At 39.2% G+C, this 288,358-nt stretch overlaps 1 protein-coding gene across 2 annotated transcripts; it reads right to left on the reverse strand.

The window, feature by feature from the left end:
• Positions 1-524: 524 nt before the first annotated feature.
• On the reverse strand, positions 525-149,552 carry mmp16 (matrix metallopeptidase 16). 2 transcript variants are annotated; one of them, XM_012964668.3, is made up of 11 exons: positions 149,107-149,552; positions 72,940-73,088; positions 68,336-68,350; positions 66,647-66,769; positions 50,809-51,113; positions 31,626-31,787; positions 27,864-28,081; positions 16,432-16,570; positions 12,540-12,690; positions 7,328-7,443; positions 525-6,460 (listed from the first exon to the last, which is right to left on the reverse strand). In XM_012964668.3, the coding sequence occupies exons 1-11, from the start codon at positions 149,230-149,232 to the stop codon at positions 6,126-6,128; spliced, it is 1,839 nt and encodes a 612-aa protein (XP_012820122.1). In that variant the 5' UTR covers positions 149,233-149,552; the 3' UTR covers positions 525-6,125.
• Between the last annotated feature and the right edge of the window lie 138,806 nt (positions 149,553-288,358).

Below are 288,358 nucleotides of genomic sequence, written 5' to 3' on the forward strand. Positions count from 1 at the left end.
TTTCCCATAGCAGGTAACAGATAAACTGTAAAGAATATGATGGTTTAAGTACTTACATGGAGATAAATGGGGGTTGAATGCCATTCTTAACTATGCAACTAGAAAAAAGTGCAATTCTTCCGAATCAGCTCATTTGCAAGATTTAGGAATAGGAAAGAAGCAGACTTACTATTAGCTTTTATGACTCTTAGACAAATTCTTTCATGATCCGTGATTCACTGAGCCATTTCTGAGACATGTAGGTGTGGTAAATATTCATGAACCCTTCAGATAAAGGACAATTCCTGTTGCTTTATGATACTGACTTTTATACGGAGAGTGGGTTTAGCATCCCGTCCATGAAGCAACACAGGGCGGCTGTGACTTTCCCCCAAACGGCACTTTAACAGAATATTTTTTTGATTCTTTTGATTCTGACGCAAATATTCCGTTAAAATGTGCAACTGTTTATCATTTTCATGGATTGATGTTTTGCTGCTTCAGACAGAGGAACCGGTTTATAAGAAGTGAAACAAGCAACAGAGTTAGAAGTATCTTGCCTGCTATTTATTGGTTTATTTGCATTTTAATTACAACACAATAAAACAATGTCATTACATGAGATGCAATAGTATAAAAAGCCATTGGACCCAATCCCTAATTTAAAGGGGCAATACACATCTGTATTCAACATGAGCAAAATATTGTTTCAAAAATGTAGTTTTATTTTTTGAAGTTATTTTTAAACGTATCCTTGCAACCTCATTGTAATCAGGGCTTACATAGGGACATAATCTCTCCCCTACCTGCATCTTAGGCTTTCAGATAAGGAGATGTTCATGATGTAAATGTGCTACTGATAAATTCATTAAAGGAGAAGGAAAGGTAAAAACTAAGTAAGCTTCATCAGAAAGGTCTATGTAAATACAGCCATAAGCACTTACAGAAACGCTGCACTATCACTATCCTCTATCAAAAGAAACACAGGATTTATTGTCTTCTTTTTTGAAACATGTTCTTCTGTATCAGACTTCCTTTCTTTTAGGGCTCCTTCAGGTTTGGGCACGAGTCTGCTCAGTTCTCTCCTCTCTCCCTCCCTTCTCCTGCTCCCCTCTCCCATAAGAACTCACTCCCCCCTTCCCTAAGGAGCTTCCAAGGGCTATAACTGCAGTAGGAAGCTGCCAAGACTAGGAAGCTAAAATGGCAGCTGCTGTGAGAGGGAGCTTCTAGGGCAGTTTACTCAGGTATAGTAAAGCTTTCAGCAGAATAAATATAGCGTTCTAGGTGGCACTAATGTGGCGAATGTATTGGCAGTAAAATGCCAAAATGACTTTCCTTCTCCTTTAACTGCCTTCTTCTCATCTCACAATTGCTCTAAGGAGCCAAACAAGTTGCAGAATAAATCTACTTTCAATATCATTGTTCTGCCCTTGTCGGTGCCAGAAAGAAAAAAACCTAGATATCTCTAATTGAAAACAATGTTGAGCCGAGCTGGATATTGCCCATTTAAGACACTTACAGCAGACAACTGCCCCACCCCAGACAGCCCTCCTTAAAAAATAAATAGCAATTAATAAATAGAAACAGCTCACTGCAACGCTTTCACCCGTGCAGTAAAAAGTGTCCCAGTCTCATTTTATAATGTGACACCGTTCCTTTAAAAATCCCATTGTAAACGTAAGATTGGAAATGCTAACATTCTCTGGTAAGTAACGTATGAACAGAGCAACATTATTTATAACCCCTTGACCTTTAATGCTAATAAATGGTAACAGCCATCCTTGTTTAAGTCTGGATATTATGTTAACCCCCTCTGTTTTTTAACTGCCCTGTGCAGTGATTCTTTTGGTATTAAAATATGTGTGAATAAAATATTGTTCTTTTTAAGCTTTAATAAAAAATCCCAATGTAACTGGAGTGGCTCTAAGCACCGCAGACATGCACCCAGTCCGTTTATACAGTCATAAGTCACCTTAGCACCAATTCAGCTTTGCACACAAACAAGCTTTGTGTTTGTCAGGAACAGAGAGAGTAATAGAACCGCCGGGCTGCTAGGTGGTTAAGGTTAAAAAGAACATTAGAGCTGATACAGGAAAACGAATGATCTGGCCAGTTTGGAACACTACAAACACAGTTAAACCCTTCCGCTAACACATTTAGCTCATTATATTGTAACTTTCTAACACTCAGATACTTCTCATGTCTTTACATTACAATGAAACAGACAGTTGTCCAAACATTGTCCCTTCATGTCTATGAAGATTTTCATTCATCCAGGTCATGGTATATCTAGTATAAATAAATTTGAAGCAACTGGACTTGTTAAGTAATCATTGAAGACGTTTCACTACTCATCCAAGCAGCTTCTTCAGTTCAACTCAGTTATACTAGATATTGTCCCTTCAGTTTCATACTGTAAGTTGTAATTTAACCCAAAACCTCCAAAGAGTTTGTACATGCCCTGACTATCCAAATACTGTTTTTCTTTTTCAGGAATAAATTCTTTAACAACAAAATAATTCTTTTATACATATTTTCCTTATATTCCTCTACATTAACAGTACATTTGATACCTTATAGCCTGACTTCTATGTAATAACATCTAAAATAGCCAATATATATTGTTTATTGTATTTACTCTAGCCCAGAAGACCTTTCTAAAAGATCATTTCAGTTCCATTGTTCTACAACCCTTAAACAGAGATAAAGATCGTTATTTATCACATTGCTCCAACGTTAAACCGTTCCTAAAATAGTTTCTATTTGTAAGACTTTGTAATGCGCACAATATCCACAATTGTTATACTGTAAATGTAGACATTTTTTATTGTTCCATGATTTATTAGGCAATAAGTTCAGGGCTTTTAAAGTCGAGATTTAATAATGGCATTCATATAAAACCTCCGGCCTCTCTTCATTCCCTTTTTATTTCAATACTGCAGATACTGTCTAAAATATACTAGGGAATTTTACAATTGCTGTGTAAAACAATTCAGACAGAAATTGTGATAAAACTAAAATATATTATACCTAAGCATCAGCAATGTACTGTACCTTTCAACCAGTCTTAAGCTGGAGATGGAAATATAATATATATTATTGGCCAAAAATTAGATTTGAAAATTCACGTTTTATCTGGTGATGAGAATCAATAAAACTATATTTAAAAAATATTTAATTTGAAATTTCAAGTACTGTCTGGTGATGAGAATCGGTAAAACTGTATTTGAAATTTTATGTCCTGTTTAGAGATGAGAATCAATAAAGTTTTTTTGAAAATATTTAATTTGAAATTTCAAGTTCTGTCTGGAGATGAGAATCAATAAAGTTTTTTTGAAAATATTTAATTTGAAATCTCAAGTTCTGTCTGGAGATGAGAATCAATAAAGTTTTTTTGAAAATATTTAATTTGAAATTTCAAGTTCTGTCTGGAGATGAGAATCAATAAAGTTTTTTTCGAAAATATTTAATTTCAATTTCATGTTCTATCTGGAGATGAGAATCAATAAAGTTTTTTTCGAAAATATTTCATTTGAAATTTCAAGTTATGTCTGGAGATGAGAATCAATAAAGTTTTTCGAAAATATTTAATTTGAAATTTCAAGTTCTGTCTGGAGATGAGAATCAATAAAGTTTTTTTTCAAAAATAATTAATTTGAAATTTCAAGTTATGTCTGGTGATGAGATTTAGTGATGGGCGAATTTCACGCTTTGCCATTTTTTTGCAAAACGGACCACAAAATTTCTTGTGGAAAAATTCACCACTCGTCAAAAATTGTTGCCCACGTCAAAAAATTGTCTTTTAAAAGATTTGAGAATTTTTTGCCAAAGCGAAACAGGACAGATTCGCTCATCACTAATGAGAATCAGTAAAATTGTAGTTGAAATGTTATGTTCTGTCTGGCAATGAGAATGAACACATTGTATGTGAAAATATTTGATTTGAAATTCTGTCTGGTGATTAGAATCAATAAACTTTTTTCGAAAATATTTAATTTGAAATTTCAATTTCTGCCTAGCGATGAGAATTAATACATTTTATGTGAAAATATTTTATTTGAAAAAGTCCTTTCTGGTGATGACAATCAAGATGTTCTATCTGAAATGACAAATGACGACAGTGGCATTTTTTCTGTAAATATAATAATTGTAGGATTTGGAACTCACCATATGTCACTAAGTATATAGTTTCACTTTGGGGCAATGTATTTATTTGCGAAAATACAAATCTATTTGAATGCCTATCTACAATAATAGGTCCTTAATATGAAACATTTTCATACATTTTATTTCATGAAAGCAGTTTTCCCATCTAAGGATATTTTACAAGTTAAAGGTCAAAGGGTTGGAGCGTGTAGAACAGGGCTCTTATTAACTGAAGCAAGCTGGTCATAAAATTCACCGTTAACCTTAGTAATGACAGCTGACTGAGCAATATTTACTTTCTAAGGGCTCCAGAGGGCTGCGTCCTGCAATGTGCCTTGCAGCAGTAAAATGTTATGGTAAAGGCAAACATATCCAAGCTAGGTATTTTTTTTCCACCTTAACGCTGACATTCATTGAGGAATAAAAAAATCAGGGGAAAACCACTTGGAAGGGGACGCAGATACTTTGACTTCTTTCTATAGTTAAAGCACAGTGCCTGTAAAAAGCATAGAACCGCAAAAAGCAGTTATTTAAAATTCAATACAGAGTTCTGTCAGTTGCTGACTTTTCTCTAGGAAACAAAAAATAGACCTAGCTTTGCAGGTCACGTGAAAAATGTCAACAGCACTTCCATTACATAATACACTTGACAATAAATGCTTTGGTGCTCCTCAGACTACTGCACGTTGCTGCCTCAGATGCAATACTACAAGCCAGAGCTCTATCTCACCCTTTGAGGACTACTGTAGACATGCAAGATGGAGGCATAATGAGCCGGGATAGCTATTTTGGGGCGTACCACTGGAGATGTAGGCAATTCATTTAGTCGTGCAGTCACCGAGCATACAGCACATCCTTCTGCTGTATGAAAGAGTCCATTTAAAACAAATTTTTCGGCATCCAAAACATTGCCTTTTATATTGATAATTGCATGAAACGTTTTTGTTTTGTCTCGCCGCCAAACAAGTTGGAAACAGTTGCTTTTGTTTTAACCGCCATTTACTTGTTGCGGGAGGAAAATAAACATTTGTTTATTTTAGTGGCAGGAGAATGGATTTCATTAGAATCTGGAAAACTGGCACAATAGTGCTCAAAGGGTTACCAAAAATGGAATACATGTAGCAATTTTCTTCACAACAGGACTGCCATTTTGCAGCTCATTGCAATCCACTTCAGACACATACTGCTTCCTGCCAGGCTTTAAATGAGTGTTCCTGACAGACCGGCTAAGGGCCCCAGGCAGTTGGATACAGCATGATAAAATATAATGATGCACAGTGAAAGCAAAACAAAATCAAACAGAAAAAAAAAAAGTTTTCCTTTTTTCAGTATATTAATGACTATAAATGTGTTAAAACATTTAGACAAAGCTCAAAAAAGTTGTATAAAACACAAATGGATGTATCATTAAGGCTGTTTACTATATTGCAGATATTTTGGCCCCTTGTTTGTTGGAAAAGTCCAAACAGTCTAAAGGTCCTGTGTGAAATTGCTCTCCCACAACTTCCTATGTGGGCATCTATCCACAGCAGACACAAATTCAATCCTCTTTGGAAACAAAGCTGTTTTGGGTCTTCACACGCTCCTGAATATGAATACTGGCTGATATTTTTTTCTTGCTTCAGGATTTTTTGCACTTATCTTTTCAAAGAGGATCTGTTTTTTTTTTTTTCCCGAACGAAAATCAAACTTTATTATCGCTGTTAAATTTATTCTCCTCTTTGCGTTTACTACTGAGAGTAAACTGAGCATTCGACGTGCAGAGGAAAGGCCTAAAAGTGAATGACAAAGAAATACAAAGGACTGGAGGAACAGCAGAAACTGTATTTCATGGAAGCTTCCCAGATGATTGAATCCCCACTCGAGTGCAGGACACCAAACCGCTTGTGGTTTTTAAGATCGACCATGAGCCTGGATCACAGATGCCTGCTTCTAGCTAGGGAACAGCATAATAGCTCTCATGTGGAACCTCAAGTAACTTCAATGAAAGAAACCCTACATCACACCCACTCTTGCATAGACCGTTTACAGTAAAGTATGTGGCGGGGTGTTCCTTTCCTTTTGATCTGAAACACAGTGTAAACCAATACAAGAAGGCACAAGGCCAATATACATGGGATTACAATGGCTATGGCTTTCACAGTGCTGGCTGTGTTGTCCAGCTTGATGACAATGTCTACATCATCTTGGGGACTGGTTCTTTCTTTGTCTCCATCAGTGGAGCCATCACATCCCATGAAATCCTTAAGGATCGATCTCGGGTAACCAGGTTCTACCCGGAGATTCAGATTCTGGAATTTCCAGTATTCCTTTCCTTTATAAAAATATGTAAAGCCTGAAAAATTAAAAAAAGAGAAAAAATTACTAGGTATAAACCATTACTTTTTACTATTCAGACAGGGTAAACTTTTGGGCACAAAACACCACAACGTGTTGCTGTATTTATTTCAAAGAAAAAAGGTGAGATGATCTGCTTAAATAAAGTAACTGGTAAGCCCCATGTCTGTACACATTTGCTCCATCTGTGTGTTTTTCCTTCTATATGGCTTTTAACATTTAAAATTTAACATTGTAATATTTACAACCAATTAATGACCTGAAAATATATAGTTAGTAATACCAGTGGAACTTTTAACCTATTAATGACCTGAAAGTATATAGTAATACCAGCAGAACTTTAGACATCAATAAAGATGCATGTAACACTATGGGGCTGATTTACTAATCCACGAATCCGAATCCCGAATGGGAAAAAAATCGGATTGGAAACGAACATTTTGTGACTTTTTCATATTTTTTGCAATTTTTTCATCGCTGTCGCGACTTTTTCGTAGCCGTTACGATTTGCGCGAGTTGTCGCAACTTTTTCGTATTGAGCGCTAATAAACGGCGGGCAAACCTTTCCGATTTTTTCGCGACGGCTACGAAAAAGTCGCGACAATTCGCGCAAGTCGTAATGGCTACAAAAAAGTCGTGACAATTTACGAAAAAGTCGCAACGGCGACAGAAAAAATCGCAAAATACCGATCATTACGAAAAAAACACATTTGGATGCTTTTCGGACGTTCGTGGATTAGTAAATCAGCCCCTATGTATATACAATGTCTTTTTTTCCTTCAACTTTTGTTGAACAACAAAATCCAGCACCTACTACAGAAAAGGGGAGCTCAGTGCAGTAACTGCATCTTGTCTGTATACTTACCATTTTCTTTGTCAACAAAGGCTCCTTGTGGTGACTCTGGAATGCCTTTCCATACTGTGATTAGCTTTGGATAGCCAGGATCCATTACTCTCATTTCCTCATTGTATCGCCAATACCTACAAAATATAATACAATTAGATGGTGTATTGCACAATTTTTGTACTTGTAATTCATAACTATTCACATTTTAATACATTAAACCATATTTTTTTCAATTAAATTCCCATATACATAGGAAAAGATGTTGCTCAGCACTTGTTGTTGGTGGGGCAATGTAATGGGGTAAACATATAGGGTATTAAATAAAAAAAAAGCAACTTCCAGATCGGATTCCACAGAAGCATTATTTATTGGTTTACAATAAAGAAAGTATAAACGTGGGCAGCGCCCCAACTGCCCAAGGCTAAAGCTAATTTAATTAGAATTTTTAGAGTTTCAGAGATTAATTGAAATTTGCCTCATTGACTGATTGAAAATGCTTCCTGCTAGGGAAGGGAAAAGGAAAAATGTGATTTCATTGAGTTTAAGTAGTTTTTTCAGGTTTTTAAGGTCAAGTTTGCAAGTTCCAAATTTTTCATAAATAACATAAAACATAACATAAAAAAACATTCTAAATTTGAGTTTTCAAGTATTTAAAAAAAAAAAAAAAAAAAAAGAATTCTGCTAGTATAAGTGACTGCAAGTCTTGTAAAACTATACGCAGGGTAATACATGCTACATGTAGACACATGACAAGATCTGCTCACGGTAGAGGTCTCTAAATGAGCAGAACTTTGTCTGATTGGACCACATGGGTGGTGGGTCAGACTGGGTTAATCCAGTTTTTGGCTATTGGGTATTGACTGGTTCATAATAGGGCCTATGCAGGAGAAGACCATATTCATGGCCCACTGGGATCTTCTCCCAATAGGATTTCTTTAACTGAAAGCAATATCTGGTTAATACTCCCCTAAGGCCATAGGCTTTGCACCATAAATGTCTTACTTTATAAATGCACGTGTTATTGTATTTTACAAAGGAGAAAAATGGAAACATCAGAAATAATTTTATGAGACACTATATAATTAATTTTACCTCTTCCCAAGCCGCAGATTCCCTATTTATTTCACTACAGCTCCCAGCTCCTCACTGGGATTGCCCCCTACTTGCACTCCATTCAAGACACCTTTGACTCCTTTGTGTCTGTTTTTTACTTATGGTGGCCATACACATTAAGATCTTTTTGTTATTGTAGGACCAAGCTTATCCTGAAACAATTTTAGAAAAGTACAGTTTGTCCAATGGCGAAAACGACTATTTCAATTCGATATTGTCTAGCTGAAGCTAGGAAAACAACGTGCTTGGTCCTGCAAACAATTGGATAATGGGCAAATTTCATTGTTATCCATGAAAATTTAGAAACCTACCTTATCGATTTTCTGACCGACATCAGATGAAAAATCGCTAGAAGTATGATCATTTGGTGCCCATTTGTTGGGCTGCACTGAAATTGGTTGTTAGGGGGAGAAAAATCTTACCGTGTATGGCCAGCATTAGGGCAAAGCATTGGAACTGCAGTGACAGATCTTTAATGCACAATATAAATCCTTTTCTAATGCGTTTTATTTTTTCCTTTTATCTTTATATATATAAAACTTTTAGACAGGATATTGCTGTTCCATAGTTTTATATAAATGGTTCACCGAGAAGCTATTAAAGGAAAGAATTGCCCACTGCACCGTGACTGGGAATAATATTTTACTGGCAGGTATATTTCTCAGAGAAGTTTGGGAAGGGAAGCATTGTGCAACAGAGATGGGGATAGGGGAATATTATGTGCCAGGTGGAACTGACAACCAGCAAAGGATTCACGTTTAAGACGTCAAAATGTAATTGTTTTAAAGCCTGTATATATTAGGGGGAAATAAATCTAATGCTATCAATATCATCTTTTTTTTGGCACAGTTACTCTGCCCTTCATTGTGTGGCATTTTATTCTGTAGAAGGTGACATTTTCAGATGACAATACATTCTATTATGCTGTTTATTTCCCATTGTACTGCATTTCAGAAAAACCTTGAGTTCCCCAGCCTGGCAAGCAGACGGTAGGCGTAAATGGAGAAAGAACTGGTGCCAATGGACATGGATGTTTAATATACCAATTGTTATATGTTGCCGGTGGTGGGTTGCATTTGTCCTTTGATCTCTTCCAGACAAAACACAGCATGTTTGAAAGCTAAATACATTTTGGCTGAGATGCAGGTTGCACTTTACATGGTTCAGAAACAACAGCATAAGAAACAGAGACCCAAAGCATAAGTGGAAAATCCTAATGCAAACACAGCTGTCACTTACAGAGGGACAACTAATTCCTAGGTACTTGGTACTACAAATTTGCAGAAAAATACACCATGGAAATGTCTCTTTAAGTCAGCGTGAAGATTTCATTATGTATATTCTGTAATCTAATAACTGTTAATTTAGTATGCATCTGTTTGTCTTGAGATAATTGAGCAGGCACACTGTTGAAGGCAGCATAATAAACTCCTAAACTGTCACCCATGTTTTCCATTTTCTTCTAGTTTGCAAATTATACACCAATGACTTTGCAGATACGATATTTTACACTGTGCGAATATGGAAAATGGGAATGAGACTGAATTTTAGATTGGCTGAAATCATTGGAAAGCACATTAAGGCTAAAGGCAGATGGGGAGTATTGCAGCCAATTGAGAAACGCCTGAGCCTGCCACTTGCTATTGACTATAAGAACCACCTAAGAGCACCAGTGCTGTCCCAAAGTGCTTTAGTGTGTATTTCCAGTCCTTCAACTTACCAATTAACGAGACAGTCTTATAAGAAAAGCATAGTACTGCTTTTAGCTGTATGTGCAAATACAATGGCACTGTATGAAATGCTGCTTTTGCTGAAACAGATCCCTGGGCTGTAGGGCTGCGAAACTGAGGGAGCTCTTTAAATCCTCATGTGCTTCTGTATCATCTATTTCTGGAAAGAGCATGATTGCTGAGTATGATAATTATAACTGAAGAATGATTATCTCCATCATAATGACTCTTCGAAATGAATCAACAGCCACACAGATAGCTACTTTATATGCCAGTAAATGCTTATTACTTTAGATAGAAATTAAATCCAGGCATCTGTGCAATGCATGCAGCAACTTGATTTAATGAAGGGATTTATCTTTTCCCATATGTCTGTCTTGGAGTGCTGCACGCGACTCTCTGGTACCTGCAATCTGTGTCACCAAAATGTGACTCTGGGAGTGTAGAAATGAAGTCACCCTTTATATTTATATGGAGTTGTACAGCAATCTTGTTTTATCATTTATAGCTTAGGGGTCTGTTTATTGAAGGATAGATAATGACAGAAACAGAGTAATTAATAAGATCTCATAGGAAACCAATGTCAAGTACACAATTTCATATTGTTAGAAAGAAGTGACAGGGTAGAGGAATGTCTGGATTTTCATTCTGTGCTCCAACAGGGCTGGAACAAAGGAGTCGGCAGAGTAAATACATATCTATGGGGTGTGTTAGTCAGGCAAAAGCACGGTGACCCCAGTATCTCCATCACTGTAACAGCTTTGAACACCATTCTGTAGTGCTTTGTGTTTGCTGGATGTTTCATATCTTTTGATAACTGCACTTCAGTGGCCATTTTACTCTGAGGAGAAATATAGTGGTGGCCATGTAACCTACTGAGTCAAATAAAGAAGATGCCAGTGATCTCACTATTCCGTAGTTAGGAATATACCTTCTCTTGCACCAATGTGTCTGTATAATCATGCTGCACACATGGCACAGCCATAAAACCAAAAGTGAAATGCTTTAACCTTAACTTAAGAGATATAAATATACTCTTTGCACTAAAAGGAGTTGTTTACCTTAAAATGAACTTTCACTGTGATGTAAAGAGTAATATTTAAAGACAATTTGTAATTGGTCTTCATTTTTTATTATTTGTGGTTTCTGAATTATTTAGATTTTTGTTCAGCAGCTCTCCATTTCAGCACTTATCTGGTTGCTAGGGTCCAAACCTAGAACGCTATATTTATTCTTCAGAAACCATTACCATACCTGAGTAAACAGCTTTAGAAGCTTTCTCCGTTTGCTTAAGATAGCAGCTGCCATTTTAAGTAGCTTCCTGCCTGCAGCTCTAGCCATTATAGCTGAGATCACACATTCCTAAGGGAGGGGGGAGGGAGTTCTTTGCATTTTCATAGGAGGGAGGAGCAGGAGAGGGGAGAGAGAAGAGAACTGTGCAGACTCTGGCCACAGGAATTAAGGCTGTTTCTGAGAGAGGAAGTCAGACACTGGAACATCATGTTTACAAAAAAAAAGACAAAAAATCCTGTGTTTCTTTTGATAGAGGACTCAGTGCAGCATTACTGTAAATGCTTATGGCTGTATTTACAGAGACCTTTCTGATAAAGCTTAATTAGTTCTTACATTTCCTTCTCCTTTAAAGTGAACTACCCCCACAAGGAATTATGCAAGCCTCCTGTTATAAACACAGCACTGCATTATGGGCAGAGACATGCACACGACCCCTTGCACAGGACAATGCCCCATGCATTCCTTATACCAAGTTATAGCAGGCTTGGAAAACAGAGGACTTAGCTGCAGCAGGCAGCCATTACAGGAGGTATAGCGGGCCCCAAATGACTTCTGAAATACTGCCAGCATGATCTCAGACTTCCATTTGAAATTTCACTTTTTATATATATATTTGCTGTAATTTATCAGGCATTTGCAGATTTACTTTCAGAACCTACAGCTTATCAGCCAATGTCAGCGTACTGGAAAAAACTATTTTTGACAGAAATGATGTCATTAATTTAACGGGAAAAAAAGAGAAGGAAAACCTCAAGCATATGAAGAAAACCATCCATGCACATCAAAATGCTCCCAAATGCAATTCCACAGTTTAAATATAATTACATAAGCTGCTTTCAACTACGCTGGCTATTTCACCTGCAGCTCAGCACACGATAACATTCCCTTCCATCTGTGAAACTTCACTCAGAAATATAATGACTGAAGCTCCTGAAAATGCCTGATGGCATAATATACTCTCTCTCATTAAAATCCCACTCTCTTCCCAGCCCCCGACACTCTCCCGGACTGTACAGCTGATACACAAACACAACTCTCTAAAAACATCATTATAACATTCAGCAGAAGAAACGATGACATTTTGTCCCACTCACCGGTCACCTTTGAAGAAGTATGTCTTCCCAACATCTTCCCACCAAACAGCAGTATCAATGCCATGAGGCGGAATGCCGTGGCCCAAGTGCATCAAATCATAAGGGTACCCAGGCTGAAGGGTTGTATCTTTAAAAATCCAATATTTATTACCTGGAATAATAAGATTAGAAGAATTATAACTGAGTCTGAGCTGTGCGCCTATCCCAGCCTGTGCAAAACCTGATACCTTTATTAAAAACAGGGCAGGGCAACAAGTCTGTAATGTTTTTTTGCACATTGCCCTGCAACTTAATAATTTGAATGTCTCTGCGCTCCAAAACAAATCATAGAAACTTGTGCCTTGCCCCATGAATACATATGGGGTAGACTGGTGGGTGGAGCCACATAGGCATCCCCCTCCCACTTTCTAACTAGCATGTCACTCAGATGCTTTTGTGCCCTCCTGCGTCTCTGTAGATAAGGGTTAGATATTTAGGGATATTTTTAAATCCTGTTTTGTGTATCTATATGAGCTACATACACACTATCAACCATGTGATAATATAACTATATATAAAGCAGAGCCTGGACTGTGGGATCTACTTCCTCTATTAAAATCCCAGCCCCTCTCCTATCTGAGAGCAGAAAACAACAAATTATTTTAATTTAGAGTAAAGTTTCTCTAAACAGCCCCCAGAATAACTTATCCTTTTCCTTACACGCATATTTATTTTGTTTCTCTATTACAAGCAGCTGAACAGCAGTTCTTTTAGTTACTTCCTTGTCTAACTTAAAGCTCCGCCCGTTTGCTTTCTGAGCACTCCTTCTCTCTGACTATAACTTTAAAGAGGTACCTACAGAGCATGCTCACTGCCTCTGCCCCAATTAAAATCAATCAGGTATGCACAGTAGGCACCTCTTTGAAGTCTTCATAGATGGAGACAGAAAGAGTTTTCTTAAAGCAAAAGGGGGTGGAGTTTCATGCTAGTCAAGGAAGTAACTAAAAGAGCTGTAGTTGAACTGGCTGCAATAAAGAAACTAAATAAATCAGACTGCAGGGAGAAAGGTTTGTTTTCTGGGGGCTGTACAGAGTAATTTTAGGGATTTACAAAAAAAAAAAATGAATTAGGTTTATGAATTCTTTAACCACAAGGTACTTTACCTGTGTGTCAGATTCCCTCCCATTTTATCATTTTTAGGCATTTACATGTCTTAAATGTATATATACATATATCTAAATATCCACTTACATAAATAAAATCTGTAACTGTTTATCTTGAGATTACAATAGCCTTGGATATTATACTTGTCCAATAATTCATCCAACCCATTCTTAAAGATAAAAATGCAGTACAGGTATGGGATCCGTTATCCGAAAGCCCGTTATACAGAAAGCTCAGAATTACTGCAAGCCTGCCTCCCATAGACTCCATTTTAATTAAATAATTCAGATTTTTTAATCTGATTCCCTTTTCTCTGTAATAATAAAACAGTACCTGTACTTGATCCCAACTAAGTATAATTAATCCTTATTGGATGCAAAGCAATCCTATTGGGTTTAATTAATGTTTTATTTATTTTTTAGTAGACTTAAGAAATTCAAATTACAGAAAGACCCCTTATCCAGAATACCCTTGGTCCCGAGCATTCTGGATAACGGGTCCTATATCTGTACTTGTACTGGGGGTAAACCAAACTCATCAGCCATATACATACTAGATTGGGTATAACACTGAGGAACACTCATGGCACACAATACTAGTGCTTAATATATATATATATATACAGCTTCTGTCTGATCCTATACACTTGAAGACAACATATATTAAATTCCAAATACTATAATACATCAACAGTGTATAATTGATTGTCAATGATATGTTAAGCTGGCATTTATGGTTAGTATATAGATGACCTCCCAAGCCATCATTCGAAATGGACATCTTTTTGTGACGTCACGGGTGGCATTTAAGAGTATACACTGCCCACAGCTACAGACACAGACAGACCTGTCCTTTAATAATAATAAAATTACATTATATAGTGGCTATATATCTGGCAGGCAGCATTTTATAACAATTCATAAATGCCCCCCAGCTTCAAAGGGATTTTGGGAGTTGGATTTCTGTAGCAGAGCCATGGGTTAACCAATGCTAAATTAGTATAGAAAAAAGGGCAAGGCTCCATACACAGAACATTTACAAATCAGAAATTGTTGCCTGGCAGTGTCATTACTTTAATTTTATTATGGTCTGTCATTTTATACAGTATGTAAATTAGTGCTGTTGTTCAGAGCACAACATAAAGTGTTACTCATTCCACAAATGTCACCTCTAATTGGGAACAAAAAGATAATGCCATTTTAAATTAGAAAGGCTATATTTCCAACATGCAAAAACTACAGAACTGCGTGTCCATAGGGATATTATTGGATGCCTCTATGACATCTTGTCTATTAAACATAAATCGTTTGACTGTGGATTTATTTGATTTTTTTTACACTTTCGGCAGCCTAAAAATCAGGGCTGGTATCACAAGCTGTGCTCCATTGGGTTATTTTCTGAACAGGGCAGCAACCTGTGGATGGTCGGAAAAGAATAAGAAACATGGTGGAATGAGAAAGAATGAGAAGCGATGGGCCGTGTATGAAGCATAAGGGCACACTGGATAGGAGTAAATGAGTCAGAATGTGGACACTAGATGCATGAGAGTTTAGTAAAATGATGATGCTTTTTTTCTGGGAATCCCCAGTAAATACACCCTTGTAAACTGTTTAACAGAATGCAATTTGTGTTAAATTCATTGTGTTAAATATGCTTCCATTTTTTTAAATTTCTTAAATAGAAGAAGTCCTCAGGAGCACCAGGGGAAGCCTAGAATGTAACTAGGAATTGGTCATGCCCATATTTTACCCTCCCGTTTTAGTGATTTGGGAGAGGGGCGGTAGCCCTAGTTTTGAAATGATCATTATTTATGAATTATTGTACATTACCAGTTAAACAATTCACCGCCCCATCCTTCTCTTACTAAACCCAATATTTGTTGCCTGCCATACACTTTAGTCTGATTCCACGAGGAGCCTCTCAATATTTCACTTCTAGTGGGCTCCTTTCTTTATATGATGCTTCATTAAACCGAATATTTAGAAAGCGATTTGTTTCTGATCTGATCATTCAGCCCGTGGCCAGTAGACTTGTCTGACTGGGACTGGCCCCACAAGTGCACAATCAGTATTTCTATCCCAAAATATAGGCCACTGTCTGGCTTTAAAAATGCTGACACATCATTCTTGGGCATTGAAATTCACAGAGAATTATTGATTTTCCTTCCCAGCTGAAAAGTCTGATTGACTTGAATGGAACCACAAAGATAGGTGCTGAAAACTCTGGATGACAGAATGAAGATGATCAGAATTACTTTCCTTATTAATTCCCAGTTGTCAGATCCTTGCCATGTTTTGGGAGTAGGCATCATACTTTCTAGTGGTTGGTGGGTTCCTCTTAATTTATTGACCTTTTAAACACCCTTTAAAGCCTTGGATGCAAACAAATGTAGCATTTAAATGCAAATGTAATAAAAGCCTCAGATATAGCAGTACTTATTTGAATGGCATTAATGCACGGGGAGCTGCCCTAGGAACCAGTTTTATATTATTATTAGCATCTGGGTTATAGGAAAAGGCAAGCCAAACACCCTGAACACAAGTTGTATATTGGGAGGCTGTACAGCAGCCTCATGAATAAATGGAACTTGGTTGGGGTGGATGTTGCCATTTGCTATCTAAAATGAATGATACGCCAGCCTGGAATGGAGAATCCGTGAATAGCTGTGCAGTAAGAATGCCAAGTAACTGAAGGTAAAAAATACACCTCCTAAATTTGTTTCTCAGAGGGGAATAAAATGACATCTTACCTTTAAAAAAGACAAAGTTCCCCTCGCGGTTCTCATACACTGCATCAATGCCAGGAGGCAGTCCCCTCCAGAAATAGGTGATCTGCATAGGATAGCCATCCATAACCTTGTTGTTTCTTACCCGCCAGAACCATTGATCCTGTTAAATAAAACAACAAACAAAACGATAAATATCCAGTATTCATAAACTGAAAATGGGTTTGGGCAACAACCAGATACCAAGAACTGATTAAAAGCATTTTTATTTTGCATATCCACAATATTGGCTCAGTTAGCAGATAGCTGTCTTCATTTTCTTTAGTGAGTGTACAGGTATGGGATCCCTTGTCTGGAAACCTATTGTCCAGAAGGTTTTCAATTACAGGAAGGCCATCTCCCATAGAGTCAATTTTTATCAAATAACTCACATTTTTATAAAAAATGATTCCCCTTTTCTCTGAAATAATAAAAAAGATCTCTTATCTGGAAAGCCCCAAGTACCATGTAGAGTTGCCACCTGACTGGTATTTGACCGGCTTAGCCAGTAAATGACCAGCTCCCTTCCCTGACCCTCTCTGCTGCCGATCACCCTTTACAGGGTCGAACTGGGCTGCCGGGACACCGGGAAAAAACCTGGTGGGCCTGGGCCCTAGTGGGCCCCGATGGCCCAGACCTGCTCCCTGTTGCTGCTTCCCCGGCCGCCAATGTCCTCCCCTGACATGTTTCACTTACATGTGCTCAGGTGAGAAAGTCAAGCGAATGGCGGGGGCCCCTGCACTGGGTGTGGGTGATGCGGCCGGAGAGGGAACCTTGGGGGGTGCACCCCCCCAGTCCATCCCTGACCCTTTATAACTATGCTCCCTCTACCTCTCCTCTGTCCAGCCCACCCATTATGTAGTAGCCCCCAAATGATATCATCCTGTCCCCCAACACGAAGGCTGGTATTAGTCACAGAAAAAGGTGGCAACCCTAGTCCCATACCAGTAGTAAATTCCTTAAATAAGAACTCCCAGAACTGTGAAGTTGGCCCTAATGGGGGGTAGGGGGCTTTGAGGGGCAAGTTCCAATGGCATATGGTTTAGCTTAAATTCCAGATGGGGGTAAGAAATTGGGAATATCCAATTCCTATGCTAGAGACAATCAATACTCCAGGATAAAGGTCAATTAGTGTGAAGATGGGGCGAAAACTGTTTGTCCTAGAAATCCTTGGAGCTGTGGTTAAGCCAATGATAAACATGTATTTTCCTGTATCAACAACAAAAAATGCTGAATTCTATGGTACAGAATGTTTAAATATTGCTATAGCTGGGCAGGAGTATTTTAAATTCTTTTGCACTTGTAACTCTCTCTCTCTCTCTCTCTCTCTCTCTCTATATATATATATATATAAAGTTTTTATGAATTGACTGGTTTATACTTATGTCTTTGGCTTCATCTTATCTGACTCCATTTTGTTGTGGAATGATCTGAAACTTTCAGAGCGCCCAGGCCAGACGCTACAGGTTAACATTTGAACTCCCCTGATCTCTACCTTGCCTTGGCTAAACTGTGTCGCTTCAAGGGAAATGCATAAGGTCGCTTTTCCTGTTGTATAAACTACAGGAATAAAAAGGTCATTGATTCAACAATAAAAGGAAGCAGTCTGTGGAAGGGAGAGACAAACAAACTAAATGACATCCTTTAAGTAGGAAAAGGAGATGCATGGCACTGTGTGAATAGCAATTCATTATTTCAGTTTGAGCATTTCAGTCCAAAGCGCACAACCTGGAGAATATACTATGACTCACCAACAGAATCTTTTCTTGAGATTAACTAAGCATATAGTTCAAAGTATTAAAATAAGTAACAACACAAACTGTATTTTTATATTATTTAAGTAAAGAAAAGAAAAAAAACAATAGGCAGCAGAGAAGCAAAGCACTTTCTGGTTACTAAGATTAAAAGCCAAATTTAACAGAAGCAGAAAGAGGAAAGAAATGGAAAAGAGAAGAAACCCTAGGGCTCCTACACACAAGTGACAGAGCTTTTATACCTTTCAGCACAATCAGGATTTGTGGGCAGGTCACAAAAACCCAGGCCTAGGGCGGCATCTGCGCTGGGGACGGGAGATTTTGACGGCTGTTTGAATTTCCCGCCAAGTCCCCAGCGCAGCCCAATGCGGGAGGTGGTGTGAGCCAGGGGGTCCAGGCTGGGGGTGTCAGTATATAAAACTTGATCAAATTAAACTGTTACTGGAACGCACATGTATTAAAATTGCATTCTTCTTATTATTTCAAGATATTTATATATCAGGAAATAATTTCTGCTGTGCTTTACAGAGATTATTGATCATTGACATTAGTCCCTGCCCCAGAAGAGCTTACAGTCTAAGGTCCCTATCACATTCACACACACTTGGGCAATTTATTCAGAGGCAAATGAATCTGTCTGTTTAGGAGTGGGAGGCAACCCATGTAGACAACCCATGTAGACACAGGGAGAGCATACAAACCCCTTGTAGATAGTGTCTTGGCTGGGATAGAACTCAGGTCAGTGCTGCAAGGCACAAGTGCTACCCATCGAGCCACTGTGGTGCCATTTTCAATGGGTCTACAAACTCTCAAAATTTTTTTAAAAATTTAAAAAACCTGAATTGAAAAAAATTTAGCCTAGGGCAACTTCCACTAGCTTCTACGTGAACTCACAAGCTGAAGTTTTACATTTGAGTTTTTCAATTTTTGGACGCTTAATAAATATCAAACATTCAAGTCTTGGAAACCATAATTTGAATTTGAGAATTTTTGCACCAAAAAATTCAGATCAAGGAAAAACAAATTTTAATGTTGATAAATCAGCCCCTTAGTGTTAAAATGATGTTTGCGTGTGATTCTTTGGGCACAAGCATAAAGCAGCCCATTGTGGGAGCCAAATTTAACTCCAGGGTTCCATTACGTCAATAGGCGCACAGGGAGCAGGAGAAGAACGGCCAGTTAGAGCAGGGAAAATCTTTATCATTGAATTGGCTGGGAATAAAGATTTAAATGTAAAAACAACTGTAAGAACTAAATAACAAAGTGTCAGTGAAATAAATATTTTGAAAATATACTACAGTTTAATGAAAGTTTTATGATACTTTAATAATACAAGAAATTGCATTTTTCCAAATAAAATAGTGGCAAGCTCCATATGAAATATAAAAATACAATAACTTGTTATTTAGCTCATGCTTTTCCCCTTAGGGTTCTAAAGATCCATGCTGCTACCTTGGTAAATCTATGCCTAACTTTACACAGGCGATTGGATTTACTATTACCGGTAAAAATTAGTTTTGTGAGGTGAGCAGCCAAGAAGGCAGCTAGAAAAGCAAAGAAATGGGCACAAAATTCAAAGTTTGCTCATATAATGATGATACAGAGTCCAGAGATATTGAATGAATGTTTTTTCTAATTACACATTTATTCTTCATGCTAAAAAAAGTCAATGTTAACCCCCACCAATGATTTGGCAGATGCTGAGCATGGATATACGGTATGCTGGGATGTTCAGGATCCATGCCAACCATTCTGCTATAAATACAGTATAGTGCTCCTCACTTCTAAGAGAAAAAGGAATCATTTTTCATAAACACATAATGTATTTACACATAACTGTATTGTGAGCATCAAAGCCTCAAGGGTCTTGTATATCAGCCATAAGACTTGACCTTAAACAACAAAGGAAATGCCAAAAGGCATTAGGGTATTATGTATTTATATGCTGGAACAGTTCACTCAAGCCTGTAAGTGTCACAACACATTATCATGTCACGTCTCCTTAGCTACAAATTTCTGTTTACTCATGCCCCAAATAAATGCCCGAAAGTGTAATATCAAGGAAAGTGTGCGAGGATTAGCCCCCGGCACTACAGAGAGTATATTCTTTCATCTCTATGAAATGGGACAAACGCTACAACGTTTCATGTTTAATGGATAGTGACACAGAAAGCATGAGATTCGGATGTTTAGAAAAAACAGTTTGTGTTACAATTTATGAGATTAGAAACAGACACTACACAACACTGGTTTACATTTATCATTTATAAGTGCAATGTATAATACAGATATCTACACGGTGGCTCTAAATCCTTTACAGCACAGACGGCCATCTTTGGGCACAGCCGGCTGGTTCCCTGCTTGTCATGTAGGGCCCACTTTATAAACCCATGGGCAGAGGCCACATTTTTGTTGCTGTTATTCAAGCAAATGACAATTAATGCAGAATTTTATTTTGAAATGCACACAAACAACTTTACAGGTTGATAGAGGGGGCATTGGGAGACTTCCGTCCCTTTAACAAGCCAAAATTGAAACTGACATGAACTGTATGAAGCAGACGTCGATGCTGAGGAAGGAATTCAATTACTGAAAATCACAACAAAAAGCTGAAGGTTGTATTTTATGGTACTGGTACCATTTTAAAATCTAATTCCAGTCCCTTATGGGTTGGGCAGACCCACTTACACTAACCTGCAAGGACATGTATTAAATAATTAAGCAGCTAAAGCCTTATATTTATGTAACATTTCTTTATTTATAGTTCAGTACCAAAACAATTTGTATGGTGCTAGTTACAGGAAAGGCCATTCAGGATTTCCTTATGAAATACAGATTGCACAGCTTTGTAAAGATTACTGATGGGATTAGAAATGTCTGTTTTGCCCTGAAGCAAACATGGCGCAGGCAGCACTTAGGCATATGAAAATCCTCCCGGGGTCAAACTCAGCTGCTATCCCAAGTGAAGATGTATTACATTGCAAATAGAGTAGTAAAACAAATTAAACGTGCAGACCCAGAGCAACAAATGCAGAGACCGAGAGTAACACATCAATAATTTTAATTAATGTCAAATATTGCAAACATAAGTAATTAAATATTGATTTAAACAAGCAGCTAAAAAGCCAGTGCCTCTGACACAGTTATGAATAAAAAGGATCTGCCCATGAAGTTGTGGAAAAGTTATCATTTTCAGCCATCGCCTCAGGGCAACAGTTTGTTGGGGGCATTTTCTGTTTCATAGCCATAGATTCATGCCCCTAGTTACCAATTATTACTGCATTCCAACCTTCTTTCCAGCTCTATAGCTATCATCAAAACTAAAGTTTGAATCTGGGCCAGATACAGTATAAATTCAGTAAATTAAAGTTTGTGGAGAAGATTAGATGAAACAGTTACAGCCTGTTAGTACATGCACTCATGTTAGTTGGTGTTTCTCTCCCAAAGCAGCAGCTCTGTCATGCTTTATGGCTGAGATTCTAGCTACCTTGTCATTGAGACCCCAGAGCTCCAAGATCAGGGTCGGGCTCAGTATTGAGGGTGACTAAGGCAAAGTCCCTAAGGCAATGAATCATGCTCAAGCAGGGTCAATATCGGCGGTGAGACTCGAAACATTTTCTATTGAAAGGAAGATGGCGCCCAGGTATGCTACTGTGCTGCTCTGCTTTTTTAGGTTGGGGTTTTCTATAGGGCCACTTTTTAAAATTATAGGCTATACGAGAAGGAGGGGTGAGGCGGGATGATGCAGGCCATTTCTGTACCCGGGGGTGTAGTTCTCCTTCAAAGAGAAGCTGACAGGAGGGAAAGCAAACATTAGAGATACGTGCCTGGCACCCCCTTCAACGTTGTGCCTCTTCTGCCTACCCCTAGTTCTGGCCCTAAGATCCTATCAAAAAGCAAAAGCTGATTTACTATGGCCGAGGGCCCAGGAGCTGAAGCAGTAAGCAAAACAATAATAATTAGAGCTCAGCACTTGCATCCTTGTCCACAGTTAATGGTAGGCATATAAAACAGCACTAACACACAGGGGCCCCTGTACTGGGCAGGGAAGGGTATACAGTATAAAGAGATAGCTCTAGGCTGTAAATTGTTAAATATACATTAGGGCATGAAGGTCCTATAGAGTTGGAATTTTGCATTCCTGGCAATGAAATTTCCTAAGCAGCAGCAAGGACAAGATACAAGAAGAACATTTACAGCTTATTTCAGAAAAACCTGGAAAGTGGTGCAGAATAGAAAATGATGTTGGGTAGAAGGTACATAATTAAAGACTACAATAAGACTACAACTAATCATTAGATTGATTGGCCAGAGTTCCATTGAAATAATGGTCTGGTCAGCAAGGGAAAGGCAAGTATGAAGGCCTCAGGAGAACTTCTCTACCAAGCTTCCTATCCGAGTGTCTGACTGAACAAGAGAATCCATATAAGAGCGAGCCAATGCAGCAGTTGGGATTTATTCTGTGAGGCTTCTCAGGATAAGGTATAAAGAGAGGGAAAAGGAATAATGGACGGTGGAATAAATAAGGGGGTAGAAAAACTGCGTGACTGATAGATCCCTGTTTGCCAGCAGCAGGTCCCAGAAGTATAGACACATTCACAACGATCCAGTAAATCAAAGCTCAAGTCAGAGGAGACTTTATTCAATTACCTGCTGCAATATGGTCCTATTGTTTGTCAGCTGATAGACCGATATACCATTTCTATAAATAATCATTTCCAGTATACTGCTCACTGAAGTGTTTTACTGCTCATTCTCTGTCCCCACTTTAGCACAGAGACAGGCCTTCTAAAGATGAGGCATTTCAGTAATAATTTTCACCGTTATAAAAGAAGTGCTGAAAGCCAGAATATCTCCTCTTCTTATCATCACAGCAACGAATAAAAAAAACAGCCCCCCCCAGCAATGCTGTAAATGTGGGGTCCCTGAATGAAGGGACTGCGGGATGTACACAAATTCGAGATCTCGCACATACAGGAGTTTTTCAACTACAACTCCCAGCAGAGCTGCAGGCTGGACATCCCTGATGTGTATAGGATAAAAGTATCTAACAACAGTTAGAGGAGCAGTTTACCCCCTTTTACAACATTGGCTTGTGCCTATTGTCTTAATTAGGAACAAATCACAAGTCCATTAAAAAGTGCCTCTGTGTAACAAGCTGCTTCTTATCTCAAAGCCTAACAGGCAGTAGCTGTGGGAGGGAGGGTTTATTTATACAGAGGGCTTCTCAGCGGCCTGCTTATTGGTTTTGCTTAAAGGAGTGGTTAACTTTTAGTATGTTATAGAACGGCCCATACTTAGGAACTTTTCAATTGGTCTTAAATTTTTATAATTTTAATTATTTGCATTCCTCTTCTGACTCTTTCCAGTTTTCAAATGGGGGTCACTGACCCCAGCAGCAGTTTTATGAGACCTCCATTGTATTGTTATTGTTACTTTGTGTTACTTATATTTCTATGCTGGCCCTCTCCTATTCATATTCCTGTCTCTCATTGAAACCACTGCCTAGTTGCTGGGTTAAATTGGGCCCTAGTAACCAGATAGCTGCTGAAATTCCAAACTGGAGAACTGCTGAACAAAAACAAAATGAATATCAGTTGCAAACTGTCTCAGAATAGCACTCTCTACATCATACCAATAAGTGCATTTAAAAGTGAACAGTACAGGTATGGGGCCTGTTATCCAGAATGCTCAGGACCTGGGGTTTTCCGGATAAGGGATCTTTCCATAATTTGGATCTCCATAACTTAAGTTTGTTAAAAATAATTTAAATATTGAATAAACCCAATAGGATTGTTTTGCCTCCAATAAGGATTAATTATATCTTAGTTGGAATCAATTACAGGTACTGTTTTATTATTACAGAGAAAAGGGAATCATTTTTAAAAATTAGAATTATTTGCTTATAATGGAGTCTATGTGAGATGGCCTTTCTGTAATTTGGAACTTTCTGGCTTATGGGTTTCCGGATAAAGGATCCCATACCTGTACTTTCATTTTCAGATTTTTTCCTGGTTAGTGAAAAAATAACAAAAACCATGTACATTTCATAAAACAATAACCAAAAAGTGTGTTTGGCACAAGCCCTATTCATTGCACTAATATTGAAAAAGGAGGTACACTGCCCCTTTAAGCTAGATACACGGGGCAGATAAGGACCAAGATATCTGCCAATGTTAACAGGTTCAAACAACACTGAATTCCTATCAGAATATGCTTAGTCTTGAGTTATTCTGAAAAGGGAATAATCTTTCCTCCATGGGATCTAAGTGCTTTACAGCAAGCAAGGCAGCCATTCTAGTCTCACAAAAAATGCTGGGACATGTTGTACTTGCTCATAGTAAGATTAGGCACAATATTCCTATGCTATGGGGCCCCACTGGCATTAGAGGCCAAAGGCAAATGCTCTCTCTGCCCTACCAAACCCCAGCATTTTATTATCCCTTTATTTACAGCTAAGCTTGGATTTTTCCCAAGATCTTAATTCTCACAAATGCTAGCTTCAATTAGACATACACTGGGCACAGAGGTAACGTGTAAATCAAAGAGAATTTCCTTGGTTTGCCAGCACTTTCGGTTTATGTTCTGCACAGTTCCGCTGAGCACATTGTAAGTATTTTCATTTCAGTGCTGTGAATGTTTCATAGCTTTAATTTACTTCCTAAAGGGATGTGCCAAATCTGGAATCTCGCTTATACGCTTGTAAAATAAGCCAAAAGGGTAGGAGCTCATTGCAGAGAACATCAAACTGCAAAAAACCATTTCAGTCTTCTCCAGTAAAATCGCTGCAATCCTATTTACCCTTCAAGGACAGATGTTTTGTTTTCAGTACAGTAGAAATGAAAAATGCATCTCATTTAAATTGGGCATGTCTGCTCTCTAAAAGAGCAAGGCGGCTAGACAAGGAATCGTTTGCACATAACTCACTCTATTGTTTATTGATCATATAATAAAACATTTAATGTGTTGCTCTCTAATGTATACACTGGATAACACATGACTGGGATATCTGGGGTTTGACTTTCTTTATAGAAGGGACAAAGCATGAAAGGTTTGATTTATTTATTTTTGTTAGGGGGTGGCAGAATTCTTGTCCTTATTGCCTGTCATTCACAATACTTGTTTTAACTTTGGGGCCCCAAAGCACTGCTGATAATACTGGGAGGTCTAGGCAAAACATATATGAGCATAATGTGACTGACAGGAACATAACAGATAGACACATAGTTAGAAAATGATGATGTGTTAGTTATTAAAGGTGACCTAAAGTTACAACTGTGGTTCTGTGATTCATTTACCCAAATCATCTTGCAGTATATCCAATCTCAGAGGACCATGCCCTTTATAGATGTGGGTAGACTTGTCCTATGCTCACAGCAGATGATACTGGACAGGACTGCATTGCATAGAAATGTACATGGAATAAAATGGGGAGGAGAGAGGTGTATATCTTTACTGTGTTAATACCTACAGTAGATGTGTGCATAGATATCCAAGTACAGGGAACTGGCTTGAACTTGCAATCTGTACATTCTGTTAAATGCCAGAGGCGCTGCTGTAAGATGCCATATAGACAGGCTCTTAAGGCCCATACTGGGGTTGAAGTCGGTGTTGGGATAGTCTGATTTCAAGTCTGATAGTCAAGAAAGCTCAAAGTGGTATTCAGGCAAAAGATTGAGGCAGGCAGCAATCAATGTGGTCAGAATCAAAGCAAAAGTCAAGAACCAGAAGAACAAGTTAAGTTTAGGCATACCCAGGAACTCACAGAGTAAGACCTATATTTGGGTATTGAACCTGGGTCTTTGGTGTCTAGTTATTTAGAATTTTCGAATTTTCTATTAAATTCATTTTGCAACAAATAACCAGCGGTAAAGCTTAAAAAGTTAATTCTTGCATTTCACTATTCTGCCTTTTTTCCTTTTAGCAATGACGAGGCTTAAACCATATAAACACATCCTAAAACATCAGCTGATTCCACTGAAAAAGAGATATATTACTGAGCCTGATAAACCAGTAACCTGGAGGAGATGCTACAGAGAGACACTGATCAGTGACATTAAGCCATACGGTTGTGGATCACTCTGGAGTTCAGTCCTGCAGTTGTCCAAGTGCAAGAGATCAGCAAAACCTTAGTTATTTCACTGCCACATTTGTTGCTATAACAAATTTTTCCAAAATACCTTTTAAGTTACAATTGAGGGGCAGACTGAGTCAATTTTGAACTGGGTAACCAGCTGGTAGCGCTGAGCTCTAACACAGCACAGAATGGCTAACACCCAAATATTAGCAAGTATTACATTAAAACTAACACCATGGCGGCCAGAGGAGGCTTAACTGTTTGGATAAACTGTTTTTAATGCTTGATAGTTTAAATCCAATAATTTCAAATGATCATCAAAAATGAGACCTCTTCTAAATAATGAAAAGAAGTCATCCAGAGGTAAAAGATAATAATGTTTCTGAGTCTATTATATAGTCACCAATCATTCTGTGGGTAAAATAAAATTAAAACAGAGACAATAAAGGTCATATACCCACACCCTACAAGAGCATTTCCATACAGAGTCTGGCTGCACTTTGTACCTCAAACTGGATTTTAGGTGCCGAGTTCAGCATTGCCATAGGGAAAATACAGGGTAATATAGGTTAATATAGGTAATATAGGTTAAATACAGGGCCCCAGGTTGGCCTGCACCTGCTGCTGCTCCCTAACGCGTGTCTGAATAATGTGCAATTTAATGGATAGGAGGTAGGGTGGGGAGGGTTGGTGCTTCCCCCCACCCACTTCTCCTGAATGCAGGGTGCAAAGTGCAAAAAAACTGGCAGATTGCACTCCTTTGTTTGCACTTAGTACCCTGCCAGTAACCCCTAGTATCTCTTTTAACAGTTTCAGTTGGTGTCTGTTCATGATGGCCCATTACTTTTACCCTTTAATCCACATCTGTTCTATAAACAGTGGTTCTCACACTGTGGAGCTCAAGCAGTGCTGGGGGTTACTTACTTGAAGGGTAAGCCAGTTGGCTCCTCTAAACACATCTAAAAGCCCAACATTCAGTAATCTTGGAATCTGGGGTGAACAGTTATTTGCTGTCCTAGATATTCTTGGAACTATGGCTGATAAACCAATGTCTCCCCATATCTGTAACCATGTAACAAACTAAAGGGGCCCTAACCAAAGGTCTGACAGCGCTGCACCATAGTTTCAAACAATTGACAAATCTTCTTGAAGTGTTTTAGATCCGTTGGAATTCCTTTGGAACACAATATCAGTTAAAAAAGAGCAGCCAAAAAATTATGACCAGAAATATTTAATTCAACCCTCCCCTGGGGATCTTACACATGAGCATTTCAGGTATAAAAGCCTCAGCGCAACATCAGTCCCAGAATTAATCCTTAATAGTTCTTATTCATAGACTGAACGATATTTATTTTTATCTCGGCGCAACATGCAATGTAGGCTTGTTATCCTAACAGTTCTAAGAATTCCAGATGCCTGTGTTATGAATATGGTCTCAAAAACGCTTAGTGAAAAATTCCACCTCTGTCTGAGCTCTTGTTACATCCATTGTGTAGAGCCGGCATTATTCTGTAGGGAGCCGGCTAGTGAGACATGAGCAGCACAGTATTAAAACAGACAGTACTTACAGTATAATCAAATCTCACCTTAAAAACAAACATCTCTCGGCGTAGGATTGCGAGTGTATTAAAATTCCCATCGCAGATGTTGGGCTTGGCTCCGGGGTAAGATGGCTTGTCTCCAGTAGGAGGCCTGGGTGGTTTAGGTTGTCTATCATTCTTGCGAGGGTCTACTGGAGGAACAGAGCGGTGTGGTGGCACAGTAGGAAGGGGTTTTGTTGGTGCTGGGGCCTTTTCTGGTGGACCTAAAGAAAGAAACAGGGAAATAGATTGTCATTGTAGCAGTTTAGGGAAGCATTACACTGTTACCCCCTATCCTAAAGGACCACAACTGCACAAAAATATCCTGCTGAAATGTGCTTAACATGTATGTCAATACATTTTTACAATAACTCTTTTTAAAGGCTATGAATATATATAGAAGGACATGAACCCCATGGTTCACAAGGGCCTATAATAAAATAGAAGGGCTGTGTGAGTTACTATGGAGGGATGCAGTCTGACTGCATGACAACAAATGAAGGTTAGGCAAGAGTGACACAGCAAGGCAGACGATGGGGCAAATAGGCAAATAAACCAAAAAAGTAAGACAGGCCCAAACAGCCCCCACCAGCCCACTAAATAGTGACTCCCTATGGCAGCTTACAGCAGCCCCTATGGCATTTGCCAGAATTCACAGATTGCCAGTCGGGGGCCTGGAGATATCTAATTAGCCAGATGCTGCAAAGCTCCCAATAATCGTGGGTGTGCAAGGCAAATGTCTAACTAATCATAGCAATGGAAACAACATGCCAAATGAATTTTCATCATCACAAGAATTAGGAGGATTGCTTTGAAATAAACTAAAAATGCTGTTTCTTGAACAGTGTTGAATGGCACCAGAAGGTATCACATAGCAAAAGAGTGATGTCATTTAGTCAAGCCTGAGTGATGTCATATGGAATAGGGGCGGAGCGTCATGGTATAACACAAAGTTAGTAAAACAGCTGCAGTTCAGCTGCATGTAATAGAGAAACAAAATAAATCTGAATGCAGGTAGATAGCTATCTTTAAAGCAATTTTAAAAGAAAAGGCTTACTTATTCTTCAACAGATTTTAGCGTACAAAGAACACCTATTAGGTACCTATTGCTATCATAGTTTATGTGGCTGAAATAAATTGAAAAATGGTAACACTTCTAACAGGTCTAGTTTATCTATGTTCCGTGTGTTCACCCTTCACTTCTGCACTTTTATCCTGTCCTTATTCCATCCCTTAAGTACTCACTCAAGACCTAGCAGTGAACCCCTGCATTCCACTTAAGGTAGTTAAAAATAGTCTACAAAACATTTCTGGAAAGTAGAAGAAATATGTTTGCTCCTTCCATGTGTGGCTGAAGGACTAGAACCATTTTATTCAAGAATCAACATGATGATTACAAATTACTAACACTAACATATAAGGCCCTTATCAATGAAGCCCCTCCCTATATCTCAGCTCTGATTTCAAAATACATTCCTTCATGCAACCTACACTCTGCTTCTGACCTTCGCCTCTCCTTTCCTCTCATCACTTCATCCCATTCCCGACTACAAGACTTCTCTCGGGCTTCTGCTTGTCTCTCTCCCTTCTCTCGCCTTCCTTCCAAATACTCCCTGCGTTGCTGGCTCTATATAAATAAATGATGATGATAGACAATTCTGGCAAAACTGGGCCCACATCTTCCATTCCATGACATTGACATGTTTTGGCTCTGAAGGTCACAATGGCCAAAGGTCCATTCACTTATTAGGCTGACCCAGCAGATGAGTCTGTTAGCAGCATATTTGATGCATTATATTTGGTGGTCTCTCTGGCAAACCTTCATTGTAGGCTACAGAGAAATCCCACTGAGATGTGAAGTGGAACAGCTATGCAAATACTACGAGGTCTGAACACAACTTATCACTAACTATACTTCTAAAAATCAACTGCTTGGCAGGAAAGGTTCATTCAGGTTCATGTGGTTCTGCTCAGATTATCATTTCAATGAAAGCACCGCTGTTTGTTCCGCCTTTTGCTGAAAGTTCATAAAGGACTGATGAATATCAATAGCAATGTGCTCCCTGTGGAATGACAAATACCATGGAGAAGAACAAGGCTGAGCAGATTATACAAAGATACCTATAAATATGAAAGACTCTTGACACCTTGGAGTGATGAAAATAATATATAGAAATATATTTGTATCACCAGTTTTCTGTGTTGGGAAATGAAATTTATACCCAGTAACGATACAAGGAGAATGAATTTACTCAAGCAAATCATTTAATGTTGTCGACTGAAGGAAAAAAAATGTAAGAAATCCAAGTATCTGACATATTTCTTAGTGTCCCTAAGGGGTTGCATCAACATGGAGGGGGCAAAATCAGCTGAAGCAAATACGCAATGTATCATATATAGGTACTTTTTCGTTTTCGTTTTCAAAAAAGAAATTATTATTTTAAGTTCCATAAAAATATATATTGAACTGTTCTTCCTTCCAGTCACTGGATTCATGCTGCCCGGTCAACAGAACACTGGGTATGATTAGTGGCCACTATGCAAACAACTATTTAACTCTTTAGGGCAATGGCACCTGGTAGGATGTTTTCCGACAACCTGATACCTGGGCTATTTTTAAAATTTGACCCCATCCCTTCTTCCATGTAGCTACAAAATGCCCGGGTAAGAGCTCACAGCTGTGATCTTAAGCATGGTTGGCCACCAGGAAGCCTCAGGTCAGATGTGGCTCTAAAAAGGATTTTTACGGCCCCCACACTGCCCAAAGGCGCCATAGACTTCAATGTATGAAAGCATAATTTTAATTTAATCTGGTCCTCAAATATGTATTATGAAAATGAATTTGTTCACTACATTTAATAAGTTAGACAGATCTGATCAAAAGAAAATGAAATGGGGCAACACTGAGGGGGGTGTATGCAGTGCCGGGCCAAGCCGGGCAGGCGCCCTAGGCAACCTGGTCACCCTATCCGTCACTCTGGGGAGCATACGCGTGCGCTTTCACACCGGGACTGGGTAAGTACTGTTTTATCACCAGTTTGCCTCGGGTGCACCTCCCTCTTGACCCGGCACTGACCAAAAACATTTTCCAGCTACAGATAGTTTTATGGATTATTAGTTGCGGTACCATTTCTTACCAGCTTCAGTCTGAGGATTAAAGGAGAAAGAAAGGTAAAAACTAAGTAATCTTTATCTGAAAGGTCTATGTAAATACAGCCATAAGCACTCACAGAACTGTCAAATGATTTGTTGTGTCTGTTTTCCTCTGCCAGAGACACGCAGCTCTCTGCTCTCTCCTGCTCCCCCCCCCCTCCCTCAAGAATGGTAATAACTCACTCCCCCCCTTAGGAATGAGGATCTGAGCCAATCAGCAGGAAGCTGACTCATAGTCTAACTAAATGAGCATGTACACCGGTGCAGGAGTGAGGCATTATGGGAACTTTCTTTACACAGCTCAGCGTTTTTTCTTCCTGTTTGGCTTCTGATCATCAAAACAGGAGAAATATGGGGAGACTTAAGGGCACTATTGAGAGAACTGAAGGTATGCCTGCAGCTTGAGATTAACTCTTTATTAGCCTTTCCTTCTCCTTTAAGGATAAGGCACATAGGTTAGTACTACACTTTAATAAAGAAATAGATACTGCCTTCACTGCCTGACCCCAAAATCTGCAGAGGGACCTCTAAATATGATTTATTCTATACAAGAGCAAGGCAACCACTTGGTGATGCTTTGTTTTTAAAAAAACCCCCATAAAACTTGAAGTTTACCGTAAATTTTCTGAATTCCTTGTAAGTCATCAGTAGGTAGCTTGAAGTTGTCTGTTTCCATGTACTGATAAAATGGAGCCATAATCGCCGTGGGGTCATTGGAATGTTCTAGGCCTAATGCGTGACCCAATTCATGGACTGCAACTAGAAACAGGTCATTTCCTAGGCAAAAAGAAAAAAGAGATTGAGACAGTCATTGGGTTTGATCAATAACTTAATTACACAGTTGGAAACTACTTAAATATGACTTAATTGGTTTTAGTGGAGCCCGGGTGCTGTTTGAAAAAAATCCATATTATAATTGCATCAAATGCCTTGTACTTTCTTTCATTATGTGCACAGCCATGGAACAGGAGACAGCCCAAAAAAGTTCTCTAAGGATTCTAGCAGCATTTATATACTCAGCCTTTGTGTTATAACAGAATGGTGTCACCAACAACAGACAAGATATAACTACAAAACTGAAAAATTGTTTTTGCATAATAAAGGAATTTAAGCAATTTAAGATATTTGTACATGTTTATTTATTGTCTTATTAAGAGTGAGGTGTCAGGACAAGTGCAGAAAAATTCCTCTCTTTTAATTTTCAGCAAATATGAGTAGGAGCTGCCATATTACATTAATATTTCTGGCTAAACACTGGCAGATTATGCACAACGATCCACATCTCAAACAAGTGTTATCTGCTCAATCTTCCTTGGTGGCAAAGTGGGTTGGAACACTGTATGTTGGCTAAAAGTCACTATATGTGTCCCGAGATACATGCAAGGGTCTCTAAATTAGTGGGTACTGTCCTTTGTGGGTCTTGCAATATTTGCCCCTTGATCAATAAGGCTAAGGCTGTATGGGATACTACACATAATACTGAGTTTGGGCTTGGATAAATTATATACTGCAAAACCAAGGGAGTAATTTATGTGCTCACTTGTTCTTCTAATAGACACTGTATAAGAGAAACAGCCAAACTATTAAAGACGTATAGAAAAACATATATCATTGGCCTGTAATGTATGAGGGACAAAGGAATGGGGCATATTCCCCTGTGGCTGCCTATTTCTTATGGCTGTAACCTGCGGGGTTGGAAAAAAAGTGACCTGTGGCCCAAGGAGTGGGGATGTAGAACGAATCTTGTTACAGAAAGAAGAACGATAGCCTTTTGAGTTCAATGAGGGCCTGAATGAGAAAACAGGTTTCCATAGTTTTGTGGGTTAGTAACCTCCTCTACCTTTTATATTTCATGCCTGTTATATAATGTTCAACATTGACCTCAACTGACTGCTATACAGATTCATATAAAGCAAATATAGAGCTATGGTCTACCAAGAACTAATCTGAGGAGACTGTGGATCCATGGGTCCAGCATAACTCCCAACTGTCATGATTTTCTCAGGAAAGTCCAGATTTTGACAGCTCAGCTTGCAGTCCTGGATTCTTTCTGAAAAGTCCCTCATTTCCCTTTGATCTCCTGCACTGAATGCTAAAAATGATACAATGTTTCTTAAACTTAATTAAAAAAGTAGCTTTTGGCAGAGAGTCAAGAAAAGTTAACAAGCCACACCTGCACTTAGATAAAATTGTATCTAATAAGCTAAACAGATCTCTTGGGGGAACTGAGACTTGCAACTTAAACAGCAATTGCACCTTTTTTTTTTTTTTTTGAAAAACTGTAATACATAAAACAAGACTCCAAAACCCCCAGAAATGCGTTCAAACTTTAAATAACCTGACAAATTTTGTAAAATGGTGGTGGTATTTAGGGGGTTTACATTTTTCAAATATTGGGAGGTATGGCCCAGTACTGAGTATACACAGGCCCAAATCTATGGGCAGCCCACAAAGGCCCATAGGCATGCCGCCTGCTTAGCCACTGGGGACTGGGCGGGAGGTTTTGACAGCCATTAGAAACTACCAGTCCCCAGTGGAAGTGATCATACAGGAGCAGAGCCGATAGGAGGAGGCTGTAAGCAGGGGGTGGGTAAGAGGTGATGTGAACAGCATGGGGGGGTGGGGTGCAAGAGGCAGGGGTGGCCTAGGGGTGCACAATCTTTATAACCAGCCCTGAGTATGCACAACAACTACGCTACCTCTTTATATATGGCACTCATACACTTTGGAAAGACACAGATTTTTATAAATTGTTTATAATTGTTTTTAATAAGCTTGTATCCTGGCTGTATTAATATTAATAAAGATTTCATATTTATTCAATTGTTGCCGCAAAGTTAAAAGTCTTTTTGCAGTGACTTTGTTATTAGCTATATATCCACATGCGCAACACTTTGTAATATAATGATTCAATTACCCGGAGCAGTGCTCATTTCCTTGTGTTGTTTTATACATGAGTAGAACCATCACTGCTACTGATCAGATTACATAGCAATGTAAGCCATTTGTCAATCAATGCCTCAGCGGCCAGTAAAGCAGCTCACACTGCTAAGTGCCAACTCATTGACTTGGCCACAAAATATTCAAAATTTAAAATAAGCTATACCCTAATTAAGGCAATAATACCCTGCTTATAAATGAGGTGATGTTAGTGGGGTCTGTGATTAGTTTTATTTCAAGTGGACCAGTCACTATTACACTGTAGATGTCTAATACAAACTGCTTCGCAATTAGTTTTACATTTTTTCATGGCTGTTTAAAGATTTATGTGTGTGTTCCTCAACCTCACTTTTTTTTAGCTGCAGCCAACACAATCGTGCTGTGAGTCACTGACAGATTTCAACTGCTCTGATTGGCTGATTCCAGTATGAGTCAGCAATTTGCAATAAACTACTGACCCACAGCATGGCTGGGAAAAAGTTGAAGGGGTGGTTTACCCTAAAGTTAACTTTTAATACATTACATAATGGGCAATTCTAAGCAACTTTTCAATTCGTCCTTTTTTTTATTTACTGCCTTCGTCTGAGCTCACTGACCCCAGCAGCTTATTTTTCTATTTAGGTCCTTTCCTATTCATATACCAGTGTCTCACTCAAACCACTCTCTGGTTGCTAAGGTCATTTGGACCTTAGCAACCAGGTAGCTGCTGAAACAATAAACTGGAAAGCTGCTGAACAAAAGTGAAATAGTTAAATTACTGAAAATAAAAAATCAAGACTGATCGCATATTGTCTCAGAAGATTACTCTCTACATTATTTTAAATGTTAACTCAAAGGTAAACAACCCCTTTCAGTTGAGAAAACATTATAATAAACAATTTATACAGTATCTCAAATACTGACAAAAAAAACCAGTACAGGTATGGGATCCCTATCCGGAAACCCATCATCAAAGATCCAAATTACGGAAAACCTGTCTCCCATAGACTCCATTATATTGAAATAATATAGAATGTTAAAAATGATTCCCTTTTCTCTGTAATAATAAAATAGTACCTGTACTTGATCCCAACTAAGATATAATTACCCCTTATTGGGGGCAGAACAGCCCTATTGGGTTTATTTAATGGTTAAATGATTCCCTTTTCTCTGTAATAATAAAACAGTACCTTGTACTTGATCCTAACTAAGATATAATTACCCCTTATTGGGGGCAGAACAGCCCTATTGGGTTTATTTAATGGTTAAATGATTCCCTTTTCTCTGTAATAATAAAACAGTACCTGTACTTGATCCTAACTAAGATAAATTACCCCTTATTGGGGGCAGAACAGCCCTATTGGGTTTATTTAATGGTTAAATGATTCCCTTTTCTCTGTAATAATAAAACAGTACCTTGTACTTGATCCCAACTAAGATATAATTACCCCTTATTGGGGGCAGAACAGCCCTATTGGGTTTATTTCATGGTTAAATGATTCCCTTTTCTCTGTAATAATAAAACAGTACCTTGTACTTGATCCTAACTAAGATATAATTACCCCTTATTGGGGGCAGAACAGCCCTATTGGGTTTATTTAATGGTTAAATGATTCCCTTTTCTCTGTAATAATAAAACAGTACCTGTACTTGATCCCAACTAAGATAAAATTACCCCTTATTGGGGGCAGAACAGCCCTATTGGGTTTATTTAATGGTTAAATTATTCCCTTTTTTCTGTAATAATAAAACAGTACCTTGTACTTGATCCTAACTAAGATATAATTACCCCTTATTGGGGGCAGAACAGCCCTATTGGGTTTATTTAATGGTTAAATGATTCCCTTTTCTCTGTAATAATAAAACAGTACCTGTACTTGATCCCAACTAAGATATAATTACCCCTTATTGGGGCAGAACAGCCCTATTGGGTTTATTTAATGGTTAAATTATTCCCTTTTCTCTGTAATAATAAAACAGTACCTTGTACTTGATCCTAACTAAGATATAATTACCCCTTATTGGGGGCAGAACAGCCCTATTGGGTTTATTTAATGGTTAAATGATTCCCTTTTCTCTGTAATAATAAAACAGTACCTGTACTTGATCCCAACTAAGATATAATTACCCCTTATTGGGGGCAGAAAAGCCCTATTGGGTTTAATTAATGTTTTATTGATTTTTTTGTAGACTTAAGGTATAGAGATCCAAATTATGGAAAGACCCCTTATCTGGAATACCCTTGGTCCTGAGCATTCTGGATAACGGGTCCTGTGCCTGTACAACCTATTTATGAAAAATAATTTTAAGGCTAATAACCTGGCATATTCGCTGCTGGTGTGTCTTTGCTGGCAGAGAGATGCTTAAAACCATCTGTACCAACAGTCACTGAGATTAATGGCAAAAGCTTCTGTTATCAATGCTGGTATAAGTGGTTAATGGTCCAAAATGCACAGTTGAGTATTTTTTGGGCAGTGACAGGCAGTTGCAATTGACAGTTATGGGCTTTTCACCACTGGCAGAGATAGCCACAGCTGTGACAATGCCTTAAACATTCACTGTAATGTGGGTTTGCGTTTATAACAGTGGAAGTGGTCCCTTTAAAAATGTTACGATTACCAGTATTAAAGGGGAACTTTCACACAGCATAGAAACCCCTGATATACCTATCACTGTAATCTGTTCCTTTAAAAAGTAGGAATAAATACCATTTTTATATGCTGAAATCCAGATGCAAAACACTTCTTTTCTTTGTGCATCACTTGAAATTCTGGCAGGGGAGGAGGGACTAAAACATTGGTGCTACATAACCCACAATGCATTGCACTGTGTTCTTTTCCTTATTGACATCACATATGCAGATAATTGTGGGGTTAGAAGGATGCAGGCTGAAGGTAGATAGAACAGATGACTACTGTTTCTCGAAGTAGCCAGTCAGATCAGCAGGGGAACAGGGGGCGGGGCTTAGGGAACTGTTCCAAACCATATTATTACATTCAAGATCATGAAAAGGCTGCATATTTTTAAATTGATAAATATTGCAAAGTTGCTAAAATTATGTTTACTTTTCAAAAAGCTTAAGTGGTGTCTGGGTGGAGTTCCCCTTTAACTAATATTTCAATCCGTGAGTAAGAAATTACATGTTGCAACAAATTATACATAACGTGTTGATGTCATTAAAAAACACTGGATCTTGATATTTCTCCCATTAAGAAATTAGCAGTTGCGCGCAGGGAGAAAATAAACGAGGATGAAATTAGCAGCTGCAGGAGCCAGATATGCGCTCACGTCCAGAAGGATGACCCGCCATACTTGGAATACAGGATACTGTCTCCAAAACCTCTCAGTAATTACTAGTCTTAAGATGATTGGCAATCAAGTAATTAAACTATACTTGGTATGTTTCATCAACATAAAATGTGCGAGCCGTTAGTAGGAGAGAATGATTTGAGGATTGGTTCCCGGAGGAACAAAAGTTGAAGACTTGTCAGCACATCAGGAAATCGGAGCAATTAAAATGCATCAGACTGAAACCCGGCACCAAGCTGTGACTTGATGAGGCTTCACTTGCCCTTCCACTTCCCCGTGATGATAACACTTCATTTTTATTTGGTGGTTCGGTTTATGGATTGCTTTTTGCTAATTTTGTGGGCTATACCACTTCTTACATAGGGAATCTGTAATGAGACATATTGGAGGGGATAATCTTTTTGTCTACAATTGATACAGCTTTTTTTTTTAATCTGAAAATTAGGGTTTAGAGTAAGTTTTGTTTCTGGGGTCCAATGAGACAGTAAGGGGGGCATTTTTTTTACGATTCTTTTTTTTTACGTAATTTACTATGCGACAAAACAGGGACAAATCCAAAACAATAATACGCCATCATGTAGAAGTCAATGGCAGCTGGAAGATCTTTGTTTGCTTTGTGGCTTTAGAGTTTTTCGGGGGGGGGGGGGTTGATGCTTGCATTTGTGCGACAATATGAAAATGTTGTGGTTTTCAAGTTTTTTCTGCGTCTTTTTTCGTTTGTGCTTTTTCAATTCAGATCTTTTAATAAATAAATAGAAATTTGTGGTTTTAGAGAAAATGAGTTTAGAAGAGGTTCCAAAAACCTATAAACCATGACAATGAGAATGTTGATAACTGGGCCTCCCAACGTCTTTTTTTGGCTGCCCATACACCTTCAGATCCGCTCGCTTGGTGATGGCAATCATTTGGCCCTGGGTATAGGCAAAGTCAGTCCGGGGACAGCATCAACGAGCCGATGCGGTCCCCGATCCGACTAGATTTTTTAACCTGGCGATCGATATCTGGCTGATTTCAGGTCAGATATTGGTCGGGCAGGCCCATCGGTACCGGGCCGATTAGCTGCTGAATCGGTATAAGGGACCCATATCGGCAGCTAGAATCGGCCCGTGTATGGGGACCTTTAGTGACTCCCATTTGAAAGCTGAAAGTCAGAAGAGGAAGGCAAATCATTTAAAGACTATAAAAGTACAAAATGAAGACCAACTGGAATTTTGCCCAGAAGTGGACCTTTGCAACTTACTAATGTTAACTTAAAGGTGAACTGCCTTTTTAATTGCAGCACAGCTTAACGAAAACACAATTAACACCATCTTGATCTCAGGAAAAAAGTTGAATGCTACTTTTCAAGCACCCCAACAACAATTGGGCCCAAAAGCAAAGGCAACTTAGCCCAAAAAACCTGCTCCAGGTACCTTGTCTGCAGGGGCAAAAAGCAAGATGGTAAAAGTAATTTCGAAATAACATATGTACTGGTTGCAGAGGTTTTAACCCCCAATGTTAGTGTCATGGCTATGTGTAGAAAAGTACTGTACAGGTATGGGACCTGTTATCCAGAAAGCTTGGGACCTGGGGATTTCCCGATAAGGGGTCTTTCCATAATTTGGATTTCTATATCTTAAAAAAATAATTAAATATTAATTAAATCCAATAGGATTGTTTTGTTTCTAATAAGGATTAATTATATCTTAGCAGGAATCAAGTACAAGGTACTGTTTTATTATTACAGAGGAAAAAAAGGAAAACATTTTTAACAATTATTTGCTTACAATGGAGTCTATGGGAGATGGACTTCATATCATTTAGTGCTTTCTGGATAACAGGTTTCCGGATCAGGGATCCTATATTTGTATTCCTTTCTGGATAACTTCTTTCCACATATAGAATCCCATACCAGTACTGGGCTGCTGCCACTGAAAGAGCCACTGTATCTGTGTGCTACTAAGCTGAACTAATTGTTATGGAACCTTATATGGGTTCCCCTGCTGTTTAGCATTGGTCTCCCTGACCTTAGTTTATAACAAACTTACAGATATAGGGAAACATTGGTTCATTATATAGTACAAATATTAGGAATAGACCATTTTACCAAATCTCACCATAAAGTCCCTTCAGTGTGAGCAGCCCATGGTGGGAGCCCATGTGGCTGATACAATACAAGTGCAGGCAGCTGAAAGACTAGTATTAGACTAGTACTAGGCAGATGCTAGCAATTCTATATATAGATACAAGAAAGCCAGTGAGAATACTAAGAATGCTAATTAACTTTTGCATTATAAGTGGATTTTGTAAAATAAGGAATAGTAAGAGGAAGTCTTTGCTCTTTATGTTTTAATGAAAAAATTCTGTAATTTAGAATTTTTTTCCACCTCTTTAACCTGTATTTGGCCAAATCTTTCATGAAGGATTTAGGGTTCGCCTGAATCGCAAAATAGTGGATTCTGTGCTTCCCTAACTATTATTGACATGTATTTATACACTCTGCTCTGCATAAGGAATGTACTTTTCCTTTAATACTCAACATTTACAATTTCTAGATGACAAAGCCAAAAAATGGAAACGCTGATGGAATACCAACACAGGGACTGAATATGCTTGGAAATGTGACAAATGGTCAGGTAACCCATCCTTTGTACTTTCCCTTCAATTATGTAGTGTTAGTGGTGGTGGTATAGTGGTCTTGGTTCCTCTCTCTTCAAAAAAAGTTACTGATTCACCAACTAGGGGGGCAGCTCAAGGGTACCCTACCTGGATATACAGTTTAGTTGCAGGTCTCAGGCCTTCCACCCTACAATATACCTCTAAAGGTAGAGATAAACATGGCAATAAAAGCTGTTGTTTTGGCTTTCGGACAGAGTAAGGAGGTTATGGGCCCATGTATGGGGTTCCCCAATGGGCCTGCCTGAGCGATATCTGGCCTACAGTATATTAATCGGGCAGCTTACAAATCCTGTCACAGTGAGGACCGGATCAATGAGCCAATGCAGTCCTCGCACCAATAGCCTGCATTTCCTGCACCTATCCACCAGTCACCCCTTCCCATAGAGCAATACGGTAAACATGATGCCTAAGGCAAATGCGCAGGGTAAGATTAAACCCACTACAGTTTTCTTCATATACTTGCCAGTCCAACCCCAGTCCTACACTAAACTTGTCAGCGCAGCCAGAAGCTAGCCTCGTGCTTTCATATGGCCATGGAACACCTCTGTGACTCATAAAATCTTCATATTTTACAATAGGGGTGTACATTATTCACTATATGCATTGAAAAGTTTTATTTGTGAAGGCCACTTTAGAGATGAGTCAGTAAAGTCTTTAAATATAAGTATGACTAGTTTGTAGGAAAAGGAGCAGTGACAATATGGAAACCTTGAATTATGAATTATGTCAAAGGACTCACAAACATTTAAAACGGAAGCAATTATTCAGAGAATGAACCAAGTCAGGTTAATCAGAGGGCAAAAGCCACTCAACTATAGTAATCTAAATAGGCAACAGGGTGGAGGAACAGGATGTTCCAGGAAGCCCTCCCAGGTAACTAATTCTCTCAACGCAATGCCATGACCTCCATCTCCATGACGCCACTTAAATTCTTAATAAAACAGAGATAGATAATAAAGGATAAAGAGCCATACAAATTTTGGAAGTTTTAACCATGCAGACTGCTCTTCTGTGTTCCCAATCCATAACCACCTACAAGCACAAGGGTCTGCCATAGGCAATGTTTTTCCACTCAGCTACAAGGAAGACTATTGCCTGCAGAAAAGACAACTCTGATCACTGTGGTGGTCAATGTGCCAATCAAAAATGCCAGTGAGCTTTCAGCATAAATAAGTATCTAGATAACAAGTGAGACAGGTAACAATTAGAGAGTAGAACACTGGTAGGAAACATGAGATGAACAACCATAAAAGAGAATGATAATACACATTTCTAGTGGTGATTTTGTAACCCCAGGCCCTCACCCAGTCAGATTTTACTGTTATTTTTTTAATGAGTGTTCCTTTCTGCCTGCTTTCAAAATCACGGACGAATGGAGCTGACTGCTAAAGATGCCCCACTGGTGTCTTACTGGAACATTTTAATAGCAGTGTCTAAAAGAAAAACATGCACAAAGATAGTGCTTTCTGAACTACTTGCTTCCACCCCAGCTTTACAACATGTAAGTAGGTTAAATACATGAAAATTATGAAAATGTTATTCTATAAGGCAACCTGCTGTAGTGTAACTACTATTTATGGCAATTTAACACACATATTACCCTTAATGCACTTCAGGAATATGTAGAGCAGGGATCCCCAACCTTTTTTTTAACCGTGAGCTACATTCAAATGTAAAGAGATTTGGGGAGCAACACAAGCATAAAAAAAGTTCATGGGGGTATCAAGAAAGGGCTATCATTGGCTATTTGGAAGCCCCTATGTGGACTGGCAGCCTACGGGAGACTCTGTTTGGCAGCACACCTGTTGTTATGCAACCACAACTTCCAAGCCAGAAATAAAAAATAAGCACCTGCTTTGAGGTACTGGGGGCAACATCCAAGGGGTTGGGGAGCAACATGTTGCCACCGAGCCACTGGTTGGGGATCACTGATGTAGAGTAGATGTCCATCTAAGTAACCATCATGCAGTATACCCTACCTTCTGCTTGGGCCCTCCTACAAAATGCAGACCCATAGTTTGGGGTTTTTTAAAGGGAAGCATACCCCCTTCTTCTATGTGAGTTCAATGAATAGGACTTGGACTGAACATGTTTTTTGTTCTAATCATAATAAAAAAATCTATATTTTTTATCTTAACAGGGCAAACACGGAAATTGAAGCTACTCCATGTTTGACCCTTGTGAGGTAGATGATTAAGCAGCCAGTGCACAGTAATCTCTCTGCATTTTGGACTGCTGCCAACACAACAGTCACAATAAAGGGTGTATAATAGGAAGCAAATTATCTACCTTACAAGAAGTAACCTTTTTAGCCCAAGAAATAAAAAATACAAATTTTTTTGTGCCATAAAGAATGTTGAGTACAAGCTTTACTTATTGATCGCATATTGGACAAGGTCAGGCAATGACGTGATGTTTTGTTGGCCCATGTTTTCTAATGATGACAAAATATCTAAAAACTATTTCAGATAAACCACCTAAATCAGGCAATAGAACACCCAGTCTATCCATAATCAATAAATGCACCTAAAATGTATTAGCAACAACGGTTATTGTAAGTAACAGTATAGGTAAACAAGCTTTGTCTTATGGTGTACAACCCAACAGTAAATAATAGCTCTTTAGGTAAAATAAATTCTATAAATATGATCATGTCAGCATTCAATACAATAATCAGGAACAAGCCATTTTATGCCTCACTATACATTCCCTAGATTGGAGTTTGTTTCTTAAGGGTAGGAAAATGCTGGGAACTGGGGCAGATCATTCCCCACGGCCAATGAAAATCACTATTGAAAGGAATTCTAATGAGCAAGTCCTTCCCCATCCTGAGCACACACTGACACACGCATGTACACAAACAAGGCACGTCGGGTTTATTTTGGGCTGAAACAAACAAGACATAATAAGATCAATATCGAGAGACCATCTGACTCACTCTGAGCTTTTATAACATGAATCTAATCAGCCAGAGCAGCCGGTAGGAATACATGAGCTCTATTTATGCTTGCAAACCTACCAACACGTAGCAGGCCTATGGCTATATTGCTAGGCACGTTCGGAGGGTATGTGGCTATTATTTGTAAGCAGCTGTCAGCATGATACAGTGAGTTCCCCCGCTGACAGCAAGCGAAGAGCCAGACAGGACTGTACGACAGCAGGATGATAACATTACCATAGAGCTGTACAGCAGCTGCACTGAAACACATGGAGATCTAGCTGCTGCTTTACAGTCATTTTATATGAATGTTACATAACTGTAGATACACTGTAAACAATTTACTGTTTATATTAATATAGTGCCAACGCTAAATAGTAAATATCACATTCATGTAATAGGGTTAGTTTCATCACAGGCTAAATAACCTATGGTAATTCATGGTAATAGTTATGGCCTGTATGGTTTAGGAGTGTAGAGAAAACAGAATTACCCAGAAAAATGAATTGTCTTTAAAAACATACTGTCAATAGTTGCCTATTGGTGTGGCTATAGTCAGAGCCAGATTTATATTCAGCACTGCCCTAACCACTCCTGCCCTTTCCTGGCTTCCTATTGATCCAGTTGGCACATAAGGTGCATAAGACTACTGCCTATGCACAAACTGGATGGTAGATGGATATTTTCCTCCCCCTTGGCTTTGCCGTCAGATTTTACAACAAGTCCAGACAGGCTACACCCTAGAAACAATTATTTGAAATATATGGACCCAAGGGCTGCCCTCGTTAGCTGCAGTCCTACTCCTAGTGCCAATATACAAATATGGCCCCGAGTGTAGGGGGAAAATAAGCCTTTCCTAACGTCAGATAATCAAGTAAGCCTAATTACATAAACCTACCATCTACCAACAATTCTGCACAGACTGACCCCCAAACCACATTATATGATATTGGCACAGGAGCTAAAAAATCAGATCATCTTCATGTAAGAAAAAGTAAATATTTGGCACCAAACAAGTCGATTTACCAGTGATTTACCAATGACCATCTCAAGTATCACTTATTGTACATGTACATGTAACAGTGCCCCAGCTCACAAACAGGCATGCATGCCACATTCCAATGCACCTAAGCCACACAATTCTTTAATGTGGACCACTGGACTACATTATTCATGACTCCATTTTAAAGGAAATGGTGCAATATCCTAGGATAAGGTGACCAGATTTCCAAAGTAAAATCTGGGGACAGGAAGGGGCCTGTGGTGCCCTGTGCACACCGTGCTAAACTTTTGTGCCACACACTTTTTGGCCACTCCCCCATTGCCACACCGGCTAAACATCACAGCCACATATTTTAATCTTATTAGATTTCCCTAAAAAAGCTCCAACATAATTTTATACATATTCCTTCCTTCAGCAACAGAAAAGCTGGCACATTAAATTTGGAGAACGTAGGAGGAGGGAAGGGGGTGGGAGGTATTTCTGTTGCCTAGTGGACAGCTTGGGACAGCTTTGAGATGTGGGGGTTATTGCAGCGGGAAATTTTCCCCTGAAACGAGGACTAATGGTAACCTTATTATAAGAGGTTGACTAAACTGAACATCAACTTACAGCTGAAATGTTAACATTGACTTCATGTAAGATAACACCTGGGTGCAAACTAACACTAAAATATATAGAAGCCAAGATCCCAAAGTTGCAGTTGTCATAAACACCAGATACATGGTGTATGGAAGCCAATGCCATTTCCTTAATTGACACCGGTCAAGGGGAGGGAGTATCAGCAAAATGTGTGACCTCCTCCCCTAATTAGCAAGGGGAGGGATAAATGGAATTCAGGAAAACTCAGTTTTGCAATGTGAAGGTCCCTGATAAGTAAGTTACTTCATAATTAATTACTTGTGTCAAGGACCAGGAAAATTAGTGATCTTCTACCTTGCAGTTAGGAGAGTAAGTCTGAAACCGCAACTGCACTGTCCATGTGTATTGCCTCTCCACTGAATTCCCAGCATCTCACCATCATTTCAATGCCAGCCCTGAACTCACACTCCAGAGGCAGCCAGTATCTACTTTATTGCAGTGGGACTAAGATCAAGATGCACAGGGAAAAGATACACTAAGAAATTTGGGGCATGTGTAATGAAAGCTATAATAATGAAAAAATAATAAAAAATAAAATGACTTTCAAATAAAGTAACCACATGGATTTGATTTTATAGTGCCGTCACCAGAGTAACAGGGCTACGTCTGCACCTCCAACCTGCAGAGTATTCTCATTCCAGATATGCAGTAGACTATATTAAAAACATAAAAAGTTTATATCATACATTATACAAGATAGCATTTAATGAAAAGGGCTGTTCAAAGATTCAATATTTTAAAGAAAAGAATCCCATCTGCGAACAATAGAAATGCCATTTATAATAGGGGTTCTTTGTGAGAGAGAATGGGTCTCTCGCTAAAATACTCATTAAAAACAAATTGAAAGCACATATTTGATCCTGCTCAGTTTTACTCACGTGGGGCACGGGGACTGCAATTCTTTTTCTCCACCAGGATAATGTGCGCGGCGCTCATTTATCTTTTATCTTCTATTCCACTAGGGTAGGGGTTCTTAACAACTCAAGGCTCATAACAATGAACTACCAGACCTCTCTTATTAGCCACATTACTATACATATTACATCTGGGATACATTTGTTTTTTTTAATTCACTTGTATTTTTAATACATATATACACACATATATACACACATATATACATATCTTAACATGGTCTCCTCAGGAAAAACAGTATAACAGTAATCCAGTGATCCCCAACCAGTGGCTCAGGGGCAACATGTTGCTCCCCAACCCCTTGAATGTTGCTCTCAGAGCCCCCAAACCAGGTAGTTATTTTTGAATTCCTGACTTGGGGGCAAGTTTTGGTTGAATAAAAACAAGATTTACTCCCAAATAAAGCCCCCTGTAAGCTGATAGTGTGCATAGAGGCCCCTTATAGCCAATCTTAACCCTTATTTGGCTCCTCCATGAACTTTTATGGTGCTTGTGTTGGGATCAGTGTACTGGCTCTACATTTCTAAAGCTCTGGCTATTTATAATTCCATTATTGGTCATATACGGTATATGAATGGGCACAACAATTATACTATATATATATATATATATATTTCCCCCCTAGGTCACACTCCCAATGGCTGCTTGTGGGGAAATAATAACAGAAATGGGGCATGCATTGGGATCCCAGGGCCCTGCACCCCCATGACCCCTATCCTTACCACCTCCCCTCCCTGTAAATGTTGAAGGGGGGCTAAATGGCAGTTGCAGTACACCTGTGGGAGTGGGGGTAATCTGGGGTACAGAAGGTTCTTTGTCTTTGCAGACCTCTCCGGAGCATTAAGGAATGATGTTGCCTACCCGTCTAAAATACAATGAATCCTGTTTGAGAAAAAAACTGCAAGCCGAACCAGTAACTCCTTTATACAGCAAAAACAGCAAATGGAAAATAACAAACCACTTTCCCCTTTTAAAATTTTCATCATAAAAATACAAGGCATATTATAAAAAGGCAGGGCGAGGAAATATTTACTTCTACGTATAAACCTTCCTGGTATATCACTGACACGCAGAGGGGTCGGTTTACCACATAGAAGATAAAATTGCACCATTGTTATCCAGAGCAATCAATCATATCTGATCAGATGAAATACTTCAATATACTGCATAGAATTTATGGTCTACATAACATGTTAACCGGCCCCAGCTCCCAGGATCAATATAAAGCTGTAAAAACAGTGCTTATGTTTTAGTTTGCAGCTGAAACGTCAGCGATTATCCATTGTTTAATGTAACAGATATAAGGGCAGCAAGTGCCAGGATTATCATCTTTCAGCCACAGACATAATAGCCCAATACGCTTTCTATACCAACACTGCCATAATTAACTCATATGAAACTGTTATAGTCATCACAGTGCAAATAATATCCCTCATTCGCCTTGGGAAATCTCTGTTTCTTACTGTTTCCTTCTAATGTTGGAACCTTTCTTGGCAAATTATTTGTCTGTCTAAGCGCCTAATTTCTTCCATTTTCTCTATTGGATTCTCTAGAAGACACTGGGTCAGGTTATGTTCTAGAATTAATGTACCTTAAAAGAAGTGGAACAATGAGATCTTAAAGGGGAACTCCACCCAAAAACAACATTTTTGAAAAGTAAACAAAATTTCAAGCATTTACCTGCTGTTCACCTGCCCCCTGTTCCCCTGCTGACTACTTTGAGACTCAACAGACTCACAATCCTCTGCACATGATTTCAAAAAGGAAAGGAACATCAAAGTAAAATGAACTGTGGGTTATGTAGTTCCTGCATGCTGTCTGTAAGCTGTGGAGAAGTTGTTACAATTTGTAACATCTATGTTTTAGTCCCTTCTTCTCTGCCAGCATTTCAAATGATGCAGAAAGAGAACTGTTTTGCAGCTGGATTTCAGCATAAAAAAATGCTATTTATTCATAATTTTTGAAGGAACAGATTACAGTGATAGGTATATTAGGGGTTTCTGTGTTGTGTGGGGCTCTTTAACATATTTTGGTTTGGAAGCCAGAGTTTCCCTTTCATTCTGAAGAGTGTGTGTGGTTCCCAATATACATGTAGCCAATGGGGTATGCCTGGAAATCATATCTGCAGATGCAGATACCATGTGTCTTTCCCACACCTTGTGTTTTAACCCTTTCTCCTAATAGATTGTAAGCTCTTTTGGGCAGGGCCCTCTTCACCTCTTATATCAGTTATTGGTTGCTTTGTATGTTACTCTCTATGAAATCCACTTATTGTACAGTGCTGTGGAATATGTTGGTGCTTTACAAATACATGTTAATAATAATAATAATAATAATAATAATAATAATAATATGCCGTTGTATGGTGCACTAACATATAAGGGAACACCTCTTCACTTCCTGCTCTTCCGTTATCCAGAAACCCTTTATCCAGAAAGCTCAGAACTATGGGAAGGCCATCTCCCACAGACTCTATTTAAAAAAAAAATAATTCATATTTTTAAAAACTGATTTCCTTTTTTCTGTAATAACAAACCAGTACCTTGTACTTGATCCTAACACAATGAATCCTTACTAGGGCAAAACAATCCTACTGTAATGCATTACTGCCCACTCCTAGTTTCTAGCAGGGCATCTCCAGTTGGGTTTGCGCTGGGCCCCTGTAATTACTGCATTAACTGTGTTGTAAGCCTAGTGCAAATCTGAACTTTAGGAATAATGACCAAGTTGTTTCAGCAAAGATGTTGAGATTACAGTTTCAATTGTGATTCTACAGGATCCAGGCATTGGTCCATCTGATCAACAAACTGTAGGGCTGATGTCATGGGGGGAAGCTTGAAGCAGTGGCAAGGGGGCTCAACCTGAAGGGCAATTAGGGTAAAAATTGAGGAGAATGGCCATTTGCTTTCTTAGATACCTCTGGAAGACAAGCTTAATGGTAGTGTGCTCCATAGTGTTCATTCTGGGAGTACCTCTGCCCTGGATCTATAAGGTGTAGACACCTGTGGCAGTTCTTTAAACAAGGCAGTGTTTATAGAATTAAAAAAAAGCCAGAATTTGCACCTTTTAGACTATCTTCCTAGTCATAAATGGCCCCCTAATGACTGAATATCTGATACACTAATGTTTTCCTATATCTGTACTCTTTATGAGCTAAGGGGGGCCCTAACCAAAGGCTGGACCTGTAAGGGCTGTCATATTGGTAGAAGAAACTCAGATCCTGACCCATTTATAAATATCACAAACCCTCAGTTAAACATCTAAATATTCTGGGCATCAATTTGCCAAATTAGAAAAGGTAAACCTTAAGAAAAAAGAGTTAATTAGATCAATAACGAGGCACCATAAGGACACAGTGGATATTTGCAGCAATACAGCAATATTTGCACAAGAAAGTAAGGCCAAGGTAAAAAGAATTATAAAAGCTGAAGAAAAGGTCTGTTTTTTTTTTGCTCTTTTTAATTGAATTCTGTCGGAATGATTTATTGAACAGGAAGGTTTGAATCAAACATATGTCATTTCATATCAGCATACTGCCTGACAGATGCCCAAGGAACATTGCAAACAATATCATTTGCTGCTACCTTTTTCCCTACCAGAATGAATGCAATTAAGTGGCAGGTTTCGGTGACAGGCTTGAGCGGGATGTTTGTTACCTATAAACGATGTTGCAATGGAATCTGCCAAGCCAAGCTGTTTGTCAATCACACGAGCTGTACCGGTGTTTGAGCTTGATTTACTAATAAAAATGCAATCCGGTGGTTATGCCGAAATTATTCATGACTATATTGATCAATGGAAGTAGCTGAATAACTCTATTTGATGAGGATTTCAGGGATATGAAACCCTGATTCCAATCCAGTTTGTACAGTCTTTTATTACCTAATGTAGAAAAGGGATAAGTAACCAAGCAGAGCGGCCAACAAGAACCCTGGGGGTTGCTGGTCCGTAGTGCATGGAGGGTAACAGACTTTGTCTATCCCTGATTTAAAAAGAGAGTATACACCTAAAACCATCTTTGCTAAAATTACCACAATAAATAGGACTTGTGCTGAAACTACATTATGCCTCATATTTTCCTAGTTTGTTGCCATTATAAAGAACTATTTTAAAAGTTGGGCTGACCTTACCCCCCACTTTCCTTAATAAACAGAGCAATTTGTTCAGAGTTCCCTTTCTACCTTTGAACAAACAAACCCATTCCTTTTCTAAGCAGCAGCCTTTTAACAGCTTATTATCAGGGGCTTCACAGTGAACTGGTAATTAGTTTCATCAGCTCCTCCTAAGTTCTGTGAGATTAGTAATTAGAAAATACCAAAGTTAAACTGGCTTCATATTCTTGTTTAGTGCCAGAAAAAACAGAAACCATGGCTATTTCCTAATTAAAACAATAGACAGAAACATAGCTGTGGAGTCAGAAGCCATTTTGGGTAGCTGGAGTCAAAGTCGGCAAAAATGTATCGACTCCTAATAAATTTAAATTGTAAATTGTAGTTGTTTCACTAGTGGGAAGTCCAGCTGAGCCATTATAACCTTATTGCTTTCATTTTTTGTCTTTTGTTTAAACTTTATTTTATTTATCAGGAATGTTTGTAGTTTCTTTAATAAATAAAATAAAAAGCCACAATGGCATAGGCTTAGTTATAGATTTAGATCCAAACTTGGGTAGTGCCAGGCTTGGATGGCCAATAGGGCAGTGCTCCCTTGCCAGTAGTTGTTTGGTTTGTTCCCAAAAGCAGACACCATCTTGATATAGCTTTAACATTGCTGAGCTTTGGCAGTGATGAAATGCCTTGTATGTTGTGTTCTTTCACTCAACATGGAAAATACATTAGTATATTAAAAACATTGGGAATCGGAGTCGAAGGATTTATGTACTGACTCCACAGCCCTGGGCAAAAAGTATGTTAAAGCGCAATCCCTATTCTTTCCGCTCAATTTAAAAATGGGAGTATACTGTCCCTTTAAAGGCTCAGACCCCATTTTATATCTGGGACGGGCCTAGAACAAGATGGATCTGATGCCAAGTATTACAATACTGCACTTTGTTTTTTAACTATGGGTTTCATCTGACTTTTGTAGGAAAAAATTGTTGCCTCCAGTGTAGGATACTCACTACTACTACTGGCTCAGGAATTTCCAGTTACTATTACCTATGCCTTTTGAAAGTAGGTTTCCCCAACTGACTGAGGGGTATTATGACGAGTTCCTGTCCATAGCCACCTGTTATCAGCTAAGTGGACTTAAAGATGGCTGCTCAGTTGGGTAAAGGGTGCTGGGAGGCAGCTCCCTTAATTCCAGTAATCAATACCAAAACTACTATTGTAAATATAAGCTGACTTAACATGCATTAGTTTGTCAACTTTCGCAAAATAACACAAAATAAATACATAGGGCACAAAGCAGAGATCTCTTACCATCGTGATTAGGATTTCCTAAGGTCCATGGTTCATCCGAGTCAAAATGTGTGTCTCCCCCAATTCCAGGTCCTGGGAAGTAAGCATGTGCCAGAAATCCCCCCTCTCCATCAAATGGAGAACTGTCCCCGTGAAAACCTGATGCAAAAATAATAGTGATGTCTACGTCCCGTTTGCCATTTTCTAATTCACAGTATGGAACTTCTTCAAATGTCAGCGGAGTTACATTCTGCCAGACATCAAAGGCACGGCGAATGGCTTTACGGGTTTCCGAATCTCCTACTTTTGGAGTGACGTTCTTTATACTACAAGAGAAAAGAAAAACAAAAGAAATGTCAGAAATAATGACTTACTAATGTCACCTCTAAGAGACACTGCTGTCCAAAAACAAAGAGCGTGTTCTTTCCTAACCACTTCTTTGGATTATATTTATAGTTAAGAGAACTCAGACTGACTTCAGAATTTATTCCACACTTTGTACTGAAATATTTAGTAGCGGAAGTATTCCATCCTTTGCTCTGTACAAATGCAGCCACCAGCGAACAACAACCTCCAGCTGTTCCCAGCGACTCCCGACAGTCCAAGCTACAGATAATCTAATAGCCTGTAGGTTCTAGGCTGGGCACCGGAACATCAAGGGTAGAACAAGGCCATGCACAGTCTGAATGCAAGAATATTTTGTGGCCACTGTTTAACAGAAAATCTCATTCTAAAAAGATCTGGCAATTCAGGGCAATTGCAGGTGGATGTCCCTAACTGCTCCCTTTGGATTTTAATGGCAATGCCTTAGACCCCCAGTGCACTAGTTTTTTTAATTACAGGTATGGGATCCCTTATCCGAAAACCCATTATCCAGAAAGCTCAAAATTCAGAAAGTCTGTCTCCCACAGAGTCCATTTTAATCAAATAATTTAGAATTTTAAAACTGATTTTTTTTCTCTGTAGTAATAAAACATTACCTTGTACTTGATCCCAACTAAGATATAAATAATCCTTATAGGATGCAAAACAATCCTATTGGGTTTAATTAATGTTTTATAGATTTTTTAGTAGACTTAGGGGCTGATTTACTAACCCACGAATCCGACCCGAATTGGAAAAGTTCCGACTTGAAAACGAACATTTTGCGACTTTTTCGTATGTTTTGCGATTTTTTCGGATTCTGTACGAATTTTTCGTTACCAATACGATTTTTGCGTAAAAACGCGAGTTTTTCGTATCCATTACGAAAGTTGCGTAAAAAGTTGCGCATTTTTCGTAGCGTTAAAACTTACGCGAAAAGTTGCGCATTTTTCGTAGCGTTAAAACATAACGCTACGAAAAATGCGCAACTTTTCGCGTAAGTTTTAACGCTACGCAAAATGCGCAACTTTTTACGCAACTTTCGTAATGGATAGGAAAACTCGCGTTTTTACGCAAAAATCGTATTGGATCCGAAAAATTCGTAAAGAATCCGAAAAAATCGCAAAACATACGAAAAAATCGCAAAGTACCGATCATTACGAAAAAACCGCAATCGGACTCCATTCGACCCGTTCGTGGGTAAGTAAATCAGCCCCTTAAGGTATGGAGATCCAAATTACAGAAAGACCCCTTATCTGGAATACCCTTGGTCCCGAGCATTCTGGATAACAGGTCCTATACCTGTATTTGCCTTTTTCTTCTGACTTTTTCCAACTTTGAAATAGGGGACCCCCGCAGCCAAAAAAAGAAATATTGCTTTGCGAGGCTATAATTTTATTATAATTATTACTTTTTATTATTTTTCTATTCAGTCCCTCTCCTATTCATAAACCAGTCTCTCATTCAAACCACTCCCTGGTTGCTAAGGTAATTTGAACCCTAGCAACCAGATAAAAGCTGAAATTCCAAACTGAAGAACTGTTAAACAAAAAGTGAAATAATTAAAAAAACAAAAATAATACAAAATGAAGAAGGACTGGAAGTTACCAGTGCTACCAACAGGCCATTAAAACTTTACCCTCGTGTGGACCCTGCTCTAAATTTCTCCATCTATCCCCTTTATAGGGCACTTAACACCCCTGTTACCTTCCATGATCTACCTGTGCTTCTATCTTCCTTTAAGTAATTGGCTTGTTTTCCCAGGATTCCATAGAATTCCCACGAATGGGAAGTTTTTTGCACCCTGGATGTTGGTAAGAAGATAATTGGCAAACAAAGAACAGGCTTTGGACCGGTTATCCAGAATGCTCAGGACCTGGGGTTTTCGGTATGAAGGTGTTTTCCCTGGATTGCATCACCATACCTTATAATCATACAAACATTAAATAAACACATAGGATTGTTTTGTCACCATATGGGTTTGTAGTTTAGTTTGGATCAAGTACAAGGTTTTATTATTACAGAGAAAAGGGAAATCATTTTTAAACATTTGAGGTATTTGATTAAAATTGAGTCTATGTGAGATGACCTTCCCGTAATTCAGAGCTTTCTGGATAAGGGGTTTCCAGATAATGGATCCCTCCCCTGTATTTGTATTGTTTGGATCAGGGTTAGGGAAAGCGTCTCTGGTTAGAATCTCCATACTGCACCTTTTCCATGGTTTTTATAAAGCCTTTAAAATGTGTTTGGGGCTTTCTAAAGGCTGTTTTGATGTTAATCCACTTTGCGCTTTCTTTATTTGAGCCTTTCAGTCGCTTAATACGCTCACTGCACTTTTTATGAACACTGAAATTTTCAGCTTATTCCTCCCAGACAATTTTTGTGGAGCTTTGGCTGATTCTAAATCTAATAAAAAAAAAATATCCCGACCTCCACTCGTTGGTGACATCTGCGCGTCACTCATTTACAGCGGCTGAAAGATGAAAAGCCGCGGTGATTTATGCGCAGTGTTAAGAACTGGAAACGCCGCTCTCATAAATGCTGTTGAAATGCACTCGGCTCCCAACGCAGGCGAAAAACAAGCCCGCCCAATCAGTTAATTAGGGAACAGTGCATAATTTGTCAGGGTCTTGTAGGAAATAAAAAGCTTCCAATTCTGTGTGATTTGTTACACCTGAATCTTTTCATTCCAGCTGGCATCAATCAATGCTAAGCTGAAAAACACTCTTTTCATATTTTTTTTGTCTCCTAGTATGGCTTATTGAAATAAATGAATTGCTTCTAGTCAAACATAGATTTCATTTTCTGCTACTCTTTTTCTCCAGACACTTCACATTAGGTTACTCCATTAATCTCTGTGCCGTTTGGCTGGCCTTGCTTTCATTCATTGCTTTAAAGGAAATCAAAAGGCCATATATGAGGCTGCCTTTGCCATTTACATTTCAATTGTATATGAGTTAAAGACTGTAGGAGTTCCTAAAACAGGTATGGGATCTGCTATCCAGAATGCCCGGGACCTAGGGTTTCCTTGATAAGGGGTATTTCTATCATTTGGATCTGCATACAATAGTCCCTAAAGGGGCACATCTATAAGGCCTATTAATTAAAGTGTCATCTAGAAATAAAAGGTTTCCTGGATAAGCTGTCTTTCTAAAACTTGGTTCTCCATACAATAGTCCCTAAAGGGCCACATCTATAAGGCATATTAATTAAAGTGTCATTTAGAAATGAATGGTTTCTGGATAAGGGGTCTTTCTGTAATTTGGATCTCTATACCTTAAGTCTGCTTAAAAAAAATCAATCAAATTAATTATATACAAATGTTTTCCCTTATATTTTTACCTGGATAACAGGTCCCATGCGTGTAAAGTGCCAGCAACTTACAACAGTTTCCGTTACTTTATGGCAAACAGTGGTCTTACAATCCTTTTACAAACAGAAAAAAATACACACATAAATACTTATGGGCCTGAAAAGCATTATACAGGTATGGGATCCATTATCTGTGAACCCATTATCCAAAAAGTGCTGAATTACAGGGCGACCATCTCCCATAGACAGTTTTAGTCAAATAAATTTAAAAAAAATATTTCCTTTTTCTCTGTAATAATAAAACTGTGCCTTGTACTTGATCATAAGTTATAATGAATCCATAATGGAGGTAAAACAATCGGTTTATTCAAGTTTTCAGTAGACTTAAGATATGGAGATTCAAAGACCCCTTATCAAGAAAATCCCTGGTCCAGCATTCTGGATAACAGGTCCAATCCCTGTAGGCATAATTTCTAGATGTCACTTTAATTATTGGGCCTTACAGATGTGCCCCTCTAGGGACTAATATATAGGGTTCCCAAGCAGTGTCCCAATAGGCTCCATTAGTAGAAATATGTTACATCTGCCCATACCAATAAGTATATATCGTACAAACAACTGAAACTACATGGTGCCTCTGGCCCTTCACCTATGGTTTTCTCACCAATTCCAAAGACAGACAGACATGATGCAGGAAAATAAAGAAGTCCCCTATCACAGCCCAGTGCTCTCCCATGAGATACACCTGCCATTTGAGTTTGTAGAGCTGACAAACTTTAGGTTTAGGGCAGCAGAGCAGAGAATGCAGATATACACTTACTGCTATTTCATTCAGTGGGCTGGAAAATGATAAATGAAAGCAGGGATTTAATAACTCCTTTTTCCTAATCGCAGCAATGCATTCGTGTGTTATGATGCAGAATAAAACTAATTTTTTTCTTAACCGATTCTTAAAATCAAAGGACCTCTATGTCACAGGTGAAGATGACAAAGGTAATGCTAATTCTACTGGAAAATGTAATAACTTCTTCTTAACAGGGAAAAAAATCCCTTTCATCCAGAATCATTCACACCATACTGACTGTATGGGAAGCCGCCGTGTCCTTGACATTTTATTACAGGTAATGGGAGTTCTTAGCAACAGATAATTATTCTGAGTAATCGCAGGAGTAGTGCACTAGGGAGAGACCAACCCATGGCATTCAGGCTGGGGCTAATCTCTACAGCTCATCACCAACACAGCTGGCTGGTCTAAAGTAGGAGATTCTCAGTATACAAATAGATATATTTAGCCCTCTGGTAATGTACGTTAATGTACGTTAATATGATAAATTGAAATGATACAAATGAAAGAATATATATATTTAACAGGCAGATTGAAGATCACACTATATAATTATTGCAGTGCTGTGCAAATGAGAATACCAGAGAAAAAGGTATAGTATGAATATAACTGCAAATAATTCTACTAATATTCCTTTTATCCTCTTTAATAAATGTGGGTTTGGGGATACAAAAGAGCAGGTATGGGACCTGTTATCCAGAATGCTCAGGACCTGGGGTTTTCCGAAAAAGGAATCTACTTAAAAAACTTATAGACATTAATTAAACCCAATAGGATTGTTTTGCCACCAATATAGATTCATGCAACTTAATTACCCAAGTACTAGGTGCTGTTTTATTTTTTCAGGGAAAATGGAAATAATTTTTAAAAATGTGATTTATTCGATTTTAATGGATTCTTACTGTAATTTGAAACTTTCTTGATAACAGGATTTTGGACAATGGGTCCCATACCTGTACTATAAATACAATTAAAGGACATGTAAAGTCTATTTCACTGGGGGTTGCCAAATGTAAGCATGCACAGTAGAGTAAATCACAGGGGTTTACTAAACTGCCCATGCAGGAACAGGGATTGTTGCAAGGTATACCTGGGACACTGGTCAGAACGTAAGTAAAATGCCGGCACAGCACTGATATAGTTTTTGTTCCACAGGTTGGTGTAGTTTTCTCTACAACATCAACCTGAAAAAAAAATCAATTTCTCTGCCCTCTCCACAATTGTGGTCATGGATGTGTGTGCACCTGCCAAAATTCCAAATGAACAGGGCACCGGGTGGGCAATGACATTATGGGGCGGGGGAAGAGGTAGGCTATGACATAATGGGGACAGGAAGAGGCAGGACCTTGTGGTCACTGGACGGGGCTATGAAACAGCGACTGGCCAATCGCTGCACAAATCTCAGTGAGTTTGGAAAAACTGGGCAGGAGGTTTTGACCTCCAAAAACAGGGCTGTCTGGGCCAAAACTGGACAGGTGGCAACTCTAACTACAGAGCAGAATGCACAACCCAATCTGCCCAGTCCCCACCCATCTTTGTCTATATACACACCCACTGTTATATACTTTTTGTGACTGTGAATACTCAGTCGCCTTTTTAATATATGCTCCCATTTTTAGTGTCCACTTTAATTTTGACTATTTTCCCCTCCTTATGCATGCCTATATTTTATTACAATGTATCTGATAGAAGCAATAGCAATGGACTATTTGAAGTACCAAGTCGAACGTTAGTCCACTACAGAAATAAGGCTTAGGCTCATTTCATGTTTTAAAGCCAATCAATAAAGCCGAGCTCATATTAATTGGAATTATTCAGAGAGGAATTATTTAGAGAATGATTTACAGCTACACCGCTTTGACGGAGATCCAATACCATCTTGGGATTGTTTTATTCTTGATCCAAATTCTTTCCTAATTTAAAGCTTTAGTAGAAAATACAAACCCTGTATTCCTCTTTTTACCTGCTTATTCCATTTCATCATGTAAAGGATTTTATCAAAGTCTCTCAGGCTTATAGACAGTATTGAGAGAACTGCACTATATTACTGAGTGCTGATGCTCTCGCCAGACTTGTAGTCAGTAAAAGTGTCAAACAATTAAGCACAAAATTCCAAGCTTATGGCCAGGAGCAGAATCCCATAACCATACAGTATTGGAAAGTCCCATTAGTCTGAACTCAAAATTCTCTTTTGAACTTTGGTTAAAGGGCCAATAGCAATAAAAGAACAGAATATATATGTATAGCAGTAGCAGTAGAAGGGTGACCTGCAACACATGCAAAATCACATGTCAACTGTAGGTCTGCCCCCTCTTAAGTTATACCACTGGCCCCACTCCCCTCTGTTAGCTTTTCATGTTAGTTTCTTTAGGATTATACTTAGAAAAACATATTATAACCTGAAAACAATGGCAATTAGTGTAAAAATGAATGTCATTTAATCTCTTTTGTGTATTAAAATCACAAGACATTTAGGGTTAGCCTGAACACTAAGGAAAGGCCAACTCCCAGCATTTTTGCCCTTTTTTTCAAAGCACCCATCGAAAAATAAGCACTTTTTAGTTTTCAAGGCAAAATGCACGGTAAATGCCATAATATGCCTTTAGGACCTTTATTTTGTAAATCTAGACAGCTCACATTGCAACATAACTTTTTTTTTTTCTTAAACAAGAATTCATATATGAAATACACACTCTCACTCTCTGGTACTGGAACATAAAAGTCAGAAAACTTCACAGTAAATTGTAACCACAATTTCTTTTGGTACCTAAATACATCTCTTCTGAAGAACCCAAAACCTAAATAGTTAATTTTAATTGTTAAGGCTGACACTTGATCCCCTCCAAAGAAAACTTGCTGGTTGGGGTTTTAGTGTTGTGAAAGCCCCTATAAGTAGGCTAACCCTATAAATCCATATTTTCAGAAGGTAGATCTCGCATTCGAGTCCAAACTTGAGAATCCACTCACACTCCAACATGGGGTAGACAAAACTTTTGGGTAGACCAAACCCAAAATATCATCAACATAAAGACCATGGGTTGGTTAAACAGTTTAAAACCAATTATACATAATATTTAAAAGCCTGAAAAGAATCCTTCTGTGCCTAAACATTCTGCAGAGCACTACCAAGAGGATCCAGTCAAAACAGAATCTTGGTCTAGATCACATATGTGTCAATTTTAGGAAGGTGATTACTTTTGAAGGTTGCAACAGCATCAGATCTTTTGTATTTTTAAATTAAGAAGTTTGCAACCCAATGAACTGCATGCTGATATGGACTTTTTTTAATTGTTATTTGTACAAAGCATAATTTTAAGAATGAAGCATTACATTTTGATTGATGCATTTGGTTGTCTTGTGAATAGCCACTTTTACCATATGTGTTGATAGCAGTGGTTTTGTTGGTGGTCTATGTATAATAGCTTGCTGGGGAACTAGGAGTTTGTACTTTTATAATATGTTTGTGTTCCTTTATCCCCCTTTAGGGTATGTCTCTGGAGTGTGAATGACCTGGAATAAGGAGCCAGTTATTTACATTCTGTATTTATTGCCAGCTGCTCCATGTGTAGCTCCTCTTGTGCCTGCCAGTGTGTCAGTATTTCTACACTTGGTTGTGAATGCTGCCAACTGGTGGCACTGTTGATGTGTATGGGCACGGTCATATGGGATGTATTACTTCCATGTAAGCAAGTTCATTGTGATTGGCCTCTGATTGGTAAAATCAAACAGTGTGCCATTTAGTATGCCATGGTTGTTTGAAAGCTTATCAGCACCATGGCAGCTGTTCCACATCTGATACAGCCGGTAGCATTCACAACTATGAGTAGGAGGTTATAGAGACATTGGCAGGCACGAGAGGAGCTACACAGGGAGCAGATGGCCATGTATACAGTGTTTACATATTATTTTGGCAGGGGCAATTGCCAAAAAAAAGGAACACAATAAAGTACACAAACTAAATATACAGCAAGTGCTTAAAAAAAGGATGGATCCTGAGTTAATTAACTGCAATTTAATTTATCGTCATTCCTTTTCTACTATTGTGTATTTTACAGCTGCAAGTTGTGACTGTTAATATGCAGGCTATTAGTCAAATTCATCATATCATCCTTAGGAATATGTATAAAATTGACCCACTGGCTACAGGAATAGAACTGAGTGACTGAAGGATGGATGGCTTTAATGATACACTGGCCGGGGGCTACAGTGATGAATATTTTTCAGTTGCTGATGTCTCCTGAGGAACAGCGAATACGATACTGTTGTCACACATTCTTCATGGAAAGACATTAACATCAGCTACAGCTGGAACAGATATGCAATTTTTAATCACCTTGGAAATATCTATCAAGGATGTGAGCAAGCAGAACTATAGAGAGTAAATCCATATTATATTTGTAAATTTATAAGATGATGAGATGAGCCATCCATCCTAGCTACACAAAGAGATGAGCAAAAAATGCTTATTTCTCCCCGTGAAGGGTTCTGTTGACATAATACATGTATATCTGGAATCCCATTATCCAGAAATCTCCAATTTACAGTAAGGTTTCCTTTTTTACTGTAATAATAAAACAGTACCTTGTACTTGATCCCAACTAACATATAATTAATATTATCTTTATTTGAGGTAAAACAATCAAATTGGGCATACAGAAGAAGCCCCATTTTACATTTTTCATGGGACCAGAAAATCCGGGAAATTGTAAAATCAGGAAAATACTTTATGCATTATATATTGGTGGGACCTAAAAAAACAGTGTAAAATTAGGGAAAACGTAAAATCAGGTTATGTAAAATTGAGGTTTCACTGTATTTAATGTTTAAATGATTTCTTAGTAGACTTTTAAAGTACGGAGATCCAAATTACAGGAAGATCCTTCGCCTGGAAAGCTCCAGGTCCCCAGCATTCTGGGTAATAGGTCCCATACATGTACTGGTAGAATAAGCCGTTAAATGACATGGTTCAGGCCCACTCATCCCCTGTGAGGAAAGAGTCAATGTCCCTAAATAAACACTTGCAATGATCCACTTTCCTGATTGGAATGGAAGGTTCCAGGATGGCAATGCATCCTTCTGCAGGACAAAAATGGCTGCAAAATGGTTTAATGAGCAAGTCAACTAATTACCAATGCTCATGTTCAGGGACCAGACTGTATTAAATGATAAAGACTATGCATACCAACTCCTTTCCAGATCCTCCTCCCAACATACTCTGGAGTTTTCGCAAGATAAAAAAGGTGCTATCATTAAATTGAATCTGGTCCTCTACGCTGGTGTTTTATTTATTCTGGCAGTTAAATATTTATATGTTATACAAGCTTGACTGGATTCTAATGGTTATCTGTAAAAGTTATGTGCCAATACCCGTGTACATTTTTTCACATTTCACGTGTTTAGCGCATGCTAGAGATGCCATTTTGAGTGCACCTAAATGCACAAGATAATTCATTATTTCCATTTGATTGTGCCTGGTTACACCTATGAGTGTTCAGTTCTGAGTATATGTATAGGATCCATTAGCTGAAAAAGCAGTACCTTGTACTTGAGCCCAGCTATAATGATAATAATTAATCCTTGTTTGAGGCAAAACGATCCTGTTGGGTTTAGTTCATGTTAAAGTTATTTTTAGTAGAATTATAGTAAGGGATCCAGATGATAGTAAGATCGCTAATCTGGAAAATCCAAATCCCGATCATTCTGGATAACAGGTCCCATACTTATACAATGCATGCATTCAGCCACGTGTTAGGACCCTTATACATGTCTACTGACTTGCACTTGAACACTGTGTGTAAGGGCCCTAACAAATTCATTGTATCATTACAGTTAACATACATACTGGAAGATTACCAAGCATGCTATAAATATTTATTGATTGTCACTATACACTATTGTATCAAGTGGGGATGCAATGCATCACTCTTGCTAAATTAAGTACCAGATAATTATCTTGCTCGCATTATAAAAGGTTAACTATAAATCATCTTCACTGTGTGATAGTGTATTGCAACATAAATGCAATATATAAATTAGTAACATTACATTGTGCTCTTGTGTTGTACAGGAGTTCATATTGATCTCTGGACTTTAATCAGCTTAAATCAAAACTGCCTTATATCCCTAATTTCCAGGGATTTATTCCATTCACAATGCCTAATGTATTACACATTTTAAAGTAACAGTGCTGTATTCCTCAATAGGATTAGTATTAGTAGGAAAGTGGGGCAATAAATTTCCTTCTGTTTTAAAGTGCCCCCAGCCCAGCAGTACAGACCACAGCTAATACTCCTACATGCATTTTGGCACACGATACTCCAAAAGCCTCAGTACATCTTATGGAAGGAATCTGTCACCGCCCAACCCATAAGAACTGACACAACTGGCTCTCCAGGCCCCTACAGCTATGTTGGAGTAGTAGTGGCCCAGTGAGGATGGGGAATGCCCTGGGATAGGATAATGGATCCCATATCTGTATAAGTAAATCCGGAGAGGGATACATCTTTTGTAAGCTGCCATAGAGTAATCAAAGAGCCTCAGATTCGGCCTAATGAGCCTATAGTGGTTGTTGATAATCCTACCATTATGGATGGGCATGCTAACAGTTTTGTGTTATAAGTGCTTTGACAATCGGCTGTGTGGGTTCTGCCTGTGACCAGTCTATTTTGTATTATTTATGTTTTTCCCAAGCCAAGTACAATTTTCAGTGGTTAAGCAGGAATATTTTCCCAAACTAATGGCCATAGGGCTGCCAATTTGCTGAGTTTTAAACCTGGACAAAGGGGCATGTGTGGTGACATTGGCGCCATGTATTGCTGACATCATCATGCGACATCATCATGTCATGATGTTTCTAGTTGCGTGATGACATCAGGGGCAAGGTTATTGCATCAACCAGATACAATTATGGTGTACTTTTTATTATTCACTCTTCACTTTGTTTAGCTGTAATATTGTTGTGTAGGCGCCATCTCAGTGCATTGTGCCTGAGTCTGAGCTTTCAGAAGGAGCCAGCGCTACACATTAGAACTGCTTTCAGCTAACCTATTGTTTCTCCTACTCCCATGTAACTGGAGGAGTCCCAAGCCGGACTTGGATTTCTTACTATTGAGTGCTATTCTGATACCTACTGGGAGCTGCTATCTTGCTCCCTTCCTATTGTTCTGCTGATCGGCTGCTGGGAGGGGGTGATATCACTCCAACTTGAAGCGCAGCAGTAAAGTGTGACTGATGTTTATCAGAGCACATGTCACATGGCTGTGGCACCCTGGGAAATGAAGAAAATGGCTACCCCCATGTGAAATTTAAAAATTAAATCAGTTCTGTCCTATTAAAGGTACAGTAACACAAAAAATGAAAGTGTATAAAAGTAATTACAATATAATGTACTGTTACCCTGCATTGCTACAACTGGTGTGTTTGCCTCAGAAAGACTACTATAGTTTGTATAAGTAAGCTGCTGTGTAGCCATGGGGGCAGCCATTCAAAGGAGAAAAGGCACAGGTTACTTAGCAGATAACAGACAAACCCCCATTATATGGGGCTTATCTACTAGTTATCTGCTATGTGCCTGTGCCTTTTCTCCTTTGAATGGCTGCCCCCATGGCTACACAGCAGCTTATTTATATAGTAGCTTTTCTATAGCAAAAACACCAGTTTTTTGCAGAGCAACAGCACATTATATTTTAATTACTTTAAAACACTTTAATTTTTTGATGTTACTGTTCCTCTAACTGATGTGTTTTGAAAAAAAAACATGATTTCTCATGACAGATTCCTTTAAGAAGCTGCACAGGGATTTATGTTACCCTTAGTTAATATTAAGTGCAAGTTCTTTATTATTACAGAGCCAAAGCAAATCAGTCAAAAATGAAGAACTAGTTGTTTAAATAGGTAAATATCATCACCATATTTCAGAGCTTTCTGAATAACATATCCCATAACTCTATTTTGCTGAAGATCACATTTCTATTAAAAACATGTTTTTCATACAAATCATCCATATCTAAAACAGGCACAAATGGGGGGAATAAAAGAATCATTGTGGGCGATCATTTTATTAAATGTAGGAAAACAAAAGTGCAGCAGAATGCAGCTCTAATGCACAGTGTATATGAGGCATACATAATAACGCCTGAAACACAAATTAACAAGAAAAATATAATTTATTGCCACATTTAGCATTCACACACTGGCAAAGTGATAAAAGTGTCAAAAAGCAGACGGAAACAATCACAGCGCTTCCCGGCTTTCATAGAAAAGACTATTTCTAAAGAACATAACATTTTTTATTATTTGCTTTCGCTTCTCATAACTGACAAGTGCAGGTTTTAGCATTCATGGCAGCAAATGATGGATGGAGTCATTTATGTAGCATTTTTTGACTAATTATATGCAAATAATTGATGCACATGTATTGACAGTGGTGGTTGTCATGTTGATTATGGGCCCTTTTTTTCCTTTTCATCTAAATTTGCCCTGTTCCCACCCTTAATAAAATAGAAATCTTTTCTGCAAGGGAAATATACAGGGCCATGAATGGGCAGTAAGAACACCAGATATTGCCCCAGGGGCACCTCCTATTATGTTCAATAATATATTGTCTGAAAAGCAACATTGCTGGCACTTGCAAGTGAAACAAGCTGAACACAACTGAGATATCAAGAGACACCACATTTTTTTTACTTTTTCCAGCAAGGATTTTTTCACTTTTGAAATTCATCCATTCAGCTCATTAAAAACACAAAATACATGTTATTTTCTGCCACCAGGCATAAAGGTCCCTTAGACTGATTCGCCAGCTAATCGGCCAGTGTATGGGCACTACCGACTGGCCTGCCTGACCGATATCTGGCCTGAAATGGGCCAGATATCGATCGGGCAGGTTAAAAAATCTAGTCGGATCGGGGACTGCATGGGCTCGTTGATGCGGTCCCCGAACCGACTGCCTCATTGCCACCAGGGCCAAACGATCGAATTAGCCTACACGTTCCCCGATATCGCCCACCCATTAACTCTAACAAAAAGCTTTTTCAGACAAAGGTTTGATAAACAAGCCCAAAGCTGCATTATCATTAGTGCAGTGCCATTAACCTTATTAATTATAGCTTTCACATTTACTAATATCATTATCTATGACTAATAAAGTGCGCTACCTGAAGAGCAAACAACCTTAACATTAAAACATTAAATAATAAACTAGTGGCTTTTAAAGGAAAACTATACCCCCAAACAATGTAGGTCTCTATAAAAAATATATTGCATACTGTGAGGAAAAACATACATAATGTGCTGAAGTGTTGAAATGTGTTAAAAGTAGCTTCTTGTTTTACTTTGCTGACTGCCTTTGAAATAACCAGATACTTCAACATTTGGAAATAACTGATTTTTATAAATTGTAGATGTAAGCATCTGGTTAGTCCCCGAATAAAAGGAAGTGCAGACAATTTACAGAAACTATAAAAAGTCCTCTCCCACAGACTGTACTTTAATCAAATAATTCAATTTAAACAAAATATTTCCTTTTTCTCTGTAATAATAAAATAGAACCTTGTACAAAACTAAGATATAATTAATCCTTATTGGAGGCAAAACAATCCTATTGGGTTTATTTAATGTTCGAATTATTCTTTAGTGGATTTAGGTTATGGAGATCCAAATTACAGAAAGATCCCTTATCAGGAAAGCCCCTGGTCCCAAGCATTCTGGATAACAGGTCCCATACCTGTATGTGCTAAAAAGGGCAATATTTACTGATATATATATATTCCAGTTTGGCGAGATTCTTAAACAGGTCACTATAACCTGTCTGTTAGTTAAGTATTTATTCTGGGGGTACAGTTTTCCTTTAAGTGGTATGTCATAAAAACAAGAGTTAAGGGGGGAAAATGGCATTCTGCAGGCCTGCCCACTGTCTACAAATGGCAAAGAACAGTTCCTAGCAGCTGGAGGAACAGAAGCTGGCAGATGCCGTCCGAAGGAGAGACTGGAGCAAGTATAAAAAGGAACTTAATATTATCTTAGAGTAAAGCAAGACCTATAATAAAATCTGCTTTATATTGTATGACTTGAGATTAGGGAGCTAAGGATATTTGGAGATAAGATTGTAGATGAAGAAAATTAGATGAGAAGGTTCCGAATAGTCATTAAATTGACAGAATAAAAAACAACAATTTGAAGCATCAGGAATTAAGTAGTTAAACACAAAAGAGGAGGGCTTGGGTCCTGTAGACAGAGAAACCATACTGTATTATATTATTTTTTGCACTGGGCATTTCTCCTTTGTTACGATAATCCAAGGGCTCCCCTTGGGCAGAACAAGTAACAACTGATATTTTTTGCATTTCTATTTTGTTTGGTCAGTTTTTTTCTCCAGTTAGGACCTTAAGTCTTCTACCCCCCTTTGCATAAAAGCAGAGGACACAGACTATCCATAAATACATGGTTCTGGCCTAGAGATTATTAAAGCATTATTTTAATATACAAGTATGGGATCTGTTATCTGGACACCCCTTATCCAGAAAGTTTTAAATTACAGAAAGGTTATCTCCAATAGACTCCATTATAAGCAAATCACCATAATGGAAAGTGCCAAGGTCCCAAGCATTCTGGATAACAGTTCCCATACCTGTATTTAGATATGAATTAATCTGCAGTTCCACGTGAAACCAGACATTGTTCCCTGGTGAACTGAGTTATTAATATCTAGCAGCATGTAGAACAGTGGCTTCTGAGAAACATGTTGCTCACCATCACATTTGCTGTTGCTCCCAGTGGCCTCAGAGTAGGAGACCATTTTTAAATTTCTGTCTTGACACAGTTGCTCCAAGCAGAGCCTTTTGCAGGCTAGCGGCCCACATGGGGCCTTATTTGGCATCCCCTAAAGAACTTTTTTTCACGCTTGTGTGGCTCACCAACATCTGATGGCTCATGAGTAAAAAAGGTTGGGGATCCCTGATCTACAAAAACTTCATAGCCACCGGTTTGGTGACTTTTTGTCAAGCCAGATACCAGAAATATCCCTGCTTATCCCAACTTTCTGACTCACCTCTATAGATCGTGGAATTTTCAACAAATGCTATACTGTACTGCCCTTCATTTCCTTGCATAAATGTTAATAAATGTTTCCCTGGTTAATCCTTCCACTACCTCAGAACTAACATCCAGCTTAAGAGGATAAAAACAAAAATTGTTTCATGACAAAAACACTAAGCTTTTTGCCACAGACGAGGGAGAATCTGCAGTGTAAGCAAGAAAAAAAGTCATCAATATAACTTTGGATAACTGCTTGCATAAAAGACTAAATAGACTAATCCTACCCAAGCACAATATTTTCTTTACCTGTAGGTGATATGTTTGTGATGCCACTTCTGTCCCGTTAAGGCATATCGTTTCCGTCGGACATTAAATCTGGAAATAGGTCCTGCTTGATCACGCACTCCACACCGAGGTTTTTTCATCCAACTAAAGCATAAAATCAATCACAGTTAGAGATTGAAATTAAACCATTGATGACTATAAATGAGCTGAATTTATTTTGTCATTAGTTGGATTCTTGAACCCAAAATGTGGCTTGTAAGCTACTAAACTGCAGCCTTGGACATAACAAAAATACTTAATAAATTAATCAGGTCACGTTCTGTCAGACATGTCTTCTGGTTCCTATTTCTTCTAGAACCACAAATGTTTGATTTTAAGGTCACTATCACAATGAGTACAATCACTAAAAGTAATAACTGTAGTTTAATACAGTCATAATGTATAAATAATAAAAAAATTGATAGTCAGCCCATTAGTGATGAGTGATAAATACTTTGAAGGCTGGATCTGTAGCAACCATATTGTGATGTACATTATGAGAATCAAGATGGCCATACACTGACTGACTTGCTTGGTCAGGATTATATGGGTGAGTACTAAATGAATGTGCCCCTTGTCCAACAGGATATTTCAAGGATCCAACAAGCTCTGGTCATCATTTTGGTTTAACATTAAATCTTAATGGAAAATGTTGCACCTGTTTCTTCACCTGTTTGTTAAATTAGAGATGTTTACAGGGTAACCCTTTTGAAATAAAAAATAATAAAGGTGATACCTTTATTGGCTAACTAAGATAACCAAAGCAAGCTTTCAGAGCATTTTAGTTCCTTTTTCAAGCTGATTTATCAATTAGAGAAGCCTGTTTAAACTATTGCTAAATATGGTGACACAATTAATGTTGGAGGGTCCCTCATTATATGTATGCAGACAAAAAACATCAAACAGATATATAAAATGATTTTACCAGTGGTTCTTAACCTTTTTATCCAGGGTAACCAAAGTTGTAGAATGAGTCTGACAATCCAAAAATTGGTTTGGAAACTTAACATTATTTAGCAGGATTGTGGAAATCCAACCAAAAGGCCTCAGGAAATGCATGCCTGATAGGTCTTTTAAGTGGGCCCCTTACCAGCCAATGATGTAGAGATGGGGGCGGGACCAAAAGTGGCAGGACTTTGATGACAGACCTATGGCACGTTTGAGGGCAATGCTGCTACACCATCAGGCAAAGAAAAGGGAGATGGCGGTACAAAAGAGGTATAGGGCAAAATTGAGGGAGAATGGGGGCTAAATTGGGGAGGATCAGGGGCAGACTGGAAAATATTGTGGGTAAATCGTTAATACCGGCCCTGGCTGCTATTTTACTAGCTAGGCCAGAGAAACACCGGCCAGGTGGCAACCCTAATTCCTGTTAAGGTTAAGAATCCCTGGTTTACACATTTAGCAACATTTTACTAATATCCAGTACATATTAGCAATCACACAAATACAGATGGAGAAGACTTTACATTTGACCGATGGCTCGTCATGTCCCGCCATGTCACCCCATTTGAATCTGAAAGAAATATTGTGACATGTTGTGCCATGGTGTGAGCCATCTGCTACAGATCTGCAGCTGATTATGGCTACCATTATGGCTCATGGTTATACACTAATGCAGGTGTCATTTTATTTCCCCAGGCACATAAAGTATAGTAAGAAATATCTCACCTCAATGTGATCTCACTACATCACAGGGAAGAGGCAGAGGAATAAAAGGAAAAACACAGTACTATTACTTTTCATTAGAACAGCTCAATAAACAGACAACTTTATGCATAACACTTGGATAAATATAAAAAATATATCTTTTCTATAATAGCCCGGTAAACGAAATCATAGTTGTTAATTGTCCCTATTTTTTTTAGAATAAAAAAAAATAATTTTTAGAATCATTGCATCTAGAAACATCAATGTCTTTCAAAAATATTAACTAACTGAACAGAGTCTACCAAACATTCCTGTAAAAATGTACATCTTGCCCTCTTGAAGCTTTAGACATTTAAAATGACTAACATTGAGGAGCCCCTATTAAAAAGTGGTTATTACAAGATCATAGGTCAGGGACAAAAATGTTTTAACTTACTTAGGATAGTGAATGTGACAAAAGTAGAGTCAGGTGCAACTTAAAAGGACAGCAAAGATGCCAACCAGTTGTATTACAGACCTATTGCATTGAAGTTCCACCTAAGCCAGGCCTGTGCCACTCACAAACACACCCCACACCTCAACCACACTACCTAAAGGCCATAAGAATGGGGGCACTGCTTGTAATGGTTCTAAATATGGATCCCACCTACTACCTATTCAATACAGGTATGGGACCTGTTATCCAGAATGCTCGGGGCCTGAGATCTTTCTGTAATTTAGATCTCCATGTCTCATTATAGGGTTGTTTTGCATCCAGTAAGGATTACTTATAGCTTAGTTACCATCAAGTACAAGATACTGGTTTATTATTTGTATTATTTCAGAGAAAAAGTTTAATTATTTGCTTTGAATGGAGTCTATGGGATATAGCCATCCAGTAATTCTGAACCTTCTGGATAATGAGTTTCTGCATAATAGATCCCATACCTGTTACAACTTGAAATAAAAAAAGCAGAATTTTGGAGGATGATAGTATTTATCTCTTTAAGGAAAACACATATAATAGGTTTAGTCACAGTTTATAATGTTTATGCAGTAAAAACATATAAGAGGCTGCAGTGAGACAGCGGGAAGCAGCAAGGGGAGGCAATTAAGGACAGCACCGCTCGTGGCTTTGCCACAGACTTCTGCTTTCCTGAGCAACTGAATGCCAAACAGTCATCTGAAAATCTGACAAGACTTCTCAAAAATTGACTTTTCAAAACCAGACAGGTGGCAGGGAGCTTAAGTGGGAAGTGAAGCATGCAAAAGAAAATTGCTTCCCCGGGCAACTGAAAAATAGCACTTGGAAATGTAATCTATCTTAAGTTCCATTGGGGGAGAGGAAGATTTGCATTTATATCGGAGGATATTACACCCTGCTCTTTCAAGCGAGCACAAGTTTTGTTTCATCATTAGTGCTCATCTAGGTGTTACACAACCATCACTCTGATGGAATTGCTGTAGTGTGCGTGCAATGAAATACACTAGTGTGTTAATGAGACCCTGATGCACACAGTCACACACACTTTGTTCAGCGCAGTCATTCTTTATGGCATATGTCAGTCCTGCTAATGTACATGAAGCAACAGCAACTGCTATATTATCCCTCTCACAAGCTGATGTTCATGAAAAGCTCTGAAGTTACTTACAGCAGTACTAAATGCCCCTGACATTACTTTATACATGCCATTCCAGCCATCTGCAGTATCATGTGATAAATGCAATAATAGAATGACAAGCATACTAAAGGTTTGACAGTAAGGCCTTGCTATAATGAGAGATACAGAGATAGATAGATAGATAGATAGATGGATAGAAGAACAGATAGAGAGGTAGATAGACAGATAAACAGATATATGATAGATAATAGATAGATGGATAGATGATGATAGATAGATGATAGATAGATAGATAGATAGATAGATAGATAGATAGATAGATAGATAGATAGAATATATAGACAGACAGGCAGGCAGAAAGATAAATAGCCAGATGATAGATAGATAATAGAAGACAGACAGATAGATAGACAGAGTAGATAAATAAATAGATTGATAGATATAGATGATGATAGATGATAGATAGATAGATAGATAGATAGATAGATAGATAGATAGATAGATAGATAAAATATACAGACAGAAAGGCAGACAGATACATAGACAGATGATAGATATTTGACAGATGGCAGATGATAGATAGATATATAGATAGATAGATAGATAGATAGATAGATAGATAGATAGATAGATAGACCAGCCCCTTGCCTTCTTATAATGGGATTTTAACACAACAGGAAGACTAGGGGGAATGATAAGGAAACTTTTGGCCAGACAGCCTGAGACAATGGATGCTAAGGCAAGGTTATAAATCCCATAGTCAGTAACAGGGGAGTAACAAAACAGGCAGAAAGTTATTATACATTAAGCTATTAATACCTACATCTAACACATTAATACAACAACAAAATGAAGTTATAGTGGCCATTAATCTGCTTGTTGTCTAGTTCTTTTTCTCCTTGACAAACACCAAGCCAGCTTGTCTTTACAGTCACAGCTAAAGCTTATTAACATGGAAAGATCTAATGAGAAAGGTTAATTTTAAAACTTTGGCAACAAATGCATCTGTTTTGCTTTATAGCCCACCCAGTGTTAATCCTTTAGTCAAAATTTCAGTTTTACTTTAATCATTTCCTATTTTGTTTTGCCAGGTCGGACTTCTTCACAGAGGATTATATTAAAAGCCTCTCTAGTTTCCTCCCGCTGGTGTAATCTTTTCATCCCTACAATCTTTTCCTCCTCAGTTTAATAAATGATCAGCCTCTCTTAATGCAGCGCTGAACCATTCTGGATTGGACAGAATTAAAAGATTTTCTAAAATGAGCTATTTTTCAATAAGTATATTTTCCAACATTTTCTCCTCTGCTTTAAATAGTTTGCTGGCTTTGATGAATGAGGCGGCATGAACCTGATTTATTTGTCTATATTAGAAACACAACATTGCTTTTGGTAAGCAAGATGGGGACCATTTGTCAAAGTCTCAGAGAAGAGAGAGAAAACAGCAGTTGACTTATCAGGGTAAAAGAGTGGATTTTTATTTCTGTGAAAAGTAAAATTCCCTCTCTTTGCAGAATCTGAAACACTTAAATACAGATTTGGAGTGACCGGGCATTGGCTGCAAACAAACTGGATGGATATCCAGAAATATTCAGTTTAAGGTATTTTACCTGGGGACCTCCAGTTATTATTAAACTACAACTGTCATCGTTAGGTGGGGGCTGGCAGGGACAAATTAAGGCCTGAAAAAGGACACCTTGGTACCTTCAATGTAACTGTACACTAAAGGGAGTATTTACTATGTGCAGGACATGATGCAAAAAACAGAATGAAAAATGTCTTTAGGTCTCTGAGCTAAAAATATGTGTTCCATGAATAAAGCACTGCCTGGGTTCCGTAGCACTGTATTCATCTAGAGTAGGCAGGGGGAGGAAAACAGCTATCCAACCCCCTATCTTGGGTGTCATTTTTTAACTATGTGCTTTCTCTGCCCCTGAGTGCGTTTATACTACTGTCCTGCGCTATAGTAAATTACCTGTTAAATGTTTCAAATCAAGTTCCAGCTAAATTTCTAAATAATAATACAAAATAGGGAGACATAACATATATACAAAATGGTTATATTCTTAGACTGGGCACTGAGTAGGTCCATATAGATAAATGAGGGCAGCTGGAGCCCTCTATTAAAGGGGACCTGTCACCCACATATAAAAAGCTGGATAATAAAAGTTCTTTAAAAATTAAACTTGAAACCCAAATTTTTTTTCCACTTAAAGCATCCATAGCTGTTATAAATGTATTTAAAAATCTAAGCTGTCAAGCATATATTGCCTGCCCCGCCTCTATGCCTAAAGCATAAAATGGCGCCTGCCAGCTTGATGTGACTGTAAATTCCAAGACTGAAATAAAAAGAAATTCAATCATTGATTTAGTGTAAGTGAAGTTATCTTGCTCTACTAACATGATACAGAAGGATTTGCAATGATTTCTTAAGGTGACAGGTGACAATGGAAGAATACCATCTATGCAGGTATGGATGTACAGCAGGCCATGGCTGGCCTACACCTTGTTGGCTCATAGGTGTCCATCTTAAGGCAAACTATAAAGGTAGGAAGGCACTCAATGAGCAATCCAGCAAGGCAAAAAGTAAAATCAAAACAGAGAACAAGAAATAACTTCCAATTGTAAAAGGGATTTCTACATGATCTCGACAGGTTTTAGCTGGCGCACTCTCGGATTCGGACAGTTTAGTCACATAATAAATCTCAGAAAATCAAGTTTTTTTCCAGTGACAAATTCGGAAGCCAGACCCAAAAAGGTTGCTATTGTCTGTTGCTAAAGTCTGCTATTGGTACCAATAAACCTGTTTTGATTTTACTTCTTGCCTTGCTGGATTGCTCATTGGGTACCTGCCTATAGTCTGATTCCGCACCCCCCGCTGAAGGTGTAGGGGACCTGGGCCTCCTTGTGGCTTTTGGTGAGTTTTAGACAAGTACGTTATTATTTTCTCTACAGTTCTTACTAATCATAGAAACGGCATGCCACCCAACTATGTAACTGTAAAAAAGAGCAATTTCATTAACTTACTCAATTGTGTTTTTGTCAATCTTCCCAGTAGCATTGATCCCATAGAATTGCTGCATGGCAGCTATAGCGGATTGCATGGTCTCTGCAGATCGCAGTACCGACATTCTGGGGTCAGTTGGTGGAAGGTAGCCATATTTTTGTAACCACATCTGCAGAGGTAGGAAAAACAAAACACAGGTAAACACTTCTAGAAAATTATCTGGAGATTTTGTACAATTCCATTGCAAAACATTGCATTAAAATAATAATCTGATAATACAGATTATATGCAGATCACCAATAATTTTAGAGATTACAGGAAGTGCTGGAAAAGAATTTAATGTTTAATTAAATGCAACGTAGGTACCAACTGAACAGTGCAATGTATTCCTGTATACTGTATAATCTACCATTATATGATATATATAATGGCTTCTTAGTTATATAGAAAGCTGGGAAGCTAATATCTTCTATTGAAAGAAGTGTACAGATGACCCCAGGACACACAAGACTTGGCTTTATGCCGTTATCACAATGTGGCAATAATTAGAAGTTCCTTGGTACAAGGGGGCTCATCAGGATCTTCTTTTAACAAAGTCCAGAAGTCACTTTACTTATTTACTAAGGAACGCTGGCCATACATTACAAAAACCTACTCAGAAAAATTGCCAACTTGGCTGAAGGGGCTGAATCCACAGATACAATCTGCCTATGTATGACCACCTTAATGGAGCAGGCAACTGGGATATTATACAGCTGGAATACAGGAATTCTCTGTGCTATCAGTATTCATTGTACATGAATATATAGCCAAATGTATATTCTACCTTTTATGTATGCTCATATGTGTGCTGACACAGCCACAATGTAACAACATTTAATGAAATACTTAATAATACTGTAATAATGTAGCTGTTATAATAGTCCTGTTTTGAGTTGAAGTACAGCAGTCCTTTGGCAGTTGTACCTCAACTTACAAAATTACATCAACATTCAGAAAAACTTGATATGGACATGTCAGACTGAAATATACCTACAAAATATACACTTAGGGGCACATTTACAAAAGCACGAACGCTCGAGCGTTCATGCGAACGATCTGAGCGTATTTTCGCCGATTTTTTCGGGCGTCCGCACGACTTTTTCGTACGCCGCACAACTTTTTCGTACGCTGCACGACTTTTTCGGATGTTTGCACGAAAAAATCGGAAAGGTTTTACCGCTGTTTACAATTGTTCGGTACGAAAATTTTGTGCCTTTCGGATCGCCAATACGATATTATCGTGACTAATACAATTTTTTCGTAAGCATTTTCGTGATATTTGCTATCTTACGAAATTTTCGTTTCCAATACGATTTTTTCCCATTCGTGATTCGGATTCGTGGATGTGCCCCTCAATATACACATGTAGTGTATCTGGGCCTCTCCAGACTTACAAGCAAGACTATCATCACAGATAAATATTGCTTTTGAGATCCTCTGGTGGCTTATTAACAACATTTTCGTACTGCCAGGACAGTAAATGGGAACAAGTTTATAAATTGCTGCACGACAACTTTATGTCACAGGTTGTTGAGGAGCCAACCAGGAACCATGCTATACTAGATCTAGTGATCTCTAATGACCCAGAACGTATAGCAAATGTGCAAGTGGTTGAACCCCTGGGTAATAGTGAACATAATGTTATTTCATTTGATGTTTGGTGCAGGAAACAAATTTACATGGGGGCAACAAAGACAATGAATTTTAGGAAGGCAAATTTTAGCTCCTTAAGGGCAGCGCTTCAGGGCATAGATTGGGGCATTATGTTTTCTGATAAAAACACAGAGCAGAAATGGTTGTCATTTAAAATGATATTAAATCATTACTGTTCTCAATTCATTCCATTAATAAGAAAAAGTAGAAGTGTTAAGAATCACCCTATGTGGCTTAACTCTGAGGTAAAGAAGTTAATAGGGAAAAAAAGGAAAGCTTTTATGAAATATAAGTCAGAGGGGACAGTAGCTGCGTTTAATGAATATAAACACTATAACAAGTGTTGTAAAACAGCAATCCGGAAGGCAAAGATAGAAAATGAGTAGCGCATCGCGGCCGAGGCCAAGACTAACCCCAAAAAGTTTTTTAAGTATATTAATAGTAAAAAGATGCAGGTTGAGGGTGTGGCCCCATTGAGTTATAGTAACAATATGGTTACAGCGGATACAGAAAAGGCAGATGTGCTTAACCAGTTCTTTTCTTCTGTGTATACAGTAGAGGAGCCAGTGGGCCAAGTCCCACCCAATAGCTTCACTGTTGCCTCAGCTCCAACTATACAGTGGTTGGCACAGGATATGGTGCTTAAAGGGTTACACACGATAAATGTAAACAAGGCACCGGGGCCAGATGGAATACACCCTTGGGTACTGAGAGAGCTAGGGGCAGAATTGCAGTGGCCCTTGTTTCTGATATTCTCAGACTCGCTCTCATCAGGTATGGTACCTAGGGATTGGAAGAAGGCGAATGTCATTCCCATATTTAAAAAGGGAGTAAGATCTCAGCCTGGCAATTATAGGCCTGTAAGTTTGACATCCGTGGTGGGCAAGTTATTTGAAGGCTTGTTAAGGGATCACATACAAAATTATGTAGTGGAGAATGCCATTATGAGCAGTAATCAGCATGGCTTTATGAAGGGCAGGTCATGTCAGACCAATTTAATTGCTTTTTATGATGAGGTAAGTAAGAAGCTGGACAGTGGGGATTCAGTAGATATAATCTATTTGGATTTTGCCAAAGCATTTGATACCGTTCCCCACAAACGACTGCTTTCTAAGCTAAGGTATATTGGTCTTAGTGAAGTCCTTTGGCACATGGATAAAAAACTGGCTACAGGATCGGGTACAGAGGGTGGTTGTTAATGGCACATTCTCTACTTGGAGTAAGGTTCTCAGTGGGGTCCCTCAGGGTTCTGTACTGGGTCCACTTTTGTTTAATTTGTTCATAAATGACTTAGGGGAGGGTATTATGAGTAATGTATCAGTGTTTGCAGATGACACAAAACTCTGCAGACCAGTCAATTCTATCCAGGATGTGACATCCCTGCAGCAGGATCTTGACCAACTGGCAATCTGGGCAGCTAAGTGGCAGATGAGATTTAATGTGGATAAATGTAAGGTCATGCACCTGGGATGTAAAAATATGCAAGCCCCGTATACCCTTAATGGGACTGCACTAGGCAAATCCATAATGGAGAAGGACCTTGGAGTCCTTGTAGATAATAAACTTGGCTGTAGCAAGCAATGCCAGGCAGCAGCTGCAAGGGCAAACAAGGTTTTGAGCTGTATTAAAAGGGGTATAGATTCACGGGAGGAGGGGGTTATTCTTCCCCTTTACAGAGCACTGGTAAGGCCCCATCTAGAATATGCTGTTCAGTTTTGGTCTCCAGTGCTCAAACGGGACATTATTGAGTTAGAGAGGGTCCAGAGAAGGGCAACTAAGCTGGTAAAGGGTATGGAAAGTCTCAGTTATGAAGAAAGACTGGCCAAGTTGGGTCTGTTTACACTGGAGAAGAGGCGCTTAAGAGGTGACATGATAACTATGTATAAATATATAAGGGGATCATATAATAACCTCTCTAATGTTTTATTTACCAGTAGGTCCTTCCAACGGACACGAGGGCACCCACTCCGTTTAGAAGAAGGGAGGTTCCATTTAAATATTCGGAAAGGATTTTTTACAGTGAGAGCTGTGAAGTTGTGGAATTCCCTCCCCGAATCAGTCGTACTGGCTGATACATTATATAGCTTTAAGAAGGGGCTGGATGGATTCTTAGCAAGTGAGGGAATACAGGGTTATGGGAGATAGCTCTTAGTACTAGTTGATCCAGGGACTGGTCCGATTGCCATCTTGGAGTCAGGAAGGAATTTTTTCCCCTCTGAGGCAAATTAGAGAGGTTTCAGATGGGGTTTTTTGCCTTCCTCTGGATCAACTTGTAGTTAGGCAGGTTATATATAGGCATTATGGTTGAACTTGATGGACGTATGTCTTTTTTCAACCCAACTTACTATGTTACTATGTTACTATTTTTGTTGGGGCTTCAGCAACGTGAAACCTGAGCAAAAAGTGGCAAATACACACCTCTGATTTCACAGCCCTGTCCCACAAGGCCCCAACTGGGGACAAAGTACAGAGGACAAATCATTTTAATATATATATTATGTCCCACCCACAGTCATTTTTAGAGACTGAGATTGGTATCCATTAAAGAATATGATGTGTATTGTGGTACTCCAGCCTACTAAATCTTTACACCTCTTCCAGTACAGATGGAGGAGGAGCATTTATTTAAAAAAAATCTTCTACTTTAAATTGTGAATTTCTTTGCAACATTTTATTCTATAACATAGTCCCAATATAAATCAACCCATTTGCAATTGTATAGATACCCTTACACACACAATATGCTGACCTATAAAATATGACCCAAAAATCTCTTTTCACCCTGCAAAAAACAGAACAGTTAAATACAATCACTTACATAAAGTGCCAGACTCAATTCTTACATTAGTACCTATTTTTCATCAACTTGTTAACCATATAAGATTATGTCCCACATGAAATGCATTAGATTAGTATATTGGTTACCCTCAAATAAAATACAATTGAATCAATGCATTAAACTACAGACCCACTGTAACACTCCCTCCTGCAATCTAAAAAATCTATGGCACAAAACCAAATCCCTACTTCCTGACATTACTGCTCCTGATCAAGTCAGTTTCATAACAGGAACACAACCTTCTGACAACGCTAGACAATTTATGGGCATTATAGACATTATTTATAAAGAAATCTTAAGCATTAATAGTCTCTCTATGTGCAGATAAAGCATTTTATTAAAGACACTGTAAGTATTACATAAATTAAACTGTAGTGAGCTTCATACACACTGTGAAGGCTAAAGTACCTGATAAAGGGCTTTATTATACACCTTTTCCCCTCACTAATGGAATGGGACAAGCACTCATTCTTTCCCCACTGATCTTTAATTTAATTATATACTGGTTCAAAAGAAATCTGATTGGCTCAACAGAACCTTGCTGTGAGGTTACCTGGTGGTCTAGGGGCTCGGCGGGGACGCCCGCCGCTGCCTGTGCGGGGACGCCCGCTCTCCGGTTCTTAGTGGCGCGCGCACGTCCATCACCTTTTGACGTGCGCTCGCATCTGCGCATGCGCCTTCTCCCCTGTGCTGCGCGCGCATGCGCACTTTCCTTCTTCCTCGTTGCGCTGCGGATGACGTCATTTTGGCGCGAGATTTGAATATTTAAAGCGGTTCTCAGAGCAAAATCATTGCCCAACGTAGGTTTTCCTCCTGTGAGTTCCTGGGTGTGTTATTCCTGTTCTGCTGATCTGTTTTGACCTCTGCCTGTCCTTGACCTTCCTGTACTGCTGCCTGAACCGACCCTTGCCTGTATTTTGACTACTCTTCCGGATTCTGTTTGGTACCGTGCTGCCTTTTCGTTGTTGACCCCGGCCTGACCTCTGACTACCCTTTTGGACTCTGATTTGGTACTTTACTCTCTGAACGTTGCTGACCCTGGCCTGATCTCCGACTGTGTTTTCTTGTGCCCATTTCCCTTTTAGAACGGTTCGGGTTCCCTTGCCTGCTCAGAACTCTTTCCTTGGGCTTCTCACTGTAAGACCTGGCGGCATCCGAGTAGCGAAGGGCTCCTCCCGACGTGAAAGGCGGCGGTTATAGGCAGAAGCGTGAGCCGAGACCAAGCCCTTGGAAACTGTTCTGAGTTTTGGGATACCGACCGTGACATTACGTTGGGCCAGATATGGATGCTGAAGGGCCTGCTGGGTCTCCTACTTCCTCCAAGGCATTTCGGGCGAGCCTCCTTCAGCGTATTGGGCAACAAGAGATTCAACAGGATCAAATCATCCAATGCCTTCAGAGACTCTCTGCGAGGTTAGATGAGCTCCAGCAACAGCCGTCCGCTGCTACTCCTGCTCTTCCTGAAAGCCGATCCCCATCTCCCACTCCAGGGATGCAAGTAGTGGAGCCAAAGGTACCGTTCCCCGAAAAGTTTTCCGGGGAGCGAAGTAAATTTTTTGCCTTCCAGGAGGCTTGTAAATTGTATTTTGGGTTCCTCCCTCGCTCTTTTCCCACTGAGGAGCTTAAAGTTAGCTTTGTCATGACTCTTCTTATTGGGGATCCTCAATTATGGGCATTCTCCTTATCCCCTTCTGATCCAGCCCGTACATCCCTAGACTCCTTTTTTAAGGCCATGGCAATAATTTATGATGATCCCGATCGTACTGCCTCTGCTGATTCGGCTATTCGTAACCTCAGGCAAGGCAAACGACGGGTTGAGGATTATTGTTCTGAGTTCCGCCGCTGGGCGGTTGAAACGGGCTGGAACGATACTGCCTTACGTAGTCAGTTTAGGATTGGGCTATCTGATGCTGTAAAAGATAGTCTGGTAAATTTTCCTGCTCAACCCTCTTTAGACTCCCTGATGCATCTTGTCATTCAGATCGATAGGAGACATAGGGAGAGACGTCAAGAGAGGGTCCCAGTAGTCACTCCCCACACCATTCCTGCAGAGTATATGCCCAAACCTGAAGCGGTTTTCTCTAGGTCCTCTGAAGAACCTATGCAGTTGGGTTCAACCCGTTTATCTTCTGAGGAAAAAGCTCGCAGGCGGTCTAATGGGTTGTGTCTTTACTGTGGGGATAGGGGTCACTTCCGTGGTACCTGTCCCAAAAGGCCGGGAAACGACAGAGCCTAAGCAGGTCTGGGGAGTTCTGCTTGGGCAATGTCATTTCTACTACCCAACAATGTTCTTCTAAAGTCATGGTTCCGGTCCTTTTGGGATGGGGTACGCGCTCTGTGGAAACCCTAGCTTTCATTGATTCTGGGGCAGAAGGGAACTTTCTGGATGATGATTTTGCTCATAAGTGCAGTATACCCACGGTTCCTTTTTTCCCTTCTGTTAAGGTGCTTGCTATTGATGGAACTTCCATAGGCTCCGGTTTTATTTCCTCCAAATCAGTAGAATGTTCTATGTCTTTGAACCCTTGCCATGCAGAGTCAATCTCTTTTTTCATCATTAATTGTCCCATTACCCCCGTGATTTTAGGTCTCCCCTGGTTACGTAAGCATAATCCGCAAATCGATTGGCCCACTAATAAGATACTCCAATGGGGAGATAAATGCCAGTATTTTTGTACCCAGCCTTCTCAAATGCTTGCTACTACCTCTATTGAGGGGTTACCTGCTCATTACTCCCCTTTTTCGGACGTCTTCTCTAAAAAGGCAGCCGAAACCCTTCCCCCTCATAGACCTTACGATTGTGCCATAGATCTGGTTCCTGGTTCTACTCCCCCTAGAGGTAGAACCTACCCCTTATCTCTTCCCGAGACGCAGGCTATGGAAGAGTACATTAGAGAAAACTTAGAAAGAGGATTCATAAGACCCTCCTCTTCTCCTGCTGGCGCAGGCTTCTTCTTCGTGGAGAAGAAAGATGGGGGGCTCAGGCCATGCATCGACTATAGGGGTCTAAATAAAATCACAGTCAAAAATCGTTATCCCCTTCCTTTGATTTCAGAACTCTTTGACAGGGTGAAGGGAGCCACTATCTTCTCTAAACTTGATCTTAGAGGAGCTTACAACTTAATACGAATTCGGGAGGGGGACGAGTGGAAAACGGCCTTTAATACCCGTGATGGGCACTACGAATATCTTGTAATGCCCTTTGGTTTATGTAACGCTCCTGCAGTTTTCCAGGAATTAGTAAATGACATTTTCCGTGATCTCTTAGGCCGAACTGTGGTAGTTTACTTGGACGATATTCTGATTTATTCTAACAATTTGTCTGATCATCGTGCCCACGTCCAGGAAGTTTTATTAAGATTGAGACAAAATCATCTGTATGCTAAAATTGAAAAATGTGTTTTTGAGGTCTCGTCAGTTCATTTTCTGGGGTATATTATTTCCAAAAGGGGTCTGGAAATGGATCCTGCCAAGGTTCAGGCTATTCTAGAGTGGGTACAACCGTTGTCTTTGCGTGCCATTCAAAGATTTTTGGGTTTTGCTAATTACTACAGACAATTTATTAAGAACTATTCCTCCCTCATGGCTCCAATTACTGCCCTTACTAAGAGAGGTGCTGATCCTACTATGTGGCCTGAGGAAGCCCTGCTTGCCTTCAAAAAACTAAAGGAAGCTTTCGTTTCTGCTCCTGTACTGCAGCATCCAGATACTACTCTCCCATTTTTGGTAGAGGTGGATGCTTCTGAGATTGGGGCAGGAGCAGTTCTGTCTCAGCGTCATCCAGTCACCAATAAGGTCCACCCCTGCGGGTACTTTTCCAAAAAATTCTCTCCTACTGAGATGAATTATGACATTGGTAATAGGGAGTTATTGGCCATAAAGTTGGCATTTGAAGAGTGGAGACACCTTCTGGAGGGGGCTAAACATGTGGTTACGGTGTTTACAGATCATAAGAATCTCTTGTATATTGAGTCTGCTAAGCGCCTAAATCCTAGACAAGCCAGATGGGCTCTATTCTTTTCTCGTTTTAATTTTATCATAACTTATAGACCAGGGGACAAAAATGTCAAAGCAGATGCCCTGTCCAGGAGTTTTGATTCCAACCCACGGGAAGAGGGGAACCCTGGTCCCATTATCTCTAAAACTGTGATTATTGCAGGCCTGAGTCCGGATTTACATTCCTCCTTGTCCAAAGCCCAGGGTAATCCACCTCCTAATTTACCTCCAGGAAAATTATTTGTTCCTGAAAACCTTCGTGAGGCGGTTTTGTTGGAAACCCATGACTCTAGGGTGGCCGGGCACCCGGGGCGCAACAAAACCTGTTCTCTCCTATCCCGTATCCTCTGGTGGCCTACTTTGAAACAAGACGTTGGTAATTACGTTGACTCCTGTCCGGTCTGTCAACGCTCCAAACCATCCAGGTCTTTGCCCCAGGGTCTGCTACAGCCACTTCCTGTTCCTGAAAAGCCATGGACTCACATCTCCATGGATTTTATTGTAGATTTACCTCCTTCCAATGGGAATACGGTCATATGGGTGGTAGTGGACCGCTTTAGTAAAATGTCGCATTTTATTCCCCTCCCAGCCCTCCCATCTGCCAAGTCCCTTGCTGAACGGTTCTTGTCCGATATTTTTAGGCTCCATGGTGCCCCGCTGAACATTGTCTCTGATAGGGGGGTTCAGTTTGTTTCCAGGTTTTGGCGAGCCTTCTGCTCTTTGATGGGTACAGAATTGTCCTTCTCCTCAGCCTATCATCCACAGACTAATGGGCAGACAGAAAGGACAAATCAGTCTCTGGAACAGTATCTCAGATGTTATGTTTCCAGTAACCAATCCCTTTGGGCAGATTTCCTTCCATGGGCTGAGTTTGCATTCAATAATTCCACTCACTCTTCCACTGGGGAATCCCCATTTTTTATTGTTTTTGGGTATCATCCCAGGGTATTCTCTTTTTCTACCGCATCTTCGGATGTGCCTGCGGTTAATTCTTTAGCCGGTCAGTTCTCCAACATTTGGCAAAAGGTTCAAAAATCATTATCCACCGCAATAGCTGCTCAAAAGAAAGCCTTTGACAAGCATCATAAAGCATCACCTGAATATCAGGTTGGTGATAGAGTGTGGCTTTCCTCTAAAAATGTTCCCTTAAAAGTTCCATCCACTAAATTTGGGCCCAAATTTATTGGTCCTTTTTCAGTGTCCGAAGTTATAAACCCCAACACTGTCCGTTTAGAGCTTCCTCCCGAACTCAAAATTTCTAACTCTTTTCATGTTTCTTTGTTAAAGCCCGCTAGAGTAGTTCGGCAGAGGACTCCTCCTCCTCCAATATCTGTGGAAGGTCAGTCCGAGTATGTAGTGCAAAGGATAGTGGACTCTCGCCTCTCCAGGGGTAAACTTCAATATCTGGTGCATTGGAAAGGGTATGGCCCGGAGGAAAGGTCTTGGATTCCAGCACCTGATGTTCGGGCAGATCGTCTTGTACGACTGTTTCATACCAAGTTTCCTGATAAACCTAGGGGTCCGGTGGCCCCCTCTGGAGGGGGGGGTAATGTGAGGTTACCTGGTGGTCTAGGGGCTCGGCGGGGACGCCCGCCGCTGCCTGTGCGGGGACGCCCGCTCTCCGGTTCTTAGTGGCGCGCGCACGTCCATCACCTTTTGACGTGCGCTCGCATCTGCGCATGCGCCTTCTCCCCTGTGCTGCGCGCGCATGCGCACTTTCCTTCTTCCTCGTTGCGCTGCGGATGACGTCATTTTGGCGCGAGATTTGAATATTTAAAGCGGTTCTCAGAGCAAAATCATTGCCCAACGTAGGTTTTCCTCCTGTGAGTTCCTGGGTGTGTTATTCCTGTTCTGCTGATCTGTTTTGACCTCTGCCTGTCCTTGACCTTCCTGTACTGCTGCCTGAACCGACCCTTGCCTGTATTTTGACTACTCTTCCGGATTCTGTTTGGTACCGTGCTGCCTTTTCGTTGTTGACCCCGGCCTGACCTCTGACTACCCTTTTGGACTCTGATTTGGTACTTTACTCTCTGAACGTTGCTGACCCTGGCCTGATCTCCGACTGTGTTTTCTTGTGCCCATTTCCCTTTTAGAACGGTTCGGGTTCCCTTGCCTGCTCAGAACTCTTTCCTTGGGCTTCTCACTGTAAGACCTGGCGGCATCCGAGTAGCGAAGGGCTCCTCCCGACGTGAAAGGCGGCGGTTATAGGCAGAAGCGTGAGCCGAGACCAAGCCCTTGGAAACTGTTCTGAGTTTTGGGATACCGACCGTGACACTTGCATAGGCCTTTTCCCAGGTGACAAGAAATATAACTCTCTCAAACTCTCCAGAACCCATAAATATTCTAAACAGATTTGGCAACATTTACTACTAAAATAGATTAATCCAAATCCCAAACTAAGTCTTACATACACTGCTTACTACTGCTAAATATTTTCTGAAATTTCAGCATCAAGACAATATATTATTTGTAGGCAATAAACTTTTTTTAACTAAACCAACTCCCCTCAACTCCGTAACTCCTTAAGAGAAAGGATTCAAAATAGGAATCATGAATAGTTTGCAAAAAATACCACTCTAAAAAATGTTACTCAAACGTATTTATATAACCCTTTTGCTACGTTTTCTGAGTAATTTTCAAACATGCCCTATTTACTTTTCTCAAATTACATGTAAAATATGTCATGGGAAAATTACAAGAACAATTGGGAAACAAACAAAGGCAAACAAACAGGACGTCTAGAGGTTCTAGATAGATAAATACTACTAATATAAGTTACCAAACCTCTGTTGGATTAAATCCGTAAGAAATGTATAGAAATGTAATGTATTCTCTGAACTACACAAAACAAAACTGGCCCATACATTTCCTCATTAGGAAACTATCCATCTCATTACCCTCAAAACTGCTTCGGAGCTCAAAAATCTTGAAAATATTTCAAATTTACCTCCCCCTTGGCTCATATAAAATATTAGAATCTGTTATTTAAACTAAATTGTCAGCATGGATTTAAAAGGGACTTTCTAGCATATTCTCTCTATGACAAATCTACAAAGATTTAGATCTTAGTCATGAATTTCATGTATAAATTCAACACATTGCTTAACTAACACGAAAGACAAAGGAATCTGACCACTGACTCCATATGAATATTGTATATCACTACAACCCTGTGGTCCTAAAGGCACTTATAAGTGAATAAATGCTCTCCGTCTCCACTGCCTTCACTAAATTTTCTTCTATAACAAAAGTGAATGGGGTTAGGCAAAAAAAAAATGATGAAAATATAAAGCAGCAGGAAAATATCTAGAAAAATCCTATACCCGTTGTACCTATACACTAACACTTATATTCGCTGGAGCTGCAGTGAACGTCCAACCTTTTCATCTGCCTTATTTAAACTAATAACTTAATTACAGATCTTGGAAGGTCCAAAAGGAAACAAAAATTGCTCTTTTGAAATTTTATTTCAAAATATCTAACAAACATCTTAAATATTAATTCCACATACTTGGTATGAGTAAGGGCCAGGGAGTGCTAGCTTTCCCATAAAGAAAATACAGTGCCACCACACCAACCTTGACTTTCCATAATCTTAAATATACAAATATTTGTTTTTGTAATGGGCATGTGTATGTTTCATAAAGTCTCCAGGGTTAGGTTACCGTAAGTACCGATAAATGCTCGTGGCTGCACTGACTGATTGAACCATTTTCTACAAATGATGTGTCAGGATTCTAGGAATGGAGTCTGAACAAAGGGGAAGAGATCAGTGATGGCAGGCTACATGTAAACAGCTCTTGGGTAAAAATCTTACTCTCAGAAAACGTATATAGTTGCCAACATTGGAACATAATTTCCAGACATAGCTACAACCCACAAGGGCCAGGGTTATGGCTGTAAAAAATACAAAAAACACTCCTTGCTTTGTCCCTTGTAAAACCAGCACTATTAGCTGTGCCAATGTCAATCAATGCCAATCCCTACATAAATGCAAGCATTACACATTGGGCATACTGTAAATGTCAAATCATTGCCTTTGTTCAAAAGGACCTTTTTCATCTGCTGTATTTGTGCGTCATATCAGGATAGCAAAGGATATGAATATCTTTAGCCAGTCAAACCAGGATTTAAAAAAAAGTAACTGCTTTATGGGCTACTGTGAATTTATTCAATAAGCACACTGTAAAGAATGGTTAAGAAACATTGTGTAGGAAATCTTTAAATTGTTGATTACAACAATAGCAACCTGGGGTCTAGGGCCATTCATGTGAAATGTCAAGATTAAGAAATCTTGACTGAGGAAACATCGCTGTTTTCAGGAGGCTCGACTGGGAAACATCATTGCACTGAAGCAGAATCAATGCCGGAGCATATGGTGTAAATAATGTAAGTGCCCAGGAGCAAATCACTGCTCTCTATAAAAACAGCAGAGCAGTCTAAGCCATTATGCATGTACAAGAAGTACTGCTTGTATCTACACTCTAGTGCTTGTTCAGCTGATTATAATATGGTGGGCTACTTAGTCCTAGTATTATATAATCCCTGTGTCACTCTGTGCAAGACCATTTTCATCTGATGCCAAAGGCAAAACTTTCCCCAGACAGCAACACATGTACACATATATCCAAGAGTCAGGATTTGTGTGTCAGGCAGAAAACACCCATGTTAATGTCATTTCATTTTCTGTTTTATTTTTACATAATATAAGGGGGAACTCCGGCTTCTGAACCAAAATTTGTTAAAGAGCCCCACACAACACAGAAACCCCTAATGTACCTATCTGTTCCTTCAAAAGGTATGAATAAATACCACTTTATATAGGTTAATATCCAGCTACAAAACAGTTATTCTCTTTCTGCATCATTTGAAATACTAGCCTGGGGAAAAACACTGATGTTACAGATTGTAACAACTTCTCCACAGCTTACAGACAGCAGGCAGGGACTACATAACCCATAATGCATTGCACTGTGATGTTGGTGAAATTGAATTGTGGGATTGGGAGGATGCAGGCTGAAGGCAGGCTGAGGACAGGCGACTACTGTTACATTTTATTTGAGTCTTAAAGTAGACAGATCAGCAGGGGAACAGGGGGCGGGGATTAGGGAACTGTTCCAAACCATATTAATATATATAACATCATTACATTTTTCATATTTTTTTTTAATTGATGTACATTGCAAAGGTGCTTGAAATTATGTTTACTTTTCAAAAAGCTTAAGTTGTGTCTCGTCTGAATCACAAATCACTTTCTTCTTTTAAAACAGCTTAAGTCAAATGCCCATCACTTTACCAGGCGTTATAACATAGAAGGGTTCATAAGGTATTATTACTCAGTTGGCATCATATTTCTGTGTGTTGTGTCTACTCTGAAAGAGCAAGTAATGCTAGAAATTAGAACTCAAGCATTAAGCAGATTAACTATTAATGGTTTGAATAATCCCATACTCTGCCAAAGGATATATGTCATGCTGAAAACGTTTAGCTTACATGTACCTTTTGTGGCTTTTTTTTTACTTTAAATTAGGAATGCTAAATCAATGTGGAGTATCCACTGCCACTGCCAATTTTATGGAAGAAAATGCTGAAAGTTCAGAAAGAAGGAGCCAAATTCTGTCAACCTTCCATTACAAGGAAGAGATAGTTATAGAGAGGAGGAAGGGTTGTGTAATGGGTGGTATGTAGTACATAGGGGTTGAGTATATTCTGGGCACATCTGTAAAGTTGCCTACTTTGTATGATCACTGAGAAGGTGACCATATTAATCTTTTCATGAATTTAAATCTTTTATAATTATAAAAATGATATAATTCATAATTACTAATTCTGTAACCCTGCTCATTGCCAAATCATTTTCCTCCCCCTCTTTTTATTTACATCTACAGATATACAAAAACCGTTATCCAGAAACACTTAATTATGGAAAAGCTATACCCCATTGTGTCCAATTAAGCAAAAATAAGCCATAATACATGAATCCATATTGGTGGCAAAACAATCCTACTGGGCTAGCAGACTTGGGAATCTAAATAACAGAAAGATTCCATTATTCAGAACACCCCAGGTCCTAAGCATTTCATAGATTCCTGATGAAGTGAGGGTTTAACCCCCAAAATGTTAAATTCATCACACAAGTAAAACTGTGGCTTGAAATAAAGAGCTTGGAGCCTAAGGGGCCCATTTGTTAACAATCTGATTTTTTTTTCCAATTCTGATTTTTTAGCACTAAAAGCCGCAGACGCAGATTTACTATTGCTATTTGGCAACATGGCTAAAAATCAGAATACAGGTATGGGATCCCTTATCCGGAAACCCATTATCCAGAAAGATCCGAATTACGGAAAGCCTGTCTCCCATAGACTCCATTTTAATCAAATAATTCAGAATTTTAAAACGGATTACCCTTTTCTTTGTAATAATAAAACAGTACCTTGTAATCCCAACTAAGGTATAAATAATCCTTACTGGATGCAAAACAATCCTATTGGGTTTAATTAATGGTTTATTGATTTTTTAATAGACTTAAGGTATGGAGATTCAAATTACGGAAAGACCCCAGGAATACCCTTGGTCCCGAGCATAACGGGTCCTATACCTGTACAACAATTCACCAGCTAAAACTTGTCGAGATCATGTAGAAGTCAATGCAGATGTCCCTGGGAGACAAAATGAGAAAAGTTAAGGGTTTTATACTCCCTTTAAATGCTGTTGGCTGATTGATTTTTATAAATGCTAATTATTTTTATGAATATGCAATCAGCCCACTGTGTTTTCAGAAAGAAAACCGGCAGTCAGTAAGTCCTCCCCATCTTGAGAGATACACGGCCTACACAGGAAAACACAATTAGGTGGGAATCACTATTGAACACAGGCTTCCACATAGCCATATATATATATATTTATATCAAAAGGGCAAAAAAAGTCAGTCTTCCTAGTGATTCCTCAACATACAAATACACATGTGAATATTTCGACTAAAGCAAGAATGCTAAAACTAAACACGTTTACAGGAAAATGATAAAGTAAATGTCAGCTAAATGTAAATACAGTTAAAAATAAACGTCCTGAACCAGACGCAATTTGTTTTATATAATGTATGGATTGTATTAAAAAAAAGTCAGTTTTCAGCCCTGTCAGGAAAATGTCAGCAAAGACTGCGTTGGTGATAGTTAATGGAAAATGTTCTAGGGGGAGGTTTGTTCTGCACATCTAATTTCTTACTTATAACAGACTAAATATAGTGAATGAACACAGCATCATTAGCCCACACATTTATTTTATGTAAATCTTCAAAAAAAAGTTTTAATACAGTATATTCAGTGGGTTCTATAAATCTCTCTTTGGCATAGACTCAATAAATAGGGGTTCTGGTGAAAGGTTTATTTGCTGATAATCCTCAATCTACCAGGATGACAGAATTAGCTGCTTATATGGCCCCTCAACACATTCAGTTTATCAGTATGAATGAAATTAGCACAACCACCCAATCAAATCTGGGCATGTGTAGCCAGCTTTACAGCTTTGTGTTGATGTCAAATTATATCAGTAAGTGCCAGCATTTGGTGGAAAAGTAATAATGATCTATTCACAAGTACTGACATTGTGAGACATGGTAAGACATTTCAGCCAAATATCTAGAGAGCATTGCACATTAGACTTCATGCCACTTGCAGGCCCTATAACTCTTAGGGCCGTGACACAAGGGTCGTGGTGCGACTAATCTCCCCGCAATGCCATCCCATCGGCTAGATCGGTGGGATGGCATACGTGGCGCTACAATTTGCCGAATTTGCCTTGAGAGGAAACTTCTGCGATTTACCTCCTTAGAGATTAGTCGCCCGCGACAACGTAGATTTCACGGCACAACTAATCTCCCCATGTGTCACAGCCCTTAGAGAAAAACACCATTTTTGATAAAGTCAAAAAGTCAAAGGACATCAGGCGGACTTACATTAAAATAATTATTTTAAGAAAACACCCTTTTATGTGATTAAAGCCAAATTTCCTTAGTTGAAGGTTCATTCTGGGCTTCAGCTAAACAGAGATTATCATTTGTGAAATATTTAAGTAAATGGCTTTTCCTTCATGCTTATGTTGCCTATTACAAGTCTTTCCTATGTTCCATTAGCTACACATAGTTAGCCCCTGGAAGTAGCTGGGCCCCTATTGCTTCTCTAGTTTGATCAAATACAGAGCGAGCCAATGTATATGTGGAGTATCATGTATCAATAAAATGGGACATACACATATTCAAGCCGTTATTATTATAATTACTATTTGAAGGGTCACGATAACCGTCACTAACTGGAATTCAAGAAATGTATCCCTCGGGCTAGGGCTTGTAAGCTATCAAGTATATTGCTTTAACCTCCAAGCTGTTTACACTGCTAATGCTGATTCTTCTTGATGAAAATATATTTTATTGGGGTCCAATAACCAGCTAAACAATACCCCACTTAGCATAATCCGGGACAAAAAAAATAGCACTTTTAGCTATTCTTCAAAATTTAAAGCAAAAAACATGAAAGAAAATGTTGGTAATTATTGAAATACATATTTTTGCTGTTGTTGCAAAGAACCATATTGCCATGTGTATGTCTATTCAAATAGGGAAGTGTCTATGAGAATATACTAATTCCCTGCAGGGTATTATATGTTGGAAGTCACCAAGTCATTCGCCATTAACAATTACAAGTGTCTACCCAGGGCAGAACAATTGGCTGCCCACCACTGGGGTTGTTAAATAAGGAAAAAGATTTGATGACATTGGTGATATTACTAGTCAAGGTCTCTGCCCCATGTATGGAAAGCTATCGCTAGTCATTCCCTAGTCTAAAACTGGTAAAGCAGGGCTAACATTTGAAGCTGTAAATTCTGAAGCAAATTGATAGCCTATGAGCCCATGCAGCAAATCTCATTGGATGAGGACTGCATTGGGCAATGGATGTGATCCTTGATATACAGTTGAGCAAATTGCTCCTATAAGGTATGACTATTGCATTAGGCAATGGATGTGGTCCTTTATCTACAGGTCAGCAAATTGCTCCTATAAGATATGGCTATGAGTCTAGCACCTGACTTGCCAAACCAGGACCGCAGCAAACAAGCAGATCTCAGTGTGTAGAGCCAACTTATCATGCTTATTCCAGAAAAACACAAAACAATCTGGGATACACATAGGCAACATCTGAACTGCTGGTTCTGAATTAAAATACTATCCTCCAGCCAAAAATCCCAATGATTTTTATGTTCTGTAATTACCTGTAAAGAACAATCCTAATAATGTACAAGGCATCGTGGGAAACAGAGACTTGGTTTTAGGAGAGCTAACTACACTACCTATCTAGCTTGTACCTACAAAAGTCTATTTCACTCTACTGAAGCACATATAATTGACAATAATGCATTTGTATTTGTGTTAAGATTGTGGCATTGGGGTCCAGGTTGAATCACAAAAAGCAGGAAGGTGAGAGGGATTGAAGGGCAAATGGGTAGGGAAGTGTAACTGTATAATTAGGAGAGAAAAAAAGTGAGAAATTATATGAACAGAAGTAGTAGTAATGGTAACTAGTAATAAGAATCATAAGTGAAGCCTACAGAGAGACAGTGAGAGGAGAGCAGTTGCACTGGAAACCAGAAGGACCATTTGTCCTGGGCTGCTACATTATAGAGGTCCCTTGGAGGAAAAAATGTTGGAATAGTTATAACAAACTGTTACTGTATAGATCAGAAATAATCAACCTGCGAGTGAAGGAACATGAAAGCTAATAAGAACTGCAGATGAAATGAGCAGGATATGGACCTGATTGTGTCTAAATACAGAGAAGAAAGTGTACCCGTTAGGCTGGAGAGCTTGTAAACACTGGCACATACTCATGTGTGTAATATTAGTAAGAAATAATTAGTCTGCTGCTTATGAAATCTAATATCATGACAATAGGTAGAACAAGTGTTAATTGGCTGTCAGAATAATTGCCTAGCAGGCATATAACACTTTTTTTTTCTCTATAGTCACTTTCTATATCAACTCAGAGAGAAAAAGTTAACTTTTTAGTATTTTAAAGCCTGGATTTTACTAAACTAAAAAAAAAAATATTTTCTATAACTCTGTCAGCTGAAACAGAATACATCTAACTTGGTATTATCTAAACTGTAGGTTAAGGGGTTCATTTAAAGACAAAGCTAGGGGTTCACTGCTAGCTTCCTTTTCTGGATACCTGTTGAGATCTAACAGGCCTACATCTTAATTGGGACTTGTGTTGAGCATTATTTTATCAAATGATTTATAAAAAAAAAATGTTTTTGCTAAGTCTTGAGCTGCAGAGGGCAAACAGAGTTTAAAATTGCTTTTCTTTGGGGCATATATATTAAAGTGTATAAGTCAACATAACAGGTGATGTCGGCATACACGCTGTAATAAATATGCCCCTTTGTGTTACTTACTGGTTCTTGTGAGCCACTACAGAAGGTGCGTTACAAGTGCACAGATAAACTCCTTGAAAAAATGGACTGTAGTTATCTGATATTGGCCCTTTAGACAAATTTGGCAGCTTATCTGCCTATGTATGGGCACGAACAAAGGGCTTCCCCAACCGACATCTAGCCTGAAATCGCCCAAATCTCGATTGGGCGGGTTTGATTTTTCTGTAGGAACCAACAGGGCCTATACCCACCATTTTAATTCGATCATTTGGCCCCAGGGCCAACGACTGAATTAGCCTGATATCACCCTCCCGTAGGTGGGCATATTGGGAGAAGATCCACTCACTTGGCGACCTGGCCAGCTTAAGACAGATATAGATAACAAAGGGGAAATGGTATAGAGCTATTTAACATTATTTAACTTAAGTTAGCTTATTATAGAGCGAATTAGTAAGAGTAAAATCAAAACAATGATCAATTACTATTTGATAAATAATACATTTTGGAGGTCAAGTTATTATTCATTTACTGGCTAGTAGTACCAGATAGGCTGGGGAACCATAACGGTCAGTGGCAACCCTACTTGTAGTAATGGGGGTAGATAATATTACTTTACAAGGAAAACAAGTTCTAGTTTTAAAATTTCCCAAATGTATATAAAATTATATTCAAAGAACATGGCACAGCAAGAAGGCGCACATATAACCGACAATGATGAATTCATTATTTATTATTATACCCATAATTTGGCCACATCCTAGGATAACCAAATGTATCCGGATGGATGAAGACTCATTTCCAACTATTTCATTAGCAGAAATAAAATCATTTTTAATTTGCTTCCTGCTACTATATCGGTTTATTGGAATCACTCATAATAGCACATAATGAATGCAGAACAGGTAATATGTTTTATAATTGCTAATAATTACCAATTTAAATGGAGGGACGCAAATGCAGCACCTTGTTATAATGAGACTAATTTTATTGGATTTAATTGGGAACATTTTGATTGGCATTCATAATTAGGACGCACAGAATTGATTGCAATGTCGCTGAATACAGTTTAGGAAACACTAGCGCACATTTTGAGGTGTCAAAAGATAAAAAAATCTACTTTTTTAAAAAAAAAAAAGAAAATGTCAGCCCATTGAATCAGGAAAGCCACTTAAATAAGGCTAATCTCACACTGACTGACCTTCCCAAGAGGCTAATGACTGTATGGAATTGTTATTTAACTTTATGGTCTGGGAATAGAAAAATATATGAGGGCTGATTTATTAACGTATGCACTAATCTACATCACTGCAGTCAGCAATAGCAGTAATCTTTCATCAGTCTACTGCAAGTGAGAAAATGAAAACTAAGATTTAATTGGTTGCTATGACTCCCTGCACAGATGCAATTTAGCACCTATACTAGTAATTCAGCCCTTGCCTATAACAAAATAGAATTTACTGGCAACCAATATCTGGGAACTCCTTAGAGATCATTTACTATGACCCTGGAAGAAGGTGTTCTACAGAGCACAAGTGTATAAAAAACATAGCGGTGTGGGAAGTTGAAATTCAACATGAAATGTAAGGCAATGGATGCTTTAGCGCATTACTGGCATTTAGGGGCAGAGAGTTTTTTAATTTAAAAAAATTGATCAATGATGTATCTATTAATTGTGACGATAATTGTAAATTGATTGTATGAAGGTTTGTGATATTTATATGCAAAATGTTTGACGTAGTTTTCTTGAAAAATTTGAGAATTTTGGTGAAAGTTTTCTTTCGAGAATATATTACCATTACTCGAAAAAAACGTGAAATTTAAACGGACGTTCATTTCCATGAATCCTCTTCCAAACAGGAAGTCCTCCAGCAGCCATTTTGGAGCATTGGTGCTCATTTTGCTCACTTGCATTTTGGAAAAGAATAATGTGTTTAAGTTCCTCTTGAAAGTATGTGAAATAGAAAACAGTAATGTGTTTAACTTACCCTTGAAAATGTGTCAAGGACAGGCAGTCACTGACTATTCTATTTCTTTGTGTTTTTTACAATTTAACTGTAAAAACTGGAATATTAAAAGCCTCCATAGGCAGCATTTCCCGGGGTAAGTGTCTCCAGACCCAGGCATTGGTCTCAGTCACAGGCTTGATCCTACCCCCCCATTAGATAGGAGAGAGATCGCCAAGACCACAGCATTGGCTCCATAGGCGTAATCCTTCCTTTAAAGGCATAGGACCAACTTTAAAGGAAAACTATACCCCCAGAATGAATACTTAACTAACAGATACTTTGGGTCCGATTCACTAAAGTGCGATAAAAATTATCGCACGCTTTTTTGCGTTAAATAAGTCGCGATAATTAGCGCGCGATTCACCATAGTATTATTGCGTGCGTTTAAGTCGCCATTTTCGCATGCGGTATTTTTTGCGCTAGTTTTAACGCATGCGTTAATTTCCGTGCTCAAAAGTATACGATCGCATGATTCACTATAACTTAGGCGCGCTAAATATCACATTCGACTATGCGAAAATTAACACCTACTACAGGCAGGCGAAAAATTATAGAAAAGTACAGTAAATGAGTTTTTGGCAATAAAATATGGACTTACAGTGTTATTTATTCAAGTCTGTGTCTTTTTACTCAATTTTACTAAAGTCTTGGCATGTATGGAATTTCGCTACTAATATACAGTACTATAGCGGTGAATATCTTGTCGCCAAAATATATAGTACTATAGCGGTGAATATCTTGTCGCCAAAATATTTAGTCGCGATATTATACAGTACAATAGCGGTAAATCTTTAGTTGCACAAAATACATTACTAAGTATAATAATTATAGAAAAGTACAGTAAATGAGCTTTTGGCAATAAAATATGGACTTTGCAGTGCTATTTATTCAAGTATGTGTTTCCCCTAGAGTGACGCAGCCGCCAGTTTGCAGGAAAATGGTCATTTTTAATTCAGTAATTTTACGAAAGTATTGGTGTGTATATGCGGCTACAAGTGATGAAATGTGTCAGCAGGCATGGATTCGCAGCAAATTTTTGGACGTGCTGCGAATTTTTCCACAGCAAATTTTTTCATGCGTTTCGCAAAACAATCCGCCAATGGCAAAACACATAAAAAAATTCCCCACGCGAAAATTCCCCGCACGTCCAAAAATTGACAAAGGCTTCAAAAAATAATAGTCGTGGGCAACAACTTTCGTTAATTAGTACATAGCGTATTTTGTGCCGAGTGTGATAACTCTAGCACTTCTTTTTTTTTCTTACTTATATTTTTATTGGTTTTTGGGGGTTTTTTTTGCAAATAAACATTTATACAGCACCTCTCTAGCACTCTGTGCTCTCCCAGGGCAAAATGTTGCCAATTTTATGCTGCCGATGTGTAATGTCGCAACAATTAGCGCATGCGATAAATAGCGAGCCTGCAAAAAATACTGTGCACGCTATTTATCGCGACAAAAATATCGCATGAAATACCGCACGTAAAATATCGCAAGTATGCTTATAGTGAATCGTGCGAAAAGTTGCGAAAATTAAGACGCAATAAAATTTTTAACGCACACTATAAATAGCGCACGTTTTATCACACTTTAGTGAATCGGGCCCTTTATATTATGGTAAGTGACCTATTAAAGAATCTCACCAAACTGGAATATATATCAGTAAATATTGCCCTTTTATATCCTTTCCCTTGAGCCGCCATTTAGTGATGGGCTGTGTGCTCCCTCAGAGATCAGCTGACAGGAAATAATGCAGCTCTAACTGTAACAGGAAGTAGTGTGGGAGCATAAGGCAGAACTCTGTCCATTAATTGGCTGATTGGCCTAATATGAACAGTATGTGTGCCCTTGGTTTCTTTGTGTGCACTGTGAATCCTATGATCCCAGGAGGCGGCCCTTAATTTCTAAAATGGCAATTGTCTATTTAGGATTACCAAATAGCACATATTATTAAAAAAGTATATTTTTATGAAAATAGTTTATTTAGATGAAGCAGGGTTTTACATATGAGCTTGTTTATTCAATATATTTTTTATAGAGGCCTACATTGTTTGGGGGTATAGTTTTCCTTTAAAGGGATGGGTGTGTGGGTGCTACAACCACATGGAAGCTTGGCCATTCTGTTGTGGGTTGTGGGAGGATTCCAAGGCTACAATGGAAGTACTTATCTGGGCAAATTATCTATAAGCACACAGAAGAGAGGGGATTGATCAATGCACATTCCCTGCCCTAAATGAGCACTGCCCCCAACCTGCAGCAAGCAATAAGAAACATGTTTGCAATATTTAACCAAATTATAAGTAACTATAGATGGGTTGCTATGGGTTTTGCATGTTTGCAGTGTTACTTGGAATGAAATATAAGGACTTTTAACTGTATCTGCATCGGCCAGAATCCTATTGATAAATGGCTCCCCATTCTGTTTACGGTGGGCTCCATGATTCTCTATAAAAAGGTACCATTTCCTTCTGAACCGATTTTAAGGCAGCAAAGCTGATTCAATTCCATTTGGGTCTCCTGGGGAAGATGTTAAACAGCAGCGTAGGCTAGTTTTCTAATTACTGGATATTTAGTTGTAAATTCATCTAAAGCACAGATTATAAAATGGCTGTCTTGATGACACCGTCCAAATGTGTTGTTGTTTTACTTGACTGGAGAGTAATTAAAGCTACAGCATTAATTTGTAGAGACTAAGGTCAGTGGAGGAAATCAATAGTCTCTTTTAAGTGCATTCTAGTAATTCTAATAGCATTGCTTGAAAAATACAATTTATATTGCCAGTAATGCTAAAGAGACTGTTACTTTTAATAACAAATCTTTAGTAAGCAACCAAACCCACTGATGTAAGTATGGCACATGTGCCTCAGTACCCAAAACACATGGGGTAATGCAATAAAACTCCCTAAAGTTGACACCACTACTAGAAATCCTTATCATATGTCTGCTACCAAAACGTGACGAGTATATGCAATCTGCTAAATGGTTGCTATAGGTTACTAGACCATAGTTAAAATGTATACTACCCCTACAGACAACTTAACTAATGGACACTAGGGCACTTTTTGTATTCTTCAGAGGCCACCACTTCTCCAGTAGGCTTGGTTTTAGGGCAGTGTTGGCAGCTGTGCTAGGGGAGAGAGGGCTGGTGGTTTAATATTATGAAATTAAACAAGAACTAGTGTAAATTCTTTACCAAGAAGTACTTCATACTGTCAATACATTGACGATGGCTGAAAATGTTCTCTTTTTCTACAGCTGCCTACATGCCAACCTCAGCTTGCCCCTCATGACTACACTGCTGCCAAATGCAAGCCGGCTATATTCATCCAGAAAGGAGATACTTGAGATCCAATGGAGTGCAAGCACCTGTATCCATGCATGCTCATGGTGGGGAACAATACAAACGCAAATGAAAAAACACATATCGGCTCATAACTGTTTTCTTCACAAAATGTAACCTGTCTTGATACTTCTAAATCACCTCTACTATTCCATATTGTTAAAGTTGGAAACCTCGGGGTCTACCAGTGAACATAAATGCATTGGTATATATACTATAGTAATGAGGATCGACACAACAAGTATCTGCCTAACGAATCTGGCACTGACATTATTTTCATGCTGAACACCAGCAATGCCACCGTTCCAATACTGAGTTTGATTTGCATTGAAGGGTATGTGCAACAGTTTGGGGCTGATTTACAAAAGGTCGAACAAATGACCTTATAACGGTTTGTGGTAATTGAGATATTTGCACATGTGATATGAGTAGTAATGCACTGGAATGCTGCACTGTGGGTAAAAAAAATGTTGCCCAAAATTACACTTTGTGCTCTGCAGCTGCAGCCATAAACTACCCCCACATTTCTTCCATTAAAGGCAGCTTTCTAAATAACAAGGGTGCCCATTTCAGAAAAAGCATATCAGTCAAAACCAGTAAATGAAGTACTTGTTTATATAAAATACTTGGAAACAACATTCCTGTATTTTACAACAAAGGGTTTGAAGATATTAGATCCCTTTCCTGTAAGTGTGTCTTCTGTTTGGCCAAGTAATGGGAATATATGTCTCAGCATGTCCTTTAAAAACAGAGCAGCTGGTTTTGATGTATAACTGCCAATTAAAAATGTGCTCATTAAAGAAGAACAATCCCGCCCATATAAGCTATTATGCCTGCCTTACCAGCGTCTGTATCATTCATGCACCTGTAATAGACTTCAGCTGACAGGCCCCGGCTTCCATTCATAAAGGCTACGACACGTGGCACAGCCGCAAGTAAAGCCTTTCAGTAACACAGGGATCTCTGAGCCGTGGTATGGCTCCTTCAGTTCTACACTGCCGTGGCTACCATAGTTACTGGCAGATCTGCACTGCTCACTGGTTAGTTACACTCTGCTACAGTCCTGCTGCACTGCTATACCTGCTTCTACAGATGCCAGAATTAGCACAAAATATAGCTGCTTGTAAAGTGAAGAAATGTTTTTATTACTGAAACACTAAAAACTCCACATGACATGGATGCCAAATCTTTCCAGGCCCCATACATTTGGTACATAAGTACAGAAAAGCAAAACTTAAAAAAAAAAAACTATATCCCTATAAAAATACATGGCATAAAACAGGCCATATATAAACCACTGCCTTAGGCTAATGTCAGTTGAGGTGTAGGGCTGATATTTTCGGCAAGTGGAAAAGCGCTTGCCGAAAATTCCGCCCTACGCCTCCTACTTGTGCCTGCATCCGAATGAATAGAATAGAGTACGCTTGGGTGCAGGCACATGTAGCAGAATTACGCATAAAACGCGTTTTTATGGGTATTTCGGCTACATGTACCTGCAAATCAGCACGTATTCACTTGTGATTACAACCCGAAAGTGCCCACAAGTGGCACTCGTGTAGGGGCAGGTAAGCAAATGGATGACCATGCCAGAAGTTACACTTCCACTATGCACATTTAATTTTAAAAGTCGAATTTTGCTAGTATTTGTAGTCTAGCCACACCTCTGGACCCAAGGTTAAAGAGAATCGTAATAAAGAGATAATCTGACACTGATGCTTCAATTGGTTATTGTGATACAAGTCCACAAAACATTTACATTCTTGTGTGGATAACTGTTGGGAAATCAAACAGTCTTTGTTCACTAGCCAAGTGACAGAGTAGACACACACTTGTAGGAGCGCAGTCTAATTCGACCTTCGGAAACGTAACTGCTAAGGAAAGTTTGTAATAAACCATTTACCAAAACTGGAATTAGTTTCCTGAAAAAATGGAGGTGTCCCCATAGTCAACTCCAAGAATACATCATAATCTCCCTGCACTGTAGTCAAGACCTAAAAGGAAAAATATACTCCTAAAAAATCCTTTGCTCAGCAGGTGAACAATCCATTTTCAATGAAAATTTATTTTTTTTTACTTAAAAAACAATATTTGTCTAAATTTGTCCTATTAAAAATCACTAATGGATTGTTTTTGTTTTTCCCTGAAATGCCCTCTCACATTCTTTCCTTCTGTAAACAGTATAATTTCTTTAAATGAAGATAATGAGCTCTGTAAAAACAAACCCCTCCCTTCACTAAATTGCATCCTTTGTTAGTTTTTGAGATAAGGTCATTATATAGAGGGTTTATATCTGAACTGTTAATTTGTTTATAATCTCCTCCTCAAAAAAATGACTAAGCAGAACCAGGGTATTACACAGGAAGTCGATAAGTAAATTGGATTTTGATTTCAGTCTGCAGTGATTAAAACAATAGGCAAAAAAACATGTTCAGAATATTTATTGAGCTCATGTTGAAAATGGTGAGACATGGACCATACCCCTTACAGAGCAAGGTAATTATTATAGTAGTAGTAGTATTTATAGTGTATAATAACATAGAGCTCAGTGCAACAAACAATGGCAAAACTATAGGGCGATGCTCCCCCCCCCCCCGAAAAATCTTCATAGGTGCCCAGCATGCACAGCAAACCCTCTCCCACCACTGGAGAGCGGCTGGGTGGGGGATTTCGTAACTATAGAGGAGGCAGACCCTGTGGCCCCCTTCGACCAAGGGGCCTACTTATTTACATTGGTTACAAATATTTCTTGTACAGGAAGTCAAGAAAGTGAAGAGAAATAATGTAATCATTAATGTAAAAAAGGGCTTCTTTACTAAATTAGTAGTTTAATTACATTATTACCTTTTATGAGGAGAGGCTATGACTGACTCACTGAAATGGTTATAGAATAGGTTATAAATAATAAAAAAACAAGCAATAATTGTCATTAGTGTTTAATTCCCCTAAGGATGCCTTTCCATTAGACTATATGAACATTGTTGGGCTGGTACTTTCCCTTTCAATATAGAAGTAGCAGCCTTTCATTAAATAAAGAATTCCTTTTTTGTTACTTAATGTATCAATAAAATGTCTAGAATCACTCCCACTCCTTTAGAACATGTTATATGAACAGTAAAATTCCATTTATATTGCAAATTGTGCAGTCGGCTAGTCTAGGAACCTCATGTTACCACGCGAATATAAGACTATCGGGTGACCGATACATTTGAATTGGGGTCATCACAGAGATTTGACACTTCATAAAACACACATCATTTTTCAAATGACTGGAGTCTATAGAAAAGTCTTAATTGTATTTGATGGGAAACAGCTGCTTGAGGCCTGCACCTTCGGCTAATGTATTAGGCTATAGAAAGAAAATACGCCAAGACGAACAGTTTCAATACAGAGAAGAAAAAACAAAGTCTGCTTTTGGTTCAGCTGGGATCTGCAACCCAGGATGGCTTTTATATAAATAATTCCTTTATGTACTTTATCTCAAGGTTGCCTTTGAGAACGGTACTGTTTTATAAGATATGCCCAGTAGCACTCAGCAACAGTGCGGCCTTTCAGTGCACTTTTTGCTTACTTGTGCTTTTCTTTACCCAATGTATTGTAAAAACATTCTTATTTAATGTCATGTTAACCTATTCTATCAGCTTCTGTACCTGCTCGAGGAAGGATTTAGACATGAATTCTATTTATATTTCAGTTGTATTCATTCTCAAAGTGTTTCCAACTCTATTGCTTTGCAATAGATAAGGAATAAGAGGGCAAAAATGGATGCAGTCATTGCATGTATTGACGCATTCAATAAACTTGCACCTAACTTCACCTAACTTGAACTGAATTAAATTTACACCCTAATAACCCTCCCTTCAATGGTGTTGAATATTTGCATCAAGGGCAAATACACCTGCCTAGGCTTTTTGGATAAATCACATCAAAAGAGCACTTATTGCACAATGGAACCTTGGAAGGGGAAGGTAATTCCAGGGTTCCTACTGCTGTGTGGTGCATCAATAAATGCAGCGCATTTGCGACTAAAAAATAATGCGCAAACATTATTTCAATGGTAACTGGACAACTTTGAGTGCATCACATCTGATTTGCATCAGTCCCAAATCACTGAATGTAAATCCATATGCATCACGCAATTGCACAATAAATTGGAATAAAGTGCTGCATTCTGGGTAAAAACATGGTGAATTGCATTTGAAATTGCACATTGCACAATGAACATGGAATGGTGAAGGAACACTTTAGTTTAGACTCTTATCAATATTCCAATCTTATAAAAGCCTCCAGTAATGATAGGATACACTGGGAAAGCTTTCCGTGTTCTGGCCATGGATGTGCTAGTCTGATCTTTATGACCCTGGGCCAAAGATCTTATCATAATCGAGGCCTAGGGAGAGAAGTGATCAATGCCCCATTGCAGACCTTGACTGAAGGGATTTTCTGAATGCCTGTAATAGCAAATGCTCCAAAAATTGGTTCTTAGCACAAGGTGAGGGAGCTGATTCTAGAATTTTACTCCTAAATAAGAGTTCTGATTCCCACCCAATGATTAAACTCCTTAAATTTACACCTAGCTCCCAGTCTGAAGTCGCTCTGACATCAGTCAGATTATCTAACTATATCCTGTAATCAGTTCCACATTTGGCCTAAAATGTTCATTAACACCAAAGGCATTCATTAAATGTTCCCAGAGAAAGAATAATTTAGTTTCCCCCTTCATGACTGTGGGAACAGTTAATGGTGGCCCATTAAAAGCCTCCTTTAGCCATAAGCATGATTGCAATTGATTGCTCCTTTTTTGTGTTCGATGTTCATTTTTCACGCAAGAAATTTGCCGTGAAGACTCAAAAATGCCATTTAGGAACAGTTCTACCGCAATTTTCTTTCAAACACAAATGGAAATAAGAAGTTTATTGCGTTTCAAAGAGGGTTGCTGGTTTAGCGCTGCATTATTGATGCTGTCAAGCCTGTTTCAAAGGAATCACCTTTAAAATGTAAAATCAATATGTGTCCCATTTAGGATGTGCTTTGTCATTACATACGTCTATGTCATACTTCCAGCAATCAGTCTTACTTAAGGATTGTTAGTCCTTGACTAGTGGGAATAAATAAGGCCAGATTCCCAGAAACAATATGGAGCTCAGCGGAGAGGAATCATGTTTGTTACCAGACAGTTCTGTACATTTACAGATACAAATGACCATGAAATTGAATGGAGCTGGTCAGTTCAGTACCAGGGCCAGTACCAGTGGTATTTTTGAAGGAAAACTGTATATATGTGTGTGTACATGTACAACAATGTGTACAGATGCACTCATATAAAAATGTATTGTGTCAATATTTTGGTCCCACTAAGGAGATAAGGGGCGCAGATATCCAGTCATGTGTGGCAAATATGTATTACCCAGCATTCCAGAATACATGCACAATGCAGAATGTCTATACAACTGTGCCCAGCTTCAGTAGTAGGTCTTTAAATCAGCATGTTTCCCAAGCCATTGTATGAAAAATGATGTAATGGAGTAATGGGCAGAGCTGGGCCAAGGAGCATTGGCACCCCAGGCAAAGCTGGAAATCTGAGCTGCTATTGATAGTTGATTGTATTTGGTCAACTACAATAAACACTTAAAATCCTTATAGCCGCTCTGCTGTTTCAATAGCACATACTGTTAATGTAAATTACAAAATAATAATAATTTCAGAAAAAAGGATATATTATTAATATTATTCACAAATCAAAATAACGGAGACGCTTCCACAATTTTCTACACAGTAAGTTGCATGTAAAACCCCTTCCATTAAAGGTACTTAAAAATACATTAAGTGTATTAAAATACACTCTTTACATTGCCATATAATTGCGCTCTGTGCTGCTCCCAATGGAGTGCTACTGCGCCCACTGACGTACGGGCACCCTGGAACTACCACCACCGCCTGACCAGGCTGTAGCTCCAGGGTTCCCTTGGCAACCTGCGTTAATAGGCACAGCAGCACACTTGAGCCTTAAGAATCAGACACACACGTCACACCGAACACCAGAAATGACACCAGATGTACAATAACATCAAATAATTACAGCCATTCTACAGTACACAATGGCATTTGATTTTGCGACAAAATGCAGGCACAGTAGAATTAATAGTGACAAATCACACGCATCAAACCATTGTGACCAGTGATGCTGGAATTCTGGGAAAGAGTGCTACCTTGTGGGAAAGAAACATGGCGATTGAGCTCAGATCTACACTTTGTTCATTGCCCTTGCAAGTAAATGAGTCCTAAAGCTTTCCAGCAGCAAGTCAAGAAAGAATATCAGCCCACAAATCAGTCAGAGTGAATAAGTATTTGAATGAATGCTTCTTTTTCAGTTAATAGATTCAAGTGCCGCAAATAGCAGTGATTTCGACAGAAGCCAAATTCCTGTATTTGGAACACAAACTTGTCACAGACTGAATTATTCCGGCCATTTCATTTTGTATGTAGGATATACAGCAAATTATGCCGCGCGGCAAGAAACTGGAATACTTGTGAAACAAAGTATTTTTCAATATTTAAATTGGCATTTGGTTTTAGCTAAAAGGCACATTTTAAAACAGTACAATATGTGCAGTAGGATCTCTCACTACACTAAATGAGCCCTCGCTGAATTGGCTGCTTCAGGCACTTCAGACAAGGAGCAGCTCTGTGCAATAAGAGCACAATAATAAAGAGCACACATTACAGGAATCTAAAAGAGATGAAGCTCTTTACATTATTGCTCTTACAATTTATGAAGGAGTGTGATAGATATGGGAATCAAACCACTAATGTGTGGCTGAGGAATCAAAGAAGCAATTGTCAATAAATAGACCTGGTACTTGCAAAGAATTGCAGAGCAGGAGCCCCCTAAATGTAGATCATGATCTGCCAAAAGATCTGGAGATGCTGGCCAGTAGATCAGAAGATCCCATTACTGCCCACAAACTACTGCATTAAATAACCCATCTGGGTACATTTCATGATTCAGACCCTGCAGTAGTTTTGGGTGTTCCTAAAGCCCCTTATAAAAAGTGTCAAAAGTGGCTTTGCAAAACACATATACTGTCTCATTTAATATTTATTTTTGAAATTGAGTTAGTTAGGTCTATGTAAAAAAGGTTCATATTTTCACCTCTGACAATACGCTACATGGTGAGCCCTGCCTGCTGTCACCCTCCTACATGGTAGAGTTCAGCGCTGACTATAATGCAAATCTACAGTTATAAAACTGCTGCCCGGGCCTTTAGAGAGATATTGGAAAGGTCAGTATGCTCCCAATCTTGTGTTTTCAAACCATTGCAAGTAACCATCACTTTGGATATCAGTTAGTAGTTACACTGCACTGTTAGGAATGTTGCCCTTCATATATATTAGGGATGCACCAAATCCACAATTTTGGGATTCGGCCGAATACCAAACCTAATCCAAATCCTAATTTCTATATGTGAATGAAGCTACCGAAGGGTTAAAAAGAACCGTGCTACGGCAAATGTTCAACTCCCGTGTTTATGTGATGAAAAGTCACTTGATTTTAAGCATTCAGTTCACTCAGGACCATGGGTTCAGCGCAATTGTGCTGAAAAAGGCCAAATCTTGATTGAATCCCGAACCGAATCCTGGTTTCGGTGCATCCCTAATATATATCATTTGTTTTTCTGGATTAGGGAGTTTGGACAGGCAATATTGCATATCAGGAGGAGGCTAGTGACAGGGCTGGTGATGGCAGATGCTGGGGAAGGCAGGGGAAGAACAAGTTTAGTGAAGGGAGGCTCAGCACCATTTTCACCAATGTGGAGCAGCGTCGCTCCCACCCACCCCTGGATTGGTCTAGTTGGGTTGTGTACAGGTGCTTGGCCATCTATTTTGTTACAGAATGGAATGCTTGCCTTGGGCGGCCTCTGGTCAGTGATTGTTACAGCTAAGTAGCAACTGGAAATGATTCAGGCTCTTTGCAGGCTGACAAATGGTTGCCTGGTTTTACTTGCCCACGAGACCCATAGGGGTTGGGCGGCTGGTATGTCAGGTAACCCAGGAAAGTATATGGTAGTTTTATTATTGCCAAACATTCCTTTAAAAGGGTTGTTTCTTACGTTTTATGTAAAAAACCTTTGGTTTGCATATTACTATGTTGATACAGACATGGGATACAGGTTATCCAGAATGCTAAGGACCTGGGGCTTACCGGATAAGGGATTTTTCCATACTAGGTACTGTTTAATCATTTCAGAGAAAAGGAAATCATTTTTAAAGGTGTGAATTGTTTATTTAAAAAGTCTCTGGGGGATGGCCTTCCCACAATTCAGAACTTCCTGGATAACGGGTTTCCAGATAATGGATCCAATACCAATACAAGGTTGACTAAGTGATCAGGTTAAGGGTACTCCTCTCCCAAAGGGCTGGTATATTAGGGGTCGCTGTGTTGTGTGTGGCTCTTTAACAAATTTTAGTTCCGAAGCCGGAGTTCCCCTTTAATGATTTTATTTGACCACTGTTTTGGATAACCAGCAAAAATATGGGGATATATTGAGTAATTTCCATGCAATTGCCATCTGCAGTGGCAAATATATGCCCAGGAGGAATATACTCATGTACTTTAAACTTTATACAAATGTATCACCTTCTCTGAGAGAGGCTTAGTTTGTGAGAACTACTATTTGAAATTGTAAATACATTTATTTTGGCTATGGGCTACTCCACCTGGACAAATGTAACCACTGTCAGTAAATAAGCCCGAAGCATTCCCAGATTTTTATACAATATAACAATGGCTTAGACTAAAAACAACAAATCTTGCAGACACCTGGAATAAAACAGGGTCTAAACAATAAGGAAAAAGTACACCTTACAAAGCAAACACTTGGCATATATTAACCAAAGTGGCACAAACTAACCCATTATGCCTAATTATACCTCAGCATATGTGCTATAATCAGAATCATGTCACCATCTGTTCTCTCATTTGGGATACTGAAAACAGTAACCCCTACATTAGATGCCAATTTACACAAATTGGCCAAGAGGCTCTGGATTTAACCTGATAATGCTATAAAGGGTATCTGTGATATGGAAAGCACGGCACAGCATAATAGGAAAATTGAGGAAAATACATGGCTAACAAGCTCTGTTATCTCTTTATACTACGGAGTCTGAATTCCGGGAATCCGCCGTGTGTAACAGGTTATTTTCTCTTTATAGTTTTTTTCATTTGCTTCAGCTAAATTATGCACGCTGCAATGGTTTATCTGTGGAGAAGTAATTTGATAATGCACTGTTTAGAAACGTTCTGCATTCTGTAGCAGCCCTAGCAGGGGAGAAATGGAGAAATGTTTGACAGTGCTTTATAAAGTAATAACATACGAGAACAAAGTAATAACATATGAGAATTTGATGTGTTCCTTACAGCCACTAATATGCTTTTTATTACTTTTTCCGCACTGCTACAGAAAATGGTAGTCACCGTTAATATTCATTACAGTAAACAAAATACTGTGTGATTAAAAGGGAACTGATGTCGCTATACAGTGAATATAAAATATATAAACATGTCTAAACACACATATATATATAGACTAGCAAAGGGGGTAGGTATATATATATATATATATATAATAGAAAGAGTGCCGCACACATAGGGACTTGATACAAAAGAAAAAGTGGTTTTATTGAAAAAATTCCAACGTTTCGAGCACAATCTGTGCTCTTCCTCAGGGACAAACCTGAGGAAGAGCACAGATTGAGCTCGAAACGTTGGAATTTTTTCAATAAAACCACTTTTTCTTTTGTATCAAGTCCCTATGTGTGCGGCACTCTTTCTATTATATTTTTGTTTTTGACCTGCACCAAGGGCATTTGGACTTGTATAGGGTGTGCTCCTCCCTGTATACTATATATATATATATATCTTGAGAAAGGTCTAGGATATGTGACCGAAACATCAATTTTGCACTAATAATGGATAATATCAATTATCACTGCAAGACTAATTGCTATGCAGGACACTATTGCCATTGATCACCAACAGAAAGAACACAACAATAAAGTGTGTAGTACTAAAAAAATTTTTTGTCACACATGGCCGTATTGGGGGCAAAAATGAAGATACAAAACAGAAGAAATATGGTACATACAGTATATATTCCTAAAAAATAGATTACCAGCACAACGTGACGTTTCTGTGCAGGGTATATATATATAGCAATAAATATTCTGTGGCCGGCACACCCTTAAAATTGCCATAAGTTTATTTAAGACATATTAGGGTTGATTCACTAAGGTGCGATAAAACGAGCGCTATTTATAGCGTTAAAAATTTTATTGCGTCTTATTTTTACCGACAACGCACGATTCACTAAAAGGATACTTGCGTTAATTTAGACACGATGCTGTTTGCGTTATTTAAGTTGTGAAGACTATTTTTGTGCGTTATTTGGCGCAACGCACGCTAATTAACGCAGTGCACACTTTAAAATTTAATTTAATGCGCACAAATTGTCACCGCGTGTGAAAAAACGCACGCCATATTAGCCATACACGCCATTACTTTCGGAAAACTACTGTTCTGAAAATGTTAAAATTAACGCATACAGTTGCGCGCTATTTAGCGCACGCAATATGCGACTTAACGCATGCAATAATACTTTAGCAATGCGATAACGCTTATCGACCTTTAGTGAATCAACCCTATTGTTTTAAAAGAATCCGACGTTTCGGTCCTCAATAGGACCTTTCTCAAGATTCTTTTAAAATAATATAGGGTTGATTCACTAAAGTGCGATAACACATATTGCATGCTTTTTTTGCATTTCGCTATATTATTATCGCATGCGTTAAGTCGCATATCACGTGACTTACATAGCGTGCAACCGCATTCATTAATTTTACCGCCTTGCGTTAATTAGCGCGCAGAAATAATACTAACGCATGATTCACAAACACTGAGACGCGCTAAATATCGCATTACTCTATGCGAAAATTAACACCTACTTGAGGCAGGCGGTAATTATGGAAAAGTACAGTTAATGAGCTTTCAGCAACACAATAAGGACTTTGCAGTGGGATTTATTCAAGTCTGTGTTGGCCCCAGAGTGATGCAGCCTCCAGTTTGCAGGGAAATGGGCATTTTAAAAAAAGTAGTTTTACGAGCGTAATGCTGTGTATGGCTAATATGGCGTGCGCGCGCTAAGTAACGCTCGTGCGTTAATTATCGCGTGACAAGTACCGCGCACGCATGAATTAGCGCGCGTTGCGTCGAATACGGCACGAAAATAGTCTTCGCGACTTAAATAACGCAAACAGCATCGCGTTTAAATTAACGCAAATATACTTTTAGGTAATCGTGCATTAAAACGCGAAAAATTAGACGTGATAAAATTTTTAACGCATGCTATAAATAGTGCACGTTTTAATGCACTTTAGTGAATCAGCCCTTATGTTTTAAATAAACTTATGGCAATTTTAAGGGTGTGCCGGCAATGGAATATTTATTGCTGAATACTTTGAATTTCGCTGTGCAAACCGCAAAGCTTTGGAGTGCAGACACTATTAGGACTGATTATATATATATATCTGTAAAAAATGCTGATGCACACCAGGAAAATTTCATTAAAAAAAGATACTTATTTTATTTAGATCGACGTTTCAGTCTTCACCCAGGACCTTTATCAAGATCTATATATCACTGGGCACCCTCAATCTCAAGGTATTGTTTTATTTATTTGATTACAATGGCGTCCGTGGGAGATGGGCTTCTTGTAACACAAATTACAGGAAGCCCTGTCTTTACAATTTCAGGCATAGTAAATAATAAAGATGATGCAGAACAACAACAAGATCCAGAGTAAAACAATTTCAAAATGGAGTGAAATTTCTGTAATTTGTGACGTGACAAAATCAAGTCAAGTTCAAAATCAAGTTTAGAGGATATTTTAACCTTCAAAACTCTCACATGAGCAGAGAAAACCAAGAAACATCACAGCAAATTGTATCAGAGAAGTCAGTAAATGGCTTTATAGTTCTACTGGATACATTTTATGCTTTAGGACAATGACACATGGGCCGTTGTGCCACCCCTGTTAAATCGCAGGCATCAGAACGCCTACAATGCCGTGCCATTATAATTCGCCACAGGTATATTACTCAAATAATGTAATCGCGCAAAATTGCCTTGGAAAGCATTTTTCGGTGATCTGAGTAATTTACCAGCAGCAACTAGAACTATCCATTCCCAGATATGAACATATAAAGTAGAATAACGTAAAATAAAGCTAGGCACTTCCTTCTATTCTATTCTGTTCTCCCTTTAACATATATATATGATTTACTCTTCCTATTTTATTCTTTTGTCAAATTAATACCTCTGCTATACAAGCTCTAACGTATTTCAGAACTTTTACACAGGATGAATGATATAAAATGACAATAACAGTACAGGTATGGGATCCCTACGGAAAGGCTGTCTCCCATAGACTCCATTATAAGCAAATAATTCTAATTTTGAAAAATGATTCCCTTTTTCTCTGTAGAAATAAAACAGTGCCTTGTACTTGATCCCAACTAAGATATAAATAATCCTTATTGGATGGAAAACAATCCTATTGGTTTAAATTAATGTTTTTTTATTGATTTTTTAGTAGAATTAAGATATGGAGATCCAAATTAAGGAAAGACCCCTTATCCGGAATACCCTTGGTCCTGAGCATTATGGATAACGGGTCCTATACCTGTATAATGTTGGGAATGTGGTCAGGGGACTCAATTTGATATTCCCATTTTAAGAGTCAACAAGATCTATCCAGCCAAAACCTCATTCATTTTGGTAAAAGCCCCCCAAAAGAGGCATGGGATAGATTCAAATTCAATATTTCAGCAATTCATTTTTATATTTTACATTCTTGTGCTTCCATCTGAAAAAGTCCATTCATCTATAAATACAATGGTCTGTGCTCTTATACTTCTGAGGGGAAAATAAATAAAAGACAATTCCAATTTACTAATTGGCCATATTTCTGCTTAGCCGATTTCTGCTGGGAAGAGTCTTCTATCACACTAAATACTATAGGGCTGATTCACTAAATTACGTTAATTTTTATCGCACGCTTTTTTGTGTTAAAATTTAAATTAACGCGCGATTTGCTACAGTATTATCGCATGCGTTAAATTTCGTGCTACCACATGCGTTAATTTTAACGCATGCGTTAATATGTGTGCGCCGAAATAACACTAACGCATGATTCAAAAGCGCTAAATATCGCATTATTCTATGCGAAAAATTAACACCTACTTGCAGCAGGCAGTAATTATAAAAAAGTACAGTTCATGAGCTTTTGGCAACACAATAAGGACTTTGCAGTGGGATTTATTCAAGTCTGTGTTGGCCCTAGAGTGATGCAGCCTCCAGTTTGCAGGGAAATTGTCATTTTCAGTACAGTAATTTTCCGAAAGTAATGGCATGTATGGCTAATATAGCATGCGTTTTTTCGCACGCGGCAAATATTTGTACGCGGTGAGTTGATTAGTGATCGTTCCGTCAAATACCACACGAAAATAGTCTTCGCGACTAAAATAACGCAAGTAGCATCGCACGTATATTAACGCAAATATGCTTTTAGTGAATCATGCGCTGAGACGCGAAAAAATTAGACGCGATAAAAATTTTACCCAATGCTATAAATAACGCACCTTTTAATGCACTTTAGTGAATCAGCCCTTATGTCTTCAATTTTATTTTAAAAGACCTTCTGTTTAAAATAGTCTTACAATAACACACTGCTAAACAGATCACAAGATTGTATAAATGTTAAAACAAATTAGTAAAACACCCATCAGAAAAATGAAAAAAATTAAATAAAGAAATACAACAATCTACTGACAGAATTCTGCAATACATCTGCCACAGGTCAGCAACGTCACTGCATGGCCCTGCTCAGTTTCTTTCTTGAGGCTTGTTGCTATATATTTCTTAACGGCAACTAAATAATTCATGAGGATAAGGTGTTCAGTGAACAGTCCAAGTAGCAGGCATTAGGCCAAAACCAAGGTCGCTATGGAGACTTACTTGCACCTTGAGATTTTACCCTCTTGGCTCGGATCAACAAAACAAAGAAGCTGTATTCCTAGTGGCGTAAAAATAGCAATGCTAAAATAGTATTCCAGTTTCAAGTAGCTTTACAAAAATAAGTAAAGAGACACTTAAGTCTATCTAGAAAGTAAAGGTAAATAGCTAAAATGAGAAAAGATTTATAAATAGCCAAGAAAGAAAAAAAACACTCATTTGAAAACTGTTAGCATCATATAAAATGTGCAACCACTGACAGGGCTCCTATGAATTGTAGCTAATTGCCTTATACTCAGAAGGCATCAATCCCCTGGCTATGAGCTATCATTTTGGTCTAGAAATGGCTGTGAGAACCTGGAAGTAATCATATGGGGACTTATGTAACAAGTAAATAGTATTAAAATGGTAGTCTCAAACTGCTGATGAGTACAGAGGCAATGACACAAACTCCATTACCCTGGATGGCTGTACTATATCATCAGTAGGAAAAGACTAACCTCTAGAAAAAGTCACATTTACGCTGGCCCAGACAACCATATCACATAATATTTAGTTCACAAATGCACAGGGTCATATTATATTATCTGTGATATAAAATGATTGCTTCAAAACCCAGGCCCTTATTAGAAGTTTTACCAGAACACATACACAATACGTACTAACCAAATATGTTGTAATCTATTTTAAATTGCATTAGCTTATCTAATAGAGGAGAAAGGACTATTAGGGAAGCAAACTATCTTTGTAAGAAAACACAAACAAACCCTCCTGGTCAAACACTGGAGCCCTTAGGGCTCTGGCAAACAGGGAGATTAGTCGCCCGTGACAAATCTCCCTTTTCGCGGGCAACTAATTTCCCCGAAATGCCATCCCACCGGCGAAAATGTAAATCATGGGTGGGATGGCATACGCGGCACCACAATTTCCCTGAAATGGTAGAAGTTGCCTTGAGAGGAAACTTCTGCGATTTCCCCAAAATGGCAGAAGTTTCCTCTCAAGGAAACTTACAGTGGCCCTAAGGCCACTGTAAGATATAGGGGCTGTTGTTTTCATAGCTCAGGTTATCAGATTTCAAATAGGATGCCCTTGAGTATGTTAGGGGCTTACCACATGTCATCTTTATTTTTATTTTATATGTATTATTCTCAATACACCTTTATAACATGTTAAATACATTTTTAATAAATACATTTTTTATAACATGCTAACTATATTGGTTTTGTTATATAGAGCATTCATATATAGACAATAAGCCACAGGCCATGGAACTGTGAGGCGCTTTCTATGGGCCTCTGCAAGGAAACCTGCTATTAGAAAGGTGGGATGAATGCTAATAGGATTGATTGTTATTCCTTACCTGGGATCCGATATCCCTAAATCTGTTATCTAAAAAAATCTCCATTACAAAAAGACCACATGCCATAGAGTCCATTTTTATCAATTAATTCCAATTTTTTTAAAAATATTTCCATTTTCTCTGAACCAAAAAATCAATAGCTTGTACTTGGTCCAAACTTTTATATTATTTATCCTTATTGGAGGCAAAGCAATCCTATTGGGTTTATTGAATGTTTTAATGATTTTTAGCAGACTATGAAGATCCAAATTTGGAAAAACCCCTTATCCTGAAAACTTTTACAATTTAGCACCGAGCCACATGTGTTTGGGCAGATCCACATCCAGCACTATAGTTCTTAAATTCTGATGCCTAGCATTCCAGGTTACGGGGTTGCAGGTTCAACTTCTTTGTTTGATGTAAAATAGGACCCCAGACTCCATCCCAACTTCAATAACTCCTAATTGGATGGTTTTAATAGAATAAAATGTAATTGTAAATTAACATTCTACCGCATTTTTCAGGAATAAAGGCAAAATATTAAAGAAGAACTGGAGACTATCACTAGTCTGTTGTTACTAATCCTTGGGCAATATTTATCAACCAAGTTAATATAAGCGTGGCATAAAGGCAGTTTATGCAAAGTCATCTATGATAAGCATATTTGTTTACACTTTAGTTTTGCTTTATTTCTCATTATTTACAGTCTTTTTTTTATAAAAATTGAGAAAAAATTATAATGTAAAAAAAGAAAAAAGTATGAATACTGTATGTGAATATGCGCCCAGCAGCATAACGCAACAGTTCTCTCCTGCATTAATCTTACCTTACATTACCAACATAAAACCTTAAATTACAACAGACTGTAAAATGTAATCAAATTAAGTTTTAGGAGGGTATATCCAATGTAGACACCCGGCGCTCACAAATAGGTCAGGAAATGCTCAGTTTATTAAACAAAATGCTTAACCATATATTAAACCAATAAACCTTTTCCACTGTGGCAAAGGAAACGTTCTCCAGTGACCTCTTCTACTCTGAAGGGTATATTTAATTTTCATTCAGTGAAGCCGATATTTATATCATTGTGTTGATTCACTGGAGTGGAGAAAGGGTAGATATGTCAATTTTATTATGCCTTAGTGACAACCTGGTCTATTTCACAATACACTTTATTGTCCAAAGATACTTGAAGGGAATACTGAACGGGTAAGGTAGGAGCTCAGCTTTCTAACATAAAAGCCACAGGTTTTGCTGACTTTTTTAAATTCAAAGAGATGTTCCATATTTTTCTAAAATGTTATTTCTCAATAGCAGTAAACACAGAATTTTCTGAGGAGACAATCTGATTTTTGTACCAGGGGAAGAAGGCAATTAAAGAATAATTATACACTTATATTTTCTTGCAAAAATATGCTTACTACACAGGAATACCAATGCAGACTAGGAGCAGAGGGGATGTTCCTGGTAATAACTATGTATAATTATATCTTACACTTACACATACCTCCCAATATTTGAAAAATGGAAAGAGGGACAAAAAGAAATGGCTTGTGTAGCGCGGTGATTTTTTTGACCACGCCCATTTTTGGCAACCACACCCTCTAAATACCACTCCCATTTCACTAAATTTGGCATTATTTAACGTTTAAACTCATTTCTGGGTGTTTTGGGGTCTTTTTATGTGTTATTACAGATTTGCTAATAAAGGAGAAATTGCCCTTTAAGCTGCAAGTCTCAGTTCCCCCAAGAGACCTGTTTAGCTTATTATTTACAATTGTATCTCAGTGCAGGTGTAGCTTGTTAACTTTTCCGGGCTCTTTGCCAAAAGCTACTAAGCTACTTATTTAATTAAGTTTGAGAAACTTTGTATTTTTTTGGCATTCAGGGCAGGAAATCAAAAGTAAATGAGGGACTTTTCAGTAAGACTCCGGGACTGCGGATTGAGCTGTTAAAACAGGCACTGTACCATGACAATCGGAACAGTTAGGAGTATACTTACATCACTTCCTCCCAGCTTCTATTCCCCATTGCACATGCACCAAAAAGGTCCGACCCCCCCCCCCCGCCCCCTTCTCCTCACTGTGACAAGTTTAGTCACTGCTGTCCAGGGGAAACCTATACACTGATCTTTTTATGCGGGAGCCCTCAAATCTCTATTTTCTATGGGTATAAGGATCTTGGATTAATTCTATGGACTTGGCAATATTTTATAAATCAATTCGGGCATGTGTTGTGGATTGGGATGGGGGTAATCAGGTACAGGTTTGGTACGGGTCTGCAAAAACAGACCTGCGCAAGTCTCTAGCTTATACCCAAATGATTATTTTCTTAAATCGTATAGCATGCACATATTCTGAAGCACCTTACATTGATTATAAATCATTCACATCATTGTCCCGTGGAGCTTACAATCTGTGGTCCATGTTGCATTCAGTTTTATCAGAAACCAATTAACCTGTAGGAGTGCAGGAGCAGGAGTGCCCAGAAGGAACCCACAAAACCATGGGGAGAACATATAAGCTCCTTACATGTGCGCTGGGTGGAATTAAAGGAAAAGGAAGAGATTTTTAAAGAAAATGATACTAGCCAAAGATTTTAAACCAATAGCAGTCATTAATTATCTGTAAATTCTGGGGGGAATACTGCTCGCTGAACTGAGTGCCAGATTAGAAATGCAGCACTTGGTGTAGAAAGCAGTGTCAGCACAGGGGCTGTTGTGGGCTGCGCCCCCTGAGACTTCCTAACTTGTACCTCAGAAAGTTGGGGTGCCTTTCTCCGCCCCTCTTTGGGCAAGGGGATAGTTTCATAAAAGAGTGAGGACCTCAGCAGAGAAAGCAGTATGGTAGCACACACATCGATAAATAAGAAATACAACTTTGGGCGTCTGACTATGATGCTTTCTTATACCACAGTCATATTAATGGAGAAGGAAAGGTAAAAACTAAGTAAACTTTATTAGAAAGGTCTATGTAAATACAGCCATAAGCACTCACAGTAATGCTGCACTGAATTCTCTATCAAAAGAAAAACAGGATTTCTTGTCTTCTTTTGTGTAAACATGTTCTTTGGTATCAGACTTCCTCTCTCAGAAAAATCCTCGGGCCTGAGTTTACACAGCTCCCCCTCCCATAAGAATTCAGAAGAATTCTGAGCTACCAACACCTAGAGCTACAGCAGGGAAGCTACAGGAGACCAAGCTAAAATGGCAGCAGCCATCTTAAACAAAAGGAGGGAGCGTCTAGGGATATTTACTCAGGTATGGTAAAGCTTTCTGCAGAATAATAGCATTCTAGGTGGCACTAATGTGGCAAATCTATTGGCAGTAAAATGGCAAAATGACTTCTTCTTTAATAAGCACACAGCACAACAGAAAAAGCCCTGTACTTTGTACAGGTATAGGACCCATTATCCAGAATGCTCGGGACCAAGGGTATTCCGGATAAGGGATCTTTCCGTAATTTGGGTCTCCATACCTCAAGTTTACTAAAACATCAATAAACCATTAATTAAACCCAGTGGGGTTGTTTTGCATCCAATAAGGATTATTTATACCTTAGTTGGGATCAATAACAAGGTACTTTTTTATTACTACAGAGAAAAAGCAAATCAGTTTTAAAATTCTGAATTATTTGATTAAAATGGAGTCTATGGGAGACAGGCTTTCCGTAATTCAGAGCTTTCTGGATAATGGGTTTCCGGATAAGGGATCCCATACCTGTACTAGCCTTGGGCCAGTATGACTATAGGGTTAGAAAAGCTGTAGTACAGTACAGTGGAACTTTACCCACTGAGTGACCAGATTATTAGAAAAGAAGAAATAATCTGTGTTTAGTGATGTTAACAGCAGTCCCATCTAAATGATTTATTGCTCAATTAAATACTATTATCGTAAACAATTACATTTGCTTCATCATCTCTGCTGAGCTACACAGGATTCTTCCCTGTCCTCTTTGCATCTTAAACAATGTCTGTTAGGGATACTCGGTGCATACATGACATGCTATCCCAAATGTATTATTAAACACCTGCCTAAAGACAGGGCCTTTACAATCCCGGAGTCTTCCATCATCTATTTTTCAGCCGGCTAATAAAGATATCACCTTTAACTTACTTTTGCTCTGCTCCTTCTCTCATTTATATTACGGCAACTCGTTTCAACGGACAGCACTTTTGTGACAAACTATCTCCAAGCCACAAAGGGGCATTTTAAAAATTAAAAGGGATACTGTAAAATGCAGAATTTTACCATTCTACTAAACAGAAACATCATTTAACATGCACATAGAATGCGTTTGGACAAACTGATCTTAGTGATCCTTTAAACATGTTCAGAATGTAATCATTCAGAATAGCTTTTATTAAAAGAGGCACAGAAATTCTGAGGAGCAAGAATGAATTGAAACAGATGGTAAAGGGGCAATGTACTCCTGCAAAGCAAATAGGGCTTGTGCTGAAAAAGTGTTCTCTCTATTCTTTAAAATGACTGATAAAAGGGGTGGTTTACGTTAACATTTCATATGTTACAGCAGGGATCCCCAACCTTTCTTACTCGTGAGCCACAGTCAAAGACTTGGAGAGCAACACAAGTACCATAAAAGGTCATGGAGGAGCCAAATAAGGGCTAAGATTGGCTATTAGGTGCCTCTATGCACACTATCAGCTTACAGGGGCTTTATTTGGTAGGAAATCTTGTTTTTATTCAACCAAAACTTGCCCCCAAGTCAGGAATTCAAAAATAACTACTTGGTTTGGGGCCCCCTGGTTGGGGATTACTTTGTTACAGAATGGTTAATTCTTAGCAATTTTTCAATCAGCCACTGACTCTTTCCAGATTTTAAATGGGGGTCACTGACACTGACAGCCAAAAAAACTATTGATCTGTGAGGCTACAATTTTATTGTTACTTGTTATTGCTTGTTATTACTTTCTATTCAGACAGTATCCTATTCATATTCCAGTCTCTCCTTCAAACCACTGCCTGGTTGCTAGGGTAAACTGTACCCTAAAAACCAGATAGCTGCTAAAATATAAAAAATGGAAAGCTGGTGAGCAAAAAAGTTAAACAGTTAAAAATAATAAGAAATAAAGACCAATTGCAAATTGTTGTAGCATATTACTTTTTACTTCAAACTAAAAGTTAATTAAAAGATGAACAACCCCTTTGAAAATAGGGATGCACTGAACCCATAATTTTAGGATTTGGGTGAATACCAAAAGCTTTTGGTTTTGATCTGTTTATAAAAGGGTCTTTGGCTATCACATCATTCGGAACTTGGATAATTCAGAACTCTGGATAATGGGTTTCCGGATAACAGAACCCATACCTGTACTTTGAATTTTCAGTAATGCCACCTAATGACTCATGCTGTTTATCCATAAGAAACATCATGAGTCAGTGACTGGAAAACAACAGGGCTACCATGTCACTGACTCATTTGACAGACAGCATTATTTACAGTATTTTGATATTGCCGAGTGTATTTATGATTTTATGCAAAAAAAAAAAAATTATGCCTCTCGCACCAAACTGCTGAATATATATATATATATATATATATATATATATATATAAATATATATATGTGTGTGTTGGCATAGAACGGCACCAGCTTTTTTCAATACGCTGTGACATTTCCGCAGATCGCTAGGAATTAAAATATACAGCAGTGTCGCCTTCATATTTAGAATTAATCTGCCCTGAATCGCTCACTTCCTGCAGTTTCTTCACATTGCATCCTCCTGGGCAGGAATTGAGCAGTGCGAGATCATTCTGCTTCCCCAATCTACTTGAATGAGCACATGTAATTGCAATCTGAAGTATGATTCTATCAAGGTATGGGGCCCTTTACACTTATTTATGAACACTAGACTTTCCAGAGCAACTTGTTTTGTTAAATTGATTGCAGAGAAAATAGCACTTAGCATATTTGTTCCTGTGGTGCCTGCACAAACTAATTAAGCCAGAGTTTGTTGAACCCTTTCCCTGCCTCTTGAAAGGAACATCAACCTGAACGCTCTCCCCTCTCCCCGTTAATAGGGTATGAAAGGAAATGAAAAGATAGAACATTGTGTGCCTTTCCCTGAGAAACATAATTGCCCCAAATATGCATAAACATCATACCACAGTCTGAAAATATATAAACACCAGCAATTTCAAAAATAGCCCATAAGTATATTACAGCATAATTACAACCTGCATTATATTATCTGATAATCTGCCCTAGTTAAACTGAATAACAAGCGGAAGAAAGTGATTGGCTCAAAACAAAAGTATAATATTCTAAAGAATGGTTGGACATGGTTCTCTTTGGGGCTATAATGATATCATTCCAAAGCACAGTTAAAGAAAGATATTCCCACTGGTATAAATTAGTATAAATATGCAGTTGGCTAGCTACTGGCAGACAGTAAAACCAGATCCATCCAACTGGCGGCCCAATGATTCAGATACAACTTCCAAGGCATTTTTTTGACCACGACTTCCACAGACTTTGTAGGACATCATATTTGTAATATAAACTGGACAACGGACATGGTGTATATCTGGTAACCAGCTCATAACGGAGAACAAGTTGAAAGTACTGGTACAACACAGGAACCACCAGCAAACTCATTGGATAATCCAAATATATTTAATCTCATTTAGAGTAAATGTGTCCTAAATTGACAAAGTCTTATTTTAGAAGATAGTAATAAAGCTAAATAGCTTCAAGATTCCCTGCTGCCCCCACAAAACTGTGTAACATGCAAACCCAATTCAGACTAGAGACAGATTAGCCGGGGCCTCTTGAGCAGAAATGGTGAAAAGGGGTAACAGACTGCTACAAAAGTAGTTTTCACATAGTAACAGAAGTAGAGGGTAAGGTAGGTCTGTAGCTAGGTGGATTAAGGGGAGAGGGAAAGGGAGACAAATTAGAAGTAAAGAATAATTAAAACAGGCAAAGAAACAAGGACAAAAGAAACAAAAGACAGGTGTTACATATGGGGAAAATAGTGACCAATTACATCTTTCCAATACATACAGCTGGCATACATTATAATTCCTGGGATAACGGATGGCTGATGTCCATCACTAGATTAAATAGAGCTAGTTCAGTGGTAGTTAAGATGCTGGTTGTTTTTGATCCCCTCAGCACAAATTACAGGTCATGTTGTATCTGGGGCCAGATAACTGCAGCAAAACTTGTGATTTTCTTAAAGGAAAACAATACCCCCAAACAATGTAGGTCTCTATAAAAATATATTGTATAATCAAGCTCATATGTAAAACCCTACTTCATCTGAATAAACCAGTTACATAAAAATAAACTTGTTCAGTTGTATGTGCTATTGGGTAATCCTAAATAGAAAACTGCCATTTTAAGAATTAAGGGCCGCCTCCTGGGATCATAGGATTCACAGTGCACACAAACAAAGCCAAGGCACACATACATGCTAGGCCCCATCAGCCAATTTATGGGCAGGGTTCTATCTTTTGCTTCCACACTACTTCCTGTTACAGTTAGAGCTGCATTATCTATTTCCCAATAGATGGGCCAGAATAGTGCAAGCTAGAATGCTATATTAATTCTGTAGAATGTTATATTAATTCTGTAGAATGCTTTACCATACATAAGTAAACAGCCCTGTAAATTCTCTCTGTTTGCTAAAGATAGCAGCTGCCATATTAGCTTGGTGTGACCACAGAACTTGACTATCTGGGTTATTATATTCTTTTTTATAGGCTGTTGGTAAAGTAAATAGGTGTTTTTTTTACCATTCACTATATGGAAAGTGGCTGATTGTTCCATTAACGCTACCATCAGTGGGACACAACTGTTAACCACGGAATGCAGTCTTAAGTATATATTTTCTGTTTGTCTGCAGTGTGAACTCTATAAAGACTTGCGATCTATTTGCTAACACAGCACAATTTGTTTTATATTGTTCTAGACTTTTAGGTAAGCCTGGGAATTTCAGACAAAAAAGTTCATATGTGGCGGGGTATCATATTGGATTTATGCTTTTGGAAAATAAATAACAGTTTAGTTTGAGATATTTCTATAATACTTTTTTTTATAATACTTTTGGTAGTCTACACTCCTAGCATATTCCCTTTGGCTAGAATAATTTATACAATATAAGAACATCAGTTATTGCAGGATTTAAGGTTTAAAATAAGAAAGTCTAAAGCAAATCTTTTTAGTGTCCAAAGGGGAGAGGAATAAGCAAAACATATTCTCCTTAACCAACTTCTTTTTGAACATATTTGATATTGTTTGTACTCTATCCAGTTGTTATCAATGGAGAAGAAATAGTATGAAGGGGTTAAGAGCAGCAAAAAGATCTTTTGGGGGTGATGCGTGAAGGTGTATAATACTATTTGAACCCATTTATGAGGATGAGTGGTACCTAGCCATGATGAGGCTTGATTCAATAAGTGTACTGATAAGTACTTTGAGGGAAAAGTGTATTTTTTATGGTGCCAAATAGATCTGTCAATGCACTTTAGGGTTTTGGCATTGTGTAATTTAAATAGGGAGGCTCTGCTGAATTCAAACTGAATTTGTTGTAGTTCTGGAAATGCCTCATCGGTGGATCATAAAGAATGGTATTATGGCTGTGCTGAATAGAATGATCTTGTGTTTGTATATGGTGACATGAATTCCATGAATTTTGGGCGAAGATCTTATTTTCTGGCCTAAAGATTTCATTATTATATTGAAAATGAATAGTGCGAGGGGTCAACCCTTGCGGCTTTTATTTGTTTGACTTGAAATCTTGTGATAGAAAGCCTGTGTTAGTCACCGTTTGGCAGCTGGGGAGGAATAAAGTCATTATCACCTGGACAAATTCTGTTTGAAAAGCAAAGTTTTGAAGGGTTGCATGTAGAATTTTCTGGCCAACATTATCAAAAGCATTCTCAGTCTATGATATCAGCAAGGTTGACTGGTTTTGGCTTTTACAGATTTAAATAAAGTCTGCTCTCCCAATTCTCTCCCTCTAACTGACTGATGCAAGTGGACAGTCAGCACAGATTGAAAAAGAAATACCTTGCCCCCCCCCATCACCAGATTTAGGCAAGTGTCTAGTGGCAGGTAGGAGGAATTTTTAAAAACCTTTTTTAATATGGGCACCTGAGATCCATCCACTCCTAAAGCTGCCACCCTAAGCATGGGCATTTGGGTGCCTATAGCACTATAGCCCTGCTTTTTTCATGGAAAGTGGCCTGATCAATGATAATTTAGTTTTTCAGTTTGAACTTGTTTCTCAATATAATGCAGCACTTGACAAGGGATCTGAGGTTTTTATTCAGTTTAGACATTTCTATTATTGAGACCTGCAAAATTTCCAGTGAAAGATTGCTGAGAAACTGTATTATAAATATATTTAAGAAGCTAATAGGAGGCGTATGTATTGATAATCAGCAAATGTTTGCTTGGGAAAGTGTAAGTCAGTGATTGCCTGACTTTTTTGGTTTAATCATCCCCCCTAAGAGGTCCAACCATTGGTCAGGGCCCCCTTATCTCATAACAAGGTGACAGACACAGGAAAACACTGTATCAGTCATTCAAGCATATCTAGGACAGAAAAAAACATATTCACGACAAAGTTCATCCTAACTGGCCTTCAAACTGGTTTTTCATGTTCACCTAACAAAACGAATAGGCTTTACCTTCAAATCTTACCTCAATTGGCCTTGAGCCTGAGCCCCCATCACCACCCCACCCTTTGCTCAAAGCCCTTCTTGAAGACCAGCACTACAGTTTGGGAATTGGTATAAGTAATGGTATTCTTCATCTTTCAAAGGCCTTCCTGTATCCAATGGTGTTGGGGTGTGGGTAGTGTCATCTGACCACAGCTTGTACAAAGACCTACAAAACTTAGCGAAGACATCTTAATAGCTTCGGGGTTCCAGACTTTGTGTCCCTCTTTCTTTGTAACATAGGCATATCCATGGACTTTGCCACCTTTTGTCAGGAGATACTTCTATCTGATAAAGAAGGCAACAGTTTGGAAGTCGAAAAGCAAAATTTATATATATATATATATATATATATATATATATACATACAGTACTGTATACTGTATATATACAGGTATAGGACCCGTTATGCAGGACCAATCTCCATACCTTAAGTTTACTAAAAAATCAATAAAACATTAATTAAACCCAATATGATTGTTTTGCATCCAATAAGGATTATTTTAGTTGGGATGAAGTACAAGGTACTGTTTTATTACTACAAAGAAAAGGGAAATCAGTTTTAAAATTCTGAATTATTTGATTAAAATGGAGTCTATGGGAGATGGGCTTTCCATAATTTGGAGATTTCTGGATAATGAGTTTCCGGATAAGGGATCCCATACTTGTATATAATATATATATATACACACACACACTCCAACTGCTAGAATCAATGCCATAAAATATGACAGCTATAATCTCTCTTGACCTCCCTTATGCAGACAGAATTTTACCTGATTTGCTGCTCCTGCTGAGTCAGGCCAGTAGAGTCACTAGTGTGATAGACCATTAATCAGGGAGAATCATTTCTGCTTAGAAAAGAACCTCAATTCATCCTATTACTTTTAGCATCCTACTTAATTCAGGAAGACGGCAGACAGTTTAAAAAGAAAATGTAACTAAGGAGCCTATTTTTCTTTATATCCGTGGCAGGCAAAGCTGGAACTACATTCTGTTTGGTTCACAAAAAAAAATCATTATTATTGAGTATGCAGATTAGTTTTGGGCACCGTTCGTTAAAAAGGATATTATGGAGCGAGGAAAGATTCTGGCATGTGCTTTGAAATTAATATACTGAATAAAACATTTTAATTAGAAGGTAAGGCCGTAAAAATGTGGTTTATTCTCACAATATGTTACCTATATATAAAGATATTTAGGATTAAAAAGACAAACATTCAATAGTATATTGTATGTACAATGTAAATGTAATCTGGACTCCAGAGGATTCTAACTAGTTACTTATCAACCCTAGTGTCTGTGTGTTAGTGGGCATAAGATTAGATTGTTAGCTCCAAAGGGGCTGAGATTGATGGAAATCTTGGGAGTGAGTAAATTTACTCGGAGTAAAAAGACTTAGGGCTCTGGCACACGGGGAGATTAGTTGCCCGCAACAAATCTCCCTTGTCATGGGCGACTAATCTCCCAGAACTACCAATCCCACCAGCGAACATGTAAGTTGCCGGTAGGATGGTACACGCTGCGCAGGCAATTTCGGCAAATCGCCGAAGTTGCCTCGCGAGGCATTTTCGGCGATTTGCCGAAATTGCGCCGCCGCGTGTGCCATCCCACCGGCGACTTACATGTTCGCCGGTGGGATGGCAACTGATGGCAACTCGGGGAGATTAGTCGCCCGCAAACAGGGAGATTTGTCGCGGGCGACTAATCTCCCCGTGTGCCAGAGCCCTTAGGGTAAATTTAATACAATTCATATCAGCCATTTATGACAGCTCGTACCTAAAAGGTAATAAAAGAGCTCATGGTGTAGTAAATTGCACGTTTTCTATGAATAGTATGAGCTTTTCTATACAGGTATGGGATCCCTTATCCGGAAACCCATTATCCAGAAAGCTCCGAATTACGGAAAGCCTGTCTCCCATAGACTCCATTTTAATCAAATAATTCAGAATTTTAAAACTGATTTTCTTTTTCTCTGTAATAATAAAACAGTATCTTGTAATTGATCCCAACTACGATATAAATAATCCTTATTGGATGGAAAATAATCCTATTGGGTTTAATTAATGGTTCATTGATTTTTTAGTAGGCTTATGTTATGGAGACCCAAATTACGGAAAGACCCCTTATCCGGAAAACCCTTGGTCCCGAGCATTCTGGATAATGGGTCCTATACCTGTACTATAAGCGCTTTTATTGTCTTTAAGGCACATGTGATTTTATGGCATAGCCTTTAACTTTGTGCCTACCAATTCTTCTAAAAATGTTATGGATTTTATTGAAGTTATGTGAGACAGTTTGTAATATAAAAGAGCTGGCCTATAAAGCACAGCTATACTGTATATTGTCACGAGGTTGCTGTATAAAAACAGGTGAAAAGTAGTTTTATGATACAAACCCCCATATCTAATAAAAGTTTGCCCGGGGCAGTAAACCATAGCAGCCAATAAGATGTTTGTTTTTAAACAGGTGACAAGTAAATGCCACCTGTTGATTGGTTGCTATGTGTTACTGCTCCTAAACAAATTTAGTGCCTTTTATTACATAAGCCTAAATATTACCAAACCCACTGCCAGCGAATCACAGCCAGGCCTCCTGCTGATACTTTGGGTGTCAATTACAAAATTCATAGAATGATAAATTCACAGGCAATGGGCATGTGCTCAGTCTCTGTAATGTCTGAGGAACACTTAAGGAGTAAGCAACAAATAGGAACAAGGGTCATAATATGGTTTGGAACAGTTCCCTAAGCCCCGCCTCCTGTTCCCCTGCTGATCTGGCTGACTACTTTGAGACTCAAATAAAATATCTCAGTAGTCGACTGTCCTCAGCCTGCCTTCAGCCTGCATCCTCCCAATCCCACAATTCCTTGCACACATGATAGCAATAAGGAAAGGAACATTACAGTGCAATGCATTGTGGGTTATGTAGTTCCGGCATGCTGTCTGTAAACTGTGGAGAAGTTGTTCCAACTTGTTTTAGTCCCTCCTCCCCTGCCAGGATTTCAAATGATGCAGAAAGAGAAGAACTATTTTGCATCTGGATTTCAGCATATAAAAATGGTATTTATTCATACTTTTTGAAGGAACAGATTACAGCGATAGGTATATTTCTGTGTGGGTTTCTGTGTTATGTGGTTTTTAAACACATTTTGGTTCGGAGGCCAGAGTACCCTTTAAACGCTTTCTATTATTAAATATGTTGAAGTTAATACTTTTGATCACTGCCGTCCAAGATTTTCTATGTTGTGGGTTAATTACTCTTTCTTTCACAATGTATAGGGCCTGGATAATTATTATATATGCTATAAGGTACAGTAGAGATTCTGACCATGTTGTGGGTTTTTTTTAAATATTTTGAAGAGTCGCATAAGATATTTATAGAGATAGAATTTTTATGGAATACTGAATTCAACATTTATTGCAGCTATATAAATTAATAAATATAATAAAAAAGTCACTTCGGTAATCAGTGTAACCATATTAAAAGCAGCATCTGGTGCTTTATTTAATAACTTATCCTGCCCTGTAACTTTATTACTTCAGCCTTGAGGTTTGGGAGGGCATCTTTATTTCTATTGGAATTTTGCTTGAGATGTACAAAACGGCTGACGGGCCTCACAGAGACAAAGGTATTTATTGTCAAATTATGTGAATCAATCATGTTATACCCTGGGACAAGTCAGACTCAGAGACAAGTCAGTGTACCTGACATATTGTAGGTTTGCTACATAAAGGGATTAAGTACCATAAGCAACCGAGGTATTACCTTTTCTATAAAAAAGGATTCAATGCCGCTTGCAACCAAAGCATTGTCATTGCTATATATGAAACCATCACCATTGCTATATAAAGGGATTAAATACTATAAGCAACCAAGGTATCACCATGGTTATATAACAGCATTGCATACAGTGTGCTACAAATTCATTTCCATTTCTATAGAAACTGATAAAATATCAGCATTGTTATATAAAGGGATTCATACAATAAGTAACCAAGGCTAGGTTATCTAGGATATAGAATAGGATCATATATAGTATGCAACCAAGGCATGGCCCTTGCTATACAAAGGAATTAAACACAAAATGCAATCTAGTCATATAATATACAACCTCTATTTCATAACTGCATTTGTATTTGTAAGCCCAGATGTACAGGCCCAACAGTCATATGAACAATATAGGGCAGAAACAAGTATACAAGAAAAAAGGACCCTGGGAGCATTCAGAATGGACATGGAGCTATTCAAAGAGTGGCTGCATACACATACACAACAGAAATATAGTATTGTACATAGGAAGATAAACAAAATTCCTTTATTGGTGTAAATTACATTACATCTTATTTAGGCTACTATAAGTCTACAACATTTACCTATATCCCCAAAAAATGCATCAGAAACGGTAACCTGATTTCTAAAGTAAAATTTAAAAAAATTCCAGAACTATTGCCACACAGAAAATTGTAAAAAGTGACACATCACCTATATTCATTGTGGATTGCAAGTGCCTGGGTGATTCTCATTCCTGCTTGTGAGAAACTGCCCTGCATGCAAAGGGTCCAAAAAGGTACCATAGAAAGGCTTGAATTATACAGGGCCTAACCAGCCCTACTGTTTACATACATCTGTTACCATTGCTGTAAAAAAGCCAGAGAATATCAGTGCTTTTGTTATAAAAAGCCAGATCAGCTCCGTCCATCTGTTAACCTGCTGAAGAAAGCCAGACGCTGTATATATACTTCCATAACCAATGGGAATGCTGAATGTTTCCCAGAGTCTGTATATACAGGTATGGGATCAGTTATCTGGATACCCGTTATCCAGAAAGCTCCGAACTATGAAAAGCCCGTCTCTCATAGACTCCATTTTAATCAAATAATTCAGATTTTTATAATTGATTTCCTTTTTCTCTATAAAAATAAAACAGTACCTTGTATTTGATCCCAACTAAGACATAATTAATCCTTATTGGGGGCAGAACATTCCTATTGGGTTTAATTAATGTTTTATTGATTTTTTTAGTAGACATAAGGTATGAAGATCCAGATTACAGAAAGACCCCTTATCCAGAAAGCCCTTGGTCCCGAGCATTCTGGGTAACAGGTCCTATACCTGTACTTCCATAACCAATGGGAATGCTGAATTTTTCCCAGACTCTGTATATTACTGCATATACTTCCATAACCAATGGGAATGCTGAATGTTTCCCAAAGTCTGTATATTACTGCATATACTTCCATAACCAATGGGAAAGCTTAATGTTTCCCAAAGTCTGTATATTTCTGTATATACTTCCATAACCAATGGGAATGCTGAATGTTTCCCAGAGTCTGTATATTTCTGTATATACTTCCATAACCAATGGGAATGCTGAATGTTTCCCATTGTATGACTATTTCTATAAGCTAGTCCAGCCCACAGCAGTAATGCTAATTCAAACCCATTTGACGTTTTGGGGTACAGCACAATTCATAATACAATACAATGCCATGCAATTCCGGAGCCATTGTAAGTGCAAACAGGTGATTATTATGATGCAATTGCATAGCACCTACCGCAGTTGTGTTCAGCAAATTGGACACAACTACGGTTGTGCTTTGGTACAAATCAGGTGCATTTGCACTAAATAGTTTCAAAGTCTGTCTGGTGTAATTTGTGGTGTTCAGCGTGAGTAACATGTGCTGCACCTATTAATGCAAGGAACCCTGGAGCCCCCTGGTCTGGAAGTGACAGTAGGTCCAGGGTTCCCCTGTATCAATAGGTGCAGCAGCACCCAAATCAGAATGGAAGTCAGGAAGGACTGAGCAGCACAACTGTATGGAAACGCAAGGAGCACATTTTGACACAAGTACCTTTAATGTGCAACTTACTGCGCGGAAAAGTGCAAGTTGTCCACTGGGTTTGCGGACATAAATGAGCCCTTATATGTTCTTATGTTTTGCTAGCTATGATTCAAGCTATGGTCTGCAATGTGAGGCATATCTTCAAGGCATATGTTTCAATTACCATTTTTAGATATCCTGGGAATTATTTATTCATGTGTGATGCCATAACAGGTGCAAACGCCATCATTCAGTGGCCAAGGGGACATAACAGGTGGCCAACACATTATGATGGTTTGGAACAGACTACTTTGACACTGAAAAAAACAATTAACAGAAGGGTTCAGCCGGCTTCCTCCAAATCCCACAATTCCTTGCACAGGCGCTATCAATAAGGAAAGGGACATCACAGTGCAATGCATTGTGGGTTATGTAGTTCCTGTGTGCTGTCTGTAAACTGTGGAGAATTTGTTATAATTTGTAATAATGGTTTAGCCCCATCTCCCCTGCTAGGATTTCAAACAATGCAGAAAGAGAAGAACTGTTCTGCTGCTGGATTTCAGCACATAAAAATGGTTTTTATTCATATAGGAACATACTTACAGAAAGAGATTACAGTGATAGGTACATTAGGGGTTTCAATGTTGTGTGAGGCTCTTTAACATATTTTGGTTGGGAAGCTGGAGTTCCCCATTTATAATATGTGCTGCAGCCTCAGTATGTGTGTGTGTGTTTCAGGTACAGGCAATCCTGAACTCCAGCTGAGCACGCAGGCTTCCCTTTCTCCCCGAGTGACCCCCCCTGTAATGCCAAGCAGCTGTAAGCCATACCTGCCTCGGGCCATTGTGCTGAGATGATGGATTGGGTTCCCTAGGGATGAATTATTTCTATACTCCTTACATTTAATTATTTAATAAATACAGTTAGAAAAGATCATTTACTAGACTGTTGATATTTATCACATAAAGCACTTTTCTCGGAACTAACTTTAATGGAAATGAATTAACCTCCTAAAAGTGCTTTTCGTTTTGCAGAAAGATGTGAAACAGAAGGAAAAGTCGGACAGTTATATGCAAGCAGGACTGGTAGAACTGGCAGAGAGGATCCTGACCATTTACTTTCTATGGGAACTAGGGTATACAAACAATATATTTGTTTCAGTAATATAGGGCAGAGAATATCACATTTATGGGATCTATTATCCAAAATGCTTGGGAGCTAGGGTTTTCCGGATAAGGGATCTTTCTGTAATTTGGATTTCCATATCTTAAGTCTATTAAAAAAACAATTAAACATTAAATAAACCCAATAGGGCTGTTCTGCCCCCAATAAGGGGTAATTATATCTTAGTTGGGATCAAGTACAAGGTACAGTTTTATTATTACAGGAAAACATTTTTGAAATGTAAATTATTACCTTATAATGGAGTCTATGGGAGATGGCCTTCTCAAAATTCAGAGCTTTCGGGATAATGGATTTCCAAATAATGTATCCCATACCTGTATTCATAAATTATTTTTTGTGGGGTTGCAGGGGAAGCATTGTGATGCTGGAAATTAAATGGTTCAGCCAGTTAAAAAACTTATTCTAACCATTCTATACCTGGGAAACTGTCAGGGTACTGTTTATTACAGGCACTGAGCATTCTTTCTCTATGTATACCCATTATAAAGGTATGGCATCCATTATCCAGAAACCCGTTATTCAGAAAGGCCTTCTCCCATAGACTCCATGTGGATCAAATAATTATTTTTTTTTAAAATTGCTTTCCCTTTTCTTTGTATTAATAAAACAGTACCTTGTACTTGATGCCAACTAAGATATAATTACCCCTTATTGGGGGCAGAACAGCCCTATTGGGTTTATTTAATGGTTAAATGATTCCCCTTTCTCTGTAATAATAAAACAGTACCTGTACTTGATGCCAACTAAGATATAATTAATCCTTATTGGAAGAAAAACAATTAAAATTTTTTAAAATTGCTTTTCCTTTTTCTCTGTAATAATAAAACAGAACCTTGTACTTGATCCCAACTAAGTATAATTAATCCTTATTGGAAGCAAAACAATCCTATGGGTTTATTTAATGTTTAAATAGTTTTTTCGTAAAATGAAGATTTGGTGAGCCCAATCCGACTCTGTTTGCATTGAAATTATCTAATCTAACGCTTGCTCATTTATCTAGCTCATTTGGGGCAATGTTATACTCAGCACCATTAAAGATCTGGTGTGAGGTGCAGAGCACAGCTCTAGTGGGTACTGACTGCCAAATGCATTTGGGACGCTGCTTGTTGCTTACATGTGATGCAATGGGTACTGTCACTATACAACAGAATGGGGTCTATTACACAAAAAAAGTCACTGGGGCTCATTTATTAACACTGGGCAAATTTGGCCATGGGCAGTAACCCATAGCAACCAATCAGTGATTGCCTTTTTTCAGCCAGCTGCATGTAAAACAATGAATGCAACAATTTGATTGGTTGCCATAGGTTACTGCCCATGGGCAAATTTGCCCAGTGTTGATAAATGACCCCCCACATGTCCAAGAGCTCTGTAAGTTCTTTACCATTTCTTGCAATGCCTTGCATGCTTCTTCATGGAGCCGTTAAGCAACTGGCTTCTGTTACATTGTTTCAAGTGTCACAACCAGCAGTGAACAGATACTGAATTACAAATAACTTTGAAATTTGTAACAAATGTATATTGGAAAGTAGCTTAGAATAGTATTTTCTTTCACATGTTCTTTTAGCCATTATATTTACAACCAGTAATTTTGCTACAAACTACTGGCTCACGTCCATCCAGAATTCCTTCCAAAGTGCACGCATTTGGGATTAAAATAAACATCCAATTAAAATATAAATCTAGTCTTACAAATGTGAAGGTTCAGCATCTCCAATGCAATGTACTCCAGGAGACCCCTGGGAACAGGCACAGGACTGAGAAAGAGTCAGGCTCATTCAGAAGTCAGAGCGAAGGCACCAAGAGCCAGCAGTCTTGTACAAAAGAGCATTTATATCTCTATTAAATGGCCAGATTGTCTGTCTGTAAGAACACTCGAGAGTGAGTTAAATATGCAACCTTAAGCTGCAAAGTATCATAACGCTTGTCATGGATTTACTTCTTAGAGACAATAATACATAAAGAAGCAGCACGTGGCCCTTTCTAAAAGGGCATATTGTAACAGGCAGCGTTTTATAGGGCAAATATTAAATCTCTTATCAAAATGTCCTAGAATCCCTTGCGGAAGCTTTTCAATGGGTATGAATGGGTATGTTGACCCAGAAGCAGTTGTTATTCATTATTTACTTATCTCCTTACGAAACAATTCCTGGGGTTCCATAATGAGATATAAGGCCATGCAGAAATATTGTACAGGTATAATACCTGTGATCCTAATTAAACCCAATAGGATTATTTTGCCCCCAATAAGGATTAATTATATCTTAGTTGGGATCAAGTACAAGGCACTGTTTTATTATTACAGAGAAAAAAATAAATAATTGTTAAAAATCTGAATTATTTGGTAAAATTGAATCTATGGGAGATGGCTTTTCCCTAATTTGAAGCTTTCTGGATGAATGGGTTTCCAAATAACAGATCTCATACCTGTACTAAATGATCTGGCTTCTGGGTTAATGTGGCAGTAGGAAGGGTTGTGCTAAAGGTGTTTCTGACTTGAGTGTAACATTGTGTAACATCAGCAGTCCCAAAAGGCCACTGCTAAGCACCAATGAAACCCAGTAATTACCTCCTGTCCAAAAGCAGTGCTAGTTATAGCACCCTGAGCATAAATACTAACCCTTCCAGTAAGTAAACTGGCAACTAGTCTAAGCTTGATACTGTTTAGGCAAAAAAGTACATTGGTACATTGGCAGACTTTTAATAAATGACTCCAGTATGCTTAATCTGCATCAATGTTCTAAAGCTCGGGGCTGTCCAGTTGGAGTGGATTGTGGCTCTCTAGGGGATGTTTATATCTTAAGGGCTCTAAAGATGTCGTTGTATGACAGTCACTGTAATATTATCTGGCCACAGAGCATGTGACATGCTGCATAACCGTCTGGCTGCAGGAAACAGTGTTCTAGCTTAATAACAGCCAAAGGCAAAAAGGCAGGGTATGCCTGAGAATATTACTGAGAAGTCTACTAACCCCTTGGCAATAATGATCCAGAGCTAAATTTGAAATTCCTCTTTATTCTAAATTAGAGGGCTGATTTATGGACATAGGTACTAACCTGCACAAGACTGTAAGCTCTTTTGAGCAGGGTCCTCTTTTAAACATGCTAGCCACCCCCCCCCCCACCCCCATTAGCACCCTCTCCTCCTGCCTGCAAGCTTAAGGCTTGACTAGGTGAGTGGGGTCTCCATTGTCAGGTCCAGACTGGCAATCTGTGGGTTCTGGCAAATGCCAGAGGGGCTGCTGTAAGATACCATAGGCAGTCACTATTTATTGGGCTGGTGGGGGGCTGTTTGGGCCTCTGTGTACTTAAAATGCCAGGGTCTATTTTGAAGCCCAGTGTAGACCTGTCCTTCATCATTTGAAAAGCCCACATGTCCTCACTGACCTATTAGCCGTCCCATTATGCTAAACCACCAGTGCAATGTGTCTCATTTTCTTGGCTCTTGAACAAATCCAATATGGTGGCCATGGCCATTGTTGCAGTGATAACCTAAAGAACCTAAAGAGAATTGATTTAGAATTCTAAAACTCAGAACTGCAGGAGGCATCAGAGGGGAGTTCCTTTTGGCCAAATATGATACTTTACTTCTCCTTTGATCCAACATTCACTGAAACATGTATATGTATAATATGTATATGCATATTCAGTCTTGTCTCCATAGAGATGTCATTGGCTGGCTTGTATAGATGCTGTCATTCCTTGCAAGAAGTCAGTCAGATAGGATATAACAGCACACTGTGACTGCCTTGGCCCAATGGAACCAGATCACAGTTGCAGCTGAGGCACAGTGAATAAAGGTTAACACATAAAGAGATAACTAAGGTTAGAGACATCTTCCACCACATTAATTAAAGTAGTTTTAAAGTTACGTGTTAGGCTTCTTACACTTGGGTGCTTTTTAAAGGGTTTGATGTGCATTTGAGACACAGGTCTGAGCGTACCAAACGTATCAGCTAATTGATTCCATTTTATTCTGCCTGGTTGTACTCATAAGCATTCAGGGTTGCGTTTTACAGCATTTGCGTTTCATCATGTTTTTTAAGACATGCTGTATTTTCTTGCAACGGGTTGCATTTGGAACTGACAAAAAGAAATTATACACGGCACTACAATATATATGCATTTTACACTTTAGCATGCTTTTCTAAGGGCATAGAAAAAGCCTGTGTGTAAAATGCCTAAATGAATTGCTAGTAAAAGCTGTGTTTGTTTATAATCTATGTACTCCTGGCTCCTGAAACACTGTTGCAAGCCAGCTGATAAAAGCTGACCCAGAGGAGACCTGACTACTATTAAAGTGGTCATAAACTGGAACAGGGCTCCTCAAACTTTTTAAACAGAAGTCCAAGCGAACGTGTGCACTATATAAATACAGAGCTAAAAATACTCGCTAGTAGTGTGTACTGCATCATTATCATTCCAATTCTTGGACCATGGGCATGAACATCGCCCAACATGTCCTTATCCGTAGGTGGTTGCAGTGAAGTGGCTAATACCTGCGTCAGTGTTGTCCTCTGTGTGCATTGTTCTCTGCGCCCATTGCGTTCTCCTCTGCCATAGTGCGGTGACACGCTGGGGCAGAGGAGAACACTGATGCAGGTACTAGCCAGGGAGGACGCAGTGGGGCAGGGGCTGGGTAAATGACCACAGAGGGCCGCATCCGACCCGCGGGCAGTAGGTTGAGGACCCCTGCAACTGAAAGATCCACTCTTTGGAGGACGTCACCAAACGAGCAGATCTTTCCCCAATATAAAAGGGTAATATCGGACTGATCTGATCTGGTCCAAGCGCCAATTGACCAAATCACATTAATGGGATTTAGGCCATCTGGCAAGGACCATGTCAACGAGCTGATGATCTCCACACTCCAATGGCATTTTTAAACCTGCCCAATTCTGGACAACTTTTGCCCAGATATGGGGCAGGTTATCAACTAAAATATATATTTATTATTATTAATTTGAAAAGCATGGCAAATGTAAATGAATCTATATTGGACCGTTGTATTGCAATACTTTCAGTATATAAAAAAACAGTTTTTGAGTTGAGGATGCCTTTTAAATATTCCTAACACTATGGGCCCGATTCACTAAAGTCCGAAATAAGGAGTGCTATTTATAGCATGTGTTAAAAATCTTATCACTTCTTATTTTTCACTCGATTCACTAAAAGGACACTTGTCATAATTAAGAAGCGATGTTCTTGGCTTATTTATCTTACGATGACATATTTTCAAGCAATATATTACGCAGCTCACAAGATATTACGCAGCGCGCGATATTTTATGCAGAGCGCAATATATTACGCAGAGCGCAATATATTACGCACGTAACCATTACTTTCTGAAAACCACCATTTCCCTGAAAACTGGAGGATGCATCACTCTAGGGCCAACATATACTTGAAAAAATACGACTGCAAACTCCATGTTGTGTTGCCAATAGCTCACGAACCGCAATTTTCTTTAAGTACCGCCTGCCCCAAGTAGGGTTAATATTCACACAGATTAACACGATATTTTGCATGTTTAACGCTTCATATGTGTTTGTGAATCATGCGTTAGTACTATTTCTATTCGCTAATTAACGCAATGCGTTTTTTTTGTGCATGCGATATGCGGATTAACACATGCGAAATGACTTTGATGAATCGGTACTTAATTATCGCATGCTTTTTAATGAAAAAAACTATGCGATAAGCGTTATTGACCTTTAGTGAATCGGCCCCTATAACGCTTATCGCATAGTTTTTTTCATTAAAATATGTCATCGTAAGATAAATAACGCCAAGAACATCGCTTCTTAATTATGAAAATTGTCCTTTTAGTTCATTTGAGCGAAAAATAAGAAGTGATAAGATTTTTAACACATGCTATAAATAGCACTCCTTATTTCGGACTTTAGTGAATCGGGCCCTGAGTGTTCTATGTGCATTACATATTGGGCCTGATTCACTAAAGGGTGATAAAACGTGCGCTATTCTTATTGTGCGCTAAAATTTTTACCGCCCTTAATTTTGGCGATTTTTCGCACGATTCACTATAAGCATACTCACGCTTTTTTACGCGCGATATTGCAAGCGTTATTTAACTCGCGAAAGACTATTTCAATGCGGTATTTGCCTGTACATGCGCTAAATTACGCGAATAATCGCCGAATATGAATGGTAGCATAGAAATAGTGTATAAAAATTGTCGAAGCATATAAATGGTGTATATAAATATTAGCCACATATAAATAGTAGATGCTTATAAATAGTAGCCACTAGTGATGAGCAAATGTGTTCTGGTTTCTTTAGTGAAAAATTAGCAAATCTTTCGAAAGATCCCCGAAACGGCAAAAATGTTGTGCGGGCAAAAAAATTGTTGCCCGTGACTATTATTTTTTGACACTTGTATCAATTTGTGGATGTGCGGTGAATTTTTGCGTGGCGAATTTTTTCATGCGTTTTGCCATTGGCGGATTGTTTTGTGAAACGCATGAAAAAATCCGCCGCGAAAAAATTCAACGCACGTCCAAAAATTTGCTGCGAATCCATGCCTGGCGAAACATTTCATCACTTGTAGCCAAATAGAAATAGTTGCGCAAATCATGGGCGTCCACAGAAGGGGGCAAGAGGGGGCACTTGCCCCCCCCTGGAAAAGTAGCAAAAAAACCAAAAACCTTACTCCGTTTCTGCACTTTCCCCTCAAGCCCGTTTTTGCTGTGCTCCGATTGGATCTTTCTTCTTGTGGATTCACCAATCAGAGCACAGCTTCCTTGACAGACAGTAAAATTGACCAATCAGAGCACAGATGCACACAGGGATCGGGAGATTTTGCAAACTGGAAACAGAAATAAAGACTGAAAAGATGAATCTGCAGCTGTAACTTTACCTGAGAACCAACTCTCAACTTTTGCTGCAGTTTTCATCCCACAGGTACTATACAGTTCTAAAGAATCACTAGCTGACATTAAATTGTTTAATTTATAATCTATCCCCTACCCTAACACATGGAGGGTAAGTTAACTCTTTCCCTCTGAAAAAGCTCATTGTGTGTTTATATATGTGTTGTTGTTTTTTGCACTTACTATTTTTTTTTTTTTTTGTCATTGTTTTGTTCATTTATAGTAAGTTACAGTGGGGCCAATGTTGTGTATCAGTGCCCAGTGTTATAGTGCCAGGGCCTGAATATCTGCCATCTGTACCCACTGCTCCTCATGGCATATAATGTGCTGGGTTTGTAAATACGGATTGCATCTCACTGTATATAATGGGGAGTCAGTACCCACTGCCTTTCTTGCTATAAAACTAACCTAAACACATCTAAAGGGGGTGGTTCACTTTTAAGTTAACCTTTAGTATGTTATAAAATGGCCTATTCCTAGCAACTTTGCAATTGGTCTTCCTAATTAATTTTTTTGAATAATTTGCCTTTCTCTTCTGCCTCTATACAGATTTCAAATGGGGGCCAAAAAATATTGCTCTGCGAGGCTACAATTTTATTATTATTATAATTTTGTATTACTTATTTTTCCAAGTAGGCCCCTTAACTATTCATATTCCCATCTCTTGTTTAAATCACTACCTGGTTGCTAGGGTAAATAAGACCCTAGCAACCAGATAGCTGCTGAAATACCAAATGGAGAGCTGCTGAACAAAAAGCTAAATAACTGAAAAACCATTAAAAATAAAAGTGAATTAGAATGCGAACTACCCCTTTAAGCTAACTGATCCCAAACACAAATGTTTGCAGATCCCCTAACAGAAGTGCGCGTATGAATACTTTTACTACTAATACTAAACATTTTAGGGTAAAAAAAAAAAGCACCCCCACCCGCACTTTTGTACAGTATCCCTGGGAGTCAGTGGGAACGGCAAGAGGTAGTTGGGAGGTTAACTTTTTACGTCAGCAGTGAATCCACTAAGTGTCACATTAGCTGTAGGTCAGTCTGTGTATGGGCCATATTTAGCCTCCCCTAGTATCATCCTGCAAAAAAAAAAAAAATATATATATATTTATCTGTTGCAGGATGATGCTAGCTTACTTGCCCCCCCTTGGAAAATTTTCTGCGGACGCCCATGGCGCAAATGAACGCACGCCATGTTAGCCATACACGCCAATACTTGCGGAAAATTACTGTATTAAAAATGAACATTTCCCTGCAAACTGGCGGCTGCGTCACTCTGGGGGAAACACAGACTTGAATAAATAACACTGTAAGTCCATATTTTAGTGCAAAAAATCATTTACTGTACTTTTGTATAATTTTTCGCCTGCCTGTAGTACGTGTTAATTTTCGTATAGCCGAATGCGATATTTAGCGCGCAAAAGTTATAGTGAATCATGCGATCGTATTCTTTTCAGCGCGGAAATTAACGCAAAACGGTAAAACTAGTGCGAGAAATACCCCATGCGAAAATGGCGATTTTTCGCACGCGATAATACTATGGTGAATTGCGCGCAAGTTATTTTGCGTTTTTTAACACGAAAAAGCGTGCGATAATTTTTATCGCCCTTTAGTGAATCAGGCCCATTATATTCATTTGTTTTAGCATCTCTGCCTATCTTATTTGCCATTTCCTGGTCTGTGGCCATATACTGTGTAGCTATTTGTATATCCCTCTGAGTACAGCATTTATTAGAAACAGTTGAAGTATTCCATGTGGAAGTATCAAACACCTGCCAGCACCTTGATATGTCAACACTGCAAAAAGAAAGAAAAAATAAAAATTGAATAATTTCTTATGAGCTTTTCCTGGAAAACTAGAATTCTCTTTTTGATGGATTGGAAGCATGTGGAGCCAGACAGAACTGCCCCTTCTAATTCAGTAGCTCCAATGAAAGAGGCTTCTGTAATTCTCCTTTGGCATTTGGAGGCTTCAAGCTGTGGAGCAACTCCCCTGCACCCCTGAATAGGAGTCCCCATAGACTCACAGGACAACATTAACAGCAATGTAGCCAATACCTTTATGTCCCAAATTCCTCTGTTCTCCAATGGGGTTACAAACACTAATATACATTACAAAAAATGAACTTCTGCTCTGACCGAATGATGAAATTACTGTTTACTAAGAGGTAAGATTTATCCTTTTGAGCTATGTGCTGGGAATTGCACAGTTTCCCTGTAACTCCCTGCCAGTCCAGTGGATGAGGTTCCTAGAAGTAACTGGACCCCCACAGCACAAACATAAACTGAAATTGTACCTCAGGCAAGGCCCATGCTCAGGGTCTGCTTCCCCTAATGCTACACCAATGGAAAGGCTGCTGGAATATGCCTTTTTTTCAACAGACGTGGGGCCCAGTTTTGCCCATGTACCATATTCCTTAATTATATTTCTGTACATATGCTATCAAACACTCAGCTTTTTAGGTGATCTAAATTACTCAGCATCCAGAGCCAACAGCTGCAGCCCAGTGACATGGCACCACTGCCCTGTCCTGTTCTAGTCTATGCCTCATTCTATCGCTAGGCTCCGGCCAAAGGCAGGAATGCCGCCAATACTAATAATGCAGTGCACTGGAAAGTGAGTATTTTCAATTTGGTTCATCCCTGGTATAAACCCAAGTGTAGCAGTGCAAATCCTTGTGGCTTTTCAGAAAAGGAAGTGCATTATAAATGAGGATGAACTGAGCGTGCATAATCCTTTCTATCTTTGCTCAGCCGTACATAAGCATCAGTAATAATATCTTTCCATCACTAGCAATGGCTAATTCCTCACTGGCCACAACAGTTAAATGAGCATTGTTAACCCCTTAAAGTCAAAAACTCCTATGCCTCCTTATCTCTAAACCTTTCAAAGCAAGGATTGTATTACTTCTAATCCAACAGTTTAAATAATACAAAAGTATCCACTTGTTTCACCTGGTTGCCAAACAAGTAGGTATTTGCTAGGTCATGCTACCAAAAAGTTGGACTATGGTTAGATCACAAAAGTGGCCTCAGCAGACCTCATCTATGACCCAATGTGGTCCTTAGCTCATGGGATTTTTCACCAGTCCCAATCAACAGCTGAAAAATTGTTGAGGAGATATCAGTTGAGAAGGCCATTGTTTTAGACGAGTGATCTCCAACCAGGGGCTCAGGGGCAACATGTTTCTCACCAACCCCTTGGATGTTGCTCTCAGTGCCCCCAAACCAGGTAGTTTTTTTTTTTTTTTTAATTCCTGACTTGGTAGTAAGATTTACTACCAAATAAAGCCCCCTGTAAGCTAATAGTGTCCATAGAGGCTGCCAAATAGCCAATCTTAGCCCTTATTTTGCACCACCATGAACTTTTATGACACTTGTGTTGCTCTCCAAGTCTTTTTACATTTGACTGTGGCTCACGAGCAAGAAAGGTTGGGGATCCCTGTTTTAGACCTATACAAAGTTCAATAGGTGATGACGTGGTCAAGAGAGCCTTTGTCTCCAGAAGGTATCTCTTCATGAGCATCTTTTATCCTAGTACTTAATACAATTGTTCATTTTCTAGGGGTCAGTTCATTTTTGCATGCTGGTATAGTTCTTAGAGATCTGTGACTGGTACACAACAGAACAGTGTCAAACACTATCTAATACTTAATCTGCCTGAAAATGCAGCAACCAAGTCTTTTAGTCCTGAAGACCACAGTTCAGTGCAGATACCTAAGTTTATAAGATGATCAGCAACCAGCCCCATGGGCTATTAAGACAGATCAATAAGTTTTGACCAATAAATAGTGATGAGAAAATTTACAACTGCATTTTTTTTGGCCAAGACGCAGGAAAATCTTTGCCAGTGGCAAAATGCAGGAATACACTTTTAATCCATGCCTGGCGAAAAAATTCATTCATAGCTACCAGTGAATCCATGTCCATAACGAAAGTAATCAGCCAACTTAACAGCCTTAAGGCTAATGCCAGACAAGGCGTAGGGTGGATATTTATAAATACCGTCTTATGCCTCCTACATGTGCCTGCACCCGAATGAATGGAATACGCTCGGGTGCAGGCACATGTAGTCGAAATACGCATAAAAACGCAAGACTTTCAAACTCTCGCATTTTTATGCGTATTTCTGCTACATGTGCCTGCACCCGAGCGTATTCCATTCATTCGGGTGCAGGCACAAGTAGGAGCCGTAGGGCGGACTTTTCGGCAAGCGTTTTTTTGCTTGATGAAAATTTCCGCCCTACGCCTCGTCTGACATCAGCTTAATATAAGTCAGTTACCAGTACAGTTAATCTAGGTACCCAAGCAGTTTCACCTGTTGCCTTGCATAATATAAAGAGATCATTGACTCCCCCAGTGGTGCTAGTGCAGGAGTACTAAGAGGAGCAAGAGCGTCGTGCCCCTTAGTGTCCACTTATAGAACACTTGCGTCCCCAAGCCTTCTGGTCTCTGCACCTAGCGCTAGATCAAATCTGGCGATTGGTGCAGAGAGCAGCATCAGAGACGGGGTTTAGCACTGTCCTTACTTCCTGCCTCCAGCCTACATTTGCCCATTTTTTTGCACTTTTGTAAATGAGTTTTATAGTCTTAAATAGTAGAGAGTCAAATAATTTATTTAAAACTTCGTTTTAAAACTGAGTATATAAAATGTACATGGAAGGTAACTATTTAATTGTTGTTGTGTATTGAGCCTCTCGTGAAACCATTTAACCTGTGCCCTGGATGAAGGCCAGTTTTGCCCTCTACAGATACTGCAAACAGGGAAATCAGCCAAGGTGCATTTCTTTTCTATGAAAATAACACATTTTGGTTTTAGAGGGTTGCTTTCTAGATAGTTTGGAAGAGAAATTGGATATTTTATGTGGACATTGCAACTCCCATTGATTTCTAGTTCAGCCTAGGCTGATGGGAGTTTTAGTTCATGCACACCCGAATGCTGCTAGAATGGACATTTTCTAGTTTAACTCTTTTATTTGCTGCAGAAAAAAACAGCAGAAATCCTGCTAGCAATTCAGTGCAGATCCACCCAGCAGACCAGGCTTCATAAACAGAAGCTGCACATCCAAAATAATTTGTTGCTACCCAGGAGACTAAGGTGTGATCAACAGACAGAAGGCTGAAGAGCCAGAGAGTCTTTCCAGCTACGGAAGCCATCTCTGCTGAGAATGTGGCCGTGTAAAAGCATTTAACCACGTGTGCTCTTCTCTTTCTTTAATGTTTCACTCTTCACACATAATTGGTTCTGAATTGTGGGAACGAAAATGTGTGATCCGAATTAGGTCGGTCATAAAGAGAGGGTTAATATTTAGCTGCCAGAGAGAAGAGAACTGGCCTAGCACTACAATGGTAGTTGATGCTGATGCAGAATAGCTGGCTTCCCTGGAATAAGGAATCCTCTGAGGAAAAGCCAGACTGAAACAACAGAAATGTATTCTCACCCACAACCATCTCCCAATATATCTTAAGGTGGCAATGGCTGATACAAGCTGCTGACTCTCCAGACCAAGTTGGCAGTTTATTGGCTGTGTATAAGCCTTTCTGAGGGCCTGCCCTACCAATATCTGGCCAAGCCGTTACCTATCTATTTGGTATGTTAGAAAATCCCATTGGATGGGAAATGCATCATTGAGTTTCCAGGCCCCCAGTGCTGTCTTATCCAGTACTGGTTAAAGATCTACACCTTTGGTGACCTCCGCATAAACAAGTGGTAAATAAACCTAAAAAAAGAAAATCCAGCCTATAGCTGTTCTGTTGTTGTTCATTTATCATGTACAGCATGGCATGATGGCATGAGGTCTGCAAGATGAGTGTGCCCCGTTATTTATTGCCTATGAAGCCAATGGTATACTTTTCTGTGGTCTTTGTATTATTATAGTAACCCGTGGTTTGATTGGTAGTATAATCCCAAGTACAGTAATCAAAGCAAAGTAAATATGTGATTGGTTACTATTGGTTAATGGACCTGAGCACATGTACACCCTGTGTATTACCCTGTCATTAGTATGATCACTTCAAGTTACCTCTATACTGACAATTTAATATGTGTGGAAATTTAGCTGTGATTCACATTATACAGAAAAAGAAAGAGATCCAAGTACTCAATATATATATATATATATACACACAGATTAATAACTTAATTTAAAATATTTAACAAATATATTTAAAAATGATTTCCTTTTTTTTTTCTGGTTCTTTCTTTTTAGTGTTTTTCTTATTTTTTATTTATCTTTTCAGGACCTCTTCATCTTGCAATTTCATTTCAAAACAAGCTCCCTGGTTACTATGATAATTATTGCCTAGCAGCCATTAAACAGTTTAAATCCAAGCCTGATAGCCGCCGAACCAAAAAACTGTATATAATTGAACAACCGTCAAAATAAAAAGACAGAGCAAACATCTGCTGTCTAAAGATTAATTTTAAGGTGAACTACGCCTTCAAAGTATTTTTGTTTGTCAGCTTGAGCCGACAGTTAGACAAATTATCAATTTAAGTGCAGAATATTGTGTTATTTTCTTTGGTGGGAAAAGGAAACAGACACAATATCCTAAACATATTCATGCTTAAGCACATTCTTTTTCCCATGGTTTTCCTGTCTTCTGCTGAGATTACACAAAAGGAAGCTATTTTTAGTGGAACAGTTTCAGTCCCAGGAAGTTCTGCAGCACTGTGCGTCAAAGCACCATAATCACTTTCCTCTTTTCACGCCACTGTTGTGCCATCACCAAGCTGCCCTAGTCACTGCACTGGTATACATCACACAACACATATCAATTCTATACTACTGCGGTCTGACATTAATTCTGCTTTTCTCTACCTGAGTGACCTGACATTACATGTGCACTTACTGACAGTACATGTGCACTTCTCTACATCCGTGTCTTTGTCCGACTGAAGGTCTCATTCTGCTGAGTTCCTGGGTGAGCTATAAAGCTAGCCATACACAAGAAGATTCAAGCCCCTTGAGCGTATCTGCCTAATTATAGACCCAACTTCTTTCCTGACAAATACCAGGCCCCCAAATCAGCCCAATGTCTATTGGGCAGGTTTGAACATCCTATGTAATATGAGGGCCACATTGGCATGTTGATACAGTCCTATACATAGGTTTTCAGTCATAGATCCACTTGTTTGCAACCTTGCCAAATGAGTGGATTTTTATGTATATGGGCAGCAAAAAGGGGTTGTTCATCTTTAGATTAACTTTTAGTATGATGTGGAAAATGCTACTTTAAGACAATTTGCAATTGGTCTTGATTTTAGTTATCCGTGGTTTTAAATTATTTAGCTTTTTGTTCTGCAGCACTCCAGTTTGACACTTTAGCAGCTATCTGGTTGCTAGGGTATATTTTATCCTACCAACCAGACAGTGGTTTGAAAGTGAAATAAAATAAAAAGTAACAATATCATAGTTGTCATCAAGTTGTAGACCCAGAGAACAATAGTTTTGGCATACCAGAGCAGTACTGCACTGGCATTGTGACATAACAAACTGTATAAGTTGGATGAAACTATTAGATATTTCTGTTTATGCTGAAATGTACCCCCTGCCCCCTCCTACCTGTTGTAGCAAATGCATTGTGTAGGTTAATCTCATCTAGGTGTGTATTGTGTGTAGCCAGCCGGCTCTGTCTGGCCCTCCCCATGTAATTGCCCCTATTGTGAGGGCACACAGAGCCAGACCCCATAGTGACACAATACACATAGTTACCCCTTGTGAGAGCAGTGCTCTGTCTAGTAAATGCAAAAGACTGAACTGGGCATGCTCCCTAGGTGGCTTCCCATAGGCCCAGTGGGATTAGCTATGATTGGCCCCTCTGGAAGCTGCCTTTGGGTTGGCAGAAGGAGCCAAATCTTGTTTTGGTTTTACGACAGGGGCTGTTCCCTTTCTGGCTACAAAGGTGGCTGCCAAGAGTTCCAAGGAGCCTTTTGTCTGGGGTGTAACCTTAGCTACGGCAGGACCCCCTCCCCTGTGTTCCCCTGGAATCTACCTTAGCTGCGGCAAGAAGATTCCCCCCCCCAACTGTGTGTATTTCCCTATTCCCTAAGGAACAAGAGTGCAGGCTGGCTACCACCTACTGGCTTATGGAAACCTGCTGATGGCTACTTGCCATTTCTCCAATAAACGCCTCATCCTGTGATACCAACTGTTTGCTCTTTGGGTCCTGCCCTATGTCTGGGAACTCACGGCCCTGAGGTTGTGACATAATTTGGTTTATGTCACAGGCATTACAGGAGTTAACAAAGGAAATAGTTGGTCTCAGGCCCACAAAGAGACGCAATTAAATATTCCAGTAGGAGCCTGTAGAAAAGGTGTCACTTACTGGCATATAGGGCAATTCGGAGCCAGACCATTTGGTCAAGGAAGCTGGGACAGTAGGTTTCTTTGATCTGTTGATCAAAGAAAGGGAGCTGTGGACCTGGAGCTGCAGGGGGGATTATAGAAAAGCATCCATATCCTCTCTGCTATAGGGTTCACATCCTTATAAATAACATATTGGTTATGGGGAGGTCACACACTTCCTAATGATACCAAGCAGGGCCAGTCTATAACTGCCGATTAGGAGTGATTGTTTCTGGGAGGGCTCAAACATGACACACCCCTCATGTTTGGTATCATTGCAATCGCCACATACGGATCACAGCAAGCTCCTGTTTTTATTATAATATTGGGTATGTGCCAATATTATATTATAGAAAACTGTCCTAAACCCTCAACTTCAGGGGGTCATTAATAACATGGTCCTGGATACTCCCACCTCCTGCATAAGCTAAATTATAGACCCATAGAGCAATAGTTTTTGGCTGCTGGGGTCAGTGACCCCTATTTGAAAACTGGAAACATTTAAATTAATTTTGAAAAAATTAAAAAACTATTTAAAAAGTTAATCTGAACGTGAACCACCCCTTTAACTCTGAATACATTCTCTGGTTTAACAACTATATAATGAGTGCATCAGCTCCCTAAATGACCCCAACATGGGCCTAGTTCTAGTACAGACACAGAATGCAACACTCCAGTTACAAAGTGAGAAAAATAAAGTCCTGCAGTCTACTTGTGTGTTAAATTCTTACTGTCTCTTCTGCTGCTTGCCCTGACCCTGCCTCACCATTAAAGAGATATTGACACCAGGCTCCAAGCTTTTACATTCCCTATCTGATCCCCCATGTTCCTCTATGAGGGGGCGGCCATATTTTTGCCCAGGTGTCTGTTAGCATTAGAAGCTATAACTGACAGGCTGAGAAGGGACAGTCAGGTTGGCAAAACAGTCAGGTTTTGGGATTTCAAGTAAAAATTACTTACAAAAGCAGCCCTATCAGCAAAAAATGATCAACACGACCTATAGGCAAATTTTTATGTAGATTCATATTTTAAAAAGTTGTTTTTTCGTGTCAGTATCACTTTAATTACCATTCTTGCCTGACTTATGGTACCTTACTACTGAACTGGGTTCTGCCATTCCCAATAAACTGCTTCCTGCACCATCCACACTCCTAGGGACTAAGTGTCCATTTCTCCACCAGACTATCATTGGACAAGAAATGCACTTCTCAACCAAAGTGGTCTGATAATATTTGTGCCCATTCAACAGAGGCTGTTATGCATCAATGTATCATAGGTCCAAGTCCTTGTGGGGAACATGGCACACAGTAAGCAATACATCAGCTCCCCTCTCAGCTCTTGGCAAAATCAGACTGAGCATATAGTATTGTTATCTGCTTAGAGATGTGACACTGACAGGGTAATTCTGCACAACCATTTAAGATCTTGCTCCTTCACTCATTTCTCCTTCTCCATTTCTCCATCTATACCTCGGCCAAACGAGCAAATCCCAACTGCTCAGTGACTGTATTACGGTTGCTAGTCACTATATCGGGTAACTCCATATTTTACTTGCAACAGAGACAAATGAGCCAAAATCCTGATAATAAAAGGGACACCTCATTCCTCATCGTATGTATCCATGTGTATATAGCAATTCCATATCAGCCTCACTGTTGGATAGAAGCATGCAATAGCTGTTAAAGCATGAATACAGCACTGTCCTCTCCCCCAATATAAACACATCAGCAGATGGCTCCAATAGGAAAACATAAGCTTCTTGTTTTGATATAACCAACGCTCAGAAAATGCCAACGACAATAACCTTTTTCTACAGAGGCACCCTCCAATCAAAAATCACATCCTTCCAAAGTGATGGAAATTTAACTTTTTCCTTGTCTTGAAGATTTTTTGCACAGGCAAGGCTGGAATAACCATTGCATATTAAAGGAAGACATTTGTATCAGTGCTAGAACATTTATGTGCACCCATATTCTGTGAGGATAAACATAATATCAATCAATAGATAAGACTCCATTCAGAATACACAGACTCTGTATCAATATAAATATGGTTTCTATAAAGACATTAAGGTTTATTTACATCTGCCAAGTTTTTTCCCTACAATGCAGCGTTTTTTCCCAGAATTTCAGTGCCATTGTAGTTGCAAGGGGGCGATTCACTTGACACAACTGCACAGTGCCTGCCTCAGTTGTGTCTCATTCAACAAATTAAAACAACTGTTGTGCCTACTGAGCACAAAGGGAACCGTGGAGCTTCAGAGTTCCCCTGTGTCAATGGGCACAATATGGAAGTACAAGGAGCGCATTTTGACACAAGTACCTATTCACAACTGGTGTCATATACAGGTCAATATATGTCTCCTATCAGAATATACAGACCCTGGATCAATACATACTTCTCCTGGTTAATAAAACAGACCCTTTATCATTACATAAGCCTTCTGTAAAATATACATAATATGTCTCCTGCGAGAATTTACAGACCCTGCATCAATATGTATTCTGGTGGAATATACAGACCCTGAATCAATACATACTTCTCTTGGTGGCATAAAGAGACCCAGTATCAGTACAAACTTCTCTTGGTGGCATATACAGAACTGATATCAATACATAAGCCCCCTGTGAAAATACACAGACCCTATATGAATACCTGGGTCTCCTGAGGGAATATATAGACCCTGCATCAATATACATGCCTAGAGGTGGCATATACAGACCCTGTATAAATTCATATGTCTCATGTTGAAATATACAGACCCAGCATCAATACATAAGCCCCCTGTTGGATTATCATTGCATATTTCCCCAGTCAAAACACATGGACCCTGCATTAATACATACACCAACTGTTGGAATCTACTACTAAGGGCATGAATGAGAGTATTAATGTGGTTCCCTGGGTAAATAAACTGCCAACCTGTTACATTAATAACAAAATAAAGATTCATATCCCTTAAATAAACACTTAAAACAATATGATGATTTCATTTGGCTCAGTAGCAAACACAAACCCGCGGACTCGGTTATGCACAGCTTGTAGCATTTGGATTCTAAAACTGCTAGCTCACCACGCTCCACAACGAGAACATCATTCCGCAGGGCACCGCACAGAGCCATGTGCCTTAATATTAATCATTCCAAACATTCGAGCAGCACAGAATGACATTTAAAGTGGTATCACCTAACCCGAGGCTCCAGCTGCTGTTAAACTACAGCTCCCAGCACCTTGGGCTGTTATGTGGCATTGGGAATTGCAGTTCCCTAATGGCTAGTAGTAATAAATGCAGTGTTTATATTATATTTAATCTGATGAATAACTTTTTTTGAAGTCAGTAGCATAGTAGCACAGAGATCTCAGCAGGGCATTGGGCCTCTGCCACATCTAATGCCCAGGTCACAGAAGGCTAGAAGCGCTGGCTAAGGTAGTAAGAGGTTGCATAGACAATAAAACCATATTTCAGTAATTCCGAATCTGATTGCTTGCTCAGCACAGCCCCTCTAACCAGTCTGGGCACTACCCCTTGGTACTGAGAATCACTGCTTCAGTCCAAACCAGACTCCTAGAACAAATCACTGGGTACTGCCAGGTGCCTGGGTTTACTGTCATGGTGGGCATTATGCCTTCTCTCGCCCAGCACTCCCATAACTGACTGCCTCCAGAGCCCACAAGTTCCTGGATTGTCTCCTACCCAGAAACTAAGCTATATTGCAATACCATGTTCAACCAGCAGGCAGCACATTTAATTCCAATGCTTTATTCAATAGGCCATTTGTAAGGGCTGTTTATGGCAAAGTAAGAATAAAACAATATACTTGCATAATAAGAATGTTTATTTAAATGCATCACTCTATCTAAATCAAGTTGCCCTTGGCAACGAGGAGGCTCAATTAATCATGGGCTGTAGCATACATACACCTATTTCTATCGAAGTCTGATATTTTACCAACATAAATCTCACCAAGCCCTGTCCATCTGTGCCCAGTACATTCAGATACATGTCAACTACTAAATGTTTCATCTTTCTGGGTATCCATAAGTGGCGGCACATATGGACTGCGCCACCCCCTCACGTGTATAGCAGGCGGATTATCCACATTGATGCAATTGTGTCAAATTAAATAGTGCCCTCCCTGGCATTATTGAGTAAATGAATGGGCACAGTAGGTGAGTAGAAAAGTGGAGGCATTAAATCTGTGTATCACAATGCTGCAGTCTGTTGCCTCCTTTAATCACTGAGCCCCAGAGTTTGAGGGGGGCCTGATAATGCAAGAAGGCTGGACCCCCCCTCCAGGGAGGCAACCTGCAGCACTTCCAGTGGTTGTTACACTACAACTCCCAGCACCCCCTGACAGCTGCTTCTGTAAGTCGCAATTCAACAACAGTTGGAGGGCTGCAGGGTGGGTGATGATTTATATACTGAACATATACTGAACACACTAATGTTTCCCTAAACCCAGTCCTGCCCCCCCAGACCCCAGTGAAAGCTCCCCACACACACTGAGCCGGGTCATGGGAGGATGGGGATGCGCTCTCCTTACCTCTGCGCTGAAACCCTGCTCCCCTGCGCCCACCGCACACACAATCCAGAGCAAGGAGAGCACAATAAGCCCCACGGAACGGCACAACTGTAACGGGCTCCTAGTGCCTGGGGGGAGCCAGACCATGGTGAGCTGCGCTATCTGCTCCGGGAGGCTGGCCGCTTCCTTCACAAAGTCCCCGGTGCTGGAGGAGAGCAGCTGTGCGGGATTATCCAAGCATAGGGGAGGCTGCGCTGCGATAGGCGAGCGATGGAGGGCTCCGGTGGCACACACAGGGGGAAGATCTCATTCATAACCAGCGGCCAAGTGGAACCAGTTCCCCGGGTCTGTGTGCCTTGTTCCCTGCCCTAACAGAGGCCTGTGTGCCCAGTCTGCCTCCCTCCACTGCCCTCTCTAAGGGAATGTCCATCCTTCTTCAGCATGTATAGCTCCGCCCACTCCTGCCTCCCCAGCCCCGCCCCTCAGTACGGGAGGCACCACAGGCAGCCGGGGGAGGAAATCAATTGCTGCCGGCTGGGAACCCGGCCGGACTAACGTGTGGGAGCCCTTCCCTTCCTTCTCATCTGCAAGTTCACTGCCATTTAACCGCAGTCGTAGGGCAGAAGGGGCATTAGCCCTGGGCACAAAGGGAATTAGTCCCGGGCACATAGGGCGTTAACCCTTGCTGGGCACCCAGCATGACTCGGAATAGTATAAGAACAAGTACAAAGGAACTATATCGCGCAGTAATTGTTACAGAGTTTGACACTAACATGACTACACGGCCAAGCATCCCCCCCATAGGTAAAAAGTGGTCCCATCCCCCCTATTGGGGGCTTCAGACTTCCTGCATTACTAGAAGCCCCCCTTTTCTCCAAGCCAGTCAACCAATTCCCTCTTTCATTTATACTAACCCTTTTTTTTATGTAATGGATTTTAATCATATTGAATTATAAGGTTTGGGATCAATAATATGTAATGTAATTCCTGGGGTTTTCTGAATAAAGGGGTTTTTCTTAAAATAGAGCCCCATTTAATTTACATGTCAAATCCAATAGTATGTGCTATTAATATGGATTCATGCAATGTAAGGGTTGTGTAAGGGTTATTTTAAGCCAGGTTACCAACATAAGGGTTGCTGCCTTTCACATAATGTTATTCCAGCAGGTACCAGAAGGGGGCAGGATGGTGATGTAACAGGGCGGGGCTGTGACGTTTAAGGGGTGGTGACTGGGTGGTACCCAGTGGGTAAAGGATGTCCTGAGAATGGGGCAGATTGAGGGCAAAACAGAGCAGGATGGTGCTGTAGCCCACTTTATGATTAGTTGTGGCACTACCTGCTGATATGTCACTATACTTGGCGCTTTCAGGAGTCCTGAGCCCCGCTTACTTTGGGGAACAGCTATTTCTTTAATCTTTGGCGTGCCTCCACCCAAGATAGGGATAGAATGAACTATAACTCCCCTCCTGGGACCTTGATACTGTTCTGCAGTGTGGGGACTCTCAGCACTCCTGGTACCTTGCCCCCTCCCTGGGGTAGTTGCTTACCAGGCAGGTGGATCCTCCAGATATACAGAGACAGGACACTGGATGGATGTTTAACCAGTGGAACTTATTTATTGTACAGTTGTATCAGACAGGCAGGTTACACACAGGAGCAATGAAACAGTCAGGGTATACTCCCTCTTCCTTAAGAGACCCTCTCTCCACGAGATATTAGCAGTACTACACGCCAGATGATTCCCTTTAGAGGTTCCCTCCGGTACTTCTCGCCAGAAGCCCCTCTCTAGGGCACTTCCCGGTACTTCTCGCCAAGCGGACACCCCCTCAGCAGACCTCACCCCGGTACTTCCACTTAGATACCCCTGGATTAGGCAAATCTCCTACACTGAGCACTTTATACCCTGACTCCAGCTATGAGTGCTGGTGGATCTTAATCCAGTAAATCCTCCTGTAGGGGCCACGCTGCCCAACTAGATAACCTGCCTACCACTCCTAGAGTGGTCTATAACAATCACTCACTGTCTAACTCTGACCTGTTGTTAACCTCTTATCCAAGAGGGGTCCCAGGCTGAAAGACCTGCAGGCACATGGCTGCACAGCCTTATATACTGTGTGCACCCTGTGGCCTAACTATTGAACTGCAGGGAAGCTAACTCCCTGTTAACCCTTATAGTGCCAACCACCCAAGGTGTCCCACTACTAAAGTACAACCCTCCCTTGGGGCCTATCCTGGGGCAACCATCCTAGGGGACCCAAATTTTGGGGAACCCTACAGTGCCATAACTCAGCAGCCCAACAGAGTGACTGAAAATTCTTTGATATTGTCCCATGTAAAGCAGCCTATATGCACTGGCCCAGAGTATTCATGTGAAAATGCTTTCTATATCAGGTTGCCACATATGTTTTACATGCAGAGATTTTCATGAATCCAGTAGGGAAGGTATTTTTGGGTGACAAGTCAAGAGAGGAGGTTTCCCACAGTTGACAAAGTATAGTAAATCCATTTCTGTACATGGAGGGTAATATCATTAGAAGGGCAATGTTTGCCCTCCCTATATAGTAACTTATGCCTGTCAGTGGTGTTAAGACGGATGTACAGAGGAGTTCTACCAGTGGGCATATTTCAGTCACTGGAAACTGACTCTGGTTGATTTACACTACTATACCTCTAACAACATGTTTGGGTGATGTTTAATCTGGCATGAAGCAATATAAATGGGTATTTAAGGTGTGTGAAACTAAGAAGAGGGGTAGTCCCAGATCTCTGACCATAAGGGGAGCTTAGCAGGAACCAGATATTCGCAAAAACTGTTCTTCTCTTTCTGAATCATTTGAAATCTTAGCAGGGGAGGAGGGACTAAAACATTGACATTACAATTTGTAACACTTCTCCACAGTTTACAGACAACATGCAGGAACTACACAACTCCATATTATTATCAGGAAAAGGCTGCATATGTATTTTGAAAAGTTGCTTAAAGGAGAAGGAAAGGCAAAGTCAAAATGTTAGGCACCCCCTAGTGACTTAAATCGCTTACCTTGTACCCCGGGCTGGTGCCCCTGTTCGGAGAAAACAGCACCAGCCCGGGGTACCTGTAGCGCTTCCTCCTTCCTGCTTCCTACTCGCGCTGCTGCTGTTTGTCCAGGACCGGCGCATGCGCAGTAGAGTGAAAAGCCGACTTCTCTGTTAAAGTTCCACTATTCACTCTACTGCGCAAGCGCGCGCAACGATACAGGAAGGAGGAAGCGCTCGCTACAGGTACCCCGGGCTGGTGCTGTTCTCTCCCAACAGGGGCACCAGCCCGGGGTACAAGGTAGGCTAATCCATTTTTCAAAAACAGATTTTTTTATATTTCATTTTGAAATTTCACATGGGGCTAGCCATATTCATTTTCCAGGGTGCCACAGCCATGTCACCTGTGCTCTGATAAAATTCAGTCACATTTTACTGCTGCGCTGCAAGTTGGAGTGATATCAACCCCTCCCAGCAGCCGATAAGCAGAGCAATGGGAAGGGAGCAAGATATCAGCTCTCAGTATGCTTGGTTTGTTGTGTTTGCTCCTAGGCCCTTGTGGGTCTGAGAAGTTATTTTTTTCAATTTTTTTTCCTATTAAACATGAGGGAAAAAGTTGTTTTTGCCCCTGGTGGTGTAAGGAGAACCCGGCTGAGTGCAGGCAAGAGGGCTGCTGAATCCAACATGGCTGCCCCTGGGAAGTGTGCTGTGGGAAGGAGAGAGAGACAAACAAGAGCAAGGAATGTTGGTGCTGCTGAGATGGACACTGTGACTGGCAGTGATGTGGAGAGCCTTGAACCTGATGGGTTGCCTGAGCAGGGAGCTGAAGCTGGAGTCTCCATGGGGAGCTGGGGAGCTGCAGTGGAAATGTACCTACAAAGAGGCACAAGGCATGCTGGGAGCGTCGGAGAAAGGCCTGGTGAGCAGGAAGTTGTGTCTGGCTCTGAGGATTCAGCTCACCATGTTGCAGTGGAAGTGGCAAAAAGTGCATTGCAAAGTGGCAGTGAGAGGCGCTCAGCATCGAAACCAGGGGCTGAAGGAAGAGCTGTGGTGAGTGGGTTATTGCTGCTGGAAATTTACCCTCCAATTTGGGACCTGGTGCAGAGACTCTGCCCTCATGTGAGGGGAAAGCAACTTTATTTTTGAAAGACTCTGCTGGAGGGACTGTAAATACTGCTGGAGGGCATGCTGGAAGGACTGTTTGCATTGCTGAAGAGCTGGTTAAAGACTTTGTATGCACTGCTGTGGAGGAGGCAGGAGGGACTGTATGCACTGCTGGAGGGCAAGCTGGAGAGACCTTGTGCACTGCTGGGGAGGAGGCTGGATGGGCTGTATGCACTGTTGGGACTGGTTGGGGCGGGCCAAGTTGACCAGGTTGCCTAGGGTGCCCGGTCGGCTTGGCCTGGCACTGTACAGTAGTGCGCCTTTTGTGGGGCAACTGGACATGTGATCAAGGAGTGTGATAGGCAGATCCTGTGCAATTTATGTCTGCAGTCAGGACATGCCTATAGGAACTGCCCCGAGGCATAAAAAACATTTAACATTTAGAACACTTGCCCCAATATAGATGAAGTGGTGAGCAAAGACCTTGGTGAGAGGGACTCAGTACAGAACATGGCTGAACAAGTGCTGTATTACCCCAGGGGGACAGGAAAATCCAGGGAGGAAGGCTAATTTGTCCACTATGGATAAAGGCAGGGAAGGGACTGGAAGGTGATGGGTAAGGGGGTAAGGAAAAGGGGCAAGAAAAAGGAGCCCAGTAGAGATCTGGCAGTTGAGACTGAGAACAGGTTCTCGGTGCTATGGAAGGTTCCATGGGGTAACTGATGGGGGAGAAGAAGAGGCAGAAGAGGATGAACAGTGCTGCAGGGGAGAAAAGTAAGGAACAGTTTCAGGGGTTACAATGTGAATCCTTGGATGAAGGGGAATTAATGGAAGTCAGAGAGGAGGTGGGTTTAGGGGCAAGGGCTCAGGTTAAGAGAGCCAGCAGTGAGGGGCTCAATACCTCCAAGAAAAAATATAGAATGTGATCATTTTCTAACAATTAATCTTTAGAGCAAGTGTTATCTTGTAATTACAGGGTGTTGCCATTTTTGTGATTATGAAAACATGGGATAAGGGACATGTGAATAAGGGATGTGTTAATGCCATTATTTGATGTTTTGTTAACTGATCTTATAAGTTTAGTTTGATGGTTCTTTTTCTGTAATGTTTGATTTTGTAATTTGTTTTGATTCCAATAAAGTTTCAAGTATCAGAATAGCACTCAATAGTAAAAAATCCAAGTCCAGCTTGGGACTCCTCCAGTTACATGGGAGTAGGAGAAACAATAGGTTATCTGAAAGCAGTTCTAATGTGTAGCGCTGGCTCCTTCTGAAAGCTCAGAAGCACAATGCACTGAGATGGCGCCTGCACATCAATATGGCTTAACCAAACAAAATACTTTTGTTGGTTCAAGAATAACATTTTAAATGGTAGAGTGAATGATTAGCAGTAAACAGTGTAATTTTGAAATAAAAAGTACACCATAAAATTCATCACAGAATCCCTTTAAATTGTGTTTGGGTGGCGTTCCCCTTTAATAAGTGTGTTTTAACTCAAACCTTCTGGACCCAGAGAAAATGCCCTTTCTACCCTTCCATAAAATCTGCCATGTCTGAGAGTCTGTAAAATTCTGGTTGTATTACAGTGTTACAGAATATCTTTAGGCTTCAATGTTGCCTTTAGAACACGCAGTCACACACACACAGTCATACACCAACATGCTCACAAACATGCCAAGTGCACTAATGTCTTCTGCACACTCCTATCCTTGAGTGCTTGTAGGTTGCCTTCCATTGTGCTGAAAATAGTGAGAACCTTGTTTGCTTTCTGTAAGTAAGAGATCAGGAGAACAGAAAGAACGAGCCATATTAGCTATTTCCCACATGAGAGGAGCTGGACTGATTCAGTCAGAGTCTAGACTATGGAGGGTATATACATCACTCCCACACAGCGCTAAAATATCATTTACTTGCCAGAACCTTGGTAATATATGGCTGGAGGAAAATAGCTCTCTAGGATTCCCATTGTGTGCTGTCCTGACATGCCTTGTGTCTGTTATTTAGCTGCTCGCTAAGGTTTCATGTCACCTTGCTTTTGTTTCACAGATGTGTGTGCCAGGAATAGTGTAATGCACAGCTCTCTGCCTGAGCTCACCGGCTTCTAGTGACCATATACTGTGTGCAGAAATGTTGTATATACACACACCGCCCCCAGTGCATTGCATCTTATCCAGTGTCTGACTCTTGCACAGCCATATACACTACATGGTACCGTTTCTTTCTCTTTAAAAAGCTACACATGTTAAATGCTGGCCATTTTCTTTTCAGTATCTTTCTTCCCTAATTTTCTGGGTGGTATTGTTATAAATTGCACTTTCTTGAACACTTTCGTGTTTCGACTTCAAGTTCCGTTTTTTTGCAGGATTGGTATTGTTTCAGTGATATTTATCAAGCTGCAATAACAATATTTAGCAGAGTTTTTCTAAAGATATTGCCGGGATGTAGCTGCCAACTCCTGACACAGCAAAACCCATTATTTCCAGGCTAAAAAGAGCAATCCTATATTGTATTTATTTATATATATCTATACATAAATAGAATATATAAATGAAGAGAGTGTAAAGGCAAGGAATTCCCAGGTCCCTGCTTGAAAGCAGCTTAAAGGGGGGTGTACAGGAGTTTAAAAAATCACACTCTTTGTGTAGGCAATGATAAATAATATACAGTATCTGATTCAAATTTTGGCTGAAAACAATCATCTTAACAAATGACACCTATTTTGGAGCTTCCTACGTATCCATCCTGGTCTCCGCCTGTATTAGAAATGAGGGTGTGTATCTGTGAGTGAGGTTGCCCCCCTATGTAGGCCCATTATAGGTGTAAGCAAGGCCCAGGCTAAAGGGCATTTAGGGTGAGATTTAAGGGTAAGTGCTTATTTGATGCTCTGGGGACCCCTTGGGACATGTGTTCCTGTATCTGAAGGCCTCTGAAGTACACGTTGCCAACTGACTGCCATGTCGCCCATAATAACAGCAGTGTAATTGCTGAGAAACCTGCTTTACTGCTGTGCTGCACATGACATGGCATTGCCTGCAGTAGAATATAATATCACCTTTTCTTTCCTTAATCTGTGTGAGTCCCTGGAAAGTGGAGCTTCATAAATCAGAATCAAAATGTTGAAGTTGTGGGACTTTATCTGAATCAGAGGAGCTTAGAGTGTAACAGCATATGTGCTTACAGGTTTTATTCTATCTGCCGTTATCTTAGCACCGAGTAGCTGGATTCCACCCTTAGTCTGCGTTTCCTATTACGAGTGAATAATTAGAAAACACCAACATATCTCTGTCGCTCTCTTTGAGGCCAGCGAATGCCTAATGATTGCCGTTTAGTTCTTAACTTTCTCAACAAGTCTCCTACTAGTGGCTGTGCATATAAAGACCAGATCTTGGCTGCACACATACATAAACGCAGGAAAGGCTAGGCAGCTCTAATTAGGCTTGATATGTCATAACCAAAAAACCCTTTCCTTTAACCCTTTCCCATAGTATACACACAGGCAGCAATATTATCAAAGGCTTCTTATATAATGGTGTTTCTCTCACTCTATAGATACTGTATATTGCCAGCAGAAATTATATAAGGGACACTCTCATCACATCAAAGAATCTGCAAAAGAATTGATTGTGAAACATTATCCTTTTATTGAAACATTTGTTATAGGCTGCTGAGGGGGCCATGGGGGCTAGGGATGTAGCGAACATCGCCAAAAATGTTCGCGAACCTGTTCGCGGACTTTCGCCAAAACTCGCAAATATTCGCGAACTTTGCGAACCCCATAGACTTCAATGGGAAGGCGAACTTTAAAACCTAGAAAAGCCATTTCTGGCCAGAAAACTGATTTTAAAGTTGTTTAAAGGGTGCCACGACCTGGACAGTGACATGCAGGAGGGGGATCAAGGGCAAAAATTTCTCTGAAAAATACTTTGTAAAAAAAACGCCAAAAAAAAACGCCAAAAAAACCGCAAGCTATTCCTATGAATACGCAAAGGCGAAAAACCGAAGCGAAAAAACGCGGCGGAAAAAACCGAGGCGGAAAAAACCGAGGCAAAAAAACGCGGCGCAAAAAAAAATGCGGCGAACCCAAAATGGCGAACATCGCCAAAAGTTCGCAAATTTGCGCACAAATTAGTTCGCCAGCGAACAGTTCGCTACATTTCTAATGGGGGCCACTTGTGCCCAGTGTAGGAAAATAAGCAAGCAGAGCAGAACAACCCACCTTGGATCATCTACACCACGAGCAAAAAATGCCAAAGATCATAGCTTTTTATAAGAATCATCCATTAGAAACACATTTTCTCATTCAAAACCAAAGTAAAAAAGGTTTTAAAGGTTACGTTGTGAAGTTCCAGTTTCTTAAAGTGAAGGAAGCCTCAGCCTTTGAAATTAATTGGCTGATGGTAGGTCCCTTTATTCTCTAATCGGCTGTTTTGCTATTAGTTAGTGTAGCCAGGATAATACTAACACTGACAATCAGATTGGATGGAACATTACTCCAATCAGCTGCTTTAAGTAACCCTTTAGTGGAATGTGGAAACTGATACTTGAATTGCACACACAGCAGCTACAGGTCCAAAAGCCCAGAATGAAGGGTTATTGTTAGAATCAGTAGTTAGATATATAGACTTGGTTTGGTCCTCTTTGAGATCTGTCTAATGGATCTGTATGTTTAATACAATACAATGTGTTGGTGCTTTATTAATACTTGTTATTAATACAGGTATGGGATCCCTTATTGGCAAATCTGGTATCCAGAAAGCTCTGAATTACAGGAAGATCATCTCCTATTTTTAGCAAATAATTATAATTAGTAAAAATAATTCCTTTTTCACTGTAGTAATAAAACAGTAATGTGTGATTGATGGGAACTAGGCTGAGACAATCCATACTGGAGGCAAAACAATCCTATTGGGTTTATTTAATGTTTACATACATTTTAGCACTTAACCCTTTAAGTGCCATGGGACGTAGATTCTACGTCCAAGGCACTAAAGGACCAAAGTGCCATGGGACGTAGAATCTACGTCCAATGGCACTGTCGGGTTTACAAGCGCTGCGCTCGCTTTTAAAGCAGCGCAGCGCTTGTAAACCCCTCAGATCCCCCTAGGCAACGAGCAATGAAGAACATACTCACCGATCCGGGTCCCCCAGCCGCACCGATCGCGTCGCCAGCCAATGACAGCAGTGGACACGCGTTGATGACGTGTCCACTGCTGTCCCTTTAAATAGCGCCGCCTACTGTCGGCTCCTCACTCCTGCTGCGCACTTCGGACAAGATGGAGCTCCCCTGCTGCCTTCCTGCTGGATTGATCGCCCCTGATCGTCTGCCTGCCTTGGGTAAGCTGAACTACAACTCTCTACCACTGTTTATTTTGCTTATTTCTATCTCAACTGTCTAAAAAATTTTTATTTTTTTTTTGCATTTTTTCTTCTATCTTTGTCATTATTACACTTTTGTACACATACACACTTATTTACAACTTTCCCAAGCACACACAGACACTTACACACACACTTACACTTACACTTTTTTTTTTTTTTTTTTTCTTTCTTTCTTTTCTTTTCTTTCTTTCTTTGCTTTCTTTGGCAGTCTTTTTTTTTACTAAAACTTTATTTCTGATCTTGCTCTATAATTATCTGATTTATTTGGTTGCATTTTAGTGTTTTTTTGGCATTTTCATAATTGATTTCTGTTTTTGAATTATTCTATTGCACTGTAACTTTTTTTATTGCTATTTGGTGCTGAATTTGCAGTGACGTTGGTGGATCCAGGGCTCTGACCACCGATTTCATTGCAATTATTGTTCTTCTGTTGGTTAAGGTGGTTTTATTGGATTTTACGGTGTTTTATCTTTGCATTGTTCTTTATTGTGTGTTTAGTGCCCCCAAAAAGGTTGCTTTTGCAGTGACATTGGTGGATCCAGGGCTCTTACCGATTTCATTGCAACTATTGTTCTTTGATTGCTTTTAGTGGTTTTATTCCATTTGATTTCAGTTGTTCTAGAAAGGTCCAGAGGTGCTAAGATTGTTCTGGTAGTTTCTATTGCCAAGGGTTAGGCTGATGCCACACGAGGCGTAGGGCTGATTTTTTCAGCAAGTGGAAAAACGCTTGCCGAAAATTCAGCCCTACGCCTGCTACTTGTTCCTGCACCCGAATGAATGGGATACGCTCGGGTGCAGGCACGTGTAGCCGATATACGCATGAAAACGCGAGACTTTGCATTCTCACGCGTTTTCATGCGTATATCGGCTACATGTGCCTGCACCCGAGCGTATCCCATTCATTCGGGTGCAGGCAAAAAAAAAGGGGTGCATAGAGTGCAGCCCCAATATTATGCATTTTCAGGTTTGGCGGCCATGTACTTATGTGCAACCAGACATAGGTATCGTTTTATTCAGGGGAACTTGCAGATTGATGGTTAGTAAGTTTTTGGTAGTTGCCATGGAGATTTTGGGGAGAAATCTAGGTTTTTTATCTGGTTTTTCCTTGATTTCTGACCAAAATCTAGGTTTGTATCTGGTTTTTCCTTGATTTCTGACCAAAGCGCTGACTTCTGCAAGGGACTGCGGCCACAATTTTCCATGTAGAAAGAGAAGAGTGGCGTCTCTGAATAGCTGAAGGTGTGCACTTTTCGTAAATATATAGATTGTGGGGGTTATCTCACAGGTAGGGGGGGTTAACACTGAAAAACTGCAGGTAGTGCACATAGAGCGCAGCCCCCAAAATTTCAACTGAAATTGCCCTTATGCATTGCCCCTGTTTGGGGGCATTTGGTGGCCACGTCTTTATGTGCACCCATACATATGGGGTATCGTTTTATTCAGGGGAACTTGCAAATTGAGGTTTAGTAAGTTTTTGGTAGTTGCCATGGAGATTTTGGGGAGAAATCTAGGTTTTTTATCTGGTTTTTCCTTGATTTCTGACCAAAATCTAGGTTTGTATCTGGTTTTTCCTTGATTTCTGACCAAAGCGCTGACTTCTGCAAGGGACTACGGCCGCAATTTTCCATGTAGAAAGAGAAGAGTGGCGTCTCTGAATAGCTGAAGGTGTGCACTTTTCGTAAATATATAGATTGTGGGGGTTATCTCACAGGTAGGGGGGGTTAACACTGAAAAACTGCAGGTAGTGCACATAGAGCGCAGCCCCCAAAATTTCAACTGAAATTGCCCTTATGCATTGCCCCTGTTTGGGGGCATTTGGTGGCCACGTCTTTATGTGCACCCATACATATGGGGTATCGTTTTATTCAGGGGAACTTGCAAATTGAGGTTTAGTAAGTTTTTGGTAGTTGCCATGGAGATTTTGGGGAGAAATCTAGGTTTTTTATCTGGTTTTTCCTTGATTTCTGACCAAAATCTAGGGTTGTATCTGGTTTTTCCTTGATTTCTGACCAAAGCGCTGACTTCTGCAAGGGACTGCAGCCACAATTTTCCATGTAGAAAGAGAAGAGTGGTGTCTCTGAATAGCTGAAGGTGTGCACTTTTCGTAAATATATAGATTGTGGGGGTTATTCCACAGGTAGGGGGGGTTAACACTGAAAAACTGCAGGTAGTGCACATAGAGCGCAGCCCCCAAAATTTCAACTGAAATTGCCCTTATGCATTGCCCCTGTTTTGGGGCATTTGGTGGCCACGTCTTTATGTGCACCCATACATATGGGGTATCGTTTTATTCAGGGGAACTTGCAGATTGATGGTTAGTAAGTTTTTGGTAGTTGCCATGGAGATTTTGGGGAGAAATCTAGGTTTGTATCTGGTTTTTCCTTGATTTCTGACCAAAGCGCTAACTTCTGCAAGGGACTGCGGCCACAATTTTCCATGTAGAAAGAGGAGAGTGGCATCTCTGAATAGCTGAAGGTGTGCACTTTTCAGAAATATATAGTTTGCGGGGGTTATTTCACAGGTTATGGGTGTGTTTAGACTAAATAACTGCATATAGAGCACAGCCCCCCCTTATGCATTGCCCCTGTTTGGGGGCATTTGGTGGCCACGTCTTTATGTGCACCCATACATATGGGGTATCGTTTTATTCAGGAAAACTTGCAAATTGAGGTTTAGTAAGTTTTTGGTAGTTGCCATGGAGATTTTGGGGAGAAATCTAGGTTTTTATCTGGTTTTTCCTTGATTTCTGACCAAAATCTAGGGTTGTATCTGGTTTTTCCTTGATTTCTGACCAAAGCGCTGACTTCTGCAAGGGACTGCAGCCACAATTTTCCATGTAGAAAGAGAAGAGTGGTGTCTCTGAATAGCTGAAGGTGTGCACTTTTCGTAAATATATAGATTGTGGGGGTTATTCCACAGGTAGGGGGGGTTAACACTGAAAAACTGCAGGTAGTGCACATAGAGCGCAGCCCCCAAAATTTCAACTGAAATTGCCCTTATGCATTGCCCCTGTTTTGGGGCATTTGGGGGCCACGTCTTTATGTGCACCCATACATATGGGGTATCGTTTTATTCAGGGGAACTTGCAGATTGATGGTTAGTAAGTTTTTGGTAGTTGCCATGGAGATTTTGGGGAGAAATCTAGGTTTGTATCTGGTTTTTCCTTGATTTCTGACCAAAGCGCTAACTTCTGCAAGGGACTGCGGCCACAATTTTCCATGTAGAAAGAGGAGAGTGGCGTCTCTGAATAGCTGAAGGTGTGCACTTTTCAGAAATATATAGTTTGCGGGGGTTATTTCACAGGTTATGGGTGTGTTTAGACTAAATAACTGCAGATAGAGCACAGCCCCCCCTTATGCATTGCCCCTGTTTGGGGGCATTTGGTGGCCACGTCTTTATGTGCACCCATACATATGGGGTATCGTTTTATTCAGGAAAACTTGCAAATTGAGGTTTAGTAAGTTTTTGGTAGTTGCCATGGAGATTTTGGGGAGAAATCTAGGTTTTTATCTGGTTTTTCCTTGATTTCTGACCAAAATCTAGGGTTGTATCTGGTTTTTCCTTGATTTCTGACCAAAGCGCTGACTTCTGCAAGGGACTGCGGCCACAATTTTCCATGTAGAAAGAGAAGAGTGGTGTCTCTGAATAGCTGAAGGTGTGCACTTTTCGTAAATATATAGATTGTGGGGGTATCTCACAGGTAGGGGGGGTTATCACTGAAAAACTGCAGGTAGTGCACATAGAGCGCAGCCCCCAAAATTTCAACTGAAATTCCCCTTATGCATTGCCCCTGTTTTGGGGCATTTGGTGGCCACGTCTTTATGTGCACCCATACATATGGGGTATCGTTTTATTCAGGGGAACTTGCAGATTGATGGTTAGTAAGTTTTTGGTAGTTGCCATGGAGATTTTGGGGAGAAATCTAGGTTTGTATCTAGTTTTTCCTTGATTTCTGACCAAAGCGCTAACTTCTGCAAGGGACTGCGGCCACAATTTTCCATGTAGAAAGAGAAGAGTGGTGTCTCTGAATAGCTGAAGGTGTGCACTTTTCGTAAATATATAGATTGTGGGGGTTATCTCACAGGTAGGGGGGGTTAACACTGAAAAACTGCAGGTAGTGCACATAGAGCGCAGCCCCCAAAATTTCAACTGAAATTGCCCTTATGCATTGCCCCTGTTTTGGGGCATTTGGTGGCCACGTCTTTATGTGCACCCATACATATGGGGTATCGTTTTATTCAGGGGAACTTGCAAATTGAGGTTTAGTAAGTTTTTGGTAGTTGCCATGGAGATTTTGGGGAGAAATCTAGGTTTTTATCTGGTTTTTCCTTGATTTCTGACCAAAATCTAGGGTTGTATCTGGTTTTTCCTTGATTTCTGACCAAAGCGCTGACTTCTGCAAGGGACTGCGGCCACAATTTTCCATGTAGAAAGAGAAGAGTGGTGTCTCTGAATAGCTGAAGGTGTGCACTTTTCGTAAATATATAGATTGTGGGGGTATCTCACAGGTAGGGGGGGTTATCACTGAAAAACTGCAGGTAGTGCACATAGAGCGCAGCCCCCAAAATTTCAACTGAAATTCCCCTTATGTATTGCCCCTGTTTTGGGGCATTTGGTGGCCACGTCTTTATGTGCACCCATACATATGGGGTATCGTTTTATTCAGGGGAACTTGCAGATTGATGGTTAGTAAGTTTTTGGTAGTTGCCATGGAGATTTTGGGGAGAAATCTAGGTTTGTATCTAGTTTTTCCTTGATTTCTGACCAAAGCGCTAACTTCTGCAAGGGACTGCGGCCACAATTTTCCATGTAGAAAGAGAAGAGTGGTGTCTCTGAATAGCTGAAGGTGTGCACTTTTCGTAAATATATAGATTGTGGGGGTTATCTCACAGGTAGGGGGGGTTAACACTGAAAAACTGCAGGTAGTGCACATAGAGCGCAGCCCCCAAAATTTCAACTGAAATTGCCCTTATGCATTGCCCCTGTTTTGGGGCATTTGGTGGCCACGTCTTTATGTGCACCCATACATATGGGGTATCGTTTTATTCAGGGGAACTTGCAGATTGATGGTTAGTAAGTTTTTGGTAGTTGCCATGGAGATTTTGGGGAGAAATCTAGGTTTGTATCTAGTTTTTCCTTGATTTCTGACCAAAGCGCTAACTTCTGCAAGGGACTGCGGCCACAATTTTCCATGTAGAAAGAGAAGAGTGGTGTCTCTGAATAGCTGAAGGTGTGCACTTTTCGTAAATATATAGATTGTGGGGGTTATCTCACAGGTAGGGGGGGTTAACACTGAAAAACTGCAGGTAGTGCACATAGAGCGCAGCCCCCAAAATTTCAACTGAAATTGCCCTTATGCATTGCCCCTGTTTTTGGGGCATTTGGTGGCCACGTCTTTATGTGCACCCATACATATGGGGTATCGTTTTATTCAGGGGAACTTGCAGATTGATGGTTAGTAAGTTTTTGGTAGTTGCCATGGAGATTTTGGGGAGAAATCTAGGTTTTTTATCTGGTTTTTCCTTGATTTCTGACCAAAGCGCTTACTTCTGCAAGGGACTGCGGCCACAATTTTCCATGTAGAAAGAGAAGAGTGGTGTCTCTGAATAGCTGAAGGTGTGCACTTTTCAGAAATATTTCACAGGTAGGGGGGGTTAACACTGAAAAACTGCAGGAAGTGCACATAGAGCGCAGCCCCCACATTTTTAGCTGTAATTGCCCTTGTGCATTGCCCCTGCTTTGGAGTGTTTGGTGCCCATGTCTTTATGTGCACCCATACATATGGGGCATCATTTTATTCAGGAGAAGTTTGTCTTTCAAATATGCCTTTGTTAGAAAATTTTTATGAGATTTTTTTTGTCAAATCCACATTTGATCATGCGTCCAAGTTTACGTTTTAGAAAAAAAAAAAAAAATGTCATAAAAAGTTCCAAATTTCACAATGCACTGACAAAAGGTATTTGGCTTTTGAGTGAAAACTACATTGCACCTAGAAACTTGAAGGTCTGTAGTTTCTAAAGATACCAAACATGAGGGGATATTTTAGATTTACATATAAGTTATGCTGCATTAACTGTTACAAGCGCTTTTCTGCTTTGTTCTGGTGTGATATTGTACTAAGTATTGCCTTAGTTTGGGGGTTACTTCTGGACAGGAACTGTGGGGTACCACCACATATTTGGTATCGTTGGAATTGGGAGTATCAGGGCTTTTACAAACAATAAAAAAAAGTGAGTAAAATTAACTTTTCTATGGAAAAAAACCTCAAAATATACAGAAATTTTTCATAATTTTATTTTTTTTTTACATATTTCACCCAAAATACACATCATATCTCCAGAAAAGTTATAAAATTTGGTATGTATGTCGAAGCCTAATTAGTGACGAAAAAAACGATATATGATTTCCCTAGTTTCGTGGAGGTTTTCCTACCAAAAAACATTGTTAAAGTGAATGAGTACAAAATGCTTAAAAAACGTCTGGCACTGGGGGGAACCGAAATGACGAATTCGGCTGGCACTTAAAGGGTTAAGGTATGCTGATCCAAATTAATTACAGAATAATCACTTATGTGGAAAACCCCAGATCCTGAGCACACTGGAAGATAAATCCCAAGCCTGTAATAATAATATCCTGTACAGGTATAGGATCTGTTATCTGCAATGCTTAAGACCAGGGAATTTCCAGATTTAGTCTTTTTGTAAAGTGGGGAACTGTGCTTAAAACAAAAATATGAACCCAACAGGATTTGTTTTGCCACCAACATAGCATTGCTGGATTTTTGAGCTTTGTGGATTTGTGCTTTTTGGTGATTTATAAATATGGGACGACATGCACTGCTTACTGCCTGTGTATCTGCAGGGAGGCACAATGTTTCAGGGACTCCCCACCTTGACATATGTCTGGAGAATAAATATTTTTAAAACTGTCATCACTAAGGAGAGCTGAGACTGTGGAGGTCACAGAAAAGTTACAGAAGAGGTTGAAAAAATACCTGTCCATCAAGTTCAACCTTTCACAAACCCTCTCCAAATGAATCTAGATGAAGGCAAACAGAACTCCCCCGTAATCCAGCTGTGACTTCAGCCTCATCGTGAGTGAAATAGTTTCCGTTCTCATCCCAAATTCAGCAAAATGAGTCTGTGGATTGAGTGCTAAATGAGTGAAAATGACTGTATGTGCGTATTTACCCTTGCTAATGAGGCATCCTGTTTTTTGGAATTCCGTAACCTGACTGCTTTCCCTTCCACTCTCAGTAACTGGTTCCCCTTCTCTGACATTCCCCACTTACTCTATGGCGCCCATATATAAAAGTGTAGAAAATAGTTAACACCTAAAATACAGAATAAAAGTAGGTGTTAATTAGCTGCCCTATTTGTGAATCAGAATTGTGGAAAAGAACACAGGGTTATGAGAAGAAGCCCCTTGTTCCTTTTACTGTATACAAGCTCAGATAGCAGAATGGCCAGTATTTGCACCATTATTTTACTCTGCCCTTGGTAAAGTTCATTGAAATGAAGGAGACTGATGTCACACACCACCTGCAAGTGTCAAATGCAGTGTAAAAAAATCACAAGCTGGTGACATTTTAACAGCAATCGATGGAAATGACAAAATCCCAAATCGCACAAATGCCCCATTGTGTTCATTTTGACAAATCAGGAGCAATTACAATGGGCACAACTCAACATTTCTTGTCAATTTGTGGCCAAACATTACACTTTGCACACTGCACTGTGGTCGAAAATGACACTTCAAAAGTTTGCCAGCAGTGCCAACAATAACGCTACAACAGTTTTAGAGTTGGGAACCATTTATTTGCAGCTTTTGTTGCTGCACCACTCTGGTGTAACATGTAGGGAGCAGGAGCAAAACCTCAGGTACAGGGACTGCCCTGGCACCAACAGCCAAATGTTAAATACTGTGGGAGGAAATGGGTATTACAGGGGGGCACAGGTTTCTACTGGGCGACCACTCTCTCTGTCCACTGGGCCTGCTGCTCCTGTACTTACACCACCAGCAGGTATTTTCCCACATCCCAATGTCCCAGAGCATTACACAACTGAATGATGCACTAGCTAGGGGGCGTCTACATACCACCAGCAGCTTACCCACAGCTAGGATTGCCACCCGGTCAGTATTTCACCAGTCTAGCTGGTAAAATACCAGCCAGGGCTGGGCCTGCATTTCAAATTTACTGTACTTGCACGTAAATTTGTAATGCCTAATGTTCTGCCTCTGGCCTGCCCAAATTCTGCCCCTACTCCATCCCGCCCCCACTCCCCCCAATCCTGCCCATTACCTTTTCCTCCTGCAGCTCCCTCCCAACAGTTTAGCAACTCTGCCCTCCCATCTGTGTAAAAGCCCTGCCATTTTTTTGGTCCTTCCCCTGCATCATTCATTGACTGGTAAGGGGAAAGGAAAATGTGGCAAATCTACCCACGGTCTATATTCATTGGAAAAGTGCTGGCTTTTGCAGTAATTCATGCAAAAGCCTAAGTAGTGTGCAAAATATAAAGAAACCATGGGTGTTTGTGTCTGATTTTGCCTTTTGCATCCTGCCCCGCAGTTGATAAATGAGGCCAACTGTGCCATTCTTACTTATATATATTTACCTGGGAGTATATTTTTTCATATTACTACTGCCAGTGGGAGGAAGGCAAGCTGTGCACTGGTCAGAATCAAACTCAGGACCTTAGTACTGTGAGACAGTGATGCTAATCATTGTGCCATCACTCTGCCCAATAAGAACTTATAAAACTGGAGTATGACAGTATGATCCTATCTCTCTAATGTGAGAAAGGGACCAGTATATCACAGGAGAGCAGAGCTAATGGAAATAGCATGAACTTATGCTTTCTTATGAATTATCCAACCCCTTCTCATTGTACATACAGAGTGGCTGCTATTTTGAATCACTGATTGCAAGTAATTATTTCTAAATAGCTTGTCCTCTTCTTCTTTTTCTTTTCTATTATGTATGTGTTCAAAATTCATATTTCATTTAAGTGCAGGTAGGGTCCCACATCTGTGATTCATATTTAGAAATGGCTTCACTTACAAGGGATAGGATGTTCTATGTAATCTAATCCTAAAAGTCTGTTTCCAGTTTCATTTTTCCTTTTGCAAAGGACTCACTCTGCTGTTTTGTTACTATGGTGACTAAAAAATATTCCAATCTACTCAGATATTCAGCAATCAGCTTTAAGCTTTTATCTCTCTAAATGAATGTAAAACCTGGAAAAATCACCGCTCGTAATTCATTGCAGCAGTAAAAAAAACAGTTTAAGTGCATTTTGTAACACTCGAGCCAGCCATGGGCTGCCTATCTATTAGCAAATTTTACTTCATTTAAAGCATTGCCTTTATTCTTGTCAACTGGAAGTCCTGCTAATCATGTAGCTCTCAAATAAGTACAAGGCTCTTAAATACAGGAGCAGAAATGGAATTATGCTAAAGACAGATTTCCACCTGTAGCAGTGTGAGTCTAGTAAGGGTGGGGTATAATAAAAGGAATAAATAAGAATAAAAATGAGCATTTTTAAATGTAATAATAGTCATTAGACACATAATAACATTGCAAGGTTTAATTGCATAGTGCAAGTTTTTTAAGACCAGGTTGAAGGTTTCATCATTTTTTTTTTACACAAAATAACTACTTTTTCAGTAAGAGGTTTTATTGGGTGCAAAGAGCACTGGCACAAATAAGAAAACCTCCAAACTTTCCTAAAGAAGGGAATCTGGGGCCATTTATCAAAACTGGGCAATTTGCCCTTGGGTGGTAAGCCATGGCAACCAATCAAACTGTGGCATTTATTGTTCTACCTGCAGCTGGCTGAAATAGGCCAATCCCTGCTGTGGGTTACTGGCTGTGGGCAAATTTGCCTAGTATTGATAAATGAGCCATTAGTCTTCTTTCATTTGGGGATATGAGTCTCTTACAACATAGATAAACTATGCTCAAAGATAAAACTAATAGCACAGAAAAAGATTTGCATGTATGTAGTTTGAAACAATGTATAGATAAAGTAGAATCAGAGGGGCCTATTATGAACCCCATAGTAGTACCATCCAGAAGTACCTGTGCATTGAAAATAACTGTGTTTGTACAGACGTTCAAGGTGCGTGCAGCCAAATTCAGTTGGTGGGTGTTGCAAAGACGCCAGCATGGGCCCTCATACTAGTCTGCACAACATCATAATGAGGCATGATAGGATAAAAGCTGGTGACATAACTGAAAATAATGTGCTGAAAGGATGGATGCCAACTTGTGACAGCATTCTGCACAGGGGGAGAGATTAAAAATATCCATCCAATGATCCTGTTAAGAGAGGACTGCTAAAAATGATAAAGAAATGACTGATATGATAGACAATGAAGAAAGCTTATTGGGTTGTAAACACTGGCTGTAAATCATCCTGTTTCAAGAACCGTTCTTACCACTCAGTCAAAACCTTGGTGTTGATCGGCCAGTCTCTCTCCTTTATAGGCCATACGTGGGGAGGATTAAGCCTGTGGAACCAATGCTTTGGTCTGGGCATTCTCTCTCCTTATGATTTCTAATGGTGGGGAGGAGCAAGCCTGTGACTGAGACCAATGCCCGAATCAGGAAACACGTATCCCATAAATGCTACCATGCATGGAGGTGCCAGCCTATGAAAAATGACCAAAGGTAAATATAATCACCATATGGGGTTTACCTTGACATGGAATGGTGGCTTGTCAGTTTTATGACCATAACTTTGTAACCAAAACCCCTGTTTTTGAAAGGACACACACTTGCATAGATACTAAATTACTAGTGAAACAGGGGACCAGGGAATGTGCATTGATCAACCCCTCCCCTTTTGTTTGCTTGTAGTTACTTTGGCCAGATCAGTTGCATTTTCATTGTACTTATATATTTATATAGGCTTGGAGTGCTCCCACAACCCTTCTTTTTGTGTACTCAGGGCTGGGTTACTGTTTTTACCCCCCTAGGCTCAGCTGCTGTATCACCCACAGAGAAGAGAAAACCGGTGGTGTATCTGTCTGGGCCTGGCCGCACTCAGAGTGACGTCACAATGATGTATGCGCACACGGTGGTGACGTCACTGAGTGCACGGCCAAGCAGTTTTGACAGGCAGACATCCAATCCCATATGATTAAAATTGGTGTGTCAGAACCCAAAATTCAACCTTATAATGTATTTTATCAGTGGAAGCGCAGTGGAAGACCTTGGTATCCAAACAATTCAGTCATGTTTTGGGTGATTAAATTATACTTGATATTGCTTAGAAAGCTAATTTCAATGCTTGGAAACAGACTGAAATGTTGGCACTGGGTGTTGATATTATAGAAGAAACAATGTCAACCCAAAATAAGCTAACGATTATGAATGGTAAGGGAGGGAGGGACCCTGCAGGGCTTAAGCAGAGATAGTGTTGGATTTATGGGCTATGATAAACCATGTAGAACAGTAGCAAATTGAAGGCACTGAAGGCATGAAATTCCAAGATAAAGCCTTTCTTCCAGCAGTTCAGCAGGAACTGCATTTAAAGGCTGTTGCTCCATGAAAGTCCTCCTTGGATACTCAAAGGTCTTGTAAAGCTTATATTTGCAACAGAGATTTACTATAGCACAGATGGGTAACCCTTATGTCAGATCCACCTGAGTCAAACCCAATGTTCATAATAAAAAAGATTACGCCAAACTACATAAAGTACTGTACATTTTGCATTTAAAATGCATTCGGATTTAAACAATTAATAGACACTATGGGGCCGATTTATCAAAGTTTGAGTTAGCATTTTTTCCACGATTCTAGAAAAAACACAGTGAAAAAAATGCAAATGAAAATATACTCGAGAATATTCTTTAGAAACTTGAATAGTTTGTGTTTATTCGTGAAAAAAAATCTGAGAAAAGTTGCCAGAAAAAACTCAGCAAGTAAAAGCTGCCAAGGTTCAATAGAAGTCAATGGGAATTGTCTCTAACAACTTTATTCATTTATTTATTTTTCCATATGTGTTTTTTAGCCTCATGGAAAATGAATGGAACAATGTCATTCTTGCTGTTCCTGCAACATTTTTTTTGGGAACATTCTGTCGCGTTTCAAGAAGAAAATTGTACAACTAGGGGCACATTTACTAATCCACAAAGGCTCCAAGCGTTCGTTCAATCGGTCCAATTGTATTTTCCACAACTTTTTCGCACCTTGCGCAGCTTTTTCGATGCTTGTGCAACTTTTTTTGCCGCTTTCACGACTTTTTTGCATTTTTAGCGTGCAAAAAATCGGATCGGTTTTGCCGCTGTTTACAATCGTTTGGTACGAAAATTTCATGACTTTCGGATCGCCAATACGATATTATCGTGACTAATACGATTTTTTTTGCCCAGGGCAACCAATCAGCAATTAGCTTTCAACAGTTAGAAAACCAAAGCAAAGCATCTGATTGGCTGCCATGAGCAACATCACCAGTAATTTTATACTCCACTTTTTACACAGCATGATGAATATACCCCTATTGTCAAGTTTTTTTTTTCACATCCATGTTTTTCTTTTTTCGCAAACTCAGATTGAATAAATCTGCTTCTATACATTGAGACCAGTAAGATTTTACATGATGTTATTCTAATTAGTTTATATTTTAATTAAACAAACCAGAAAGCATTTCTACTCCGTGATCTTCTGTTTTATGCACAAGGCTGAATTATTTGGTTACCAAGGGGAAAACTTTTTCTTCTGGCGCACAGTACATTTTTTATGAGATCCCTACGCTTCTGTATTGATTGGAAAACAACATGTAAGGAGTGAAGGCTCATATGGCATCAATAGAGAATGACAAGTGCGAGAGAATAATGTCTTACCATTATTGGTGCATAAAAAGAGCACTCGGAATCCAGGAATCAAAATAGAAAGGTTTAATGACACAGATAATTAGCAGTAAATGATGACTGCACATTTACCGATGATGGGAGGAGGAAATATCTTTTTGAGAAAAGAATGAATGTACGGATATATATATATAGGGCCTGTTATCCAGAATGCTTGGGACCTGGGGTTTTCTAGATAAGAGGTACTTTTGTAATTTGGATTTCCATACTACTAAAAAATAATGTAAACATTAAAACCTATAGACTTTTTTGCCTTCAATAAGGATTAATTATATCTTAGTTGGGATCAAGTACAGGTACTGTTTTTTATAACAGAGAAAAGGGGAATCATTTAACCATTAAATAAACCCAATAGGGCTGTTCTGCCCCCAATAAGGGGTAATTATATCTTAGTTGGGATCAAGTACAGGTACTGTTTTATTATTACAGAGAAACGGGGAATCATTTAACCATTAAATACACCCAATAGGGCTGTTCTGCCCCCAATAAGGGGTAATTATATCTTAGTTGGGATCAAGTACAGGTACTGTTTTATTATTACAGAGAAACGGGGAATCATTTAACCATTAAATAAACCCAATAGGGCTGTTCTGCCCCCAATAAGGATTAATTATATCTTAGTTGGGATCAAGTACAGGTACTGTTTTATTATTACAGAGAAAAGGGAATCATTTAACTATTAAATAAACCCAATAGGGCTGTTCTGCCCCCAATAAGGGGTAATTATATCTTAGTTGGGATCAAGTACAGGTACTGTTTTATTATTACAGAGAAAAGGGAATCATTTAACTATTACATAAACCCAATAGGGCTGTTCTGCCCCCAATAAGGGGTAATTATATCTTAGTTGGGATCAAGTACAGGTACTGTTTTATTATTACAGAGAAAAGGGAATCATTTAACCATTAAATAAACCCAATAGGGCTGTTCTGCCCCCAATAAGGGGTAATTATATCTTAGCTGGGATCAAGTACAAGGTACAGTGAAAAAGGAAATCATTTTTAAAAATTTGAGTTCTTTAATTAAAATAGACTGCATGGGAGATGGCCTTCCCTTAATTTCTGGATAATGGGTTTCCAAATACAAATCCCATAACTGTTCTAACTACATATCAAACACGCGCATACACAGGACTGATACACTTTTCTTTCTGAAAACCCCTAGCAGGATTCAAGGATAATTCATACAGGATTCCTGAAGCAAATGCAATTTCCTGCATCTGTGTTTGATTTATCGTCTGCGTTTGGAGGCAAAGATAACTAGATCTGATTGGCAGCTGCTCAGCCGTTCATGCAAGCATTAGGGTTGTATGTGTGTAAATGAATGTTCAATTGAATGACGGATGGGTTGATGTTTCATTCCAACTATAAACCTGAGATATTTGGGTAATAGTTGTTGAAACCAAGGCACGCTCTCTAAGGCTGCCATTTCATCAACAAGTGACTTGTTTATTACACGGCATTTCATTGCACAAATTTATTTTCACGAGTTGTTGATAATTTAATCTAGATACATTGCAAAGCAAAATATTCATTAAATAGGTTTCCACTGTCACAGGTAGGGATATATTCAATAAAAAGCTATAGAAGCATTCATATATGGCCACATAAAATGCAGCTGGGCTGCTGAATATATATGAGCAAGTTTGTCAGAGCTGCTTATAACCAGACTTTATGCAGTTAACCCCCCCTTTTCTACGCTGCATATGGTGCAAGGATCACTTTCACCCATTAACTATGTACATATTTCTATACACATTAGGGATTCACTCATTGCTGTTTGGAAACATATAGGAAAACTACAAATCCCTCCAATTTTGTATCCAATAATGAATAATATATGGTGCTGGTTAGTGATGAGCGAATCTGTTCCATTTCGCTTCGCCGAAAAATTCGCGAATCTTTCAAAAGATCCGCAAAACGGCGAAAAATTCGCGAAACGGCGAAAATGTCGTGCAACAAAAAAAATTGTCGCTCGCGGCTATTGTTTCGTCGCCCGCGGCTATTATTTCGTCGCCCGCGGCTATTATTTCGTCGCCCGCGGCTATTATTTTGTCGCCCGCGGCTATTGTTTTGTCGTCCGCGGCTATTGTTTCGTCGCGCGGCTATTGTTTGTCGCGCGGCTATTGTTTCGTCGCGCGGCTATTGTTCCGTCGCCCGTGGCTATTATTTTGTCGCGCGGCTATTTTTTCGTCGCCCGTGGCTATTATTTTGTCGCGTGGCTATTGTTTCGTCGCGCACCTATTATTTTGTCGTCCGCGACTATTCTTTTTTGACACCGGCGACAATTTTTGGACGTGCGGAGAATTTTTCCGCAGCAATTTTTTTCATCCGTTTCGCGAAACAATCCGCCAATGGCGAAACGCAGAAATTTGCTGCGAATCCATGCCTGGCAAAACATTTCGCTCATCACTAGTGCTGGTTTTTCTTTGGCCTTAAAATTATTATTATCTTTAAAAATGGCCCCTTAATTGGTGCTCCCTATAGATTTGCTAATGTTCCTGTCTGTGTTTCGAATGAGGGGTGGGCATTGTCATTGTAGCAACAACTAGTAGTTCTGTGTGTCTTCACCCTTAAGGATAGACCATACAATATTTCTTGTGAGGGGGTTATTTACTAAAGGACAGCCAGTTAGCTAGCCTTATTAATTGTCCATGTTTGAAAAAACTATCATTCTTATAGTACACTGTAAGGCCCAGATTCTTGTGAGTATAGCAGAAGCAGCTAGAACATGTAGATGGCTATTGTTGGGCATGTCATCATGTTCCAAAACAATTTGCAATCAGTGGTAGTAATCCTTTGTTTTAGGCTTGTGCAGAGTAAGACTACAACCCTACGTATAGGAAGGTAGCAGTGGAAGCTGAAAAAGGATACAATATGGAAAGTCAAAGGTCTACAGTAACACCTTTCATTTTGAATAAACTAATGTACCCCTAATGTAATATATAAGGATATTAGAAGTTATCAAGAAGTTCCAGGACCTTACCTAGGAACAAGGCCTCAGGCTGAGTGCTTTTATACAGGTCATCTAATTTCAAGGTGACCTCTATTATCCTTATAAATTGTTACGGGGGTACATTATTTTTTTTTATAATACAACTACACAAGGTTTAGTGAGACATGAGACACAAATTACATCACGAGGCATCATGAGACATCACTAAGCATGATTAATAAGGATATACATTACAAGATTTTCATGGCACTTGTGTATTATATATATAATATGTCATATTAAGCATTTATGGACACAAAAGCTTTTTGGCACAAAGGGGTTGAGGAAGTGCAGAGCCAGACATAAATATCACTTGATTTGTAAACCTGATGCACTTAAACCTCTACCATATGTATCATCATCCTCAAATCACAGGTTTTTTGTTTCTGTAATTACATTTAAGAAAGCTCTTACATAGATTCCAGCACTGGATCTTTTCCAAGTAAAAGTAATATGGTAAGTGAAGGTAACACGCCAAACTGTCCTTACCAATTGCTTTAATACAGCACAATATGTTTAGAGAAATAAAGGCACTTCTAAAAGGAAATGCATTAAGTTCTTTCACCTGCTTAAGGGCACTGTACCAACAGACAAATGATTGTGCACTCTAGAAAGAACTGTAATAGGAATCATCTGCCTGCTTTTAAGGGCCACTAAGCTTTTCTTGCCCTTTGTATATGTGTGTATAAGTGGAATATTAAACAATGGACACCCATTATATTGATATTCCTTTTGCTGTTGCTTTTAAAAACTTTTTTCTCGTTCATAGAAAGGATGGCGCTTTGAACTATCTGGCAGATTCTTTTCTTTCTCTCTCCCAAAGATCAGCCTTAAGGTGACCATAACCTAGTCAATACATCTTGCTATCCTTATCATGCAAGTAGGCCTACACAGATATGGCCACCTTTCTATTTGTACTATTTGTTCAAGCTAAAAGCCCAAAGCCTGTATTTGATACAGAGATTAGTTAGGATAATGCTTACACATATCAAAAGTGAAGGTCAAAGGCTTTCATTTTTGGTTTTAAGGCAATGCTATGTATGTAGCATGAGGCATATGAATACATTATATTTTAAGAAGGCTCTGTGCTTGTCTTGCATTTGAGAAGGGCTCTTGGGTCTCTCCCTAACCCAGGAGTCCCCAACCTTTCTTACTCGTGAGCCACAGTCAAATGTAAAAAGACTTGGGGAGCAACACAAGCACCATAAAAGTTCATGGAGGAGCCAAATAAGGGCTAAGATTGGCTATTAACGAGCCTCTATGCACACTATCGGCTTACAGGAGGTTTTTTTTGGTAGGAAATCTTGTTTTTCTTCCACCAAAACTTGCCCCCAAGTCAGGAATTCAAAAATAACTCCCTGGTTTGGGGGCACTGAGAGCAACATCCAAGGGGTTGGTGAGCAACATGTTGCCCCTGAGATACTGGTTGGGGATCACTGCCCTAACCTATATGGTTGTTTTGCTCTACATACCAAGAGTCAAACTATGTTTTTTTATCAATATATGGATGGGCAGCTTTATGATATTGCTACGAGTACTGACTACCAAAGTACATGGTATTTTAAATATTTAAAAATGAAATAGTTTCGGTTTACCCTTCTACCATACAGGGTAGCATCAAGTACAGACAGCATTGTCCTAATAGGAAGCTAATGAGATGCTTGATGTGACCACCACGGTTCTACCTAAGAGCACAATGATGGGCAGACTTCCTTGTTTGCCATGGACCCATAGGGTTATGCAGTAAAAGAGACAAAGTTTAAATGAATCTAGTAACCCATGACAGCCAATAAAGTATCAGTACTATCAGGATTATGAAAGCACTTTGCACTTGAATGAACTTGCACTTTGCATGAGCAATTTGTTCTTGACCATTGCTACACACATATATGGGGACTGCTTGATCTAATTTAGGGAAATAGGTGCTAAATTGCACTAGCACTGTTGCCACTAGCAAATAGTCTGCAATTAGTTTTGAATGGACATCTTCAAGTTAGAAAATGATAGCAAAAATGTGATTGTTTGCCACTGGGTATTATAATAGGGTTAAAAGTCAGGTAATAAAAAATTAAAATATTCCTTTTAAAGGGAATAAATATAATGATATTATCCAGACAAATTAATATTCTTCTTCTGAATGCTGGGCTAAGGTAAAAGCCATTTCCTTAATTAGATGTTATGAAGGAAAATTTTTTCGCCTGAGTTGAGTCTGAAAGAATATTTTCTCATCAGCATTGTCATATCCAAATGCTTTTAATGAGGATTTTTCCCCTTTTATTCTGGATCAACATAAAATGAATTAGCAGAAAGTAAATAGTTTAACTTAATGGACAGTATTTTTTGTTCAGACTAATGACTATGCTCTAATAAGAATATTCTGCTCTAAGATCTATTTGTTTTTAAATTGTACCATCGGTACAGTTCATCAAAATGCGCAGGGCGCTTTCTGAAAATAAGTGAGGCGCTTAATGGCGGTTAGAAGCTCGGCGGTAGCCTGGAGAGCAGCTCGGAGCCAAACAAACAAGAACAATATGGCAAAAGATAAAATCAATCACAAATCACAAGTACAATCTTAAATGATTGTTCCCATTACCCTTCTCTTGTACTGTTCCTTTTCCTTTCCGATAAGGCTCCAGCTGCTATAAAGGGATGCTGAAATTAGCTGTGCGCTTTCTTGGGAGTCAATCGAAATATCATATAAAATAAAAAACAGACCCTTCTCTTATAGGAAGTAATCACACCATGCATGCTACCACAGTGTACATTGTCATTACAGTCACTCCAGAGCAGGGGTCCTCAACTTTTTTTTTTATCCGTGAGCCATATTTAGAGGTAAAAAGAGTCGAGAAATAACACAAGCATTAAAAAAAGTTTATGGTGGTGCCAAATAAGGGCTATGATTGGCTATTTGGTAGGCCCTATATTGGCTAGCAGCCTACAGTGGGATCTGTTTGTCAGTACACCTGGTTTCTGTGCAACTTAAACATATCTCTAAGCCAGGGATTAAAAATAAGCACCTGCTTTGAGGTCACTGAAAGCAACATCCAAAAAGTTGGTGAGCAACATGTTGTTCCTGAGCCACTGGTTGGGGATCACTGCTCTGGAGCAAATGGCACTTGGACGATATTCAACGTTACCCATGCATGACGGAAACAACATTACCTTTTTTCTAATATGGGGCAATGCATACATCTCTGGCAATGGAGACACAATTAAGAGGAGTTTTAGAGACAATATAATTATAAGGCTCATTTAAGATTGCAAGAACGAGATCGCCAAATCATGTGCGTTTAAATGCAATTTCCAAATGTACTTATAAATACACCTTGCTATTTCCTCATAGTGACATTACACTGGTCCAGACTGCTTTGATGAACTGTGCACAAGGCGCAGAATATAAGGGGTCATTTGTGCACAAGTGCAATTTCCAACACAATCGGCTTTTTTTTTTCTCACAGTTCAGCATTTTTTTTCTCCTTTACTCCAGCGTAAATGTGGTTGCATGGGGAAGATGCACATTATAAGATTGCTTGCACTTCGAAGCAAACAGAACACACAAATGCACTAAAATTTGGTGTCAATTCCACTTATCTCTAGGTACTCACCACCTATCTATAGGTACTTTTAGAGTTTCCTTTAGCAACCTGTGGTTAGAGAAATACACAGCTTGCCTCTCACATCAACTCTGACTAAAAAAATGCATCTGCAACTTGGATGTGATTTAAAACAAAGATGCCAATTAGCATCCATATGGGTAAATAATGCACAAGTTACAGAAGTCACCCTATGGGGGAACTCAGCACTGTGGTTAAAAAATAACCATGGGAAAACATTATTTTATGGTTTTTCAGGTGAAAACTTAGGGGCTAGTTTCAGAAAACTTTCCTCCTAATTCAGTTCAACCAAACTGTCTGCTCATGCACTAGATTTGCAGTCAGCAGGTTCAGGGGGGGCCCAGACCACCGAGTCTGCTTCCTCCATTTTTCATGTAAACCCGCTTCACGCCGGCTCCCAGGTAGGGGGTTGGAACTTATAGGTAAGTGCAGGAGGGGATGACCCTATGAGGATGGGTAAGTTTGCTACCTTGTAGTTATGTCACTGGTTAAAATATTCTACACCAGAAAATTACCAAAACCTGGGAGAGAATTCATAAAAATTGAGTAAAGTACAATTGGGGGAAGAAATAAAAACATTTTATTTCAGTTTTCAAATGCAGTTTTGTACTCTTTGGCATTAAATTATCATGCTGGAATTAACCGACATAGCCAGAGGATGATCCAAAAAAACTGATGCAGTTTGGGGTACCTGGATTACAGCACAGTGATAATTCCGCTACTACTGTAATAATGTACTTACTGTGGCAAGCACTAAGACATCCTTACTTATCCTGGCCCTTGAGACCCTGAAGTTTTCCTTTTCTACATTCTTCTTTACTTATTATTTACCTACTTTCTATTTTGTTATTGTATGTTTATGGATAAAAAAACAAAAACAATCTTTTAGCAAAAAAATGTCATGCTGGGAATGGTCTATAATTATAACTTCGACTTCCTTCACTAGGTTAATAGATGTTACAGTATTGTGATACTACCTTGTATGATCAAGGCCATAAGTGGGGTTTTTACAAATGACGGTAGGAAAGCTCCATACGGCATCTCTAACCTAGCTGAGCCATCTGCAGAACACTATGGGGCTCTACAACCACTTGAACAGCTTGGGAATTAGGGGACCCAATGCTGCAAAATAAGAAGTTCTTCAGAATAATCAATGCTGATAGAAAAGTAGGGATTTACCCAAGGGTACAAATACTGTAAATACAGATAAAAAGGAGGGTTCGCAACTATAAAGAGGTCCCCAGATCTAAAATCAATATTTAGGGAATTATCAACATTTCAGTTTAATTTTTTTAATGATTCGAATTTTTTTGCCCTAAAAAAACTCAAATTTGAATATGTTTCAAATACTCAAAAGTCTGGTATTTATTGCTAAAAGCTTGCGAGTTCCTATAGAAGTCAGTGGGAGTTGTCCTAGGCAAAGTGAAGTCATATTTTCAAACTTTGAAGTATTTTTTTATTTATTCGAACGAGTTTTCCTTATTAATAAATAAGCGAGCATTTGATATGAACGTTTATTCGATTTAGAAAAACAAACTCGAATTCACAAACTCGAAAATAAATAACGCTGTTAATATTAAGGTTCGAATAGTAAAAAACGGATTAAACTGCTAAGTATTTGGGTCAGGGATGAGTGAGAAATAACCTCTGCTGCTCATATATCATAAAGTGAAACTGCATAACGCATTAGGATAATGGTGCAACCAACTGATAAGTAATATGTTTTATGCACCGAGCATCCAGAGGAAAGTGAAGGACATAATGGTCACAGAAATAGGGAAAGCAAAAGTCATTCACTGGAGATGCACTGCATGTAAGCATAGAGAATGGGGTTTGGTTTTATTAATACATAAAATATAGTGGAAAATAATCTGCAGGTAAATACATAAACAGAAAAAAACAGGAATTAACATTTAAAAAAAAAAAAAAAATACTTGGTTAAGTGTCTCGGCTGGCAGTTATACTGTATAGATATGTGAGACTACTACTAGCCTCCTCAGTTACTGAACAATAAGAGGCCTATTTATTATGCTGGGGAAAGTGAAAATCAGAGAAAAAATGGTGTAAAAAGCTGTATAAAATATATGGAGAAGTTTGCCATGTTTTATGTAAGCTCTTGCAGAAGAAAAAATGCGTACAAAATTATGCCGATTTTACGTTATTTTTTACTCAGTGAAGCCTGGTGACGTGTGGCGAATTTTGTTGCTGTTTTTTTACATAGCATAATAAATCTGCTCTTAAGGCTACTTTATTGATTAAGGGCTGGTCTCTTGTCTTTCTGCTGTTCAAGGGTAAGTCCCTTCTACACATCCAAGGCCAGTCTCTTACACTTCAGACTAGGGGGCATATTTATTATGCAGAGTAAAAAACGGCAACAAATTTCGAGCGTAATTTTTTCGGCGTAATTTTCTTTTGCGTTTTTTCTTCTGCCGGAACTTACGTAAAATAATGGCGGACAATTTGGCGTTCGGATGGAAAACAATTTTTTCTGTGAATTTCATCTTACACGGCATAATAAATAGGCCCCCTAGTGTATAGCATCCTTCCAAACCTAGCTTACTGTGTCCTACCTGGGTTTCTCCAGAGTTAGTTGCCTCTGTCCATCCAAGGCTAGTCTTCAGAACTGTATACCTCTAAAGTTACTGTGTTCCACTAAGGATAGTGTGCACCATTAGTGATGAGCAAATCTGTGTTGTTTCACAGTTACGAAACTGCTGAAAGATTAACAAAATGGTGAAAAATTTGAGAAATGCTTTGAGGTTAATAGGAATCTTTTTTTTTTTTACACATGTGACAAATTTTTGCACGTGTGACTATTTTTATTACTCCAAATGCATTAAAGTGAATGGGTGTTTTTTTTCAGGTCAGATTTATTTGTGGCAAATATTTGCTGCAGTTTTAATGAAAAAAATTCACCTATGGCAAAATGCAGAATTTCATTGCAAATCCATGTCTGGGGAAATAATTTGCTCAGTACTATCACCTGTTAGGCTCTGCTGGGGTTTGATCCCAGGACCTCCTGGTTGTTGACTGGGAACAGAAGCTCGGGGCAAGCCACAGTGCTTAATGTTTCACCAATGTTCAGGCAAGGTGTGTGAGGAGGGCTGGGCTAAAAGAGGGCAGAGTCAGCCCCGATTGGCTGACTCCAACTAACCAATAGAGCTGCTGGGGTGATGTTACAAAGCCCAGTATCTAGGTGAGGGGAACAATAAATGAGCAATGAGCTCTTGCTCTCTGCTCTCCTGTCTTAATGTTCAGGGAGAAAAGCCAACAACCAGGAGGTCCTGAGATCGAACCCCAGCAGCGCCTAACAGCACCATTCCTTCAGGATTAGTTCTTTTCTGCCCATCCCAGCCTAGTTTTCTTTGTCCAGGTGTACTTTGTCCCTCCAATCTAGGGTATTGTGTTTTACCATGAGCAGTCTGCACCAGTTCTTTCTGTTAGTCTCTTCTGTTCATCCCAGGCTATAGTCTTCTTTGTCTTTTTAGGACAAGTGTAGTTTATCCCTCCAATGTTAGTATACTGTACCCAGGAGTAACTAAACTTGTCTTATCTTGCAAATGTTTGTTGTCAGATAAATATCCATAAGCATGTGGTACCTGAAGCAAAATGCTCCTTTTTATTTTTGTTAAACAAGTACATTTCTTCCATTCAATGTATAAATTGTCTGTTGGTGAATAAATACATCCAAAAACTAAAGGAGATGTGTATGATGTGTACAATACCGGCAGGGTCGGACTGGGGGGTGCAGGGCCCACCGGGGCTCCCGCCCCAGGGGCCCTGCAGGTGCCCCAGCCGCGTCCCCTAACCCCCGCCTGACGTCCTCCCCGAGCGCGTATAAATTGAACGCGTCAGGGGAGGAACAGTCAGTAGCGGGGAGCGCCGGCAAAGGTCGGACTGGACCCGCTGGGGCCCACTTGAGCCGGGGCCCACCGGGATTTTTCCCGGTGTCCCGGCGGCCCAGTCCGACCCTGAATACTGGCAGCGGTAACATTCTCTGCAATAAAGAAGTGGAATTATCGTATAATGGCAATGTGGAGGTTAAACTAGGAATTTCCAAATAACATGGTAAGAAATACTAACATCACTAACAGTAGTGTACCTACAGATGTACCTACAGATGTACCTACAGATGAACCTACAGATGTACCTACAGATGTACCTACAGATGTACCTACAGATGTACCTACAGATGAACCTACAGATGTACCTACAGATGTACCTACAGATGTACCTACAGATGTACCTACAGATGTACCTACAGATGAACCTACAGATGTACCTACAGATGTACCTACAGATGTACCTACAGATGTACCTACAAAAGAATCTCTTGAGGGGGCCTGTGTGCACTCCGCACCCACCACCCTGCCTTGGCCAACTTCAATGGATAGGTGAGGGGTACTACGATGCAGTAGATCCTGTGGCCTGGGCCCTGCTGAGCTCGTAGGGTCTGCTGTATTATAATTATCCCATTGATCATGCCATAGTACCATAAAATACTAACTTGTTAAAATACTTTGTTAATTGTCTTTTTGAAATGTGTAGTATAACCCCCCCCTGTTACCAGCATATTTAATAGTATAGTTATATAACATGGTTAAAGAGGTCAAGTTGTTAACGCCACGCTGCCTGCTGACTCTCTGCAAATCACTGGCTGTCTGCAACTGTAAACGTGAACATGGAAAGCCCATAAATCATATGGAATGGGTTTAGGCTACCAGGAAGCAAAGCCACACAACTTACCTTAATATACTTCTTGTGCCTTTTTAAATGATTTTTAATAATTTTTTCCTTGTAAAGCCATAATGGAAAAACTGTTGAAAAAAATGTAAGTGGATTGCCCAGACTTGAACATTTGAAGGTTGTATTGTAATGGTATCTCTGTAAGAGCAGACTGTCTCTGTGCGAGTAGCACACTCTCTGTAAGAGCAGACTGTCTCTGTGCGAGTAGCACACTCTCTGTAAGAGCAGACTGTCTCTGTGCGAGTAGCACACTCTCTGTAAGAGCAGACTGTCTCTGTGCGAGTAGTACACTCTCTGTAAGAGCACACTGTCTCTGTGCGAGTAGTACACTCTCTGTAAGAGCACACTGTCTCTGTGCGAGTAGCACACTCTCTGTAAGAGCACACTGTCTCTGTGCGAGTAGCACACTCTCTGTAAGAGCACACTGTCTCTGTGCGAGTAGTACACTCTCTGTAAGAGCAGACTGTCTCTGTGCGAGTAGTACACTCTCTGTAAGAGCAGACTGTCTCTGTGCGAGTAGTACACTCTCTGTAAGAGCAGACTGTCTCTGTGCGAGTAGTACACTCTCTGTAAGAGCAGACTGTCTCTGTGCGAGTAGTACACTCTCTGTAAGAGCAGACTGTCTCTGTGCGAGTAGTACACTCTCTGTAAGAGCAGACTGTCTCTGTGCGAGTAGTACACTCTCTGTAAGAGCAGACTGTCTCTATGCGAGTAGTACACTCTCTGTAAGAGCACACCGTCTCTGTGCGAGTAGTACGCTCTCTGTGAGAGCAGACTGTCTCTGTGCGAGTAGTACACTCTCTGTAAGAGCAGACTGTCTCTATGCGAGTAGTACACTCTCTGTAAGAGCACACCGTCTCTGTGCGAGTAGTACACTCTCTGTAAGAGCAGACTGTCTCTGTGCGAGTAGTACACTCTCTGTAAGAGCACACTGTCTCTATGCGAGTAGCACACTCTCTGTAAGAGCACACTGTCTCTGTGCGAGTAGCACACTCTCTGTAAGAGCACACTGTCTCTATGCGAGTAGCACACTCTCTGTAAGAGCACACTGTCTCTGTGCGAGTAGTACACTCTCTGTGAGAGCACACCGTCTCTGTGCGAGTAGTACACTCTCTGTGAGAGCACACCGTCTCTGTGCGAGTAGTACACTCTCTGTGAGAGCACACCGTCTCTGTGCGAGTAGTACACTCTCTGTAAGAGCACACCGTCTCTGTGCGAGTAGTACGCTCTCTGTAAGAGCACACCGTCTCTGTGCGAGTAGTACACTCTCTGTAAGAGCGCACTGTCTCTGTGCGAGTAGTACGCTCTCTGTGAGAGCACACCGTCTCTGTGCGAGTAGTACGCTCTCTGTAAGAGCACACCGTCTCTGTGTGAGTAGTACGCTCTCTGTGAGAGCACACCGTCTCTGTGTGAGTAGTACGCTCTCTGTGAGAGCACACCGTCTCTGTGTGAGTAGTACGCTCTCTGTAAGAGCACACTGTCTCTGTGCGAGTAGTACACTCTCTGTAAGAGCACACTGTCTCTGTGCGAGTAGCACACTCTCTGTAAGAGCAGACTGTCTCTGTGCGAGTAGTACACTCTCTGTAAGAGCAGACTGTCTCTGTGCGAGTAGTACACTCTCTGTAAGAGCAGACTGTCTCTGTGCGAGTAGTACACTCTCTGTAAGAGCACACCGTCTCTGTGCGAGTAGTACACTCTCTGTAAGAGCAGACTGTCTCTGTGCGAGTAGTACACTCTCTGTAAGAGCACACCGTCTCTGTGCGAGTAGCACACTCTCTGTAAGAGCAGACTGTCTCTGTGCGAGTAGTACACTCTCTGTAAGAGCAGACTGTCTCTGTGCGAGTAGTACACTCTCTGTAAGAGCAGACTGTCTCTGTGCGAGTAGTACACTCTCTGTAAGAGCACACCGTCTCTGTGCGAGTAGCACACTCTCTGTAAGAGCACACTGTCTCTGTGCGAGTAGTACACTCTCTGTAAGAGCAGACTGTCTCTGTGCGAGTAGTACACTCTCTGTAAGAGCAGACTGTCTCTGTGCGAGTAGTACACTCTCTGTAAGAGCAGACTGTCTCTGTGCGAGTAGTACACTCTCTGTAAGAGCAGACTGTCTCTGTGCGAGTAGTACACTCTCTGTAAGAGCACACCGTCTCTGTGCGAGTAGCACACTCTCTGTAAGAGCAGACTGTCTCTGTGCGAGTAGTACACTCTCTGTAAGAGCAGACTGTCTCTGTGCGAGTAGTACACTCTCTGTAAGAGCAGACTGTCTCTGTGCGAGTAGTACACTCTCTGTAAGAGCACACCGTCTCTGTGCGAGTAGCACACTCTCTGTAAGAGCACACTGTCTCTGTGCGAGTAGTACACTCTCTGTAAGAGCAGACTGTCTCTGTGCGAGTAGTACACTCTCTGTAAGAGCAGACTGTCTCTGTGCGAGTAGTACACTCTCTGTAAGAGCAGACTGTCTCTGTGCGAGTAGTACACTCTCTGTAAGAGCAGACTGTCTCTGTGCGAGTAGTACACTCTCTGTAAGAGCAGACTGTCTCTGTGCGAGTAGTACACTCTCTGTAAGAGCAGACTGTCTCTGTGCGAGTAGTACACTCTCTGTAAGAGCAGACTGTCTCTATGCGAGTAGTACACTCTCTGTAAGAGCACACCGTCTCTGTGCGAGTAGTACGCTCTCTGTGAGAGCAGACTGTCTCTGTGCGAGTAGTACACTCTCTGTAAGAGCAGACTGTCTCTATGCGAGTAGTACACTCTCTGTAAGAGCACACCGTCTCTGTGCGAGTAGTACACTCTCTGTAAGAGCAGACTGTCTCTGTGCGAGTAGTACACTCTCTGTAAGAGCACACTGTCTCTATGCGAGTAGCACACTCTCTGTAAGAGCACACTGTCTCTGTGCGAGTAGCACACTCTCTGTAAGAGCACACTGTCTCTATGCGAGTAGCACACTCTCTGTAAGAGCACACTGTCTCTGTGCGAGTAGTACACTCTCTGTGAGAGCACACCGTCTCTGTGCGAGTAGTACACTCTCTGTGAGAGCACACCGTCTCTGTGCGAGTAGTACACTCTCTGTGAGAGCACACCGTCTCTGTGCGAGTAGTACACTCTCTGTAAGAGCACACCGTCTCTGTGCGAGTAGTACGCTCTCTGTAAGAGCACACCGTCTCTGTGCGAGTAGTACACTCTCTGTAAGAGCGCACTGTCTCTGTGCGAGTAGTACGCTCTCTGTGAGAGCACACCGTCTCTGTGCGAGTAGTACGCTCTCTGTAAGAGCACACCGTCTCTGTGTGAGTAGTACACTCTCTGTAAGAGCACACCGTCTCTGTGCGAGTAGTACGCTCTCTGTGAGAGCACACCGTCTCTGTGCGAGTAGTACGCTCTCTGTGAGAGCACACTGTCTCTGTGCGAGTAGTACACTCTCTGTGAGAGCACACCGTCTCTGTGCGAGTAGTACGCTCTCTGTAAGAGAACACTGTATCTGTGCGAGTAGTACGCTCTCTGTAAGAGCACACTGTCTCTGTGCGAGTAGTACGCTCTCTGTAAGAGCACACTGTCTCTGTGCGAGTAGTACGCTCTCTGTAAGAGCACACCGTCTCTGTGCGAGTAGTACGCTCTCTGTAAGAGCACACTGTCTCTGTGCGAGTAGTACGCTCTCTGTAAGAGCACACCGTCTCTGTGCGAGTAGTACGCTCTCTGTAAGAGCACACTGTCTCTGTGCGAGTAGTACGCTCTCTGTAAGAGCACACTGTCTCTGTGCGAGTAGTACGCTCTCTGTAAGAGCACACTGTCTCTGTGCGAGTAGTATGCTCTCTGTAAGAGCACACTGTCTCTGTGCGAGTAGTATGCTCTCTGTAAGAGCACACTGTCTCTGTGCGAGTAGTACGCTCTCTATATTGGACTCGTTACCTGACTGTTGCCTATTCTGACCACTGACCAACTATTTAGACTTGTTTCTCAACCTGTTGCCGCTTTCTTTTTCGTAACAGATATGGACAGACCTGGCCAAACTCTAAATCCTGAACCAAATCCTGGGTTTAATGTATCCCTAGTAAGAATTCTCCATATAAGCACAATGTCTCTCTGTAAATACACTTAGGGGCAGACAAATACTAAATATCATATTTTTATTTTTAAAAATTAGACTAAACTTATTTCCACGAATGTCTGACATTTACTAAAAAATCCAGAAAATCCAACAGAAAAAGTCTGTGCAGAAACTGCAACTTTTTTTAATTGTCCCCTGAAAACTCATATTTAATATGACTAATATTTCAAATTGTAGCACAAAAACCAGCGTAAAAAATCTGAAGCCTCTACAATTTAGAGGCAAAAGAATGGACAACTGCCATTGACTTCTACATGATCTTGTGAAGTTTTCGCTAATAAATGGGCCCCCTAAGTGCATTTGTAGCATTGACTAGTTTTGTACTAGCTAGATTCAGTTGGTGGAGATGAATGTATCTAATAATTGCTATTATGTGTTTGTGTTTTTTATGTGTTTATTGCTATTATGTATTTAATTCCATTAAATCTTATTTGAAAACTTATGAGGGAGTTTCAATATGAGGATAAAAAGTTTTCTCATTGAATTGCATTTGGCTCTGTGGGAAAATCTGGAAATGGATTGGGAGATAAGCTTTTCTTTCAAGTCAGACTTTAAATGTCCTCGGTACCATGGTCTGGATAAATATTTAATAAAGGCTTGAGAAGGCTAAGCCCCCCTAAGCTAACTCCAATAAGTTTCTTTTAGCCCACAGGATGTAGGTAGAACATTATGTATCCTGCCATTTGCTCTAGTAGGTAAACATTGTGAAGCTTTGCAAGCGGCTGGCACATTACTGATATATAACTGTATATCCCTAAAAGCTGTTGTGAATTCTTTTTGATATTTAGAGAAGTTAATTAAGACATATGTTTCTGCTCCATGTATATGTTTTATCAGTACAGGTATGGGACCCCTTATCCAGAATGCTCGGGACCTGGAGTTTTCCGGATAAGGGGTCTTTTTGTAATTAGGATCTCCTACCTTGAGTGTACTAAAAAAAAATATTTAAACTGTAATTAAACCCAATAGGATTGTTTTGCCTCCAATAAGGATTCATTATATCTTAGTTGGGATCAAGTACAGGTACTGTTTTATTATTACAGAGAAAAAGGAAATCATGTCTAAAAACGTGAATTACTTGATTACAATGGAGTCTATGGGAGATGGCCTTCCCGTAGTTTGGAACTTTCTGGTTAATGGGTTTCCGGATAAGGGGTCCAATACCTGTATCTTGCCAGACTCTTAATATATATCTGAAGGCATACGGATGCAGAATAAAGCATATTGCTGCAATATGGTGCAAAACAGACAATACAGTGGATTCCATTCCACTTACAGGAAAGATAGCATCATTGCAATCACATCACATTCATACTTAGAACCAGAATTCGATCCATGAGAAAACATTGTTTTATGGTTTATCATGTAAAAACTTGCGGATGAGATTCAGTTTAAGGAGAGAAATCTTTTCTCCAAATTTAATTCCATTTTTTTCCCATAGACTTCAATACATTTTTCATCAAATAAACAATAATAATATTTTTTTCTCATGCATCCGGCTCTATAGGAAAATCTGGAACTGAATTAGGAGTTAAACATTTCTCATCAAACTGAATTTGGCCCAATATGTTAGTAGAAAATCTTTAACTTACCATTCCTTCTATTCTGCTTCTTAAAAACAGTAAATGAAATTGGTGATTTGGGATATACACCAACGTTGGTATATTGTTATGACATGCAGCTAGCCCAAATTATTTCTATTTTTAGTACTGACCCTACTTATGCCTGAAAAGTAGAAAAAAGTCTTGCTGACTTCAAAACCTTACCCAATGCTGTAATATACTGTAACTATATACTGCACTTATTCAAGTGAACTTGGATTACTTGCTAGAAATACATCCAACCTTTTCTTAAAGCCACATAATATATATGACAGTCCATATTCTCAGAAATCAGCAGCTTTCTCATCCTTAGAGAAAATAAAACCCTTTTGCATATTCAGGGCAATGGTACACTCTGCATCCCCACCCTCTCCATGTAGAAATATGGGCTGATAAAATGCACAGTGCGCCATTGGCATTAAATGCAACTTTTTTTTTAATATCAAGCTTTGTCGAGATATTGTCTCTTGGTGCATGGGCATCTGTAGGAGAGTGTATTGAGTCTACAAACAGTGGTGCCCAAACTGCAGGGCTGGGAGCAGTAGTGGGGAGCTCAGTGTGAAGGCTGGTTTGGGGAGAATGGCAGGGTGCTCTCCTTGATACATCTGAAAGCCCAACTTAAATGTTAGGGTGGTATTTGGGGTGACTATGTTTGCAGTCTTAGATATTTTTGGAACTCCGTCTGAGTGACTGAGATACTATTGGGCCCAAAAATGGACCTTGAAGTAGAGCTTAAACTGTAAAGATTTGGCAACTACTGCTCAAAACAAAACAAAACAAGATCAAAACCAAAGCATGTGATACACCAGTGGGACAACACTTCTGCAATCAGGACCACAGGCTTCAGGACATGAAGGTGTTAATTCTAAAAGGGAACTTTGGATCTGAACGAGAAAGGAAGATCTATGAATTCAAATGTATGGAGTTATTTAACACATTAAGACAGGGCCTTAATTTGGGGTCAGGTTTCATGTCACACTATCTGATCTGACTGAATCCAGACCCCTGGACTATTTACAACCCACCCTAATAAACCTTAATTACTTTCACTATCTTCACAAGTTATCTCTATCTATCTGTAACTTCCTAATTTATTGCTTATGAACACTTCTCTCTGATCTATCAGTATAAATGTTGTGCCATTTCAGTTCTCATTTGTATTTTGCCTGATGAAGGGGCCTTAGAGCTCTGAAAGCTTGCAATGTATTTTTATTGTTAGCCAATATAGGTATCATTTCTACAATACTCTTGTATTTGTATTTTGTTGTTTTTTTTATTATTATTTTTGCAACTACTGCTCTAAACTCTCTAGATCAATGATGTCCTATTTGTGTACCTGCTACCAAAACTGCACTGCATGCTTTGTCCAGGTTTAATTTGATGATAAAATCAATAAAATAAATTTAAAAAAAAACTGGAACTAAATTAGGGGAAAAGTGTTTTCTCCTCAAATTGAATCTAACCCTTTATATAAAGCCTTATCAGTGTTATTCATGTGAAGAATGACACTTTCCCTATGTGAGTCTATATTGCTTTTGAATACAACAACAATATCTTAGTGGCCTTTGCCAAACTGTACATAGCGGTTGTATAACATACCCATAATAGGAAAGGTTCCTCTGTAACTACATTGCCTACCTGAATGAAAACATTTTAAGTTTAGAGGCTTCCTTAATGTCCTGATTAATAAACTAATAAGTAGTAGGGTGCTAGAAGACACAAAAAGCACTGGTAGGGATTGGAAGGCAGACAAGTCATTTCTGGCTTCTAGTCTGATAATAAATGCATAATAAATGATGAAATATGTGCATTTTTACATGGAAAAAAAAGTGTTTTTAGCACAAAAAAACACACATTGCCGAAAGAGTATACAAACATACGGACAATGACTTTAAGGTGAGGATTTTTTTTGGTTTATATTTTTTTAAAACACAAAACTCATTCCCATGAATGCTTTCATTCGTTCACTCATTTCCATAAATGGGAAAGATCCCAACGGAATAAACATGAATGAAACAAAGTTGAGGGAAAGTCGCGAAAACCGTGACTTCTTCGACTTGCACAATAGCCATGACTTGTTCGTATTGTCGCACAAAAGCCAGCGTCAGAACCCCCCCGAAAACTTCTAAAACCACGAAGCAAAGAAACATTTTCCTATTGTAAAAGGGAAATCTGCCATTGACTTCCTGATCATGACAGGTTTTAGTTGACTTGTTTTTAAATTTGGGATTGTCGCAGCTTTGTCGCATAATATATTGCAAGACATTTGCTTTTTTACACAACTAAACCACATTTTCTGTGATAAAAAGTCCAAACTGAATAAAAGTACTTTAATGAATGCCCGCCTAAATGTTATTAGTGGCTTTCTTTTATTTAATACAAGTTCCTTTAGATGTGTTTTTCATTACATATCAAAGTGCCTATTCAGGCTGCTAAGCTATAATTAAAGATTAACGAATTAATGATTTAAATAGGCCATTTTTTTGTTACCAAAACGCAAAAAAGAAGGTTCATTAGAAAATGGAACATTAAATTAAAAGGGCAATTTCTGACTGGGTTTTATGTGCTTTCGTTTTCCAAATGTGATCTCATGAACAAATAGCGACTGTTCACTTTGGCAGAAATATTAGTACAAAATGTGAGAGGCAATAAATGGCTGTAGTATTAGGCCGACGTTATGGTCAAGGAAAGAACATTGTTTGAGCCCTTATAGAATGAAAGCCGCTGTTAATAGGAAGCAGCTGAGAGTGTAAACAAGAGACTCACAAAATGAACCTTTCCAAGCAGACATTAGTAAAACAAATTGCAGAGTACAGCTTATGTTTTAATGGAGATTTCTGACTAGGGAATGTTGTGGGCACTACATCTTAATGTAAGTCTGGATGCACCTGCTAGGATTGTTTTCTTTGCTAAAGAGCTTCCTAGTATTGCTGGGTAACAGCCAAATATATATATATATATATATAGAGAGAGAGAGAGAGAGAGAGAGAGAGAGGGAAAGCCTTTGCACTACAGGCAGGACTGAGAGACTCCCTTGTTGTATCACACGAAAGGATAAAATGCCATAAATAAATACACACAGGGAAGGGTTTTTTCAGCTTTAGTGAGTTTAAGTGAAGACTCCTTATTTGCAGATAGTTGTGCTTCCAAGGAATATATGAATGAATAGCGCTGCCTGTTTCTCACTTCTAAAACAAATTAAATTGGAAAATGGTTTCTGAAAAACTTTCAAGCATTTTATTAGAAGAATGTAATACTTTTTTAAGATTTTTTAAAAAATACCGGGACCTTGGTACAAAGTTTCTAATAAGCAGGGAGTCAGCCTTTGATAGTTTTGATGGGTTTCCATAACCCTGATCTCCCCCCATCTCCTCTTTTATATTCATCTCTAAACAACCTCCTGGGTGGCCATACATGTGCCAATAAAAGGTGGCAAATTGGCAGCTTATTTGGCTTGTTAATGATGCCATCCAATGGGCCTGAACGAGGTCAGATATAATTTCCATCAGATCGAAGTCTGCATCTGAGCATATATGCAATCCCTAATCTATAGGCCTACATAGCAGAAATTAGGATCCAGGAGAAGGAAAGGCAAAAACTAAGTAAGCTTTATCAGAAAGGTCAGAAAGGTCTATGTAAATACAGCCATAAGCACTCACAGAAACACTGCACTTCTCTATCAAAAGAAACACATGATTTTTTTGTCTCCTTGTGTGTAAACATGTTCTTTGGTATCTGACTTCCTCTCTAAGAAAAATCCTTTATTCCTGGGGCTGGAGTCTGTGCAGCTCTCTCCTCTCTCCCTTCTCCCTCCTCCCATAAGATTTCATTAGAATTCACTCCCCCTCCCATCAGAATGCGTGATCTGAGCTACCAATGGTTAGAGCTGCAGCAGGAAACTGCAGATACCAAGCGAAAATGGCAGCTGCTGTCTTAAACAAATGGAGGGAGTTTCTAGGGCTGTTTACTCAGGCATGGTAATGCTTTCTGCAGAATAAATATAGTGTTCTAGGTGGCACTAATGTGGCAACTCTATTGGCAGTAACATGCCAGAATGACTTTCCTTCTCCTTTAAAATATAAATGTAATGTATAAATTGATATTCTGAGACAATTTTTTATTATTTGTGTTTTTTTCAATTATTTAACTTTTTGTTTAGCCGCTCTCCAGTTTGGAATTTCCGCCGCTATTGAAAAGTTGCTTAGAACCGGCCATTCACTAATATACTAAACATTAACTTGAAGGTGAACTACCCCTTTAATAGTAGTGCAGTGCTATCTATCCTTACAGTGTCTTGATAGAAACACTTTGCCCCAGTCTTACACTGTTTCGGAGTTGGATACAAAATCCATAGTTAGACAAGGCAGGGCATGGATAGACCAAATAAGAGAGGAGGTTCTTTTACTTATTTCTTTAATACCGTTTTGATTTGCTCTTTATTTTTCGCAGGGCTGTTCATATCAATGTGCAGCAGCTTTTCCACTGCTTTGCTAATAAGCCTTAGGATAAAGTGTCATTTGAGCTACTGCATGCATATGCAATGATTCCGAATTAAACTAAGTACAGATCAAATGAGCCCTTTAACCCTCGCTTGCCTAGCATGGCTTCTTTAAAGCATTAGAGATATTACTGAGCTCCCAGATTAGGTTGGATTGCTGACCTGTATATCACTAGTAATTCAATAGTAAAACCCAATATTTGATATGTGGGCAAATTTGTATGCACGGCTTAGCTCTGTGTCTAATAATTACTCATTTATGAGCTCCTAATTTGCTGGCAGGATTTTTTTTTTCTTTACCTTTTCACATTTAAATTTACTACTTTTGTAAAATACTAGGGGCGTGATTCGTTTCGATGAAATCCATTTCCGCCGTCCCGCGCCAACGCCGCCACAGAACAAGCAGCTGCTGCTCGAGGCACAAACTGACATTAACAGCAGCGGCTCCCCAGACTAGTTTTCTTGGGCTCAGCTAAATCCTGAGTGGAAACACAAATTGAATTCTAAATTTTAAACAGATGGAATAATCATTTTCAAGGAAAAAATTGTTTGAGAATGATAAAAGAAGAGATGAGAGGATTAAACATTATGTAACAAAATCCGGGGGACCTGTTATCCAGAACGCTTGGGACCTGGGATTTTCTGGATAAGGGATCTTTTCATAATTTGGGTGCTGATTTATTATGCTGTGTAAAAAATGGCTTCTGCCACAACTTACAAAAATAATAGAATTATTTGAACTTTCTGGATAATGGGTTTCTGGATAACAGATCCCACACCTGTACCTTTCTTTACATACATGACGGTTGATCACAGCATAATGTTGACATCATCAGACTATGGAGCTGATTTCACTAAAGGTCGCTATTTATAGCATGCGTAAAAATTTTTATCACTTCTTATTTTTTGCGATTTAGAGCTCGATTCACTACAAGGACAGGCGTTATAATTAACAAGCGATGTTCTTTGCGTTATTTAACTCGCAATGAGTGTTTTTCTTGCGTTATTTCCCGCTGCGCGCTATATATTTCGCTGCTTGCTATATTAATGCACGATATTACCATTACTTTCTGAAAACTACTGTTCTGAAAATGCCCATTTCCCTGCAAACTGGCAGCTGCATCACTCTAGGGCCAACACAGACTTGAATAAATCCCACTGCAAAGTCCTTATTGTGTTGCCAAAAGCTCACGACCCACAATTTTCTTTATGTACCGCCTGCCCCAAGTAGGGGTTAATATTCACACAGACTAATGCGATATTTAGCGCGTTTAATGCTTCATATGTGTTTGTGAATCATGCGTTAGTACTATTTCTATTCACTAATTACCGCAATGCGAGGTAAATAACGCATTGCGCTAGTGCGTTTTTTTGCACATGCGATATGCGTCTTAACGCATGCGAAATGACTTTGATGAATCTGTACTTAATTATCGCGCACTTTTTAACGCAAAATAACATGCGATAAGCGCTATCGACCTTTAGTGAATCGGCCCCTATTTGTGTTTCTTTATGGGAATGTTTGGGCATTCTTCAACTCCTCAGCCATGATAACAACCATTTCTAAATAATTCTTGGAATTTAGAAAACTGTCAGACTGTTGATGTAAACAAGCCATGAAAAAAATGGATGTTGAAGGGTTAGGAGTTTAGATAGTGTTATAGCTGTAGGTAAAAAATACAAAGTGCCTCCTGTGAAGGTCATGTTTTTGTGCCGCTAAGATCAAAAACTAAAACTAAAAATGGGTTATTTTAAGATATTATAGCCGCCTAATGGCAGACTGTGCTCTATAACTAGGTTTTACAGTCTTTTATTTAATTTAGATTTGGATTATTAAAGGATTAATTATATCTTAGTTGGGATCAAGTACAGGTACTGTTTTATTATTACAGAGAAAAGGGAATCATTTAACCATTAAATAAACCCAATAGGGCTGTTCTGCCCCCAATAAGGGGTAATTATATCTTAGTTGGGATCAAGTACAGGTACTGTTTTATTATTACAGAGAAAAGGGGAATCATTTAACCATTAAATAAACCCAATAGGGCTGTTCTGCCCCCAATAAGGGGTAATTATATCTTAGTTGGGATCAAGTACAGGTACTGTTTTATTATTACAGAGAAAAGGGAATCATTTAACCATTAAATAAACCCAATAGGGCTGTTCTGCCCCCAATAAGGGGTAATTATATCTTAGTTGGGATCAAGTACAGGTACTGTTTTATTATTACAGAGAAAAGGGAATCATTTAACCATTAAATAAACCCAATAGGGCTGTTCTGCCCCCAATAAGGATTAATTATATCTTAGTTGGGATCAAGTACAGGTACTGTTTTATTATTACAGAGAAAAGGGAATCATTTAACCATTAAATAAACCCAATAGGGCTGTTCTGCCCCCAATAAGGGGTAATTATATCTTAGTTGGGATCAAGTACAGGTACTGTTTTATTATTACAGAGAAAAGGGAATCATTTAACCATTAAATAAACCCAATAGGGCTGTTCTGCCCCCAATAAGGGGTAATTATATCTTAGTTGGGATCAAGTACAGGTACTGTTTTATTATTACAGAGAAAAGGGAATCATTTAACCATTAAATAAACCCAATAGGGCTGTTCTGCCCCAATAAGGGGTAATTATATCTTAGTTGGGATCAAGTACAGGTACTGTTTTATTATTACAGAGAAAAGGGAATCATTTAACCATTAAATAAACCCAATAGGGCTGTTCTGCCCCAATAAGGATTAATTATATCTTAGTTGGGATCAAGTACAGGTACTGTTTTATTATTACAGAGAAAAGGGAATCATTTAACCATTAAATAAACCCAATAGGGCTGTTCTGCCCCCAATAAGGGGTAATTATATCTTAGTTGGGATCAAGTACAGGTACTGTTTTATTATTACAGAGAAAAGGGAATCATTTAACCATTAAATAAACCCAATAGGGCTGTTCTGCCCCAATAAGGGGTAATTATATCTTAGTTGGGATCAAGTACAGGTACTGTTTTATTATTACAGAGAAAAGGGAATCATTTAACCATTAAATAAACCCAATAGGGCTGTTCTGCCCCCAATAAGGGGTAATTATATCTTAGTTGGGATCAAGTACAGGTACTGTTTTATTATTACAGAGAAAAAGGGAATGATTTTTAAAAATTTGAATTATTTACTTATAACGGACTTTATGGGAAATGGCCTTCCCATAATTTGGAACTTTCTGGAAAACGGATCCCTGAGCAAATGCAAGTCTGTGTATAATTGAATAAAGTGGAGTTACTATGCATATGAGTAAAAAATATCTGAAAGCACCTAAGATCTAAACAGAACACAAGTGTTTGAATGTCCTGAGGTGTGTAGGTATGGGATCCGTTATTCAGACACCCGTTATCCAGAAAGCTCCAAATTACAGAAAGGCCATCTCCCATAGACTCTATTTTAATTAAATAACTAAATTTTTTTTTTAAAGTATTTCCTTTTTCCTTTCGTTTTAATAAAATGGTACATTGTGCTTGGTCCTAACTAAGATACAATTCATCTTTATTGTAGACAAAACAGTCCTATTGAGTTTATTTAATTTTTACATTTTTAGTGGACTCAAAGTATGGTGATCTATATTATGAAAAGACCCCTTATCAGGGAAACCCAGGTCCCGAGCATTCTGGACAACAGGTTCCATACCTGTATTGAATTTCAGCACCTCTCTAGAGAGATGTTATTTCTTCTCATTTAATTTGAGATAATAAGATAATAATAATAATAAGATAATATGATATATGAGTCAAAAGTGCTTTAGGAATGGTATTGTAATTGTTCTGCACACAGGCAACCTTTAAACATTTCCCTAAATAAAGCTGCTGCTGCTGAAGAAGTTGTTACAGCTGAAATGTATGTGAACACCTACCTGTCCAACCTCTCATTATAAAACAAGAGTATTTAAGTGAAGTTGGTCTTCTCTTTGGCTCTACTATTACCCTCTTACCTTCTTACCACTAATCTTCTGGGAATGCTTTCCATTAGACATTGGAATATTGTTCATGGGATTTGCTTTCATTCATGTCGGGCACTAATGTTCAGAAATCAGATTTAGATTGCATCAGAGTTCTAATTCATCCTACAGGTGTTCAGTTGGTTTAGGATTGGGGCTCTGTGCAGACCAGTCAAGTTTTTGCTCTCCCACCTCAACAAACCAATTCTGTATGGGCCTCTCTTTGTGCGCAGGGATATTATTCTGCTAAACCAGTGGCCCCTAACCAGTGGGAATTGTTGTCTATAGGTATTTGACCTGTTATCTAGAATGTTTGGGACCTGGGGTATTTTTGGATAAGGGGTATTTCCTTAATTTGGGTATTCATACCATAAGTCTACTGAAAAATAGTTCAAACATTAAATAAACACAAAAGAATTCTCTTGCCTCCAATAAGGATTCATTTTGTTTTAGTTGGGAGCAAGTACGAGGTACTGTGTTATTATAACAGAGAAAGGAAATCATTTTACAATTTTTTTTAAAATTATTTGATTAAAATGAAATCTACGGGAGATGGCCTTTTGGAAATTCTGAGCTTTTTTGGGAACTGTCACATCACAAAACCTTTTTCCTTCTGGGCTATTTGCCACAGGGGCTGTAGGCTCAGTTTATTTTTTATAGGATGTTGATGATTAAGGTTATTTTGGGCCAGAAGCTAAAATATTTTGAACCTGTTCCCTAGGACAAGAATGGTAAAGGCACAACACTGTAAATATAAATGTGCAATGTGAGATGTAGAATTTGCAAGATGTAAGGCATGGTTGATCAACTCCTCATAAAGAAGAACAAATTATATTTCTGCAGATATATTTAAATGTAGGTATCATTCACCTTCTGCTCTCTAGTATTTTTAGAATTACAAATTCCAGAATATCTGGGTAACCTTTGGCTACTGGAGGATCTGAGGTTCATCTAACCAGCAGATATCAAGCAGGTGGTGATAGCAGTCTGGTGCAGCAGATGTATACTGATATGTGAGGAGCCTGGTACAAGTGTGCCTTGTCCTCCCGACCACCACCTCTTCTCTCATTTGTCCGTTGAGCAGTGCACTGTGCATTTTGCTCACTGCTGCATGTATGTATGTATGTATGTATGTATGTATATCTTTATTTATAAAGCGCTACTTATGTACGCAGCGCTGTACAGTAGAATACATTAATACAAACAGGGGGTTATTAAGATAATAATATATAAATGCAAAGTATAACAATAAATACAGATAAATACAGCTGCAATAAGTTAAGAGTCGAGGACACAAGAGGAAGGAGGTCCCTGGCCCATAGAGCTTACAATCTATATGGGAGGGTAACTAACAGACACAGATAGACAAATATAAGTGCTGTAGGTTACAGTGGGTGACCCTACAATATAAGTGCCAAGTGCTGCAGGAATAAGGAGCTTGGTATGTGGGTCTCCAGGCCTCCATGCCCCGCCACACATGCCTTGTCTGGTCTACAGTGGCCAGTACTGGCTGCTGCATTGAGTTCTTTATGCCTAGTAGCACAGTGTTATACCACGTTAGCCATATAACAAAACTAGAAAATATAGCGTAGGTGATACCTTTTATTGCCTAATTAGATTAAAAAATTGAATCTTTTGGAATGACTTAGGTCCTCGCTAATGGTTATCTTTATGCCTGGCAGTGGCACAAGTACAGTAAATGTATTTTTTCTCTGGCTGCCTTTATGTCTGCCAGTTAAATATTGACGATTCTTCTCCAAATGTGGGTAACTATGTTATGATGGAGTGTGATGTTACCATCACCAATTTAATCCTGCTCACTAATGAAATAATGTTATCACATCTGATTATTGCTATAGGCTACAAGACATGGGGGGGAAACCTAATGCATTTGATCGCATGTTTGTTTTAGTCAACAAGCAAGATTACAGTTTTGTATCTAAGCAAGAGGCCTGAAGCAGCAGTTCTAGTGTCCCTGTGTTCATTTGGCCCTTTAAAAAGGTATTGCTGTCTGCACCTCTTTCGTCTACAGCACTTTCCAAACCATAAACAAATCTTTATATAAAATAGTTATATACATATATAGATGATTATTCTATCCAAGGTTTAGCATTTGTTAAGACTTGTAGGTGGTGAGAGTTTCTTACTTCACCCGCTGGAAATATCTAAAGATCAAAAATGTACTCTGAAACTGAAATATAACTAGAATACAAACAAGTGTAGCCTGATCTGACATCCTGTTGTTCCTTAAATCAGCTTGCAACCAAAATTATAGCCTGCAAACATAAAGAAAGACAAAAATGCTTATTTAGCCTTGTCAAATATGTTGAAAGTAGGCACACTCAAGGTATAATTTAAAACTAATTATAATTTTTAAAAGCTGGATGAGTCCTGGGAATGGAACTTCAAACTTTTGCTGGAAAAAAATATATGGTATACAAAGTTATCAGTTCATGTTTCTAATCTTTTGTTCTTTAACCTTCTTGTTCTGTTAAATGACCCGGCGCTTGGGACAATGCAAAGACTTGTTCTGAATGCACCAAGGTTATCTGTTCTTCTTCTTATGTTACTGGGAAACATTCATATACTTGGTGTCCCCTTACTCCAGGACAAAATTTGAAAGTAAAATAGGAGGCTAAATTCTGATCTAGATTTCTAGAGTAAATTTTAAATTCTAGAAGTCATCGTTGTAGATGATAACAAGTTGATCCAGAAAATTATGGAAGGAGTTCAATGCCCCCTGGAAAGGACTTCATTTGAGTGTTCAAAGCAGTCAATTCAGATCTGCCATCATAATCTCCCCATCATCAGTATCTCTATTGGATTTTGGTACCTGTGTGTTGCCAATCACAGGAGTCCCCAGTCTGGCATAAGAAAACATGCATGGCTTCCTTGTAAGTCTTTAGCCTTGTTGTATTTGTATTGAAATATTGCCTCATTAAATTACAGCTAAAATCTGATATGAATGGATCAGTGTCCTTTTAACCAATCAATTTCCGGAGCGTGCTTGGTAAGCCAAGGGTACCCCAAGGTAATGTAAAAAAGGTGCTGGCAACACATCAAAAGACATTCATTCAGAGTGTTCTTTTTTAATGCACAAGGTTAATGTAGAAGTTTCTACTGTGACTGGACCAGATTTTTAACATGTTACAGCTGCTATTTTGATATTAAAAGAATGAAATGATACAATCATAATCTATGAACTAAAGGGAAAGTAAAGAGTTTTCTTCCACAAGATTCCAGTACATGATTTACAACGATTAAGGCAACCACCATAGGGGCACTTAGGATGCTGGGACAAGAGGAGATAAAGTGACTACAGCTCATAAATATTTGCCACAGACATTAGGTCTCAAGATTGAGATCTATATCGGAAACAGATCTCTAAAACCTGTAGACCATCGCCTTCTTTTAGTAAATTGTTTCTTTCTATGCATTTGAGATAAGGAGCTGCATTTGGGGGGTGGGGACATGAAGATGCACAAAGATAACCCCATAACTCCATATGTGTCCTGACATCTGACAGAGGTTTTTTGACAAGTTCAACTGATAAAGCACTTGATTGGCCGCTGGATACTTAGGACAGATACCCAGCTGTATCCTTGAGCGGTGGGAGTATTCTAACTCAACCCTAAAGTGTCCACTAACTTGTACATCATTCTGACATAAACGTTAGGGAGCAGCAACTGTCTTTTTATATAGGCCGGGGGCACAAGTGTCTCTGCATGATGACTTCTTTTATCTTACCCCCTTTCTTTCCATTTGCTTTTAGAAAAAGTAACTTAAAAATTGATGCAAATCTAAATGAAATAACTTTTGTTTGCAAAGTCTTAATTTTATTGCCTTTTCCCATGCTAAATAATTCTATTCTAGAATGAAATCCATGTGCAGCGTAAATCCAATGTTTATATAGTAGTGCCAACCTGCAGAATGGTTTTAACACCCACTGGGCTGGATTTAGTTCCATGTGAAAACGTTACTTTATGGTTTATCATGTGATAATTTATTGGCGAGATTCTATTTGAAGAGAAAATAACTTTTCTCCTTATTCACTTCCAATTTTTTTCCCTTTGACTTCAACAGAGTTTTTATGTGATAAACAGTGAGATATGTTATTCTCATTGATTTGCATTTGGATCTATGGAATTGAATTAGGAGATCCTGTGTGGCTACCTGAATAAACATAGTCAGTAGAAGTACATGCTACATACTCAGTAGTAGTAGTATTTGAGTAGGAGATTTGTAGCCAATCACAGCTCTGTCTTCACACTAGAAACAATTCCCTGTCAGGTCTTGCAGCATAGAATGCAATGGCAAATACTTGTTCTTGACAATAAAGGGGTCATTTACAAATGCACACCCACAAGTGTGAGTGGTGTAAAATGGATGCAATGGAGGTCGCTACTTGACTCAATTAATTTAGGTACTTGTGCCCAAACATGCTCCCACACTTCCACATGGTTGCCAATGTGTCTATCTTGCCTCTTCTGATGGGGCACGATTGTGCCTATTGACATCAGTGGACCCTGGTCTAGGGTGGCAGTAGCTACAGAGGTCCCAAAGCAGGTTGGTGCACCAGCCTTATGCCTATTGAATTTGGTGGAAATGCTGTTTAGCATACATGCTTTGGAAAAGATGTAGCCCCCACTAGATGCAACTTGCACGCAATTAGCTGCAAAACCAGTTACAATTGTGATTCTTTGCTCACAATTGCACCCATTGCAATTAGAATAGAATTATGGAAGAAAATGCTGCATTATGGGCTCAAACAAGATGATTTACCCCCAAAATTCAACTTGTGCTTTTAAATGAGTCCCCTATATGAGTGCTATATATATATATAATATACACACAATATATTCTGCATAAAAACTATTAAACTGATTTGCCACTGGATATAAATGTCCTTGTGCAGAAAGCAGAGAAGATTTAATAAATAGCTCTATGTTCTTTTCCAGAAACAAACATCTAGTACAGAAAGAGCTGAGGAACTCTGCCAAATGAGATACGACAAGAGAATCAATTTGAGTAGGAGAAAGATCTGTATACATTGATGGGAATGTACAATGTGCAAGAACTATAACAGAGTAGGAAAGCTTAAACTGATGTCTCCTTGAACTATAACTTAATGTAGAGTGAGAAATCTCAGCTGGAATAGATGTGCACAACTTTCTTCTTTACGGCAAATTCTCCCTTGTTTTAGATGATAATTTATTACAGTTAATGAACGTGGGTGGGATAATTTTTGTAAAATGTTCTCTTGTTACATATTTAAACCAGTCACTTTGCTTCACAATTATCCCAGTGTCTGTCCTACATGCATTCTTATATTTAAACTAAATGTTTGGTTCTGCCCTAGGCTCTATCCCTGTCCCTATGTAGGTTTTCTATTAGTACTATAAACCCCCATTCCCCCAAAAATATTTAGGATAACTGGTTCCTGATGAGCATTGTGTGTTGTGGGTATGTGATAGGGAATGTAGACTGTAACACTCTCATCATGCTGTGTAATGTGTCGCTGCCAAATCAATAAAGGTAATAAATAATAATAAAACCTGTATTTACTCAAGGCTGAAAGAGTGTAACATAAATGTTTCATGTCCCCCTTGTTCATAACTCCCTGTTACAGGGTTTTATAAAGAGGAAAAAGTCAATGGCTGGACCTCAGGAAGATTTACAGCATTTCAGTATATTAGAATTGTTTTTTTTTCTGCTCCACCTTATTTAATTTTGCTAACTTCAGGCACATCTGCATTTTGGCACCCACCTCCACCTAAATGACCCATCTCCTCTTGTGTTCTCATTAGTATTCCCCGTGTTTTTGTAATTTTGTTGATCTGCCATATGTTATGCTCACTAGCCCTGCAAGGCAATTCAGCCCCAGCAACACTCCATTGTGTACCTAGTCTTTGTGTCCTGATGGCAGTATTGTTTTAAATAATTACCCATTTACCTTTTTCTCCACTATATACTCAATTGGAACCTCTACTATCTCCTTTATATTGTATTTCTCAGCACTCAAAATGCATTTTCTGATTTATCCAGCACCAGAGCCATTTGTCTCTTTCAAAACTGGTTTGTTGTCCCTCCTCTTGGTTCATCCAATTTGCTAACTTTTCTCTGGACTTCATTTCCCCAACTTTGGGGTAGATTTACTCTTTTTTTTTTTTTTCAAGAAACCACGAAAAATCTAATTTTCACAAAAGGCAGTCATTTATCAAAATATCTGAACTGCGGTGGGCCCCAGACCTGAGGGGTCCTACCCACCCAACAAAACTGTTATTGGTGCTATATTCTATACTGTCCCCATCTTTCGCTACTATACCTACAATCACCCATCTCTACATTCAACTGTTTCTCTTCAGTGGACGATATGTGCCATCCCTAGGCAGTTGTCACTATATAGATGCTAAAAGCAGCACACTGTGGACAATTCGCAATTCGAGGGGGCGGGGGAGAAGTAGCGGCACTGGGCACAACTATATGGAAGTGCAAGAAGCAGCTTGTAACGCAATTACCTTCAAAGAATGGCATTTTATTTCACCATTGGTCGCATTCTTGAATCTAGGAAACAAACAACAAAAAAGTTATAAAAATGATTGGGATGGAAATGTTATAAGAGTCACATGTTTCTGACATATCGCTGACATATCCATTTTGATAGACAAGTTGGAATTATTACACCGAATGAGATAAAATGATGAGGGAAGAACAAGCTGCCTGAGATGCTTCTGGATCTGATGATCTGTTTCCCTTGCTACAAGCACACACTGAGTCATGACATGAACCGAGTTCCAACAAGTCATAGCGTGTATTTGGATAATTTCCCATATCTCTTTATAATGGGGCATTTGTTGTTTGATGCAGAACTAATGCAAGATGCTATTAAAAATAAATAAAACCATGTTAAAGCTTACTGAAATCTGATAATGAAGAACTGATGTAAGAGACAGAAATGACCCATGATGAATCAGATTGGCAGTTTGTTTTATCATTAAGACATTAACATGTTCTTTCTCTTTGCCAGTAAGCACACTGTGCCCTACTTCATCTTTCCTTATATACACAGGCAAACATAGACTTAATCTGGCCATTTATATAAAGATTCATCATAATTATAAATACTGATTATATTTGAAAGATTTGGCTTCTCATGTGGTGGGCTAAATCTGGATGAGCATTTTACCCTTGAGCCAATCTCACAGTGCTCCTATACATGACGTTTTATTTTTTATATTGTTACTCTCTCGAGGTACATGCTTTTAAGTCACCAAAGAGCAAAAAGTGCAAGAAAATTACACCGAGGTGCCAATGTCTTGGAGCCCTCTCAAAAAAAGGAAGGGTTTCTTTATCCAAACCTCCAGCCAGAAGATCTACAAGGACAGGGGTCTTTAGATCCTCCTTCACTTGGTGTCTAGGAAGGGTTCCTTTATACTTACTCCCATGGAGGGGAGTTCAAGGCAGGGGAGACCAAGATCACATTCCTCCCAGTTATGTATTGGGGCCAAAAATAAAAGTGCAGGTGACAAAAAGTGCCAAATAAATAAATAAAGAAATTTTAAAATATGCCTTTCAAGACAGCTCTGACCTTTCAGCCATAGTATAAACATTTTTTTTATATTATGGTGGAAAATTCAAGGACAAAATTCTGTGTGGAAAGCAAAATCTGAACACTAATTAGCTCTTCATCTAACTGTGGCTCTCAGGAACCCCTGGGTTGCCAGTTTGGTTCAAGGTGCGCCTCCAGCTTCATAGCCATTAGTCCTTTGACCAGAGAATCAAGATAGTGTGTCTGTTGTTGGAAGAGAATCAGAAATTCCCCCTAATAAGGACAGATACTGCACTTTATCCCTTTTATCCTAGCCAAAAGGCAGAGACATGATGTGGCACAAATTAAATATGAGGGCTTATGTGGCCCCCACCCAACCACATTTTCTTGTGACCTGATTGATATTTAAATTAGACTGAGGAAAGATCAAATAATGAAAAAAGCCAAATTATTATGGGACTTTACTTGCTTCCAGTTCTGTCTCTCTTTACTGAATTGGCAAATTATCAGGACATGCAGGAGAGTAAAATCAGACCAAAATAAGCAACTTTCCTGATAAACATTTGATGGCACTTTGATTGTTCCTGGGGGAGAATCAAAAACTGTTACAGTATGTGATTGTGTGTTAATTTATTGGTCAAATGTAAACCTGGGCTGATAAATAATGTGAATCAGCATGTATGGGTAAATAACCCTCCCCAGCACTTAATTGTGTGTGTGAGAACAAACTGTTCAGATATGTATGTATGTATGTATAACTTTATTTATAAAGCGCCACAAGGGTACGCAGCGCTGTACAGTCTTACAGAATACAAAATTACACACAGGGAGGACAAGTGATATAATAAATAAATACAATAAATACATATATGTATATATATATATATATATATAAGTGCCATGTGGTATGAGACACAGTAGGAAAGAGGTCCCTGCCCCATAGAGCTTACAATCTGAGTATATATTGAGATATTGGCCTGTGATTGGCCTGCATAAAATACATAATGCATAAGTTAGACATAAAACACACACCATACAAATGACATGCCTATTACCAAATGATAAGCTTGGTGAGTACAAGGCGCAGAGGCTTAGGCAGTGTAGCAGTGTGATATGAAGGGCACATTTAGCCACTGGGTGCTAATGTAAATCCCATCCAGCAAACTACAAATCAGTTATAGCAGCCGATATGGTGAGAAATAAGAGCATTTCATAGCATAGCATATTTTCATAGCTAGAAAACCATTCTGCTTTAGAATATGCCTCTTAGGATTTGGCCTTTAATTACAGCCTATAAAATAACATAGCAAAAAATAAAATAAAATGCACAGACATAAACCATAGCAAGATAGCAATTGAGGATGAAAATAACCATATTTACATCACGCGCAACCCTTTGAACTTTGGAGCAATTTTTTTAAATACAGGGAAAAATCCAAAGTTCTCCAGTTTGATTCAGAAAGGGGACGCTAAGCCACGTATCTCTATGGTATTAATCCTTAGATCTGCATAGCTACGTGTGTATTAATATCACATAATTACACATATGTCATGCTCTTACTGTAAAAAATATAAGCCCTATAAATCACGAGGATAAAGCCTATAGTCTTCTAATTCATTGGTATGAATCCTTTGGTGACTAACCATTCAGATATACAGTTATCTAAAAAAATGTGCATTATTTGATTGGAAGATGGCCTTTCCTTAATTTTGAGCTTTGTGGATAACCGATCCCATACCTGTGTGTATATATATATATATATATTCAAAAATGGGCAGCACACACATTTAAAGTGCAAAACATGTATTATATGAAAAGTTCACAGCATAGTCTTACTGTACACATAAAATGCGACGTTTTGAACCCGGCCGGGTTCTTCCTCAAGGCATGTGAGCAGTGACTCTATATGCATTGTTTAAACCATTCATAGTCCATAAAGGGGAAGTGACCACATTATTTATCATATAAGCTTGATGCAGGGCTCCATCCCTGTCACCAATAAACAAATACAGTAGTAGCCCATTGCGAAACAGTAGTGAATCATTGCAAAACAGCTCATTGACATTATTATCTACACAAAATCTCCACTGAATATTATACAAACAAATATAAATTGTAATCCCTAATTAGACCATGTAGACTGCTCAGGGGTATGACCCTGTTCTTTAAAATGTTTTGATAGTGGTAAAATAACATTCCCTACATTAATTGTAGACTTGTGTTTTGAAATCCGGGATTTTTTATATACCTCTTAAGACTTTTATATATATATAAAATAGAAAGAGTGCCGCACACACAGGGACTTGATACAAAAGAGAAAGTGTTTTTATTGAAAAAAATCCAACGTTTCAAGCACAACCAGTGCTCTTCCTCAGGGACTGTCACAGGGCAAGGATCTTTTTCAATAAATACTTTTTGCTTTTTTTTAAGTCCCTGTGTGTGCGGCATTCTGTTCTCTTATTGATTATTTTAGCCAGCACCAAGGGCGGTTGTTTGCTTGAAGGGTGTGCTCCTACTTCTCTAGTATATATATATATACAGTATATATATATAGTCTTAACAGATCTACTGCAGTTTCTATAAAGAGTCACTATACCCCCTTTTCAACATAAGTTTAGTGTATAGGATTTAATGGATTTACCCCTGCATAATAGAATAATGTTTTTCTTTATGTAATAAATAAATAAATAATAATAATACTGTCACAACAAAGGGTGGAAGGGAGGAAGCTATTTATCTAGAATTTATTATCTAACTCTGCTGATAGAGGTTGGCATTTAGTATAAACCAAAACAACTGTCCATTTGTGATTTATACATTATATAAAATAAATCAGATTTTAGAATGTTACTGTCCCTTTAACAGCAGCATTTAGGGCTTGTTATAGAGCAGAAGCACCTTGAAACTTTTACATTTAAGATTTATCTTGGAAAAAACATCTCAAGTTCTTTAGATATATTTTGCTTGCCAGAAGCAGCATTATTCTGTTCCAAAATCCTGGAATAAAGAGCAAGTAAATGTACATTTCCCATTATACAGTATGCATATCATCTTGTGATATCATACTTGAGGTCCAACTATTTTCTATACAGAAAAATATTTTTCTTTTGGGATCCATCATTTAGGGAATTACCAGGGGAAGTGATATTCTCACTAATTGCCTTGGTGCAAGCTTAAGCAGCTTAAAATCTCTTTTCCCTTGAAAGCAAATGTACTTGGGACACACACTGCTCATCAATTCAAGGTTTGCCCTTCATTCACACACTAAATGCTCAGGCTGTAGAGATGCCCTACAAGAAAGTATTTCATCTACCAAGTAAGAAGGTGTTTACACCAGCAATGTGTCATAGCTATTTTCCTATTAAAATGTTTTTACCATTTTAGATTTGTGATCATAAAATAAATCTATTATATGCATGTGTGACTGGTATAGTCATTATTTCTTTGTTAGGGCAATCTAAATGTGCTTCCTTTCTAGTTAATGGAGATGGAAGTGCCATAGAATACTTAGTGGAAGTGGTTGAAAGAATGACAAAGCTCCATCAAGTTTAGTAAATCCTTGTTACTTTAGAGCTGAAAAACAACAAAGCTATTAATCAATAATCCAGTTTGCTGATTAGTATACACGCGTGCCACTGGGCGAGAATGTAAACAGGGTTTTTATGGTAAATGTTTGCTTGTAATATAAATATCTTCAGCTATCTGCTGTTTTACAGACTGCAGCAACCCCAGACATGCTTTCCCCATATGCTTTAGGCAGAGTGCAAACTACTGGATATTTTATAACTACAAGCAGATGCCTAGCCCTGGGGTATGTGGTCTTCCTCATGGTGGCAATTACAGGAGGTTGAAAAGCATGGCCTTGCCAGGATGCTGGCTTACATTCTGCTTTTCCCTGTTAATGAACCATGAATGTCTTGGATTTTATTTTATTTATGATTTTTTTCTCTGCAAGAAGCTCATTGGGGTCCCTGTCAGCCCCTGTACATCAGAATGTGATTATTTATTCATTGGCATTGCGACACAAATATACAACCCCAACTGTAGCTTTGCATCACCTGGCTCAGAATGAAGATGCACGGGAACCACAGATGCTAAGTGTTTCTGCAATAAAGCGAATTGCCACTTTATATTATAATGTCATGCAAATGGGATCTAATTTCGACAGTTTCAAACTGAAAACCTAGAATTCCCTATGGGCACATAGATCTAATTCTGCACTAGATATGTGAATAATGTATATATACTCTGTATGTTGCAAAGTGAATGTTCTGGAACAATAAAATGAAAGAAAAGAAATGAGAATGCAGTTGCAAATAACAAGTGTAGGAGGCACAAAATAGGTTTGGCTCAGAATAGTCTGGGAGAGGAAGAATGGCCATTGCCGTCCCAAGGATCAGCCCAGGAATATATGTATAAGCCACTACCCTAAAGAACTGCAAAAATAGGTGCATTGTATGGCTCCTTGCCTAAACTGGCTCCATTCCATCCTGCTTGAGCAAGACAAACATTTTTATTACCCTTGCTGCACAGCATGGGAAATCCAGAGTCAAGTCTTTCAGAAGGCATGGATTTGTGGCAAAAGTCTGCATTCGGCAATTCTGCAATTTTTTTGCCTAAAAAGTGAGAAAAACTCAATGTGTTTTGAAAAAAAAAGTTTGCAAATTTTTCAGGAGTTTTTCGTGAGACAGATACGTTCATCAGTATGTATGACATACAATTAGGAAGCACAATTATAGGAAGCATTTACTTTTACTATATTATGCATCCACCTGTATTTAGGTAAACAGCATTATATTGTAATTACTTATTGGAAGTGTTCATTGTAAAAACTGTTGTGAGCTGTGTAGAATTTATTTTAGACACTGAGGCCCAGGAAAGACTCTATAAAGAAGGTATAACTCTACCATAATGATCTGCGAGACACAGAATAACAACAGAATAATGGGGCTGAGTTCACTGAGGCTGGAAAAGCCAATTGCTGGGATCCCCTGTGGAAAGGTGGAGGGGCTGTGAGTAAATACTTTGTCTAGAAAGCAGGAACCAGGAAGTGAGCTGACTTGGGGGAGGGTATTATGAGTAATGTATCAGTGTTTGCAGATGGCACAAAACTCTGCAGACCAGTCAATTCTATCCAGGATGTGGCACCTTGCAGCAGGAGCTTGACCAACTGGCAATCTGGGCGGCTAAGTGGCAGATGAGATTTAATGTGGATAAATGTAAGGTCATGCACCTGGGATGCAAAAATATGCAGCCACTTATACCCTTAAAGGAGAATGCAAGTCAAAATTTAAAAAGCATACTGCCCAATAGTCCTCCTATTGTTTAGTAAAAACGCCACACTTGGCTGGTGGGCATGTGTAGCTCAGAACAGGAGACAGGATCAAGTTACACACATGCTCAGAGAATAGGAAGGCTGCCGCTGGCACCTACAGGAAGGGGAGAGAGATTTCAGTGATGTCACTGTAGGCTTCACACTGCTGTAGGCTGCCAGCACCATATCTCAGAGAAGCAAGCAGGGATCTGGGAATTTAGATATGCAGTAAGTACTTAAAAAGAATGCCTTTAGACTTACTTTTAATTTCTATTAACCTTTCCTTGTCCTTTAATGGGACTGCACTAGGCAAATCCATAATGGAGAAGGACCTTGGAGACCTTGTAGATAATAAACTTGGCTGTAGCAAGTAATGCCAGTATACAGACTGCCACTGGACTAGTCTATTCTGGATTCAAAAGTACACATACGCTGTGCAAAATGAAGTCAGACCTTGTTTTGTGGAATTCCCTGTTGTGAATAAAACACAGGCATATACCTGTTTGAAGTTACCCTGGGTATTGCTGTCTCTTACTGAGAAAAATGTATTTCTGCCATTTCAGTGAATTCCCAAATGTACTTCTATATTAGATCAGAATAATCTGTATATATGGTGCAATATTGAATTCTGTTTCAAAAATAAGTAGACAAATCATAACGCAGTCGTATGTAACAATGGATAGATTCCGCTCACAACATGCCCAGGGAGGGGCAGTGTCTATAATCCTGAGGGTCAACTCACACATTTTATAGACAGAAATGTAAAACAGATATTATGTTAAGTGTGCTTATAATAAAGATATGCCATGTTATACCTATTGTTTTACAGGCTACAGTAATTAAAGACAAACGTTACCCCATCATAACCCTACAACCACCACCAATATGGCAGTTCAGCAGTTAACATTCACTGAAATTGAACTGCAACAAAAGTTATGGTGTTCACACAGACTGCATTAAATTGCAGTTGCTCGAGGGTGTTCATTGTACAGCCAGTTATAATCTATGCAGTTCATTATCAAGTCTCTAGGCAGCCAATAATGATCTGCATACTGCTGATCAAAACATGTTGAGTATTGAACACCTTCAATAAATAACTATAGTTTAATAAGGCCAGGGTGAGCTTTCATTTGCTTCTTCTATTTTCACCGACTCGCATTCCAGACAAATGTAAGGACGTTGGCAGTTTTATGTGTAGAAACTTGGACCTGTATTAAAACCAATGGCATGTATCTATTACAGGTGTGAATCAACATTACAAAAAATATTGATAGGATTGGTCCTCTGCAAATATCATTAATTTACTATTTTTAGTTGTTTCTGAGATATTAGCAGTTTTGGACTTTCAACTGCTCTTGAAGGTCAGACGCCAACTGTCTAGTCACTTCCTGGGGCATCTTTATTATAGTGCGTAAGCCAACATCATCAGTGATCTTAATCATAGCAACCAATCAGCAATTAGATTTTAACGTTTACCTACAAGTTAGAAAACGAAACCAAAGATCTGACTGGTTGCTATGGGAAACATCACCAGTTATGTTTGCTTCCACACTTTAATAAATATGCCCCCCCCTGTCTTTAGTTAACCCTCAGGTTGCTGGTTCTCAGTTGGCACTCTAACCCTGATATGTAATAAAAAGCACTAAGTTTGCCCAGGAGCAGTAACCTATAGCAACCAATAAGATGTTTGCTTTTAAACAGGTGGCAATCAGTTCTACCTGCTGATTGGTTGCTATGGGTTACTGCTCCTAGGCATACTTAGGGGCCCATTTACTTACTCACGAACCGGCCGAATGCGTCTGATTGCGTTTTTTTCGTAATGATCGGTATTTGGCGATTTTTTCGGAAAATTATCGCAACTTTTTCGTTGCCATCCGAATGTTGCGTAAAATATGGCGATTTTTTCATAGCGTTAAAACTTGCTCGAAAAGTCGCGCCTTTTTCGTAGTCATTCCGAAAGTTGCGCAAAATGTTGCAATTTTTTCGTAGCGTTCGGATTCATTCAAGCTTCAGTATGGTGACTTTCCTTGGGCCAGGTTGGAGCTGCAGGGTGCCATTGAGCCCTATGGGAGACTTTCCTTGGGCCAGGTTGGAGCTGCAGAGTGCCATTGAGCCCTATGGGAGACTTTCCTTGGGCCAGGTTGGAGCTGCAGGAGTGGGCCATTGAGCCCTATGGGAGACTTTCCTTGGGCCGGGTTGGAGCTGCAGAGTGCCATTATATCCTATGGGAGACTTTCCTTGGGCCAGGTTGGAGCTGCAGAGTGCCATTATATTCCTATGGGAGGACTTTCCTTGGGCCAGGTTGGAGCTGCAGAGTGCCATTGAGCCCTATGGGAGGCTTTCCTTGGGCTGGGTTGGAGCTGCAGAGTGCCATTGAGCCCTATGGGAGACTTTCCTTGGGCCGGGTTGGAGCTGCAGGGTGCCATTGAGCCCTATGGGAGGCTTTCCTTGGGCCAGGTTGGAGCTGCAGAGTGCCATTGAGCCCTATGGGAGACTTTCCTTGGGCCGGTTGGAGCTGCAGAGTGCCATTATATCCTATGCGAGACTTTCCTTGGGCCAGGTTGGAGCTGCAGAGTGCCATTGAGCCCTATGGGAGACTTTCCTTGGGCCGGGTTGGAGCTGCAGAGTGCCATTGAGCCCTATGGGAGACTTTCCTTGGGCTGGGTTGGAGCTGCAGAGTGCCATTGAGCCCTATGGGAGACTTTCCTTGGGCCGGGTTGGAGCTGCAGGGTGCCATTGAGTCCTATGGGAGGCTTCCAAAATCATGCTAAGTCTGAAAGTTTCGGCCGCCGCTTACGAGCGCTCAATACGAAAAAGTCGTGACAAGATATGAGCGAATCGTAATGCGAAAATCGTATTGGTAACGAAAAAGTCGCGACAATGAGCAACAACCACAGCATTTATTATTGCATCTTCCATGGCATTCAGGGGTTTGCCCAACTGGTGACTATGTCCCATCCATTTGTTACCTGTAAATATCTATGTGCTTTTCCTGCAAACAGATTTCTACAGGACAAAGCAATGTCTGTGTTTTAATATTTTATATATTTAAACATGCAATGCCTTCAGTTCACCCTTTAGGATGTACAAACACATGGTACATTTATTAATGTATGTGGGCACTAGTAAATGTCACCATGTCTTTGGCAGGTAGGCAGTCGTACCCGGAGCAAAGCTGACAGCCTCCTCCTGATTATGAGTAATAGGCTGCTAAGTCACAATATAAATCCAGTCAACTGTTAAAAGATTATTTAAGGTTCAGCGACATGAGAAAAAACTAATGCAGTATATGTCTGCACTTTCCCAATCTGTCTTTGCTTTGCTAGCTCTAATATTTTTAGATTTTATATATAAAACGCTTTTATAGACTGGCCATCTGCTGGTCATTGCCCCTTGAAGAACAATGTGTTTTCAGATCATTTACATTTATTAGTCAGGATTCTGGAACTTTGCTGATTTACTTTGTTTTTATTGTCTTTTTTTGCAGTTAATGATATGGTTCGAGCTCATACATCAGTTAGATGGGTAGATAGCCTGCAGATAATCTTTACTTTGGACTCACAATGAATAAATAGAATGTACCAGTACGTGTGCAAGAACAGGATAAAAGTCATCAAATGATCTGCAAAAAAAAAAAAAAGCATCGCAATGAAACAAACAGGTACCTAAACATTATCACCATAGGGTTAACTCTCCCCAAAGAATGGAAAAGAGTGCTCAGCTGGTATTCCATAAATATTTTGCATGTTTTTATGATTAAGCTGGTAATCATATTTGTATGATAGTCGTTCCTAGAGTTTAAACTGGATTTTCAGGACTGTATGTCTATGAAGGTTTCACCCAGTTCAAGATATACAGTTTCCAGTAAAGGAACTGGACTTGTTGAGTCATTTTGAAAATGATTTCGCAGTTCAGGTGAGGAAGTCCCTTGGATGAGTGACAAAATGTTTTCAAGATTACTCGAAGGTGCTTTAGACTAGAAGAAAGAAATGTATTTGGTGTCCTAGATATTCTTGGAACTATGGCTAAATATCTGTAGCATTTTTATACTGTGTAACCCTTACCAAAGGGAAGACCTCCAAGGGGTATGTAAAATAAAAAAAAGAGCCTGAGAACTACTGCTTTAGACAACTGGATACTATAGGGGACATTTACAAATACCCATAGACACAGCTGACAGCAACAGTGCGCCACTTAGTGCTCCTTCTTAAACCACTTGCATCCCAGCTCCAGATAGGGGACAGGTAGGGGGAGAAAACGCTTTACTCAATGTCAACAGCACAAGGTGAAGGATTTTACACTTTTGGATCTTTGCATCCTGCCCTGCACTCAGTCCTGCCCCACTTTCCAGCTGTTACACAGTGCAAGCAGTTGCAGGTCAGATAAGAACCCTTTTGATGGGCTTTAGGTTATACAAGAAACATACAAAACCCATGGAGAAGCAAATAAAATTTGCAAATCTCAAATAAACTCAATCGTTTTATTTATTTTACCGATGAAACATCCAAATTGTATCACATTTTCTTCTATAGCTCCGGAATGGTTCAGGCTGACATACTGTTTCATGATAATGTCATGTTATGGTCAACAATCGAAAGAAAGGGCCTTTATGCCTGCTGAGCCTAAGGCCATTGGAGATGTCTATTTTTTAACTAAATGTTAATAAAGAAAATTTTTACTCTTATTTTCTTTTGATTTTGACCGTTTTCTGCTCCCTGAGCTGAGGGTCTGGGGCTTGTACACCTGGACCAACTTATTTGGTGAATTGATTTACAAGGGGTAATAGTGGCACCTACTTTTGTGGTTATTTAATTTCATATTATTCCCCATTTTGTACATTATCACATTATAATGAATATGACATAAGCTTGATCCAAAATAAATTCTGTGATGCACATCAGCAGAAGGCACCGGAGTATTTTATCCGCTATCTCGTTCAGTTTGTATCAGAATTCACTAGGGCTCTGTCAGTCTAGCAAGAGTATGATAATGAAACACTGAGAAACACTGAGAAATGGATATGGATGGGATTTTTAACCTGTATTGAAACCATGCATTATGAAACAAGCTGGGAAAAGGCAGAGAAAGCATTATAAACCACAAACACATGCAGTCACACACTGAGTGCCAATATTTCCATTTTACTCCTGTCATACAGCTACACAGACAAATAACATGAAATTCAAGAAAACAGAAAGCTAATTTGTATCTAGCCGGTGTGGAAAAGAGATTACAACTGCTAATTAAAATGCCAGCATTATATGTTATAGAAAAAAATATAATTTCTCACTAGCATGTGCAAGTTGGTTGCACTAATATACATTGACAGGTAGCCAATGGTAACCCTTATTCAAAGTGCAAGAAACAGGGTCATCATTTACCCTTAAAAGGTTTGTTCACCTTTACATTAAAGGGGAACTCCACCCAAACACAACTTAAGCTTTTTGAAAAGTAAACATAATTTCAAGCAACTTACTGCAATATACTTACTGCCTGCCTTCAGTCTGCGTCCTCCCAATCCCACAATTCCCTGCACACGTGATGTCAATAAGGAAAGGAACATCACAGTGCAATGCATGTTGCATGTTGTCTGTAAGCATTAATTTAAATGATGCAAAAAGAAAAGAGCTGTTTTGCAGATGGATTTGAGCATAAAAAAATGGTATTTGTTCATATGTTTTGAAAGAACAGATGACAGTATTAAGTATATTAGGGGTTTCTGTGTTGTGTGAGGCTCTTTAACAAATTTTGGTTGAGAAGCCGGAGTCCCCCCCCTTCCACTTTAGGTATGCTATACTGTATTATAGTCTTTTACTGATACCTCCTGGCACTGAAGCCCACCCAGCCATGTACTTACTTATCTATACACATTATTACCTGCGCCATTATATTTTGTTGGGTGCATGCCCTTTCTTCTTCCCTCAGAAAATACATTTTACAAGCCTCATTTCCATTAACATTCCTTGCCGGCCACACACCGAAGCGACGCTCATAAGCTTCACAATAAATGCTTCCCTGACACATCTTAAATAAGATATCAAAATAGCTTGTGCAGCCTCATGCAAAGGAATCTGATCGAGAAGCAGAAAATATTTCTCTCTAAGGCATGGAAGAGTCTTGGAAATGAAATGGCAATACGTACGTAGCGTAAAAATGACTTTATTGAAGACACAGGGACAACAGCTTTTTGTTTTATATGTATGTCCCTAGTCTCATTTAAAGCAAAGAAAATGAACAGTGAAGGTCGGTATTATCGTATTGGCTGCAGTGAAGGTCGGGCGCCAAGCTTGAAGCAGCTTTGTGATCTAATTGATTGTGAAGTGGGAAAGCTTTAGATGAATAACACATCCAAGAGTGATGCCAGATGCAATCAGATCTCAGCCTGTTAGCAGATATGTTCCTTGGCTTCAGAATGGAATTCATCCAAATATCTTGCAGTTTTTCTTCAGATGTCACTCACTCTTCATGCTGATCATTGTTCTATATCATTTGCTATTAAACAACTGCAGGGTTCCCCATGCAGAGCTATAGTCAGTGTTACCACAGTTGGTTACAGGTGGACTCATTTGGGGGTATCAGAGGTATTTAACCATGGGCCAGTGGATTCTGGATATGGCTTTTTTTGCATCGGTAGCCATAATGATCCAGCTGGTCAACTGGAAAGGAAATCAATGACTCACTTTTGCCACCCCAAAAAGCAAAGGGACCATACAGCTCAATGTTGTACAATCGGTAGAGCTATACATTTGCTAGAAATTTCTAGTGATGAGCAACATTTTTCACCAGGCATGGATCGGCTGCAAAATTCCCCATTGCCTATTTTCGAGAGTTCTGGTTTCATAAAAAAAAGTTGCAGTCTTGTCAAATAAGTCATGGTCACATTAAAAAAACTCAAGGACCATCCAGTTTATGATCAGTTAGTTCATGTCTGTAAAGCTTTGGGCTTAATTTCCTTTGCATGTAAATGGAACTTATATAAGACATATCTAACTTGTCTACTTCTGCCCAACTCTGAGCTGGCCAAAGGCTGATATTTGACCATAATGGTTGAGACTGCAAAGGCATAAGATGTGTCCAACAACTCACGGAGAAAGAGAGGCTCAGATAGGGAAGGGGATATTACCAATTATGGAGAACAGCCACTTAATGAGCAAATCCTCAGGCAGAATTCTTGATTGAATGTAGTTTAATTGGAGTGCCATGAACAATTGCCTTTTCTTTTTCATGTTCAGAGACATTTATTCATGGATATAATAGTCCATTTCTTAGCAAACAAACATATATGAATAAATGACCTGTGTCATCAATGTACAGATGGAGCAGTATTGATGTATCTGGGGCATATGATGAACACGGGTTGTGAATAAAAGTGATGTGTTTGTGTGTTTCTATTAACCCTATTACACTATATGTGGGGATTGTGTGGAGTCACTTGAAATAACATCAAATGTATTCAAAATCTATTGCCCTGTGTATTTATTCAAACACCATAAAAGTAATGGAAATTACAGTGACTTGTTGGGTTGCCATTTTTCTTTATGCAGTCAGTATTCTGCTTGAAATCTACTCCATTGTGGGAGTTGTGGGAGTGTTTTCTAAGTCTAAAACTTACAATAATACTTACAATAATACTTACAATATCTCAGTAATCTATAAATATGGCACCAATGATGGCCACAGGAGATGATAGACATTAGAGACCCTAGGAGGCCCAGCTAGACAAATTGCCAAAAACTGGACACAACCTGGCATTTTAAGATACTTTGCATAATGGCTTTCTTGCTGCAGGTCTCTGAGATCCATTTTGCATCTACCCAAATGAATAGAGCACTGCCTACATTGGATAGCACCGTGTTCATGATGGGTAGGAGGGAAGGCATGTAGGCATCCCTCCTTCTTTCCCCCTAACTTGCTTGTCATACATGTAGGTTATGGAGTGCAGCGATGCACTGTCCTAACTACCTACACTCTGCATCTCGCGCCAGATATTTTTTTTATTTATTTATTTTTTAATCTTAGCATTCTTGAGGGAGGGGGAGCAGGAGAAGGGAGAGAGGAGAGGGGAGAGAGCTGTGTGTCTCTGGCAGAGGAAAACAAAGAGGCAACAAATCTTTGATAAAGGACTCAGTGCAGTGTTTCTGTGAGTGCTTATGGCTGTATTTACATAGACCTTTCTGATAAAGCTTACTTAGTTTTTACCTTTCCTTCTCCTTTAAGGACTATGGCAAAAGTTGTGTGTGTCCATACTCGTGGAGAAAATACCCCTGTCCATCAACACTACTGATAGGTCCTGAATTAAAAGCGCCTTAATGACCACACGCAGGGTGTTCTTAGGCAGACAAGCTGTAATGGCCAAGGGGTCAGTCTCACCTCTATGTAAGCAGCAGTACAGTAGTCACATATACCAACCTTCTTTCAGCCAGATCTATAGTTTTGCATGTAGTCTACTTTAAGAGGCAGGTTTATTATAGTAATTGTGGGGACCTGCACATTTGTGGGACCCTGTCGGTATCCAGTATTGGCAAGGCTCAGATTGAAGAAAGTCCATGCTCCCAGCTCAGTATGCAATTTGGAATAAATAAGAGGAGCAGTGGGGTGAAGTGGCTCAGCTCCTGGGGGGGGTGTATATTACTTCTGGGGTCGGTTGGTGTCTTCTGCATGTTAATGTTTCTTACATTAATGCAGTTAAACAAGTAAATTAAATTCTGCCTTATAATAGAAACTATTCAAGTGTGTCCATTTCTCATATAGACGACTTGAACATTTGCCAGAGCAGCTACAGTAGAAAGATTGTTTAAATGTGGATGCAAATGGGCTGACCAAAGGCAAGTGTCCGTGATTAAATTGTTGGTCTGAGCACCTCATTAACTCTGGCTTTCACACGGTGCGTAATGCGGGGAATAAAACCATAGAGATTAGTTGCACTAAGTAATAGAAAGCAAAAAGTGCTTGCTCTCTCTTGTCAGCTCAGCAATAGCACAGAATGCAGTACCATTCCCTTTTATAAGGAAAACCTCCTACATTTATGTTTTTGAATATTTTTAATACCAAATTTAATGTGCAGTAGAGAGAAAACTTTAACAAAAAAGGCGGCTTTATCACTGTACTGAGTATGCGCAGCCCCGGGATTGAGAAAAAAGACAGGAGGAAGAGGATTGCGTGTGCGCAGGTACCCCGAGCCGGTGCAGTTTTCTACTGACAGGGGCACCAAGCCAGGGTATCAGGTAAGTGAATACAATCACTGGGGGATGCCTTTGGCACCCCTCAGTGACTGAACCTTTCCTTCTTTAAAGTAAAGTATATATGTTTATATTGCTGTATATACTCGAGTATAAGCCTAGTTTTTGTCATGCGGTAAAAAACATTGTGGCCCATTGACTTCAATGCATTTTGCTAATTTTCACTGTTTTGTGAACTTTTTGGCGAAGCGAAATGGGACAGATTCACCCATCACTAATAACATGGCCTTTTCCTATACAAACAGTACATAATGCCATTAGACTGGTGCTGATGAGGGTATTAGATGTCACCTCAGAGTTCCATGAACAGATTAAAAGTTCTTAACCTCAGACCTTGTGCACCTAATGGGCCTAGTAACTTCTAATATAGTTATTTTGCAATAGCATGTACATTATATGAATATGAGCAGTAAACCGTGCAGTTTACCCATAACAAATATTTGCTACAGTTGACTCTGGACAGGACATATATTGTTATTTTTAGTCTAAAAGCACTTCCACTGTTGCCTCTCTCATCTAGTTTTAGGTGTGTCCAGTAATATGTCTCCCAAACATTTATATCATGCCATTGTCTCACCTCTCAACATTCCCTTCTTACCCCGCTGTCCCTCTTTTCCACCTGGATGTCCCTGGTTCAGAGCTGATAATAATTGTCCCCTGTTGCCTCTCTCAATGTAGTTTAAGGTCATTCAGTAATATGTCTCCCAAACATTTATATCATGCCATTGTCTCACCTCTCAACATTCCCCTCTTACCCCGCTGTCCCTCTTTTCCACCTAGATGTTCCTGGTTCAAGAATATACCTGTATTGGCCTCTGTGTTTTTTTACTGAAGACTGATCCATGCTTCAAATCAAAACACCCAGTACACAAAGTGAAAAAACAAAAAGTGCAAACGGTGCCAGTTGGCCAAAAAGGCCTAAAGGGCAAAGAACCTTCAGATCTTCCTTCACTTGGGGAAACCCCTTTGGTCTTCAGACCAATTGCCCCACAAGGGTTGGAAAGTCCCTTTCCTTTATTCAAGGAAAAGGTCACTGTCTTGAACCCCCTGTTAAGGTGCGTCCTACAAAATGTCTCCCAAATAATTACATCATGCCATTGCCCCAACATTCCCTTCTATCTGACTGTCTTTCTTTTCCACCTGGATGTCCCTGGTCCAGGGCTGATAATAATTTGCGTTTAAAAGCAAAATGTTCCACCTACCCTAACAAATATGGTTAAATCAACCAAAACTTACTTCTTACTTCTTGCCCACTACAAATGGAATAGAATTATGGGGCAAAAAATCTGCTTTTAGGAAAAATATGGTTTTATGGGAAAAATATGGTTTTGTAATGAGTCAAACAACTTTGGTGTTAGAGTTTTGGAAATCAGCCTCCATTGCTTTACCCTTCCCAGTGCAGCCCAAGCAGTATGTTTGCCATAGATACTGCATTTACATTCACAGCAATCAGTCTCATACAGGGTACATACATAACACATAGTATTTTAATTTAATTGCACTTATGGTTGGCTCTTCACATATTTTTAGAACTCTTGTTAGCATGCAATGAGAACTGCTCCCGAATGCTAATGGAGACATGTCCTCGTGGAAGGTTAACAATCCTTTGGATATTGATGGGGCTGCTGATATTTGCAATTATTTATGGTCTAATTCCACCGCAAATAGAAAAGGTACAGAGCAATCGCACTACAGATCCACAATGTAATGAGAAACTCCACGAGAAGGACACTATACTGACATTTTTTCATCTGAAAAGTCACATTTTCAATATATTCGAGAAAGGGGATTCCAGAAAAACATATAAGGGGAGAAAATTGGATTTATGGCATTGGAAGGAAAAAGGGCTGAAGGGCAAATAGAGAGATGTGGAGACAGAAGGATCACTTATAGTCAACCTAAGAAAGGAGGAAGGCCATTTTTTTTTTTTTGGAAGTGATTTATACTTTCCTTGCCTCAAGGACGTGCATTGCACTGATTACAGCACATTACTTCCAGCCCCAGAGACCTGCTAAACAATGGCTGCTTCTTCCCTGCACACCACAGACTAACATTTCAGGACAGGAACCATAAGACAAACAAATTTAGTTGTTAGTATCAATAAAAGCCAACTTATTCAATAACACCTCTGTAGATGACTTGTCTCTGTGCACAGGAGAACATCGTAATTACTAAATATTGTTGTGGAACGGAATTTAAAGGGGAACTTCTGCTTCTGAACCAAAATTCACTGTAATCTATTCCTTCGGAAAGTATGAGTATGATTTTATTTGCTGAAATCCAGCTGCAAAACAGTTCTTCTCTTTCTACATCATTTGAAATCCTGACAGGGAAGGAGAGACTAAAACCTTGATGTTAAAAGGTGTAACAACTTCTCCACAGCTTACAGACCACTGATCACAGTGCAATGTATTGTGGGTTATGTAGTTCCTGCATTGTGTGCATTGTGTTCCTTTCCTTATTGATATCACGTGTGCAGGGAATTGTGGGATTGGGAGGATGCAGGCTGAAGGCAGGCTGAGGACAGGCGACTACTGTTACATTTTATTTGAGTCTCAAAGTAGTCAGCAAGATCAGCAGGGGAACAGGGGGTGGGGCTTAGGGAACTGTTTCAAACCATATTATTACATTAAACATCATGAAAAGTTATATCCCACTGATTGGTCCTGAATCAGTATAACAATAAACAGCAAAAATTTCAGTGGAATAAAAACAACAACATTTATTGGCTCAAATTAACAAAACAAAACTAACATATAAAGCATACTATACCAAACAATGGCTAGGTGCATCCCAGTCTCCTAACGCGTTTTGCACCATTTGGTGCTTCATCAGAGGAGGTGTGGTTTACTTGTGTCACTTCCTTTATATACCCTTAGCATTTACAATATACAGTGTGCAGGGTTGCGTAACTAACCCTATATCAAGCTCATAGTATATCAAAAATTTGAAATATACATAGCCATGGGTTTTCAGCCAACCCTGCATATAGCACATATCATATAATTGTATTAGAAACACACCAAATAATTCAAAAAGCACAAAAAAAACACAACCTCTTGGAGGTTTCTAGATAATGATTTCTATGTGTAATATGCAATATTAATATGCAATAGTAAATAGTATATGATATGAAATCAAAGAGATTACTGCTATTATAACTACAGTAATTGCCTTTTGACATTTAGGAAATCTCCAGGATGCAATAACAGCATTAGGTGTTCAATAGTATTATTCCAATGGATTCTTATGCACAATTATGCACTTTAATATTTAGTCATTGATTAAGAAATCTGCATCTATAGGTCTTTTTAGGTGTAGATTTATTGAACTAGTTAAGTTATCACTAATTTGCTTTTTGTTTTTTTGTGCTTTTTGAATTATTTGGTGTGTTTCTAATACAATTATATGATATGTGCTATATGCAGGGTTGGCTGAAAACCCATGGCTATGTATATTTCAAATTTTTGATATACTATGAGCTTGATATAGGGATAGTTAAGCAACCCTGCACACTGTATATTGTAAATGCTAAGGGTATATAAAGGAACACAAGTAAACCACACCTCCTCTGATGAAGCACCAAATGGTGCGAAACGCGTTAGGAGACTGGGATGCACCTAGCCATTGTTTGCTATAGTATGCTTTATATGTTAGTTTTGTTTTGTTAAATTGAGCCAATAAATGTTGTTGTTTTTATTCCACTGAAATTTTTGCTGTTTATTCTTAAACATCATGAAAAGGCTGGATATTTTTGAACTGATGCATGTTGCAAAGTTGCTTTCTTTCCAAAATGCTAATGTTTGGGTGAGGTTCCCCTTTAATAATGGTTGGTATTATTTTCCATTAGGGTGTATTCAGTTCCTGAAAAATTTGATAAAACGTGATAGGGGGAACCATTGCGAAAATAAAATGTAATATGTTTGTCTCAAGGAAATGTGATTTTTTTTTAAAATATAATAAATTAAACATTCTGCACTGTTTCAGAAATAATAAAGTTATTCTTTAGTCTCCCTTTCAGCTATTTGTCTTTCTTCATTCTCTCTTCATGCAGAAGTCAGGCTCGGATTTTGATTGACAGGTAGATCTAATAAATCTTTTAGGGGGGCTCTCTTTTCTAGCAGATGTTTAGAGCTAACTCAAATAACTGACTCTAGCACAAACAAAATAACTGACTCTAGCACAAATTCTGTATCTAGAGAAACAGGCTTTCTGCCAGAGTTTTAAAACTGCTCTCAAGTGCATCTTTTTAGAAAAGTGTACAACCCCCCCCAAAGGATGTATTAAACCTGTCAATCAAAACCTGACCCCACCTACTGCATGAAGAGAGAATAAAGAGAGACAGATGATGAGAGGGGGAGATAGAAGAGTAATGTGATTATTTCAGAAACAGTACAGAATTTTTAATTGATTAGAAAGGTTTTTTAAAAATGTCAGTAGAAAACAATTTAAATAGAGGTATGGGACCTGTTATACAGAATGATCAGGACCTGGCGTTTTCTGGATAATAGATCAATAGAATTGTTTTGCCTCCAATAAGGATTAATTATATCTTAGTTGGGATCAAGTACAATGTACTGTTTTATTATTACAGAGAAAAGGGAATCATTTAACCATTAAATAAACCCAATAGGGCTGTTCTGCCCCCAATAAGGGGTAATTATATCTTAGTTGGGATCAAGTACAGGTACTGTTTTATTATTACAGAGAAAAGGGAATCATTTAACCATTAAATAAACCCAATAGGGCTGTTCTGCCCCCAATAAGGGGTAATTATATCTTAGTTGGGATCAAGTACAGGTACTGTTTTATTATTACAGAGAAAAGGGAATCATTTAACCATTAAATAAACCCAATAGGGCTGTTCTGCCCCCAATAAGGGGTAATTATATTTTAGTTGGGATCAAGTACAGGTACTGTTTTATTATTACAGAGAAAAGGGAATCATTTAACCATTAAATAAACCCAATAGGGCTGTTCTGCCCCCAATAAGGGGTAATTATATCTTAGTTGGGATCAAGTACAATGTACTGTTTTATTATTACAGAGAAAAGGGAATAATTTAACCATGAAATAAACCCAATAGGGCTGTTCTGCCCCAATAAGGGGTAATTATATATATATTTTTTTTTATATATTCTTTCTTTATTAGTTTTCTGGACAAAATAAAAGGGATACAGAAGGAAAAAAAAGGAAGGGGAGAGGGGAAGAAATCAATCAGATCATGTCACAAAATAACAGGCATATCCTTAACAATTAATCCTCTTCACAATTATACATTCACCATACTCAATGCTTCTCTCATGTGGTTTCTGTTTATGTCAATGTTTTTCATAACAAAACAAGCAGTACTATGCAAATACACTAACTGTTAATTCTCTATTACCGCCCTGATTATAGTACTAACACTCCAGTTTTTTCCTTATAATATCATAATCACTAGCTATCTTAATATACTAACCAAGATATACTGATCAAACCGAGATTGATTTAATGAAGTTATGCCAAGGTTCCCATATTTCCCAATAAAGCATGCTTGTTTTATGTAAAATATGGGTGATCTCTTCCATTTTTCTAATGTCTTCCACTAAGTTAACCCACTCCGTAAAGGATGGAGATATCACCGATTTCCAGTTACGTGGGATCAGTGTTTTTGCAGCATGGAATAGGTGGAGAGTGAGTGGGTCAGATATAGCAGACTTTCCACGTGGGCTAAAATATAAAAGGACCATTGAGCCCTCTATATCCTGACATGCAGTCCCCGTAATATTAGCTATTGATAAAAAAATTCTATCCCAAAACTCTCTTAGTTTAGGGCAAGTAAGCCAAATATGTGAGTGAGTTCCTATATCAGACCCACATCTCCAGCAGGAGTCAGGGCTATCTTTGAACATTTTCCTTAACTTTACTGGAGTGTAGTGCCATCTAGTAACCAATTTATAGTTCATTTCTCTCACTCTCGCAGCACGGGAGGATTTATGAATTGTGGAGAAAATTTTCTCCCAGTCTTGGTCATTTAACTCTAATTTTAAATCCTTTTCCCACTCTAGCTGAAAAGCCTGTTTCTTCATTGGAATATTGTGAATAAGTAATTTGTATAAAAATGAAATTGGTTTATCTATCGGACTTGCTTGTTCCATAAACCTTTCCCATTTTGTAGAGGCCCTATCCCACTCCTCCTCCTTATATTTAGACACATAGTAGTAAATCTGATAGTAGTTCCACCTATCTCGGGGGTTCTTCCCCCACTTTTCTTGTATCTCGGGCAGAGAGATCAGCTTTTTATTCCTAATGAAATCCACTATTTTAGTGGGGGACCCGTCTTTAACTTGCCAGTTTTTAAAGGCACCCTTTTCCATGCTGGGAATAAACATCGGGTTCCCCACCAAAGGTTGCAAAATATATGGGGTTGCTGTGAGCTTCATCCCACATCTATTTTGGAACCACCATCTATAGGTGGCCCCTACTAGTGGGTGTTCTTTTAATCCTGTATTTACTAAGGATTGTTCCCCCCATATATAATTCGAAAGAGGGACTGAAGAGCCCTCTTGTTCCAGCTCTACCCAAATTTTTTTTTCCTTTGTTGCACCCGTCCAGCTCTTAATACGGGCGAGTTGGATCACTGCATAATAGAGTCGAGCGTCCGGTAGGGTGAGCCCTCCCTTTTCCTTTGAGAGAGTCAAAAATTTATATTGAATTCTTGCTAACTTATTGGCCCACACAAAGCTTGTAATTATAGACTTCAGTTTTTTAAAATACATAACCGGAATGGAAATCGGTATAGTTTGCATTAAATATAAGATTCGCGGCATCATAAACATTTTAACTGCCTGGATTCTACCTAACCATGAAAGGTTTAAACTATACCAAGAAATATTTGTCTTAGCTATGGATTCCAATAATTGAGGATAATTTTTTTGGAACAATTGCGATAAATCTGCTGGGATTTGTATTCCCAGATATTGAATTGCCTCTCTAGCCCACCGAAAAGGAAAGTTCGCCTCCAGCGATTTCTTTGTTGATTTAGAGATATTTAAGTTTAAGATTTCTGATTTAGATAAATTAACTTTGAAATTAGAAAGAGATCCAAATTTATTAATCAAATTCAATACATTGGGCAATGAAATCATAGGGTTCGTTATAAATAACAAAAGATCATCGGCAAAAGATATATTCCTTATTATTTACAATAATACCCGCTATATTAGGATCTTGTCTAAGCTGGCAAAGTAAGGTTTCCATAACTAATACGAATAAAATTGGGGAAAGAGGACATCAGGGGTAATTATATCTTAGTTGGGATCAAGTACAGGTACTGTTTTATTATTACAGAGAAAAGGGAATCATTTAACCATTAAATAAACCCAATAGGGCTGTTCTGCCCCCAATAAGGGGTAATTATATCTTAGTTGGGATCAAGTACAAGGTACTGTTTTATTATTACAGAGAAAAGGGAATCATTTAACCATTAAATAAACCCAATAGGGCTGTTCTGCCCCCAATAAGGGGTAATTATATCTTAGTTGGGATCAAGTACAGGTACTGTTTTATTATTACAGAGAAAAGGGAATCATTTAACCATTAAATAAACCCAATAGGGCTGTTCTGCCCCAATAAGGGGTAATTATATCTTAGTTGGGATCAAGTACAGGTACTGTTTTATTATTACAGAGAAAAGGGAATCATTTAACCATTAAATAAACCCAATAGGGCTGTTCTGCCCCCAATAAGGGGTAATTATATGTTAGTTGGGATCAAGTACAGGTACTGTTTTATTATTACAGAGAAAAGGGAATCATTTAACCATTAAATAAACCCAAAAGGGCTGTTCTGCCCCCAATAAGGGGTAATTATATCTTAGTTGGGATCAAGTACAGGTACTGTTTTATTATTACAGAGAAAAGGGAATCATTTAACCATTAAATAAACCCAATAGGGCTGTTCTGCCCCCAATAAGGGGTAATTATATCTTAGTTGGGATCAAGTACAAAGTACTGTTTTATTATTACAGAGAAAAAGGTAATAATTTTTACAAATATAAATTATTTATTTAAAATGGAGTCTATGGGAGATGGCCTTCATGTAATTCAGAGCTTTATGGATAATGGGTTTCTGGATGATGGATCCTATACCTGTACACATAAAATACTCACTAAACACAATAGGCTCTTCCTTCTTACTTTACTGATATTAATCTAATGTGAATTTTATCCTATATACAAAGATAAATAAATTTATTAATACAATAAATATTTGAGTGTGTAACAGGGCAGTGGGATATTGCGCAGACTCGCAACTCACAAAGTGCAATAAACCAAATTTAATAAAGAAGTACAAATGCCCTATATTTAGTATGGGGATACGATTATGGCCTATATTGCTTAACTTTGCTGAAAATGATAATTACTTTGCTATACTGGATATTAAAATAAAGCACATTAAGCAGCAGTAGAGGAAATTCTTGTGGAGAGACCAAGTTAAACTCCAGTCTGAATTTATGAATTATTTAAAAATCGATTAAATTTTGCAACACATGGAAATGTTCCTTATAAACAATATGATTATAACTATAAAAATGTTTAAAAAAACTTTTAATATTAATAACCAGCAGATTTATGTGATGCGTAGATGGCACTTAAACACTGGCCTTGCTCTCACAACTGTATTCACAGATGGAGGCGGCAGTAGTGCCTTATGGCTCAATGGGCTGTAACATGTGGAAAGGGATTACACGTTACTAGTGCAGGACTGATATATTTCCTACTAGCTCTTGGTTCTAACCATTTAACCCTATTGTCTGACAGCTGTGATATAAGATTAGTTTAGTATAATAACATAGTAATCTAGGCTGAAAAAAACAAAAATCACACATCCATTTTGTGAGTTTTGGGACTCCTCCACTTACATGGAAGTAGGAGAAACAATAGGTTACCTGAAAGCAGTTATAATGTGTATCGCTGGCTTCTTCTGAAAGCTCAGACTAAAGGTGCCCATACACCTTAAGATCCACTCGCTTGGCGATGTCACCAAGCGAGCGGATCTTCTCCCTATATCCCCCACCTATGGGTGGGCGATATTGGGAGAATCCAGGCTAATTAATTATAATGACGGGTATAGGCAAAGTCGGTCCGGGGACCGCATCAACGAGCCGATGTGGTCCCCGATCCAACTATATTTTTTAACCTGCCCAATTGAGATCTGGGTGATTTCAGGCCAGATATCGGTCAGGCAGGCCCGTCAGTAGTGCCCATACACGGGCCGATTAGCTGCCGAATTGGTCTAAGGGACCGATACCGGCAGCTAGAATCGGCCTGTGCATGGGGACCTTAAGGCACAATGCACTGAGATGGCACCTACACACCAATATTACAGCTAAACAAAATACATTTGTTGGTTCAAGAATAACATTTTAAATGGTAGAGAAATAATTTTATTTGCAATGTAAATAGTGTAATTTATAAATGAAGTACACACCATAAAAATCATGACATTATCCCTTTAACCAGCTTTGCTGCTTTTCTTTGGACTTGTTTTGTTTTGACCTGTTTGCACACTGGAGACCAAAACTGCACTGAACATTCTTAATGGTGCATTGTAAAGGGAAATAATTACCCTACCCCTTTTAACTCGGATCAAAACCCTGTTTGCACTTGCAGCTGCTGACTGGCATTGCCGGCTACAGCCAAGTTTATGAACCAGAAGTATCCCTAGGTCTTTCCCCATTAAAGATTTCCCATTTCTCATTAGGGTATAGGTGGATTGCATATTTTAGATCCTAGGTGCATAACTTCACATTAATCAACAAATTATTAATTAATAAATTATCTTATCTCGCCAGTTTGTCCAGATCCTGTTGCAGGAGAGAACTGATTAAGCACATTTGATTTTAACAACCCAATTATTTCCATTGTAAAGGGGCCACAGTCTCCACCTGCATCTTTTTACTACTGATACACTTAAACAAAAAATCTGGCAGTTTATCATTTTCTACCTTGCTGTGTTACACTTGTGGAATATAGTCTATAAAAGAAGCAGCTCAGTTTCCCTCCGACTTGTAGTTTTTAAATATTTTCCCCTTAGTATTAACTTCCTTACTTCCAAGTTAATTCACAAAGGGGGTCCTGAACTCTCACTTTTTACTCTCATTTTAAATTACAACGACTTCTATTTAGTGTTTTTAGCAGAAAAATGTAATGTCCTAATCTATGCAATGAAGCGCTGATTCTAAGGTACTAAAACTGCTTTCCTTAAATATAGAATTTTTGTTGACTGTATATATGCTTGCTATAAACATTAAATGAGATAATGCTCTGATTACAGTTGCCCAAGGATTCTAGTAGTTGCACTTTTGCTAATCATTATTATTAGAGATCACTAGATCCAGTATAGCAGGATTGGTTCAGTGACATTAAATTGCCATGTAACCTCCTGAGAATAATGCAACCTGCGCACTTTGCTAGTTATTCCCTTCTAGTGCCTGTTGTTGTTCTACTCTCTCACTTTCTTCTCTTGCTAAGCAAGACTCAGTTGACATCTTAGTTATGAAGAGCTCTGTGTGGTGCTCTTAAGTTCTTGCTTATAAGGCCTCGCTATCTAATGCTTTTGTGCCCCGTGCAATGGACATACTAGTGGTACAAATTAATAAGGAGCAATATTTCAGATGTTTTTTTAACTTTCAGCTTCCATAACTCATTAATAACAATTAATATTATATTATTTCATTTGTCCATCTAAACCTTTTTGCTTATAAAAGAGATATGCTAAACAAGTCATCCAGAAGCAACAATTTTTTTTCTTACACAGAATTTTATATTTTTGTCAAGAGAACACGACTCAAATTCAACACAATTTCCATTTTATGCTAACTTCAAGGTTAGAGACAAGGTCTTGGTTTTCCCTTTCTTTCCAAAAACTGCGACATCTAATGAAAACATTTGGTCAGTGTTTCCTTAGCTCTTTCATCATTATTAAGCAAATGAATCCTGTGGCCTTTAAGTTAGAGCTTTCTCCATCATTCAGGCTTTGTGGTTTTTGCAGGATCTTGGTTGACCATTAATATGCATTATTTGGGTCTTTGGCTTTGCTTTTCCATTGTTATCTCTGCCTTCTGGACTTGCCTGATTGCCAAAGGCATGAGTGATGCTTGTGTCCACCTTGATTTTAGATTTGCATGTCTTTCCCTTGACTGGAAGTCTTATTGAAGCTCTCCTATCACAGTTGCTTTGGGGTTTTTTTTGCATCCACTTCTTGCATGAGACTAGGGATTTTGCTCCTCATTCCAGGCTTCTAAGGAAACATGACATTGGAACATACAACATGTATTTAATTCTCTACAGAAACAAAAATTGGTTGAGTTGGCTTATGAATAAGGCTTTACAAATCCAATAAAATGAATGGAAAGATTTGGTTTGTATTGTCTGAAAAATGACACAAGACTTTTGTTAGACATCCACTACAGCTTTTTAATTATAATCACAGCTAGCCTTTAATTTTGTCTTAATGGGAACTATAGCGTAGGGCCAAGATAACTTGTTTGTGCTCACAGACAAAATTAAAGTCGAATCTTCTTTCATACACTTACATTTTCCAGTAGCTGTTATACTGTACATTCACTACACCAGATGAATGTGCTGTGGGGGTCTCCAAACAACAGTTTACTATTTGAAAAAGCAATGGCATGTTTAACTACAGAGGTGTGGATCATGGAGGCAGTGGGGCAACATGGGGTGGGCAAAGTCTAAAACATAAGGCAGAAGAAAAACTTAGATCAAGTCTGGGATGGTAACTCCTGCACTTATATATTATTTCATAAATGCATGTACATTACTGTATTTTTATGGGGATACGCTGTATTCAACCATTATGTGTATTTCCTTCAGTTGGCCTCTGCTATATTATAATGCAAGTGTGTTGCTCTTTGAATTATTTCAGTAGCAAGACAGGTGCTAATTTAGTATTTGTTTCAAGGTCAAGTGTTTTTTACGCTTATACTGAGATGGAAGTAGCAAGAGGCCTGATAAATAGCTCCAAGTTCCTTCTGAATATTAATGAGAGATACACTATATAATTCTGACTCCTTCTTTAACTTCATGATATTTGTATTGTTTCATTCACAAGTTATATTCAGAATCAGGGTTGGGCAGAGATGGCATTAGGCCTGATCAGTTGGGCCCCTTACTGGAATATACATTGGTGTATTTAAAGGTAGCCACCATACGGAACAGCAGAAATTACTGTTATTGTTTCCAAGGTTCATGATTTAGGGTAGGGCTAGGAGACAGCTCCTTACCCCTAAGAACACAAATATATGTATGTATATTGAGTGATATTTGCAGTATATACAGTAGGGACAACTAACCCCTTTCAATATGGGAGCTCCACCCCCTACTGTGATTTAGGCCCATACTTTGTCTTCTTCTTTGCACCTACAGTTTATTAGACAAAGGGATAAAATATCATCCTCTTTCTGAGGGGAGGAGTGAAGAAAGTCAATAAATAAGTTAGGAAGTAAGTTCCAAGAGGGTGAGTGACTGTGTAGATTCATTTGTATTTGCCTGATGAAGGTGTCTTGCAATGTATTTTTATTGTTAGCCAATATAGGTATCATTTCTACAATACTCTTGTATTTGTGTTTTTTTTTATTATTATTTTTGTGTAGTTTTTGGGAGACTTAAGAAGAGGAAGCAACTGGCAGAATGAGTCATGGAGCCTTTCCCAAATGAAGGGAGGCCTAGAGACCAACATTCCTCCCACCAAGGCCCTTTAGACTTTTGGACCTGTTAAGGACTGCAATATACCAGCTTATCTGTGGACTATCTATGGGACACTGCAGGCAAATCTTTATGTCTTAAAATGGCACCAACATTTGTGCTAATTACTGATTAAAATTACTTGAAAATCCTATCCTTAACCTTAAGGTTCTCTTGCCTGATAAATATACCATATTATGGTTTATTGGTTAATAAGGCCTGTTACACATATTTGCATATTGCTAATGAAGGAGTGTTTTATAATGAATAATTTTCATAACATTAATCAACACAACAGAAATGGACATTTTCAAAGTGTCACTTTTTCAGTGTGTTTTCTTTGAGTCTGATTGGAATTAATAAATGGGAAGATGCTGAGTATACAAAAGACAGATCCTTCCACATGACCAAAATGATGAGTCTAAGTGACCCATGCCAGCAGCCAGTCGATTCTGTATACAAGATGCATTCTTTAGTAGATCACTTGGGGGCATTTATCATGACTCAAGTCTTGGAATCTGCCATAAAATGATTATAAACTTCCAGGTTCTAGTACCAGGTAGGCTGCTTCCAAGTCAGCCCTATGCACTTCTTGTGTTCACTGCATGAGAAACTCAACAGAGCTCAAATGGCCCCTCTAGTTAAGTCCAAGACCACTGTACCCAATGTTTTACTTTACTGAGCACTCCATGTTCTAACCTTGTGCTACCCCTTCTGGGTGTGCCAATTAGCCTGGAACAAGAAGCTTAGCTTATAATAACTTATACGCCTAGGATCTAAACACATAAAGCCTTTACTTACTGTATATTTGTCATCTGGTCAACGCGAAAATGCCTCTTGCCAATACCGACATGTAGGCATAAAATGTTTCAAAGCCAAAAGTTAATTTATTTTTCTAAGTCTGACATATATTTATTTTTCTAATAGATAATAAGTGATAGCAGGACATTTAAAGACATTTAGCAGGTCTGGAGCAAAATAATGTTTAGCGTTTGATCTTTTTGTTCCTAATATATAACTCTGCATCTGTCACTTTGGCAGGTTCTTTAGATATTTATATTGAGATAAAATGTGTTTTATTTTGAGACATATTTCACTTTTTTACATATATTGTTTTTGAAACTTTTTTTACAATGTTGCTGTGCATACAGACTGCTGATAATTGCTTTGATACATCGCATTAATATAATGGGAAAGGTGAAAGCATTACATGTACCACATGGAAGTCTGTCAAGCTGCACCACCAAAAGCATCAAACAGTATGAAATCAGGTCCTGTGGTGACACAGACAATTTTTAAATGTCAATGTCCCTTTAAAGGGGAAAAAAATATCCCCCATAGGCTCACAGAGTCATTCAACCCATCGCTCACCTCGTTCCATGAGTAAGCAATGGTTTCTGGTAATTGAAGTCTCTCTGCTTTCCAAAGTTGGGCTCATATAAGTCTGCAGGTCAGCAAAGTGCAATTTCAAGTGCAACGCATCCTTTGTTTCCCCACAATGCAGCATTTGTTCCCCCAGAATTCCAGCATCATTGTGGCTGCGCAGGGGCAATGCTCTTCATGCAGTTGCGCTGTGCCTATTGCAATTTTGTCCAGTTTGCAAAAATTAATTAATACAATAGCACATGTGCTTCCAATTTTGTTGAAACATTTTTGATGCAACTTTTTTGAGGCGACCGCTGCTTTTTTTACACAACATGCAACTTTTTCCTCACTCAAAAAATTTTGCTCATCGCTATTGTAGATCCATTCCTTTGGAAAGGTCACTACATTAGTGAATTTCTTACAGCATAGAGTATTTAGCATTATTGCTGTTCGAGAGAAAGCCATTATTATTGGATTTAAAAAAAAGTAATTTAGGGATTTTAATGCAATCTCTGATTAGCACATTTTGCTATGAACAGGCTGGACTCTGACTGCAGCATGGGCTGAACTGCCAGGTTTGATATGAACGCTAGTAATTCCAGCCTAGAAATTGGCAGTCAGTTGCAAAAAAGAAAAAAATAAAGAGAGATATAAAGTGCTTTTGGGGAGCCAAGCAGTCTGTTTAGTAGCTGAAAATTTTTAGAACCAAAACTTATGAACCAGCAAGATCCAAAAATGCAGTAAAGCATTATCATATAGATCATAAATTGTCATTTGTGTAAAATAAATCTCCCATGTGAATGATTTGTGAAAAACAACAGTTATATACCATGTGGGAAGGCAATAACACACTCTGTAGGTATGGGCCAAGCTGTCATTTGATTAACACAGTATGTGCCAGTCTTTCCATTGGATGTCAAGCTGCATATGTACTACTGTATGTGTGGGAGTTCTCCTATAGCCAATATACTGCATATTGCCACATTCAAACATTATTCTGAAATAAATAAACATTATATTTGTCATTCTTATTATTAGGAAATTTAGAAAACATGTTGTTTCTTAAATGTTGTATTTTTAGGCTAGCCAGAAATGGATAAATGTCAGTCTGCTACACTAGATACCGTATAGCTTCAGGGGAGCAGGGACCAATGGACGAGGAGCTATCCTGTATGCAAGGCATGACAAAGGATTCTCTATTGAGACAAAACTATAGTTATTCTTGATTGAAAATGAGCCGGTATTTGGGAACAAACTTGTGAAGCACTGTAAGGCTAAGGTCCTGCAGGAGGAAACTGCTCAACTTCAGAAAATGAAAGCAATGCGGTGAACTTTGCACCAGCGACTCCTATTGTTGCTGGTAGAAAGGCATTTCCACCAGTAGCTGAAATCTATCACGGCGACTAACTCGCTCTGTGGGTCCTCCAGTTTTATAATTAAGAAATCACCACATTATTGAAAAAGTCCAGAGCAGAGCAGCTAAGCTAATAAAGATTGTGGAAACCCTGAGTTATGAATAAAGACTGGCCAATTTGGCATTGTTTATACTGATATGATCTCAATAAATAAATACTTAATGAGGCTACATAATAAGCGTTCCCCACTAGTGCTTTCAAAAGGACAAGATGGCATCCCTTGAAGTTAGATAAGACAAGGTTTCAGTAAAACAGGCCATACACTTGAAGATCTTCTCATTTGGCAAGGTCACCAAATGAATGTATCTTCCACCGGTATGCCCACCTTGATTTTTGGGCAGATATAGTTCAGGTAGGACCATCGGAGGGACCCATACATGGGAAGATAAGCTGTCGAATAAGTCTGGAGGGGGCTTTAATCTGCCTGCGTAGGGAAATAAAAGGCAACTGATAGTAATACTCTTACGGTCGATTAAGGGAGTGGTCTAATTGCCCTTTTAGAATTGGAATTTTCCCTTTCTAGGGCAAACTGAAAACAGCTTCAGATGGGGTTTTCTGTCTTCCTCAGCATCATTTACATATATAGTAGCATTTAGCTGTATCTTTTTTCAGCCTCAACTACTATCTAGTAGTAATGTAGGATCTACAAAAAGTCAGCCCATGCTTGACCCTAACATACCCCCTTTCAACCCAACAAGCAGTCACCTCATATATACTGTTGCCCACCCATGGTGGCCATGGGCAAAGTGTTATGCTAGACCACATGTGTCAAACACAAGGCCCGTGGACTGAATACGGCCCCTCTGGCTGTTTTATGTCATCTCTGGTGACTGTGCCTGACTGTGTAGCACCAATTGCCTGACTGTACAGTATCTCAATAAAAAATTTGCCCGGCAACTTAGCCTTTGTTTTAGATTTCAGCCTACTTATGTGATTGAGTTTGGCACCCCTGTTCTAGACCATGAAAGACTGCTGTGTAATTATGTAACTATGTAAGAATCCTGTAGTGGATTGGGTACCATGTTTTGGTTTTGCAAGCACATTAGCGTGCATTATAGACAGATGGGAGAAATCATTTTCCCCATAAAAACGATCAGCGCACCAAAGGTCCCCCCCTTTAGATTAGAGGAACGGAGCTTCCATTTGAAGCAGCGTAGGTGGTTTTTCACGGTGAGGGCAGTAAGGTTGGGGAATGTTCTTCCTAGTGATGTTTTGATGGCAGATTCTGTTAATGCCTATAACAGGGGCTTGGATGAGTTCTTGAACAAGCATAATATACATAGCTATTGTAAAACTATAATCTACAATTAGTATAGACATTGGGAGATATTTTACATATGTGAGTGTATAGATAGGTTGAAAAAAGTGGGTGTATAAACGTGCACTAGGGTTCATTTGTAGGGGTTGAACTTGATGGACTTTGGATTTTTTTAACCCAACTTATCTAGTACATGGCATGGCATGTGTCATGGACATTTCCAATCCAATTTGAATTCCATTGTCACTTCCATTGAAGGCCTATATTACTTACCTCTCCTGGCTTGCCTGTGTACCATCAGAGTATATTAAACATCCGTATATTTGCTGATAAGCATTATTTGTATTTCTTGGCATTACATTTCAGATTTCCCATTCTTAACAATGACTGTAATTTTCCCAAATTATTACTCATGGCTGATTACAAAAGTCTGTTCTACAGTAAATCGTTGTCCTCACAAAGTGCATAGATATATATTTATATATAAAGTACTTTCCTTTTTAGAATATGAGACTACAAAATATGACCTGTGCATTGAAAACAGATTATGTTGATAATAAAAGACAACTTTATATTTAGTATCCCATTTTCTTTTCTCTTGTATTATAAGAATTGGGAATTAAGAAATGAGAAGTCTGGGGACTGAGCAGTAAATTTTTTTATTCCAAATGATAGATAACAAACATGTTTAGGAAATGTGTTACATGCTTGTCTTATTCCTAGCAAATGACTAATAATAGGTAGTGTACAAAGCGCAAGAAAATTGCCCTAATCGGCCGTATTTTGCAGTATACACACTGCCTTCTAAATTGCTACAGGTATCAGTGTTCCATTACTGAGGGCAGTGTGCTGCAGCCTTACCATATAAATACTGCATCTGTCAGTGTTACACTGCTGTCCTTGGAAAACAGCATTGCTGCAAAAGCTACAGCCACCATCGTTTTCCTATATCTGTAACTCTGCTTCATTAGAAAGGCCCTGATCTAAGGTTGGACAATGGAGCTGAATATGGTCTACTGGAATCTTACATCAAACACATTTGTTTTTATTCAAACTTTCTCCTTGCCGTTAGTTGTAATGGTTTACTTTTATCCCTACTCATTTGGGACCCTGCAGCCCATTGTTATAGGTTCAATTGGTTTAAAGTCATAATCTTTTATATTACAGGCATGGGACCTGTTATCCAGAATGTTCGGGACCTGGAGTTTTATGGATATGGGATCTTTCTGTAATTTGGATCTCCATAACTTAAGTCTGCTAAAAATCATGTAAATATTGAATAAACCCAATAGGACTGTTTTGCCTCCAATAAGGATTAATTATATCTTAGTTGGGATAAAGTACAGGTACTGTTTTATTATTACAGAGAAAAGGGAATCATTTAACCATTAAATAAACCCAATAGGCTGTTCTGCCCCAATAAGGGGTAATTATATCTTAGTTGGGATCAAGTACAGGTACTGTTTTATTATTACAGAGAAAAGGGAATCATTTAACCATGAAATAAACCCAATAGGGCTGTTCTGCCCCCAATAAGTAAGAATTATTTGCTTATAAAGGAGTCTATGGGAGATGGACTTTCTATAATTCGGAACTTTCTGGATAACGGGTTTCCGGATTTTTATTAGTATTATTAATAATTACAAAGCACCAACATATTACACAATGCTGTACAATAAATGGGTATATACATTGAACATATATATTACATAAAAAAATACAACTGGTACAAGATGTAAAGAGGGCCCAGTGCAATAGAACTTACAATCTAAAAAATATTTTTCCCCCCTGCAGTATTTTGTGCTTCTTTTCCTTGCAGCTCTTCTTTTGCTGCTGACGCATGTGTACCTGGCTGTTAAAAGCCCCTTTTTATCCCTCCTGGAATCCTCTGCGAATGGTTTATACAGTTTGTTGGCTCCTAATGAAAGCAAAACCATCAGAGCAGTGACTCTGTATCCTTACGAATTCTCCTGGTAGTGAGCATTTCAGAGAAGAGAGATGATGCCCTGCGAAGTGTGAAAAGCCTTTTGTAGCGAGGTAGAAAGACATCATCTCCTCGTGAGATTGTTCGATTGAAAGCATTTAGCTGCTGCCGGCACTTTCAGGTGGAGGTTTTCTATTTAGATCATTACCATTTAGCTTAGACTCAATACCAGGGAACAACCACTGAGCGTCAGTCTATAAACTGGACAAGGTAGCGAGGGTAGAAGGTGCCCAACTGCCTGCCTTACAGGATGGGCACACCCTGGCACCCAGGATATGCAGGATGGGCACACCCTAGCACCCAGGATATGCAGGATGGGCACACCCTAGCACCCAGGATATGCAGGTATCCCAGTGTGTGTGTTGAAGCAGATTATACACAGATTATTTGCTTACATGGAATAACGTTGCTATTTTACAGCATGTCAGATGGTATCAGTCCTGTGCTGACTGTCTACAAATGTTTTTGTTGAAACCACATCAATGTTGATTCCTAATTAAATGCATTTTATAAACATAAATACTTAGTTTAGCATTTATTTGATGCCTGTTTATCGCACCTGGGTGTTTCCATGACAACCAAATGTACCTGAACAGTCCAAAGTTAGGGGGCCAAATGAGTCAGATCTGACGATAAGGTGTCCCTTCAGCAGAATAATTTACTTAACTGCGTAAGTGCTGAAAGCCAGCACTTTTTTTTCTCATGTGACGGCTTAAGTGGCCATACAAGGACCAGGTATACTCTCACAACCTGCACTATCCTTGACGGATATCCACAGTACAATGAGATTTTTTAGGATTGGCGTGCCACCATTCCCTTACAGATATTCAAATGTAGGGATCCATAGGGTTAAGTGCCCTATGGTTTCATATCCCTACCTTTTCTTATCTGTACTGTTATAGGGCAGAGCCCTCTATACTCAGGTTACAGTTCTTAAGCTATCCCTAATAGGTTTAGCCAGGTTAACCACTCCCCTTGCAGACTATATAGTGTCTTGCATGGAGGAGTGTCGTCCTCTTTGGCTGCCACTGCTTCAGGCATCAGACCACTGAGCCTGGAAGCACACAGCCCCAGTAATCTACCATCTTAAGTCGGGGACAGGGCCCCGTGAATGAGCATTAGCCAGCACAGTAAGAACTATTTCATAGCACTCTCTAGGAGAAGTGAGCATAGTCAGCTTAGCTAGAAAGGGCAGCCATTAGCCCCACCAAAGGAGTTGTTAAGGTTTAGCCTACCCCGGCTCTGTTTGCCTTGCTGAAGGGACCAGTTAAGACGCAGGATTCAGGTAGTACTTTGCCCCTGAACCATAGTCCACTGGGAGGAATCCGTTACAGTAAGGGTATTCACCTCGGGTATGCAGCTAATACTCTGCACTTCTCCATATTGGGCTACACTGTTCCTAAGGGTCACAACTGCTACTCTCTACTGTGATCATCTATACCTGCTGTGTCTGTGAGTATAATACCCTGTTGCACTATTCTACCATTGTATTGGACAATAAAGTATTATTCAGGTATTCTGCAAGAGCTCCTGGCGTCCTATTACATTATTTATTGCACAACACCAGTGTGAGTTGTAGTTCTACTACACCGTTAAGCCCTGACACAGCTCCCACTTAGCGGAGGCCCATCCTGGGTTTGCCATATCTAAGCCAAACAAGTGTTACACATATAAAACAAAGTTTTGTACAATATTAATTGTGCATCTATGGCCACCTTTAGTTTAGAAGGTGATTGTTCTGCTGAAGGCAGGCTGCAGTGTTAGAGGTTTGTATTTCTCTACCTGTACCAAGCTTCCTGTCTACAATAATTCCTAAATATCTTTTTAATACATTTAGTTACCCAGTTTTATTTATCTGATATTGTCTTTCATACCATATGTGGAATGCTTTTTTGACCTCATAGATTTCAATCATAATGAATTTCAGAGAGCATCTCTCAGTAGTGCCTTAGCCACCAAATGCACAAATCTGATTTAATATCGTTAAAGGCTTCTGGCTTTGGAACCAAAATTTGTTAAAGAGCCCCACACAACACAGAAACCCCTAATATATATATCACTGTAATCTGTTCCTTCAAAAAGTATGAATAAATACAATTATTATTTGCTAAAATTCAGCTGCAAAACACTACTTCTCTTTCTGCATCATTTGAAATCCTGGCAGAAAAGGAGGGACTAAAACATTAATGTTACAACTTGAAAAATCTTCTCCACAGCTTACAGACAGCATGCAGGAACTACATAACCCACAATGCATTTCATAGTGATGTTCCTTTCTTTACTGACATCACGTGTGCAGGGAATTGTGGGATTGGGAGGATGCAGGCTGAAGGCAGGCTGAGGACAGTCGACTACTGTTACATTTTATTTGAGTCATAAAGTAGTCAGCTAGATCAGCAGGGGAACAGGGGGCGGGGCTTAGGGAACTGTTCCAAACCATATTACATTAAAAATCATCAAAAGGCTGCATATTTCTTAATTGATGTATATTGCAGAGTTGCTTGAAATTATGTTTATTTTTTAAAAAGCTTACATTGTGTTTGGGTGAAGTTCCCCTTTAGGTAGTTTATTGTCATTAAAAAAAGCCAAAATTCTAAGAGGAGCAAATAGAAAATGATTGCATTTATAATAATTAGCTCTCTATCTCTGATGCTTATAGGTCACCTATAGTCGTATTTATGCACCAATCTATATGGAGAAGTGTCAGAAGCAGATTACCATGATGGAAATGCTTTCATCTTTATATTTTTTTCTCACCCACTTTACTATGTCCTTACTTCTAGGCAAATTATAAATTATTCAGTTACAGATGGAGCATATTTCTTTGTTGGCTTTTAAGTAACAAAGTAGATACCACCCACAAATTGTCTTCCCTGCAGACAACACTTATCTCACAATTCCTAAGCTTTCTCCCTTTTCTTTTACTTCTTTGATCTTGTTACTCAGCCTCTTGTCTTTACCACGTACCTTGTTGTTCCCTTGATCCTATGCTCTAGTTATTAGTGTAACATTGTGCTGCTGTCCTTACTCCAGCCCTTACACATATACTAAATTCTTCCCTAGCTTAACACTGTTTTGAGGCTATTCCTGAAAGGCCACACTCAGCCAATCCAGGCTCGCTATTTCCTTGGTTCACTTCTTCTGCTAGCCTCTAAACACATAAACATTTTAGGATGTATTTATTAAGCACAATTGCAGTTAACTTGTGTCAAAAGCTGCTCCCTGCAGCCCCAATACACAGGAATCCTGGAACTCCCATCAGCCTAGCTCTGAGGTTCCCATGCAGCCGGTGTCAATAAATGCAGAGTACTTGAGCTTTTCTAATTCAGTGCAGGAATCATTTTGATTCTGAGCACCAGAAATGATGACACTGTCCAGTTTCTCTCATATATCGGAGCCTATGCAATCTGGTTTTAAACCTGCACACTCTACTGGAATATTTTTATTTAAGAGTCAGATGATATCCATCCATTCATTTGGCTTTAGATACAATTTGTATGCATATTTTTATATACCATATTTAGACACCCCTCCAATAACCACTGCAATTTAGACACATATCTTGTACTAATCTCTACAATTACTATTGATGGCACTCTCATTTACTGTACAGGCTGCCTGAGACAATCTTTGACACTTCATCCTCTAATCATACTTTGCAGTATTGCCAGGGTTTTAAAAAAATTCAGCCATGCCCTTATCTTAATCCACCTAGGCCACTGCATCCTATTGCTGACCAGCCTCCAAGCAAGACTTTACTTCTTCAGTCTAGCTTAGACATAGCTGCTGAAATCTTTATCCTCTGACCTGATTCTCTCCTGTTAAAATCTTTATTATGGCTTCCCTTTACCTATAAAATCCATTTGCTAACCTTCAAAACTCTTTACTCCTCGACATCTAACTAAATGTCATTGCTGCAGGCCTTTGGCATTCTAGCCATCAGTTTTTGAAGATATTTGGGAGAGGTGAGACTAACCTGTAAATAACATTTCTATGACCTTACGGTTACGCTCTTCCCACAAGGGCTTTATAGGGCTGAGTTCTGGCAATTGTTCCCAATAGTCCATCAAAGACATCAAATTATACTTTGGACCCTTGTTGTTCTCCATGATGAAATTTGGAGAGGCACAGAGGATGGAATGATATTGAAAAAACAAACACATTTTTTTGGTGATAATAATCCCTTCCATGTTAGTTTACAGTATGTATGGCAAGCCCAACATTTTGATCAGTAATTGTGACCTTTCTCAAGGGGGGAAAACTCACCTCATTTTTGCAAGTGTGTCATCTTGGCTTGATATATTATACAGGTATGGGATCCGTCAACCGGAAACCCGTTATCCAGAAAGTTCTGAATTACGGAAAAGCTGTCTCCTATAGAATCATTATAAGCAAATAATTCTAATTTTTAAAAATGATTTCCTTTTTCTCTGTAATAATAAAACAGTGCCTTGTACTTGATCCCAACTAAGATATAATTAACCCTTATTGGGGGCAGAACAGCCCTATTGGGTTTATTTAATGGTTAAATGATTCCCTTTTCTCTGTAATAATAAAACAGTACCTGTACTTGATCCCAACTAAGATATAATTACCCCTTATTGGGGCAGAACAGCCCTATTGGGTTTATTTAATGGTTAAATGATTCCCTTTTCTCTGTAATAATAAAACAGTACCTGTACTTGATCCCAACTAAGATATAATTACCCCTTATTGGGGGCAGAACAGCCCTATTGGGTTTATTTAATGGTTAAATGATTCCCTTTTCTCTGTAATAATAAAACAGTACCTGTACTTGATCCCAACTAAGATATAATTACCCCTTATTGGGGGCAGAACAGCCCTATTGGGTTTATTTAATGGTTAAATGATTCCCTTTTCTCTGTAATAATAAAACAGTACCTGTACTTGATCCCAACTAAGATATAATTACCCCTTATTGGGTTTATTAATGTTTAAATTATTTTTTAGCAGACTTAAGGTATGGCGATCCAAATTATGGAAAGATCCCGTATTCGGAAACCCCCAGGACCCACGCATTCTGGATAATAGGTCCCATAGCTGTATTAAGCTATTTATGTTCTCTTAAGATGAACTTTCCCGGCATAAAAATGTTTATTGTGCATATCAGGTTCTCAACTTCAACTGTCAATAAGACACGCTACATATGATACTGATGTTGGATATCTAAGAACCTACTTAACTTCATTTGTGCCATTCATTTATCAGGGATTCCTTGGCCTTCATTTACCAACATACTAGAAAAAATGTTATAGCATCTCTTTGTACAGTCTGTGAATAATTGTAGAGAGAGTCTGGTTTTTTTGCTTGTGGAAAATCATTACTAACAGTTTTTTGCTGAATGTGCTCCCAATTATATGAGGTCATTTCCTAGGGCCACAAGGCCAACCGGCCATGGTGGAATTTTCATTTGCAATAACAGAATAATAGGGGGGCTATTGGAAGAGAAAAGCAAAGTTTTGGGCCTGGCATTAGATAGCAGCAATGCAGGGAAAACTGAAAGCCTTCTCACATGGGAATAGGGGTGTTTTAACTCTGTCTAGCTTTGTCTCGGATACTTTGATCTGTGTATGCTGGGCTGCAAACAACTTGCACTTCAATTACAGAGAACACATAAAATGGGGAAAAAAATATGAGTAGTTAACTTAAAGACTTTGTTACATGATTAGTTTAATTAAGATATATTCTTTCTTGCAATAATGGGAAATAGAGTTAAAATTGAGCTGTAATGTGGGTTGATGGAATGAAATTCAATTATGCTAATCTTCCTACTGAGAACAGATTTGCATACAGTATATCAAATTCCTCAGACAGAAGCAGAGAAGTGGCGCATTCGTATGTACAAAGGCTGCTTATTTGTCTGTTCTCCTACCGTTTAATTATCCCCTTCTTATATAATGCAGCTTTAGTTACAATGTATATATTGAATGTATAATTGATCGTTCTTTTGTGTCGTGCCGACCCGCTGTAGGGTAGAAACGTCTTTTCCACGGGGAAATTAATTTAGAGTTCAATTTACAGTGTGTCGGAGGCAGTGCCTGGGTATAATACACATGATATGGATAGGAATAATATATTTTATTCAGTCATTTATTTTGAAAGAGAATGGGTATCTTGGGTCACTAGAAATACAAAGTTAGTTTTTCAGTTTATGTATTAGAATCATCATGATGTTATTACGTGCCATCTCCGGTGCCGCACCTCTGTTCAATATGATTAGAAGTCATGGGCGTAGCAAGACCAGATTTAACGTAGTGGGCAAATTACTAGATTGGCTGTATTTATTATTATATATAAGTTTCTGTTCCCTCAATATTTCAATTGCATTATTGTGCAAATTGCAAAATATTACATTTAATCATTACCTTTTATAAAATATTTACCCAACAGGTCCTTTAAACTACTCAGCAACAGGATTACACATTGTCTACCCAGTTTGCTAAATATCAATTGATGTTTAAAAAGGATGTGACCTAATTTATAGATATCAGGATGATAATTTGGCACTTACTTGGTCCAAACTCATGGGCATATAAATCCTGAAGAATACATTAAAGTGATATAAGGTCTTTGGAAGGATAGAGTTGAGTTTGATATTAATGATACATTTGTATTCATTACTTCACTAGGCTGAACAAAACATGTGGCTGATTGGGTAATGTTGCAATAGTAAATAAGTCAACCTTTGCACACAAATGATCCATCTTTTGGGCATCTGCAGGAAACAGGGAAGGAAAAGTGACCAAACAATAGCACTGTTGTCCTAGACAAAAGGTGGCCATACACGGGCCAATAAAATCTGCAGAGTTGGTAGATTATTGGCCCATCTATGGGGCTCTCAGACAGGCCTGCCCCACTTATATTTGGCTGAAAATCAGCCAAATCGGCAGGTTAATCCCACGAGAAGCACATTGGCTTGTTTATGTGGTCCTCACCCAGACGGCATCCCATCAATGTGATCCTATTGTTTAGCCCAAGGGCTGAAAGATCAGATCAATGTGATATTGCCCAACTCATGGTGGGTGTATCCGGTAAAAAAGATCTGCTCATTGGGCAACTCTGCCAAACAAATGGATCCTTCAGTGTATGGCCAGCTTAGGCCTGTACACAATAACTAGGCACTAAGGTAATATTAGGACTGAGAGATGATCTGTAGGAAATGCTTTCAAGCCACCTACATAACAGCTTCTAGAACTTCATAATTAGTGGAGCTATTTAAATAGAGAGTAGTGATGAGCAAATCTGTCCAGTTTCATTTTCACTGAAAAAATTATCAATCTTTCAAAAGATTTGCAAAATGGGGAAAATGTTGCACATCAAAAAATTGTCACATGTGCAACATTTTTTTTTGATGCAAGACAATTCTTCTGACGCGGGTGACAATTTTTGGACGCGCCAAATTTTTTCTGCGGCGAATTTTGCTGCCGTTTAGCAAAAAGATCCGCCAATGGAAAACACAGAAATTCTTCACCAGTCCATGCCTGGTGAATTTTTAAGCCCATCACTAATAGAGAGTATAGATAATACAAACATGTTGCAGTATACAGAATACAACAATATTATTACAGGTATAGGACCCATTATCCAGAATGCTCGGGACCAAGGGTATTCCGGATAAGGGGTATTTCTGTAATTTGGATCTCCATACCTTAAGTCTACCAAAAAATCAATTAAACATTAATTAAACCCAATAGGATTGTTTTGCATCCAAATAGGATTATTTATTTCTTAGTTGGGATCAATTACAAGGTACAGTTTTATTATTACAGAGAAAAAGGAAATCCGTTTTAAAATTCTGAATTATTTGATTAAAATGGAGTCTATAGGAGACGGGCTTTCCGTAATTTGGAGCTTTCTGGATAATGGGTTTGGGACCTGTATATAACTTGGGACACAAAGCTCCATCCACAGTCCTGAAATTCATGGCAGCCCAGGTTCAATACCAATATCAGGTCCTTGGGAACTTATGTGATTAAATAAGGCTACTGTTAAATTACAACACTAATTAAGACACAAAATAGGAAGGCTAGTATTGGAAAAAAAGCACAAAAAAAAAAGGAAAATTAACATTGACTGCAAAGTTGTTTAGAATATCTACCTATAACATACTAATAGGTAATTTAAAGGTGAACTTATCCTTTCACAGGAACGTATTTTATGAACCTCTAGAGACATCCACTTGGCTTAGTTATCCACCTCTAACAGAGTGCCAAAGTACACAATTCCATGGACTAACAATCTTTTAAAAAACTTTCCCTTAAGGCCACAAATCCCACAGTTCTTTTTATACACTTAGTCTTTTCAGGGCATACAGCCCAAAGTCTTTTTTCACTTTTAAACATTGGCTGCAGTATTAAAAAAAAAAACATATTTGCATCCTTCCTCCCACTGGAAACTGGAATTGTTTTTCTTCCCTTGCTGATTAAGCTAATCATTTATTCCACACTCATAACATCTCTAAAGCGAAGAAAGGATAATACAGCATGACCCTTTTCTGGGACACATACCAATTCTCATTTGCAAAAACTACCTATTTCATTGTGCTGCATACGACAGTAAATTTCAGCATGTTATTATTACAGTTTGTAATTAGGTCAGCTATGAAAAGGGGAATTAAAAGCAAAATGAAGGTCATCGAAAAAAGTTGAGTCGATGATTTGCACTAGTAATATTCTTCTCTTCAAGGAACAGAAAGTTACATTCGGCTATAAATTAAAACGTTGCAAGGTCTAGCCAGTATAACGGCTGCTCATACTGTTTAAGCAAATGCACATGCTGTATAAAATGAACGTGTGCTTTTAGTTTAGAGCTTTCTTGGCATCAGTAAAAAGGAGCCTAAAGACTCTACAAAAAATGAATAATCCCATATTACCTGTTTAATTGTTATAAGGGATTCCACAATAACCCCTAACCCAAGAGTTCATCCTACTATGCCTGAATATATACTGACTGAGGGAACACAAAGCATCTAAAATAAAAATATAATAATATAATATTTATATATACAGGTATGGGATCCCTTATCTGGAAACCCATTATCCAGAAAACTCCGAATTACGGAAAGCCCGTCTCCCATAGACACCATTTTAATAAAATAATTCAGAAATTTAAAACTGATTCCCTTTTTCTCTGTAATAATAAAACAGTACCTGTACTTGATCCCAACTAAGATATAATTACCCCTTATTGGGGGCAGAACAGCCCTATTGGGTTTATTTAATGGTTAAATGATTCTCTTTTCTCTGTAATAATAAAACAGTACCTGTACTTGATCCCAACTAAGATATAATTACCCCTTATTGGGGGCAGAACAGCCCTATTGGGTTATTTAATGGTAAATGATTCTCTTTTCTCTGTAATAATAAAACAGTACCTGTACTTATCCCAACTAAGATATAATTACCCCTTATTGGGGGCAGAACAGCCCTATTGGGTTTATTTAATGGTTAAATGATTCCCTTTTCTCTGTAATAATAAAACAGTACCTGTACTTGATCCCAACTAAGATATAATTACCCCTTATTGGGGGCAGAACAGCCCTATTGGGTTTATTTAATGGTTAAATGATTCCCTTTTCTCTGTAATAATAAAACAGAACCTTGTAATTGATCCCAACTAAGATATAATTACCCCTTATTGGGGACAGAACAGCCCTATTGGGTTTATTTAATGGTTAAATGATTCCCTTTTCTCTGTAATAATAAAACAGTACCTGTAATTGATCCCAACTAAGATATAATTAATCCTTATTGAATGCAAAACAATCCTGTTGGGTTTAATTAATGTTTTATTGATTTTCTAGTAGACAAGGTATGGAGATCCAAATTACAGAAAGACCCCTTATACGGAATACCCTTGGTCCCGAGCATTCTGGATATACCTGTATATAATACTACCAAAAGACACATGTAAAGAGAGAACAGTTCATATTCATAGGGTGCTCCTCCACTTGTATTCCAAAATCATGGATGTACATATGAGTTTCATGCCTTGTATATGCACCTGACGATGGTACCCTAACATCTTTTATAGAGTACAGTTCTATGCATGTATACATAAGGTATACACACAGCACTGCAGGCAACACCACAGTAGAGTTACTCACATTACATAATGTTTGTGGTAGATTCACCAAATTGCTTCACCACTTATTTAGACTGCCCAACAAATTTAGGAGAGCAGGTGGAGTAAAAATGTTCTAAAAATGTTGCCATATGATTCTGTTTCCTGTTGGTCCTGATATTCCTTAGTATTCTAGCAGGGCAGGGAAACTTATTCTAACATGCATGAAATAGCAGGAGGATGGTGTGGAAGGGCATGGTAGAGAGCTAATATTAACCTGGACCATTTCAGAGATCCATTAAGAGATCAGGCTGGATAGAAAAAATATTAATAGGGGATGCAATGGACCTCAAAAACTGTTTTCCTATAGGTGTGTTGAGTGAGAAGTGCTGTAGTCTAAGACAGAGAACTCTATTTAGAATATGCTGTGAAGAGATTCTAAAGAAGGGCAACTTAGATAGTAAAGGGCATAGAATGTCTCAATAATGAGAAAAGACTGGCTGAGTTGGGAATTTTCACACTAGAGAAGAGGTATTTAAGGGAGATATAACTACATATAAATATAAAAGGGAACCATACAATAAACTGTAATGGTTTATTTACCAGTAGGTGTTCCAGCAATTACAAGGGCAGAAACCCAGAAGAAGGGAGGTTTCATTGTTATATTTTATATATATTTTTGTACATTGAATGCTGTGAAGTTGCAAAATTCTTTATCTGAAGTGGCTGTACTGACATATACATTAGTAGGGTTGGAACTGGGTTGGATGTCCTTTAAGCAAGTGAGAAAATACCGGGTTACTGAAATTAGCTTAGTATATCCAGGGACTGATTCAACTGACCACTTGGAGTCAGGGGGGCAAATTATAGATGTTTCAGATAGGGGTTTTTCTTCTTCCATTGGATCAACAAGCAGTTAGGCACGTTTCCTTTAGACATAAAAGGTTGAACTTGATAGACGTGTGTCTTTCTTTAACCCATGTTACAATGTAGGGCCTTCTTGCAGCCCACAAGAGACAATGGGTTAGACTGGGGTTGTACCAGGAAAAGAGAGGACTACTGTATTTACCAACAGTCATACGTTTGTATGCAAATTTGCTGTGGGAATTGTTTTCTATTAATGAAAAATATTTTTTTGTGCTTAAGTTTTAGCACATTACCTATTTTTCTCAAAGTGAGGAAGGACAGGATATCTTCTGCAAATGGAGTGGTTAATCAAGAAATTGTTAACCATATTAATAATACAAAAATCAGTATAAAGTATGACTTAAAGTAGGTAATTGGTCACATGAGAGAGAGTACTTTCAGTTGAGTGGCTGGACAGAAGCCAGACGTCAGAAGGCCCAGTATGGTGTTCATATAATGGTAAATATTACAATCAAAAGGATCTTATTTGACACTCAGTCAGGACTTGGGGTGTCATTTTCCACCTTTACCTTTCATTATTGTTAGAGACATGAGAAAATTAAGTCACATAGTGAATCTTAGTTTTATTGGTCATTTTAAACAATTTTAACCCTACCAATATTCTTGTGGGCCACCTGAATGCAAAGAGAGAACCCTTGAACCTTAACTGAAATTCCTGATATCTCCAAATCCAAGCTTATGAATTGAGCTAGTCAACAGAACCTACGGTATCTGCTATATAATAAACTTTTATTGTTAAAGGAGAAGGAAAGGCAAAAACTAAGTAAGCTTTATAAGAAAAGTCTATGTAAATACAGCCATAAGCACTCACAGAAATTCTGCCAAAAGATTTGTTGTGTCTGTTTTCCTGTGCCAGAGACACGCAGCTTTCTGTTCTCTGCTCTTTCCTGCTCCCCCCTCCCTCAAGAATGCTAAGAATTCACCCCCCCCCCCCTTAGGAATGTGGATCTGAGCCAATCAGCAGGAAGCTGACTCTAAGGGGCTGATTTACTTACCCACGAACGGGTCGAATGGAGTCCGATTGCGTTTTTTTCGTATGATCGTACTTTGCGATTTTTTTTCGTATGTTTTGGCGATTTTTTCGGATTCTTACGAAATTTTTCGGATTCCTTTACGAATTTTTCGTTAACCAATACGATTTTTGCGTAAAAACGCGAGTTTTCCTATCCATTACGAAAAGTTCGTAAAAATAGTCTTACTAACGGAGCATGTACACTTGGTCTGGGTGTCTGTGCTGGAGCGAGGCATTATGGGAACTTTCTTCACGCAGCTCAGTGTTTTTTATTCCTGTTTGGCTTCAGATTCTGAACAGGTGAAATATGGGGAGACTTAAGGGCACTATTGAGACAACTGAAGGTATGCCTGCAGCTTGGGATTAACTCTTTATTAGCCTTTCCTTCTCCTTTAAGGGCTGCTGGATTAATTATGACAACTCTAGAAAAAGCTAGACTGGTACATAGGGTCAATTATTCCTACTGAATTATCAAAACTGTCCTCAATTTTTTTCAGAGCATCACTTCTACTTCTCCATACTATCTACATTCTCATTAGATTGTATTATTATTATTATTTACTTAGTAACATAGTTAGTTATAAGTTAGGTTTAAAAAAAAGACGTACGTCATCACGTTCTCACTTATTATTACTTTTATTATTATTTTTTTTTATTATTTTTTTATCCTGCTTATTGATGTCAGCAATTGCGTTAAGATATCCAGGATTCTTGGAATCTTGCAGCACTTTTGAATGGCAGCTGTTGAACTCTCCAGACCTTCCCCCTACCCATTCCTTAATGTTCCTTGCTCCAGACCTCTTCTGGTGCATATTTTAACTCATCCAGGACTTCCATAGTTTTTTAATTGTTACCCAATGGTTTTTATGTAGCCCTGAAAAAATAATTTTGTTGCATCCACCAATAGTGCTCCGGTTTGATTGGGGTACCTAGTACTAAGAGTGATGCTACCACGTTGCTTCATATATAGCTAACAAAAAGAAACAGTATCCTGTAATTCCAAAAAGCTTACAAAAAAATACAAAATTTATTCAAAACTCCATATTAAAAAGAGAATATAAATACAGACCCCATGATATTCCGCCTTACACATTTCATACCCTATGGTACTTAGTCATAGGCAGTGATGCTATCATAGCCAGTCATAGGCGGTGATGCTACCATAGTCAGTCATAGGCAGTGATGCTACCATAGCCAGTCATAGGCAGTGATGCTACCATAGCCAGTCATAGGCAGTGATGCTACCATAGCCAGTCATAGGCAGTGATGCTACCATAGCCAGTCATAGGTGGTGATGCTACCATAGCCAGTCATAGGCAGTGATGCTACCATAGCCAGTCATAGGTGGTGATGCTACCATAGCCAGTCATAGGCAGTGATGCTACCATAGTCAGTCATAGGTGGTGATGCTACCATAGCCAGTCATAGGCGGTGATGCTACCATAGTCAGTCATAGGTGGTGATGCTACCATAGTCAGTCATAGGCGGTGATGCTACCATAGTCAGTCATTGGTGGTGATGCTACCATAGTCAGTCATAGGTGGTGATGCTACCATAGTCAGTCATAGGCAGTGATGCTACCATAGCCAGTCATAGGCAGTGATGCTACCATAGTCAGTCATAGGCAGTGATGCTACCATAGTCAGTCATAGGCAGTGATGCTACCATAGCCAGTCATAGGCGGTGATGCTACCATAGCCAGTCATAGGCAGTGATGCTACCATAGTCAGTCATAGGTGGTGATGCTACCATAGCCAGTCATAGGTGGTGATGCTACCATAGCCAGTCATAGGTGGTGATGCTACCATAGCCAGTCATAGGTGGTGATGCTACCATAGCCAGTCATAGGCAGTGATGCTACCATAGTCAGTCATAGTTGGTGATGCTACCATAGTCAGTCATAGGCGGTGATGCTACCATAGTCAGTCATAGGCGGTGATGCTACCATAGCCAGTCATAGGCGGTGATGCTACCATAGCCAGTCATAGGTGGTGATGCTACCATAGCCAGTCATAGGTGGTGATGCTACCATAGCCAGTCATAGGCAGTGATGCTACCATAGCCAGTCATAGGTGGTGATGCTACCATAGCCAGTCACAGGCGGTGATGCTACATATGTAGTTACACAAGTAAAATGTTAAGAAAAGATTTATTTGTTCAAAATGTACACTTATCAAGCGCTGCGGAATATGTTGGCGCTTTATAAATAAATGTTAATAATAATAATAATAATCAAGGACACAGGGGAAGAATGGTGTAAAAAAAGAGAGGAAGTAGCGACTGATACAAAACCATAATAACAAGGTCTCTGCTTTATTCCAATACAGGGTATTTCAGCTAATTCAGTATTACTGACAACATTTATTTCAAAAGGAGTAACCAAAAGAAATATTGTTTTGAACATTACACCAGCCAAACAGCTACTGGGGTGAAACAAACTGATTTATTTTATTGGCAAGTAAGCATCACCCATAGAAAATGATATTTTCAAAACAAACTAGAATCGCAGCAGTGAGCCCTTCACTTAATATCAGGTCATACTGTATGCCAATATTTTATTAGATTCAAATCCTTATTGAACTGCATCTGTCACTTGAAACACAGAATGCAGTTTATAAGGTAAGTTTCTTTTTATATAAAATCCTTCAGAAATACCCTTCACTCACAATGAAATTCTTTTAAATAACTATGATTAGCCACCCAGAATTTTGCTTCATTTGGAATTATTTAGGGACTGATTAAACTTGTAGTTTACCACTGTGCATTAATGATTTTTCCTAAATCTTAATTACTTGGCAACATCATTTTTTGCACTGCCAAGTAAATCCCTGTCAAAAGCTGATGTTGTCTTTATTCATGCAAATCTGTTTTATTCAACATTATGTGCCCAGCATGAAATTTAGATTATGTTTTCCCCAATCCTTTTTTTTAAGGTTTTTGCAATGTTGTTTCAAGTTGTTTCTCTTTTTGGATCTTTCTTTCAAGACTGAAATTAACTTTTTATCCAGCGAACTTCAAACAGAGGAGTATTAGAAATATATCATGGATAAACCTTCTTCTGGCTAAACTTCTGCTTTGCCTTTTCATCATCAATAAACCCAACTACTAAAGGGATTTTAATGTGGGGCTCATTGCTGCTTTGAACAGTGTGGGGTTTGATATTTAAAAGTAGACAAGTGGGCACAAGAGACAAATTATACACCTATTAATGGGTTAGAATGAGTTGTTCTTCTTTTATTAAACTTTGTAAAATGTCACTAATAGATAGAAAACACAACAATATGAGACCTCACCTCACAATGATAAAGGCATGGAGTAGCCTAAATAGCTCCTTGGTATTCATCTCTAGTCACAGCCACTGTTGAAGGTCAAGTCGTCACAAGGTGTATTCAGATTTGGAAAACAAAAAGACAATGAAATAAAGGTTAAAGAAATAATAAAGTGGAAGGAAAGAGTTTAGTTTAGGTGGTAAAAATTCACAAAAGGTCAGACAGGGTATGGTAGTAAAATCCAAACGATATCATGAGTTTAGAAACAGCAGGGCATAAAAATGAATAGGTTTGGTCAAAGATCTTAACTGAAGCAAAGGGTTCTATAGCCTGGCGGTAGGGTTTGCATTCAGTTATGTGTATATAAGTCTCAGTAATGTATTTTGGCTTAGGTTTTGCCCAGGGACTTCATGTCAATGTCATAAAAGGAGCAAAAAAAGGCACAGGTCTCAAATGCCTGCTTTCAACTGTAAATACTACCTGCTGATTGGTTGCTGTAGGTTAGGAGAACAGTAGAAACATTTTCACCTTTTAAGGCATTACCCTCCCTTATTTATGCTTGTGCTTATTCTACGAATGCTTCTTTGCCAGAGCAAACATTAAAATGAGCCTCTCTGCCCTAATGGAACAGTGGACTCTGGTGACCACACAGTTGCTAAGTTTTACTCTGTACAATGCTTCTGCAAGCAGCGCCTCTTAGTCATGGTCGTCATTAGTGATGAGCCAATCTCTCCCGTTTCACTTCACTTTTCAAAATTCGCATAACAGAAAAATTCACAAAATGGCAAAAATGTGCAAACCACATTCATCGGGCGAGTGCGGTTTTTTGTCGCCCGCGAAACAATTCACCAATAGTGAAATTTGCTGGGAATCCATGCCTGGCAACAAAATTCACTCATAACTAGTCATTATTTTTGAAAAGGGAGATCTGTGGTGCTGTGGGTACAACCCCATTATGTAAAATGAGCTTTTTTTCTAATAATATCTGCTACTGAATTATCCTGCATTGCACAACTGCTATTTTACTTATTATTTATATCCCTCGGACTTCTATAAGGCATTGTGCTCACACAAATACTAGTTTAATGAATTTTGGTGTATATGTAGCTGTGTGTAAAATGTTGAAGTAAAAAGAGGTAGGCACATGAGAAAACCACAGACGCTATCAAAATATAAAACTGGCAATTTAATAATCTTTTCAATTCAAATAAATGCAAAATTATTAAAATATTTGAATCTAAAAAAACTTAATAGAATAAAACCATGAAAAAAAATTAGATGCATCAAATTTGTACTCTACTCATCATTTTCAATGGATCTTACAAACAAATTCTACATTTCTTTTAAAAAATCGAAGAAATTCTTTTACATTTTGCTTAGGACAACTCCCATTCATGTCTGCATGAACTCACAACCATATTAATTGGGTAATTAACTGCCCAGAGTCTTGACACTATGGATAAAAACATTTTGCATCACAGGACTGATAATAAAACTCTACACAAGATGTAGACAAAAACCTAAACCATCAAAATCAGGTCTTGAGACCTTGGCCTGCTTATGGCACAGAATTATATCAGTTGGGGAGGCTGGAAAATCCCAGATCCCAAGGGCACATTTGTCAAAAAGTCTGAATGGGCACCCCATGTGAACTGATGATTAGTTGAGGGTAGCAATGACTGAATACAATATCTATTTTTGCAACCTTGCCAAATCGGTGGATATTACCATGTATGTCCTTGTTTAGATGTGTCTCTTCCCCTTCTTCTGTGTACATTGGAGTGGATGTATTCAAATAAATAATTGGCGGTGGCTGCTTAAGAAATATATTGTATTGACAATAATAGAAGCAGTACAATAGAGATGAAACCCTACTGAGCTTTAAGCTGAGAATATACAAGTCTTGTTCCATGTAAATATAAATTGTGTTGAATATTGTCTCTGAAATGTATTGCCTAGTATTATGTTCCTGGCTACAAAAGTACTATGAGCATTGTGATAAGATCAGCTGTCCTTCAGAGCTCTGTATTATCTATCAATGGAAGGATGGCCCTGGAAAGGTAGGAGGCCTTGGCACATGTATACTTAATATGTATAATATTCTGCTGACTCCTGAGATGTCACCTCTTGTGCATTACCTTACTTCAGCCTTTTCTTCTAATCTTGTTACTACAAACATCAAATTGATGCTGAAAAGTCTTCTAATAATCAGTCAAGCAAAGCAATGATAATACGGTGCAAGGTTAATCCAATACTACATTGGTTGGATACACTAAGCATGTTTGTCTTATTCTTATTATAGGAGTGTGAATATGCTAATAGGTTAAATTAAGACTCATAAATATGGGGACTAAAAAAAGAGAGATACATAACTCCCAACGCCTTACTATACAAGATACAGTAAATAAATATAAATCTGTGGGAGAATATAATACAAATTGTAAAATAGAATATATAGCTTTCTTTTTCACATGCATTTATTCAGCTGGGGTTACGTAAATGTAAGTGTAACCAAGACAGTCTACCTCATGATTCATAAGAACCATCTACTCAACCCTCTTAAGCTCACAGTGTACTGCAACTCCTCCCTCACCTTTTTCCATTATGAAGTGAAGAATTCTGGGACTTCAAGTTCTTTTGCTTTCTATAGGGGGTGCTGCACAGATTCTTTGTTAAGGATAGGGACTTCAAGTCTTAGAACTTATCACTTGGAACAGTTTCATGACACTGTGGGCCAAGGGCGTGGGGAATTGATTCCAAAGAGCACAAAGACAAACTATCATGGATTCCTTTCAGTCTATGGCATTACTTATATCTTTGTAAAAAAAATATATTTATGTTTATGTTTGGAAGTTTAGTGTTTTTACATAACCCCAACTAAGTAAGCACATGTCATGTCCCTTTAATAGAAAACCATATCTATTGCACCCAATTTTAACTCTTTGCGAATGTTGCTACAGGTAAGGGAGAAATTTTCCAGCAACCCATTATACAAATTACAGGAAAGCCATCTCCCATAAGTAAATAATTCTAATTTTTAAAAATGATTCCCTTTTCTCTGTAATAATAAAACAGTACCTGTACTTGATCCCAACTAAGATATAATTACCCCTTATTGGGGGCAGAACAGCCCTATTGGGTTTATTTCATGGTTAAATGATTTCCTTTTCTCTGTAATAATAAAACAGTACCTGTACTTGATCCCAACTAAGATATAATTACCCCTTATTGGGGCAGAACAGTCCTATTGGGTTTATTTAATGGTTAAATGATTCCCTTTTCTCTGTAATAATAAAACAGTACCTGTACTTAATCCCAACTAAGATATAATTACCCCTTATTGGGGGCAGAACAGCCCTATTGGGTTTATTTAATGGTTAAATGATTCCCTTTTCTCTGTAATAATAAAACAGTACCTGTACTTGATCCCAACTAAGATATAATTACCCCTTATTGGGGGCAGAACAGCCCTATTGGGTTTATTTCATGGTTAAATGATTTCCTTTTCTCTGTAATAATAAAACAGTACCTGTACTTGATCCCAACTAAGATATAATTACCCCTTATTGGGGGCAGAACAGCACTATTGGGTTTATTTAACCCTTTAAGTGCCAGCCGAATTCGTCATTTCGGTTCCCCCCAGTGCCAGACGTTTTTTAAGCATTTTGTACTCATTCACTTTAACAATGTTTTTTGGTAGGAAAACCTCCACGAAACTAGGGAAATTATATATCGTTTTTTTCGTCACTAATTGGGCTTCGACATACATACCAAATTTTATAACTTTTCTGGAGATATGATGTGTATTTTGGGTGAAATATGTAAAAAAAAATAAAATTATGAAAAATTTCTGTATATTTTGAGGTTTTTTTCCATAGAAAAGTTAATTTTACTCACTTTTTTTTTATTGTTTGTAAAAGCCCTGATACTCCCAATTCCAACGATACCAAATATGTGGTGGTACCCCACAGTTCCTGTCCAGAAGTAACCCCCAAACTAAAGCAATACTTAGTACAATATCACACCAGAACAAAGCAGAAAAGCGCTTGTAACAGTTAATGCAGCATAACTTATATGTAAATCTAAAATATCCCCTCATGTTTGGTATCTTTAGAAACTACAGACCTTCAGGTTTCTAGGTGCAATGTAGTTTTCACTCAAAAGCCAAATACCTTTTGTCAGTGCATTGTGAAATTTGGAACTTTTTATGACATTTTTTTTTTTTTCTAAAACGTAAACTTGGACGCATGATCAAATGTGGATTTGACAAAAAAAAATCTCATAAAAATTTTCTAACAAAGGCATATTTGAAAGACAAACTTCTCCTGAATAAAATGATGCCCCATATGTATGGGTGCACATAAAGACATGGGCACCAAACACTCCAAAGCAGGGGCAATGCACAAGGGCAATTACAGCTAAAAATGTGGGGGCTGCGCTCTATGTGCACTTCCTGCAGTTTTTCAGTGTTAACCCCCCCTACCTGTGAAATAACCCCCACAAACTATATATTTCTGAAAAGTGCACACCTTCAGCTATTCAGAGACACCACTCTTCTCTTTCTACATGGAAAATTGTGGCCGCAGTCCCTTGCAGAAGTAAGCGCTTTGGTCAGAAATCAAGGAAAAACCAGATAAAAAACCTAGATTTCTCCCCAAAATCTCCATGGCAACTACCAAAAACTTACTAAACATCGATCTGCAAGTTCCCCTGAATAAAACGATACCCCATATGTATGGGTGCACATAAAGACGTGGCCACCAAATGCCCCAAAACAGGGGCAATGCATAAGGGCAATTTCAGTTGAAATTTTGGGGGCTGCGCTCTATGTGCACTACCTGCAGTTTTTCATTGATAACCCCCCCTACCTGTGAGATAACCCCCACAATCTATATATTTCCGAAAAGTGCACACCTTCAGCTATTCAGAGACACCACTCTTCTCTTTCTACATGGAAAATCGTGGCCGCAGTCCCTTGCAGAAGTTAGCGCTTTGGTCAGAAATCAAGGAAAAACTAGATACAAACCTAGATTTCTCCCCAAATCTCCATGGCAACTACCAAAAACTTACTAACCATCAATCTGCAAGTTCCCCTGAATAAAACGATACCCCATATGTATGGGTGCACATAAAGACGTGGCCACCAAATGCCCCAAAACAGGGGCAATGCATAAGGGCAATTTCAGTTGAAATTTTGGAGGCTGCGCTCTATGTGCACTACCTGCAGTTTTTCAGTGATAACCCCCCCTACCTGTGAGATAACCCCCACAATCTATATATTTACGAAAAGTGCACACCTTCAGCTATTCAGAGACACCATTCTTCTCTTTCTACATGGAAAATTGTGGCCCGCAGTCCCTTGCAGAAGTCAGCGCTTTGGTCAGAAATCAAGGAAAAACCAGATACAACCCTAGATTTTGGTCAGAAATCAAGGAAAAACCAGATAAAAACCTAGGATTTCTCCCCAAAATCTCCATGGCAACTACCAAAAACTTACTAAACCTCAATCTGCAAGTTCCCCTGAATAAAACGATACCCCATATGTATGGGTACACATAAAGACGTGGCCACCAAATGCCCCCAAACCGGGGCAATGCATAAGGGGGGCTGTGCTCTATCTGCAGTTATTTAGTCTAAACACCCCCATACCTGTGAAATAACCCCCGCAAACTATATATTTCTGAAAAGTGCACACCTTCAGCTATTCAGAGACGCCACTCTCCTCTTTCTACATGAAAAATTGTGGCCCCAGTCCCTTGCAGAAATCAGCGCTTTGGTCAGAAATCAAGGAAAAACCAGATAAAAAACCTAGATTTCTCCCCAAAATCTCCATGGCAACTACCAAAAACTTACTAAACCTCAATTTGCAAGTTCCCCTGAATAAAACGATACCCCATATGTATGGGTGCACATAAAGACGTGGCCACCAAATGCCCCAAAACAGGGGCAATGCATAAGGGCAATTTCAGTTGAAATTTTGGGGGCTGCGCTCTATGTGCACTACCTGCAGTTTTTCAGTGTTAACCCCCCCTACCTGTGAGATAACCCCCACAATCTATATATTTACGAAAAGTGCACACCTTCAGCTATTCAGAGACACCATTCTTCTCTTTCTACATGGAAAATTGTGGCCGCAGTCCCTTGCAGAAGTCAGCGCTTTGGTCAGAAATCAAGGAAAAACCAGATGCAACCCTAGATTTTGGTCAGAAATCAAGGAAAAACCAGATAAAAAACCTAGATTTCTCCCCAAAATCTCCATGGCAACTACCAAAAACTTACTAACCATCAATCTGCAAGTTCCCCTGAATAAAACGATACCTATGTCTGGTTGCGCATAAGTACATGGCCACCAACCTGAAAATGCATAATATTGGGGCTGCACTCTATGCACCCCTTTTGCCTGCACCCGAATGAATGGAATACGCTCGGGTGCAGGCACATGTAGCCGATATACGCATGAAAACGCGTGAGAATGCAAAGTCTCGCGTTTTCATGCGTATATCGGCTACATGTGCCTGCACCCGAGCGTATCCCATTCATTCGGGTGCAGGCACAAGTAGCAGGCGTAGGGCTGAATTTTCGGCAAGCGTTTTTCCACTTGCTGAAAAAATCAGCCCTACGCCGTGTGTGGCATCAGCCTAACCCTTGGCAATAGAAACTACCAGAACAATCTTAGCACCTCTGGACCTTTCTAGAACAACTGAAATCAAATGAAGTTAAAATGGAATAAAACCACTAAAAGCAATCAAAGAACAATAGTTGCAATGAAATCGGTGGTCAGAGCCCTGGATCCACCAATGTCACTGCAAAAGCAACCTTTTTGGGGCACTAAACACACAAAGAACAATGCAAAGATAAAACACCATAAAATCAGTAAAATCCAATAAAACCACCTAAACCAACAGAAGAACAATAATTGCAATGAAATCGGTGGTCAGAGCCCTGGATCCACCAACGTCACTGCAAATTCAGCACCCAATAGCAATAAAAAAGTTACAGTGCAATAGAATAATTCAAAAACAGAAATCAATTATGAAAATGCCAAAAAAACACTAAAATGCAACCAAATAAATCAGATAATTATAGAGCAAGATCAGAAATAAAGTTTTAGTAAAAAAAAAAGACTGCCAAAGAAAGCAAAGAAAGAAAGAAAAGAAAAGAAAGAAAGAAAAAAAAAAAAAAAAAAGTGTCTGTGTGTGCTTGGGAAAGTTGTAAATAAGTGTGTATGTGTACAAAAGTGTAATAATGACAAAGATAGAAGAAAAAATTGAAAAAAAAAAAAAATAAATTTTTAGACAGTTGAGATGAGGGAGCCGACAGTAGGCGGCGACTTTTAAAGGGACAGCAGTGGACACGTCATCAATGCGTGTCCACTGCTGTCATTGGCTGGAGCGACGATCGGTGCGGCTGGGCGACCGGATCGGTGAGTATGTCCTTATTCGCTCGTTGCCTAGGGGGTTGTGAAGGCTTTACAAGCGCTGCGCTGCTTTAAAAGCGAGCGCAGCGCTTGTAAACCCGACAGTGCCATTGGACGTAGATTCTACGTCCCATGGCACTTTGGTCCCTTGGTACCTAGGACGTAGAATCTACGTCCCTTGGCACTTAAAGGGTTAATGGTTAAATGATTCCCTTTTCTCTGTAATAATAAAACAGTACCTGTACTTGATCCTAACTAAGATATAATTACCCCTTATTGGGGGCAGAACAGCCCTATTGGGTTTATTTAATGGTTAAATGATTCCTTTTTCTCTGTAATAATAAAACAGTACCTGTACTTGATCCCAACTAAGATATAATTACCCCTTATTGGGGGCAGAACAGTCCTATTGGGTTTATTTAATGGTTAAATGATTCCTTTTTCCCTGTAATAATAAAACAGTACCTGTACTTGATCCTAACTAAGATATAATTACCCCTTATTGGGGGCAGAACAGCCCTATTGGGTTTATTTCATGGTTAAATGATTCCCTTTTCTCTGTAAAAATAAAACAGTACCTGTACTTGATCCCAACTAAGATATAATTAATCCTTATTGGAGGCAAAACAAGCCTATTGGGTGTGTTAATGTTTAAATGATATCTTGTAGACTTAAGGTATGATGATAAAAATTATGGAAAGATCCCTTATCCAGAAAGCCCTAGATCCCAAGCATTCTGGATAACAGGTCCCATACCTGTACTGTTACTCTTATCATTTGTTTAAATGCAATTTTTTTATGATTAAAAGGTATTTGCTGACTTATTGATTGCTGGGAAAAAAAGTTCTGTTTCTGAAACATTTTCATTATTAACATGTATTTATAAGGCAACGCATTCCACAGCGCTGTACAATAAGTGGGTTTATACATTGGACATACAGAATGACATACAAAGCAACCAATAACTGATACAAGAGGTGAGGGGGCCATAAGAGAGAACATTACGACTGAGTTTTGTGGTGCCTGCGTTATTTTAAAAGCCTGTTTAGCAATAGACTATCTCAAAGTGATGAAGAAGCAATAAAACATAAAAACAACAGTTCAGGTCAATAAAAAGTCAATAAAACATGTGTGTGCTAATATATAAAAATTATAATAACCTATATTCATTTAATTGTCAATTCAATTTTTGTGTATACTCAAGAACTAAAAACTGTACCCTATGACCAAGGTGTGCTCATCTTATACATGAAATCTTATACTCGGAAATCAAATCCCCTTTCTATGCTGTTAACATGGTATTATCCTTTGCAGCCAATATCTGGCACTGAGTGCAGCCATCAAGCTTGGCTCCTACTATCATTGCAAAATCTAATGTCTCCCCAGGAAACTGTCAGGGCTTGGTCACTACAACTTTTCCAGGGAAGTAGAAGCAGCTGTATGACATACTTGCGTGATTGTTGCCTAAAAACACAGGTGGAAATATTTTTAGTCAACAGACATTGCGGGAGGCAAATATAGTTGTCCACAAAGAAATTCAATTATGTCTATAGCCTAAACCCTTTTACATTACCTACATTTTTACTATTTAACGCTTGTCAGGAACTCCCTAGTTTAGGACCTGGTTCATATTGGCTGCTGCTCCTCTAGGTTGAGACACAGAAGACACTGTGGTTGTAGCCTGGCAGGTTATCTGAATATATTTTCTATGTTTTCCTTGGCCCACCCCCACATTCTAGATTAGGGGTCCCCAAACCTTTCTTTCTGGTTAACCACAGTCAAATGTAAAAAGACTTGGGGAGCAACACAAGCACCATAAAAGTTCATGGAGGTGCCAAATAAGGGCTAAGATTGGCTATTAGGGGCCTCTATGCACACTATCAGCTTACAGGGGCTTTATTTGGTAGGAAATCTTGTTTTTATTCAACCAAAACTTGCCCCCAAGTCAGGAATTCAAAATAACTACCTGGTTTGGGGGCACTGAGAGCAACATCCAAGGGGTTGGCGAGCAGCATGTTTTTGGGGATCTAAATGAAGGCAATAGCCTAATTAAGTGCTATTTAAGCCTTCTTCCTCCACAACCCATGCTGGATCATTAGCCTTCCTGCATTGTTTAATACATCTGAGTTCCTGAGTATCCTGTCCAAGAATTTTGTCCGAGTATCCTGTTCTGAGTTCCTGTCCTGTAAGTCCGTTCTTGCCCTGAACTTGTTCCCCTATGTTTTTGGCTCCCTAGTTTCTGATCCCTGACCTGTTGGATTTATACTTGTCTCTCGCTTGCCCTGAACTTGTTCCCCTTTGTTTTTGGCTCCCTGGTTTCTGATTCCTGACCTGTTGGATTTATACTTCTGCCTCTTGCCCTGAAGTTTTCATTATTAAACCTTTGTACAAAAGCTGTGTCAAGCCTCTATAGTGTTAGCAAGTAGTTTCACAGCACATTGGCTCCTTACATATAGTGCAACCAGTCTTTTTGACAATAGGATTATACATAAGGCATTCATGTATAATCAACCTGTATGCCACTTCTTTGTGCAGTCAACCTAGTATGGGCTTAGCTTAGCTTTTAAAAAATACAGTTATCTCCGGAGAAAACATGTAAGAATAAAAAACAATGAAATAAAAATATCCAGTGTTTGCAGAATTATTTAAGTAATAAACCAGTCAACAAATTTAATTAAAATTCAGTAATTATGAGAAGCATTTCAGGTAATAAACAGTTGCAAGCGATACCTATTCCCACAAGTGAATCCGTCTTTCCCAGCTATAAAACACTGAATAGTTTGAACACTGAAATAGTTAGAAGTTTTAAGCATTTGTTATTTTACTGAAACAAAGCTATACAGTATGTCAGCTTGTGTACTCTCGCTAGCCAATTAATGTTAGCCTAAATGTAACATAATTAGTACAGAGCTGACTTTGCCTTTTAACAGTGACCTCGAACTTGATTAGTTGGCAATGTTCAACACAGAAGGGGAACAACGACAGGAAAGAAATGTTGGTCAATACACAGTTCATTATCACAGGGCCCAGTTGAACCAAAATAGGATTATTGAGCACCTAGACCAATAATGCGCTAACTGTATCCAATGCTTAACTATGCACATCAATCATGCTTTCTGTGCAGCTCACTGGAGAACAAATACTGAAACAGAAGTGATATGGAGGTGTCCTGAGATCTTGTGTGCTACTGTCAAGCAAGGCATGGGCATGCATCCTGATTTGGCAACTGTTACATCATTAGCAAAATGCTAATACATCATACAGCTAGGCTGGATTGTACTTGGAAGGCAAATGCAAGTGTAGTTTTGGTTTCTACACTTTCCCTGCAGTCAGTTGCATGTAAAACCATACTATACTCCTAGGGGGAGATTTATCAAGACACGAATGATCGGAGCGTTCATTCAACCGCTCCGAGCATATTTTCGCAGATTTTTTCACGCTTGTATGACTTTTTCGTACACTTGTGCAACTGTTTTGGACACTTGCGCGAAAAATTCGGAATGGTTCTGCCGCTGTTTACAATCGTTTTGTATGAAAATTTCGTGACTTTCAGATCGCCAATATGATATTATCATGACTAATACGATTTTTTTGTAAGCATTTTCGTGATATTTGCGATCTTCAGAAATTATCCTATCCAATCCGAATTTTTCCCATTTGGGATTCGAACTCGTGTTTTAATGAATTGGCCCCCTAGAATGAACTTAACCAACAGATAGTTTATTTCTATTAAAGAATCTTGCCAAACTGGAATATATATCAGTAAATATTGCCCTTTTACATGCTTTCACTTGAGCCACCATTTAGTGATGGGCTGTGTGCTCCCTCAGAGATCAGCTGACAGGAAATAATGCAGCTCTGACTGTAACAGGAAGTAGTAGTAGTAAAAGGCCATTCATTGGCCAATGTGACCAAACATGTACTGTATGTGTGCCCTTGGTTGTTTGTGTGCACTGTGAATGGTATGATCCTAGGGGGCGGCCCTTAGTACGTAACATTTTCTATTTAGGATTACCCAATAGCACACACTACGAAAAAAGTATATTTTAATGAAAATGGTTTATTTTCAGGGTATATTTATTAGCAGGGTTTTCATATGAGCTTGTTTATGGAAAATATTTTTATAGAGACCTACATTGTTTGGTATAGTTGTGCTCTGCGTATCTTAGCCCTTTCTGCCTTGCCTTCCAAAATGAGCACTGCTGCACTTACTGATGAAGGAGAAACTGAGCTATTGCCACCTCCCAACCAGGCGGTAGCTCCAGGGTTCCCTCAGTGGCCTGCATCAATCAGCACAGTTAAGTTGGGCCAAAGGAATAGCGTTCATCACTTGCATGCCGAACACTGGAAATTACACCAGACAGACTTTTAAAATATTAGACACAACAGCGCCCAATTTGCAACATTTGCACAGTTGCACATCACTACTCAGTGTGCCTCGAGGTCCAAGATGGCAGATCTTATCTTTTCAGCATTTCAGCAAAGTGCTTTAGATGTGAGCAGCAGTTGCTACACCTTTCCACTGCTCCTAACAATCTTTTAAGGATAAGATTGCCAAATGGGCTTAGAAAGGACACTATTTCAATGTGTTTCAGACAGGCTAATGACATAATGCAAAGGGTGTGTGACTGGGGGAATCTAATGCAGCCGGAGACACCCACATTTACATTTATGTCTCATTTGGTTGATATAGTGTGCATTTCTGATACATTCTCACGTCAAATGGATAATGTTTGTTACATAACTTTGTTGCATAACTTTGACACCATCAGTTTTATTTTTCTCATACATTCTCATACTTTTCTCATGTCATGGAACTCACATTCTGACCTGATGGAACAAGCAGGTTTAATGCACCCAGTAAATGTAAAACTGAATCGATCCCTCCCTTCTGGCTACTTGCCCCCTGCTGACAGATTAGGACTTATCAACGTTATTTTCATTTATGTAGCTACACATTTACAAAAGAAGCTCTGGAGCCTAACTAGATTTCCCCAGTTTTGCTAGATATGGCATGTTCATTTGTTTGGTTCTTTTAACATAAAAGTGATATTTTATTTCAGCCATTTCTCACCGACATCAGCTGAAATAAGCAAAATCAGTGGAGTTTTTCCCACCCCACTTACACTCTCTGATTTCTCCCAACACCCATCACACCTTCTTGCCTCGCCAGACACATCCGCTCTGTTCTGCGGCCGTACCCCCCCTTGGGCTCTATGTGCGCAGGTGAAACAGGGAAATCATTCTTCAGTTGTCTTTATTGTTACTCTGTCAACTCAGTTGTCTTGATTGCAATTCACTCTGTCAAGCTGACAAACATTGATCAAAACTATTGATAAGTGATTATACCACAGTGGTTTTATAGACAAATCATTTTATTGTAATTTACATTCATAATATTACATCTCATAATCTTCCATCATAAGTGTCTTTTGTCTTATTAGTGCCAGGAATTCTAATATTTTGGTTACTTCACATAGACATAATGTATAACTTCTAACATGGCACTTTTCCAATACAAAAAAAAATTGTAATGTGATATATTCACTGTGACCAGCTACTTTTTTCTTTATAGATATGATTAATAAATACTTTTGAGATTGCAGGATTGCAATCAAATAATTTCCTCTAAAAATCATGGTACAGGTATAGGACCCATTATCCAGAATGCTCGGGACCTGGGGTTTTACGGATAAGGGGTCTTTCTGTAATTCGGATCTCCAAGTCTGAAAAAAAACTGTAATTAAACCCAATAGGCTTGTTTTGCCTCCAATAAGGATTAATTATATCTTAGTTGGGTACTGTTTTATTATTACAGAGAAATAAATTATTTGCTTATAATGGAGTCTATTCGAGATGGCCTTTCCATGATTCTCAATTTTTTGGATAATGGGTTTCCGGATAAGGGGTCCGATACCTGTATTTATTACAGGTACGGAACACAATGTTCCCTCTAATTTCTTCTCGGCTGTGTGTGCAAATAAATTCTTTTGTGCCCACATTTTAAAGTTGCGTGCACATTTTTAAAACCACTGTAATAGATACAAAATGTTGTGTTTTCACACAAAATTCTTTGTGTACACCACAATTTGGTGTGTGTGCTTGCCTCAAAATTTGTGTGCACACACCCTAGAGGGAATATCCCGTTACCAGAATGCTCAGGACCTGGGGTTTTCCAGATCCATAATTTGGATTTCCATACCTACTAGAAGTCATTTGAACATTAAATAAGCCCAATAGGACACAGAATAATTATATCTCATCTGGGATCAATAACAAGGTGCAGTTTATGGCATATGGTCTTTCTATAATTCAGAGTTTTCTGGATAACAGGTGTCCAGATAACAGATCCCTTATCTGTATTGAAATAGTGATATGGGCATTATATTTTATACATGTTTAGATAAGCAGCAGTGTATCGCAGAATATGTGACCAGGAGGGCAATGAGCCCTTTTCCATTTATTCATAGTGCAGATACTGACCGTAGGTTACTTTACTATAAATAACTTGTCTATCTGGCAGTACCAATGGCAGTCTAACTGAAATGTACTATGACTAACAGTGCCCAAAATAACATTTCTACCAATAAATACCTCTACAGTCAGTGAAAAATATAAATTGGTGGCACCACTTCCAACACTAGTTTTAGTAAATAAACAAAATAAAATGGCTTACTACTTTTTAAAATAGGAACAACTGCTTCAGCTTTTCTAATATTGTGGGTCCGGTACAATGCCAGCATTGGTCTTGAGGCCATTGTTTTGGCCAAACATGAGTCAGGAGTGGTCAAGCGGGCAGCTAATGTTTTCATATTGGCTCTACTTTACCAACTCTCCATTCATACCTGCAACCTGCAGGGAGGGCTCCCATATTTGCAACCCCCTAAAGACAACACTGAAAAATTGCCAGTAAAGTAACTTCAAAAATACATGTAGCAGAAGATGAAGACCAATTGCGTGCAAGAGTGTTTATGCCCTTGAGTTTACTCTGGAATTCTAAAAAGTGAATATTAGCAACAAAAAGTACAAAACAGCATGACACACTGCCTGGTAAATGAGCCTTGCTATTTATAAGGGATTCTCATGCTTAATTATTCATGTATTACAATCTGCTTGAAAGAAAATACCTTCCAATATTTAATCTGACAATCCCTCAAGGGTAGTACAATTATACGAGACATAAAGGAAGATAACAATGATCGACGTGAAAAAGAAAAAAGAATGAAATGTGCTTTGAAGCTCACTGAATACATTTAAAACTGTAATGAAGGAGGCATCACATGGGCTTAGAGCCTGATAGTACAATATGTTACTTGGATTCTAAATGGGTACATTTAAACAAAAGGCACTGGGAGCCCATAATGCAATGGGGCAAGCACAAACATTCATGCCCCCACATTCCTACAGTTCTTGTCTGCCACAACGCTATTTTACCATGGAACCTCTTCCACATACAATTATATACATATTGGGCAGATTTAGCAAGTGTTTTATCACAGAACATATATAAATAATATACAGGTATGGGACCCATTATCCAGAAAGCTCTGAATTACGGAAAGCCCGCCTCCCATAGACTCCATTTTAATCAAAGAATTTAGAATTTTAAAACTGATATCCTTTTTCTCTGTAATATTAAAACAGTACCTGTAATTGATCCCAACTAAGATATAATTACCCCTTATTGGGGGCAGAACAGCCCTATTGGGTTTATTTAATGGTTAAATGATTCCCTTTTCACTGTAATAATAAAACAGTACCTGTACTTGATCCCAACTAAGATATAATTACCCCTTATTGGGGGCAGAACAGCCCTATTGGGTTTATTTAATGGTTAAATGATTCCCTTTTCACTGTAATAATAAAACAGTACCTGTACTTGATCCCAACTAAGATATAATTACCCCTTATTGGGGGCAGAACAGCCCTATTGGGTTTATTTAATGGTTAAATGATTCCCTTTTCTCTGTAATAATAAAACAGTACCTGTAATTGATCCTAACTAAGATATAATTAATCCTTATTGGATGCAAAACAATCCTATTGGGTTTAATTAATGTTTTATTGATTTTTTAGTAGACTTAAGGTATGGAGATCCAAATTACGGAAAGACCCTTATCCGGAATACCCTTGGTCCCAAGCATTCTGGATAATGGGTCCTATACCTGTATTAAATAATATATATTTAATCCATATGCAGAAGTCAGTGTTTTTCCTATTAGTTATGTTACATTTCTGGAGGAATTACAAATAGGGGTTTCTCCATTTCTCTAAACTTGTTCAGACATATTTAGAGGTACATTTTTGGTTTATTTTACCTTTAAATTAACCTTTAGCCTGATGTAGATATTGACATTCTGAGACAATTTGCAGTTGGTCTTCATTTTTTATGACTTAGCTCTTTGTTTAAAAGCTCTTCAGTTTGGAATTTCAGCAGCTATGTGGTTGCTGGTAGTGATGAGCGAATCTGTCCACCCGTCTTTTCTATTATTTTTTTTTTACTTGACACGCAGCAAATTTTTTTCACAGTGAATTTTTTTTGCCATTTCATGAAAAAATCTGCCAATGGCGAAATGCGGAATCCATGCCTGGCGAAAGAATTTCGCTCATCACTAGTTGCTGGGGCCCAAGTGACCCTAGCAACTAGGCAGTGGGTTGAATCAGAAAGCTAGGAGAGGAAATAAATAGGAAAATATGTAATAAAAAGTAACAACAATAAAGTTGTAGCTTTGCTACTTTCACAACAAATTTTCTCGAAATACCCTTGTATACAAGATGCTCCACTTTCCATGAATCCTACCATCTGAATTCAAACACTTGGATATCCAATAATTAGTGTAAAACGCAGTCTCTTCTGCAACATGACTTATTAACACAACATGTTTTGAGATCAATGGAAATCTTGCGGTTGGGTCAGACCCCCCTTTTAAAAACTAGAAAGAGGCAAAAGAGAGAAGACAAAAAATCCAAACCTACATAAAATAAAAATGAAGAGCACTGATAAAGGATTCCATTCTAGAATATATAAAATTAATCGGATATCTCCTTTAGGTACAGTACCAGTAGAGGCAGCCATTTTCCTTTAACTGAATAGGTAAAATATGTCACCCAGAGGCTCTAATGAAACAGTGTCCTTAGTTCATTTATATTTTTCTTTTTTTGCAAGTTTTGAGTTATTCTGCCCTTTCCTAACCTGAGAGCTTTTTTTCAGCTATGATTCTGTTGGGGACACCTCCATTTCACCTCTCCTTTATATCACTGCCTGGTTGCTAGGGTGAATGGGACATAGTTTTACTTCCAATCTGTTGCATAAACAACAACAAATTGTGTAGAATCATACATATGATATTGCAAACCCTAGCAATATTCTGCATTGCCTAACTAGCAAATAATCTTTATATGCAAAATAAAGCTCCCAATTAAAATGATGTTAAATATGTCCTCTTCCGTCTAACGTTGGGAATTACAGATAAACCAAAAAGTCTATTATATAAGGGGTAAATCTTCTTAGAACGACAATGAGGATCCTGTTCTTCTGTATCACACAGAATCCCCCGGGAGCTCATTAGACTTGACAACACAGAGACAAACTGTGCACAGTATGTAGAACAGACTAATGGCTCCTATATTGTTAAGGATCTGTGTTGCCTTTGGGTTCTCTCTCTCTTATTTCAAATTGCTTTATAAAATGACTTGAAAGTGTTCTCCATTAGAATCAACTTCTTGAGATCCCATTCAATTTTTTTCTTTTTTCTTTTAAATCCTGTTTCATTGAATTTTAAGCTCAGCATTTTTGTTTGATACGGGAGCAAGTATAAATGAGGCAGATGTTTTATTCTGATATTTAAGCCATGGGACACAAGCCATATTCTTTTGTATATACATTTCCTGGAAGCCGGAACTATAATGATGCTGTTTGGGAATTCACTGCGCACCGGAGCTCACAGCAGTTTAATAAAGATTAATGGGCCTATTTATCAAAATTCGAATTTGTGAGGTTTTAGAGGGTTTGTTTTCTACTTTGAATAAATTCACAATTTAAAAAAACTTGAATGTTTACTTATTTAAAAATCTGAATATAAAAACCTTGCCTGAATAAAATTGTGGAAAAAACCTTAAATATCTCAAATTTACAAGTAGTGATGAGCAAACTTTTGTTGCTAGGCATGGATTCTCAGCCAAATTCTGCATTTTGCCATCAGTGTTTTTTTTGCCAAACGGACGCAAAATAGGCGCAGTCGCACCAAATTGTGTGTGTTCATGTGAAAATGAATGCGGTTGCATCAAAATAGGCGCAGTCGCATCAAATTGTGTGTGTTCATGTGAAAATGGATGCGGTTGCATCAAAATAGGCGCAGTCGCATCAAATTGTGTGTGTTCATGTGAAAATGAATGCGGTTGCATCAAAATAGGCGCAGTCGCATCAAATTGTGTGTGTTCATGTGAAAATGGATGCGGTTGCATCAAAATAGGCGCAGTCGCATCAAAATAGGCAAGTTTGGTTCAAATTGGTGGCAGGTAAAGCCATAAAAAGTAAGTTCACCCTAGAAAACCATATATTTTGGAATATACACTTTCCCCTGAAACAAAAATGGGTACAAATGTCTTTCTACTCCAAACTACCAAAGCACAAAGCTTTCCAAAAATGTATGACATTTCCAAAAATCACCTCCAAGCTACTATGCAGCATCTTATCTCCCACATATTACTACTGAACAGTGTGATGCCCAGTGTGTATGCCCGGATGAACCTACTGTACGTACGTGGCACATAGGGGTCCCAAGATGAAGACGCCCTATATGCTCTATCATTTCTTCTGCAAAATCAACATTTACATTTACAGTACATTTACAGACATGTGTACTGCATTTTATGTGGGGTAGAGCTGCAAAAAAGTACATTCACCACAGAAAACCATATATTCTTGGAAAGTACACATTCTCATGAATCCAAAATGGGTAAATATGTATTTTAAAGGAGAAGGAAAGAAATCAGAAAGGTCTATGTAAATACAGCCATAGGCACAGTAATGCTGCACTGAGTCCTCTATCAAAAGAGACACATGATTTCTTGTTTCCTTTTTGGCAAACAAGTTCTTATGCTGTCTGACTTCCTCTCTCAGAAAAATCCTTCATTCCCTGGGCCAGGGAACTCACCCCCCCCCCCCCACCCCCCACAGGAATGTGTGATCTGAGCTATAACAGCTAGACTGCAACCAGGAAGCTATGAACACCAAGCTGAAATGGCTTCTGCAAACAGAGAACGCTTCTAGGGCTGTTACTCAGGTATGGTAAAGCTTTCTGATGAATAAGAGAAAAATTTAACTTCATACGTACCGAAATTTTCTTTTCCTGGTTACTATGGGCAGCATTCACACTAACCCAGCCCAGTTAAATGCTCGGACAAAAGACAAGAGCAAAGGGGTAGGGAGAAGGTATATACAGGGTAATTGAGTCTGATTGGGGGGTTTGGAAACCTGTCCTACCAATTGGAGGGGGAGGGGAATACTCTTCAAAACTCTTAGTGTGAATGCTGCCCATAGTAACCAGGAAAAGAAAATTTCGGTACGTATGAAGTTAAATTTTCTCTTTTCCCTGGTCACTATGGCAGCCTCCACACTAAGAGTTATACTAGAGTAATCTGACAGGGTGGGTATATATATACATTTGTCAACCAACACATATTGATGCTTAACAAAAATTTATTTTGGACCACATACGGATCCCAAAACTTTTAAGCCCACATCTGATACATTAGTGGATTGAACATCCAGATGGTAGTGCTTTAAGAATGTATTTGCAGAACTCCAAGATGCTGCTTTACAAACTTCTCCTATTGGGACCTTTGCCTGAAATGCCCATGAAGCACTAATTGCCCTAGTGGAGTGTGCCTTAATACCTTTTGGAAAACACGTTCCACTCTCTTGGTAGGCTCGTCTGATGCACTCAACAATCCATCTGCTTATCGTAGAGGTAGATGCTTCCAGGCCTTTTTTATTGCCGACCGGAATTACAAACAGCTTGTCTGACTTTCTCCAGACTTCTGTTCTGTTCAAATACTCTGATAGACATCTGACCATGTCTAAATTGTGCCATTGTCTCTCTTGATCCGTTTCTGGATTAGGGAAGAAAGCAGGCAAAACAATCTCTGAATTCATATGCTGCTCCGTAACTACTTTGGGTAAAAACCCCGGTACCGTGTGTAACCGGACTTTATCAGCCTGCAATACTGTGAAGGGCTGTTTTGATGACAGAGCCTGCAAGTCACTCACTCTGCGCGAAGATGTGACTGCCACCAGAAACACTGTCTTAAGTGTTAATAGCATGTCCGGAATTGTCTGCAATGGCTCAAATGGACTCAAGGTTAACCTCTCCAACACTAGAGGTAGACTCCATGTAGCTGACAAAGACCTAGTTGGCGGTCTTATGTGCAATGCTCCTGCCAAAAACTTTGCCACTCTGGGGTTTTTTGCCCACTGTACTTCTGTTATGGCAGAAATGGCTGAGGTTTGCAACTTCAAAGTTCTCACACTCAAATTACTGTCCAAACCATCTTGCAGGAAATCAAGTACTTGACATATTGTTACTTGATCAGGAGTAACTCCTTTTTTAAGTAACCAAGCTGTAAAGGTTTTCCAGACCCTTTCATAAGTTTTATTAGTAGTGGGCTTCCTGGATGCCAACATAGTGTTCACCACTGAAGCCAAAAACCCTTCTTGTGTTAGCCTGTTCCTTTCAATCTCCAGGCCTTTAGATGTAATTTCTGAGGGCAAGGATGTTTGAGTACCCCCTGAGTCAAGAGATCTGACCTCACTGGAAGTGTTATTGGTTTGTCCACAACCAACAGTTTCAACAATGGGTACCATATTTGTCTGGGCCAATCTGGAATTACTGCTATCACATTGGCTTTCTCTTCCTTGATCTTTCTCAGAACTTTCTGAATGAGAGGAAATGGAGGAAATATGTACAACAGATGCCGACTCCAATCCTGACTCAAAGCATCCCATGCTTCCGCTTGGGGACACTGAAAACGGGAGTAGAACCTCTCTACTTTCTGATTCCCCCAAACTGCCATTAGATCCTTCTTTGGCTGCCCCCATGTCTTGGCTATCTGCCGAAATACTTCCTGATTCAGCTCCCACTCGTGTTTGCAGACTAATTTGCGGCTCAGGAAATCCGCCAACTGATTGTCTTTCCCTGGAATATGAACAGCTGTCAGATCCAGAAGATGTTGTTCTGCCCACTTCATGATGGGTTGAAGTTCTGCTAACAATTTTACGCTTCGAGTACCTCCTTGCTTTTTTATATATATCACTGTTGCCACATTGTCTGATTTGATTCGCAGAGCTGTGCCCGAGACTTTGTACTGCAACCCTTCTATTGCATTCTTTACTGCTCTGAGCTCCAAAACGTTGGCTGGCAGAAAACTTTCCTCTGCCTCCCAAGTGCCTTGTAGATATGTCTGATCTATGTGGGCCCCCCAACCATGAGGACTGGAATCTGTTGTCAGGGATATCCAATTTTCCTGCTTTAACGATTTTCCTCTGGTTAAATTCTGATCCACTAACCACCACTTCATCTCTTTCCTCACTTGATGAGAAATTACTATGTTCTGATCCCAATTCGGATCCGTTTTCTTCCATTGTTTGAGAAAACACTGTTGCAGTGGTCTGACGTGCCATCTGGCCCATTTTAGCATGGGAATTGCGGAATTCAACAGACCCAACACACTGCTCACTTCTCTGGCCGTTGTTTTGGATCTTTTCATTAATCCATTCAACAACTTCTTTATCTTTTCTTTTTTCAATTCTGGTAATTTTACCACTGCTTCTTTCGTTAGGAATCTGGCTCCCAAATATATCAAATCTTGTGTTGGAAGAAGTTGACTTTTCTGCATATTTATCTCCCAACCATGAGATTGAAGGAATTCTATGACGAAATCCCTGTGCCGTGCCAACAACTGCGGGTCTTTTGCTTTCAAAAGAATGTCGTCCAGATAATGGTAAATCTGTATTCCAAACCGCCTGATTTCTGCTATTAAGACCTGCAGGACCTTTGTAAACACCCTTGGAGAAGTGGCTAAACCAAACGGTAGACATGTGAATTGGAAATGTGCCGACTCCCCCATCGCAAACCGTAGGAATTTTTGATGAGTCTCCGCAACTGGAATATGAAAGTATGCGTCTTTCAAGTCCAGGGACAACATCCAATCCTCCTGGTCTATCTGTGCAATGATTGACTGAATTGACTCCATCTTGAAGCTTTCCACTCTTAAATATGAGTTTATTGGCCTTAAGTCCAACACTGGCCGAAAATCCCCTGTCTTTTTCCTTAGCAAAAACAGTTTTGAATACACACCTCTTCCCTCGAATTGTTCTGGTACTTGTACAATCGCTCCCTCTTTGACCAACTGTTGAATATAATCCAGCAGAATCTTCTTCTTCTGTTTGTGATATGGAATCTCTGATACCTGAAACAAATTGTGTTCTGGAACTTCTTCGAAATCCAGATAATAACCTCTTTCCAATGTTTGCAACACCCATTGGTCTTTTATTGACCTTGCCCAGACCCTCACAAATCTTTCTAATCTTCTGGGTATTAAGGAGGACTGGACTGCCTTGGCTTCAGAAAGGTCTTTTGGATTGTCTAGCCGCCACTCCACTTTTTTGAGTTTTGAAGAGTGAATTCTGCCCTGATTTCCACTGACTATTTCTTCCAGTCTGTCTGGTATCTCGAAACTGTCTTCTTTCTCTAGGAAATCTTTTGTCTTGAAAAGATGATTTTCCTGTATTTGACTCAGTATTTCTCACAGAAGAACGTTCCTGTGGCAGAAAAACACTTTTCCCCCCTGTGACTCGCTTAATGATGTCGTCTAATTTTGGGCCAAATAACATTGCCCCTTCAAATGGCAGGTTGCAAAGACTCATTTTAGAGGCCTTATCCGCATTCCATGAACGTAACCACAGGGCTCTGCGTGCTGCCACCGATAGTGCCATGGCTCTGGAGGAAGACCTGACTAGGTCCACTGAAGCTTCTGCCATGAAATCAGATGCCAACTTAACTTCTGATAAAGCATCCACTATGCTTTCTCTGTCCACACCTTCTTTCAACGCCGACTCTATATTTTGGACCCAACACTGAAGTGCCCTAGACACTGATGTTAATGCTAATGCTGGTTTCACCGTGGCTCCAAGTGCTGAATATGATTTCTTAAGTGAGGCCTCCACTTTCCTATCCATTGGATTGATAAATGAGACCACATCCTCTACCGGTAGAGCTGTCTTTCTTGACAAACGTGCCACCGCTGCATCCACCTTTGGGGGTCTATCCAGCACTTGCTCCTCCTCCGCAGGGAAAGGATATAGTTTAAGTACCCTGGAAGGTATCGGGTATTTTCCATCTGTCTTTTCCCACTCTTTTGCAATGATTTCTTTTATCACCTCATGCACCGGAAAAGTCACTCTATTCCGTTTTAGGGACTTGAATGGGTTAAATGCTGAAGTTTGAGCCTCCGTCTTCTCTGGCAATTTCAATTGCATTCTAACTGCCTTTACCAAAGGCTCTACCAGAGACAAATCAAAATAGGTCGCTGCATCTTCTTCTCTCAGATCCTCTTCCTCTGACACGTCAGAACCTTCAGCTCGAACCGATGGACTTGGTATATCCCAGTTACTGTTACCTGGCTCTGTATCCACCTCTGTTCTGGCTCTCTTAGTAGCCGCTTTTACTCCTTCTGTGACTGCGTCCCTTATCCACTTCATAATGTCTGCTGTATCTGCCGCTGCATCCCCTGCCAGTCTTCTTGCACATCTGTCACATAGTTTAGAATGCTTTTGAGCTGGATTCTCACATGCTATACATGTCTTGTTTTTCTCTTTGCTAGACCTCTTCCTTGGTGAAGACACACTGTAAAATAAATAACCTTTTTAGAACACTGCACTCTTTTTGTTGACAAACCAACTTACCCTTACAATGGCTCACCTCCTAACTTCATGGGCAGCATTTTTTGGGCTACTTGGCACTTGTGACTCCATTGGAGCAATCTAATAAGAGAAAAAGTGTTCCTATTTGAAACTCAAACGAGCTCCAAAAACAAAAGATGCTTTAGCAGCACACACACAGACACAGCATTACTTTCTCATATAGATACCACCCATTGGAAAAGGCATTTCCCCCCTAGGCATTCTCCCTCATAGGCATTGCCCTCCATAAACATTCCCCCCCTACCTGTGAAACGCACGCCACCACTGCAAACACCTGCTGCAAACGGCGCGTCCTGCTCCCCCTGAGCCCGTGTATAAGCGCACCGGAAGCGCGTCATCGCGACTGCTCTGAAACAGCCAATAGCGCCGCTCGCGCCCACCAACAAAATGGCGGCGCGCATGCAGGTTTTGTATAGCAGCGTGTCAGTGCTGTGCCCACCAACAAAATGGCGGCGCGCATAGAACACACACGCACGCTCACACTCGGCAGAGAAGAGAAGGAGAGGAGGAAAACCTAGAATGTGCCGCCCCGACCTGGTGTAACACTCAGGTACAATTTTGTTTTTGCATTGAGTGGCTCAATGCCCAAGTATCTACCCCGGGCTGCCTAAAAACGGGGTAATTGACTGGCTTGACTCCTCTACGAGGAGACTCCTAAACCAGCCCTTTTAGGAAGAGAGGCTTAACTTCCTAAGTTATAAGTCCCATCTGGGACTTTGGTGAGCCATAAAAGAAAAAATTTTAGGGATTACAAAAAACCCCAAAAAGAACTGCCCCATCCTACCAATGCGAGGACAGGAAAAAAAGACAAGAGCAAAGGGGTAGGGAGAAGGTATATACAGGGTAATTGAGTCTGATTGGGGGGTTTGGAAACCTGTCCTACCAATTGGAGGGGGAGGGGAATACTCTTCAAAACTCTTAGTGTGGAGGCTGCCATAGTGACCAGGGAAATAGTGTTCTAGGTGGAACTAATGTGGTAAATCTATTGGCAGTAAAATGCCAAAATGACTTTCCTTCTCAATGTTGCAATTTGTCGCATGTAATTTCCTACAATGACACATCACATGAAACATGTACAGTTTGATGCCCAATATGCACAGATATACTAAAGTATGTGGTATGTAAGGACCCTTTCTGCAACAATAAATGCGGCAAACAAATGCACAAAACAAAATATCCATACCCATGAGCCCGCACCCCATAAGGCCCCCCCCCCGTCGCACCCCTTAACTCCCTGCAGGGGCCCCCACCAACTGCCCGACATCCTCCCCTGAACGCACTTAAGTGGAACGCGTCAGGGGAGGACACCGGCAGCCAGGGGAGCGGTAAGAGGGATCAGGTCTGGGCCACCAAGGCCCACCTGTTTTTTTCCTGGTATCCCGGTTGCCCTGTCCGACCCTGCCCATAGGGCTGTTTATGAATAAGTGAAGGGTCTATTATATGGGGAATTTACTGTTTAGTTCCCCCCCTAAATAATTCACCCCAGGCCCAGACTGACAAGGTAGGTAATGACTAATGCCAGAGGGGCTGCTGTAAGGTGCTCTATTTATTGGGCTGGTGGGGGGCATCTGTGTACTTGACACTCCAGGCAGTGTCAGAATGGCCCACCAGGATACCAGGAAATCTCCCGGTGGGCCCAGGTGTCAGTGGGCCCTCCTGCCCTTTACCAAATGGCCTGCTATATGGTCATACCCTATTTCTAAATGGATATGAAGAGGAGAAATAGATGGAAGAATAGATGCTAGCATGTAAAGAAAAGAGACTAGGAGAATAAAGAGGTTGGGTGAGGAAAGGAGGAAAAATAGTTTGGAGAGGGGGCCTATGGTATAAGGTTTTCTGGTGGGCTCCTGGGGTCCCAGTCCGACACTGACTCCAGGGCCTATTCTGAATACAACTCCTGGCCTGATTCCCCCCCCCCCAACTGCCCCCAATTCCCCCCCTACATTTGTATGGGTCTATGGGCACAGACATATCACATCAGCAGTGGGGACAAATTTAGTTGTAGGAATCAGTCACTCTGTATGTTATGCAGGGAAGAAGGGTTATTACAGTGAGTGCTGGATGGGTATCAAGCACTCTGCGCCACTGTGGTTAGGGGAGGTAGGTAAAAAGTGAACTGTACCTAAATCGACTTATAGACTTGTCAGGGTTGTCCCAGGGGTGCAGAAAAAGACAAATACTTTTGCCCAGATTCATACCAAGGCCATTTGCCATTTTGATCTGTGCCTTAATTTGCAGTCCTATGAGTAGTCAGGACTAAAACCCTCATTTCTTAAATGTGGTAAGGATCAATACTTTGCCCTAAATAAACAAAGGTACTTCCGTTTTTCTTTTTTTGCTTTAAAGGGAAACTAAACCTTGTATTTCCACCTCCAGAGACATTATATAAACAATGTAACAGCTGACACAGGCTGTTTTCAGCACATTGTAGCTTTTTAGGGCCAAAAACCTTCAGTACCAGAGGTGACAGATTCCATTAAACTCAGTCACAGGTGGCACACATGGCTTTGGGGCAACTGAACCCCTCTAAAGTGCTGCAGAGGATAACATTATGTGATGTACCTCTGAATTAATATGCTTTTGTTTACTTAATACCATAGGGCTTTATGAAAAAGCATTAACACAATATGTGAGTGTGCATTGTTCTCTTTACTGAAACAACCTTCAATTGCTCACAAAGGATATGTGTTTCTATTACATCTACAATATTTATGCAGAGAAAAATCTTAGCACTCAGGGCACCCTGCACAAATGTTTACCTAGAGATGCAATGAAATAATGGGATTACATTTAGGGCTTCAGTATTCTTGACGTGCTATTTGCAAAGATAACTATAAACAATAATAAAATTGTCAGTGGCCATTCTTCCCACATGTATCACTTATTATTATATTCTGTGCAACTGCCTACATTGTAAACTCAAGGCTTTAGGATCATATAAATGTGAAGCCTGCTACCTATTTGCCTCTGGTCACAATATTTTGGCTGGCTCTTTCCTGCTAAAGCACTTCTTTGGGAAAATGGTGGTTTTAATAATCCAACATTATTAATGTATCAATATTATACACTTTATTAATATTATATTTCATAGTATTCCCAGATAGTTGAACTTTGAGCTGGCTCCTAACTGGGCGAAGATCTATTAAATTGCCCCCCCCCCCCATCATTTTCTTCTACCCCTTTTTCTTTTTTGTACCAGTTTTCTTTTACTCCTATGCTCAGTAATATACAGGGACAGCACTGAGTCCCATTTGTAATGTTAACAGGGATCATAGTGCACAGTGTAACTTGATCAAGCCAGGCAGAGAGGAGCCAGTAGTATTGACTTAGTGCTTTACCTCCTGACCATTAACATTTAAATTCCTGGTATTAGATGCTCAGTGATTATGCAAGGACATCCCACATAGGCTGTGTACCATTGGTAAATTGCAGTGCACCTAGAATAAAACACATATGAACAGGCCTTGGGGGTGGGAGAAATGCTGGTTTCTGAATCCATATAGAATGGTATTACTGTGATGTGAATGGAAGAACTTTACTGGCCTGCACAGAGCCCTGACCGTAACCCAATTAAACACCTGTGGGACAAATTGGAACACCGACTGCAAACAAGATCTCACCCCCAATATCAGAGGAAAACTTCACTCACGAACCTGTGGCTAATTGAAATCAAGTCCCACCATTAATGTTCCAACATCTAGGGGCACATTTACCAAGCAATTTTGTTCCTTGAAAATTTGGAGTTTTTCGGAAAAAAAACTCCTATAATTTGTGATTTATTAATGTTAGGTTAACTACTTTTTTCTTAAAAAAAAGTTTGAAAGGTTTGATTTGTTGACTACCACTGAGTCCTATTGAGGCTTAGAATAGAACAGTGACAGCCTGTCCTTGACACATTTTCAAAGGCAAGTTTCAAGGGGAACTTAATTACCTCATTGTTTTCAGATTCAGTTTATACCATGTCGAGTTTATACAACTTTCAAGGCAAGAAAAAAACTAATTTTAGTAAATGTGCCCCCTAGTGAAAATCCTTCCCAGGAGAGTTATAGCAGCGCAGGGAGGACCAACTTCCAAGGTGTCTGTATACTTTTGCCCCACTGCGCCATATGAGAGTTAAATGCCTGCGCATGCGCGCTTGCATCAACATGGCACGGGGGGGGGGGTTTGTTCGCGCATGCGCAGGGGGCGTGAATGGGGGGCGGCTGAATTTGAAATCCGGCGCTGGTAACTAGATCTGCTGGTGTGTAACTAGATCTGCTGGTGTGTAACTAGATCTGCTGGTGTGTAACTAGATCTGCTGGTGTGTAACTAGATCTGCTGGTGTGTAACTAGATCTGCTGGTGTGTAACTAGCAGTTTAAACTGCTTGAAATTGCATTGGGATTACCCAGTCAGGGCTAATAAATCTGCCCCTCAGTAAATGAGGCCCTAGATTATGTATTGATTCCATTACTGTATATTTTTATATCTATGATTTGGGAAGCCTGGCTTGGGGAAAATGGTCTATAAAGTAAAATATCCAGTCTTTTTTTTCCTGGAAATCTGATTTTTCCCTTCTGTGTGTCAGCACTAATATACAATATATGTTAAATGAATTCAGAGCAAATGCTGCCAGAGCTAAACCCTACTGGTTCCCATCGTTAAGGCCATTATTTTAATTGGCTTCAACCTATAATCAATATTTACTGCTTTAAATTAGATTGGGCTTCATGACTTAGCAATATCCAAGGCTCACATCCCCTAACAGCGCATTGTAGTGTCTGTAACAGAAAATTGGTTCTTTTCAAACATTAGGGACATCCAGCCTGCAGCCCTCCAGTTCTGGCTGAACTACAGATCTTGCGGCACTTGAAGGATGCTGGGAATTATAGTTCACCAACAGCTGATTGGCCACAATTTCTAATAAAACTTAAAATACAAGTAAACTCCTAGATGCATCAGTTCTTACAAATGAGCAGTGGAACACATTCATTTTAAAAGGGAGCCAGTACTAAGAAGTAGAGCTAAACCCTTATGCCCCCCTGAAACCTTCAAGGTAAAGTTAAATCAACTTTTATCTTGTAAAAGATAAACCTATTTTATTCAGTTTTTTATAGATCATTTTTTTTGTTTTTGATTATTGTTTTTACTGAGCAAAATGACAGTATGAGCAGTTGCTGGAATCCTGTTATTGGCTAAACAGAATTATGGGTACCTGGGACGCCCCATGAGAGAAAAATGGCCCCTTCCCCATACAGTTATAGGATTGTCATCCATCCAGTTTTGACCTGGCCAAAAAGAGCCTGCCTGTTTTCCAAATTTGGAAAGCGGAGCAGAACTAGTGAAGAGCGAATCTGTTCTATTCCGCTTTACCAAAAAATTCACAAAACTGCTGAAAAGTTTGTGAAATGCGGCTACTGCACTACACACTCACAACTTTTTTGATGCAACCGCAACTTTTTCCTCACTCGCCGAATTTCTGTTGCAGTGAATTTTTGCACCAGGTTTGCGCAAAAAATTGCCCTGGTGGCTGGTGGTATAAAGTACAATTACCGTATATACTTGAGTATAAGCCGATCCGAATATAAGCCGAGGTACCTAATTTTACCTAAGAAAACTGGAAAAACTTATTGACTCGAGTATAAGCCTAGGGTGGGAAATGCAGCCGCTACTGCTAAGTTTCAATAATCAAATAAATAACAGATAAATAAATAATAGATAACTTTAGGGAAAGAAAAATGCTACAGCAGCAGACAAAAGCAAGTTTGGGAAGGCTAAGGAAGCTGCCATACTAATTACCAAGTACTTGACACAGTTCACGTGAGGGGTTGTCCTCAGTGGACCCCAGTCCCAGTACAAGTCCCACCACAGTACTACAATAGTAGTTACTAGGGCAAAATAATTCTTGATGCTGGACTTAGTAAAATTTTTTTTTTTTTTAAATAACAAGTTATTTTACCACTTACTGACTCTGGCTCGTTGTGCAGATGGATGCGCAGATGTAACGCGCTCCTTGTGCGCACATGTCCGGCCACGGAGGGGGGGGTTGCATGCACAAGGGGCCTGTTACATCAGCCGAGTCAGCACATCCAGGTACGCATGGACACACGTCCGTCCACGGGGGGGAGGTGCGCACAAGAAGTGCGTTACTAAGTAGGGGAAAAGAATGGAGGCAAGGGGCGCGTTACATCAGCAGAGTCAGCACATCCAGGTACTCGAGTATAAGCCAAGGGTTACTTTTTCAGCACAAATTTAGTGCTGAAAAACTCGGCTTATACTCGAGCATATACGGTACCCTATTTTCTATTACAACTATGTTGCTCAGCTGCCACCTAGTGGCCAAATAGACACATAACATTTTTACACTACCATCAACCAGTTAACACAGGGTAACCCTTTTGAAATAAAAAATAACAAAAGTGGTATAAAGGTGATACCTTTATTGGCTAACTAAGATAACCATAGCAAGCTTTCAGAATGTTTTAGTTCCTTTTTCAAGCTGATTACACACACACACTCACACTTATTAACCGTGCACGTGTTCCATTCACATGTACTATCATTTTTCCACCTCCTTACAGGTTCAGAGATGGCAGTGCATATGATCTATTTAGCACAAGTAGAAAAGGCATTTGATAATATTGGTCTGAAACATAATATTTGTAATTGGATAGACAACTGGTTGAAGGATAGATTACAGAGAGTGATGGTAAATTGAACATTTTCTAATTGGGCCAGTGTTATTAGTGGAGTACCACAGGGGGTCTGTCTTTAGTCCCTTGCTTTTTAACTTTATTAATGACCTAGAGGTGGGCATAGGAAGTCACCAAGGTTATCACCTCAGGGCCCCCCACCCCAGTCAAGAATCTTCCCCCCAAAGGTGGGCCCAGTTGTGCTACACTTACTTGATTAACCACCCCCGTGCTGTCAGTGAGCTGCAGACCTCAGATAGGAGAGCAGGAGCTCCTGTGCCTGAATGTTCTATACTCTAAACAGTATGTAGGAGAAAGTCCCGCTAGAGCTGCACAGGCATTGGATGGGTAAAGTTTTAATGTAACTTTGTTTCCCCTACCCAATACTGAGAGTATAGAACATGCTGGCATCTACCATCTGAAGTCTGCAGCTCACTAACAGCAGGGGGGTTGGCTAATCAAGTCTCTCGAGCGCTGTCAGGCCATTCCAAATTGGAAAATGAACTGGGGATTTTTGTGGAAAACAAACTGCGTAACTCTAGGCAGTGTCATTCAGTGGTTGCTAAAGCAAATATTGTACTGTCTTGCATGAAAAGGGCCATTTAGGACATGTAAACCCCACACACAAAAATTTAATCAGTGAACAGCATCTTTGAAATCTTTCAATACCTGCCACACTGGTTGCCCAGAGGTTAATAGTAAGGCTGCAGTGTCCCCTTTATCACTTAGATTTCCTTCTCCTCCTGTAACCCTCGGGAATTTGATTTGGCTTGTGGGCATGCTCAGTTGTTCTAGGCTCAGATTACCAAACACGCCCCCAGTCTAGCAGCCAGTGAAGAGATGGCATTGCTGGTTCCCATAGAAACTCAGCTCTAGCTGTCTGCTTCAGTTTTTTTCTCCTAACTTCCTCTCCTGAGCTCAGCTCAAACAAAGCAGAACTTTTATCAAGACAGTCCTGCCTGGGTGAGCCTGTATTCTTGATGAAATGTATGCCACCAGGTGAAAGCTGCTATTTGCTTTAGGAAAATGTGATGGTGCTGGCAAACGGAGGGGATATATGCAGTACAAATGATGCCATTTGGGTGGGGGAGACGTGGCCAAGTGATATACATTGTAGGCAAATGTACGCTTTATGTGTCCTTTAATTTGAAGGATGAAAACATAATTTTGCCTCTTTATAAGTTCCTGAGTATTCACCATGAGTTTGCAGTGCAGTTTTGGGCACCAAGTTAGTGAGCTGAAGGTTTTTCTGTTGATGTCAGTATGTACTGCCTGTTCAACACATAGAAAGAGATAGAAAGGCTATATTTTCAAGTCACTCTGATGTGGCTCAGCACCAACTCTTTGATCAAGTTCTCAGGCAACAAACTTGAATTAAAAGCTCTACAGGGCAGAGGCTTGTTTGTCCTGAATCATTTCATCTCATCTGTCAGATCTGTTTCTTTTTGATAATTTGAACATAGTTCTTGTCGGGTCTCAAACTGCATTCAATATTGAGCAAATCTGGTGGAACTGTAGGTGTGGAAATTCGGATGGAAAGGGTCTCTTTCTTTGTTTACCATTGGGGTATGTAAAATAATTAGCACTGTATAAAAACACAGCTGATAGATACATTGATAGATCTAGTGCAACAGAATAATTGGTTTAGAACATGTTCTTGTAACTGCTGCTAGAAGAATTATTACAACTTACCAGAAAATTAATACCATATAAATGCACATACTGTTTGAAATCGTTTTTGCCGAGTCAGACATTTTACTAATCACCTCAACATCCATAAATCCCTAGATGGCAGCCACTGACAAAGCAATCCTGTGCTTGGCACATAAACGTGGGAGAGACTGATTATTCTGTGTTGGCAGCAGACACGTTGAAATAACTGCAGTGCTTGTACAGATGTAGGTCTGTCACTGCCCATTTCTGCAGGATAAATGTTACCATCCGTAACTCACCCATCTCTTTTAAAATTCGTATTTCAGTTCTTTGTTTGAGACAAAAACAGCATTACAGTTCTGGAAAATATATGGCTTATTTGGCCGGAACCACCTTAGTTCGCAGTGGCGTATTTTACGTGTAAGATCTGGCAGTTTTGTAGGGAGCACTATATATATACATTATATATTTTGTTGGTGACAAGTCACAGACTAAACGTTCCTGCTTCTGTTACATGTCCTTGCACCTGACGGCTTGCATTGTTCTGTTTCATTGCAAGTAAAACATGGAAGTCAGTGGCCTTCTGAGGTCTTCGTTTTCATTTTAGCATTTTTCCTGACGCGGTTTAATGAACCCGAATTGTCGTTTGCTTTGCACTTTTCGGATTCTGTGTCTGCTTCAATTTGACATGCTACATAAACTTTTTCAAAGTATGCTTCCAAGTCTGCTTTCTAAAAATTACCCGAGGAATTCATGGATCAAGTGAAACAAAAGCCATTTAAAGTTCAGCTTGAATAACGCAGTACAAGTGTAAAAAATACCTGCATTCGACTTCTATACAAGTGTTTTTGTGAGTAAGACAATGATCCAGCAGCAGAGCAGCCCTAATATTTATATGCAGTAGGTCAGTTATACTTATGGATTGGGGGTAAGTTATAAATATTATTGTAGGGTATGGCAAGGAATAAACCATCCCTACTGTGAGGAAGTGTAACCTGTTTCCTGGGGGAGGGAAGTGGTATGGGAAGTTTCTGTTTTCTAACTTATAAAAGGGGATGGAGCACATGTTTAGAAGCTGCTTTATGGAGAGGGTATAAGGTGCTGAAGAGCTTGAGGTGCAGAAGGGCCTTGGGATAAAATAGGAATGCCCTAAGGTAAAACGAAACAAACAACTATATTAAAGGAATATTATCATGTGAAAAGATGTTTTTTTCAAACGTATCAGTTAATAGAGCTTCTCCAGCAGAATCCTGCATTGAAATCCTTATTATTATTATTTTGGAATTTCACATGGGACTAGTCATATTATTGACCTGTGCTCTAAAAAAACTTCAGTCACGCTTTACTGCTGAGCTGCAAGTTGAAGTGATATCCCCCCCTCCCCCCCAGGAGCCAATCAGCAGAACAATGGGAAGGGAGCAAGATAGCAGCTCCCAGTAGTTATCAGAATAGCACTCAATAGTAAGAAAAGAAAAGTCTGGCTTGGGACTCCTCCAGTTACATGGGAGTAGTTGTAGTCCACAATCCGAAAGGAAAATCAAGCCTGCCAGATCGACATCCAGAAGATTTTTGGCCAAAATTCAGCTGGGAGGCCCATTGAAGGGCCCATACAACATGATCAGTTTAAAGGACCTAAATTGGCAGCTTAAATCTTGCCATGTATGGCCACCTTTACTCACATACAGATGAAGCCACTTGGATTTGTGAGTGGAATGCGTCGTGACTTGAGATAAACTGAAGAAACTGTGTTATCTTTAGTCATGTAAACATTTAGCACATTTAACATTTCAAAGTGCACCATTGTTTACATAAGGAAACTACTTAATTAGATGGGACTCCGTGATGCCAATTCCTTTGTTGAATGGGATAAGTGAGTGAAATGAGTTTAGTTATTGTGTCAAACACACAAATGAAAGTGGCTTCATCTGTACAAAGAACACAGCCATTCCCAGGAGCCCTGGAGTCCATAATTGAACAGTGGATTTAACGTGGAAGTTTCCAACCCCAAGTATCAGGCTATTTAAGTGAAAGCTACAGTAGTCCTTAAGTCTGTACACTTAAATCCCTATACTATGGGTGGTACACCCAGGACTTAAATCCCTATACTATGGGTGGTACACCCAGGACTTAAATCCCTATACTATGGGTGGTACACCCAGGACTTAAATCCCTATACTATGGGTGGTACACCCAGGACTTAAATCCCTATACTATGGGTGGTACACCCAGGACTTAAATCCCTATACTATGGGTGGTACACCCAGGACTTAAATCCCTATACTATGGGTGGTACACCCAGGACTTAAAGGAGAAGGAAAGGCTAATAAAGAGTTAATCTCAAGCTGCAGGCATACCTTCAGTTGTCTCAATAGTGCCCTTAAGTCTCCCCATATTTCTCCTGTTCAGAAGATCAGAAGCCAAACAGGAAAAAAAACCGCTGAGCAGTGTAGAGAAGATTCCCATAATGCATCGCTCCTTCCAAACTCGGCGACTTGTTACTGTAGGCGGCACATGCGCACACAGCAGGAGTGTCCAGTTGCCATGGCGACACAGTGTTGGAGAACTCTGTGACATGCAGTTGGGGGGAGCGGGGGGGCAGGTGCGGCGAGTAGCGGAGAGTTTGTGGCAGGAGCAGGGGGGGGGTTTGTGGCAGGAGAGGGGAGCGGAGGGGGGGCTGGCTTGTGCTTTTCAGCCCATACAGACATGCTGGACAAGATGGCGGCGCCGTTCACTGAAACAAGTATGTAGGTTCTAGTATGTGTATCTCTGTAAATCTTTCTCTAGGCAAGCCAGGAATATAGCGATGTTACACAGCAATAGTAGTACTATTTAATAGTGTGCTTAATAGGTTTTCACTTTCCTTCTCCTTTAAATCCTTATACTATGGGTGGTACACCTTCTATTTCTCCTTAGCGGATCCTCAGGTTGCTCGCTAGTTAAGCTGATCCTATCTCTTACTACTGGTGACAGCGTTTACAGAACTATCCCCACACTAGCTTCCCCTCCTGGCCCAACCTCTGCCCAGGCCCTACCCTGCACCCACCTTCCAGGATGGTGGAATCCAAAGAAAGAAGCAGAACACATGCTGACGTCCTCTCTAATAGAATAGAACAATGACACCTTTTGGCCAGTTATTGAACTGCCAGGAGAATACTTTAACCCAGGATAAGGAAACTGCTTACCATTTAAAAATTCTTACCACACTTAGATGTCCAAATCCTAAATAAAGGGCAACTAAACCTTCAGTCTCCTACACAAGCATTCTACTACTTTCTGACTTAGATCACAGGTCTCTAACCAGAGTGGCTAGATGCTATTCAATGCGATTATGAAGTGCAAGGTAATAATTAGAAATGTCTATGTAATTTAATCATATAGAACAATTTGAGCAAGCGTTGAATTGGAATTGCAATGCACCATATTTACTCCGTAAACTGGCAGTTTCGGTAGGCGGTATGGTGCAAGTATGTGGT

This window comes from Xenopus tropicalis, chromosome 6, assembly GCF_000004195.4.
Source record: "Xenopus tropicalis strain Nigerian chromosome 6, UCB_Xtro_10.0, whole genome shotgun sequence".
NCBI classification, from domain to species: Eukaryota; Metazoa; Chordata; class Amphibia; order Anura; family Pipidae; genus Xenopus; species Xenopus tropicalis.

Coding starts and splice junctions, on each gene's coding strand:
- mmp16 (XM_012964668.3), bottom strand. CDS start 149,232: ATGGTCTGGCTCCCCCCAGGCACTAGGAGCCCGTTACAGTTGTGCCGT. Junction 12,691..16,431: donor GAACTTTGTCTTTTTTAAAG/GTAAGATGTCAT, acceptor TTATTATTCCAG/GTAATAAATATTGGATTTTT. Junction 6,461..7,327: donor CTTTGTTGACAAAGAAAATG/GTAAGTATACAG, acceptor TTAATTTTTCAG/GCTTTACATATTTTTATAAA.